We start from the raw sequence: 288,358 nt of genomic DNA, 5'->3' as shown, positions 1-288,358 counted from the left end.
AAAACACTTGAAAGCTTATCCATTGCTGTCGCTCCTCTTTCATCACTCATCCGTATCTGTATATGCGTTATTTATCGATTTCTTTGCTGATAAATAAATAACTTTGCTTATTTAATTTTTTATATTTATTTAAAAAAATTGATGAAAGTTTGATGAAATACAAACTTCCCGCCTCAGCCAATCAGGTTGTTGCCGATTACTAGTCTTTTTCGTTCAAACTTCGCGCATGCGCATATAGTTATACAAAACCATCCAACTTCGATGACATAGAATTTGGGCAACTTTGCTTTCCTCCACGATCTGTCACAATACCCAGGTGTAATTATAAATCTCCGAGCGGAATTAGTAGCCTCGCCGGCTTAGGGATAATCATTAGTACTACGATCGGTAATGTATAGGTCTGGTTTCATAATCAATAACGAAATATATAATCGATTACATACCGCAGAATGGGTGTCTATTTCGACTTTTCGACTGATTCACTCAAAATATAAGCGCTATATCACCTGGAATACAGTGTAGTTCAGAATGAGTGAAATTGATATTTGAAAATTCATGTAATGCAGGTAGAATACCTGTCAATTTCACCAATTCGCACTTTTGTTATTTTGCCGGTATTACTGATTTATACACGGTCGTAATTTCAACATTATAACCGCACTAAGCGACTACAGTTCCGATTTTCAAAACAGCTAGTGTATGAACCCGAAAGTCACAAAGATCAAATTGATAATGTTCACATCTCCCTTAAAGGTCCTGTTTCCCTAGGCCCCTTCCATACAAAGAAGCCTCATGTGTTTTTGTATACAAGATGCCAGCTGCTCCCCCCTCTTATAATACGTGTATATCAGTTATGTCGATTTTATTCGTGTAATTTACCGTTTCATCAGTTGTGTAGTTTAGTAGCAAAGTGCGTTCTATGTATACCTAAATGGCCGAGCTTTCATGATAAAACTTAACGTCTATATCCATACGGTTATCAATAGGACGCCGGATTATATATGCAGCATGCAATGCCATGTACAAAACTTCTATGCCACCTCTGCGTCTATGCTGAAGATACAGAAAGGTAACATTTCATAACGATGTCTTCATTTTTATCTTAGAAGATCTCATAAAATGACTACTTACATTCAGAGAAATAATTTGATACAAGAAAGACAATAATAAAAATGATTTTTTTTCAAGTTTTAGTGTACATAATGCGATATGTAAATATCCAATTCAATCAAAGAATCAGAATTACGCGGGATTGTATAAACAAATTAGCCTTATGCAATTAAACAACGTACAACGCCAACATTAGCATTTATATGATCTTTTCCCCATAATATTCAAAACAAAATAATGAAATAAGCAATTTTGGAACACTTTTTTTTGAAATGGTGTGAATTTTGTCCAATTCGAGGCTGTTTACGTTCAAATGAAGCGCGCTAATATCCAAGTTTAATTAATATATTGACCGCCCAGTGTGATCTTGTTAACATGTACTAAACGGTTTAGGTCCACAGTCCGCTCAAAAAACAAATAACTCCACCTTGTGTGGGGATATTCTGAAGTGACTGTGTTGCAGGCACAATGTCTTGGCCGTAAATATTAAAACAACATAGAACAGGAGAAAGCAGACTGCTCATCGAAGACGCGGCAGGTTAGCAACAACATGTTTTTTCTATAGAACAAAACGTTTTCTCTGTCTTTTGAGGGAAAACGGTGCAAATTTGTTAAGTTTCAATAACCAAACATTGTAAAGACCCTTGGAAGGCATTGTGGACAACGCAGCCCTGATAGTTTGCGTCCCTGCATGAATTTCCGAGGCACAAAGGGCCGCCTCCTAATTTGTCTTGAACTATTTTCTGCATACGTATTTGCAGTAATTTTTGACGTATAACTTTCGAGGCTTCGATTATCAGAACCGACTATAAATTTCTTGCCCGTGGGAGGTTCGACACGATAGTCTATTTTTGCTCGAAAATGGGAAGGACTTTTCTTTGCGCGTATTCGTTTGACGTACAGATAATATTTGAAAAGAAATGGGTTTATGAAGCATTATTTTGCACATGTTGCCTGACGCATGTTCCATGTCTCATCGTATAACTGCATGCCTCTATCACAATCGACCGGCCAGTCTGTTTCAAATCGTGAACATATCTTGAGGAAACTCCTGGTAATTTTTCAGGTAAGATCAAACAAATAGAATTGCTTGATGCTGAAGCCGTCAATACATTTCTATACTTTTGCCGCTGATAGCCACCACTTTGTGATGCATGTTTCGCGTATAGATATAGCATGTTCAGCACGCATTTCCCCCTGTAAAATATGGGAATTAAGTCGACATGTCGTTGCTTTCACTGACAGTTTCTATTACTCAATAAACGCTGTCATCCGGATGCTATTTTGCTAAATGCGTAAATCCACCTTGTTAAGTGATATACTTCCGATGGACAATGCCCATTTTCTATCACTGATAAATCTGGAGCCGGGGTGGAATTGGATAAAGATATAATCTTGTTATGTTACAGTATATGTACAATCAAATAAATGAATGTACATAACTGATATAGTTTAGGGTTATTAATTCATGCTGCGCCAGATTCTATACCAGTATATACAGAGCTTTTTTTTACAGTTTTTCTAATTAAGTTTCTTCGAACTTTATGTTCACTCAACTTCACTGTGCATGCCATGAAGTTTAAAAGCTCATATAGACGAACCTTGTCACTCGTGTGATACATTTGCCAATTAATTTACTATAGTTGCTAGAGTTCTTGCTACTTTGTATTTATTTTACGAAATCTGTTTCGAACATCGCTAATTTGTCTTGATGTGAATTGATGCAAACATCTCATCTTATAGTTTGACTTCCATGCTGGATAATTAGCTATATGGAAGTGAGTTAATGAATCGCTGATTGGTTTTTCCTAGTTTAATTAAAGTGCCAATAAAGCGGAAGTTAAGGAATAAAAAACAAAAATAGAAATACAGTACTTGCATGTATATCGAATGCTTTGGCACGCATTACTTTTCATAGCCCCCGTTTAAGAGAGTTCCTGTTCAACGATAAATATACAAAGCAAACGGAAATTAAATTGTGTCGATTGGATGACAATAAAAGTCGTAAAAAATTCACTTTATGAATTTAAATATATTTACATATGTACAACATCAAATGTGGTAAAACAACTGCATTCGCATCAAATGTGGTATAACAACTGCATGCCTAAATAAAAAAAAAACGCCTCTCGCAGTTCGAACCTGAAGGCCTGTATGAGGAGAGTTACAATTAACTCTCATGATGAATAAGGCTCACAAATCGAAACGTTGACTATTATTTTTAGGCAGTTGTTATATATTCCCCTTACATTTGATGCGAAGTTTTTGGAAGATGATTCCATATTGCATGTTGTCCATAGCTGCTATAGCGGGGCAAAACTGAAAATACTGAAAGTCAAAACCCAGACGCCTTCGATCTCCTATGTACTTGGGCCCCGGAACCAAGGAGCAGCTGACCCATGGCAATTTGCTCACGGGGGCAGTCTTATTTATATGTTAGTAATTTTGCAATGTATATTCGGAATTTAGATACGACGAGACTCCTATAATAATATATTTAACACCATGTTTTAATTATGACGCGCGCTCTTCGAATTACACCTACTGATAAACCTACTTTTATGAACTATGATAGAGAATTCGAATATAGAGAATATAAGAGTCCTCCTTCAAGTTTCCCTTACAAAATCTAACTATAGATTTACAAAATAATATGACTATAGCTCTTTTTCCTTAAAACTATTGTAGAGTAGAAACTATAATTGCACTATTTTTACTCACCAAATCTATAGTCATGCATGCACTGTTATAGTGATTTAAAACTCTATAGTTTTGCTGGTTTGCCTATATGCCAATATGGGTTTGCAAAAACAGGGGCGGCGGAACATAAAATATTTTGGGGGGGCTAATTTCACGAGGCGCCACCATGGTTGGCGCCGAGCGAAATTTTTTTGGAATTTCAATGCTCTAGATCTTCGGAAATGGCCATTTCAGAGTGTTACTTGCCACTTTCATCGTAGTTTTTCATGGGCAAACACAAACTGAAAACGGCACAGCGCGTGTAGTGATTTCTCCCACATTTGAAAAATCATCTCTCAAATTCTGAAAATAATTTCCAAACAAAATGGCGGTCCGAAAATAATAACAATATACAACCACGAATATTTTATATTCTGCTGTTAAAGACAACTATGAAAGATCAAAGAAAGTCAATTTACATTCACTTGATCCGTATTACAATATAGGATATCTTATTAGCATTTAATACGCCGGCGAGCATTAATTTGACGACTTCGTGGTAACTTAGTTTGTATATTTGCTCTCCCATTCTGGCTTTCTTCATGAAATTTTTTGGGGGGACTAAGCCCCCCCACTTTTACTTCTGGGGGGGCTTTAGCCCCCCTAGCCCCCCCTGTTCCGCCGCCCCTGTGCAAAAACTACGTACAGTGCTGTGCACTATATACAGTGCACGTACTGTACCCTCTACTAAAACTATGGCTATGGATGCATGCATATTTGGTTCATTGAAAACGAATTGCAGCTATATTGTGTACGGTTATTTCAATAAGTATATTCGTTCTAATATTTGCTGAAGATATGCATTTTAATACTTACACTCAGAGCAGAGAGGTATAAAACTTGATTTCAGTGAAACGTTTTGGTGGTCAAATTATATTTCTTTTGGTATTGGTATCAGCAAATCTAAAAATTCGTTGCTGAAATGAGCTTAAAAAATCAATCATTTATATACGAATATTTCGATTATTCACTCAAAGCCTCCGTAAAATAATTTCGTAATAATAAGTCGTAAAATAATTTCTTCTGCAAATTATCACTCATCAATGCTTAATTTAAAAAAAGTTATGCATGCACTGGGTTAGTAATTGGGTCACCAAACGGCTGTTAAAATGCATGCATAATAAAGAAGCCGGGAAACTGTGGCCGAGGTTCAGGCTGATCAACGAAGTTGAAAAAAAATGCAAAAGTATAATGCACTAGTATAAATGCATCATCCTTTCAAAACTGAATACCTTAATGGTAATGTTAGGTTATTTTGATCTCCTGCACCATCGCATGCACCATCCACATATAATTTCTGCATGTCAAATCAACCTGGACGATCCCTTACTTTTTACTCAGCGCATTGGCACGTAAATAGGTCTATACTTCATGGAATTTTGTTTTTTGTATACAAAAGAATTTCTTAATTTCGAGCCAATGAAACGTCGTCAATGGCGCTGTGATCCACGACTTCCTATTGGAAAACCTTGAACAAAGCATGCACACTATATTCTTATTATCGCGTGAATTATACTTATGATTGAACGAGTCGTGATATATAAATATAAAAGGTGGTGATTTAGACATATACCAACCGTTATATGTAGTACCCAACCTTAAATGCATCCTATAATACATATAGGGAAAACAAATTTTTTGACGATCAGGCAATTCCTCGATAAAGGCAATGGATAGTTTTTCAATACAAATTGCGCTTAACAGTTGCTACCCCGTGTGTAATTAATGTACACTCGCTTACATATTTAACGAGGACACCGTCGATCATTCATTGTTGTAAAGTTGTTGTTGTAAAGCCTGTTTTCAAGCTATTGTTTGACTAAAAATTCCGCCATTGAAAAGTTATAAGAAGATTAAGATCTTCCACTCAATGAGTTTGAGTGTGAGTGAGCTTTTAGAATACAGGCGTAACTTTAGGCTTTTTCAAGACTTGAAGGATTATTGAAATGTTTTGATGTCTGTTGGGAACACACTCAATAAGAAGGATATTTTGCTATTTGTTTTGTGTTATAATAATCCCCGAGCTGGCGCGGAGCGCCGTGCGAGGTGAACTAATTCCGCCCGGAGATTAGGAATTACACCCGGAATCCAAAGTTGTCCAAATTCTATGTCATGGTCCGTGGACGTTCAATGGTCAGAGCACTTGTGCGCACGCGCAAAATTTGAACGTGTAAGGACTTGTGATTAGCCAAACAAGACAAAATGTTTGTATTTCAATGAAAAATGTCAGCAATTCAACAGTTATTCTCATTATCTGGGAAGAATTCAAAATCCGTACCGGAAGAGGAAATAGGTAAAATGAGACCTTGGGGGGAGAGATAACGATAGCACAGGTAGTCACGTGCCCCAGAGGTACTTAAGGGCGACGCCTCATGTAAAGTGTCGCAAACAAGCTAGAACGCGGCAGAAAGTGGAAAGCCGGTCGATAAGGGAAAAACCGCATTACTGCATCACTGTTGGCTTACAGCACTCGAGAATGGCAGCAACGGCTGATGTTCCGCCTCCACCGGCAGTGCTATTAGATAATTCTCCTGTACCGGCTGTTGAGCGGCAACAACCCGATATTCCACAAGTGCGACCAGCGGAACAGGTATATTTATCAGTTTGTTTGGGGGCCTTCCTAAGCGTTTTTACTCTAGGACTCGCTGGGCGGACCATTATTACATTAAAGACTTGCGACTAGTTGTTACATAACGTTTTAATCCACCGGTCTAGCTCATTTTGTTCGGCCCTATCACCCTTGTTTAGTTTTCGCTGATCTGCTCATCCGTTCCGTTTGAGTGCTTTCATTATAACGAGAGCCCCTTTTAAGAATGAGTGTACGGCAGTCTTTACATTTCAGGTTAGCGCTACAAATTAGGTGCGATTGTCCGCAGTACTGTGAGGTTCGTATGGCCTATCGTGTTCGATTTTTATGTTTCTTTTGATTGTTTCCCTCGACGGTGTTGCGTATGCGGCACTAAAATCATTTTCAATCTTTTGCATGTGTCATTCTCGTTTGCATGTGTTTGTCTCCGTTAAGCCTCTGTTCAGGTGCATGGGGCATAAGCTCTGCGAGGCAGAACATTCTTTTGTTGTGATTACAGCTGCCTTCTCAACGGTGTATAATGGTGATTTGCCTGTTAGAGCTCGAGCGGCCGTATGCAATATATATTTAGGGTCGACCTTGAGATGTTGCCGCGCGAGAGCGTGCGCGGGATAGACGTGTGGTCATCCGAGAGCAACTTGAGTTCGAGCGTACTAGGGGTCATGCGAGAGAAGGTTATTTTGCGGCGGGATGAGCAAGTGGCCATCTGACAGAAATTGCCTCGAAGGCGGATGATCAAGTGGCCATCCGAGAGAAACTTTGTTGACTTTGAGCGTACTGGGGGTCATGCGAGAAAAGCTTATCTGGCAGCCGGATGAGCAAGTGGCCATCCGAGAGAAATTGCCTCGAAGCCGGAGGAGCGGCTGCATGGCCATCCAATTAGTTATGGTTTAGGCCAGATAGCCTTGAGCGGCCAGGCGAGAAGGGTTGTCGGAAGTCGCAGAGTATCTTTCTGGAACCTATTCCTGAACCATTCGATAAATAGGGACAAAAAGAAGTTCAATAACCTGCTGGATTCTCTCCTTGTAAATCAAGTTTATCAAAAGCGAATATAATTTCCTGATCTTAGGCTGTTTGTTTGCGCTTCCCCAATCCCGGTTTGGGCCTCTCGCTTGCGGTTTTCTGTTTTCATTACGTTGGTCCTGGGGGGGGTTATCTCACGACTCTAATGCTGATGTCCAATCGGTGCTCGGGGCCAAGGTGGGGGGGGGACAAAAATACCAAATATAAAAACCGCTTTTGTTAGAGCCCTTCTTGATGGCTTTGTGTTTCAATTATTTAGCAAGCCTTGCTTCCATTCGATATCCAGTTGACCAGGGCTATTTAAGTGTCACTTAAGCAGCATAAAATGGTGTGCAATTGCTGGGCGTTCTCTCCCCTTCGTTGGCCCCGAGGCCCCCGTCGAACTAGTATTGAAGGAACCTAGTTTGACCCGAATTGATCAGCTTTGTTTTCGCGACCGTCTTTGTTGCGACCGGCGCACGCTGGCAAATTGATCCCGGTTTTAACGTCATTGGTACCATGCAAGCTTCCACATCGACCGCGGCCACCAATTAGAATGTTCAAGTTCAGGGATATTTTTTGGGAGGCGACATGCTCGATAAGGCGTGGGCATGTGCAATTGTGTAATAAAAGAGTGTGATTAATGCATTGTTCAGTAAGGACGCGGAAGTCACATTCGCGGATTTCTGACCCAGAACTCTATCCATCCGGTTGAATCCGTACGGTTGAATTCAGACAAAAGGCTATTAAATGAGAATGCTATAGTATTCTCATTAGCTGGGAAGAATTCAAAATCCGCACCGGAAGAGGAAATAGGTAAAATGAGACCTTGAAGGGGAGAGATAACGATAGCACAGGTAGTCACGTGTCCCAGAGGTACTTAAGGGCGACGCCTCATGTAAACTGTCGCAAACAAGCTAGAACGCGGCAGAAAGTGGAAAGCCAATCGATTAGGGAAAACCCACCAACCACCTCCTCTGTAGGCCAACAGTTACCCCCGTTTTCAGTTGGTACCCTTCAGCCGTTTGCGGATTTCTGACCCAGAACTCTATCCGCGTACGGTTGAATTCATTTTGCAAACTATTTTCGGGTAAAAAACTGTTTCGTAAACACAATATGAAATGCGGAATCAAACAATAATGCATGATATAAACACTGGAAAAAGATTAGAATATGATCAGAACTGGGAAAGTTAAGTGGTGAACAACTCATACTTTATAATCCGTGAAATGGTAGGCGACTACTTTGTTTATCTTGTGATTGCAGTTAGAATGCATTTTATGAGCTGGGTATGTCGTTTTGCGAAGACCTAACCGACTATTTAAGGCTTTACATCATCGTTATATAACTTCAAAACGAGTTTTCGAGAGTGTAATTTGGAAATTTGATATAACAAACACTTTGAACTGCTTTTATAAAGTTGACTGGAATCACTGCATGATTTCAATAATCAAAAAACAACATTCGACGTTTAGTATTTGGGGATTTAAATTATTTCTGCTGTTTTGAAGGTTTAGCTATAGTGAAGTATTAACTAAGTCTATATGACTATAACTGTATGCAACGTAATGCAGTGGGTAAACGGTGATTTCATTTCACCTTTACACTGTGTTTGTTTTCGAAAAATGTGAAACATCCGCTATTATATTGAGATCTGGCTAGCGCAGGAAAAAAATTGCTTCGTTTAAATGGCAAGGGGTTGCTGCATGCATGCATGTATTCTAGTATAGCTTTGTATATAATCAGTCTTGAAAAACAGGGGTAAATTTTTTGTAGAACTGTTTTGGAAATTATTTATCAGGTGCATCAATGCCTCAGTGTAAACGCGACTTTAGGGTATTTTTTTCAACAATGGTCGAAAACGTAGTGGTATCATATACAAATATTTTGAAAATAATAATTACACATGCGCATCGCTGTGTTTGTTGCGTTTATATACCTTTAGTTTTATTATTTTATTGCATGGTATCAACCCCGTCCATCACGAAGTTTTCCGCTGCGTATGCGCGGCTAAGCACACTATATTAAATAATTTTATTAAATGTTAATTTGCTTTATGTTTTCGTGATATTTGAACTTCAATCGCTCATTTGTCCATGGTAATAAAACCGTGGGTACGAGGTTGGCACACGGTAAAGTAATCACGCTCAGTTGAGCCTTCCAAATTCCTCTGAGCGGGTCAATTAAGAAGTTGCCTCATCACGCTATATAGAATTAAAGACCACTGCGATGATGTAGGCTGCGGAATATCGAGATGGAGACCAAAATATTATAATGATCAACCTGACAGCGATGGCTCTTTGTTAAGCTAGAGTTAGCCGAATGGGTGAGAAAGAAGAATAATGGAACCGAATTTTTTTCTAACTAGATTTTGTTCAAAATTACTCAAAAGCCCAACGACTACGAGTTTTGGCTGATGGCGAAAGCAAACAATCGCGAGAATGATGAATCTCGTACTCGTTGTCACTGCTAAAGCTCCCTAATATAAGTGTGTGGTGTTAAGAAAATCGGCATTGAAAATTGAATTGCTTGAAAAATCACCCATTCTTAGTATTCTCCTGCATCTAATAAATTATGAACGGTCCCGAAGCCGCGATAAATATAGCCTTAGCGAAGAGAAGGAATGACTCATGATCTCACATCATGACTAGGTATATACTCCCAACTGTTTTCATTTACTTATGTTATATATAAAATAATTTCACCGTCGTCCCATTTGTACAAATTCACACTGTGTTCCTTGTTTATTTGCCCTGTGTGCCTGGTCAATGCGTTCTCTCAAGCGAGCCCCCTGTATCAATTCTCCCTCTCCTTCCATCTTTTGTCCACGTTAATTGTTATATCACTCCAGCTGATGCCGAGCATCAACGAAATTAAGGAAGGTATCATGGGCAGGCCGAATAACCAGCGCCGCGCTACTGCACGCTAATCACGCGAGGCGTTGCATGCGTGTAACCTGCGCTGTCCTACCGCCTTATTGATAATTATAAAGTTTAAATAGATTAGCGATTCGCCGGCTTTGGCTGAGAACTCCTTTCGCGAGCGCTGCAGTGGTGTGCACCAACATGTTGTGATATATGTCTGATTTAAAAAAATGATATATTATGTGCATGGATGCAGTCTGGCGCACGTTGATTTATTACGAGTTGCATGATTATGACATGCATGCATAGGTTCCTATATACATCCTGCAATAAAGCCAAACATGCATGACCGCTATTTGGTGGCATATATTAGACTGGCATATAAGCGCAGGACTATACGTAACAGTGACTCAATTATAGAGTAAAACATTTCTATAAATGATTCGTTTTCCCCCCAAAAAATTCTTATAATAGCTACAAATAATATTGCTATCGTTGGTGCCTGCGTTTCACTTCTCAGAAAGTCTTATATAATGTCTAATTTCTTGTCCTCAGGTCATGCTTATCAAAATAGATATTTGTCGCCGAAATCAATATATGTAGCCCTTTTTAAACACTCAAATCATCTTTGGAGACCTTTTCGAGATGTATGGCGGCACGTAGCTACAGTTGTGATATAAAAAATTAATGGCAAATACTTATTCCACATAACATTCATGTTCAGTGAAAAGCTATGCTAAATCTTAGCTATCATAATTATATCGTAAAATTTATCGTCATTATATCATTATTTTGAAAATTCTCAAATGTCCGAAATTTCAGTTTTATAAACTTTTCAATTTGTCTACGGGATTGCTTATTATATTCGTGAAATTAAACACGTTTTTTAATTAATTATTTAATCTCACATGATGGAAAATGCAAGTAATCATTTATTTTCATTTCCATACATAGGAGTCAAAATATTTCAACCTCAATATAAATGGGTAACCAAAACATAAAGAGAGTAACTTTACAAACATGGATGAAACTTTTTTCATTTTGTCTACGAGGATAAAGATTTAATTAATTTTAATAAAAAAACCCCGGCACCAGTCATAGATGTATAGCATCGTTCGAATGCAATTCAGCTGTTCTGAAAAACTGCGAATTTTGACCGAATGGAATAATCTATCTAATCTATCTATAGATATATATGGGACATAAAAAAATTCTATGAACTTTATGTTAACGCTAAAACACGCAGGCCGCATATTAAGGCAATTGCATGCATACAAGTGAAAATAAATCGCAACCCGAATAAGTCGGCGAGACGTAAATAAGTCGCATTTACATGGAATTTATATGGCAGCGATCCGAATAAGTCGCGCGAACCTTCGTATAAACGTACCAATTTGTTCGCTGCTAAAATAGAACTACCTATATAAGACTTGCTCCAAAGCCTCAACTAAAACAAACCGCTACCTATTCTAGTTTGGAATAAGCCATATATGCGTTTATACAAACGTTTGCGACGTATATTTAGGTCCCGACTTATTTATTTAATCTTAGGCTTATCTTCGCCTGTATAGCCTAAATGTCCCAACTGTAATTTGTCCTTGCATGTTATTAAAAGTTGTCGGATGCAACACTGCATGTCTAGCCCGCGTTTATACTTCACTCAATCCATCGGCACGGCACGGCTAAAATTGGTATACCCGTATAACCAATTTTATTAGTGTTCAGGCTACCAAAGCAAAGGCCGAGCACAGATGAGATGGGCAGTATACGGGTATCCATTTTAGCCGTGCGTTGCGAATAAATCGAGTGTAGTGTAAACGGGGCTTCTGTTGGCCCGATTTGAACACGGCTTTATATTAATAACGATAACGTTTGGTTATATGTTGGGGATTTCGTATCCGATGTTTTGCAACATTTCTGCTATTCTAATTGAGGCACGGTAACACTAATGTTATACCTATCGTATCGGGCAGCGGAATTAATGATAAAGCCTCGCTATATGGCTTAACCTAGAGGCTAGAGGCTAGAGCCAAGGTGGCTATGTTTTTCGTTTATGCTGGAGTATATCTATATAAATAATATAATATAGTCATCCACTTGGATCCCTTTCAAATGACTGATAATCACATATTAAAGTCTTTTCTTAATGGCTACCGCGTTAATAGATTTTCTGTTCAGTGCAGAATACGGTAAAACTGTAATAGCGTGAATCACTTGAAACAATCACGTTTTACTAATAAAATTGTTAATTGCTTACGAGCGATAATTTTCCGGTGGCATGCATTTCCGAATTCCATTCCAACATTGTTTTAAGCTGATATAGTTCGTCGATAACCCTACACAGACTGAGGTCAAAAAATCAACATTAAACGTCGCAGATACATGCTGGCGAAATACTGTACATATATAAAGCCTGTAGTCTGCGCTGTAGGATTGTAAATTCCACCTTCGCGCGACCGCTACAGCATATATGATTTTCATACAAGCCAACTACTGCAGCAGATGATTCGGGTCTTGTGTTGTTTATACCTCAAATTTCGATGGAAAACCACCTGTTCGAGTCGCACTCATAATAATCGTGAATATCATTGATGTGGTCTCAAATCTAGTCCCCAGGTCTTGACGAGTGGCAATATTTAGATGTTTCTAATTTATTGTTTTTCAGAGGAAACTGCTGCTGAACGGCCGCTGCGAGACGTTAATTGCATTTGAAAGGAGTATCGAATATTATTGCATGCGGCTGTGCTCTATCGGTAACTGATCGAGGGATTTAAGTCTCCCGTAACACATTGAACGTTGGTTCGTTTTGAAACGCTTCTTGCGGTCGGCAGAGAAATGCGAAGATTTCGCTTGTCATACATGTTCATAGTTGTCATTATCTCCTGGGGTAAGTAAGTAGTAACCTAGAGAGTATAAACGAATTCGTCCGCTAAAACCTAGCAACAACATCGAGTAAATCGGCAGACGTGTCAACGAAGCAAAATTTCGAATGTTTCAGTTGATAAAATTGTACAGAAATTGATAAATCGTTTTATCTCAATGAATTTATTCGACTGCCTCGTTGGATCTTCCCGTAATTCTTATACATATACATATATTGTAAATCTTAAATTAGAACGAGAAATAATTTTCAATTACGAGATGATTTAGCCATACAACCAAAAATAATCGTAAATCTGTTTTCCCCCAAACTCTTCCAGCTCCTAAGACCATGCCAGTGATTTTTGTTACAAGGTTTACATGACATATGCTAGAAGAGCGAACAAAGACAGCACGAAGCTCTCGTTTTTAGCCACCGGCATCGGCTGTTTGTAAATTAGAAGTGCAAACTACTGCACAAGCCTGATATGAATATAGATTTGTTATTTGTTTCGTATATATTTATAGTGGATCGCGGAGAGAGTTCGTTTGAACTGGACTTCATCACATGGCCCAACGAGACTCAAGCGGTAGTAAACGAAACGGTGAAATTTCTGTGGAGGTATCACGCGAAAGAGACGGATGTCTTTTTGAAATGGGGAATCTCAGAGCGCATTTCACCCAAAGTGTCCTCGTTTTATAAAGTGTTTTTTTTCTCGACCAGAGCGAAAAATGCTAAATCACACAGACCACCGGTTATGTCAGAACAAATTCCAGAACGATATAAACGTCGCGTTAGGATCGTTAATCAGGCAACTTTGCAGATCGTCAACGTTACGATTGAAGATGAGGGGGACTACCTTTGTGAAATAAGCGATTACCCAGCTAAATGGAAAACATTATCAAGAGCCGTCAAATTGCATGTACTTGGTGAGTACCTTATTTGTAAATAAAAAATAAAGTTCCCTAAGAATATAACGAATACAAAACAACCTTAAACTGAACATATAGGCCTATATGCATTATATTCCACTACTTGTTTTGAGCGGACTGAAGACCATGCTGATTCATGCACGTTATATTCGCGTGGTATAAATTCTGGAACTGAAACACGTTGAACCTGGGGATTTGAAGTGGAGATGTAAAGTTTACTCATAAATAGTTTACCGGATATACTTGTCCAAACACGGGGCATTTCACACGAGCGAATAGATTGTTGACTAAACGCCAGGACCGCACGAAAAAGCAAACAATTTACGGTTTTATTTATATCTTAGATTATAAACGGTACGGAATTCTTTCGAATCTGTGTCTCGATCAGAATAGCCGAAAGGCCTTAAATCGATCGAGTCGAGACTCTGAATTTTTAAATTCCGACTCGATTTGCATTCGTTTGAGTTGGCCTCTTAAGCCTAAATGAAAACGGATTAGCTGACCTATGATTGTGAGATTGCTTCCTTTGTACTCTGTAATCGAAAGCGGATTTGCACGTTGAAAATTCACAAGAGTAGCATGTGTTATTACGAAGCGATTTATCAGTTGGTTATCATTTCGGGGTCCCCCTTTGTCTGGCAGTTTGAGACTTTGAGATTAGGTTGAAGTGCGCGTATTCGCAAGATATTGATAAATACACGCGGTGAATTCCGTCAGAAATATGTGTTTATATTCGCTCCTTCTCAATATGCATATTGTATATTCGCGAATAATAACGATTAGTCTACTGTAATATTGACAAAAGCGAGTATCAAGCTGAGTTGACAATTTCTACTTCGCTTAATAACACCAGGGAAGAATGCGCTCTAAAACTCACCGACGGCGCTATATGTATTGAGATTTGTTGTAAATCACTATGAACACTTAGATGTGTTTAAACAAGGCTAAAACATCAAAGAGGCACTGTAATAATTATTATGTTTGTAAAATGAACGGGTACAATCTCAAACTGTTTTTTCTAGTAACGTTATCGCGTAGCAAGCTGCATGGTCGCTTTCTAAGACGTTTAAATTGACTTTATATGAAGGTTATTTATACATGCGTAGATTTCTGTCTCGATAAGTTTTATCGCAATACGCAAAGTTTCAAAATAATATCATATTCGACATTGATATATATTTTCAATAGATTCCCGTTTTTGCTGTTCAATTATTCAGTACAATTCCCCCGCAGACTAACCGCAAAAATATGCCCCGCTTTTTTCTTCACGCGGGCAACCTCGACCACACTGATCTGAAATGGAAAGGTATTTTTTTAAACTCGTGGAACAGTTTTTATGGAATATTTGCCTTCCTTTAAATCCACTAATCCAGAAGAAAATGAGGCTTCGGCCGGTTTATGTTTGTCGCATGCCAACGGCAATGCATTATTTAACACATTTTTATAGTGCGTATTACTAAATACTTTAATTATTAACGCTTCGGATGACTCCGTGATTATGACGCCGTGAAATTCGAAAAGCAATAAGCAAACATGAAAGTGATTTAACACGATGTTGTACTGCGCATTTCAATATATCTTGCTATAAAATGGAATATCTTCTATTCGGGCTTTCCGGTCTACGGGTAGTTTTTTTTTATGTTTTTATTCAGCGCAAAAAGTTTCGTATTTATTTGGTAATGATTTATTTATTCTGCCCTTTGCGCTGTAACTGCTCAGTTAAATGTGCCCACTCCTTGGGAGAATAATTTATTTAATATAATAATCACACATACGAAACGTCATCTACTATTACTGTCCCGCGTGGTAATCGTTGGAAAACTACTATATATACAGAAGCATATATATTATACAACATTCTTTCACATATGCTGATGAATATATACAAGCATTTGCGCAAGCCGATTACCTCAAACAAGAAGAGCCGAGCGTTAAGTTTTATTTTATATTTCAGTCCTTCAGATTTTTTTCGACGGGTCGTCTTAATATTTATTAATTGCGTAGAAGAAAGGCCAAGGTCGCAAGCCTTGTTATCAAACGTTTCAGTATACCGAAGTAAATTGAATGCTTAAACTTTGTGAAAGATGGTAGAATTTTCATTTTTCATTTTTAATTCTGTTAATTTTGCTTATTAAGTCAGATATACAGACCGCGCCAATCTGCAGCTAATCTAGCAATGATATTAAATTTTCCAAATTTGAAGCCAAATTATACACGGGAGAAGAAAACATATAAAACGTTTTCTATGTGGGTTTATAAGTTTAAGAACACCTAATTCTCTCGTCTAATATACGTTTATCTTTAACGATATAATTCAGATATATAGAAGAGTTTTAATTTAAATTGGTAGTTCTGATAAATATAATTAGAGCCAAGCATGCAGGCAAGCTCTTGTCCAGTGCATTGAAGAGCTACATTCATGAAATAATTGTTGGCTGATCACTACTACTAGCTCGTTGAGTCGTTGCATGTGTGATTAAGCCCGAGCTAGAACTTCGACAGATACACCTGTTATAGCATTACATTGATAAATAGATATATGCATGCTAGAGGTACTCGATTCTTTCTCAATATAAACATTTCACACATGCATATACTGTCCACTTGGTAAATCTTTTAATCTCTCCGGAATTCTTAAAGCTTTAACCAGCGATAACTCTGAGAATTGGAATATAAAAGGAAAAAAAAGAAAGATGAGAAGATCTTAAAACCCCCAAAAAATGGAAGTATGTAAAGATTCACTTAATCTATGATCGAAATTAGATCTTTAAAACAATGGACCTCATCACTGCTACGTCAATGTGTGGCTCTGAAGAGGCTGTCAGATAGTTATCACAAGGTTAAAAACCATTGTATCAAGTACTTACTTCTGAAGCCTTTCAGTGTTGCTATTTTCGAGCTTTTTAAAAATAGATACCGACATCGAATGGAGGCAACCCAGATTGTTCATGCACGAAGCACTTTGGAGTAATGCCTCTTTGGCTGCACACAGAGCTATAGAAATGGAGAGTTATTGTAGCAAATTGTCATTGTCGTGATAAGTTGTGTTGTTGACTCACAATTGATACTGGGGAGTTTTAAAAGCAATTCAGCGCTAATCTGTCACCGGCAATGTGCTGTTTGCACAGATAACCGAGAAGCCTCGAGCCGCATGCATCGTGGGGTTTGATTATGCGAACGCCAAACATAACAAAGCATTGTGCGGATGAAATAACACTCAACAACGTACGAAAATAACGATCAATCATTAAAAATTTGCATTGTTCGCACGATTGTATATGCTATATATGCATGCTCACGTACATACGTCTGATATGAGTGTATGCGCAATTTTGTACTGCAGTTATCGAGTACGCTATCTTATTCCAAGTGCGATAACAAACCTGGTATAATTTTGGCTATGGCTTTGGTCAAGGATTATTTAGCAGGCAATGTGTTTTCGTTTGTATCTTACAATCTAAACCCTACATGGCCATGCAGTACTGATATAAAATTATCAATATCAGTTGATCTTTATTACTTCAATCTAAGATTCACGACTCACGAGTGCTTTTTTTCATCCAAAGTTTATACTAGATTTATATATAACCATAAACTTTCATGGCTGCCACATTAACATCGCCACTTACAATCACAGTATTGCTGATTCATAAAGTGCCGTATATAAATTTCCCGGGCATCTATACAAATCTATACAAATCACCAAATACGGGCCATTCTATTAAAGACTAACATTCAACTTTAGGCGAATTACTTGCTACAAAATTAAACGGAAAATCCGGGTAAGATTTTACACTCATTAATGCCGTACATGCACACAAGTGCGTTTGCCGCGCACTTTGACGCGTTGCCAAAGTTATCTATCAACCAAAGGCCAAAGACACTTTACTGCGAGTCAACTCAACGTTCCGTAAATTGTTTTGTTTATCTATTTGTAAAAGCGTAATTATCACCGCTGGGCGTAATCTTGTTTTGCGCTGTGTGAGTTCTTTATGAATTACTCATGCCTACAAAGAAGAGGGGAAAACACCAGCAAACTTGTATGTAAAATATGCCTATTTGGGCAATAACAAGCTGTGCATAGTACTAAAACTCGTTAATAGCCGCCGTAACTGAATTTATAAAGACACGTAAATATTGACGATGACTTAATTGTTGCTAACTGAGTGCCTCGCATACAAAAACCATAGAACGGGCTTCATTTGCACAATTGCACTCATTCCATTCATACGGTATTCGACTAAGTGTTTATGGAAACAATGCTTGTTGGCGAATAGTGCTTTAAAAAAGCATCGAAATGGGCCTTCTTTTTGTCTCGATAATAATTATTACTGATTGGCTTTTCTTTAAATATGAATGCGCAAATTGGAATCTGCGTGTGCGTTCACACCTGTTTTCTGTGGCAATCTAACTCGCGATATTACGCACCAGATGAAGGGTTCTCCACATTATTCGATCGTTTTGTCGATCTCGGCGACCGTGTAGATTTCCCATGGCATACAATATGCGATAACGCTCCGCATCACATGCCGCTGTATCGAAGGTTCGGGTGACATGCATGGAATATAATGGGATAAGTACGCTATTAATTGGGAATCCATTCAATTAATAGAAGCTTCTTTGACCATCTTACGATTTCGAAAATAGAATGTTTTTTGTAATAATAAGTTTGAGAATCAATTAAATCTCGCACAAAAATAGCATAGGCTGTGTTTTCTCAATTCGCAATTATAAACACTGCCGATAGGAATTTGTATGTGCAAAAAAGCTCCACAATATCGGCTATATCGCGTATACTGTAGCTAAAATTGTATAGAAGCAGGGACCGCAAAGCGTTTTTCGTATTGCTCGGGCTCGGAACCCGAAGACTGCTATTGAGAAGTCCGGGGGACTTTGAAATATACGCGTTTGAAATGGCCGCAAATGTCTCTCGATTTAAGGATTATTGAGAAATACTAGATAATTTTTGTCTCTATGTTTTTTTCATTTTGGCCATACATATGTACTGAATATATCTAATTTCATTCCATTTGTAAACATGGCGGATTTATTACGACAGATATCGTTAGAAGTTAGTATACTGATTTCTTTGGTTATTAAAATATACGTTGAAGAAGTAAAAGTTACGATAATATATTCAAGATAAGATAGGACATTGCATATACTTGTAAGCAAAAAATACAAGTTTTCCAAAAATATCGAACTAATTAAAAGCGCGAACAAAATAACAGTCACGCGTAACACGATTTTCACGATGCATTGTTGAAAGGAAAATTTCAAGACGATAATAAAGACTAAATAAAATACAGGAGCAATTTTACTGTAACTAATATAATGCATCACGATCGAGCTTGCATGGTGACAAAATTAATGTGGCCCTAGCGATGGACTGAAAAACCTCATTAAGTTGCGTATATTTGACGTTGAATTACTTCGAAAATGAGGGCTAAATTAACAGAGTAATCGATATTATTTTAATTTTTTTCGTAATGTTGGAAAAAAGCTACAATCTTGCATGGCCAAAACATTGACGTACCCTGTGTGTTAATTGACACTACAGTCAGCAGTCGCGGGATTTATTTCAAAATTCTCCCCCTTTCCCCCACAAATCAATGTTGAGTGATGTGTCATAACTCATTCAAGCATTTAGCATATTATTCAAGTTGACTCATTCAAGAGAGATGTAAGAGTGTTATTTAAATTTGACTTATCCATCGACCATCGTTTAAGCTAAACGGGCTTAATACAACTGGCCCCAGGGGCCGGTTGTTCGAAAGGCGTTTAACTTAAACGGTGGATAAGTTTAAAATGGAAAGCAATATCATCTACCTATTGAACAACTGAGCTGAAATATGTCGATGTAAATAGCTTAATTTTCAATGGAAGTACATTTTATAGTATAACAACTGTCTAAAATAGGCAAAACACTTCTCGACGTTTCGACCTGAGGGCCTTCGTCAGGGAGTTAGTGTTACCCCGTAATCAGTGTTACCCTGCAATCGTAGATTGATAAATGTAAAGTCTAAAACCACTCTTTTCTGCATAGTTCCACCAAAAATCGTTAGCCATCCTCCAGACACACGGCTACTCCGCGAAGGTGAAGAAATAAGATTGGGTTGCAAAGCTACCGGAAGGCCCATTCCAGAGGTCAGCTGGTACAATGGTAGCATCGAGTTAACGAAAGGTGTCAAGAAAGATAAAGGCTCAGCCGAATATATAAATTCCAACGTATCGAGATGGGACAATGGAAATTACAAATGTGTCGCGAAAAATAATGCTTCTCAAGTCGAGTATACTGTCCAGGTTATAGTACGATGTAAGTATGGTTAAAGTTCGTTCGTAAACACGCACGTACGTACAAATACTGGACACCGAGTCTGGCTTAATGCATCAGTTCTGGCGAACCCGCGACTTTTGGTTTACTTGTCCAATGCTCTTCCAACTGAACTAGTATATAGGTCGAGACTCGGGGTCGATATCCGCCGTGGTGAAGCTAGTTTTTCAGCTTACTCGGCTGATAGTTCAGAGTAGCACCATGAATGGTTCATATACACCTGAATCATATGCGCTTATTAAAAAAAAAAATATATTGCCCTGTGAAATTTTGACAATTTTTTTAAATCTCAAGACACACCATTTGGTACGAAAATCAAAACGGATGCAAAAAGTGACACGTTGGAAAGGGGCGAAGATCTCAAGATTGTTTGTGAAGCATGTTCTAAACCACCTCCGATATTCAATTTATACCACTACAGTGAAGTCGGCGTAAAGACAGAGTTTGTAAAGGTTCAAAATAACACTAAGGGAGAGTTCTACATCAGAAACATTAAACCAAGCCAAAGAGGGAAATATTCTTGCGTACCGCATAATGATGTGGGGGTTGGTACAGAGGCAATAGTTCGCGTACGTGTACGATGTAAGTGTACTAGATAAATGCATTGTGTATATAATATTGTATACATATTTAGCGTCAGGGAAGAAAACTCGTCCCCAGGGCACTTTTTAGCGTGAAAGATCAATCAAGGCTAATTAAACACAAACATGGCGAATAAATAAGATGTTATTTGAAACTCTCAGAATTCTAAAGGCAAAAGGCGTGACAGCTCAAATCCATTACGCCTGCATTTTAGTCCTGTTTACACCACATGATATGGCTAAATTGGGTACCTGTTCCCATTTTATCTCAGTGCACGGCCTTTGAATGGGGCACATATAGCTAAAATTGGGTATAGGTACGAATTTTAGCTGTGCCGTGTCATTAAATTGACTGTAGTGTAAATGGGGCCGTCTCAGGCTGTGAGCGTTTTCATTCAGTGATGTCTTCATGACAAAACAGATGAAACCCTATATGGATTGATGGCAAAAGCTATAAATGTTTCAATATGTTGGAATATATTGCTAAAAGGCGTCAAAATAATGAAAGGAGTGAAAACGTTTCGAAAATGCGCAAAATGACGCAAGTAGCACTAATGTGATTTTAATGAAAATCTGGCTCTCAGCCAGATTTTCGCGCAACATGACAATGACATTTTCAGTGCAATAAGCAAAAACGTCGGTTTGGTGATATCTTATTTAATATTTAATTTGTTAAAAATAGCTTAATTGACCCATTTTGGAAGCCATGTGATATATGATTATGTGCCGAATTATCTCAGTGTTCAGATCCATCTACCACCTACAGCATGTCTGATCTAACGAATGGGAGCTGGTTTAAGTAATCTAGCCACGTATCTCGTGATAGAAGTGCTAAAAAAGCTTCCAAGTTCGCTCCAACTAGGAACTATGTTGAAATGGACAGTTTATCCCTTTCGTGATCCATAATTTTTTCATGATAATTTATTATGGTAATTTTCTTCAATCAGCCGCTTTTTTCGTAGTTTCTCCAGTGATAAAGAGAATTGCAGCTAGGAGGACGAATTTGACGAAGGGCGAGAATCTCGTGATCTGGTGTGACACAGAGGGCTATCCTATACCTCGAGTCAAATGGACAAATAAATATGGAAGAATCATTAGTAACGATCGCACCTTCCGAAAGAATAACGTTAATGAAAACGACGACGGACTTTATACCTGCACAACAAATAATGGTATTTCTCCCAGCGCCAACAAAAGTGTCTATATTAACGTCTTCTGTAAGTATAATTGTCTTACAATCTATAAGAGAAGGTTTATGACGCACTTTTCTTTCAATTAGCAGTATTCTCGCTTGCTAGAACATGACAGTTGATCCTGCTACGATTGGAATTTAAATTATTTTCTTTTGTTTTTATTTTTCAAATAAATTAAATTTTAAAATGTTAGCATAAGACACTGGTCGATCTGAAGTTCTCCCCCTATCAATTTTCCTTCCCCGAATTTCAAAATTCGGGGAAGGAAAACGAACGAACGGTTTCCACCTAACCTCGCCCCCCCCGTCCCTTGACTACGGCCCTGAAAGAATCAAAATTTGCAGCTGCGTTATGTTTAGAAATGGATATATAACTATAAATTATGAAATTCTTATTCTTAATACCTGTCGTATGCTCTCTTTAATTAGACAGACCAGTCATCGACCTCCAAAAGTCATCAGGTTCGAAACATGCACTAAAAGGTGATACAGTTTTTCTCAAATGCAATGCTACTGGTAATCCAACACCGACATACGAGTGGAGAAAAGGGTCCAGTGTGATTGCTAGTAAACCTAGCACATCTCTTGATGGTTTAAAAAATGCTGATTTTGGAAAGTATACGTGCTTTGTGCGCAATTTTGTTGGAGTTACAACTCATGAGGTGAAAGTTTTCAGAATTGGTAAGTATATGCTGATGCTCTAGAATTAGGGATGGCAAAACATTGCTTTTGCAATGAAAGACGTTTTGCACGAAAGGAAACTCTGTCCTGTCGTTTGAAAATATATATGGTTCATTTCTAGAGTGGTCTGAAGCATAATTATTCATTAACTAATTACAATGCAAGTAATAAAGTAAGCTATTTAAATGCATTTTCACGTATTTCCTGTGAACGGGTTGCCATCATTTTTTTCAATAATTGCATGAATGTGATTGGGTATTGGGAATACGTAAATGCATTAAATTTCCCACTCATTTTTCCCTATTATTTGCTGTATAGAAAAATAATTATTGTTTTGTATTTTGATATTTTTACTACGTCTTTACTAGTTTTTATGGATACGTTTTGCATTTGTTTAGTACATGATTTCTTCGCAGACTCAAGCGGAAGATGCCTTCCTTGGCATTATTAATATAGGATGAAAATTATTGATCGCGCACGCTTATCAGTATGCATGGATTTCCTATGCATATTATTTAGAAATGCGTATTTGAACGTACACTTATCTAAACTTTCATCCAACCTGATTTTAACGTTATTTCACCCTCGTGACCTTGGCGGCGTTTAGGTGGCACGTCGAAAAATACAGTAAGGTCAAGCGGCGGGACCCTGAAACGCCAGTTTGAGTCAATCACAAAAGCATTAATACTAAACTCGTTACTAGATAAACCGTCGATTACTGAATTATATGCTACGGAGCCGAATTCAAGGTTTGTGCATATTCAATGGAAGATTCACGGGGACACCCAGTTCCCTATTAAAGGACAGGAGCTACTGTGTATCTCGAAAGAAAACAACGCTGTAATGGTAAATAAAACGATGACAGGGCACAGAAGATCAGAGAAAATTGAAGAGCTCAAACCCTTCACTACGTACGAGGTTCGCCTAAAAGTCTGGAATAAATATGTTCAGAGTGACCCAAAAGTAGATACATTTAAAACGAAGACAGCAAGTGAGTATCCACACTAAAATATTTATATAAAGGAGATTTAGGAAATCTAGAAGTCTATATCTTCAAATTTACTGACCTCGAAAGAATTACCCTATAAAAAGGTAATTTCTGAACGTCATTCTGGAAAGAAGATGAAAAATCTTATCTTACAGATTTCTGCATGTCGAGAAAGTTCGCGTAAAGTTCTACATATATTCAGTACATACTAATTCCTAACACGTCTTACAAACATGTATTGGGAGAAGTCTTCTCATAGTATCATCTCAATCTTGGTACCGAGAGGAAAGACTTTGAATGTATCCTCTATAGTAGCTAAATCATTCATTTTAATCTTTTAAGATGTTTTTGTTAGCTAGAATGAACTCATATTTCACTCCTACGTGTAGCTCCTGGTCCTCCTGGGCAACCGAGGGTTCAATTTCTTAACACCACGTCAGTCCGGGTTACCTGGGATCCGCCAAAAGAAACCAATGGAGAATTACTCCGATACACCTTGTTGTACAGAATCGCAAATGCTTCCTCGACAGAGAAATCAATCAACGTGAGCGGTTCCGAAACCTCGAGGGAAGTCAACTTAAAACGTAAAGAGCGGTACATGTTCAAAGTGAAAGCAGCTACAAGTTCTGGCCCTGGGAAGTTTAGTAGAGAAAAATACTACTTAATGGTCTACCAAGGTATAGAAACGACGAAGACTAGCAGCCATTTGTGTAAAGTCTGTTTTTTTTACTCATTGTGGTTGCAAGCATTGACAAAATATTACAAAATTTTACTATCAAAAAACAAAAAAAATATTATGAAAAAACGATGAACTTATATTCATGGAAAAATTAATTAACTTCTTGTTTGTTTGAATCGATAAGTGGCTTTTGTTTCGGTGACCTTGCAATCTACCAATCAAATTTAAGTACAAGCATGCGATTAGAGAAAGGAAATTTTATTTTTTTTTTGGAAATGAATCGACTACTTTTACTATTATATAGGTATTTTGAATGATGCAATATTTCTTTGTAGCACTTCCATTGCAACAACGGTATTTCATACACCATGCAGTATTTTCCATGCACAACTAAGCCCGATATATATATATATATATATATATATATATATATATAATTATATATATATATATATATATACACATAACATTCTTAAAGTAGTTTATTCTCTATTTATTTTAGCACCACCAATCCCGGAACCTCAAAATGTAACGAACCCGTCAGCGAACGTCTATCGACTGATATGGAACAAACCAGATTTAGCTGGAAGTTTAGTAAAGGTTCTTTTGACGTTAACGTGGAGAATAAAACATCTAGGAAAGATTGATAAAGACAAGAGAGAAATTTTTGTGGGGGGAAATGACAGATCGAGAACAAGAAGGGATATTAAATTTGACTGGAAGGCTGAAATTAAGGAGTATGGAGCGAAACGAGTATTGGATCTAAAGGATCTTTTTCCTAACACTATCTACATGGTTACCATAAAAGAAGGATCGAAAGTTAATAAAGGAATGGTGTTGTGGAGCAAAGAAATCACAAAGAAGATTATAACACCTGAAGGAGGTAAGGTGTAGAATGCATACCTTAATGGTCTGAGATTTGGGCTATTTTCAAATTGAACTTCAGTTGCACCCTTCCCGACTTTTGAGAGCAAGCCTAATGCGCAGAACATATTTTATCTCACCTTTAATACAATGCTTACATTGGATCGAGATTTTTAATAACTCTGCTTTGCGTTATGTTGTAACTTCTCTACATTGCAGTACCGAGTCAACCCAGAGATTTGACTGTTGATATGCTGAACGACTCCAGTTTTATGCTTTCCTGGAAACGTCCATTTTATATCGGAGGAAAGCTTACCAAATACGTTGTGTCCTATGAAACTGGTGGTAAAAAAGAGGAAAAAGAACTAAAAAGTGGTCTAAAAAACGAGACTGTTACCATGATTGTCGAAACACTGTCTAAGAAAAAGAAGTACGATGTCCAGGTACTGTCAAAACTATGATTTGAAAGCAGCAGAGTTGTTAGATTCCATGAAGTAGAAAGCGTCCTTTCTCTAGTATTATATAACAATTTAAAAAATTACTTTTAAAACATGCTTGCTCTATGTGTTAGTAAATTAGCAAACTCTTGCAGAAACTGTTTTGCTATGTCTTTTAAGGTGAGTAAATCCTGGAAAACCTGAGTAGTGACACTAGAGCTCAGGGAATGGGATAAGCTAATTTCGTGTTCTTACACTTTGTTTATGGTAATTTTTTTTAGCTAGAGGTACAAGCCAATGGCGATAAACCTGGATTGAAGAGCAACATTTTGGAATTCAAGAAAGGTACGGTAATCACTGCTGTACTCACTTTCCCACACTGTATTTTACTGTGATGTTCGCAACTTATACAACATTTTGTTGACACATTAAAATATACTTGGAATAAGTAATGTGTTATCAATCGCATTACATTGAACTGCGATGCGTTGCTTTGTGTTTCGTTGCATTGCGTTGAGTTGCCTTGCCTTGCGCGCCTTGCCTTGCCTTGCCTTGGCAAGGCTGAGCTGAGCTGCATTCCATCGTTTTTCATCCCATTGTAGCTACACACTGTGAAAACAGTAAACGATATATTAATTGGTTACTTCGGATTCATTTATTGGGTTATTTATTGATGAAAGCAACTGAAAGCGATTTTTTAGGGTTTTTTTTACTGGATAAATCGATCAAAAGTCTGAGACAACAACTGAAAGCGATTTTTTAGGTTTTTTTTACTGGATAAATCGATCAAAAGTCTGAGACAACAAATTGGTGGTTTTACAACAATAGTTTCTTACAGAGTATCGTATCGTATTACATTATAATATATTTTGTCGTTATGTTTAGTCGTCTCTTATTTTGTGCCGTTTTTGTTGTCCTGTTGATCTGAGCATAAAAATTAAACAATCATTCAGATTATCAGAAGTCAGATCCTCGTCAAAACTGAATTATCATTTCCTTCATTTCCTATGACTTCGGGGGTGGAAATTCTAGTATTATTTATGTTTAAAAACTTTTTTTTTCACTCTTCTACACTAAGTAAGTCAATCGCTTAAGTATATGCCTCAATGTTCTTGCTGTCACGGATCAACCGGTTCTTACACGAAAAATTGTCTTCTGTTCTAGGAAGCGGTATCCTGATCATGAACATCGACAGCACGACAGAAGGCAGTTTTACCATCTCTTGGAATAAACCTTCCGTTCCTTCCATTACCATAGATGATTATAAAATTTATTATCGCACTTCGAATGAAAATTGGAAGTTCATGCATATAAGGTCTGGCTTAAATAACGAAACTTTGTCAGCAAGAGTCAATGGACTGCCATCTGGTAAATTATACAAAGTGAAGGTATGTATTTATTTTTATACGTACGCAAGGAAAATGGAAATAACTTGTTACTGGCTTTAATTCGTAAAGAATTATTCAGAATAGAGCTCATACAGCATATAGCTCACTCTGAAATATAAAAAATCTCACCTAAAATCCGTCAATTGTTGCCGACATGCGACCAAGTTTTTTACAGATGTTGTATTTAAAGCAATTAATTGCTTATAGGTACAAGCGCGATCAAAACACCAAGTGTTCTTAAGTGAAATGAAGGAAATATCGTCAGGTAAGATAAGCGAGAGAAATAATAAAACTTGCAAACTGATTTCGCAGCATTCATATCGTAATCCAGCGATATTTTCTATTCGATGGTCAGTGCTATAGTTCCTCATGCAGTAGAGGCATTCGATTAGTCCCTTACACTACAGTCGATTTATTGACCAATTTCCTTAGCGCTCAGGCTACCAACATGAAGGGCGGGCACAGATGAACAAAGGCCGGGCACAGGACTTAAGTTTGCAACTAGTTTTTCTAACAATCTGTTTAAATCAGTCTCTATATTTAAGGAGCGATTTTACAAAACTGTATATTAAAAATTTCAAAATATTAAAAATTTTAACTCTTCTCCTCACTTATACACCAGCTGAAGCGACCATCTGATTTGATTTGATTGTGTAGTCAGATTCAGCAATGCTAACGGTGACAAAATGATCAAAACTATTTATAAAGTTTACTAAAACTTACTTATCGTGATGATTAGTCCCAGGCCATATTTTCAAATGTAAAATTAAAAACTTGAAAATACTTTTTCAGTAGAAAAACAAAACAAACACAAGTTAGCTTGAACATGAGATAAAGGATTCCTGAACAGTGTGACCAGTCTGGTAATTACATAATCTGCTAGATTATGTCGGACGCACATAAACAGTCTCACCTGGATGAGAGCAATCTAATATATTTGAGCAGCTTTGCTGATAAAATATTCGTATATGGTCACGCTATTCCTGACCATGGTCAGATATTACGCCCGGTTCCACAGCTTTAATCAAATTGAAGAGATTCTAGAATTTTACCAGCTGTTTCACCATTTGTAGAAAATATATAATAAGAATGTCTGTATTTTAATTTGCACGATGTGAAATGATTTCTCTAATCCTTTAGCTATTGTCCAAGCAAGGGAGAGCGACGAGACTGATTATGTTCCAATGTTCGGTGGAATTATTGCTGGAGTGTTGATATTTGCTTTCGTAATCATAATTCTGGCGATGTTTGTGAGATACAATTACAGGTGAGAACTTTTACGATATAAAATATAACATTTGCAGTAGAACTGGTGGTCGAGCTAGGGTCAACAAAACATGTTTCCTGAGGAAATCAGCCGGTTTAATATACGGCATATTTCAAGAAAAAAAACTGGTGAAAATACTCAACAGAAACAGATTTTCAAATTTAACTCTCATGCCCATTCTAATTGGTGTACTTTGTTGTTTTTTCGGTAGACCTTTCATCTTTCTCTATCAGTAAGTTTTCATGATCAATTTCTTCTTCGTTTCTTTTCGTAAACCGAAAAAAAAAGAAATCGGTGGAAATCCCCGGTGGTTAATTCATTTGCCCTCGCTCAAACGGTGAACAGTCGGATTTATTGCCTTTCCCGTGACGTACGTTTAACCAATCATATTCTGGAACAATTGAACTTGAAAACCTACTATTAAATAAGCTGATTTCTGTTCCATTATACCCAATAAATTATTAATATTCCCTCATAGCGTTAACAAAATGTAGGATCAGCATTTAAACGCATGCATCTTTCCTCTGCACAGGAAACGGCAACGAAATCAGCGACGCTCTGGCCAAGGTACGCGTGGTGCTCCTAACGTGCTCATCACGAGAGAAAACGGTCACACGCACATGTCATCACCGTCGGATCACCTGAGCAGCGACTCGCCTGGTAGCGAGAAATATCTCAGGCCAGAGAAGAAAGGAAACTCCGTTCAAGGTGTATATCATTATGATTTTGTCGTGTGTGGATTTAACAGGATGGACTCGAGATAGCGTTTTGTGTTAGGCTAAACCCTGTTCGATGGTGAACATAAAGAAAAATGAATGTATTCTTCCCTCGCATTTCCCTGGTATACGGAAAAGTAAATTCTAACTTTAGTTAAAATTCTATAAATACTTCAGGCAGTTTAAAAAACGTAGCTCAGTGCGTCATAGTGGAATCGCGCGGGCTAGGACAGGCGCGGACCTTTAGGGGATTGACTAAATTAAAACAGTTTTGCGACATTGTTTTTGTATTCTTACGCAGAGAGCTAGATTTTCGACCTAGATACCAAAGTTACTCTCAACAGCCTCTTTTAGGCATTATTTCCCCCTTTATTCTAAAAACATTAATAACAAGGTAATTATTTCGGTACTGAGCATTGCAGTAATTAAAGCGGATGGAACATGTACGACTTATTTCAGTGCCAACAACAATGCGCCGAGCAAAACGCATTGAGTGGTGATGTAAGAAAATCCATTTGTTCTTGCATATAGACTTTCACGTCTTATTTAAATGTAGTTCATTTAGGAGAGATAAAATAAGTAGTAACGACTCGCTACAAAATAAAGAATGAAAATATTGTATTAGCTAAATTGAATAGCCGAAGCCCTAAATTTGCTTTTGTGTAGCTATAGCAAAGTATATATATCTTTTCACGATTCTAAATATTTAAATGCATAAGCTGTAACATTTTTTGGGCAAGTATATAGACATTAAATGAAAACTTGTAATTGAAAGAAGAGGCGATGCAGCTGCAATGCAAATGACTGCAACGTGCCTAAGTAATAAGCTATGTGACATGAATTTTTTATGACTAAGTTTTTACGACGGAAGATCCATCCTTTTGTCTCATTTTGTCACGTTTTATAGCCGTATAAACTGATTGTTACTTTCCTTGAATATATATGTATATAACTGTTTGTTTGAAACATAACCGAACTTAATGAACTATTAAATGTAAACCTTGTTTCTGAAATAAATCATGATTATTGCAACGTTCAACTATTCACCTAATTTAATACAGTAATTTGCTGTAACGTGCTAAAACAACAGACAATTGTAAATTCAATACAAGGAACAAAAGTTGTTAATGGAAGGGTTCACAAAACGCTTCTCAAATCCAATGATCTTGTTAAACCAAAAAATTCGCAAAAAGGAAAAGTATACATAATTTGTCCGTCTATTAAAGCCGCAAGCGGTCAGCTTCTGTTAGGGTCCATGGCCGACAATTAATATTTTATGCTGTTTTCAATATTTATGTTGAGGAAATTGATTTTGAGAGACGTGCTATGAACGTTTAATGAGTAAGAAAGTGATTAATTCTCCAGGCTGAATCATGATGATAATGGTTTCACTTAGGCCACCCAATATTGCCCTAGCTTGAGGTATCATCCCTCATAATATTACACTTGCTTGATTTCATTATATGCGCACTGGGGATACTGATTAAATTATGCACGCACTATTAAGTGAAATTTTCTTGTGAGTTTTATCAGAATTCAAAAGTTCGTGTTTGTCTCATTTTTCAATCCACAATATTCAGCAATATTAAAATTGCTAATTATCCATAATTTGATGTTGTTGGCCTATTATTAACATAAATCTGGGCATTCAGAATAATTATACTATTAATTTTCAGTTTTATATTGCATTTATTTCGAAATCTTATGTGTTTTAAGAACCTTTTTCAGATTCTGATTACCACAATATATGTCACGCGAGCACACTTCTTATGAATACTACACTAATTTCGATAAATAAGATTCTAAATGAATAATTCATATCCTAACTCCGCATTATTGGTGCGAAAATGCCCTAAACGTAGCATAATTATTTATTTTAAGCGAAATTATTTCGCACCCTTGCAAATAATCACCAATTAGCATTTTTTTTACCGACTCTTTAAATAATTAGAAGCCAATAATCTACTTGCCCGAATAATTAGTCGAAAAACCTGTTTGCGCAGCGTGATGTAATTAATGCTGTTTTTCAACACTTTTAGTGCCGCTGAAAGTACTTTCCGGATCAACTAAACCGATTCCCGTGTTGAATCTGTTGGAATATTGCACGGACCATCGGAAAAATGGAAACAAAGGTTTTGCTGAAGAATTTAAGGTATACAAAGACTTTCTTCAAAGTCTTCCCCCGCTAGCTATAACCGTTTCTAACTAATCTCTTCAATAGGCTGCTGTTCGTCCCATCTCAGTAATTTGCTCATGTGTCATGAAAGCTATATTGGGCTTTCTTCATGGGACTTTGATTAGGTTCTTATCGAGGAGAATTTCTGACAAGTAATATTAATTCCAATTAAGAAAATTAGGATGATTTAACCCACGTGTCTGCATTTATTTAACAAGGAATTTCAGGGAAAACTATGTACGTATCACTTGTTTACAATGATTGATCTTCGAAACCTTGCGACAATCATTCAGATGATTCTTCACGTACACTTGATATTACACACACAAATCAGCAATCTACACTTTTCATCAGTTTCTATCATTTTAATCAGCGCTTGACAGCTCTTCGAGGTATTCCACAGTTCTCTTTCGTCCATGCTACCTCAAAGTGACAAGAGTTATATATATAGTTTCACAAAAATTATCAAAGAAATCTGAAATCTCGGACAAAAATAAGCTGGATTTGCGGTGATAATTATTAACGACATATAAAGCTATAAGAGCTGTGACTGCTGAAAAACTACACGACTAGAATATTTTAAAAGGATCGAGCTATCATACAAATCATACGTTGAAGAAATCAATAAAGCTTCTTTCGTATTAGATTTAAAAAAATGTACATGTTTTTACCTTTTCACTTGCGGTATAAACGAATTAATACCACATCAGATGAAGGATGTGCGCGACATGCCGACAGCATACTTTGCGTAAACGTCAGTTGCATTTGCATTTAAATATCAATCCCATTATATATATTCCTATAGGTCTCATGATGTAATTTATAGGTCTGCCGTTTTTTTCACAGTCCCTAAAGCCCTACCTAACCAGGCTCATCTCTTTAGTTTTTGTTACAACCTCCATACTGGATCTTTTAAAAACTACTGGTACCTTTACCCCACTGAATAAGTCCTGTGCTTGTCCAATAGGAAACCTGAATAATAAATAATTTCAAAATTTTTTTGATTGATTTGTACGTTGTTGATCTTTAATTTCACCTGACTTAACGTATGATTAAATGTTAACAGAAAAATGGCGAGATATATACATAATATCTTTATCACATATTTATGAATCTTTTGATAAATACGAGCTACTGTTATCATTACTTTACTTACTAGATCTATCTGTGGTATAATATTATAAAGTTTTTTTACTGATAAATTGTGGTAGCTATTAAAATAATTTTTTCATCGCAGTCAATTGATACGGAAATATACTACTCCTATGAAGAATGTAAGAAGCCTGTAAACAAGTCGAAGAACCGCTATGCAAATATTGTTACATGTAAGTACATACATGCACTATGAAGAGCGTCAATGTCTTAACCTTTTCACGTTTGATGCATTTGCGCTGTTAACGCCCCAAAAGTCGACAATATTTACATAGAAAATGAGCTGCTTCATTTTGGTTTCTGCACTTTAGTTCAATTTCTAGCTATTTATTGCGTTCGACGAAGGAGAACGCATTCTAATTCTGACTCGTGCGGTGTCCAACGTGGTTTTGCATGCTATTCGATTTTAGACTTTGACACCATCTTGGATAGACTACGTCTCTCGTCTCGCCTCGATTTCGTGTGTGACGTACCCGATTTTGGAATCCTATTACTGTACACTCTCAAATTATTATTGATGCGACTACTTGAGATTTACTATTTATGAACTTCAACTCTAGCACAAGTTGTTCACACTTTGTTCTGCAGTCTTTCTGCAATCGTAATGTTTTAAAGTTTTTCAATGTTTTGTTATTCGCCTTAAAGACACTTTAACCTAGCCTTGTAGTTGTCTCGTTTATTCTTATATTCATCGTCACTACTAATTGCCATAATTGCCACAAGATTTGTAATTTTCTTTGTGAACTTTTTTGCATTTAGATGACCATACACGTGTCTGCCTATCCAATTTAGGGGATAATGGATCCGACTATATCAATGCTAATTACATCGACGTAAGTATTGATTATAATAGTTGGGTAAAAGTACATTGTGTGACACCTATGTGTATTTTTAAAAAAGTTATAAAGTATAAAGTCTGATATAGTTGCAGGCAAAGCATGATTGACTGGTCTACTTTTCGCTTACTTCACTGTAACATGCTTACTGGAAAGTATAGGTCATATTGAACGAAGAAATTTTATAAATGTGTACTCAAAACAATCAAACATAACCGTAGCAGAATATCGCGGGACGTTAAATGACAACTGCAATGATAAATAGTTGGCAATATGGTGTGTGAGGTAGCGCAGGGATGTTTAGGTCAGGAGGTGGCACTGGGTGGTGGTGGTGGGATATCAGGTGACATCATAGATAGTGAGAGATTAGGTGGTGGAGGTTGGAGTAATGTAGAGTTGTATGCATTTTATCATAATAATGCATAATTTGGGATTAAAACAACCTTTCAAATTTTCAAAGGGATATAATTGTCCTGAAAAGTTCATTGCAACTCAAGGTATGGTCAATAACAAATCGTTGACTTTGAATACAGCCATATCATGCACTTATCGCAGCTGATTAATAATTAAAAGTGTATGTATTTTAGGACCAGCTGCATCGACATTTAATGATTTTTGGAGAATGGTTTGGGAGCAAAATTGCTCTGCAATTGTTATGGTTACCAATCTTGTAGAAAAGGGGAAGGTTAGGAAAGTTACATGAAAATTCATTATGTTGAAAAAAAAGCTTTCAGAAGAGTAATAGTCTGAGTATTCGCCTTATGATTTTCACACTAGGTTAAGTGTCAAAAATACTGGCCTGTGACCGAAGCTGAACTCTTTGGATCACTGACTGTAAATCCGATTGAAGAATGGGAACTTACGGATTATACTATTAGAAAGTTCCAGTTGCAGCAAGTAAGTGTAGATGCGCGAAATAACAAGTACATCTTTTTAAAAGATGCAATACTTTTTTCTCAATATGTCTATAAAAGGTAAATGAATGGGAAGTGAACCATAACAGAAAAAGAAAGCTAGGGTAGTATGAGCCAGAAAGAATTTCCACCACAAACGGATATAAAGAAAGCGGTCATCCCTTCTTTAAAAGTCACGTTTCACATTAATTGTTTGCAGAACAATAACACAGAACTTACACGAGACGTAACACAGTTTCACTATACCGCCTGGCCAGACCACGGAGTTCCTGTTCATCCATCTCGACTGCTGGCATTCATCAAACGCGTTAAAAATTACTTCCACGTCACTACAGGAAAAATTGTCGTTCACTGCAGGTATGACAATTGCCCGGATACAGTAAGGGGCATTAAACTATTCTGTTTCTTTTACAATTTAAAAAAAAACATTGTTTTAAAAATTTTGCACTTGCACTCAATTTTGCACTTAGAAAGCATTTTGGATGAATGGTCTAAATATGCCTTAACGCAATCAAAATTGACTACATCATATACCATTTTACATGAAGTATTAACAATTTAGACAGTCTGATTGGCTTAGCCTGAAAAACGTGAACAAATTTGCCGATTAGGTCAAAACAAACCCCTCCCCCGTTGTGCGGTAATTTTTTTTCTACACTATGTATACTGCTTAACATTTTAGTGCGGGCGTTGGAAGAACCGGCACGTTTATCGCATTAGATGGGTTGCTCGACCAGATGAGAGATGAAGGAGTGGTGGATATTTACAAATTCGTTTCTCACATGCGCACACAAAGGAGTACAATGGTTCAAACTGAGGTATGTGCCATGGCCAGACATTCCGACGTCGCAGCGACGACAGATGATAGTGAGTTTGAGAATGCATGCACAATAATTAAGGCAGTTTTTGGGAACTGCAACCAAAAAGCTTATCCCTTAGAAACGAGGCATATCGCTTTGGCAATCAATAATTAATGCTTCTGCAGCAACTGTACATTGCTTCAACAAAACTGCCATATTCTGATATAGGATATCACACGGTGGGTGGTGGAGCATATTGCTAAATTTATATTTAGCAGGCCTACCTAACATTTTTTTCACTGTAGTCGTGATCGCGATAAAAAGCAAACTATTGATAAAGTACTTTATCATGGCCCTATGTCATGTTAAATCACCTTATTGTGGTGCATTTGGAAACTGCATAGCAGTTCTTTCCAAGTAAATATGGCAGAATGATCATGGTATATCCTATTGGGTGATATTATCATGTCTTTAAAAAATTCCACAATTTTAGGCACAGTACAGCTTTATTTACGAGGCAATTCTCGAGGCATCAGTTTGCAGTGACACAGAAATCTCAGTTCCAGAATTCATGGAAAGGTTACGCGCGCTTGAGCAAGATGATGATGTATTTTCTAGAGAATTCGAAGTTAGTAAATCTACTTTACACCTTCCGTTGTAATTAATGATCTAAACTTCTTCTTAAACTAAAAAATAATACACACACGCTTGCGCTTCCCTCTTCACAAATCACTTGTGTTTTACACATGCAGGATTTTACTTTCTTTACATTTATGCCTAATAATTGTGGAAATGTCGCGAAATTATTGACCAATGAACGTCCTTTCAAGCTTCAAAGTAATACAGTTTAATACAACCGATATTACCAAGATGGCAAAGCTATAGTCAAAACATAGAACTAGGGAGTGTCATTTACCAGTAATGCTTCGCGCGCTAGCTAACGTCCCACAAATTAGCTGCTTTAAGTTTTAAGAGGAAAGTCTGAGATTGAAAAAATTATGTTGGACTAGCTTCTTGATTTTAAAATGTTTTCAATTATTCTTTTAATACTTTCGTTTTTAAATTGTCTCATCTTGCATTAGCAATATCATCCTATTCTAGTCTATCATCATTCTAGTTTCGCCTTATATGTTTGAGGCCAGGTCACTCCGTTTACCATGCCCCCATGCGTAGCCGTGAGCCCGTGATTTTAAATCGTTTACCCTGGTACGCTGTCCCGACTTTGAGACTGTATGATGTATCCGAGTTCCCAGCGTTTCCATCTATAATGTTTATGGACACTACTTTGTCTAGAATTTAGCTGCTATATCAGTGGTTGAAAAAGAAACATGTGTCAATGGTCTCATGCCGGAAAATCAGAAGAAGAATCGACATAATTCAATTCTGCCGTGTAAGTTAAATGAGTTACTCAAATCATTTCATTATTTTCAAACGAAATATCGAGAATTTACGTATCAATGTAAGTGCTCAAGAAAGCATTCAATTTAAATTCAATTCAATTTAGCATTTCAAATGCTTCAAATTCCCACTGTCAACTTGTCCCTCCAAACAGTCCATAGATGCTTTGCGGTTCGCAACTAGACCCAGTACCCTGCTCGATTATTAAATGGCTAATGGGCGCATCACGCCATTTATTCGCCATTTTATTCGCTATTTTTGCGTCGTCTTTTACATTCTCGATCTCGTGCTAAATCAGCCTAACGATAAGCTACGGAGAAACTGGCATGTTGAAGAAGGCTAAATTTAGTCTGTTTACCCTCTCCCTACAGGAACAGTGGCTACATGAAGATATGAATCATACACATTATAAATATGATGGGAATGCATAATTTTTTATAATTTTCGTTGCAGATGATAGTACTAGAATCAAGCTTTGGCCTTATCCAAATGAAAAAGGATCTGATTATATAAATGCATCGTTTATAGACGTAAGTTCATTACTTTGACCCAGATCGAGGTGTAAATTGCAATTTCATAACGATTGAAAGCATACCTGAATGACGTCATATTTGTTATTGCAGGGATATCGAAATAGAGAAATATTTATTGCTACGCAGGCTCCCATTAAAGAGTCAATAGAGGATTTCTGGCGTATGATTTGGGAATACGAATGTTATGTTTTAGTAATGTTAGTAAATGTAGAAGAGAATGAGGAGGTACAAAATTTGTTCGCATTACCCTTTGTTATCATTTAACTTTTTCCTAAAATCAAATTTGTATGGAACGTTGGCACAGAACTATTTGCTCTCTGCACCGGATGATGACCGAATTCACACCTAGTTCAACATTCAGTTCTTCTGTTGCATCACTTAATTAAATGCATCACTTAAAATTTGATGAATCTTTCAGTTTCAGTTTTTACAATACTGGCCGTCTGAAGGCGAAGAATACATCATTTTTGGATTATTGATGATAGAAATAGAGTCGGAAGAAGAATTTGATTCCCATGTTCAGAGAGTTTTAAAATGCACAAATACTAAGGTAAGCGAAGTAGTATTCTTTCATTTATTTATTTTATTCGATTATAGAGTTCACAATCCATGTATAGATGGAAATCTATATTGAATTGTACGGGGAATGGAGGAGTTGTGTAAATTCTAAACTATTATAAGTTTATGCACGATTATAAATCTAGTTACATGCATGCAAGTGCAATTACCACTCTTGAGAATTTGCGTGCAATTTTATATGTCGCAATTCTTCCACGGTCGGTGGTCATGCATCGGTAAAGACATTTTGTTTCTCGTGTATACTCGCAGAAAAATTTACGTAATATTTTCAGCCGATGAATCGTGACATATGCAATGCTATTCATTCTTCAATTATTGTTAGTGTCATTCACTAAATAACGAATACGATAGAGTTAAAGAGTATAAATACAACACGCTAGTGTATTGCTTGAGGGCATTTGTTTGATTCGAAATTTTCACTTTTTTAGGTAATCGATTTAAAAATAAATAATCCATTTTTAAATTTAACTTTGTTTCCTTCCATTGGTTTTCAGAATGGAGAAGTGCGTAAATTATATCATCTAAATTTTGTTCAATGGTCCGATCATGGTGTACCTGCCAGTGTTTCTCACTTGTTAAACTTTTTGAAAGAAGTGGTGAAATTAGAGCAACGGACAGGAAATGGCCTAACATTGGTTCATTGCAGGTAAGCGCTGTAACTGTAATAATTCTCATGTTCTCGGATTGTGCAACAGCCGCCGCTTGAAATGCAATGAAATTCGTTTACCGCGGTGAAAATATAAATATTTGAGGTAATGTGCTGTCTGCAAGGCTCTGTAATTACCCTTAAAAGATCACGAGATTCCCAAACGTTACCTCTTTCCGGCCAGGTCCCCTAAAATGGCAACTCTGCAAATTGCATTAACAGACCCTGAAGTAACAATTTAGGCCTACAGAAGTTCCTATCCAACCAATTTCTGCTGCTTGTTACCCATGATAAAGTTATCTTGTTATCTAAACTATTTTAGCCCATGTGCACAAAAAATAGTGTTTCCCGAAACCACAGAATCTTACACAGAAAGCTTCTTTTCTATAGCGACGGTAGTGGCAGGGTCGGAACATTCATAACGATATACATCGCGCTGGAGAGAATGAAGTTGGAGAGCATTGTTGACGTATTCAGCGTTGTACGCAACCTTAGAACGCAAAGAATAGGAATGGTAGCAAACATCGTGAGTACATTAATTTTAATATTTCCAATGCTTCTAATTCTTTGTAAAAAAGATTGTTAAAACAACTAAGTTAAAATTTGATGTGTTTTTCAATCTACGTAGAATTATTTTCGACTTATCACGACGTTTATCAAATTTCAATCGTAATGTTAATACACCATTGTGTGTTTCTTTTCTTTGTTATTATAGAAACAGTACAAATTCTGCTATCATGCTTTAGGTGAACACATTAGGTCACCTAATTGCCAGCCCTACTGATGCCTATGCTGTGAGTCATTGGCGAAGACGACTGTAATGGTGCTAATGGCGCAGGTCAGCAATCGATTAAAGACCAAATTCTTCATAACAAAGGCTTTCCCGAGAATTTTGTTGTTTTCCAGGACAACAGTAATTTTCGCGGGGCCTTCTCCCATTTCTGTTGTGCCTTTATCATTATTGGCCAAACTGCCCCTTTGTCAACCATACCTCTAGAGTGTCAAATTCCAACAGACAAAGACCACAAATCGTTTTACATGCAAATAAAGTTCATTGCATAGCAACTTTGAGTCCCCATGGATGTTAGAACTGCAAGATGATTAATTAACAAATATGTTTCACAATCATACATTGTTCAGTAAATGTGTGGAAAAAAGTGCCATCGGAACATGGGTGAATGCTTGTTGAAGCAGCCAATATAGCATAAAAAATTAGCGGAAATGCTTTGGATACCAAGGCTTTCAACATGCAGATCGACCAGAGAATTGTATATAATATATATTATACGATGCAGTACATTATTGTGAATATTTTATGACTAAGGGGCTGTTTATATGGGTGGATCTTGGCTTCACTCATTAATGAGGGAAAGTCAGGGAGTGAGCGTTCCAGTCTTATTTGAGTTCACTGGCTCCAGGTCAGGTCCGGGCCACCTTTTACTGTCGGCCTGGATTTTGTCCAGGCCGGATAAACAACGTTCACATATACTAATATAGGCGTAGGCCTGGTCAAGGCCAGGTCAAAGCGCGTAGTGTAAACGGGGCTTTAGTCTTATAGATGGCCACTTGTTGGCGGCGTAACTATAGAACAATAATTGAACGCCCCCCCCCCCCTCGTTTATTCATATATTCAGAAGCCCGACGGATTTCTAGGGCAACCTATTACGTTTACAATTAATTAATTCGTCAGACGGAACCGAATATATGAATAAACACCCCCTCCCCAAATTATCGTCCTAGTTACACCTTTTGTTACCACTTGTCGTGGTAGCGACAAGCAATATGGGTTGATCGCATAAAAATACCATCGTTCTTCACACCTATTACTTGACATTGTAGCGACAGGTGACGACTAAGTAGAAACAAAGAAAGGGTCAGAGAGACAAGAAACTTATTGTCCTATGTTTTATTCTCGTTTATGGAAAATTTTGCATTGAACTTTCTATGTAATGGAGCACTTATTTGAGCCATAGCAAGACTGACCCCTTGGCTAGCTGTACTGGATGGAGAGTTTGAAAACAAGCTCACCTGAGGCAAAAATAGCTTCCCCGAGAAGTGAATAAAGTCATCCCCTACGTCATAATTATGCAGAGCAAGAAGCCACTTCTCCATTTACCTTTTCAACAGGGAAAAGGAGAAATAATTTTATCTTTTTTTGAGCATGAAATACGAAAAAATATATTCCGAAAATCAAAAATATTTTCGTAAAAACCAGGAGGGAGACCAGAGGTTTTTCGAATTCGGATGGCGGTATGTCAGTGGTGATTACCATGGGAAAGGGGACCAGGTGACATCACAAAGCTCAAAGTTCGCCATGTTTTTTGCTTCACTTTCTGATCAAGAGCAAGTCCTCTAGGAATTATATAGTATAGCCATAGCAGCCCAGGAAGCATGCGAAAATTATGTATACAATGTCAATGTTTATATACTATATATTGTATACTAAGTACGTATACGATGTAAACTGATGAAAACTAAAAAAAATGTTAAAAACAGAACTGTGATAGTTTTCCTGAATTCATAATTCAATCCATACATAATTTTCGCATGCTTCCTGGGCTGTCTATGGTATAGCTCAGTCAACAAGACGTGCCCGAAATTCGCAATAATTTTATTATTACTGTTATTGTGAAAATAAGGTCTAAGAGACACAATATTAGCGACTATTACATCGTTATCGATGATTATAAGCTTTCTGTCAGTATTTTTGAGCTTGTTGTTGGTTGTTGACGCCTGACGGTTGTTGTCGTTTATTAGTAAGACCGAGTGAATTCAAGATGGCGGATCATGAAGCCTTTCTTGTAGGTATGATGATCCAGGCTTCTGGCACGGAAATTTCAAAGGAAAAAAAGGAAAAATAAAAATTGCTGCCATTTTACCTACGAAATTTCCGCGTGGAGGCCTGGATCATAGCTACAAGAAAAGCTTCAGTGTCCGCCATCTTGGCTTCAAACTTTCGACAGAGTGAGCGTTCGAGTCTTATTTCAGTTCACTGGTAGTTCCCTGCTTATGTCTTCGGGGCCTGGCGGTTGTCTGCCCTCCATGCCATCAATAAAATTATTTTTTGTGCATATGGATATAGTTATGTGGTATGGGGTCCCAATTATTTATTTGTTACAAGGTTGTGCTGATGTCGCAGTGCTCGGAAGCTTTTGTCCAACTGGATAATGCTGCTCTATAACGAAGCTCTGCTATTGGGTGAAACAGTAATTGTAAAGTTCAACCAATGAAAATCATTCTTGCGAGGAGCTGCGACCCGACCCCTGTCCAAGGGGTCCAGCTGGTTGTGTTCTTGCCGTGGGATGCTCTGAAGTGAGGATTGTTTGTTTATAATGAGTGTTTAGAAAGTGGTTGTTTGCAGTCTGTTGCATAACTCCTATGTGATCTCTGTGGGTGTGTTTTTTCGATGTGTTGGTTGTCACTTGACGGAGTTGGTTCTGTGAGTTGTGTCTGGGTGGGGGAATTATTTAATCTTTGGTGAAAGGTGATTTTGGATGGCCCATTGGTTTAGTTGATGAGGTAAGGTATAATGTGTGGTATTACTTAAGGTTTTTTTACAAGGGGAGGGTTTCGTGTTAAGGTTTCTTATGGTTGTAGGTGGTGTGTTGTGGTATTGTGATTTGATGGTTAGATGTGTTTGGTGCGTACAAAGTGTTCCTTTAGATTTTTGTGTCTTTGATAAACCACGACTGGATGATTTGGCACATATAACCTTTTTTGAGAGGTTATGAATTATAATACTATTGTGTCAAGGAAGTTGACACTTTTTGTGGGGTATGTTGCCTCGAATTTGATGGTTGGGTTAAATGTATTTAGATGTATGGTAAATGTTTCAAATGCATCCTCTCCGTGTGTCCAAAGTAAAAATATATTATCATTGTATCTTTTCCACAGGAGAGCGGATATTTATGGTTCGGTGCAGATGAAAGTAAAGAGTCCTCCAGTGCACCCATGAAGATGGTGGATGAGGGTGCCATTTTGGTGGCCATAGCAGTACCATGTTTCTGGATGCAAAAGGGAAGTAATTTTTTCCTGAGTATATACTCAATAACTTCAATACATTAACTTATAAATAAATTAATTATTGATAACTAAAGCTTTAATATTCTGAAATTGCTTATATCACCACTCCTATTTTGTTAGGTTGCCTTGGCAATCGAGAAAATATGTTGCCATGGTAATAATAGAGAAAAAGGTTGCCATGCATGGTAATAGAGAAAAAAGGTTGCCATGATAATAGAGTAAAAGAAGGTAATGTGCACTAAAAATATAAAATGAGCGTGATTGAAATGAATGGCGGATGGTCCAGGAGGTTGTGTGGGGGGTTGGCACAAATCTTGTTTTAGCTCAGTTGGTTATGTGATTTCGTAGATGCTTTTTAGTTGTTTGGAATAGCCGTGCACGGGTCCAAAACGAGTTAAAATTGGTAACTAGCAAACTTGCGAATGAATATATATTAAACATTGGTTTGGGTGAAAAACTGCCATTTTAAAGCTTTTTAAAGGTATGTTGATCTCGGATTATCCTGGAAGTTCCCAAAAAATCGACTCCTAGTTTGAAGGTGAATTGGCTCAAATTAAATCTATTTTAAAAAAAAGTTAAATTTTGCTGGAATTTTAAAATATTTAAAAATATTCCGGCACATTTATAGTTGAATATGATATCCTGATTGCACTTGATAAAGAATCTTCAGAATTAATTTACGGCCTGGATCAATCAATAATTGCTAGTACAAATGCTTTCACTGCTTTTTATTTAACAAAGCCTGAAATACTGATTCGTTTTGCATTCATAAGTTATTCGTTTTATCTCCGCTCTGGCTTCGACACCTCATCCAATCTTCTTTAGATCAGCCTCCATGGAATGCTTTGTCTGTAAAACCTAAATCTAACCTGAATGCCATCCTTGTAATTTATTGAGGATTAAATTCATTTTTCTATGAATTAAAAGATACTGCAGGCTCAAGTGATTTTAGCATTTTTCGAATAGTTTTGCTGTTTATACGTGGACGCCTAAGTATCTTAAATTGCGTTGGACAGGACTTCAATAATATAATGCTCAGATCTTTTGGAATTGGTATGAGTATATTCTATATTTTTGGTTTATACATTTTTGTCTTCGAGTAGTCTTAGAGAGAAGTTTATAATGCACAATGGACATATGGCTATAATATAATGCACACTGAACATATGGCTACGGACTTTTCATATTCGAAGTTAGTGCTTGAACTGAGAGTGTTTGATCATTTTGTTCTTCGTAGGAGTGGCGTCTTGGAAAGCAAAATATTTACTCTTTCTCGCTGCATGTTTAAAAGTGAAACCGTTATATTATAATACTATGTATGCATGATAAGGTGCATGCTGTGGTTGGATTACCTTTCACACTCAAGACAACTACGGAACGTTACTTGTTTATTAAACAAGATGCATAAATAAAATGTTTTCGAATGGAAGATGAAACTATATTTAACCGCAGTCCGTTGTCAAAAACGTAAACTCCTTTTTATAATAACTTAATACCATAAGACTAGTGTTATAGCTAGAAGCAGCTAACAACTTAGTGTTAATTAACAGTCGTGTGTGTATTCATATGACGTAAAGCGATTGTTTTTTATTATAAACATGAATAAATGAACATAAATGAACACGTTCCACATCTAATAACGTGGTATGATTTTGCAACTTTTCTCAAACCATATCAACATAAAGCGGGCTATAGTTGTATAGTTATAGTCGCAGTTATATTTATGGTTTTATAGTAATTATATTATACAGAGTGTGTCATATATAACGTATGCAGCCACTTAAATTTTCATAAATATTCAGTCTTGTGATCGAATAGGAAGTGAATGTTCGTGAATATTATTAAATATATTAGAAAATATATTATATGTATAGTTGTATAGTTATATATTTGAATATACTTATATATAATTAAAATAGCGAAGCGAACGGCAACCGCAGTCGTATTTTTTCCATTGCAGTCGTCTTCAGTTTTTATCGGTCGACTGCAACCGAACCGCAACCGCATTGGACAGTACTGTAGTTTTAAAGAGAACAAATCAATCTCAATCAAATCAGATATTTTCCCTAAGACTTACCTTTTCGAGCTTTTGTAATTTTTGCAGTGCATAGTTTCGGAGCATATTTAGCTAGTAATTCCGAATTTTTCCCATTATTAAAAAAATTTATTCTGTGACAACAGTTCAACTATCGCACCGGTAAGCAATTTTGAAATCAACCTTATATGCATGAAATTGGTTCGTGCTGAAATTATTCTGCTAAGAACCAATCAGATTACAGGAAACACCAATGATATGCCACGTATACCACTAGTGATCGTTATGGACAAAGGCGTTGTTTAGAAGCCTGGCGTTTTAATGCGAGTCTTTGTGCCCTAAGTAGGGATGACGAAAATCGGAAGCCATTCGCTAAAAGAATATTTACATCTGATTGATAGATGACGTCATTTTGAGAGTATATAAGGACTTGACTTTCAAGACACTAGACCGGAATGTCGAAACGTTAGATCGTGAAAGTTAATCTTTGTTTGGTGATTACTTTCATTTATTCAAAACCAGAGTAGCGATAAAATTATGATAAAGTAGAAGCGTTGTGAACCTAAATGTTGTTCGACATTCAGAAGCACATCGTTTAACTCACTCCCGTCTATCTTATATTAATCTCGACAATATTGTCAGAAAAAAACAAAAGTGAGTAATGTCTCTGCAAGTATTTGGGTTAAAGACCAACTTGGCTGGGTCAAACTAAGCAGAGGTTAACTAACATCAGTTTATCATGATGTAAAAAACTGTTAAATATAAATGGAGATGCCTAATTGAACTAACAAGAAAATTCTGCTGATGTGCCTACTATACAAAGATTTTTGTAGCGTTATACCTGAAAAAAGTAAATACATCATAAATACATCACAATACATCACCAGCAAATGACTGACTATATTGAAAACGGTATATTACTTCATCAAGAGAAACCAATTCAGGTACCGTACATCAGTTAATAGTAGTAAGTCTTCATTAACTGAATTACTTAAAAAGGTATATAAAGGCTATTTCCATGCAGTAGAATAGTATCCAATACTGATGAGTTCCACACATCAGTACTCTGTATTCGACTGTTAACTATTGCTGTTAAAGGATATAGCAAGACATTTGACATTGCTTCCCAGCATTCGAAATAGAAACTCTGTATATAAATCATAAATGTAAAAAATACAATTTTCAGCGTTTCGACTAAGCTACAGTTCTCATCAAGGAAAAAAATGATGATGATACAACATATATGTACAAGTTATATAGTGTGTACAAGTCACATAGTTTATTGAGGAGTCATGCGTGATTCACGGTATAAAAAGCCTTTCGTATATCGAGAAAAACTGCTCCTGTCTGCACGGAGAAGTTTATTTTTTTCGAGGTAGTATCACAAGCGATTGTAAACGATTCTTTCTATAACCTTCGAAAACACTGGTAATACTGAAATGGGTCGGTGGTTGTCAAGGGCCGTCTTATCTTCGGACTTATAAATTGGTGTTATCTTGGCAGCTTTTTCAGCTGTTGGGCGAAAAAGTCCGCAAGTCAAGCAACGGTTGATAAGTGTGGTTAATGGTGATGCAATCTCTTCTGTATAATATCTTTGACTAGCTTGGGAGCGATATTATGCACACCAGCGGCTTTGGAGCCGGTGGTTGACTTTAGGGCTCTTAATACTTCTTAATTTATAACACGTGGTATTAAAGCGAAATAGTTGGTTTTCTGGGTTTCTTTAGCTTGGAGTTCGTTCGTGGTATCGGTCTGCGACCAAACAGAGTCTGTGAAGTTCAGTTGTGGCGGATTAACCATCGAGGTGGCACGCGTAAAATAATTGCAGGAAGCGTTTGCGATAGTTTGTTTATCGGAGATAGGTTTATCTGCTATGGTAAATGTTTTGCTTGTAGTCATTTTATCTTTAATTGGAAAGCATTTTTTAACCTGCCGCGTTATACGAATGTTATTTTGGGTATATTCTTATAACGATCCAAAATTAATGGCACTCTATATGACAATGGTCATGCAAATGCACGGTTTGATTTTTCTTTTCCGAAACCAGGGCAGTATTTCTAATTTCTAATCATCCGCCATCTTGAATACAAACACGTGCAGCTGTCGGTGCATGGGTAGAACGTAGTTTTCCAGCCCGGTTAAAGCGGGCCAGCTCGGGCCCAAAACACAATAGATAACTTTCTTTTTCTACGAGAAACCCCTAATAAATATGAGAATTCTTAAAATTATTTTACTTTCGTATAGATCTAAATATAAATAAGTATATTTGCTGTGAAAAGGAATGATTACTTAAAACGTGCAGCAAAACAGGTCGAATCAAAAACTTTTTATACGACCAATTTAAAAAACTTACCAACATTGCTCTGAGCACAAAATTAATGCGTGGGCTATTTATTTCTTTTTTTATTATAGTATCCAAGAAACCGGTGGCGTGTTTCAAATCATTTGCGTTGGTATTTCTTGCCCTGCCTGGTTACCTACTTTACATATTTCATACGAGCGACAAATATGAGAATAATAAAAATGTTTTTCCAATCAAAAATCAAACGTTCACAATTCTTAACTGGTGTCCAACTTTCTTCAGCAGTGAAATGCGTGAACCGGTTAACCTTTATGTCGACAACTGTTTCATAACAAGAGATAGGTCACTACTTGATGTTAGTGATTTTGTTGTAATAGATGTGAGAGAATTAGGCGGCCACCTCCAATATATGCCACAAAGTCGATCAACATGGCAACGATGGATATACTTCAACGTAGAGTCGCCGTTCCATGCCATTCTGAAACCTGTTGGTTTTACAATGAGCGATTTTAGGGGGAAATATGCGTTCAACTGGACAATGACTTATCGTACGGATGCTGATGTCCCGATGTTACACGGTTGGAAGCTGAACAAAAGCGAGAATGAGAAAAAAGAGACAGATATAGACGGCATTGTGCGAAATAAAACCAAACTTGCAGCTGTATTATTGAGTAATTGCTATTATGTAAAAAATGGAAGAGGTCAGTTTGTAAAGGAGCTACAAAAATACATGGAGGTCGACGTCTATGGGAAATGCGGTGATGAAAAACTAAAATGTGAAGGGTACTACATTAACAAAGGCTGCGAGAAAATTAAAACTTACAAGTTTTATCTAGCATTTGAAAACTCGAACTGCCGCGACTATATTTCTGAGAAAATGTGGATGCAGGGATTTGATAACTATGCTGTCCCAGTTGTGATGGGCGCTTACAAAGAAGACTATATAGAGCATGTTCGTGTACCTCCGAACTCAATCATTCATGTTAATGACTTTGATTCGCCAAAGGAGCTGGCAGAATATTTGAAAATGCTGGACAAAAACGACACAGCTTATAGAGAGCTGCACAAGTGGCGAGAAACGTACAAAGTTGGTTATGAGTTTCGTTTCATGGGCACCTACGCATGGAGTACCCTATGTTCAAAGCTGAACAAGCTGAACAGTAAATTCATCGAGGAACCAAAGTGGCACAAAACCATTACAGACTTTGAACATCCCAGCAAAGACTGTTATCTGCATAAGTGGGTGAAAAAACAATGCAATAATAACCCATATAATTGTCGTTAGAGGAACTTACACGGAAAGTCCGAATTATTGGATATTATGGCGATTTTACCTCAAACTTGTCCTCATACTGAATTCACTTGCAATTTTATTTATTTACCAATGACTTGATTTGGGCGAATTTAAATTCAAAATCATAGGATGAAAGGAGGCTTCGTTGCGGGCAAAAATGGCCCTAGAATTTGGCATCATCATTGTCATTATTCTTTATCAATCATAGCTATATAATCTTTGTTTTTTCTCTTTAATAGTATACGTTTTCCATGACTACACTTATTACTAGACCTAAAATGCTTGCGCTGTCGTCGTCGGCATGACAAAATGGTACCAGTTAACGGTTATTTTCTTCATAGCATACTTGAAAGTACCGGTAACGCTTTGGTAAGTTGTCTACAAAACTTTTAAATGGTTTGAAGGTTGACTTTATAGCCCAGTTTACACTACACCCAATTTACCGGACTACACGGCTAAAATGGGTACCAGTGCCTATTTTATCATTACCCGTAAATTGACTGGGTCTTGGTGTGTTTTGTTTGAAAGAAACTATTTTATATCAAACTGGGAAAGAAAGAAGAAACTCTAAAAGAAATTATTTTTTATCAATCCGGGACTAGTTTTTGCTTACCAAAAATCATCCACTGTACGGTCTAGACAGGAATCTTCAGACCTGAATATTCCTATACGGATGAAACAGACTGTATAGTTAACTTCTGTATCTTCTATATTTGCTCTTTCTATATGATATTGCGCACTCTCTAGTACTTCGTAAATCAACGTTGAATTAGAGTACTTCACCTGTAATCCTCAAATTACCCCAACCCCCTCATGTAGAAGAAACGGCGAAGAAATATAATCTGGTTTACTCTCCGTTTAAAATATACATGGTTTGGACAATAAATAAAAGTACAATACAACTCATTAACTATGTTATTGTCCTGGTTTATGTAAAATGGTTCCTTTCTCGTCACGTGTCTATTGAATTTTAGCCAAATTTACCAATGGCATTCGTCTTGCTAAGCTCATCAACCTTCAGTTTAAAAATATGTTAATTATAAGATTGCTATTGGTTTATCTGTACAAAATACAGATAGAGACATGTGATGAGAAAGGAACAACTTTTTGCATAAATCTACCTAACATAGTTAATGAGTTGCATGGTAGTTTTATGTGGTCTCCAAACTGTTATAAACTCAGAACACAACTCAGGTGTGTGTGGATACATATATTAAAGAAGATTCCGTCGACTACATACAGCAGAATATTTACACGAGTTTATATAGCAAATCTTTTTGGGTTTTTTACTTGATTAACATAACAATACTTAATTGTTTAATTCGCATAATGAGTTTATATTAGTTTCGCCTATAACTACAATATATGTCAATAATGATCTCACAACACAAACCATGTATATTTTATGTATTAACAGTTGAGCCAATCCGTAAAAACAAACGTCCCCCTATATTTTCATTGTCTAATGGGCAAACGCTTCCCAACCTCTAGCCCTTCACACAAATTGTTCAACCGAAAAGCAGCCAAGGGTAGCTACATGCAGTTGCATGCCAAACGTTTTCTTTTTAAATGTTATTTTCTGACTTGCGGAAATAGACTTACTTCGTTAAAAATACAAAACAAACGCACCGTACCATTACTCTACTGTTTGTGTCACCACAAAGTGCAAGACTGCGACATTTCAGAAATCGTTCTTATTCAGATGGAGTATGGAATACACTACCAATTTAATAATTTTAATTCAAATTACACAAGGGCCTCTTGGGCCTGTTAGTGTAATTATGATTATACGAGCAAACAAAGGGAGAAATATATGGGAAAACAAATGGTAAAGCTTGTCTTACCGTGCTCTAACTCACATTTCAACGTTTCCGGAACCGGAAATGGAGAGAAACGAAAAAGAAACAAGCCTGGGTCACATGACTTGGCCTATAAGTACGTGCCCCCCCGGCGCCTCATCGGCTATTTTTTAAAACGTCTGAAAAAAGGAGAAATATAGGATAATAACGATATCTATTTCTATTTATCCATATAACAATTTATGTATTCAATCCCAAATATGTACTTCAAAGAAGGAGTACTTCAAATAAATTATAGAACCTACAATCATGTGCAAAAATTATTGAGACATGGTCCTTACACCTAGTATCTACCCCCCTCTCCCCCCAAAACAATGTTGTTCCTATGATACCAAGCCATTTGATTTGCCGAAAATATCATTCTCAACATTGTTAATGGGGAAAGGAGGAAATAGTCAATAATTAAAAGAAATACGTGACAAAATAGTTTTCAAAATGGAAAAAACGTGTTTAAAATACGTAAAGTCTCATAATTTTTGCACATGATTGTAGTTGCGTGTGTTAAGGAAACTAAACCAATAAGACAAAGCTTGGTCCATATTTCTTGCCAGTATAAACCTAATAATGTGGGCTGTTATAATGTCTATTTTCTCGGACTTTAGAAGACCTTGCATGTCAACAGTTTATCCTATGGTGTTTAATGTAAAGGTCGAGAGTTGGAACTTTCAGCTTTTTTAGTTGTCCGCTTCGATACATATTTTCCAAGTCATAGTCAGCATACGTCTTCTCCGTTCTTCATTCCGGATTTTTCTTCTGGATCCTTTTTTTTCTGTCTCTTCAGTTCTAACTGACTTGAATGACTAATATAGCTCTTCACAAGCTTAGTTTTAGTTAAGAATTTGTCAGAGAATTCACTGATAGCATCTTACGTTTCCTGCTGACCTTTCTTTTCTCTTTTTTTTGCTTGTGTATAGGAAAGGACAAGAATTGCATATACATCTAAAATAAGCAACGAGTTATTGGAAGATTATTGTCAAACTTACCTGCATTGAAATACTTAATTGGAGCTGTGCTCTTGGCTGGAAGTCATCCACTTTCCTATTAGGGGTAGGTGTCTACTACCATTACTAAGTGATGATGCAATACAATACCTGGAGATGGTTAGATTAAGATCAGAGCACAGCACAGATGAGAGCAGAGGTGATGTCCTTTCCACCGAGTCTTGTCATCTGATAAAGACCCAAGGGTTGGAGCATACCTGGAATGTTCAAATGGTTTGCCCCTTCTTGAGCATTTATCTGGTCACTCTGACACTTGAAAATTGTTTTACATTGTTGCAACAAACTGAGATCAAATGCCTGCTTCTTATATTTATTCCTTCCAGTAGCAGCAGAAGGTTGGTAACTGGGGGGGGGGGGTTCTGCATCATTAACTTTTTTTGAAATCGATTGTTTTTACAGTCTGTGAAAATGAATATATAAATATGTGCCCTTCTCCAATTTATTGATCTTCCTATATAGCTCTGCAACTGTTTCTGGAAATGACCAGTTTTTGAAGTTTTTTATATACATTTACACAAAATAATTAAATACAGGATAAGCATGATTGACAGTTGGCACAAAAAAAATAAATACGACTCTCCCCCAATGAACTGTTCCCTAACTTAAAATGATTTGCTATTTTTCTCAAACAGTCACCATAGCCAATAATAATATATGAAACTAAGTAAAGGATACTCCGCCAAAAGGATGTCATTTGGTTATCTCGTGATATTCGTGATGAATATAAATTATCTCAGGATATCCATTCATCTAAACTTGAAAATATTAAGTACCATAAATAATTAGAAGCTCTCATAGCATCAAGAAATGCATGCCCCGTTACGGACAAGGCGGGTAAGATCTTCTAAGTCGCCCTGGATTACGCCTGAATTAAAAAGTCAATAGTATGAAAGAGATGTTTTAAAAAAAAAGCTTTTAAAGATATTTGCGACTGGACTGCTTTTAAGAAAGCTCGAAATTCTGTAAACAATGAAATTAAACTTGCGAAGAGAACCTATTATAATTATGAATGCTTTGGGGTATCATTAATGAATTGACCTCAAGGAAACAGAACAGTTCACATGTAAATTTGAACTGTTCTGGCATAAGCCATGTATTTGCACTTGAAACAAATAACAAATACACGAATTCGTATTAGTATAGCCTGTTACGCGTTTGATAAAAACAAGAACAAAATATTAAATTGCAAAATATTAGTGCACCTAAACTGTCTTGACACTTTTCGTTCAGAATTTCTCTGTTTTTCATCTCGTAATGGATCGTCGATAACGTCAGTCCATTACGGGAAAGTGTAATGGACCGCTGAAAATTCTTCTCAGCCAATCACTGAGCTCCATTTCACCGGAAGTGACGTTTGCCATATAATAATAAAGTATAATCGTTCTCCAATGGACGGGAAAATTATGGAGTTTTATACGTTCACTAGTTGTGAGCCATGCTCAGCCATGTTACAGACACTGACTCTACTGTTCCAGTCTATGTGGATCGAAGGTCAACTCCCACAGGAGTTCAAGGATGCCAGCATCGTCCACATCTACAAGAGAAAAGGCAACCGCCAGTCCTGCGACAATATCCCATGAGTTATCTCGGGCAACTGTAAAGAAAAGGTTATAAATTATATGTTTCGCATTTGTAGTCAGGTAGGCTGCCTTTTCCATGGCCTTCTCCTCCCCCTTACAAGAATGGGTACAAGGTTGGTAATCGTAGAGAAGCGATGCGCACACCGAGATAATAAAATCGAATTTGCGAAGTGTTTACATCTGGGAAGCTACAAATACCTTCATGAACATTATGGTCATTAACTAATTTAACTTCGTCTCTTGATGTGTAAGGTCGAATGTGGTCAGAACTTTTCACGGTTAGCTATTTGAAAATGGCAAAGTGTTTACCATGTTTATTAGTTAACAATTTACATTATAAACTGGCCAATAGGCAATATTATAAACTCTGTGTAATATGTTGTGTAATATTAAATTTAAAACCTGACCAAATAAACAGAAGACCGGGTTGTTGAAGCTACAGATTTTCTGGTGAAAAAAACACTGTCACACTGATACATTAACAAGCGAACCCCAATATTTTAAATAATTTCAATATCAAAACACCCTGGCATATATTCTTGCAATAAAAAGCATGAATAAGAGCACTGGGAGCGCTCTATATAAACATGTAAATATTTTATTTAATTGACCGGATACCGTAATTAGCGCGCGCCAAAATCAAACATTTGATTTTCCTTTATAATTGGCGGATTTGTATACACGAACTGTATATGCCTTCCGCAAAAACATCTATTGAAAGACTGCATTCGTCAAATCTCTGCAGTTAGTGCCATGCGGCGTTTAGCCGAAGAAACCTCTGTCCAACATATATTGTAAAACCAAATAAAACCGAGGATAAAACATATAAACAGCGGAATTAACGGATCGGCCAAAGGTTAACTCTGTAGTTATATGTATCTTTACCTTCAAATTGCGCACAATATAATCCTCAAAACCCATTTCCACCAACTACTCTTTTAATCCGTCAATTGATTTTTCCATCTTTTTGGCTTTTAACGTCCAGAGCAGATTATTCAACAGATTTTAACGCACAACAGACTCAGCTGCGACTTACCAGTTACGCGTCAGGAACCAAAGACTAAAATTCATACATTCGCATGCAGTGCTTCCACTACGCAAATTATTCACTTTACTCTTTTACTCGTGAATTGTGTAAAATTACTAGCAAATGATCATGTTGAGTAATTTTACTCAATACTTGAGTAAAACCGTTAAACTGAAGCATTCATTTTACTCAGACCTTGAGTAAAATGTAATTGCAAATAATCAGTTTACTCAATGTTTGAGTAAATTATCAAGTTTTATCGTAAAATTGAGTTATTTCACTCAATGCATGTAAGTATAATTACTCGGCTTGTTGAGTATAGCATCCTAAGTTACTCAAAACAATTTACTCAAACATTTGCGTAAACACTTTACTCAAAATTTTGAGTGGAACTCCTCGATATTCGCGTAAATCTACGCATGAATTGAGTAAAAATAACGTTTTACTCAACTTTTTGAGTAATTTTACTCGAATTCAAAAACACTTTTTTACGAACGAACTTTAACAATACTTACATCGTACTATAACCTGGACAGTATACTCGACTTGAGAAGCAATATTTTTCGCGACACATTTGTAATTTCCATTGTCCCATCTCGATACCTTGGGATTTATATATTCGGCTGAGCCTTTATCTTTCTTGACATTTTTCGTTAACTCGATGCTACCATTGTACCAGCTGACCTCTGGAATGGGCCTTCCGGTAGCTTTGCAACCCAATCTTATTTCTTCACCTTCGCGGAGTAGCCGTGTGTCTGGAGGATGGCTAGTCAAATTTAAATAACACTCTTACATCTCTCTTGAACGAGTCAACTTGAATATTATGCACTGAATATATAGTCGTACCAGTATCTTTGTATTATAAGGTTAAAAATATTTAGTTCGCTTCTTGAGTAAAACGATAGACTTGCTTTCTATTCTCAACAAGCTAAACGGGCTTGATACAACCGGCCCCTGGGCTTATTGACCGCCGTAAACTTTGAAAAACTGAATTTACGTGGTGTTTCCGCAAACAAACGTACAAATTAGTAGCACTCAAGAGTTACATATTTCGGAAAAACTAATATTATAAAACTTCTTATTTTAGCGATAACAGTAAATTTCTAAAGTAAAGTGCAATAGTATGTTCTGATTGACCTAAAGTTAATTGAAACGAATCTTCTGAAATCACAGGCAAAAATTTAAGCATTTCAATTGCATTCTTCGTTTGTTTTCTTTTAACTATATATATATAACGATATTTTTATTTGCCACCCGAAATGACGAAAGGCAAAAAGTACGAAGTATATGATGTAGCTTGCCAGAGCTCAAAAGTATTCTATAGACACATGTTATATTAAAAATGTTTACCATGCACAATGTAAATTACTGCGGTACTGCATGAATATGCACCACGACATTTATGTTATATACCTAATTGTTCATTTAAAAAGAGATTGCTCACAGCCTCACATTAACCACCTGCCGCTTGAAAATAGAAGAGCAATAAATGATTCATCCGCAGTTTTGCGTGTTTTTTTATGCATGATATAGCTATTGCACATGAAACGTCAGATACAAATGATTGTCAGACTATAATATCAATCAAGCCGTAAAAATTAAGCTAAATACAAACAGTTGGAACTACAACGTGGACGAAGTTGTCGTCTGTTCTGCGCTAGCTAGCTTTTATGCCAAGTCTGTTCTGCGCTAGCTACAATCCTGGCCAAAACCATCGACTACACTCTGAATGATTTGTAGTTTTTTACGCAAAGAAATAATATTTCTGTTTCGTTTCCCCCTCCCCTCGCCCCCTAACCCCCCTTAATCAATGTTGAATCTATGCTAAATGCTTGAATGAGTTATAGCACATCACTCAACATTGATTTGTGGGGGAAAGGGGGAGAATTTTGGAATAAATCCCGCGACTGCTGACTGTATAGTGTCAATTAACACACAGGGTGTGACCAGGATTGTAGCTTTTTTGGGCCAACATTACGAATGAAATTAAAATAGTATCGATTACTCTATTCATTTAGCCCGAAGTAATTCAACGTCAAAATATACTAAAATTGGTGCTAAAATAAATAGAGAATCAACGGCTACAGAAATGTTATATATATATATATATATATATATTATATATATATATATATATATAATATTATATATATATATATATATATATATATATATATATATATATATATATATATGTATTGTGGATCTTGGAAAGGTTGTCCGAAAATATATACATATATACAAATAGTTGTGACATGTGACCACATATTTCCATCACGTGTCATATCTAATTACGCATGCAAACGCTGCAAAATTGCTTCAAGGTTATTGCTTAGTTGGGATATTTTTGTTGTAAAATGCCTAAGCCGTATTCAGACGATATAAGATGGGGGATTGTGTGGCAGAAATTATTTTATAACAGGTCTTCAACCAGAGTTGCTGTCGATTTGTTTGTTTCGCCAAGGACAGTAGATCGAGTTTTCAACCTGTTTATTAATACTGGTAACGTTACTTCGCCCCATAAGTTTGGCAGGCCTCTTTGTAGCACAACACTTTACCAGCATGAAGAACTGGCAATATGTGAAATAATTCTCAGATATCCAGAGCTATACCTTAGGGAAATCGCCGATCAATTAGAAAACGCTGACATTCGGTGATAAATGGGCTCTCAAATAAAAGAAATGAAGGTATATTTTACTAATAGCCTGTTGTCACATTGTGTATGCTTTGCCAGCTATTGATTTAACGAAGCGTTCGCAGCGTTTGCATGCGTAATTAAGTGCGACACGTGATGGAAATACGTGGTCACATGTCACAACTATTTGTATATATGTATATATTTTCGGACAACCTTCCCAAGATCCACAATATATATATATATATATATATATATATATATATATATATATATATATATATATATATATATATATATATATATATATATATATATATATATATATATATATATATATATATATATGTATAAAATACTGCATGGTGCACGAAATACCGTTGTTGCAATGTTGCAAATATTGCATCATTCAAAATACCTATATAATAGTAAAAGTAGCCGATCCATTTCCAAAAAAATATTAAGTTTCCTTTCTCTAATCGCATGCTTGTACCTGACTGGTAAATTTGATTGGTAGATTGCATGGTCAGCACCATGAAAACAAAAGCCACTTATCGATTCAAACAAACAAGAAGTTAATTAATTTTTTCATGAATAAATTCATCGTTTTTTAATAATATTTTCTTTTGTTTTTTGATTATAAAATTTTGTAATATTTTGTCAATGCTTGCAACCACAATGAGTAAAACAAACAGACTTTACACAAATGGCTGCTGGTCTTCGTCGTTTCTATACCTTGGTAGACCATTAAGAAGTATTTTTCTCTACTAAACTGCCCTGGGCCAGAACTTGTGACTGCTTTCACTTTGAATATGTACTCCACGTTACGTTTTAAGACGACTTTGAGCGAGGTTTCGGAACCGTTCACGTTGTTTAATTTCTCCGTCGAGGAATCATTTGCGATCCTGTAGAACAAGCGGTATTGGAGTAATTCTCCATTGGTTTCCTTTGGCGGATCCCAGGTAACACGGACTGACGTGGTGTCAAGAAATTGAATTCGTGGTTGCCCAGGAGGACCAGGAGCTACAGGTAGGAGAGAAATATGAGTTCATCCTAGCTAACAAAAACATCATAAAAGATTAACATTAATGATTTAGCTACTATATATATATAGAGAATACATTCACAGTCTTTCCTCTCGGTACCGAGATTAAGATGATACTATGCCAAGACTTCTCCCAATACATAAGACGTGTTAGGAATTAGTATGTACTGAATATATATAGAACTTTACGCGAACTTTCTAAACATGCAGAAATCTGTAAGATAAGATTTCTCATCATCTTCCCAGAATGAGGTTGAAGAAATGACCTTTTTATAGGGTAATTCTTTCGACGTAAGTAAATTTCAAGATAGACTTCTAGACCTCCGTAAATCTCTTATTAGTCTTATATATAAATATTTTAGTGTGGATACTCACTTGCTGTCTTCGTTTGAAATTTAAGTTTTTTTGGGTCACTCGGAACATATTTATTCCAGACTTTTAGGCGAACCTCGTACGTAGTGAAGGGTTTGAGGTCTTTAATTTTCTCTGATCTTCTGTGCCCTGTCATCGTTTTATTTACCATTACAGCGTTGTTTTTTTTCGAGATACACACTAGCTCCTGTTTTTTAATAGGGAACTGGGTGTCCCCGTGAATCTTCCACTGAATATGCACAAACCTTGAATTCAGCTCCGTAGCATTTAATTCAGTAATCGACGGTTTATCTAGTAACGAGTTTAGTATTAATGCTTTTGTGATTGACTCAAACTGGCGTTTCAGGGTCCCGCCGCTTGACCTTACTGTATTTTTCGACGTGCAACCTAAACGCCGCCAAGGTCACGAGGGTGAAATAACGTTAAAATCTGGTTGGATGAAAGTTTAAATTGGTGTACGTTCAAATACGCATTTCTGAATAATACGCATAGGAAATCCATGCATACTGATAAGCGTGCGCGATCAATAATTTTCATCCTATATTAATAATGCCAAGGAAGGCATCTTCCGCTTGAGTCTGCGAAGAAATCATGTACTAAACAAATGCAAAACGTATCCATAAAAACTAGTAAAGACGTAGTAAAAATATCAAAATACAAAACAATAATTATTTTTCTATACAGCAAATAATAGGGAAAAAATGAGTGGGAAATTTAACGCATTTACGTATTCCCAATACCCAATCACATTCATGCAATTATTTAAAAAAATGATGGCATCCCGTTCACAGGAAATACGTGAAAATGCATTTAAATAGCTTACTTTATTACTTGCATTGTAATTAGTTAATGAATAATTATGCTTTCGACCACTCTAGAAATGAATCCATATATATTTTCAAACGACAGGACAGAGTTTCCTTTCGTGCAAAACGTCTTTCATTGCAAAAGCAATGTTTCGCCATTCCTAATCTTAGAGCATCAGCATATACTTACCAATTCTGAAAACTTTCACCTCATGAGTTGTAACTCCAACAAAATTGCGCGCAAAGCACGTATACTTTCCAAAATCAGCATTTTTTAAACCATCAAGAGATGTGCTAGGTTTACTAGCAATCACACTGGACCCTTTTCTCCACTCGTATGTCGGTGTTGGATTACCAGTAGCATTGCATCTGAGAAAAACTGTATCACCTTTTAGTGCATGTTTCGAACCTGATGACTTTTGGAGGTCGATGACTGGTCTGTCTAATTAAAGAGAGAATACGACAGGTATTATGAATAAGAATTTCATGATTTAAAGTTATCCATTTCTAAACATAACGCAGCTGCAAATTTTGATTCTTTCAGAACCGTAGCCAAGGGAGGGGGAGGGGCAGGGTTAGGTGGAAACCGTCGTTCCCCAATTGTTCGAGAAATCATTTTTTCCAAAATTTTGAAATTCGGGGAAGGAAAATTTATAGGGGGAGAACTTCAGATCGACCAGTGTCTTCTGCTAACATTTTAAAATTTAATCTATTTGAAAAATAAAAACAAAAGAAAATAATTCAAAATCTAATCGTAGCAGGATCAACCGTCATGTTCTAGCAAGCGAGAATACTGCTAATTGAAAGAAAAGTGCGTCATAAACCTTCTCTTATAGATTGTAAAACAATTATACTTACAAAAGACGTTAATATAGACACTTTTGTTGGCGCTGGGAGAAATACCATTATTTGTTGTGCAGGTATAAAGTCCGTCGTCGTTTTCATTAACGTTATTCTTTCGGAAGGTGCGATCGTTACTAATGATTCTTCCATATTTATTTGTCCATTTGATTCGAGGTATAGGATAGCCCTCTGTGTCACACCAGATCACGAGATTCTCGCCCTTCGTCAAATTCGTCCTCCTAGCTGCAATTCTCTTTATCACTGGAGAAACTACGAAAAAAGCGGCTGATTGAAGAAAATTACCATAGTAAATTATCATGAAAAAAATTTTCGATCACGAAAGGGATAAATTGTCCATTTCAACATAGTTCCTAGTTGGAACAAAACTTGGAAGCTTTTTTAGCACTTCTATCACGAGATACGTGGCTAGATTACTTAAACCAGCTCCCATTCGTTAAATCAGACATGTTGAAGGTGGTGGATGGATCTGAACACTAAGATAATTCGGCACATAATGATATGTCACATGGCTTCCAAAATGGGTCAATTAAGCTATTTTTATCAATTTAAATATTAAATAAGATATCACCAAACCGACGTTTTAGCTTATTGCACTGAAAATGTCATTTTCATGTTGCGCGCCAAATTTGGCTGAGAGCCAGATTTTCATTAAAATCACATTAGTGCTACTTGCGTCATTTTGCGCATTTTCGAAACGTTTTCACTCCTTTCATTATTTTGACGCCTTTTAGCAATATATTCCAACATATTGAAACATTTATAGCTTTTGCCATCAATCCATATAGGGTTTCATCTGTTTTGTCATGAAGACATCACTGAATGAAAACGCTCACAGCCTGAGACGGCCCCATTTACACTACAGTCAATTTAATGACACGGCACAGTTAAAATTCATACCTATACCCAATTTTAGCTATATGTGCCCCATTCAAAGGCCGTGCACTGAGATAAAATGGGAACAGGTAGTTCTATCATGTAGTGTAAACAGGGCTAAAATGCAGGCGTAATGGATTTGAGCTGTCACGCCTTTTGCCTTTAGAATTCTGAGAGTTTCAAAAAACATCTTATTTATTCGCCATGTTTGTGTTTAATTTGCCTTGATTGGTCTTTCACGCTAAAAAGTGCCCTGGGGACGAGTTTTCTTCACCGACGCTAAATAGATATACAATAAAATTATTATATACACAATGCATTTATCTAGTACACTTACATCGTACACGTACGCGAACTATTGCCTCTGTACCAACCCCCACATCATTATGCGGCACGCAAGAATATTTCCCTCTTTGGCTTGGTTTAATGTTTCTGATGTAGAACTCTCCCTTAGTGTTATTTTGAACCTTTACAATCTCTGTCATTACGCCGACTTCACTGTAGTGGTATAAATTGAATATCGGAGGTGGTTTAGAACATGCTTCACAAACAATCTTGAGATCTTCGCCCCTTTCCAACGTGTCACTTTTTGCATCGATTTTGATTTTCGTACGAAATGGTGTGTCTTGAGATTTAAAAAAATTGTCAAAATTTCACAGGGCAATAATTTTTTTTTTATTATAGCGCATCATTACCAGAAATTTGCGACATGATAATTTGCATATATACTAATTTGCATTTAACTTTCAGCATAATGGCCTTCAACTTTTACTATTAAATACATATAGTAAATACACAAAATCTAAAAATGCCGTTGACCTAGATCTTGCCCACTGTTTGCCGACCTCAGGATCAATAAAACAGCCGTTTCCCAACGTTTTAATGATCGAATTACTTACCTTAGGTATTTCTACGTTCGGCCAAATGATTGTGAACAAATGGGTATATAGCCTTCGTATTATTCAAGTTACAGATAAGACTGATAATATTTTTTAAAGTGATTGCAGTAAAAATCCGAGCCGTACAAGAAAGTTTATACACAAATACGAAAGACAATATCTTCAACAATTTTTTTTGGTACATTATACGTCAATTTATACACTATCTGAATCGAAATATTCGAATCAATGTGAGCGATTTTAAAAGTTCGTGGACAGAACACGGACAAAAATTTGAGCAACATGTCTTTAAATTTGGCAGAATGCAGAAATGCCCAAGCTAAAAAATTCTGTCACCAAAACGTTTCTAAACGGCTGTTCTACCGATCTAGAGGTCGGCAAACAGTGGGCAAGGTCTAGGGCAACGGCATTTTTAAGTTTTGTATAATTACTATATGTATTTTATAGTAAAAGTTGAAGGCCATTACGCTGAAAGTTAAATGCAAATTAGTATACATGCAAATTATCATGTCGCAAATTTCTGGTAATGTATGATTCAGGTGTATATGAACCATTAATGGTGCTACTCTGAACTATCAGCCGAGTAAGCTGAAAAACTAGCTTAATCACGGCGGATATCGACCCCAAGTCTCGACCTATATACTAGTTCAGTTGGAAGAGCATTGGACAAGTAAACCAAAAGTCGCGGGTTCGCCAGAACTGATGCATTAAGCCAGACTCGGCGGTGTCCAGTATTTGCACGTACGTGCGTGTTTACGAACGAACTTTAACCATACTTACATCGTACTATAACCTCGACAGTATACTCGACTTGAGAAGCAATATTTTTCGCGACACATTTGTAATTTCCATTGTCCCATCTCGATACCTTGGGATTTATATATTCGGCTGAGCCTTTATCTTTCTTGACACCTTTCGTTAACTCGATGCTACCATTGTACCAGCTGACCTCTGGAATGGGCCTTCCGGTAGCGTTGCAACCCAATCTTATTTCTTCACCTTCGCGGAGTAGCCGTGTGTCTGGAGGATGGCTAACGATTTTTGGTGGAACTATGTAGAAAAGAGTGGTTTTAGACTTTACATTTATCAATCTACGATTGCAGGGTAACACTAATTACGGGGTAACTCCCTAACGAAGGCCCTCAGGTTGAAACGTCGAGAAGTATTTTGCCTATTTTAGACAGTTGTTATACTATAAAATGTACTTCCATTGACAATTAAGCTATTTACATCGACATATTTCAGCTAAGTTGTTCAAATAGGTAGATAATATTGCTTTCCATTTTAAACTTATTCACCGTTTAAGTTAAACGCCTTTCGAACAACCGGCCACTGGGGCCAGTTGTATTAAGCCCGTTTAGCTTAAACGATGGTCGATGGATAAGTCAAATTTAAATAACAATCTTACATCTCTCTTGAATGAGTCAACTTGAATACTATGCACTGAATATACAGTTGTAACCAGTATCTTTGTATTATAAGGTTAAAAATATTTAGTTCGCTTCTTGAATAAAACGATAGACTTGCTTTCTATTTTGAACTTAACCACCGTTTAAGCTAAACGGGCTTGATACAACCGGCCCCTGGGCTTATTGACCGCCGTAAACTTTGAAAAACTGAATTTACGTGGTGTTTCCACAAGCAATCGTACAAATTATTAGCAAATGAAGAGTTACATATTTCGGAAAAACTAATACTATAAAAGTTAACAGTAAATTTCTAAAGTAAAGTGCAATGGTATGTTCTGATTGACTTAAAGTTGAAACGAATCTTCTGAAATCACAGGCAAAAATGTAAGCATTTCAATTGCATTCTTCGTTTGTTTTCCGGCTTTTAACTATATATTAAACAATATTTTATTTGTCACCCGAAATAGCGAAAGGCAAAAAGAACGAAGTATGATGTAGCTTGCCAGAGCTCAAAAGTAGGGGAAAGGGGGAGAATTTTGAAATAAATCCCGCGACTGCTGACTGTAGTGTCAATTAACACACAGGGTACGTCAATGTTTTGACCCTGCAAGATTGTAGCTTTTTTCCAACATTACGAATAAAATTAAAATAATATCGATTACTCTGTTAATTTAGCACTCATTTTCGAAGTAATTCAACGCCAAATATACGCAACTTAATGAAGTTTTTCAGTCCATCGCTAGGGCCACATTAATTTTGTCACCATGCAAGCTCGATCGTGATGCATTATATTAGTTACAGTAAAATTGCTCCTGTATTTTATTTAGTCTTTATTATCTTCTTGAAATTTTCCTTTCAACAATGTATCGTAAAAATCGTGTTACGCGTGACTGTTCGCTTTTTTTATTAGTTCGATATTTTTGGAAAACTTTTTTTTGCTTACAAGCATATCCAACGTCCTATCTTATCTTGAATATAATATCGTAACTTTTATTTCTTCAACGTATGTTTTAACAATCCAATAGCCAATCAGTAATAATTATTATCTAGACAAAAAGAAGGCCCACCATATCGATGCTTTTTTAAAGCAGTATTTGTCAACAAGCATTGTTTCCATAAACACTTAGTCGAATACCGTATGAATGGAATGAGTGCAAATGAAGCCCGTTCTATGGCTTTTTTATGCGAGGCACTCATTTAGCAACAATTAAGCCATCGTCAATATTTACGTGTCTTTATAAATTCAGTTACGGCGGCTATTAACGAGTTTTAGTACTATGCACAGCTTGTTATTGCCCAAATAGGAACATTTTAGATACAAGTTTGCTGGTGTTTTCCCCTCTTCTTTGTAGGCATGAGTAATTCATAAAGAACTGACACAGCGCAAAACAAGATTACGCCCAGCGGTGATAATTACGCTTTTACAAATAGATAAACAAAACAATTTACGGAACGTTGAGTTGACTCGCAGTAAAGTGTCTTTGGCCTTTGGTTTATGTGTAGATAACTTTGGCAACGCGTCAAAGTGCGCGGCAAACGCACATGTGTGTACGGCATTAATGAGTGCAAATCTTAACCGGATTTCCTGTTTAATTTTGTGGCAAGTAATTTGCCTAAAGTTGAATGTTAGTCTTTAATGAATGGCCCGTACTTTGTGATTTGTATAGATTTGTATAGATGCCCGGGAAATTTATATATGGCACTTTATGAATCAGCAACACTGTGATTGTAAGTGCATGGCGATGTAAATGTGGCAGCCATTAAAGTTTATTTATGGTTATATATAAATCTAGTATAACGTTTGGATGAAAAAAAGCACTCGTGAGTGATCTTGTCTAAAAGTACATACGAGTGACCACGAGTGACCACGAGTGACCACGGATGACCACGGATGATATGGCGTCATATTTCCGCCAAAATTCAACTTCGTTATTTTATGTTGAACATTCTTTGTTTTATTGGACTTTTTGTATTCTGCATTCAAGTTTGTGTATTACATTCATCTTTGTGTTTTAAATTCATGTTTGTGTCGGTTTTACATTCAAGTTTGTATTTTCCATTCGAGTTTTCGCATTTTACATTCAAGTTTGCATTGTACATTCAAGTTTGTATTTTATCCAACCGCAATCCAATAGCTAACCGGTTTTGCGGGCGCAAGTATGGCGGGCGTGCCAGAGAACTCAATTTCCTCTATTTCGATCACTGATTTCGATTCAATGATTTCGATAGAGGTGGTATTTCGAAATGGTTAGTGCGCGTGTGTTTCTCATTGAACTGTAGGTAAAGTCGTTTGTTTATAGTTCATAGGTGTGTTCTCAGTGCGCCGGTGTGTCCTATAAAAAAACCAAAATTAAAATACAATAGTGAATTTTGTGTTATTCCACAGCTGAACTATGGAGGAAGTACGGTATTTACTTCATGACGTTGTTAATGCAATAGATTGCAATAGATAGATATGAGGCCTCTGGTGATGTTTGCACCGATTTTCAACTGATTATTGTAAAGTTGGATTATGTCTAACGCCCGCGCCCGCGAAACCGGTTAGCTATTGGATTGCGGTTGGATAAAATACAAACTTGAATGTACAATGCAAACTTGAATGTAAAATGCGAAAACTCGAATGGAAAATACAAACTTGAATGTAAAACCGACACAAACATGAATTTAAAACATAAAGATGAATGTAATACACAAACTTGAATGCAGAATACAAAAAGTCCAATAAAACAAAGAATGTTCAACATAAAATAACGAAGTTGAATTTTGGCGGAAATATGACGCCATAGGATGACCACAAATTATTTTTATGGATTGGCTATCTATAAAATTGGAGAACAGTTAAAACGAAAAACAGGGAAAGCTTGCTTGATTTAAGATTTGGTTTTAAGTTTGAAGTTTTGTGTCATTTTTCTATCCTGGTTCCTTTTTATTATTTATTTTATATTATTATTATTATTATTAAAAATTTATTTATACACGGTAGAATCATCAGTAATGTTATATATATACAACAAACAATAAAGAGAAATATCTAAAAACTTTTAGCCATACAAATAACAAAGCACACAATAATAACACAAAATACTGTTTTACATGATTGCCGTGTGGAAATCAGATATTCAAAAGAATTTGTCAAGTTCGGATTTAAATTGTTGCAGAGAGGTAATTTTCCGAACATTTTCTGGAAGATTATTCCATAAACAAGCCCCGCTATAACTAAAACTACGTTTTAAGTAGTCAGTATGGGGCATCGGTAGATCAACTTGTCTAACCGAGTTTCTTAATGTATAACCTGTGCTCCGTGGAACAAACATATTTCGCATATAATCAGGAGCTAAGTTGTTTAAAGATTTAAACATTACAATAGCTTTTTGTTTCTTGCGACGAATATTAAGCATATCCCATTGCAACATGTCAAGAAGTTCACTAGACCTTATATCGTAACTGGCTCTCATAATTACTCTGGCTGCACGATTTTGCAGTTTTTGTAGTTTATCGCTAAGTTGATTGCTTAGACCATCCCAAACTGGAGAACAATAATCAAAATATGGCAATATTAAAGCATTATAAATTAGCACAGCAGAGTGTAAAGGGACACAAGGTCTAATTCTTTTCAAAGCCCCGATCCCTGACGAAATTTTTTTACATAATTCATCAATATGATTGGACCAAGAAAGACGGTCATCGATGGTCAGGCCAAGGGAAATAGTGTGACCAACCCGCTGGATCGTCTGATCGCCAATTTGAATACAAATTGTACTGTGATTATCGGCAGATATTTTTTGCCTCGAGCCAATAACCATAAATTCGGTTTTAGCTATATTCAAACTAAGTTTATTTGCAATCAACCAAGTTTTGAGATTAGCAAGTTCTGAATTGACTAGGGGCTCAAGTTCAGGTAGGTTACGTGCCGAAAGGCTAATATTAGTATCATCAGCAAATAAATTGGCAGAGGCTGATCGAAGACAATTTGGTAGATCATTTATGTAAATTAAAAATAGCAAAGGACCAATAATACTACCTTGGGGCACGCCACAATTAATTGCGCCAAGACTAGATAAACTGCCGTTGACATCACATTTTTGGGTTCGGCCACTGAGATATGAATTAAACCACCTTAGGGCATTCTGGTCAACACCATAGTTTACTAATTTACGCAGTAAAATATCATGGTCAATAGTGTCAAAGGCCTTCTGCAGGTCAATAAATATTACCCCATTGAGAAGACCTTTTCTATATTCACCGACCATTTATTAGTGGCCTCAAGTAAAGCTGTTACTGTACTATGGAGCGAACGAAAGCCAGATTGGCAGCTACTTAATAAATTATTCTCGTTTAAATAGCCAAAAAGCTGATCATAAACCATTTTTTCAAAAACTTTTGAGACAATTGGTAATATTGAAATTGGTCGATAATTGCTCTGGTCAGATTTCCTGCCTTTTTTAAACACTGGTAACACCCGCGCGAGTTTCCATTCTGTTGGATATATTCCGGTAACAATCGATCGCTCAAATATGTTGGTAAGCGAGGGACAACAAAAGCCGCAATTTTTAGGAGCCTAGCTGGAATTTTATCAAGACCCATAGCCTTTTTTTCATTAAGTTTACTTAATAGTAGACATACTGTTTGCTCAGAAGGGGCGTCAAGACTAAAAGATTTGGTGGTTGGTTCTAAATATATTTCCGGGTTAATGTTAGTTTGTGGAACTTCCCTAGCTAAGTCAGGACCAATATTGCTGAAATATTCATTAAAAGCTTCTGCTATATGCGTGGAAGATTTAATAGTACGATCACCTACTTCAATTTCGGAAATTTGGGACTTACTACACGTGCGGGAAGTCAATTCATTAATAAGCTTCCACGTTTGACGAGGATTATTTTTATTATGTTCAAGGTTTGAGCTGAAGTACTGCTGTTTAGCATACTTAATTGCATTATTAGTCAGATTACGAGAGCGTTTATATTTTTCCCAAGATACCCCATCGTTAAAGTTGACCGCCTGTTTCTTAAGATAATTACGCACATGCATTTTTTCCAACAACTCATTGGTAATCCACGGTGCTTTTTTTCTACCAACACGTCTGCTTCTAATAGGTGCATGTTTGTCTATGCTTTCCATTAGAAGTGATTTCCAGATATCCCACATGCAATTCGGATTATTTTGGGAGTAACCTCAACACCAAGGCTTTTCGTTCAACTCCCGAAGAAAATCATTCTTATTAAAGTTTTTAAACACCCGCGATTGGATGATACGTGCGGTTGTTTGCTGATAATGTGTTTTTCGAATAAAATAAACCAAAGAGTGATCACTAATTCCAAGATGCAAGACACCTGCATTGACTATTTTTTGAGGACAATTAGTGACACATAGGTCAATTAATGTTCGCGAACTGGGGGTTACTCTTGTTGGTTCATCAATCAACTGACTTAATCCATATATATTGAATAAATCAATCAAGGTTGAAGTATTATGCGCCTCAGGAGATAACATATCACAAGTAATATCTCCGAGCAAATAATGCTCTTTATCCTCGCTATCTATCCTGCCTATAATTTTCTCAAAAGCATGGAACGCTTCACTTGGGGAGCTCGGAGGCCTATACCATGTGCTGACCAAAAACGCCTTCGATCTTGGCTTAGTAATTTCAATACATAGATATTCAAGGGTCGGAGCTTCTAAGTCGTGTCGGATGAAGTAATTAATGTTGGATCGTACATAGAGGCAAATTCCACCTCCATGCCTACCGTTCATGTCACGATCCCTTCTCACGACTTCTTTGCGTTTCCGTCTCCCTGATTTCCTTGTTCCATTTGTTTACAGTTCCCGGATTCGTATTTTAAAGATAGACTTTGGTGATTGAAAATGGGAAAAAAGTTTTTTTTGTATCGAGGTATGTATTGGGTCACTTTTCCCGCCCGGTGAAGAGTCACAAAACAAAGATGGCGGAAAGTTTTAAGCGCAAGGAATATAGTCCTAAAAAGTTGGAACTTTTTACAAGATATAAGCGTCGAGGAGAATTTAAGTGCAAACCGATCGTTTTAAGTGATGAGTGCGAGGCCGAAGGCAGTTTACAGTCTGCACGAAGAAGACTTGGTTTTAGTTTTAACGATGGCGACACTGAGTCTAGTGAAGAATGTGACGAAATGATAAAAACAAACGATAGCAATGACAGCAGTGAGGTAAGGAATTGAAATGACCCCGTTTCCCGCTTTTTATCAACTACCTTAAACTTTGTAATGATGCTAAATTATTGAAAACATAGTAAATGTACAGGGTCAGGGGAGTATTTACATAGTAAATCACAGTCTTCAGTCACAGAGATACAAAGCTGATTAAAAATAGACAAACGGACACGTCAGGATTTGTTAGTGATTTCTTCTCAAATAATTGCTTACAAAGTTGTTACTTTTCATGAGGGCCAGTTTTTTTTGTCCACCCACTATATATTTTACATGATATTAATTTATAGTTATATATTGATTATTATATAATACCCCATTAAATTTAGAGCGTTTAATTAGTTGATGACGATCACGTGATATTGAATAGAAAGTCCCATTTCCCAAGAGTGCAATGGAAAGCGTTCCATTGCACTCTCCAGAGTGCAATTGTACTATACATTTTGTTCCATTGCACTCTTAATGCTTTCAGTAAATACCATCCATCAAAATGCTTCTCGCACCGTTGTCGCATTTATTTACACCCGATTTTCACATGTGAGGTTAATGTTTTTTATGCAAACACTAATATTCAAAGACCTCAAAATGGCGGGAGCTAGTCGTAAGCCTTTTGTTTTCGTAAATGAAGAGGACATTTCTTATCTTATTGAAGACACAGACGCCCAAAATACAAAAAGGCAAATAAAATATGCCGTTTCACGTATGAACTCGTTTGCTTCATGCGCTGGTGAAACATGTTTGAAGAATATGACGGATTTAGAACTCGATAATTTCCTTGTACGGTTTTACGCTGGACTACGAAAGGACGATGGCCAATTATACTCGACAAAATCTATGCATGGGCTTCGCTATGGCATACGTAAACATTTCCAATCGATCAAAGGTATTGATATCACTAACAGTAATCAATTTGTACAAAGCAATAAAGTCTTTAAAGCAATGTTGGTAAAGCTCAAAAAGGAGGGCAAAGGCGTTGTGAAACATAAAGATCCCATAAGCAAAGAGGACATGACCAAAATACTATCGTCTTTGGATTTAAGTACACCGCAAGGTTTGCAAGACAAAGTGTGTATTGACGTTATGATGTATTTCGCAAACAGGGGGCGAAGAAAAATTACGAAATAGGAAAATAACTGACTTTGTTATACAGTAAAATGACAAAGGTCTGCAGTATATAACCCATCGCGATGCACTCACGAAAACCAGAAGAGAAAATAACAACGAGGGATACAGTGGACATATGTATGAAATTCCAGGCTCTTCAAAGTGTCCCGTTACTTCATTCCTAGCGTTGAAAGCCGTCCTAAACCCTGCACAAGATTGCATGTGGCAAAGGCCTAAACCTAGAGCTCCACCAGAAGGTACACCATGGTACACAATCGCACCATTAGGTGTCAACACCATTGGAAACAAGATGAAAACTATTTCGCAACAAGCAGGGTGCTCCATGGTGTATACAAACCACAGTTTAAGAGCTACAACTGTCACTATTCTTGATGAAGCAGGAGTTGCGAGTCGTGACATCATGTCAGTCACAGGACACAAATCCGAGTCATCCCTTAAACATTATGTTCGTACAAGCAATTCCAAGAAGGAAGATATGAGTGCGATCATTTCATCGCAAATGCAAGAAAAAAATCATCAAAAATTATATTCAAAATACTATTCAAAACTGAAAATGGATTTTTTTAGACTAGTTCCAGTTATTTTCTGAATTATGCGATTACTTCAGTTTTCCGTAGAACATGGGAAGAAACCTAAAACTGCATTAGGATGGAAACCTAAAACTGCTAACATCCGCAAATTACATGCAGTATTCCGAAGAAGAGCAGTGCACAAGGAAACATTAGCGAAAGAAGGGTCTTCTTTCAACAGGGTTATCATGTTTATCATGTCTGTTGAAGAATATAATAATGTCAAAGGAAAAATCAGAGATATGAAGATTTACAACTTGCTCTATCCTTACATTATTATACACTACTACTTCACTGGTGGCCATGTTGTTCCCATTCATGGCCAGCCTCATGGGAACGCTAAGTCAGTAAATGCCACTGAATTCCGACCAAAGGAACATTCAACGAAAGTACAATTAAGAGAAAATGCCAGTGATATGAGAGCACCTAGAATAGTTGCCCAAGAATCAACAGAAGGGATACAATTGTTGGAGATTGATTCAGATTCGACCATTGTTAGGGATCCAAAGCAGATAACCAATTACAAGTACGTGTATTTTCGAAATGTTTATCTTATCAATTTTCATGCGATGTTTTATAATAAGAATTTGAAACATATGAAAATTAGAAAGGAGCTTCTTGCAGTTGTATTACACGAAAAACATGTTAATATATGACAATATGACGTGATTTCTCTGTGCGTGCATGCAGGCAGATCAAAAACCTGAAATAGGTCATGATTAGAGCTCCATGCTGAAATCAATTGTAAGAAAATCTGCCCACGCGCCTAATCCCGTTGTAGAACTTTCTAATAAATTCTTTTCCTATGTTTCCAGGTACAACTATGGTAAAAACAAGGATTCGAACGCTGACGAGTTAAACAATATAATTGTTGAGCTTTTAAGCCAAAAACAACAAGGGACGTATTGTGTCATCGATAAAAAGCAACCATACATCAGGGAGTTTCTTCTGCGCGACGGCAATCAACCATCGATCGTAGCTTATCTAGATCAAACGTTGAAAGATTTAGAGAGATTTTGTGTAGGGGAATGCAGTGTCCCTCTAGCAATCGATACGACCTTCAATATTAGCAGGTTCTACTTTACGCAAACCGCGTACAAGAATGTTTCTCTTGTCTCGAAAGAAACTGGAAAACATCCATGGTTTCTTGGTCCTCTACTTGTGCACCGAAGCAAGACCCAAGAGGAATTTCAAGCTTTTCAAGAGAAAAATGTGGAACTGATGAAGAGTCTGCAGTTTATAATGGTATATTGTCGGAGTGCGATGGCAAAACCATACATCTCTTGGGATTAGAGCATGTTAAGGCGAATGTTGAACGGAAACTTGAGGAGCTCAAGTTTCCAAACGCGTCTAAAAGGCGCATTATCTCAGACATATTTGGAGGAGCATTAACACAGAAGAATGGATCATTATACGAGTGTGAAACCGAGGAGATGTTTCTTAGTAAAGTCTCCATGTTGAAAAAAGAGTGGAATGCTATTGAGGTATCATCTACCCGCAACAACCCCCCCAAGTTTGTCGCCTATTTTGAAAAACACAAGGAGGAAAAAATACGGAATTGCATGGCCAGGTATGTCAGAGAAAGAGCAGGGATGCAGATTCTATGGCAGAATCCCATCGAATGGTCTCATTTCATGTCCAAGAAAGAAATCGATGATGTCGTAAAGTTTGAGGCTTTAAGTCATGTCGATGCACCACTGGAAACCAGTCTCGAAGCGTTGAAAGCCAGAAATATTCGGCTTTATTCCAATGCTGTTAAGTCATTGTATGGCGAAGGCCCCTATTGTGTCTCGAAAGAATTCGAGGATCATAAATACACTTACGATGAATGGAAGGACACGTCAACAGAGAGAAAAGAAAATAGTGTCGTTCACTTTCTAAACGCGAAACCAAAGAAAACTTCTCCTTTATGTGATACTAATACCGAAGGGAATCCAGGATCTAAGCAAGTTACAGTACCACTCAATGTGGAAAGCGATCTTTTTCATAATAGCCTGGAACCAGACGCCCATTCTCCAGCCATACTCATTCTTTGTGATGATTCAGAAGAAGTTACAAATAATACCAAAGTTACTCGTAAGGTGTTGAGTATTGCAGCAACAGAGGCGTGCCTAACAGCGGAGTGTATCAGACTGGGAACGTTGCAACAGATTTTCCACAAAGCAGAGTTTCTTTTGAACGAACCAGGTGCTATCAAAGAGGCTGCTTCAGATGATTCTCGATTCAGAACTGTCAAAAGTCAATCCGGTGGTATTCCACTTATCGTTCGTCCTGTTAACAAAAAGTCTAATCTGTTCACATGTGAGTGCAGTACATTTAAAGGTGTCGGTATGTGTCCTGATACCGTTGCTGTGGCTGAAACGCAAGGTCTATTATTCAATTATCTATCCGATTTGCGGGAAAAGTTTACTCGACATGCAGAAAGGGAGGAAGAAAAGTGGAATAAATATCACAGCAGCGATAGAGACGGGTTTAAAGATCACTGAGAAAGGTCTCAAACCAAATGAAGTGGGAAAAAAAACGCAGCGACGTTCGAAGAAGAGTGGGGCGAAAGAATCATTTTCCAGTACTTGCACAACAAAACCACCACTGAAGAGTGCCACGTCTACTGGAAGAACCACTGGCTTTGAACATGAATTCAGAACATTATACCAGCCCGTTTCACGTACGTCCGCAACGAATCAGCCGAAGCAAGTCACAACTGGGATTCCGAACGTTTTTCCAACACCTAATGTATTCGCATCTCGATTTGAACCCGCTGTTCGTCCATCCATGGCCACAGGGCTGCAACAATCACACCAAGTGTTTCAAGATCACCAGTTAGGGCCGTCTTATCAAGCACATCCGCAGTTGGAGAAAACAAGCTTTACCACCGAACGAAGCCGTAGCATTACGGGTAATATTCAGCCAGATTTCAATGCCTATCAATTAAATCCAATAAATTTTCTTCATCCGCTATATATACAGCAACCTAGCCAAACCTATTAACAGGAAGAGTTCAATTGGCATGCAGGTATGTCTCCGCATCCTTACACCTTGTGCATATTGCCCCCAATTGTCAAGAAGTGTTATGGTTGTGATGACGATTTTGTTGACAAATATAGACTCCCTCCAAGCAATATAATCGTGAAACACGTAGACCGAAGAATTCGACGACGAGATGAACAAACAGGGCAAATTTTATACTGTCCTGATTTTTCCAATACCTATTATCATCCTTCCTGTGCTCACATTAGGAAAAAAAATTCCTTTTTTCCTGGCATTGTAACCATCGATCGTTATACATGCGACCGCCTAACAGAGGCACAGCGGCAGTATGTGGGCAGCTTTGACTTTGAAATTCAAATTTTGTAAGATGACCCTGGTTTAAACAAAGTGTAGATAGGGATGTAAAATAGGTGCATGTAGCGTAAAAAAATGATATTTAATTCTTGTTGAGATTGGTTGAAAGGAGTATGGCACCAAAATGGAGACTTTCGAGTTTACATTTTATGTCCATAACACATACGTTGGATGGTTGGAGAGTGGAAATGAATAAAACAAAAACTTCCAGTTTATATTGCGATGTTATCGTAAAGAAGTATGTGAATACAATAATAGTCTGGGCCTCTTTAACTGGCTGGAAAATTTTCAACACATAAATACCGTATATTTTGCGGACTTTTATTATCATGGTGTAGTTCATTTTTTTTGTTGAGTTTTTTGTCAAGCTTTAGAATATTGCATTGTAGTCATTAAAGCTTTAAAATATGGCATTGCGCCTAATTTGGTTATCAGGGTGTGCAGGAGGGATGGAATTATATTTTGGGCTATCAAACAAGGGGGAATTTGTTTTAGACCAATCAGCATAATTTTTTACATTTTCAGTCAGCCAATCATAATGCATAAATCTTGACTACTTACTTCCGGCATTTGATATTTAGGATTCTGATTGGCTCTGCCTGAAAAATGTAAACAAACATGTAGATTTGTTCAAAACGAAATTCCTCCTTGTTGGGCTATTATGATTGTATGCAGTTTGGTAGAAGGAAAAAATAGGGGGGCCGGGAGGTACGATGAAGTATGAAGACGAGTACGGGGAGTATGAGGAGAGTTAATTAATTCCTTTACATTTTATACTGTCCTTCATTATTGTTCTTCGCTAGGCGAAAAATTAATCCGTATGTAATATATGGATTAATATATTGATTATAATGGATTTATAATTCTTTTTTTTTTTAAAAAAAACCCATAAAAATAATTTGTGGTCATCCGTGGTCACTCGTGGTCATCCGTGGTCACTCGTGGTCATCCGTGGTCACTCGTGGTCATCCGTGGTCACTCGTGGTCATCCGTGGTCATTCGTGTGTACTTTTAGACAAGATCCTCGTGGAGTCGTGAATCTTTGATTGAAGTAATAAAGATCAACTGATATTGATAATTTTGTATCAGTACTGCATGCATGGCCATGTAGGGTTTAGATTGTACGATATAATTAAACGAAAACACATTGCCAGCTTAATAATCCTCGGCAAAGCCATAGCCAAAATTATTCCAAAGGATTTTGCTTGCTCCCCATGCATGCATTGGTCATTCGCAAGACCTCAGCCAATGCGACCACAACGCCGGTCAAATATTTAAAGGTCTTTATCGAAAGGCAGTAATACATATATCTGCGTTTCAAAAGTAATTATAACCAAAAACTACAATGCCGAAGCAAGCTAAAAAGCGCTGTTCAACTCGTACTCGTCCACCGCGTCAAAACGAACAAACTGTGGCGGAAACCAATGGCAAGACGTCGAACGCGGCCAACCACACCAGCGAACAGCCACTTGGTTCTGCCACGAACTACGCCGACATGTCCACCGAAGTCCTCCATCTTCTCTTGGCCCAGCAAAACCTCTCTCTTTCTTCAGACTGTTACGAGAGATACATTAGAACTCCAAAGGACGTCTTAGCTTCCGTTCCATACAAACTAACAGCAAGTACCAAACATTGAAAATTTTGTTTTAATATCTACCTTTTAAACTCAATCATTATGCTTCCTTGCTATATAGTCTGTATAATACCAGTCCCATATTTGTGTGTATGTGGATCCTTCCTGCAAACTCATAGCCTGTCGTATGTTTTGTTCTGTCATGCTACCACGGCAACTGCACGATATCTTCGAATCTGTTTGTTCAAGGACGCACATACACACAATTGCCGGCCACCTTTGCAAGATTGTGTCTTAAAGACATTTTCGGGTGGATCCTCCCCGCTGTCGAAAGACAGGACTATCATTCGGCCTACTTCCCGTGGCGGAAATGGCGTTTGTGCAGACTGCCATTAATGGCAGGAAGTGCTGTCCTTCTGGACAACACCTCACCACGTGAAGTGCATTTGTACAGGTCATTTTGGTTGAAAATGCGACCTGATGACCTGACTTAGAGACTCGATGGGTCAGTCAGACAATATTTGAGTCGAGCTGACTGACCTGAACAGGAGGGGTCCGCCTGTTCCCCTGTTATCTAGAGGTCCGCCTGTTCCTCTAGAAAAACCTTTAGTTTTTGCATGCTCTGTCGGGTTTGAGTGCCCTTACTGTCTCAGTATAACTAATGGTGGTCCCTAAATCATCAGGTCTCAACTCACTGAACAACAGGCACAGAGCTGGCTCACACCCTCTGCAACTTAGAGGTCCTCCTGTTCCTCTAGGAAAAACTTAGGTTAATTAGAGCCTCTAGACCTTTTTTCGAGCGCTTCCTGCCCAAATTATATGTCACAAAAATGTCTCATTGTGTTGTTCCTTTGCTAAGTTGCCAGACGTTCAAAATCCTTATAAAGAGTCTCAACATATAAACTACATTAACAAAGTTTAAGCATTCAATTTATTTCGGGAGACTGAAACGTTTGATAACAAGGCTTGCGACCTTGGCCTTTCTTAATAAATATTGATAAATAAATATAATATTTGCCTGCGAATAGGAATTTTATGTTTGTCATCTTGTTTCATTATCATAATGGGCAACTTTGCCAAAGGGATGGAGGAAATCTGCTCTGAAGAGATAAAACTTTAGCTGTAGGCGAATAATTTAACAGATGGAACAATTAGATTATTTTCAGGGTGCCGTCATAAGACACACTCATAAACATTTCAAGTTAGTCGCTTAAAGTCAGCTGGCGAAGCAAGTCATAAACTATTCTGAAACAATTTCATACATCCCACCTCCTCCCCATGCCTGCATCCATGAACCCAGTTGTGATGGTATTCGGGGCTAGGGGGGGCGTTATTGTAAATTTTACCCTCACCTTACTGGGCAAAAAATGTGATGAAAAATATGTAAAGTTATATAGTTAATCAGTTCTGTTAAAGTTAATAAATATTACGTCATTTTATTAATAAAATGGCTAGGGGTAATTGTAACCCGGTCCCCTAGCTCAAAATATCCCAAACTCGTGTTTGGCTTTTTCAATCGTAATTAAGACCGCGGGAAAATGCCCAGTAATTAACGAATTGCGGAAATGCAACATCCATGGGGCGACATGTGAGGAAATAATACAAAGATTACTCGCGCAAGATGACAGACATAAATATTAAGACGACCCGTCTGCGTCGAAAAAAATCTCTTAAACCCTCGGCTCTCCTTGTTTGAGGTAATCGGCTTGCGAAAATGCTTGTATATTCACCAGAATGTGTGAAAGCATGTTGTATAATATATATGCTTCTATATATATATATATATATATATATTATATAATATATAATATATATATATTATATATATATATATATATATATATATATACAGTCATTCCCAAAAAGGTTGTCCAGACATATATATATAAATACATAAATATCGCGCACGTGACCGCTAAAGATATGCATCAACTCGCGCGAGGTTTTGCGTGATAATTGCGAGTTTGGCTATCGTGGTCGTTACTTACTTCCCTAAAATGCCAAGACCGTATTCAGATGATTTGCGCTGGAGAATGGTATATCAACGTATATTTTTTGAAAGAAGTTACGATGAGGTTGCATCTCAGTTATTTGTCTGCCCCAAAACTGTTTACCGAACAGTTAGCACTTTTCTTGCCACGGGTGATGTTGAAACCATGCATCTTGGTCGCCCAAACGGGAGCACAACTTTGTTTCCTCATGAAGAGTACATTATCATGGACTGCCTTCTGCGAACACCTCAAATACAGCTTAGCGAAATAGCTAATTACATTGTCAACGCTACTGGCTCTGCTTTTGGTCCACAGACGTTGTGTCGTGCACTCTACAGGCTTGGAATAACACGCAAGAAGGTAAACATGAATATATAATAATATTTTGAGACTCTATAGAATCCGTTTCTAGCCATTATACCTTCATGAAATAAGGTATAAAACATATACTCTCGAATACAACTTCCATCTTCAACACAATATTTGAAAAAAGAACGGAGAGTATATATAAGGTTCAATAGCAGTATTTCGAATTTATTATATAGTACCAAATGTTCCGTAGCTATTTACTCCGAGCGATGATAAATTTGTAATAACTTTGGAGATTCTTATAATATACAGAAGTTTCATGTTTTCCATGCTAACGTTGGCTATAAATCTCAAACAATAATTATTGCAGCTTAATTTTCAACTTTTTAAAAGCAATTTCTTTTGCAGATACACCGAATTGCCATGCAACGGAACGATGACCTGAGGCAAGAATTCAAAGCAGAAATCAGCGTTTTGCATCCAAACCAACTTGTTTTCCTTGACGAAACAGGAATTGTATGTATAGAAATTATTAGGCTGTACCCTTTTCTAAAACCCTGCTAGACAAGCTGTATATATTCACTTCTTCCTTTTATGTATAGTTGTGTTTTGTTTTTGTTTATAAGGATAAACGAATTGCTCGACAGTTCGGATATAGCGCTCGTGGAACACTTGCTATTGTTAAGGACTTTAGCTATGCACGATGGGCGCCTCATTATTCGGCAATTTCAGCGATTTCGAGTGACGGGCTTCTCGCTAGCGGCTTGCTAAAGAATGCAGATGAGAGATTTGACACTCACTCTTTTATACGGTTTCTTGATGAGCAGCTTTTACCAGCAATGAATGTGCTCAATGGGGAAAACCCGCGATCCGTCCTCGTAATGGGTGAGAATATAGCCGTGATATTTAAAGTTTAAATAACAACAATACCACCATTTGGTTGTAACCTCATTCGCACTGCGAGTTATTAGATTAAAGTTGTTTCGAGTATAGGGCCTTTATATCAAGTTCAATTATAGACAATTTCGGTTTATATTTTTTTATGTACGCCACAACGCCGGTGACACGCAACGCTATATAGGCTACATACTTGTATAACGGAGCCATGCATGCTATCATGCACTTTGCCACTTTCAGTAACCTAAGAATATTATATTATCGAGGGAACTTTTAAGCATTGCGTTGCAAATTTCCCCGTCTAACATGGATAGATATCGTCGTCATAATTAGAGCCTCTATATAAATACATTAAATGAAAGAATATTTTGCAATTTCCGCGGATCAAATATAGCCAGCGTGATGCATGTACCCCAGACAATCACTGAATGTTATTTGCCCAAAAGCTTCCCTTATAAACGGGCTAGGATCTCGCACTGATTGCAATACTAAATCGTTCTGTCGTAAGTAGTGTTTCACTTTGGCAAAAGCCTCTTCGATTGGGTTCAAGTCAGGACTGTATGGTGGTAAAAAGCGGATAATTACTCCTGAGTCATAAATGTGATCGATCACTTCTTGGGCATGATGCACCGGGTGGTTATCCGCATGTAAAAATAGGAGAAACATGTTATTGACGAATGGCACATAAAATCATAAACTACCTTGCACGCATTTCTCATCTTATCTATAAACTACCTATAGATGTAGTTGGCATACTAACCTCAAAGAATTGTTGTCTGCATGCCCCTTAGTTTGTGTATAATACGAGTCTTTAAAGTCCCTTGAGACATTGCGGAAATACACATGCACGCGTATATTAATTGGATTCTCACCCATTACCAGGACGGATCGCGGGTTTTCCCCATTGAGCACATCGATTGCTGGTAAAAGCTGCTCATCAAGAAACCGTATAAAAGAGTGAGTGTCAAATCTCTCATCTGCATTCTTTAGCAAGCCGCTAGCGAGAAGCCCGTCACTCGAAATCGCTGAAATTGCCGAATAATGAGGCGCCCATCGTGCATAGCTAAAGTCCTTAACAATAGCAAGTGTTCCACGAGCGCTATATCCGAACTGTCGAGCAATTCGTTTATCCTTATAAACAAAAACAAAACACAACTATACATAAAAGGAAGAAGTGAATATATACAGCTTGTCTAGCAGGGTTTTAGAAAAGGGTACAGCCTAATAATTTCTATACATACAATTCCTGTTTCGTCAAGGAAAACAAGTTGGTTTGGATGCAAAACGCTGATTTCTGCTTTGAATTCTTGCCTCAGGTCATCGTTCCGTTGCATGGCAATTCGGTGTATCTGCAAAAGAAATTGCTTTTAAAAAGTTGAAAATTAAGCTGCAATAATTATTGTTTGAGATTTATAGCCAACGTTAGCATGGAAAACATGAAACTTCTGTATATTATAAAGAATCTCAAAGTTATTACAAATTTATCATCGCTCGGAGTAAATAGCTACGGAATATTTGGTACTATATAATAAATTCGAAATACTGCTATTGAACCTTATACTCTCCGTTCTTTTTTCAAATATTGTGTTGAAGATGGAAGTTGTATTCGAGAGTATATGTTTTATACCTTATTTCATGAAGGTATAATGGTTAGAAACGGATTCTATAGTCCGTATAGAGTCTCAAAATATTATTATATATTCATGTTTACCTTCTTGCGTGTTATTCCAAGCCTGTAGAGTGCACGACACAACGTCTGTGGACCAAAAGCAGAGCCAGTAGCGTTGACAATGTAATTTGCTATTTCGCTAAGCTGTATTTGAGGTGTTCGCAGAAGGCAGTCCATGATAATGTACTCTTCATGAGGAAACAAAGTTGTGCTCCCGTTTGGGCGACCAAGATGCATGGTTTCACATCACCCGTGGCAAGAAAAGTGCTAACTGTTCGGTAAACAGTTTTGGGGCAGACAAATAACTTAGATGCAACCTCATCGTAACTTCTTTCAAAAAATATACGTTGATATACCATTCTCCAGCGCAAATCATCTGAATACGGCCTTGGCATTTTAGGGAAGTAAGCAACGACCACGATAGCCAAACTCGCAATTATCACGCAAAACCTCGCGCGAGTTGAATTGCAGAATTAACCAAAACAAGCGTTTGCCATATAATAAAATATGCATATTGAGAAGGAGCGAGTATAAACACATATTTCTAACAGAATTCACCGCGAGTATTTATCAATATCTCCCGAATACACGCACTTCAACCTAATCTCAAAGTCTCAAACTGCCAGACAAAGGGGGACCCCGAAATGATAACCAACTGATAAATCGCCTCGTAATAACACATGCTACTCTTGTGAATTTTCAACGTGCAAATCCGCTTTCGGTTATACAGAATACAAAGGAAGCAATCTCACAATCATAGACATAGCTATAAGTCAGCTAATCCGTTTTCATTTAGACTTAAGAGGCCAACTCAAACGAATGCAAATCGAGTCGGAATTTAAAAATTCAGACTCTCGACTCGGTCGATTTAAGGCTTTTCGGCTTTTCTGATCGAGACACAGATTCGAAAGAATTCCGTACCGTTTATAATCTAAGATATAAATAAAACCGTAAATTGTTTGCTTCTTCGTGGGGTCCTGGCGTTTAGTCAACAATCTATTCGCTCGTGTGAAATGCCCCGTGTTTGGACAAGTATATCCGGTAAACTATTTATGAGTAAACTTTACATCTCCACTTCAAATCCCCAGGTTCAACGTGTTTCAGTTCCAAAATTTATACCACGCGAATATAACGTGCATGAATCATGGTCTTCAGTCCGCTCAAAACAAGTAGTGGAATATAATGCCTATATATGTTCAGTTTAAGATTGTTTTGTATTCGTTATATTCTTAGGGAACTTTATTTTTTATTTACAAATAAGGTACTCACCAAGTACATGCAATTTGACGACTCTTGATAATGTTTTCCATTTAGCTGGGTAATCGCTTATTTCACAAAGGTAGTCCCCCTCATCTTCAATCGTAACGTTGACGATCTGCAAAGTTGCCTGATTAACGATCCTAACCCGATGTTTATATCGTTCTGGAATTTGTTCTGACATAACCGGTGGTCTGTGTGATTTAGCATTTTTCGCTCTGGTCGAGAAAAAAAACACTTTATAAAATGAATACACTTTGGGTGAAATGCGCTCTGAGATTCCCCATTTCAAAAGGACATCCGTCTCTTTTGCGTGATACCTCCACAGAAATTTCACCGTTTCGTTTACTACCGCTTGAGTCCTGTTGGGCCATGTGATGAAGTCCAGTTCAAACGAACTCTCTCCGCGATCCACTATAAATATATACGAAACAAATAACAAATCTATATTCATATAAGGCTTGTGCAGTAGTTTGCACTTCTAATTTACAAACAGCCGATGCCGGTGGCTAAAAACGAGAGCTTCGTGCAGTCTTTGTTCACTCTTCTAGCATGTGTCATGTAAACCTTGTGACAAAAATCACTGGCATGGTCTTAGGAGCTGGAAGAGTTTGGGGGAAAACAGATTTACGATTATTTTTGGTTGTATGGCTAAATCATCTCGTAATTGAAAATTATTTCTCGTTCTAATTTAAGATTTACAATATATGTATATGTATAAGAATTACGGCCAGATCCAACGAGGCAGTCGAATAAATTCATTGAGGTAAAACGATTTATCAATTTCTGTACAATTTTATCAACTGAAACATTCGAGATTTTGCTTCGTTGACACGTCCGCCGATTTACTCGATGTTGTTGCTAGGTTTTAGCGGACGAATTCGTTTATACTCTCTAGGTTACTACTTACTTACCCCAGGAGATAATGACAACTATGAACATGTATAACAAACGAAATCTTCGCATCTTCTCTGCCGACCGCAAGAAGCGTTTCAAAACGAACCAACGTTCAATGAGTTACGGGAGACTTAAATCCCTCGATCAGTTACCGATAGAGCACAGCCGCATGCAATAATATTCGATACTTATGGGCGGCCGTTACCACCAAAAATCATAAAGACGGTGAAAAGCATTAAAAAGTGTACGATGATTCAACAAAAGCGTAAATTATTTAACAACATCTGAAATGAGATAATCCTTGGACGCTACACGACATACATAAAATTGAAGTGGCGTACCTAAGTGTCTGATATATTAACTTGCACGTGTTGAATTCATCAAACAAATGTAAAATCATACAGGGAGTTGCAAAATGCTTCAAGCACTTGTAGAATGCGACAGCTTTCAGAAGTCTCAAGCTGCTTGCATGTCTTAATTTGTGCAACTGGTTTTGCATTGTAATAGCCAGTTTTAAAAAATAGCTAGTTTCAAAATATAGCTAGATTTAAGATAGCTTATTTTCAAGTAGTTAGAAGTGAAATAGCTAGTTTCAAAATAGCAATAGTTCTAAAATAGCTAGTTTCAAAATAGCTAGATTTAAAATAGCTAGTTGTAAAATAGCTTGTTTTGAAATAGCTAGTTTTAAAATAACTTGTTTTCAAGTAGTTAGAAGTGAAATAGCTTGTTTTGAAATAGCTTGTTTCAAAATAGCTTGTTTCAAAATAGCTAGATTTAAAATAGCTAGTTGTAAAATAGCTTGTTTTGAAATAGCTTGTTTTCCAGTAGCTAGAAGTGAAATAGCTTGTTTCAAAATAGCTTGTTTCAAAATAGCTATTTAGTTATGAACATTTCAAGATAAGTTGTTTTTAAAAAATTAATAAACAAGCCTAAAATATAAATAAAAATCTCCGAGTTTCATAGGAAATTAGTATTGATGTTTCATTTTGCCTACATGAAGTTTGAAGACACAAATATCCGTTTATTCGATGACACACTCACACACGTAGAACTAAATATAGGTGAATAAAGAAGGTATTTATATTTATTGTATGTTATTATTTGATATTTTAACACGATAATGTAGCTAAATATTATCTATCGTATTCCAGAATGAGTACTACTGTTGCTGATCTAAAATTGGAAAGATGGTATGAATGTGAATTTAGATTTTGACAAACATTTGGTATTTGCAATTTGCGAGTATTGCACGGACTACAATACATGCAGGGTGTCTCAAAAAGTTTACTGCAAATAGTATTTCAATGCAAGTGTAATTAATTATATCTCTGGGGTTTGGTACGCATTATTCCTTAAGCTTGTTCTTCGAATAGCCACACAAATTCTAAAAGTACGAATTTGATAATCCGGCCCAGGCATGATGGATTGTGTCTTATACGCCTGTCGTACGCTCCCTTGGGATCAATTAGCGCTAACTTATGCAACTTCATAAATATCTTATTTTGCACTTTTTTAATGCAATATTTTGATATATATACCTTGCAGCGGCGTAGCCAGAACGATAATTGGGGGGGTCCATATTCATATATTCGTGATACGCAGGATTAATTTCTTTTCAAATCAATTGTGTTTACAGTCTATTTACATGAATATATGAATATGGACCCCCCCAATTATCGATGCTGGCTACGCCAGTGATACCTTGTATGTCACATCTTAGCTAATAAAAAAATTATGCGTATATACAGGGTGTCCAAAAAAATCCAAAAACGATTGAAATCAACTATTGTTAAAATTTCAATTATTTCTTGCTCGTGAAGATTAACGTAACTTATAAAATGTTAAATAGGCCTACAAAAAATTAAAATTTTCTAGAAAAGAAGGGCATGTCGAGGTCATGGTGCTAGAGTTGTAAATTCAAATATTGTTATCCATATTTCTAAAGTTTAATTGTGTAAATATTGTCAATAGGCCCACTGAAAAATCATTTGTGGATACAAACACATAATACATTCCGTAATGTATTAAATATTGATTCTAACGATTTAATATTTATATCGAAAGAGAAGGAGGGGTTATTTAGCTTTGGAACAATACCTTTTACAAGAAATAACCAAATAATCGTGAGTTGAGAATAGACCTTTCCTATTTTAGCTTTCAAGCGCATTGCATATACGCATTACGCATGACGGTAGTTGATTATCAAGGTCAATTTGAGTTATGATTTCGTCATCTTCAGAAGCGATTTAGTTTAAAAAAGAAGCAAAAAGAATCGGCAAGGTTTTCTTATACAAACAAAATCGCTTCTAAGCAGAGCGATATCCCAACTCCCAAGTCAAAGTTGCTTGATCAACTACCGCCACGCGTTGCGCGCTTCAAAGCTAAAAGGGGAAGGTCTATTGTCGGTTGAAAACCGCATTCTTTTCCCAGTGGGAATAAAAAATTTAAATAATTATTTTTTGAATACCTTGGGTATTGCCCGTATGGTACATTACGGCTATACATACTTCATGCTGTACCAATGTTTAAGGAATTTTAGGATTTTTTAAATCCGATATTGTTTTAGAGTTCCGACGGCAACCTCCCCTCAAATTCGAATTCAAGACGTACTATACGGCAGCTGATTGATCAGCTTAACAATCAACTGAGCGGTAGCGCAGCTGATAATTTGCAAGTCAGAGAGAGTGTTCAAGATATTAATCAAAGCCTAAGGCCAAACCCGCCAAGGAGCAGTGCCCAAGAGAATCAGTTGCAAAATGCTCAACAGCCAACTTCTAGCGCTTCACTAACGGCTTCTCTGAATGTCAATCCAGCAATTTCTGAGCACCGTCGGTTATTTAGTCGGCAATCTGTGAGTAACTTATTCATTTTATATTTCACATATCGTCAGGTGGTAGCTGCATGTTTTCGGTATAGGATCCTTAAATAGTACATTTGTACGCATGGGTTGCCTCAATTAAATTATAGGCAGCAAAATCCTATTTGTGTAAACTGTTTGTTAATTGCAGCGAATTCAGCCGTATAGGAGACAAAATGGTAGAAGCTCAAGTCGAACTGCATCCAGAGGTACAGATTTTGATTTTGATCTTTTTTTCGGCAAAGTGTTGTTCAAAGACAAAGTCAGCTGCAGTCCAGCTTTTTATACAGCACAGTGAGTCACTCTTCTCCAGCAGCAAACGTTGGAGAAGGCACCAAACGCTCTACTTTGCGGAAGGATTAGGCAATTGGACCAATATTCAGTTATATCTATATAACTTTTTTAAAATTTATTTAATGCCTGTATGTAGGGAAAACTATCACAAAGTCAATATTTTGCTTGGCAAGAAAAGATCAGACACAAGTTTCCTCGGCATCAGAAAAGCTTCAACTGCACGAAAACGGTTTGGGGGAGAAACGTATTTCATTTCCTTCTACAGCATCGAGTGGTGAAGTAAAAGACATTTTGTACAAGTATTGATACGACGACTCTTAAGCATACAAGATTTTTCATACAAAATAAGATCTACTGAGCTATATATAGTCTGATATATACTGTATTCTTTTGTAGACACTATCCTGTACTAAAATATGTAGGCGGGATGCAACTACTTCTCTCAAAAGAATCTGCCCGAAAGGAACTACACGTGGTTTCCCATGGTTGCTGTAATGCTGAACAACTTAAATGCTTTGGTACTGGGCGTGTATATATCCGCCCTCTACAGAAGGATATACCACTTGAAAAAAACGACAATACTGATGTGCAGTTTGAAGAGTGTCTTTCTTGTCAAGCATTGATTGCTATTAATGAAATGCAGGAACATCTAAAGCAATTGTGGCAGTGTGAGCTATTGACTGAACACAGTTCCTTTGTGCATCAATTTTTTAGAAAATTAACACAATTTTTTTTCTGCTTATATAGAGTGATAGTGGTTCTGAAGGATCTGATCAAGAAATTAATGACCCAATGAAACAGTGAGTCGACATTGCTTGTAAAATTTTTCAAAGGAAATTTGGTCGTGTAAGAGCAACCTTAAATATATACTGGGCTTGCACGAGCAAGTAAGAGTCTAAATTATGCTTGATATATAGTTGAAATGGGTGCCATGTTGTTCTATATAATTGTTGGTGCTCTCCTGAATAGAACTGACTTTGTCGAAGACGTTGAAATTCATCCGACCACCGCGTCAGAATGTAGTGACCTTGTTAGTGGACAAGGCATCGATAGCCACCCTGTTGAAGTTGTTATTGTGAGCGATGACATTGCCACGGCAGATGCAGACATGAGTAACAAGTATGAAATTCTAAGAAGTATCATATAATTTATGAGTAATTTTTTACAGTATTTAACAACGTTGATATACTTATAAGTATATCTGAAATACTTTCAGCAATTATAAATCATTCCATGAACATCGAGCAAGGGCGATCGAGGACACGTTAATGGAACTGTGAGTTTACATTTATGCACATTATTTTTATGATAAAAGTTCTTTAGCTATTTTAACGCAGCAGAAGCTACAGGCCAATATTTTTTTTTATTTGCAATTCTTACATAGTGGTGATTGTCAAGAGCCTGTCACAGTTCTTCGCATCTATCAAAAAAATTTCATGAGAGGACGGCCACTTGATTTAATGAACGAAACAACGATCATGGAAGGCGAAACCACGGAAATTTTCGTCTCACGTCTGAATCTATTTGAAGATGGAATGGACGAAATATTGAACGTGACGTCTGAAACTGTAGACAGGAGCTTTCCGTTAGAAGTCACGTTTACAGGGGAGAATGCTCGTGATCAGGGTGGACCAAGAAGAGAGTTTCTCTCGTCTATGTTGCAGCAAATAAAGGAAAGACTTTGCACCGAGGGTGAGGATGGAAATTTCAATCTTTGCGACAACTTGTGGCTAGAACGAGCCGTTTTTACGTTGGAGCAGGCATTATTTTTGGTATGAATTTTTTTGGTTTATCAATTACTTAACTCAAGCTTGCATGTGTTCTATGCATATGGGTATACATACACACAATAGATTTCGGACATTTTTTCTAGGCTATACCTTACTTCAAGGAGGTCCGCTTCCATGCTTTTTCTCTGAAAATCAGTTACAAAGGCTGTTTACAAATACAAATACCGAGGAAAAGATGCCCCAAGAAATACAGTTTTTAGAAGGACTTGCTTCTTTTGGTTTGGATGAGGTAAATATTGCCTACGTCTGCATGGTTTAGTAACAGTTTCTTCTAGCCCTGTTCTACCAGAAGTAATACAATAGTCCTTATTCATAGTAACGTCAAACGCTTCTGCGTGATAAAAAATACCAGCATTCCTGGCGAGACTTTCTTGATAATTATTGCAGGCAATGTCGGTCTTCGTGGTCAGGCAAAAGCGTTTGACATCATTAGGCATTAGGTCTATATCGAAGACTTTCTTATTTACTTAGTTGTTTTGTGAAAAATCAGTGTTCAATATAATATTATACTTTCATTTCAGCTGATTATGCGACGACCAATTTTAATCTACTTGTTTCGACGGACAGCTGTATCTCCCATGACATACCCAAAGATAGTCAAGCTAATGAAACCCAATTTTAGCGAGGAAGGCTCAAACAGAAGAATCCTAGAGGAGCAGAGTTATAGACACTTTCTAAAATACTGCAAAGAGGTTGCGGGTATGTAATTTTAAGGTGACACTGTAAAGAAACGTACGCGTGAATCTACTTTTAATCTTTTTATCTAGCTGGAAGAAGAGGAGTGATGAAATTAGAAAACATTTTGAAATTTGTATCAGGATCTGAATATGAGCCTGTTCTTGGTTTTTCCATATCGCCTCAGATAGATTTTGTGATGTCAGAATCTTCATATCCCACTGCTAACACGTGCATCAACAAATTATGTTTGGTAATTGGTGACAAAAATGTTGGCGGAGGAGCAGAGAAGAGTTGACGTTTTTGATTTGGCATTTGCCAATACATACTTTGGCATGGTGTAGATAAGTCATTGGCATGCCTGTCTTCCTTGTTTTTGTTATTGTATTTTATGCTTACATGCAGTTATATGATACATTTTTGTTGATATTTTACATTATTTTACATTGCGTTGATGATATACATGATCGTAATATAGGCTATATATCGTATGTACGGTATTAATCAAAAGTACTCGAACACCCTTTGGTCATACCTATTTTAATACAGAACCAATTTGAATTGTAATTTGTGTGGGTATGATAATATGCACTCACAAACAGTTTTAGCCGGAAATAGCGATCATCCGCAAGTACATTTCTGACCAACCAACTTATCTACAACCATTGTGACCATATATAAAGTTGATTGTTAAAATTTTTCCAACAAAATAAAACGCTCACAACAGTCTCTAACCCTTAAATATCATTCATATAAATATCTCCCAATTCATTTTTAGAAAAATGTAGTAAATGGCACTCGTTGGACTAGAAATGTACTTCCGATTGAAAATGGCAATTTAAAAAACTGGTGAACAGTGTGTAATAATATATCTTGTTCTATAACATGTTAAATTTTTGTATAAGATGCTTTTATTTTAAAATAGATATTTGCATTGTTATGAGGGCTGAAAACCGCACGTGTTTAAATACTTTTGATCAGTATACTGTGTATAGTGTGTATCTAGCTATCAAATATCATCCACGTTCCATATATCTATTATATATCACATATAATATTTCCATATATTTTTATCATATGTCTTTATATCCTAGGTTTGTTAAAATTGAAGATATCTTATCTTATGTTGTGTTTCACGAACTCTAAGTACTTTATGGTTATTGTCTAAGGTAATTCGTTTAACATGGAATTTAATGTCTGTACGGCTTGCAAATAAGGCTGTATATTCCACAAGTCATCAGCACTTACAACTTGAAGTGTGCCTCTAAAGACAGCAAGGTGTTCTTCAGATAACGGGCAAATTGTTTCCGGAATTGTGACGGCATCTAGCTCATTAACATCTTCAGGAAGATATGCATCACCATCGATTCCAAAGGACTGAATTTCGGCCTACATTGAAAAAAAGTAAATTTTAATGCAACAAATAAAATTTTTCACAACTCTGGTAAAAAGCCCGTTTATTGCACCTCATTTAAATGTTCGAAGTACTCATTAGATATTAAGTTGCTTTCTCCGCCAATTTGTTGCATCCCCATTAAGAACAGCTGTAGTGGTGTTTTGTTTCCAGCCGTGCGCAACTTGTGATGCAACCACGAATCTGAGAATCTTTTTAGCATTTCATTTATTATCGGCTGATAGACCTCGTGTAGACAGAACAAATTATGTTCGTTATCAGGATTAAGAACTCCGTCAGCTTCCATATTCATAAAATGATCATAAAATAGAGAGAGAACGGTTTGGTAAACGTCTCGCCAAAGACGTTCAATGCGGCTATTGTGAACGCTTCGTCCCGTAATATAACTTCCTCTTCCTGGACCTCTCGATTCGTGAGCAAGCATATAGCGTGCGACATCTCTGTTCTCCACGCCCATATCGCCACGTACTCTTGAGGGCAACCCCCATGCGCTAACGCCATCCTTGAACAAACGAAGAACTGTCGCAGATGTATTGTCGGTGCTACAAGCAAGGTAGACAACCACCCTACTAAATCCGTCAACGCATCCATGAACAATAAAACGCCACCTTCGAAATAAGATTTAGTTATAAAATTAAGCATGGAAAAAGTACTTTTATTCTATTTTGGCATAAATTGATACGAAACCAAACCTAATAAGTTTGTGATTGCCATCCATATGCCAGAGAGCTAGAGGTGAGTGAACATTGTATACACGCCTTTGTATTACAGTCATCGCCCGTATGCGTCGTCCAACTGGATCTACACGTTTTAAAGAATCACGAAGCCGCCTTCTCTGCACACAAACTCCGAGAGATCTTAGCTCGCCTTCAATTGTTTTTTCCCCTAAATATACGTTCTGTTATTGCATTAAATTACGAGGTCACACGTTGGCCAACGTGAGATCTCTAAATCTGGGATTTTTACTGTTTTTTAATTTGAAAACGTTTCTTTGCAGAATTTAAATTGGTTTTATGCATGCTTGAATGTTTGCATAAATTACATGCAGGAACAAGTACGCAATTTAGGTTTGCCAAACGTTCTTGCTGATCTCGCGCGTGTCATCATACTTTATGATTAAATGTGCTACGAATATTTTTAAAAACTTAAGCGAAATTACTTTTCACAATTATATCATTCACTTCTGATAAACCCTTTTTTGGATTTGGAATTCGCGCATTTGTATAACTAAAAAACGCCAAACGTCCATGATACAATGGCGGACGAGTTAAGGCGATTCTCCATTACGTCCGCCACGCCCGCGCGGGCGAAGCGCGCTTTGTTTTTCAGACCCGTCACGGTCGCATGGGCAGAATTTCAAAAGCCGCTTCGCCCGCGCGAGTGAGGTGGACGGTAATGGAGAATAGCCTTTAGTCGTTGGTCAAAATTGGCTCCCGCGCTACTGCCTCAGCGTCGGCTCAGGAATTACATGCACACGTAGTCAATAAATTTAACACATTACGCCAACAATATAATGGAATATTTCAACACTAAGCATATATTACCTGATCTAGGAAAATGCCCCACAATTCGTTGTACATAAATATCCAAACATTCGTCATCAATATTGCTATAACGACTTGCATTGGTCATATTATATTCAGCCATTCTGTTCTCGATGGTTCTTAGACTGACGCCTAACATTTCACCCATTTCCCTTTGTGTAAATCCATTGGCTTTCAAGTTGGAACATGTGAAAAATTTGATATAAGTAATGTGATATTTTTCAAAAGTCCTATTTTTGTCGACTTGCCGTCGAAGGCTGCGTCGACACGATGCCGGAAGAATTTGAAAACGCAAGAGTAATCTATTAATCAAATCTTTTCTACGTTTTCATATGGTTTTCAAATTTATCCGGCAAAGCCGTCCTCACGTATCTGTTAGATTGTTCCTTTTTCAAACGCCGAATACGCGTGGACGGAACCCGTAAGCAATCGGGAATTTCGTTTTAGACCAATCACAGTTTTGTTTACATTTTCAGTAACCCAATCAGAATGCATAAATTTTGAATGCATAAATACATAACTTTACATGAAGTGCTAAAAATTTAGGCTTACTGATTGGCTTTACCTAAAAAATGTAAACAAATATGGCGATTAGTTCAAATTCCTCCTTGCTGAATCCGTATATGACCGTAAAAATATTCTCGCGTTTTCAAATTCTTCCAGCATTGCGTGGACTAAGTAGAATTTTCGCAGTTTTCACATCAACACTACAATGTTTTTTACACCGAGTTCGATGGTTTGTTCCAAACACTAAGGAAAATTTGTAATAAGTATAAGTCATCAGTGGTTAACTAAAAATCTATCTTTATATGATGAAATTGCAAACGAGCATTTTTATACTGTCATTGAAAAAATAAAGTAGCATTATTATTTATTACCTTTGAAAAAACATAGTTGCTCTTCTGAAATAAAAAATTTCGGTCTTCCTCTACGAGCGTTCGTTTCTAAAGGAGCTTGGTAAGGACAATGTCTCTCACTCCATTGTGACTCTGATATCAATTGATTTTTTGCTCTATTTAGTTCTTCAACAATACCAATGTCGATAGAATCACAGCGCATTGCTTCTTCAGCCAGAACCCCCAAGCGCCTCATACACATATTACAATTCTCCTGCATATTTTCAGTTAAGAGTGAATCTATTTCTTGCAGACTGTCTCGTATAAGTATAAGAATCTCAACAGCCATTATACCTCTTTGCGGAAGAGCAATATTTCATACGTTTTTCAGCAGTATTTCAAACAATCCTGTAACGAGTAGCCGGGGTGGGTATATATTTAAAAACAATAGCTATTTCAATTATATTATTTCGTTTTCATAGCCAGCTATTCCAGAACTAGTTATCTTAAAATTATACATTTTAAAACCAGCTATAATTTATCAGTATATTTGAAAACTAACTCTTCCAAAACTAGCTATAGCTATTTGAAAATTGGCTATTTTAAAACAAGCTATTTTGAAACACGCTATTTTAAATCTAGCTATTTTGAAACAAGCTATTTTGAAACAAGCTATTTCACTTCTAGCTACTGGAAAACAAGCTATTTCAAAACAAGCTATTTTACAACTAGCTATTTTAAATCTAGCTATTTTGAAACAAGCTATTTTGAAACAAGCTATTTCAAAACAAGCTATTTCACTTCTAACTACTTGAAAACAAGTTATTTTAAAACTAGCTATTTCAAAACAAGCTATTTTACAACTAGCTATTTTAAATCTAGCTATTTTGAAACTAGCTATTTTAGAACTATTGCTATTTTGAAACTAGCTATTTCACTTCTAACTACTTGAAAATAAGCTATCTTAAATCTAGCTATATTTTGAAACTAGCTATTTTTTAAAACTGGCTATTACAATGCAAAACCAGTTGCACAAATTAAGACATGCAAGCAGCTTGAGACTTCTGAAAGCTGTCGCATTCTACAAGTGCTTGAAGCATTTTGCAACTCCCTGTATGATTTTACATTTGTTTGATGAATTCAACACGTGCAAGTTAATATATCAGACACTTAGGTACGCCACTTCAATTTTATGTATGTCGTGTAGCGTCCAAGGATTATCTCATTTCAGATGTTGTTAAATAATTTACGCTTTTGTTGAATCATCGTACACTTTTTAATGCTTTTCACCGTCTTTATGATTTTTGGTGGTAACGGCCGCCCATAGATACTTCTTTCAAATGCAATTAACGTCTCGCAGCGGCCGTTCAGCAGTGGTTCAGCAGCAGACAGGAGTTTCCTCTGAAAAACAATAAATTACAAACATCTAAATATTGCCACTCGTCAAGACTATGGTCAAGACCTGGGGACTAGATTTCAGACCACATCAATGATCAGTGCTCTCACTTCTAAGGATTTATCCCAGTGAAGTGAACTCTAAAAAGACTGGAACGATAACTTGGCCGCCATCTTTGAAGCCAGCACTGATGGCCGCCATGAAGGCCAAGAGTTGAAATTACACCACCAAAACAACGCCGGTTTTTATACACAAATCCATCTCATCTGATCATAAATAAAAGCTTAAAACAAGCATTGACACTTAGATTTTACTAAAAAACAAGTTTTACGAACTTGAAAAGGTGCAAACCTATTTTTTTTGCGAGTTAAAGGCGAAGTTTTTTTCCGGCCCGTTCAAATTCTTTAAATATTTCAAGTACAAAGCTGGTACCTCGCCGGTTTTTACAGTAAGATGATGCGGATTACTTAGGTCTATCCAAAAAGAGTAAATTCGTTGTTTAAAGTTGAAGTGGTCAAATAAAAATTGCACTTTTCTGGCAATTTTTTGCCAAAAAATACGATTTTTACGGAATTCTCATTCTCCCCAGTTCTTTTGAAGGCTTGATTTGCTCGCACGGCTCCCGCCTTAATCAGCAAATTATATTCAAATCGGCTTCATCCAATGACTAGTCTTTATTGTTGAGTTATCGTTCCAGTCTTATTAGAGTTCACTGATTTATCCTTAGAAATAGGAATTTTACAAAGTTTTAAGGAATTATCTAAGGAATCGCATTTTTTAAGGATTTTTTTAGGAATTTTGAGATTTTGAACATTTAGGGGCTGTTTATATGGAGACCGGGCTGGCCCGCTTACCGGGCCAGCCCGGTAAGCGGGATCTCACTACATTGTAGTTTTTATAGAAAAAATGTTTTGCGTTTATATGGCCAAACGGGCTGGCCCGCTTGCCGAGATCTCGCTTTGAAAAAGTGAGATCTCACTTACCAAGATGATGATTTCCCCATATAAACGCACGCAAGCGGGCTGGCCCAACACCGCGGAAAAATGTCTGCGCACGCGCCGAAATATCAAAATATGATGGTAAATCTAAATATCAATTTTTGGAACAAAACATGCCCATTATTTGATAAAATATAAGTTAAGAAAAGGCAAAAATATACATGACGGCCAGACAGAACATAAATTAAAAGCCTTCTAGCATTTAGAGTATCGAACGAACTGGAATTCACGGTAAATCTTCTTTTTTTACGGGGTGGCTTTAGAATATTTTTCGAAAACAAAAGTTCAAACCTAAAAGTTAAGAAAACCCGCGGAAAGTTAAGCTTTCTAATCTATTTAAATTGTAAAATACATCTTAATTTTCAATCATTGAGAACACGCAAACGTTTCGTATCTGGCGACATATATCTTTTTAATAAAACGTGTCTCAATTAAAAGTTCGGAAACTGTCGTTGCTTATTTGATAAACAAAATGTTTGAGACGAAAAATTTGTTAACAGTCACCTTTTACATGTGTCTTTGAAGAATGCCATTTCTAGGACTCTCCGGACGTTTTTTTTCTTAGTTTTTATAATGCAGTGTCTATTTATGCCCTCGAAATATGGATTTGAAGACACGAATGAAATCACTCCTTTTTGCCGCCATTTTTAGCCTTCGGAAACGTTCGGAACCACTTTTTAATTATTTTTAATCTCCCTTACAGGCAGAGTTGACGCGTGCGCAGACGTTTTTCCGCGGTGTTGGCTGGCCCGGTTGCCGGGATGAGAACTCGCAATGTACACATGCGCATCATGTACGTTTGATGCAGGCTTGCCCGATAAACGGGCCAGCCCGGTCTGCATATAAACGCAATAAAAATGTATCTCACTTACTGGGCTGGCCCGGTAAGCGGGCCAGCCCGGTCTCCATATAAACAGCCCCTAATACGGTAATATCCTTTAAACTTGAGCGTACCGATCACAATAAAAGGTATTTACAAAGGGTATTAAATCAGTGACAATATAGTTAGATTGTAACTGTTTGCGACTTGGCGTCGTTTATGTGACCCCAAATTCTGGATCCGGTGACCGGTGGACGGGAAATCTGATTGGTTGATCAGCATCATGAAAGATTTTGATTTGTTGCAAGTTCATATAAACAATAAATAGCTCATTCCGTTACAAATTCAAATATATATATAATTATATATCATATCATTCATACCACCGAATTTGAGGTCCGTACTACAAAAATATCAGACCGAGGTCCGTACATAAAAGACCGAGGTCTGATATTTCTCCAGGACGGACCGAACGTATTCGGTTAATAAGGGATTTATCACATGGCATACAGTATTTAGTTTATTTATTTATACAATGCGCTGCAGCATTCTTGCCGGCTTTTTCGCCAGCCAGTCGCATAGCAAGCACTGAAGTGGCTTCCAAAACTTTGTTTTTTATTCGTTAAATAAGAATGATATAATAATATAAACAAAAATCAAACATGAATAAATATAATATTCACATGTGTACCAAATAATGCTCTTCTTCGTCCATTCTTCATCGATATTTTTCGTGTCAAAAATAAAAGTGCAAGCTTGTTTTTGTTCAAAAATATGAGAGTTGGACCGTTGCTACGGCAACAGTCTAATACTGGGGGATTCCAGACCGGCAAAGAACCAATCAGCGCACGCCATTTTAGTCACGAGACCGCGTGCCATATAATAAATACACTTATTGACCTCATTTCCTCATTGCTTGAATTTCTTCGAATTTGTGTTGTTTATGGCAGAAAGGCATTCAAACATAGTATTTTAAAGGAGTCTTGAGGGCGTCGCATGGTTCAGACCAACGTTTTGTGTCAGGCCCCCATTCATTTATAGGGCCTGAACTTCAGGTAAGAGTGAAGTGGACGATAAACAAGTAATTTAAGGAATTTTGGGGAAATCTAAGGAATTTCTGCGCTTATTCTATTAAATTCTAAGGAATGCCAAAATTTGGTTGTGAGACAGTGAGAGCACTGTCAATGATATTCACGATTATTATGAGTGCGCCTCGAACAGGTGGTTTTCCATCGAAATTTGAGGTATAAACAACACAAGACCAAGACCCGAATCATCTGCTGCAGTAGTTGGCTTGTATGAAAATCATAATGCTGTAGCGGTCGCACGAAGGTGGAATTTACAATCCTACAGCGCAGACTGCAGGCTTAATATGTACAATATTTCGCCAGCATGTATCTGCGACGTTTAATGTTGATTTTTGACCTCAGTCTGTGTAGGGTTATCGACGAGCTACATCAGCTTAAAACAATGTTGGAATGGAACTCGGAAATGCATGCCACCGGAAAATTATCGCTCGTAAGCAATTGACAATTTTATTAGTAAAACGTGATTGTTTCAAGTGATTCACGTTATTACCGTATTCTGCAGTATAAAACAGTGAATGATAAAGCCTCACCGTATGGCTTAACCTAGTTACCTAGAGGCTAGAGCCAAGATAGCGCTGGCTATGTTTTTGTGTAAGAGTATCTATATAAATAATATAATATAGTCATCCACTTGGATCCCTTTCACCTGACTGATAATCACACATTAAAGTCTTTTCTAAATGGCTACCGTTAATAGATTTTCTGTTCACGATAGGTATAACATTCGTGTTACCGTGGCGTGCTTCAATTAGAATAGCAGAAATGTTGCATAATATCCCATACGAAATCCCCGACATAGAATCTCGTACTCGTTGTTACAAGGCTATACTAGAAATACATGCATGCAGCAACCCCTCGCCATTTTAAACGAAGCAAATTTTTTTCCTGAGCTAGCCAGACCTCAATATAATAGCTGATGTTTCACATTTTTCGGAAACAAACACATGCAGTCGTAAAGATGAAATGAATTCATCGTTTACCTGCTGTGTTACGTTGCATGCAGTTATAGTCATATAGACTTAGTTAATACTTCACTATTGCATACCTTCTAAACTCTCTAGGTCTGATCATATTTTAATGCTTTTTTTTCAGATGTTTATATATCATTTTGTTTGAATCCGCATTTCATCAATGTGTTTACGAAACATTTTTTTAAAAAATAGTTTGCAAAATGACTGTTAAATTGCCGACGTTCTTCATTAAAATACAAACATTTTGTCTTAGCCAATCAGCAAGTAGCTAATCACCAGTCCTTACACGTTCAAATTTTGCGCGTGCGCACAAGTGCCACGACCATTGAACGTCCATGGTCCATAACATAAAATTTGGACAACTTTGGATTCCGCTATATTCTGTAATAATACCCGGGTGTAATTCATAATCTCCGGAATTAATATAACACAAAACAAATATCCTTCTTATAAAGTGTGTTCCTGAGAGACATCAAAACATTTCAATAATTCTTTAAGTCGTGAAAAAACCTAAACTTACGCCTGTATTTTAAAAAGCTCACTCACACTCAAACTCATTGAGTGGAAGATCTCAATCTTCTTATGACTTTTCCATATAGCGGAATTTTCAGTCAAACAATAGCTTGATTTTCAAAGTTTTACTGATGTGAGACTTGATTTTTCTAAGATCATCACTGAAATTGGCGCAAAATGATGCTTTCTTGAGCAGTGAAGAATAATCATCTGCAGAGAGAAATACACTGTCAACTGTTTGGCACTCTTTGTCTGCAACATCCAGTGTCTTTCCTGTATAAAAATCGTGACTGTCAATGGTATTTGCTTGGCTGGGTGAACTAACTTTATATGTATATGTATGTTAATATCGTAATAACTATAGTAATTATGTAATAATGTCAATGCACACAAAAAACAGGTGTGTAGAATTACACACCAAGGTGTGTTTGACTACACACCAAGGTACGTGTGCTCAATTGCACGCCATGGTGTGTAATTTCTGCACACCTTTCTACGCGCTTTTAGAAAGCACACCTTGGTGTGTAAGGAAACACACCTTTGTGTGTACGCAAACACACATTCGTGTGTTCGAAAACACACCTTTGTGTGTTAGCGAAAACACCTCCTTTTGCACACCTTTTCTTTTACTCATTAAGGTGTGTAAAGTAACACACCTTTTCACTGAAAACACACCTTGGTGTGTTTGACAGCACACCTTGACCCATCCAAGAAACACATCTTTTGATGTGTTATAAAACACACCTTTAAATTATTAACAATATGCTTGATTGGCCTTATCTATTACCTATAGTATTTTAGTGCGTCGATAAAAGCGTCAGCCTTACGAGGAATTACACAAGTCACAGGAAATTTCACGCTGTTCCATTGCATTTAAATTTAACTTTTTGCTTTAAATTCCTGTTATCTTTGGCCTGCGTTTCAGCTTTGATCAGTATTAAAAACTCTAAACATTATATAAGACATAGATTTAAGGGAATTTACAGATCGTTGTGGTTTACTTTTGTAATAAGAATGATTAACGTGGGTTGTTTTTGAATATCTGCCATACAGACTTGAATATCTGCCATACAGGTCAGTGATCTGATACGTCATACGCTTTTAACCAATAAGAATGTCGCGAGGTGTGAAACCCACGCGCACGAAATACAAACCACTGTTTAGTGTTTACATTTCCTTCTCTACTGTGACAACTGTGCTTCGAGTCTGTTACAAGTTTAAATTATGTTTATTGTGAAGGCGATTTTAAGATTTTTTTGGAGATGAACACACGAGAGCTTATGATGTTGTATAAAGAAGAAATTATAAGAGGGTAAGTTGTATTGCAGTGCTTTGCGAATCGTTTGTGTCAAACATTTGTATCAATTTCAATATGGCCAACGAGTGTAATCAATATGGTTGTCTCTATCTATTTGTAGCGAATAAATTGATGGTTCTGTTACAAACGATGCAAAGAAATTCAAGACTTCGAAGGTCTCGAATAGCTTGAAAGTGAAAAGTCTGCTTCATTCTAATAATTCAGAGACCACCGAAGCGCATGGCGACGCGAACAGATTCGACATCACAAGAGAGACTTGGCGAGTGTTACGTTTGGTGGGACTTAAATAGGAACTAACGTTCTGTTGTCCTTACCATCAATCATATGATTGTTAAGTTAATAAAAAAAAAGAAAAGTTAATTAAATTTTCATAAAATTAATATGCGATTCTTTGTGATCGAAAAGAAAGTAACCCTTTGTGATCATGAGAATATTTAATGTTGCGTTATATAGTTGAATATAGTTATAATATAGTTATAAATATAGCTAGTTAAAATAGTTATAGTTATGATATAGTTATATATAGTCAGTGCCGTAACTAGAACAATAATTGGGCGAGGGGAATATTCATAATATTATAACCATCCAGTTCTGCCTTACGGATTTATTTTGTAAGTTCAATAGCTTACAAATGAAATCAGTCGGGCAGAACTGAATATATGATTATTCAACCCCTCCCCCTTAAAAAGGCCCCAATTATCGTTCTAGTTACGCCCCTGTGTAATGCTACTCAGCTATTATGTTGGTGCGGAAACAATCAATTTTTTAAATAAACGAATATTATTAACACGACTTCGAATTCGCATTAATTGTCAAAATTAGATCGTTTAACTCGCTATGCTTAGCACGTATAACACGTAAAACATTTAACATTTTATTCCTTGCTATGCAATGAAATTTGAAGTGATATCCTGAATTCCTTTTTTTTATCTTGAATTCGTAGGTTTACAGTGAAATTTTGAGATAATGAAATTGAAGCAATAACAAAAATTTGTAGGCCATAAACATGAATCTCTTGCCACCTTTGTAACAAAAATTGTGTAACACAATTGTCTGCATAGCCAGCCCTAAATATTTTATTAAGTAAGCTTTATACACTGGCGGTCAAAAAGAACTGCTCAAAACAAGTTAAAATGCTCTCAATGATGAACGTAACTGTCCCTCTAACAATATAAATATAGACTAGATTACATGCTAAGCTATATGAACTATTAATATTTTGTTGACCCTCCTTTCGCCTTTTAATTGATGACGGCCTTAACCGGCGTGGCATACTTTTTGTTAAGGTGGTAATCTTGAGCGGTGAAAAGAAATTCATCCTATGGACAGTCTTTACAGCAACCCATAAATCATGGACGCTTTATGAATTAATTCCTTTCTTGCACTATCCTCTTGACATTGTCCCACAGATTTTCAATAGGGTTAAGGTATTGTGACTGTGCAGGCCAATCAATTTCTGTCACTCCCTCTTTCCATGAAACCATTGTTTGACTATCTTCGAAGTGTGGCAAGCGTAACTTCACAATTCTTAACTGGTGTCCGACCTACTTCAGCCGAATACTTGGAGAACCAGTTAATCACTATGTTGACAACTGTCTCATAACAAAAAATAGGTCACTACTGAATGAGAGTGATTTTGTTGTGATAGATGTGAGAAGATTAGGCGGCCACCTCAAATATATGCCGCAAAGTCGTTCACTGTCGCAACGATGGATATACTTTAACGTAGAATCGTCGTTTCATGCTAGCTATTTTAGGTCCCGTTGGTTACAAAATGAGCGATTTTAAGGGGAAATATACTTTAACTGGACAATGACTTATCGTACGGATGCTGATGTCCCGATGATATACGGTTGGAAGCTGAACAAAAGCGAGATTGAGAAAAACGAGACTGATATAGACGGCATTGTGCGAAATAAAACCAAACTTGCAGCTGTACTATTGAGTAATTGCCGTTATGTAAAAAATAGAAGAGGTCAGTTCGTAAAGGAGCGACAAAAATACATGGAGGTCGACGTCTATGGAAAGTGCGGTGATAAAAAAACTAAAATGTGAAGGGTACTACATTAACAAAGGCTGCGAGAGAATTAAAACTAACAAGTTTTATCTAGCATTTGAAAACTGCCGCGACTATATTTCAGAGAAAATGTGGATGCAGGGTTTTGATAACTATGCTGTCCCAGTTGTGATGGGCGCTTACAAAGAAGACTATATAGAGCATGTTCGTGTACCTCCGAACTCAATCATTCATGTTAATGACTTTGTTTCGCCAAAGGAGCTGACAGAACATTTATTTGAAAATGCTGGACAAAAACGACACAGCTTATAGAGAGCTGCACATGTGGGGAGAAACGTACAAAGTACTAGTTGGTTATGAGTTTCGTTTTTTTGGCACGTACGCATGGAAAACCCTGTGTTCAAATGTGAACAGTAAGTATAACGAGAAACTAAAGTGGTACAAAACCATGCATCACAGACTTCGAACATCCCAGTAAAGACTGTTATCTGCATAAGTGCATGGGTGAAAATGCGATGCAAAAATAACGCATATATAAGTGTCGTTGAGGGACATAAATTTAATTCAGTCTGGGTGGTGAGAATCTTGTTCCCCGCACCCGCCACTTAATCATCTGGCAAAAAGTATAATGCAAAACTATAATTTCCTGCAAAAATTTAGAAGTTGAGTACCACTCAAAATGATTAGGGTAAAGTAAGCGCGGCTTTGCCAACTCTTCTTTATTTAACACAATACCACACATATCAATGTCACAAACAATATATCCTCTGCTATTGAATCAGTCCAACAACTGCTGGAAGAATTATCTTTAAAACGTGCGAAACATGTGAAAAGTGTTGTCAGCAAAAGTGATACCCCTCTGTATCAGTGTTTTTGATGGGAAACAAGTAACCAGGATCCGGTTTTTGAATTACAGCAATTTAGTGGCAATTTGCAATGACATGCTGTCACCATCTGTCCATCTCATCATTGTTAATCTTTGTGAATCTAGTCGGTGAAACCACTCTTGGAAACCATCGATATCAATGCTTTTTCTGAGATATATATCACTGTTTGGTTCACTCAGTGAACTGGAAGAAAATATACGCTTTGCACACCGCATAGACTGTGTCATACTAATAACTGTCGATATAAGAAGAAAGCAAATTAGGATACAGGTTTACAGTTTATTGCAACATGAAGAGATATGCTCTCCGAATGACGTTGTGACTTTAGGATTGTCCGTAATATATGTTTACGGCGGAACAGACTTTGAAAACCAACTCTGCTTATAGTTAATTCGACAATGAATATTCTTAAGTATACATCTTAAGTATATAACTATCCACTTTGAGCCTATATACTGACAAAATTGTAATAATATTATGTTTTTCAAACTAACGTTAACTCGAAGGCGAGGTGAACATCGCTGATTTAAAACCAAGACGATGTTGAGGTTAACATTTAGTTATATTTACCGAGCCTGAGCCGAAGAGTTGTTTTAATATAATTACAAAGGTTATTATTTACACATTTTTTACAAACGTAACAAAATTTTGCGGCGAATGAGATAAAACGATGTTTTATGCGAAACTTAGGTAAGCACCATGCACATTTGTTCTTTACCTCGAAAACAATCATGCCATTTTTTCCACTTTTTTGTTGTTTCAGGCAGAACATTTTTTTTAATTATTGCTTTTTTCATCTGTCACAAAAAAAACTTGCCGCCATTTTCGAAAATTAGGCAATAATATACACTTAATGTATGCTCCTGAGGGAAATAGTGAGTTTTGTTTTCCCAAGGGTCTGAGTCGAGGGAAACATTCAGACTTAAGGGAAAACAAAACTCACCATTTCCCGAGGAGTAGTGAACATTAAGTGTTTTGTTATATAGGAACAAAAACATACATGTTACACGACAATTTCATTTCAAAAAACTTTGTTATGACAATATGCGGGCAACAATTTTTCACTTGTTTCCCTGGCGGGAAACATTGCATTTATTTAAAGTCACGTGACTACGAATGAACCAATCACATTTAAAATACACAGCACCTATATAACAATATACACTTAATGTATGCTCCCGAGGAAAATGGTGTGTTTTGTTTTCCCAAGAGTCTGAATGTTGAAACAATCACTATTTCCCGAGGTAGTGTGCATTAAGTGTTTTGTTATATAGGAACAAAAACATACATGTTACACAACAATTTCATTTAAAAAAAACACTTTACTTTGTTATGACAAGAAGCGGGCAACAATTTTTTACTTGTTTCCCAGGCGGAAAACGTAGCATTTATTTAAAGTCATGTGACTACGAATGAACCAATCGCATGCATTTAAAATACACAGCACCTATATAACAACACGAAATAATCCGAGACCACTCGACCAATCAGTGGTCAGAATTTTTATAATAACCTTTGTAATTATAGAATGATACAGATTACGACAAGTACAATTACGAATTGAAATTCATTTTAAATACAGGGTATGTAAAAAAGGCAACGAAAATATTCACTTTGTAGCTAAACAATTTGAAGTACTATTGTGCTTTTTGATACACCCTGTGGAACGCATATTTCTTCACAGGGCATCCAACCAATCTTCAATGGGTTTTTCATACTTCGCTCTCCATTGAATGTTTGCTCGTACTTTTTCAAGCAGTTGCTCACGGGATAGTGTTGCTGAGCCTGACTGGGGATATTTCCCGAAGAAATTCTCTAACTGTAAAATGTAATTAAAATATATAAGTTATACAATGTCAATTGTAAAAGCAAATTGCATGCTAACGTAATGTGATTCATGTCAATATAATTATTTTTCATCATACACTTTTGAAGGTCCTTACGGGTTTTGCCTCTAAAGTAGACGTAATGATAATTTCAATTCAATTTCATGTTACTTCCCAATGTGGTGATAGTGACGAAATGTTCTTTTAGATTATTGAAATGGCTTCCTTTGATTACATGTACCTCTTCAAATACTATAAACCTGCTTTTTTACCAGAAAACATGTTATAATCATTTCTAATTTCGTTGACTCATGAGTTATGATGCTGATGATGATTATAATCGTGTAACTGAAATATTAAGTGGTACTCATAATCGTCTTACTTCTTCAAGCTCCCATTGTGTACTGAATGCAGATGCCACGCCATTTAACATTTCAATGACCGAAAAATCGAAACCTCCTCCAAATCTGCAGAAATAGTACGACCAATATAATGTTTAGGGTTTTCGCTGCACTGTACGCTAAACAGGGCTCACATTACGCAGGTGTATGTATTGACAAACTTTCTTCTTATCTCTTTAAGAAATTATGAAAAACATTGGGGTTTACAATTTTTCATACTTTTCAATTATGATCGGCCACACTTCCTTTAAAAAATTCCAAGCAAGACTACGCCCAACTGGATTAGCGTTTGCAATGTCGGAAATGACTCCACTTGTATCTTGGTTTCTGACTTTCGTGTCGTCAATGGCATACTGCAAATATCTAAAAACATGTGCTTTGGGTAATCTAAGAACACATTGGACGATGCTGAAGCAAGACCAAGGCTGATTTCGTCTTTGACTCACTTGACCGTCCCTTTTCATCATCACCACATTGTTACAAATTAGTAACGTTTTATGATCATTGTAGTTACCGTAAGCTATTGAGGAATACTGAATATACCTGTTGAGGATCCAAGGCTCACGCGTTCCTGCTAAGCCATACATCAAATTACGTCGGTCAGATGCTATGTTTGTTCTCTGCATTCTCTCGAAGGTAATATCCCACTCCTTTACTCCACTCTGAGATATACCATATAAGTATACAGGTGATCTCAAATCTGCCGGTACAGGACTGATAAAAGGTATTTGCAAAATTACAATGACGTATAGTTCATGAAATGAGATTTTACATAAAATTTTGAAATTCACTTTTATAAATATATCGACCTGGTTTTCCACCTGCGCGCGGGGCCTACGTTTTTACCAATACGTTTTGGATTAAATAAGTTAAAAATTATCATTACATCTGTCATTTCACTTGCCCTAACTGGAACGAAAACCTGCGACCTTTGCTTTCGCATTGTTCCGTCAGCCCGGCTGAACCACTCACTACGCTGAAAGCCTTATTCGTCAGAAGTAGTTAAGGAAAATTAAAAAACACAGTGTTTTAATAAACATACTATGATTCATTCTTGATCCACTTATCAAACAAGTCCTTTGTCTTTTTCATACAGTGCTCATCACCGACGCCACAGGCTGCATTGATTCCATCTATACGCAAGAATCTGAGGGGAATGGTCAGGATCAGTATGAGTGGAGAAATAGGAGTAAAGGCCATGTTACACGGTGCAATTCTTCTTGCAACTTGTAATGCAATTCTACTTTTAAGAGATGTAAATTAGTGAAAAGGCTTCAAAATGTAAGTGTAAGAAAAGCCATGGATTGTGATAAAGAAAAAAGTTCGGTAGTTGCCAAATTTACATCTCTTTTAAGTAGAATTGCATTGCAAGTTGCAAGAAAAGCAACGTGTAATTGCACCGTGTAACAGAGCCGTCTTTTAAAACGACAAACTTACTTGTCTAAGTGTGTTCCATTCTCATGGAAACCGAGTTTTTCAAAATTCGGTTTGATCAATTGGAAAAGGTAATTCTGTAAGAGATACACATTTAATTAATTGCTTAATGATATTACTGAATTAAAACTTATATTCACCACGTTTTATCAGTTAGCTAGTTAAAAATCATGTAAAATGAATACATTTTAGATTGAGTCCCAAAATAGTTCCTTGACTAGCAAACCAGGAAGCTATTTTTTGTAGCTTGCTCCGTTAAGGCGGATTTCCATATGCAAATATTTCGCTAGCGAACGATTTCGCTGTAAGTATACAGGGTGAGTCAGAAAAAAGTCCCCTCTATTGAAATCAAGCCTTTGTTAGAATCTGATTGCCTTAATATTATGATAAACCGAATTGAAAGCAAGACGCTTTATTTGAATGCCTCAACCTAATAACTATGCTATTTACACACTACTGCGTTGATCATGCATTCAAATCAACAAAGGCTTCATTTCAATAGGGGGGACTTTTTTTTTACTCACCCTGTAGAAATCCGCCTTTGATCGCTCAGAGCAGCTTTATCACAATATTAATCTCTCCAAGAAATTTTTCGTTGGGAAGAGCAACTGGTTGAAATTTACCAAGTCTAGTAATTCGTCATCACTGTTGCATTGGCTTATCACTATCGAATGTTGTGTTTTAAACTTTAAATATTTCCGTTTTCAGCTCTCGTCGGAATGACAGTGAAGTTTAATTAGGAAACGGTTCGCAGCTTTCCCAGGTACCTAATTTACATTTGTATTGTTTTTGAGTGAATTGCAATGCCTATAGGTTGTTTTCTTGTACTAAAGATTCAAGGCTATATTTTCAAAGTGAATGCATGCTATGCATGTCTGTATGTGATGATAACGCAAGAACATTTTATGTTTTGTTTAGTGGTGCCATGCCTGCACCAATAACGGGACTGAAATACACAATGCTGATTTTTGTATACTCGCCTTATTTGCTTGGTCTTTAATGTTTTTGACTACCCATACTGAGATACATTGAGAAACATTTGGCTTGCAGGAAGAAATGTTTGCTAAACAACGTTTTCTAGTTTACTCAGGGCTGGCTCTCTCTGATCAGCACACTTGCAGGCTTCAATCAGGAAGTTTGTTTACATTTTCAGTAACCTAATCAGAAAGCATAAACTTTGACTACTTCTGGTAAAAAGGTACATTATTTATCATTTTATATGAAGTATTAAAAATTTAGGCACTCTGATTGGCTTTGCCTAAAAATGTAAACAAATATGCCGATTAGTTTAAAACGAAATCCCCCCTTGTTCATGCATGGCGCCTCAATTCGCGGCAAATGCAAATGCAAATATGCAAGTGCGAAAGTTTTAGGCTCCAATTCTTCTCGCAGTTTTGGAGTTCTGTGCGGAAAATATATATTCCCAAAGTCTCATGCCCGAATGGAAATAATGTTAGTAATTGCCGATGAACAACTTATGAGTTTCTGATCATGATAGGATAAGTAAAAGATTAGAACACTCTAAGGCTAAAACTTCGGTTTATCACGGAATTTTATGAGACAAATCGTATGTTGTAATATTTCTGTGTAAATAAATATTTTTCAAAGCTAAAAATATGTGGCGCTCTTATATATTAGTATATCAATAGGCGATATTTAGTGTTGATAGAACTCTATCTTCGCTCCTCAGTTCGTTGCTAAAAAAAAACTCGTGCAACCAGTAAGTTTTCAGGAAATATGAAAATTATGAATTATTAATTCCGTTTAAGTATTCCAGCTATAATTACACACTTACGCTCAAGCCATTATGAATTTTTCCAGACTTTGGCAAAGTATCCTTCAAGGAGGACAGACTTGAATACCCTGCATCCCAGGAAATGAAGTTCGTTTCTTTTTTTAAATATCTTGTCAAGTTCAGAGCATATTTAAACCGTAGAAGTCCAGCACTACAGGAAAATTTCATTTGGCATCAATATTAAAAGGGACATTTAAAACAGGAATTTAATCTGTATACTCAATATTGACCAATATTAGTACACTTTAAAATATAAGCATGAATCCAGACTTAATTTTTTAGACACCATGCATATCTTACTTTGCTAAGGCAAACGCATCACGGAGTAAACCCGCTTTGTCACCAGGCGAAAGAACCTAAATGACAATAGAATCATGATCGTTCTTGCAATTTCCTCGAGCCAACGAGTCAACGACTCGAAACGCGAAGCCCGGTGCGATATGTAGTTTGTAACCAGTATCGGTGGCATTTTACTGCATGCGATTCCTAGTATCTATTTATACCAATTTGGTTATAATAAATAAATTTAGTATTTTAGAAGAAGATGCGTAGCCTTATTAGATAATAACTTACGGAACTATTACGCTGTAACTGTTCGGCGAGTAATTCCCAGTTTTTCTCAGGATAATTCACACGATAAAATCCAGTCTGACCGACATTTCCTTTTACCCATTGCGTGCTTGGATCCCATTGAATGTTCGGTACGATGATCCTATCTACGAAAAAAAAAAGATTTATATAACAATAGAGTTGATATTCGCGGGCTGACTCTCTTTTCTGCCCATATATTTCAGCCCGGCAAATTTATAATTTTAGCCCTCAAAATACACTGCAATGCACGCTAAAGTAATACTTATTTTAACATTTGTTACTGAAGTCCATATTGAAGTTCTCTTTATTCAGTTTATTCAATTCTGAAGCATTGTTGTCCAAAAAACTAATTTAAAATTGGTGTCTAAGACTCATGTCCTTATATGATAAATTCTATTTGATAAAAAGTTTTTGTTATTCTAACCAATGGAAAATTAGTCCAATGAATCTGAGGTAACCAATTTTAAAATGATGTTGGTGCATGCATATACTATAGTGATACCATAGAAAAAAGCAAAATCAAGTTATGGTGCGTCGGTCCAATCAATCATAGCAATAATTATGATAATTATATATAGCGATATTATATATATAAAAAAGCGGAAATCATAATTTCTGCATGTGCATCGGCCCACTCATGACAATATGAGAACCCTGTGATGAAGAAATTGCCCAAAATTCGCATGTTCTCAATCTTTCTACATGAACAAAAACTCTATTTTACATTCGTTCAAAAGTGTGATGAACCTAAATGGTGTTCAAACGGCACATCGTATTTTAAAAACTGTACAAAATTTCAAAATGTAAACAAACTGTGTGTTTGCGTACGGACTTGTTGTTTATTTGTCTAAATTATCACCTGATGTCCTGTTCATCCAAACAATTTCTAATCCATTAGTTTCCACTTCACTGTTCTCTCCCTTCTTTGATATTGCAATTGTGAATGGGATATGCCATTTATACCTGGAAAACGCTCCTTGTAAATCCTCGACGTAATTCGGATAACATATATTTATCATGCCTACATGTATGTTTATCATACCAACATGCCTTTGTTGTGTTACCTACCCATATTTCGAGGTAAATTTTGTGTTGCTTTGATTTGCATTCGGGTCAGCCAAAAATCGTTGTTGCGTCAAAATGATATCTCCCCCAACTTCAGACACACTAACCACAGGGTAGCCCATTTGTAATGTCCACGTATCCATGACTTCGGCTACATCTATATATTTACCAGCTGCTTTACTTGCCTTTAACAAATGCATGTAATATAAATAATTTTCAAATTACTTTTTACATCTTTATCAACAGTGTTTTTCTCAGCGGATCGCGAAATCCACCACGCGTAAAGAGTATGGCGTATAGTCTATAGAGTAATTCCGATAACATTTATTTATCGTTGAGCTTAGCTTGCTAGGACAAAATAGCATGAAAGGGGCTTAAAGAATATGCGGCATTTTTGAACAATTAGAATGAGATTGAATGAATCCTAAAAAGATGACTAAACATGCACAATCGTCATTGCAATTTTTATACTAAACGAATCTGGAATATTTTTGTAAACAAAAATTCTTTGAGAACAACTGAATAAGGAAAAAATATGATATGATTCTTATTTGACGGTAACCAGTTTTTAAATGAAAACCGTGAAAAGCTATATATATTAACGTTTTTGCTTACCATAGTAAGGTAGTCCCATAAATCTTTTGTCTTGGCATTCCCATATTTATGAGCATTGAGATAATTCTTGTTTGGGATAAAAGAATTAAGTTTAACGGGTTTTTCTATTTACATGCACAGCAAAAGAATCACTATCTATTGTCTTTCCTTTTTAACAATATTATAAACTTGTTTAGACTATGAACTTGTAGAAATCGAGGGCGAGCACATAATCTAATTGTTTAGTAAAAAAAAACTAGTAAACAAACGATATTTTCCTGACTATATATGAGTGTCAACACGTTGACTGAAGATACGATTTGTCTGTATATTGGCGAATGGATAGAGAGTATACTGTAACTAATCAGAATGCATACAGCTTTTACTGTAGCGCCCGACAAAAGCACCGTTGTGCGAAATTGACGGATCGATAAAGCCGTTATAAATCATTGGATAAAGTCGTGTATTGTAGTTGATGAATGTTTACATGCGGGATCTCACAAACTACCATTATACAAAAAAAAATAAAAATAAAAAAAATAGAAATTTGCTAAAGAAAAAAACGCAATTTTGGATTTTCTGAGTTAAATAATGCACGGAAAAAATGGGTCTCACTGTGCTTACAGAGAACAGTGAACTTACTATCAGTCCGTTCTTGAAGATTTCCTCCGTCAAGAAATGTTGCAACATCCTTATGATTGTAGAACCCTATATATAAGAGTATTAGCATTGACAATTACCACCTGCTATATTTAGGTTCGTTTCATGCGTCTATATAACTTATACGTAAGGTCACGAATAGTTAATTAATTGACCCCGCCCCCCAGAGCGATTCCAATCGGCCATACTCTACCAACAAACCTTTTTGTAGGTAATAGGGTCAAAGATTTGATTAATTTCATCCGGGTAATTAACTTCCAACAATATTGGATGGGACGTTACCAGTGCGTCTAGTTCAAAAGCGCTACTCATATCGTAGTTGACAAACATTTCGTCCTGAAAATATTGTCAAAAAGATTAGCTTCAAATGAAATTGTTCTCAGCAGTTTTAAACGGTGCTCATCTTACCAAATTCCATTCAGGGTGAATACCTTCTACCCCAACATACTCCAGATACGTTGCAAACCCTTCATTTAGCCATAAATCATCCCACCATAACGGAGAAACCAAGTTACCAAACCACTAAGATAAAAATAATTTTTAATTCATCGCAATATCACCTTGTCACTTCAAACTTTAAGTGACGAATGCTTGAAAATTAAATTTATCTTATGTTTTCAATTTTTTGTTAGTAAAATTTTATTGGAGATAAATGCATGCAGCAACCCCTCGCCTCGGTTAAACGAAATTAGTTAAGCGTAGGGATGGTGACATGATAGTTACAAAATTTATGTAGTCATATAGCAACTCGCATCGGCCGTACATTTTCGAAGAATCAATCTATAGCCAGTGTTATGGTAAACTATTTTAATTATTAATAACCATGAAATATAACATCAGACGGCTCATACAACTTCCGAAGTTTTATGTTGCGCCTCGAGGCATGTTGTAAAACGTGGACTGGACTGGACTGGACTTGTAAACTATGGACTGGACTTGCATGACTGCACTTTTAAAACATGGACTTTTAAAACATGGACACAAATCTTAGAATTTGTTGGTTTGAGCTCTATTAGAAACTTTTACTCCCACTTTTATTTGCCGTCGGAATTGGGCGACGATAACGAAATAGTAACTTATCCTTTCTCACGCCACCGTTTTTGGTAGCCTTAAACGATTATAATGTAAAAAGCAATATTTCATAACAAACTAACTATTTAATGAGCAAATTGACCATCATACCAGTGGGAAAATATACCAGAGGAAACATACCAGAGGAAATATTCATATATTTGTGTTTCACATCATTCATTTGTTTTCAAATATAATATATGAATGAATATATGAATATGTCCACCCAAATGACCCCACTTATCGATGCTAGCGATGCCACTGTATCATACACCCATAAAATTATAAATGTCGCCATAACATGATGTTACAGTCGCAGGATTAGCAAAGAAATACCCTCAAAATGACGGTGTGACATGTTTTACAAGGTGATATATCTTGTCTTGACCAAACAATCAAGAGCTAAGTAGTTCACACTAGCGCATGCGCATAGCGTAAAAGACCGTCCATGGAGTGAGGTCCATTGCATAATGGGGGGCGACTTTGATTTCGCATTTGCACATCGTGGGTGTAAATATCCAAGCGGAATTAGTACCCTCGCACGGTGCTTTGCACCGGCTCGGGGATTATAGACATACCATATGTCCAAGTTCGTGGGCAATTGTTTTGGCAATTCCCTCTTTGTTCTTCTCGGATGAGTAGCCCTCCTTGAACAACATCACTGTCTCACGGTATATAATTAGTCCCCAGTTCTCCATGGCCCCAGCCTCAAAATCAGGTATTGCAATCATATCTACATATTTTAATAATATTATATTGCAACGGTAAAATGTGTAGCTAGCTAGACTGCAATACATTGGGTAAAACACAAATTTATAGTCGGTGTTAACAAACGTTACACGCTTGACCTCCCAACCGTATTTTGAAACTGTTAATTGGGTGGGAAAATTGGTAATTACTGTATGCAATTTTTATTGGATTTGTTTGCTAGAACATGCGGAATGAACTTCCTAACTTCAAATGGACTCGATTATGCAAAGTTCGTTGTAGCTAACTGTAATATCAGATTCAGTGACAAACCTGCTTTTGGCAAAGGGTACGAAATGTTAAAATACTTTTCGAAGTGATCAAGCAATTTCCCTCCAATATCCATAGCGTATTTCACTTGTTCGAGTTGTCCTCTTGTTGCGTAGTAACTCATCTAAAAAATCCCGGAAAAGATAGTGGTGACATAAGTTCGACTAAGAGATAAAGAATACAAAAAGTATTTTTAGCAGCACCTTGAAACCTATGGTATACATTTACATGAATGCATGTATGTGAAAACAGTTTACCATTTATATTAAACCAAGATGGTATATTGGCAAGTATAAACACAAAAAACTAAAAACAAGCCATGGAAATCGTCGAGAGCTAATATGTTGGAAATGCATTTACAAATTACATGGGAAACAACTTTGGAAAATAAGTCCGTTTAGAGGCTTTGCTACTGCATACATGCCGTACTTTTACGTAGGTTCTCTTTAAATAAGTATAATTGTAATATTAATATGGTGCATATGAAAATACTATATTATATTCATAACATAATTACGCAATTTCGTTGTTTACGATACGTATGTCTCATGTGGAGGTCAGTCATACGTAATTGTCAAATCTATTTGCATCAAGTTACATATATGGGGAAACTCCCATAACATAGTTATCCAGAACGCTTGCATGCTCACTGGGTTTCAACCTACCGACGTTTTAGCCTGCCTTCCTGCATAATTGGTCATTTTGACGAAATCGCAGACAATAAAGGCCAATAGATATGTTGGCATTATGACAGTGTTCTCATAGTAATCAGCAACCATGTTGTCACCTCTTGGTTCACTTCTAATCTGAGGCATACTTGATATGGAGATCATATTTTTCGGTCGGACCATTGTCACGTTGAATGTTGCCTTTAGTGCCGGCTCATCGAAACATGGAAACACTTTTCTTGCATCCGTTGGTTGAAATTGAGTTGCCGCAATGGTACTATACGAAAATTAAGATAATAAAGTTCCAAAGTTAATGTGCGAAATGTTTTAAAGTGATGGGATAACAGCCTTCAAAAGTTGGCAAGCTTCTAACGAGGAAGAGTAAATAATGCAAATGCGTAGGTGGTACAAAGCGTGCAAATCTTGCGTATTGCTCGTCTAATAGACCAAAATAGCCATTGGTGATTTTTTTTTCGTAGAGAAGCATTCAATTGGTAGGATTTACAAACGCATAAAACTGTACGTTTTGAATTTTGAATAATCATAATTTATGCATTTTTGGACAAATTGCTGATTTTAATGCTATCAAATCATCTAAAATTAAATGTTTCGTTAGAGTGTGCTGGTCAGAAAGCTGTGTCTGGCGAGATGCCTTCGTGAAGTTAAAGAGGCCAACATGCTCTGAAAAAATTTTAGCGAGATCTGTAATTATAGAGAATGTTAAGGCATTTTCGTACATTTCAGTGTTGTTCTGATTTTTGTAAGTACTTCTATAAAGCCCGACGAGATCGTTATCCAATTTGCCGATAAACTCCATCTCAATGAAATAGATGCCTGAAGTTAAGTTCTGTTTTGCTTCCATCACATAAAATTGATTCTTCTCGTACCAAAATTGTCTCTTGATTTTTATTTCGTTTCCTGTAAATTCGCAAATAAATATAAGCAATTCTCAAAGTTTATATAAAGGTTTCGTGCCATATTAATTTTTTATTACTGGTATATTTATATTGACCACGAAGCAAGCTTATGGTCAAAATGCATCAGTAAAAATTGTTATATATGCGCATTTTTCTTCATAATCAATGTCTAATTTCATACTTACCATCTTTCTTCAATTTTGAAGCAGAGATATTCAATTTATTAGTATGTAGATACATGTAGGGAGTTTCCTGCGACAAGGTAACATTGATAATCACATTTCCACTGAATAATAACATCTTTAGATCAACGAGGAGTTCAAGTTCATAGTGATGAGGTTTGAAGAAGGATGGGAGGCGAAGGTTTGTCCAGGGACCCAGACCAGTGTTATTTTTGGGTCCGCTTGTAGGCAACACTGTGGTGAGGATTTTAGTGGGAGCAATGGTTCCATTACCTTTGAAAAGAAAATTGCAAAATTAAGTCTATTTGGAGAATAAAGTCATTCAAGTTATAACAGGAATTTTTGATATATATTAGAAAAACACTATACTGGAAAGTTTTTTATATTTTGAGCGTAAAATATTATATTTTGTTGCATGGATGTAAACAAACAACGTTTCTTTCGATTCCAGTCAAAGAGAAAAATATCCTGTGTTCAGAAATTTGTGTGCGTATAGCTGACGAATATGACTAACATTCAATGCACATTTGATTGCAAAATATTAAACTGTTATTAAATATTAATATTAAACTATATATTTAACTATAATACTATATTTAACTATATATGCAAAATATTAAACTATTATTGCAAGTGAAGCCTTTGACATTATTGATGCAGAATTGGGTGTAACGAGTTGAACCTTTGTCTCTTCTTAATTTTAACCGTTTATAATTGCGTGACTTTGTTGCGTGATATGCTTGCGCACATATATAGTTTGTTTATAAATAAACTTTTCTCGGATGATGGCCCGAGCTCACGGTGTGATTACATGGTGTAAACCACAAGCAATCAACAAAAATATTGTTCAATGTTGATAACAACTCTGAACAATGTTGGCAGCACAACATTGTTCCATCCTGTTCATGTCAATATTGGATCAACCTGATCGTTTTTTGGCGTGTAGTAAACAACCGCGATCAGCGGTTGCCTTGCAGCATGAGATGGTGCATTATCATTATCGGAATGTCAAAGTCTTCTTTTTGTGCCATGGGACGAGGTCTTCTTCTGCGACTCTGAATGGTCTAACCAGTAACGATTCCTGCCCACAACATGTCACCCCCAAAGCTGACTCCTGATGACGTAACTACGTGGACTCTCCTTTCAGAACCACCCTCTTCTTCATCCATCAGGTCCAACGACACTCATCGGTGAACAGAACATTTTTAAAATTCACCTTACCCAATGCATCATCTTCGTCTTGTGGATATTCTTTAAAAGAGGGTGAACCTCCAGCTTTCGACGTATTTCAATATTGCTTAGGATACGCCAACGTGTTGATTTTGGCACATTAGGAACGCGGATGGACATCTCTCTTGATTTGATTCATCGCTCGATTTCCCCTTGTTTGAATGTCTATTTCAATGAGCGGGGTTAATGGCAATTCTTTTAATGGTGCGATGGTTACGTCGTTACGGCCCAATTCTTTAGCTACTTACGAGGCAGCTGGATACTTTATTATGAAGCCTTTGGGTTATTTTGAACTTTTCCGGCGCTTCTCGCTAAGCACCTTCACTTCCCATCTTGCATATAGAGGTGACACGCTGAATATCTGTGTTGCCATTTAGCGTACTAATTTTCATTATTTTTCTTTCAAAACTACGAAGTTACAACAGAAAATCTATTTGCATAAAATTCTGGCACGCTGTGTACATTATCACAACGTTTGAATTGCAGTTCCGAAAGACAAGGATAATCATTTTAGACGTTAGTTCGCATCAAACAAAATTGAGAAAATATTTAACATACACAATACATCGAGGGAACAAAAAAGAGAAAATTCACGTCAAACCTAGCCATGACAACATTAGCCTTTGATCTTACCTACTGTAATTCCTTGAAATAAGTGAAAGTATTTTAAATTGTAAAAGAGTTAGTGGAAGAAGGAAAGGACTCTAAGGAGGAATAAGGAATACAGCAAATTTTGTCTGTCTATATAGCACAAATGTTAGGTATTGAAAAAGTGGAAAAAGGTTTATAGACTTTAGGTAAACCATACATCTAACCTGGTCGTGAACGAGTAGGACTGACTCCTTCACTTGAACGCTAAAATAATGATTATGTCATTCTACTTAATTTTGTTAATCATATTCTGTTATCCCGGACGCATGCTTGCAGCGTCTTTCGTTTTTTAGCGGGTGGCTTTTTTATAGTTATTGGAATACTTCAAATCAGGTCGGTCGAACTTTGATGTATCTCGTCAAGAATGCTAAGCATTCTTGAGTTATATAATCCCAGCGGTTGGTGATGAGATCTGCTTTTCCCTTATCTTATCCGACTTAATACAGATAATCTTCGTTTGGTCTGAATTCTTTGATTTTGGCGGAATGTACGTTTCGAAGCCTGTTTAATTTTTGTAAAATATTTAATTTCCTCGCTACTTCGATATCCGTTCCTCTTATAGGTATTTGCTTTTTCATGTTCAAATTCGCTTTCAACTTTAGATATTTCTCTTTTCTGCCTCTATATGCATATTTCTCTCCTGGCTGTTACCCCCCCCCCCCCCCTTTTGTCGTCTTTCGAATTTCTTTCGAGTCAAGGAGGCATCGAGTTCCCTAGCTGGGAATTACGACACAAATGGAAATTAGAGCCGACTATATGACTGAGGAGAAACTTTTTAATTCTACCATAGCAGACATACTTGCTCACATCCATAAAGTGTGTTTGATAAGGCACTACGTGTATTTACTCGGAGCATTTCACTTACAATTTGTAATTCTAGTTTTATAATATAGTGTCGCTTTCTACAGCGTCGTCGTTGATGCATGGCTTCGCTCCACGTCGTATATACACTAACACAACACTAATAGAAACAACGTACGCTAAAACAGCATGATTCATTTACATTGTCATTACTGCACATTGGTATTGGCACGAAATCCAAAGTGGAAGAAGCCCTAAACATCCTATTCTTTTTAAATTCGATTTGCTGATGTCCAAACATTAATTTTAGGTTTGCTATGCTTCTGAATAAACATGAACTGATGTTTATTCACATGCAGAAGCTTTGCAATTGACAAGGGTGGCCCTATATATGTATAAATGTTTGTGATGGCAATAATAGATTGAGTCTCCTTCTCAGGTTTCAGTTATTAACTTACAAGGCTTTACGATTTCTTCGTTCAGCCGGTAGCTAATTCATGAACTCGCTGGAAATTCCGATAAACCATTTGATTGTTTTTAAAACATAAGCTCTTCGTTGAGTATGCATAACTGCACAACTGTATACCAACAGCATGGTGTCTCAAATTGCGTACATGTATTTTCACTTGATATCTAATGAAAAACCGACTAATAATATGATTCGTCCGTGTACCATATATATTTGCTTCCGTGCAGTGCGTACGTACCTTGGCTAATATCACGATTGCCCTTTGTTTTGCAATCATTATACCGATTCCTTTCGTTGACAAACAATGCCAGGAATATTACCACTAAAATAATAAGTAGGACGACCACAACAGCCAGTATTTTCAGCGGTTTAGAACGATTGCTTTCAGTAAATTTGACATCTTCTGTCGTATCAAATGCCTTTATGCTTTCAGCCATTTCAACGAATGTAAACAGGGTCAAACTAGGTTAACTAGTGTTTAAACGTCAAACCGTCCTAGCTTACTAAGCGAAACTCTGTACACACGTCATAGAAGTAAGCGGGCTCGTTTGCAAAAACCATTGAACTAAAAAGAACTGGGATGCTACCTCCGGCGGGAAATTATAATAGTCGTGCCCAGTCTTTTCGCCTTAATTCTTCGAAAATGTAGGGGGAAAGGTATTCTAACAAAGTTAAACTACCAATTAATTGTAGCTTATTTTTCAGTTTTTTAGTTTTATGTTTTTACGCACCGGCATAATATATCAAATATAAATATTTGGTTTTGTTGCCGGCAAACCTTTGAAAGTAGTGCTCATTTTCAATTTCCCGTTGCAATTTCACTGGTCAGGGCTCGAGGTATGCTGATAACGATGGGCCTCGGAAATTAGAATTTTTTAAATACGACAACAACTCTTTATAAGCTAGGATATCCTAGTCGGGAAATAGCCAATGAATTGGCAAATACTGTTACCATAGCAACTAAATCACGGCAAATCGATTAAAAAACAACGTATTGACTGGCGAAAAAAGGCGTAAAAAATCCAAACCAAGACGTTTTTCGGGAATATATTTTTATTTTAGCCTTTGCCAGAAAGGTTTTCACATATTTTAGCCGTACCTTGCTTTAGTTTTGTCATTTTGTTTACATTTTTCACAGCTTCTGAAAGGCTTCTTGAAACGCTTCTCAGCCAATCAGATTGCTTCATTTACACAATTGTTTGCCCCCTCCTCCCACCTTAACGGTCTTCCGCGGCCCCTGCTGATAACACACGTTTGGCTTAAATTGTTAAAATAAATTATAAGATTGGATCAATTTGCCTAAACGGATAATTACGCTCCTGAGCTGAACAAATCGAGTCCCACAGCTGTGATATGAGATTCATGCACGGTATTTGTGTCAATGTGTTGGTGCATACGAATGTTGGTATGCATTTGTACGTATGTTGGTCAAAGGTCTTGGCAAATATAGACACAGAAACACTCAAACACATGGGAATTGCCCTATGATTGAGATGAAACGTTCAATTTCTACCAAAGCAGACATTAGCTACTATAGCTCACATCCTACCACGTATACCATACATAAGATTTGTATCTAAGCTTAATTATTTTTCCCGTCGATCTTCAATACCAACATAATAGGACAACTCCTATTGACCTATTTTGACTTTGTTTTGCAGCAAAGACTGGGACTACATATTTACTAATATGTCACTGCAGGGTTTGCCCGGACATGCGACGCGACGCTAACTGCATGGAGATCGTTTGTAATCGAATAACATGATACCCATGCATGCACGTTAAAACGAACCAATGGCAACTGTGGCGAACCAATAGTATACAAAATTGTATCAAAATTGTAATGCAGTTCTTCGTAATACTATGCAGCCTGTTTGAAGAAAAGTTTATATCTGAATTTTAAGAGGATTTCCATGTGAATTTTGCTGCCTACTACTGTTGTCTGGTATTAGCACGAAATCCAACGTCGATGCATGCATGGAGCCCTATACATGCAAATATCAAATTTAAACGAACTTTTTTCTTTTTTAAAATACGATGTGCTGCAAGTCTGTGAGTAGTTCACAATACGTCTATCGCAGAATCCAAACAAGTATATATTGCTAAAAATGAATTCAAATATTAGTGCTCAGATTATTTCTTATATTGAGTCTCCTTCTGGGGCTTCAGTTATGTTAAGGCTTTGCAATTTCTTCATTCAGCCAGTAATTCATCAACACGCTGGAAATTCTGATCAACCACTTTGATTTTTTTAGAACATAACCTCTTCGTTTAGTGCATCACTAGTGCACAACTGAATGCCAACAGCATAGTGTCTCAAATTGCGTACATATTTGCAATGGAATGTTTATCTTATCGCAATCGTTCTAGGTCTGTAATGCATGCGTTTCGGATAAAACACGGCTTATTTCTAGAGCTACTATATTTGCTATATATAGATGTACATTTTGGGTTAGACCGTTCAAAGAATACGTGAAGGCCGTTTATATACATTTCTTTCGTGCAGTGCATACGTACCTTGGCTAATATCACCGTTGCTCTTGGCTTTGCAATCATTATAGCGATTCCTTTCGTTTACAAACAATGCCAGGAATATTACAACCAAAATAATCAGAAGGACGATTACAACAGCCAGTATTTTCAGCGGTTTAGACCGATTGCTTTCAGTAAATTTGACATCGTCTGTGGTATCGAATATCTTTACGCTTTCTGCCATTTCCAACCCGCGATATCAAGAATAATAAACCGATTCAAACCAGCACTACTAGCACTTTACCATATAGAGGAGATGAAATGTCGAGCTGTCTTAGCTTAGTAACCACAACTCTGTGCACGTAATGGAAACGAGACTTGTTTGCAAAACCATTGAACTAAGCCTCCGTCCACACGTATCCGAATAAATTTTAAAACAGATCAACATTTATACTGTTATAGTAAATACATTTGAAAACGTCGGCTTAGCGGATACGCGTGAACGGCTTATCCGGATAAATTTAAAAACAACAAGACGCCTGTTCTGGCGTTAACTCCGGCGTGCCGTGCACGTGCCAGTCTTCAATATAAAGCTTCGGAACATAAACCATACAGTTCAAATATACCTAACTGTTATTCGATCGCGAAATTCAGAAGCACATCGTACTTTAAAAAGTATAGAAGTTTAATTGTTCGAAAATGTTAATAAACCGCATGATACGTACACTTTGGAATTCGGGCTTATATTAAATCTTCAATCCCATGCATGTGCAAATTGCGACGTGTCAACGCGCCCATATCCGATAACATCTTGTTAAACGGCGAAATAGCAGCAATATTATTAAAATAGGACCAAAATCTACATCTGTTGAATATATTCTTACCCCAATTAAATCTAAACTTAATCGAACAGCATCAAAAGAACGGTTTATTTCTTCCTCTTGGAGGAATTGCCGTATCATGCATGCGAGCGAAATCAAATCGCACATCGGAAAATTAGCTAAAGATTTCGAGCTGTGCACCACAACTCTTGGGACACAAAACTGTGACGTAGTAAATACGGTCAAATACACTTTTCAAACACTAGTATATTTCGCGTCAAAACACACTTGCGATGACGAAAACTAAAAAAAATGACGCCGGAGTAATGAGGTAATGTTTCAAGCCCGGTCACACTTGTGCTCGCGGTAATAAAACCCTTTTTAACGAACAAACAAGCTGTAGTTTCGATGCTAATGGGGCTCATTGCGGCTTATTCTCAGCTTCATAATTTTGTCAGATTTCAGAAGCACGTTATCAACCAATTCCCCGGACTTGGACGCGTGTAATAACGACCCTGGCTGCGAGGTTGATTTTGGGATACCATTTCGTTGTTTCTTATCAAAGTTTCAGTTTAGAATGTAGCAGTAAAAGTCGTTGATTCCGGCATAACTTGCATTGTGTGTTCGACTGGGCTAAAGGTCGACACAGACCGAACGCGATGCGGCAACGCGACGCGAATTTTCAGTTTTCAGAAGCACATAAATTAATTTTTGGAAGCAAAATTTGGAATCTACAGACGCCAGAGCAGTCAAAATGTATTATCGCTAAGTAATCTTCAAGAATATTATGACAGGTTAAAATTTATTTGCTTTTGAAAAATCAAAAACTTTGAAAAATCGCGCCGCGTTGCCAAATCGCGTCCGGTCTGTGTGGGCCTTAAGTCTATGCAAAACGTGAATTGAAGTATATATGGTTTAAAATATTAAACAAATTTACACAATATGTACACGCGTAATCAAATCTTATGTTTTAAAACAAGAAATAGAGATCTCCTAAAAAACTTACTTCATTAAACAACCTTTGCCTTATCATTAACATTTAAAGTATTATATACATACAAGTATATATCTGCGTTTTCCATGTCCGTTTGTCCGTACCCGCGGGTCCGCGTCCGCCTTTTCCAGCTAACGATAGGTACGATAACACTCATGTTTATATATTTTTTATTCAAGAAGGCGAAAACCATATGAATTTGAGCATACTCATTGCTGTACATAAATCGTCAAAAGCGTTCTTTAAATAAAAATTATATTTCTCTCTCTTACAATAGCAATCGGACCACTTGGGTGAGATGTGATAGATGGCCGCCATTCATTTTCGTTCCTGTTACAAAGAAACTTTGTCTCCAGTTCCCCTGCCGTAGAGTATTGCAGAAGAAAGTAGGAAACTTTCTTCATAGTTAGGACGATTGCAAATGAAATGCCATACCAAGAACTTCGTGACCCGGCGGTATCTTGAAAGTCGACTTCAAGTTTCCTTCTTCTGTGTACATTGAGATTGTTTTACCAAGGGCTGATAATATCATAAATTCTGCATTAGCAGCGGAAATACTCAAGTTGGAAGGAAGACATATCGGAGAGCTGTCTCGTTCAAATAAATGCTTTAACATTCCACTTTTGTCACAAATGTACACATAAGGATCCTTGTACTTTATCAGGATAATGTTATCGTTGACGTTTACAGCAATCATAGTGGCGTGGTGCTCGGTCTCGGCGTCGATAAAATCCAATTTGCGGTCGCATTTGACATTAAAATTCATATCGAATACATTCAACACGTAACTTTTTACAAAAGCGCCATTTTTCGTGAGTTTACGAAGCCATCTAACAACATAAACATCGTTATGGTTACCGCAGGCTATTGCTTTAATATCTTTAACTAGAACTTCGTCTTCCTTGAGGCCAGGTAATTTAACAGACTTGCTCTCTCCTGCTCTTGAAATTACCTTGATGTTGTTGAAACTCAGGCGATCTTCAACGAAAATTTCGCCGTGAATGTTCACTGCCGATTTTGGCGAATCGATTGCGTCCACGAGTAAAAGTCCGTTCGGCTGATGCGTCAACTCATTGCCTGAGGATATCTTCTCTGCAATCTCCTGCCATCGTAATATTGGGCAAAAAAGGTGATCGCGAAGCTCTATAGTAGGCCAGGTGAGCACTGTAGATGAATGCTTCGAGCTGAATTTCAAAGCATACTGAAATAAAGCATGATTAATCAACATCACCGATTTCACGTTCTCCTCCCGTTCGGCTCTATATATTTTCGACTTGATGCCACCATCAAGATGCACATTGAATATATTTTGAATTGCAGGTAAACGATGCAGCATTTCTAGAAAGGACAAACACCCAGGCACAGCTCCTGAAGGACTCGCAAGACATTCTAGCAACTCCGAAGCGACACGCAGTTTCGCTACGAATAGTTTTTCTTCAATACTTAGCGTTTCCAAACCGAAAGCTTTAGTTGCCGCCAGGCGAGCTTGCTCGAATCGTTTCTTAGCTCTTTCAAGTGTTTCATGCGAGCTCTCGGTCAGTTTCTCCATGACATAGGAAAATTGCAATGCCTCATTCAAGATTTCAGAATCGAAACCGCCCAACAATTTCGAGTTTTCGTCGTGACTGTGCTGAATTTTACTGCGGACAGCGTGATGCTCCAGATCTGAATTGGCAATGCAATCATTCAATAAATTCGCGCCCTCGTTTAGAAGAATGTAACTGCTGTTAAGCTCTTGGCGCAAAAGATCGTTAAGCTTGGTACTCAAGTCCGTTAATGGTGGCACGATTATCTGCCGTATTCTCGCATCGGTAACATCGCCGTTTTGCAATTTAGCTGCAGCGGTAATACGGGCTTTATGCCATAACACTCCCACAGTTGAGGTAAGTAAACCGGTCACGATAGACGCCATACTGAGATTTTCTTCTCTTATATCAAGGCGAGTGAATTCGAAACTGAATTTGTTATACGCGATAAACCACCTTTTATGTAGGATATGTCGTGACTTTAACTTCGCTGCTAATCTTCCTATATTTTTATGTTGAAATTATAATATAATGAATCTTTTATACATATAATATTATTATATGCTTCAGATAACATCATGATCTTCCTGCCATATGATCGAAGTGGTTTAGGAAGTCCAGGTTCTTTATGTAGATGAGTAGAAGAAAGATACTTTATATGAGAAGCATATTTTAATTAAATAACACTTGATGTCGTGCATGCAACTTATCACTCATATGGCGCTCTTGAATTGTTTTCCTGTCTCTTGAATAGAAGTTGTACGGGAAGAGTAACGTAAAAAACAAATTCCGAACAAACAGGACATCTTTATTTCAAAGTCACCTTCAGACAGAATGAAATACAATACTTTACTACGCATATATATATATATATATATATATATATATATATATATATATATATATATATATATATATATATATATATATATATATATATACAATATTTTGACTCGCAAGATATCCTAATTGTTGGCTGGTCATGGTTTTATAGAGTAACGTTGATATATTTATCAGGTAAAAAATGGAAATCAAAGGTTCAGAAATACCCCCATTGAAAAGGTAGTTCTCGAGGCAAATTAACACAAGAACCATGCATGCACTCTTTTGTGATCAAATTAACTTCAGGTTTTACACAGTCAACTTCGATCGTTTTATTGAACACTGACGGCATCAGTGAACGCGTTTCTGTTCTAGCAACGTTTTATGACAAAAATTGAATAAAGTGGTTGACTACCCCAACATTACGGATTATCCTGTCTCTCATATCGATCCTTAATATTTTTTGAGAAACGTATAAAGCACGCAATAATTAAACGAACATTTTTATTAATTTGCATGGGTTCTACTCCGAGCAAACAAAAGTTTTAGATTGTCTTATTCTATAGTTTCATTGTTCTATTATTGTTTTGTTCTCTATAATAATGAATATATTATGCAAAACCTTCGAATAGTAAGTAGTTTTTCTTTAATAGCGAACGAAAATTCTTACATCGCTTACTCTCATTCAAGCAAGATTCCTTAAAAAGTAATTTTCATGACTTTTTTAAAGACATTTCCATAATTTAGGTATTCAAGATCCTCGTCGCCAATGTTACATATTTAATGTTACTCAAATTAGTAACTACACCGGATAGATATGGATTCTTCTACTTGACATCATACAAAAATACAATCTAGCAAAACTCAACAAGAAGCCTTTTCGTAAAGACCCTGGGTACGAGGTTGCCTTTTTGGTTGCCTTTTCGGTCCAGTCTCTTTGCTCGTTCATACTTATAATTATGCTACATGAAGCTTTGGCAATATAAAACTAATAGATGCTGAGCAGCGGCCGGTTGTAAGCCCGTTTAGCTTAAACGGTGGATAAGTCAAAATTATATAACATTCTTACAACTCTTTTCAATGAGTCAACTTGAATATTATGCACTGAATATGTAGTTGTAAACAGTATCTTTGTATTCAACGTCAGAAACATTTAGTTCGCTTGTTGAATAAAATGGCAGCCACCTTTCTATTTTTCTTATAACCACCGTGTTAAGCTAAACGGGCTTGATACAACCGGCCCCAGGGTTTTAGATTGTAGTATAGATATAAAAAAGTTAGAACGTGGACGACTATTTCTTTTACGTTAGTTCCTTCAGTAAATTACACCTTTGAGTAAATTATAAGAGCTTTGAAAAGGACTCTATTAACTCGATTTCGTTATATATAGCTAGATGAATGCAAAATACGTTGATTTGCTAGTGCTATATCTTTGTGTCATCGCGCTTATTCTATGACTTTTCGTCTCCATGAGACGACACACATGAGTACATATTATACACATATATACTAATACACATACATGAGTGACACGATCTTTTTAAAAATCATCCGGCTATGATTATGTCGTCCGGTGATTAAAAACGGAGGCCATGCTATGTTGCATAATTAAAGTATTTATTATACCAAATATTTAAAAATTCTGTAATTAAAAAGAGAAAGAAAACCACCTTTACATTTTCTTCGAAATGGATTGCATTTTTTTTAAGTTTATACATGTATATAGTATTCAGTACTGCCAGCAAAGCGTCTCCATGCTTTTTTCCGATTTCAAGGGAATGAATATGATGATGCTTTCCGTCTCACCAGCTAGACCACGACGATTTGGTCATTTACTCATTTTAATTCAAGAAAGACCGAGCATAAAGCTAACCGAAAGCAAATACGCGGAATTATTTTTAAATTCAGCCAAATTAATATAGTTGTTATCTAGGCGCGCACAAATTATTGGCATTCGAGCCCTGCGCTCCTTTGGAAGCGCTCATATTACTTGGAGATGCGCATGCTCTACGCCTGGCGCTATCAAATTTCCTTCGTTTTGGTGTCTTCGTGTGGACGGGCAAAACGATTCGAATACGCTTTGTGTGAACACGAATTTTTTTTAAAACGGAGAAAAAATCCTCCGTTTTTAAAAATATCCGGATACGTTTGGACACGGTCTTAAACATCACAATGAAAGAAAATTTGAACCACAGATCTATGCGTCTAAATAAAAAAGCTGTTGTTTCGACTAGTAAATATGTCCTTTACCTGCAATACATAACGTATATAAAACAGTCGCAAGCTTTTATTTATTGTTCTAGAATTAACAGATGATCAGAGAGGTTAATACTGCGATTGTCACAATATTAAAAAACTACTTTTATTAGTCTGCAACAGTTTAATTACGACTTTTTATTAACGGAATATATTTATTATATGCGTTATTAATATAAAATAACAAAAAACGCAATTACTTGATATTAATGATTTATGGATATTTTCAATTAGTGTGACTGCGATTGTGCGAAGGTTCGCATCTTTTAATATTTATCGAGAATATTGTGTTTATTTCACACAGCAAGCTGTACGTTAATTACGCTTTTAGGTTTAAATGCCACGTCGTGAAAAGGCTTCTCATTTTCGGCCAACTCCCAGCGATGACGGACAAAAATCAAGTCCATTCGATGTCAGAGCGTAATGCGACAAATCAGGACAACGGTGTCCGTGCAGTTTTTTCAGATTACGGAGAACGAACGACGCTACATGGTTTTTATTACTTAATCCACGGCGGAACTTCTATGAGGAAATTCGTTTGGGTTGTTTTCATTTTAACTGCCTTTGGTTATCTCACCTATAACGCCGTGAAACTGTTTGGAAAATACTTCGATTATCCTACAATATCTAAAAGTAGGATAGTTGCACAGCCGGACATGTTGTTTCCAGCGGTAACAATATGTAACTACAACCCACTTAGAAACGTGGACAAATGTGACAGAATAACAATGGCATATTTCAAAAATGGCACATCGAAAAGTAATCAGCTGAACAGAAAGAGTTCTGGTACATCAGACGCTGACGCACTGCGATTCTATCTTGAGTGCGGCCATCAAATGAATGAAGCTGGAATGCTTGTTGAGTGTAATTGGAAGGGAAGATCGTGCAATGAAGCAAACTTCAGCTCAACTGTTCAAAGAATGGGGCTATGCCACACCTTTAACTCAGGTAACGAAAATATACTCTGGGCGTCTTTGCATGACGGGCGGAAACTAATGGAAAAACACACAAAACGTATAATCGAATGGTTCGGCAAAATTGATGATAAAAACAGGCACTCTTTTATTTCGTTTGATATCGTTGACTTCTATGCATTAATTTCGGAAAAATTATTAAACCGAGCATTATCTTTATTGGGCTTCTATTAAGTTTGACATGCACCTATTCCAAAAGACGAAATTTCTGTAGTACAACACGCTAGAAAATCTCTCCTTCTCAACAACATAAACACAGTGAGGGCAATACTCACGGCGTGGCACAAATAGTTTCCCTACCGCTGGCACATTGCTTTTGACTCGGCGGAGGTTTTGTCGATATATAACCTTAATTTTAAGACCGTATACAAGGTCTTATAGTACAAACTCTGTAACTCGTTGCCTACTTGTGTAGCTAAATTACCGAAGTCTTTTGCTTAGCTTCAATCAGTTCAATGCATGAATTTCGCCACGAAATTAATTTTAACTATCACATCTTATATTTTGCATGGTGGCAACGCCGATTCCAATCTGAAGTACTTGACAAAGAACTTGCCATTAACGGTGCTCAAATGCGCAGACGTTTATATGCGTGTGTTCCTTTATAATTCGAAACGTCTGCACCGCTGGCTGAAATAAGTTTGGAACGCTAGCTCTGCGAGAAAATTGAAGCCAAGATGGTGGAATACGAAGCCTTTCTTCTAGGTATGATCTACGCCTTCACGCGGAAATTTCGTAGGTAAAATGACGGCAATTATGATTTTACCTTTGAAACTTCCGCGCTAGAGGCCTGAATCAATACCTACAAGAAAGGCTTCATGATCGGCCATCTTGGCTTCACTTAATAATGAGGGAAATTCAGAGAGTTAACGTTCCAGTCTTATTTGAATTCACTGGGTTTGACCTTGGTTAACCATGGTTTTTGTTAAGTTATTTTTGGAGAGCACTGTACGCCAGTATTGTAGTTATCGTAATGTTTTCCTGAAGAAAGCGCTAGAGACACTCAGAGTAACAATTTTACTACTGCACGCGTGAAAAAATACTCTTCTAATCGGATTACAAATATTTTTTACTAGGGAAGGAAAACCATTCATTACAGCGTTTTTCTAATCCTGGCGAGTCAAATGGGCTAATTTTGAAGCTCAATGTTCAGACAGAAGATTATCTGCCTGTCACTCCTGCTGTTGGTGTAAAGGTCATTATACACGACCAGCATGCACCAATATCCACAAACGAAAATGGATTTGCCGTGATGCCTGGAAGAAAAGCTCTAGTATCAGTCACAAAGAAAAAGGTTTGTTCCTATTTCCTGTCTGGTAATTTAATTACCAACTTCACGCCGTTCTTATTTTCGGACCATTTTAAAAGTCCACGAATTAGGACAAATATCCCTTCTTGTCCTCGAGCGCCGGTAGGGTGCTGATATCGCTCGGAAATTTGATATTGCACGCAGATATTGCGACAGCGGAATCCAAAGTTGTCCAAATTCTATATTATGCATGGATCAAAAACGACGGAAGATCGTTAGGGGGGGGGGCTAATATTTATATATTCGACATGTTCGAAGACCGTGAAAAACAATCAGTTTCAAAAGAAATTAACAATGCTGAACGTGAATATATGAATATTAGCCCCCCACCCCACCTTACTTAACGATCTTCCACCGTCCTTTGTTGTGGACGGTGGACGACGAACGTTCAACAGTTTTGTCAGTTATGCTCAGAAATGGGAAAATTAGCCATAACGCGAAAACGATGCTCATATCGAGCCAAGACCTTGAGCTTTGCTTTCCTGATCTTTGATTCTCATGTCAGGTATCAATTGATGTTGACGTCATCACCGCGTATACCATACTTTTCACATATTTTTTCCTCATAACAGGTGAAAACTTTAGGTCCACCTTACGGAATGCCTTGCAACAAAAGTTTGAAGTATTCACAGGAACATTGCTTGAGCAAATGTAAACAGCAGTATATTTTCGACCATTGCAAATGTCTGATGCCTCCACCAACCAGTAAGTTATTTATATTGAACAGTTACTTAATGGTTTCCGTGTTTGGATGGCCTGATCCAAACATGCCGGAATGTTGCGAGAGTTAAAAAAAGCATGAGACGAAGGCAATCAATGGATTGTTGAGTGCGAGAGTAACACTGAGCTAGGCGATGTTACAAGTTTGATTAACGTAAGATTTCATTAAGGTCCTGTTATATACATGTTATTCTATAATAGAGATTACTTTTATAAGACCTGTAGAGAATATTACATTTATATTAAACATCCTTTTCTAAGAATTGCATTGCTTAAAAAAGACGGAAAGCATTCAGTAAGATTACATACATAAAAACAATAAACCGTTGTTCATTTAGTTATAATCATTCCTCACCTCTGCGAACAGTTGTGAATTTAGTTAATCATTCAAATATGTCACCACTAGAATCATTTCAGATTTAAAGCTTTAAAACGCTTTAAAACAAACCTTAAACTTAATTCGGACGTTCGCTGAAGAATGCACCAAATTGTCTGAAAAGTGATTATTTGAAAAAAAACTAACATATACTCTACAAAATAAATTTTTTACAAATATAAACCAATATCTCGAAAATTTTACGGCGATTTAACTTTTTTGTGTGTTTTTTCATGCGAAATTGAATTACACAACCTAGTTTTCTTTGTTTTCATGAAGAACCGATTTAAATATAGTCTTATAATAATGTTAAATCTGAAAAAAGAGCCAATTTGTTGATTTCGTTTCATATTGTTTTATAGCTCTTGGCACAACATATTGTCTGCTATACGAGGAAAAGCGTCAATGCTACTTCGCGTATGAAGGTAAATTTAGTTTATTAAAAAGCATTATTTGAAAATATACTTGAAAATATTTGCTCCGTTTATTTTTTCTCCTGCATGTGATATCCCCAATTTTTCTGGTTTGTCGTTTTTGTATATGCATGTGCATTTTCATTAAATTTTTTTTTAATTTTCGCCGGTATAGCATATCACAGACACTATATAGCACCCTTTTACACTGCACTCAATTTAGAGGCACGGCAGGGCCAAAATTGAGACTCGTACCCGATCTTATTAGTGTTCAGGCTACCAATACAAAGGCCGAGCACGGATGTAATTGATATGAATTGAATGTAGTGTAAATTAAAAAGATTATAAGATCAAGTATGGCAATGTGAACGGCAACAGCAAAAAGTAGCACTGCATAAGGAAACCGGGAATGCTAAAAATAATGCACTTACTATATTTAGAGCATGATTGTCCTGTAGAGTCTAAAGTCATCTTTGTTTTGCGGTCATAAAAAATTGTGTAATAGGAAATGCTAACTAGCTTCACATATTTGGTTTATTCATTCGGATCTCTGACAATCAAAGTGCTATATATAAACTCAATTGTTTTGTTTTCCTATTGTGATTTCCACCGCGTGATATTCGCCGTTTGCATTTGTCTCTGACATCGCCGCGTCATACTTTTAAGGTCGCCCCATAATTCTTCGACAAAAAGAAGTGTTTCTGGACGAATTTTCAACCCTTATATGCTCTGCATGCGTGGAGCATATAACGGCATAAGGAATTGGACTCAATTGGTAGTCTTAAATTATGGCCTGTAAACACCGTCAATGTGTTTTTTTTAATCTATATGCACACATATATACAACGAACTGAACTTTTTAATTAGTCGCCTTAAAATCGCTTTCCCTCATGGCCAATAAGCGTGAAACCACGTGTAGCAACGACTTTCAGTTTAAGATTAGACAATATACATATTTAGGTCAATATTATGAGGTAGATATACGAATTCCGCTAGACCTCTATTCTGTCTCTGCTACGAACGATGACTAACCCTCCCCGTGCCGCTTTTTTCTCCACGCTCCTACGATGAGGGGATTTTTTAGTGAAACGTGTTGCGTAGCGATGGATTGTTGTTGAGTCCGGGTGTAACAATTAGGTTTTATTTCTGCAGCTAAATTCTTTGATTTGGGTGTGAACAACAACTGCACTTGTCAAGGGTCTTGTGAAAAGTCCACATACGACACAGATTTGTCCTACGCATATTTAAAACCGACTTCGGTTAAGGATCTATTCATGGAATCTGACGACTCGATACTTCTTAATTCTTCACAGAAGATTCAATGGCAAGAGTTTGTGCGGTATGTTATATACGATTATAAAATTACCGTAATCAGCAATTCCGGTACTTTCACTAACCGTATATATAAGCTACATTTTTGGAATGATATCGTTATAGCTATATACAAGAAAAACGTACCATTCGTACGATGTCTTACCATGTCTTCATGGTACGGTTTAAAAGTTATATATCAAGCAGAATTATTCACCCCTGGTTTATCTGGCTCTGGAGAGCTTTCATTAATCATGGAGTGCCTCATGGATCGGTATCTTCCAAAATCTACCCCCGCGTATCTAAAGAAATCAAATTTTTAAAAAATTGTAGATCCCTAATCGGGTAATTTCATTTGCAATAGACAGCGCTCCATATAGAGGTCCGAAATTATGCTTCCGAAATTTAAATTTCAAAATTATCGTTGCAGCTTTTACAAGTTGCATGCTTTTACAAGTAGTATACTTTTTAGTGAAAGTGAAATACGCCCTAAAATACTTGGCTCCTTCCATCAAACACAAAAACTAAAAAAGTCGATCCCAAGAACGCAGGACACCAGCCCTCTTCTGTATATACTCTTGTCGTTGTGTTTGCTCTATAATTGGCCTTAAACTGCTTCTTGCGCTAAAATATTTTATGCATATATAATTAAATGGTTATGCCATAGAATGTGTCATCAGTAGCGTAGCGCGACTGACGATTTGTCCCGCTATGTCAATATTTTGGTGTTCATTCACTGTGTCAAAACAATAATAACTCGAAATTTACATAACGGGAAAAATCGTCACGCTGGATACGCCATTGTGTGTCATTATTAAACTGCTACTCGTAGGATTCTCTTACATGCATTACTAAAAAGGAGTATATTTCCTTGCCTTTAGTGATAACATTCTTGAAATCTCTATATATTTCAACGACTTGAGTTACCTGGAAGTTGAAGAAGTTGCAGCATATCCATGGGAAAGTTTTGTGGGTAATGTTTTTTTTAATTTTTAAAATTTCATTAATTTTGGAAATGCCAATCACTATACTTGTACACACTTTGCGCATTCTAACACACGTAATGTAGCACTCCTTGTGCGTTCTACATATACAACATATACGTTGTATAACACGCGCAAGGTGTGTTATTTTAACACACCTTTAAAAAGTGTTACAGAAAAGCGTGTCAGTTAATTAGGTGTGTTACAAAAAAATTGTTGTGAATATATTGTAAGAGTAAACATATTGCGATTAAAAAAGTAATTTGGAATAAATGAATACATAACACCAGAAAGGTGTGCTTAAGAACACAAAATGCCTGGCTGATAAAAATAGAAGCACACCTACACGTACAAAACGTGCTTTTTTGACACACCATGTAATGTTTGCTGTGGATCACAAGTACTAGTTGGAACGTTGTAACACACTTCATACTTTAAGAACTACTACATATTGCATCCTATGTGGTGTATGCGGGCGCCGTCTGCAGGTGCACAACTAGTCATTCTAGACATTGTTTAACGAAAGGGAGTATTGTTCAATTCCTTGACATCCACGACTGAGGCGGAGATACGAGCATCAGATCTTCATGCAGGAAGTGATCTTATATGGAGCCTAGGTCCTACATATTTCGCTTTTATTTATACAATCATTAGTCAAATCGTTCCATGACATATCGTTATATATAAGTTAGTGGCTTATACCTTGTCGACGTGTTATATATCATAAATATAATTATTATATGATAAATATATGAATATGATAAATGATCGTATACAGACCAGACTATATAAAATTAAACAGAAAACAAATTCGGGGGCTTTATGATCTGATATATATCTATAACAAATTATTTTCTATTCTAAAACTTCGTTTGCTTTCCTTTCTCATATATCCTGCACTTAAGGTTTTATTCTGTTACTTTCAGCCGAATTTGGCGGGACAATGGGACTCTGCCTTGGTGCCAGCTTACTGACTATTTTGGAACTGTTGGATCTGATCGGCTGCATTATTAGCTTTTTCTGTAGAGCTAAGAAAGGATAAGGTAGCTATATATTATATAATCTTATATAATTATAATCTCATTTTGTATCTACTGCAGTACATAACTTATACATCGACAGATTCTGCGTGTTATTTGTTGTCTTCACATCTGCATTATTGAACATGCAGATTTGTTCATACCTATAAGAAAAATGAGCTATCTGAAGTACAGGTATACTGTCTTCAAAGTAATTGACGCTGAAACAGAACTTAACATACATATAGCTATATGGGTTATAAACGTATGAAAACATATAGCTAACAACCTTATGTCTTCTGCTACATTGTTTAAAAAGAGGAAATGTCTATATATCTTAATTCTTATATTCATTTAATAATATATACTGTATATAGAATAGGATTCCTCTCTCTTCTCGTTTAGACACTTGTGTAATATTCGCGACTGGAAACAAACGGCTCCCTTTATCGTTAAATATTGGCCAAAAAATGCCCGTATACAGGGTGTATCAAAAAAGTAGACAATTGTTAAAATGTCCATAAACTGAAAATTTCGCAAAATGTCTGAAGAACGTGTGTTCATATAGGTATTTTAGGGTCTCTTGACCACTTTAACACTCAGATTAAATAAAATAAAATTATATGGACGTGTAGGAATGATTATTTTCAAACACCACCTAAAACAACCCTCGCGCACAAAAATGGACGGTTTAAATCTTAATTCATTATCATAGGTTGAAAGTTTGGTAATGTTTTATAAACTATCAAAGTTCAATAAGACAATTTGGTGTACATTAAATCCGTACTTTATACGTATTAGTACCTATGTACTCCATACTTTTCGTTTCACGCGGTAATAATTCATGCATTATTGATATTTTACATTTATCATGCGTGAAATCATTTGTGAGGTGCAAAAAGTATGTGGGAAAGGCCAAAAATAGTAAAAAAGTCCAAGTTCGAGAGGCCGCCCGGCGGATTTAATGTACACCAAATTGTCTGGAACTTTGATAGTTAATAAAACATTACCCAAACTTTCAACCTATGATAATGAATTAAGATTTAAACAATTGTCTACTTTTTTTTTATACACCCTGTATATGCGCAGAGCCGATCGTGTCGAAGAAAAATTCTACATTTTTCCTAACTTCCAGCCATTTAAAACTTTGGCTGAAGGATTTTCCTTCGGTGATTTTTTTTATTTTGTGCGCACGAAACTTGAACGTCACCTTTTTCAACCTACCTCAGTCTCAGAAAATTCTAGGAAACACTTTTTCAGAACATACAAATTGAGAGCATCTAAAAAACTTTCCCTACCGGTTTCTCTAAATTTTTAGACGTTTGTTTTGCTTATGATATTACAAATTGACCATGAAATTTTAAAAAGACTTTGACCGACTGAGAGAAAATAAATATATTGAGTAAAGAAAAAGTGTAAAAATATCCATGATGAAAACTAAAAAAAAGTACAATTGCGGAGTTTTTTTCATTTTTTTTATCGTCTCAATTATGTTAGGGTGATTTTATTGTTGAATTTTGTAATCCGGATCTATACAAAATAATAAAATAGTGAGCCTCGCTCTAACGAGAACGCTCTATAAGCTAATAAGAGTAGGGAGCCACCTTAACAGTCGTAAAACGAATCCTTACGTAAAATAAAAATTTAACGCTGTCAAGTATATCCAAAACTGTCCAAAAATAACCTAACGCTGCGGTTGCGGTTCGTCTGCGGCTAGCGGTTGCGGTGCCGTCGCGGTTCGGTTGCGGTCGACGGATAGAAACCGCAGACGACCGCAAGGGGAAAAATACGATCGCGGTTGCCGTTCGCTTCCGAACAGAATTTTATGTTTTAATGCACGATCTTAAAGTATGCATTAATTTCGCAGCAAGTTCTACATTAAACTCGAGATATTTGGCAGTTACTGTATGTATAACAAGTACGATCGTACTATAGGGACCAGAAACTGCGTAACCGAGTTTAATTTCTGAACTGCATTGTATTTATATCAATGGAGAGGACAATGTATTTCTAATCGTTTCCGTTTACTTATACAGGGTGAGTCAAAAAAAACTGACGCCTTTGAAATTCAAATTAGCTGTGGACTTATGGCTGGAATATGAAAATTCCCATATACAATCAACAAAAACGATTTGATAAAACTGTTCTTTTGTATTTACAGAGCTTAGAATGCATTTTAACTCCCAATGGGAACAAACTTCATGTTTTGGGTTAATTAATATGATATGCTTTGTATACCTATGAAATATTTTAAGCAACTTCTGTCACATTACAGGCGCTATCCGGCTAATTTGAATTTCAAAGGTGTCCGTTTTTTTTACTCACCCTGTATATAGGCTGAATATTAATGATATGTATATATTATTTGCTGCAAATATATCAAGAATTGCTTGTAACTTGCTTCAAAGGTCAAAAGTAAAAATTCGAACTCCGTCAATCGATGCGGAATAATGCTTAGAATAATTGTGCCAAATTTCATTCCTATCAAACAAGTAATGATAGAGCCTTAGGGTTTTTTTAAAGAGCGTCGCCCCCTAACAACAACAAGATTAGCAGCGGTTAGGGACCAGTTCCTGGTCCAAGAATGCAACGTGCACAAGATTGCTGATTTATTTAGCTAAAAAGTAATTATACAGCTACGTAGTATGTGTTTTACGTTTGCAGTATAGCTAAAATATATTGCTACGGCCAAGTTTATTATTTGGCATCAAAATTACGTTAAAATTACATCAAAATTGTTTAAAGGCCTATATTTAGACTACACAATAAATTGTGTGCAATTATCATTCTGACGAATGTAAAAGAGTGCCTATGCCACAATCTTCATTTAATTTTGTTCAGGTTAGAATTTAATATGTCACATTTGTATATATACGTGTGTTCATATGTTCATGCAAATACGCCAGGATACGAATCGCATACGACAAATCGCATAGTGTAAATGGGCCTTAAGACATGTACGTGTATGTTGTACATTTAACATATCCTGCAATACTTGCATGTATAAGAAGATCATGCTCTAGAAAATGACATGTTGCTCTTATCTAAAGCTTGCAGCTGAATTTCAATATTTTGAGCTATATTAGAAATACTTTTTCTCGGACGGTGAGAACAAGACTCCGAACGATGAAAAATACGAATACATTTTCTAAAACACTCGAAAACAACCGACGAACCGACGTTCATAAATGAGAACCTTAATGAGGGCTACTGAAGAGGGTCCCATCAAAACCTTTAGAAGTGTATGAAAGCCAAAGAAATACACTTTTTGTAAAATAGAATGAGCGGTCGTTTTGTGCTGCGCTTTTCCAGGCCAATTTCGTTTAAAAATCACCATGTAAATTTAATATTAATTAACTACCAAAATAATTCTACCTCCTTGTCATAACCTATCACAAGGAGTCCCATGGAGATCACGTGAGATAGCCAACCTTCAGTTGGTGAGTCAATCAGTTGGTGAAACAATTTTGCCCTTTACTTACAAATATTTTTTTGGGGAACGACGTTTTCTCTCCGTTTTTAGATTTTTACGAAATACATTATCTGTTGAAATACCATATCTAGGGCACAGATATAACGAAATATCTCGGAAAAGGGAGAAATCTCTCAAGGATGTAGTGGGCCCATGATTATGGATGAACCACAACAAGAAGTCCAAGACATATTAAGCGAAAACGAGGAGGCTAGGCTATACTAGACGATGAAGACTCGACAGAGGTCTCTAATACCACACTAAAGGCTAAGCGAGGCATGGAGAATTTTATGAAAAACTCGTTACAAAGCCTTGGAAAAACGTTACAATCCAGCCTTGCCTCCTTACAAAGCAATTTGGCGCCAACGCGGTCTCGAAAACAAAAAGCAAGCCCTTCGTCCTCAGACGACGATAGCTCGTCTGAAAGCTCCGGAGAGTCTCCTTAATCTAAAGGATTCGACTCCCATAGTATCTAAAGCGCGGAGTGACACAGCTGATGCCGCTGTTATTCAGTCCATGGATGCCATTGCATTCGTAGTCCAAGCCAATCGTGAGCTAAATCAATGGCGCTGGGAATTGATCAGACCTGACCTAAATGAGCAGTACCAGCAATTATGTGCCGAACATGTCCCAATGCACTACAGAATTATTTGGTGATGATTTACCTAAAACACTACAAGATATATCAACTACAAACAGGGTTGGTCAGATATTAGCTGGCAAAAGCCAGCGAAACTATGGTCATAAATCATATAAAGGATCACATTCTCGGGACTATTCATACCATCACTCAAAAAACGAGCGTGGTAAGTTTCGCCTCCAGAGCTTCCAGCGGAAAAGAGAGGGGGAGGAAGAACCAAGCACAGTGAAAGCAACAGGACATTGTACAAATCAGGTGAGGAAAAAAATGAGAACATGTCCTGACACATTAGTAGTGTGTGACAATATTGCAGGTCCGGATCCTCTGGCTAAGTATATTGATGCCTGGTGTAAAATCACCAGTGATAGATGGCTACTTAATGCCATACAAGGGGTAAAAATTGAGTTTTCTGCTAATCCAGAACAATTTGTTGCCCCAAGGCAGTTCTATACTAGTCCCTCTGATAATGAAGCTATTGACTATGAAATCCAACGTTCTTTAAAAAAGGGGGTTCCTTTCAACTAAATTTGTTAGGCCCTAAAAGGATGGCACTTTCAGTTCAAACTAAGCCCAGAAAACATCTGAGATGCCAGCCTATCCACGCACGAATTGAGGTACCAGTCTATCCACAAAAAATGGGCCTATGCACAAGAGCACTTCTGATTAAGTACCTGGATATGACAAAGGGAAAACGTGGTAAAGAATCCCGACTGTTGATTAGTTTTCAAAAACCATTCAAGCCAGTCACAGTGGATACTTTGAGTGGTTGGATTAAGTGTATTATGGCTCAGTCTGGAATTGATGTTCAAAGATTTAAACCTTATAGTGGTCGTGCTGCATCTATATCAGCTGCTAAAGCAGCAGATGTACCAATTGACACAATACTGGCAGCAGCAGATTGGTCAAGAGAAGCCACATTTGCAAAATTCTATAATAAATCAGTCCAAAAACTGGAATTTCTGGACAGTCTATATTGGCAGCAATAGTGACCCATTAACAGTGTGGTTTTGTGATGCGTTGAAGACTGAAGGTTGACTATCTTGCGTGATCTCCATGTGACCCCTTCGTTCCGGTATGACTAGTCGGTAGAATCCGCATCAAACTTCAACTTACAGGTACGTTTCGTTTAATTTTTCAATTTTATGTGAGAAAATAGAACATTACTGGTCAATTTTTGATGAATCTATCCCAGAGAAGGTTTTTACCTACATATATAGATGAGTCAGATGACTGCTTTTCAAGCTGCCTCAACCAACTTTTTAGCAGGGACCGCAGAGCGTTTTTCGTATTGCTGGGCCTCATGGAACCGCGGGCCTGCTAGGAGAGTCCGCGAAAATTTTGAAATATACATAGGCCTCTGAAATGGCCGCAAATGCCTCTCAATTTAAGGATTATTCGGAAATAGTAGATACTTTCGTAAAGTTTCCAGCATGTTTGGTGCTCATATACAAACATTAAACAATATAACCATGCTTTTGTTATGATGTCAAATATTTTAACATGGATAACCACGCTGTTTTAATGGTTAAATGCTTGTCCTTTTTTTGTCATTGTTTTTTTTTTATTTTGGCAAAACATGTGTACTGTACATAACTAATTTCAATCCATAAATTCCATATGTAATCATGGCGGAGTTATTACGACATATATCGCTGGAAATTAGATGGATTAATCGAAATTACGCATTTCTTTGAATTAGTTATTGAAATATACGTTGAAGAAGTAAAAGTTACCATAGTATTCAAGATAAGATACACTGCATATTCTTGTAAGCAAAAAATGCCGGTTTAATAATAATTATTGTTATTTCCGAAATTCTACAAAGCTTGAGTTTTATACTTTGGAAGGTATAAAATAAAGCTTGAGCAAGATACTAAAACTGTCCGAGACGTACGTTGCAAAGTATAAGGATTCAACCTTTGTAATATCCAGGCAACAAAATTATAGATAAAAAGCGGTATTTATTTATCCTTCAAGGACTACAGAAAGTCAACAAAATAAAAAAGTAACCAATAACGTCAAGTTATGTATGATGATGTTAATTGATGGTATATCTCTGTTTACCTATATGTCTGCCCTACGAAGTTAAAGGTTTTATTGTCCGCTTTGAGTTCACCTGAATACAAGTGTTTGTACAAAGTCTAGTCGATGCAACAAATATGCGACGGTTAAGGTGGCTCGATACAATTTTTCGAAATTTTTATATGCACATTTTAAACAGGGATATTAAGCACCTAAATATTTCACTATGAGGCTAAAAGTTAATACACTTTGCAGGAAACATAGTTTAGTTCTAACATGGGGAATTTTTTCTATTTACAAAAACGTTATTTTTGCTTATTAAAAAATTCCCCTATTTTAGAATTTTTTTAAAACTTTTTCATAGATAAATAATCTATAGCGTAAACGTTTAATGCAAAAAAAATTGGGGGTCACCGAACTCGTTTGTGATATAAACACGATAAAACCTTGTTTGGCGGCCATTTTGAAACGTCTCTGTTTCCATGGTAACGGGTGCCAGGCAAAACTTCTTAGAATATTTCCGCTCTAGATATGTTTCATGCAAAGTATATTAACTTTTAGCCTTATAGTGAAATATTTAGGAGCTTAATATCCCTGTTTAAAATTAGCCCAACTGTATCGAGCCACCTTAATCTAGGCCCAACATGCCTTCCTACCTACCTTTTCATTTGAATCAATAAACGAGAGACCTCAATTGCAAAATTTCATTATTTAATGCGATTGCATACAGTACACCATTTTACAGTATTACAGTACTACCTAAGTAAGATCCGATCACATCAGCAATAGCGATTATAAGCTACACGTTTATAAATATAAACCAAAATTTATAAGTACGAATTCCAAAGCGAAAGTCATGTCCGTGTATGCAAACAAACGGCTTGTTTAAATATGATGTGCTGTCTGAATACCAAACCACATTTTAATAGGTTCGCTATTTACGCTTCTAAAATAAACATGAACTTCAGAAGGTTGCAATTGACAAGAGTGACACGTACGCCGGAGTTATCGCGAGGGCAGGCATCCTGGTTGATTATTCTTCTTATATTATTCTTCGTTATTGAAGTTCGCTGATTTTGTAATATAATTATATTCATTTTCATCATGGGAATCCTGTCATCTTGCATTCATTATGCCAATGCTGTCATCAGAAATCGGAGAAGCATATTAGCGCAGAGCGGAACTTGAACCACGATTATGGATTAGGGCAGTACTAATGCGCATTTGGTAGTAAATTTACGATGCTGTAACAAATAAAAGCCGCTACCTCTGTTACTATTAAATCAATGATGGAACAGTAGTATTTCTGGAATACACAACAAACCATATTGGCGATATTTTCCGATCACACAATCGACAAACTGCAATCAAGAATTCACAATGAGGTAAGCAATATGAATTGAATGTTAGCAGTATATAATTCGGTTATAATTTTATTCAATGTTGTGACGACGAAGGAATTTCATGAAATGATAGTTGCAATGATATAGTAATCCTCATATGGTTATAAGCCAGATCCAAACTTGCAGCGACTTTACTTCCGCATATGATTTTGATATCGATACTTCAGCGATACAACCAATAGGTAATATGATAAGTAATTATGATATTAGTAGAATTCAAAGTTGTGGCGATGAAGAAATTACATGCCAACAGACAGTACACGTCAAAACATGGTTAACTGCATGAACAATTTCTTGTAATATGTCATAAAACTCTAACATTTCGGTGTGAAATTAATGAGAAAAGCACATGATTATACGGACAGGAGGCCCTATAAAAGAGGCACAGATTAATATAGGGTACAGCCTGCATATAGTCGTAATTGTCGTGAAGTTATCTTCGCCGATGAAAAAAAGTCAGGATGTAAATTTGTCCTTATTTCGTTCTTTATTGAGTCGGTCATCGTTGACTGCACACGCGTAGTAAAATTCTATCCTACCCATATTCTACCTTGACGTATTTGCGACCCTCATCGTGCGACTAAATGGAAACTAAATCCTTGAACTCTCCGCCAGCTCATCAAATGCAATACTAGGTAATTCATGGGATAGAAATGCTGCATGAAACATGATACCAGCCTGCCTCCTCCTCCAAGTCAGACCATACTCTATATAGGCAATATTTTTTGCCACGGCTGATGAACCTAGAGGGAATCGTTATAGGATTAGAAATATCTACGCGTAGAGCAGTAGTTGAAAAGCTAACATTTCATCTTCACCTTAAAACATCAAATCCTAGTGCATGAGCATACATTAATGTCAGTTAATACAAATATGAACACATTACAACCATTTACGAGATATTGAGTTGCATGTACAATGGACGAAGTGGAAAGAAATAACATGGGTCATATGACTACCCTAAATATTGAGGGGAAGTCTGTACTGATATGGAAATGAGAGAATATCTCTGAATTAGAATTTCGTCGAGAGAAGAGAAGGAAAAAATAATTAAAAAACGGAAAACAATTCAAGATACACTGTTGGCGGTATAGAATGCATGCCTTATATGGCTACCGGCTACGCGCATTTTCCGCCAAAATCGCGCTCTGTATCAATCAATCAATATCAAGAATATTTTGTATTGTTATTCGTATAAATAAAATCACCAATCAGGAGGTTGCTGACTACCAATTTTCGATCACAACACCCGGGTGTAATTCCTAATCTCCGCGCGGAATTCGTACCTTCGTCGGCTCGGAGTCTGTTAATTATCGCCAACTTTAGAATAATTCGAGCAGAATAAGCATAATTATGTAGTCAGTCTTTTTGGAATTTAAACATTGCTTTGGAAACTTTAATGACAAGGTCCTATAATAACCCAACATTTCGTAATGATTTATCTTGTGGATTTCAAATTCATATTATGAATATTCTCCATTTTATACGTTATATTAGCAAAAAATGATCCCAGGTGGTGTTGAATGTAATACGACCTAACATCTCAGATTTGCTTTCATTTATCTATTTAATAGCCACAATTTGAAAATTCCTGCAAACCTTATGGATAATAATAATTCAAAACGGGAAACGGGCTCAAACCCATCTACTAGCAACAATTTCAAGGCTAATAATAATAAAATTGTTGTCGTTGGTGATAATGCAATTGTAAAGGTGGTAAGTAATGGTAAGTATAATCATTACCATGCATGCATACTACCTGACCATTGACGTTATTCAAATTTTAGCAATAGAAAAAAAACTAAAATTCCTAGTTAATTGACCAAGAAATAGAAAACAAGAAAGTAACTTGTACAAATGTACCATTAGGTCACAGATCACAATTGAGGTCTATAAATAAAGAGTCAGGTTTAAATATATAATGTTTTTAATTTCGCAGAAAAGCCTGATGGGATTTACGTCGATAGGGCAGTGCGAAAGGGTAGGTTTTTAAACATTAAATATCCTTTTTCTGAATTATCAGGTTTACTTCTTTTTTTTGTCAAGATTTTGCTTCAGAATAACATGTAATCTATGGCATGCATGATGTATCAGCGGTATTTCATTAACTTGCAATAATCCCCAAATCAAACTAATATTCATTTATTGTTTGTAATTTGACTGAATGACAGTACAATGAAAGTACATGCACTCATGCCAAATCCCCTCGCCATTTCAGAGCACACTAACAATTCCTATTTCTTCGTTCCAAGTGAAATAATCTAAAAGCAGTTTAATAAGAAAGTTCCATGTTTTTTGACTTTTTTTTGCAAATTTGTGCACTCTATCTCTTTACAACGAAGCTATTATCCAATAAAAACCTTACGCTCAATCACTTGACTATATTTAACAGTTATTCTGCGAACTCGAGTCGTATATGAGCTGATAGCTGACGAGGCGCGTATTCGGTGCATTTTGGTGTGCTATTATCAACTAAAGCTTGGATTTCTATTTCACTCAACTCCCCAAATCTTTCAGCCATGTTGTTTACTTTCTCTACTAGGCAGATATGAGCTAATATCTGTCTAGTAACCAACCAATGAAATTGCAGCATACGTCATATCTGGCGCTTGTGTATATAATAATGCTTTAATAGTAGGTAATGCAAGAAAAAGATTTCTGCGCACGAAACAGATTTCTGCGCATTTCAACATCAGTTGAAGATTAAATAAGAGACTCTTTGAAGTTTGCCGGCCTTACTAACCTTTCTCTTAACTATGTAAGAATATACTAAAAAAAATTCACAGAAAATATTGTCTTTAAGATATAACCAGTGGGGAAGATGGATCATACGAGATGCCAATTCCAGACCTACGCAAAATCAGCGGTATGTATACAACTGCTGCCTAGCGCCATTTACACGATACTGGTATGCATCCCTCTTACTTTAATTCACTGAAAAATCTGAGATAATGCATTTGTTTAGTGGTGTGCATGACAACATCTGATGATTTTTATTTATTGCGAGGTTCGGTCGGATGCACATAAACATCCCCTCTCCCTCCCCCACCTAATTTTAATAATTACCAAATACTTTACATGTCCCGAAGCTAATGTTAACGAGCGAAATTCTTTGTTTAAGTTTATTTACACTCGATTTGGCACATGAAAAGTTCGACGTCTGCGACGGGCCTTATTTATTATTATACGTTATTCGTTCTGTCGAGAAATTGAGATGAATTCTATTGTCAACATGTACATTTACCTTTAGTTAAAGATACCGTAAGTGCTGGTCGAGCCTTAGCGTCTAGAGATAACAATGCCCCAACATTGGAAGGAAAAATAGAAGCCTTTTGCAGAGCTACTCGAAGATTAGAACAGATAAGGCTAGCAAAAACTATCCACGCTGAACTGAATAACCTCAGTGTGGAATTGTTCACCGACTGCAAAATATCTCCAGCCGAGTACAAACTGCGAGGGTTTCTGCTTCAAGATGACACTCTCAATGTCATAAATGGAATAGATATTTATGCATCCATTCTGTCCGTTATGCTGAAACATGGTCTACAACCACAGCTGCGTGACAAGGATGCCTTTGCTGATCTTTTATCACACCTAGAAATGGTCGTGGAACCCCCTAAGTTTTTCCCCATGTCTCTTGTTCGTCGGGACATAGAAGCAGTTATAAAAATGCTTAAAGTATTGACAAATATTCGAAGGGAAGTGAAAATAAATAACGCAATAGAACTGATTGGAGAACTCAAAGATGGAAAAAATCAAGTAACGATAATTGAATGCCTAAAAAAGTATTTGAAATATAATAGCTGGATTCAGCATTACCTTGTTTTGTCGTGGTTGAAAATGCAGGTAATTCTGCCTTAATTCCGCCCCGAAGAGTAAGTAATAAATACAGAGCTGGAACTAGTGCACCCACTTTTTTAGTCCACATGCAATTGCGCATGCGCTTGAATATTTTTCTTAAGTGCGTAAAATGCTATATAAATGACGATATTGTAAAGCTTCAATCATCGAAAACTTTTAAGCAGATGTTTACGAAGAAATGCAAGCCATTTCGGGCTTTTGCAGGGGATGCGCAGTTGGTCACTTTTAGCTTACACGCACTAAAAAGCGTGGGTACAAAAAATACCATATTTAATTACCATACATACACCACCTAGTTTCATCTCTGTATCTATTGCTTACTCTGTGTCCACCCTCTAAGGCCTGTTTCAAACGTCGTTAATCTGTAGTGCAAATTGACTATTCATGTTTTAATACGTATTTCGCGCGTACAATTTTTGGGGTATCATGAAGTAGCTATTTGAAAAATTTCTATGACGAGAAACTACAGAGGCGACAGTTTCCGATGGACGTACTAATCGGTTGTAATTTAATTTGTTTTTAGACTTTAGTTCTTAAGAAGCCTGATGCTCTGTCTGTTCTGTTACAAGTCGTCTCATACTTGTTAAAATCACCCAAAAAAGCAAATTCCACATATCCATGGAAGTTCACGATTACTGTAGTTGATATTCTCGTTCAGATTGCAAGGGAAGTTTCAGGTTGGTATAGCTACTTATCACTGCTTACAATACATTATTGCTTGTATTAAATATATAAATTATTTTTTCTACTTCATGTACCGATGCACATGCAGTGTCGGAAATGCCAAATCGTGCGATCAAGGGACTGTTGGAATTATTCAATGAAATTGAAAAACGAAAACTTCACGACTGCATTAATATCTTTCACCAACACGCACGAATTTTGGTATTTATCGATAACGTTGGTATTCGAAGTTTGTTAATGGACGGAATATATAAGGAACTGGACACGACCGCAGAGGAAATATGCAAAGAGAGAATTAAGCACTGCACCGATTTAGAACTCAACGCGACTCGTGAGTTGGTTCACAATGGAAGCTATTCGTGTATTTTCTTTGCCGATTGTGACAGTTTACAAGTTGTCGTAAAATGCTACAAACAAACGCAAAAGGAACTTATAGAGAAACACACTGATCCTCATCCAAAGTATTTTGATTTCGAGTGCCGATTCTTAAACAATTTGAGTCACCCTAATATTATCAAACTGATAAAGAAAAACGAGCGTGTTAAGTGCGTTGTGTTAGAGTTTGTCCCAAAAGGAAATCTACTCACGGTTTTGAGAAATCGCCGATCAGACACTCTTGCTCCAACTCTGACAGAACTACTTTTTATGGCCGTGCAGATTGCAGGCGCCGTTAAATATTTGGAAGAGAAAAATATCATTCACTTGGCAATGCAATTGAGAAATGTACTTCTTCATGAAAACAACGTCGTCAAGTTGACTGGTTTTCAGTTTTGTCGAACATTGCAGGACATAGAGAATTACGGAGTCGAAAACGCCATCGAGCAGAAACATTTTAAATGGTTGGATCCTCAAGCCCTTCTCTTTAAATCGATTGATCTGAAAACTGTTTCGTGGAGTTTGGGGGTCCTTCTCTACGAGTTACTGACTTTAGGATGTGTACCATTCAACCATCCCGAGCCTCGTCCAAATCATGGTGATTTCAAACGTGGAGCTCTTACTTCACCTGAAGCAAGGATTTTCGTAAGTGCATGCGATGTTGGTTTATCATAAGACCAAATCATTTATATTTCTAGCTCTAATTGTGTTCCAGGAGAATCGATATAACTGCCCAATATTTGTATATATATTCTATCAATATATAAAGTTTGAATTGCTCAACAAATATTCTTCACTGATATGCCTCCAATGCGGCAGTATCTCACGTATGTATTCGGACCGAAAGACGTTAGGAACTGCTACTTTTTTGAGCTGCTGTTTTAAGCGCATCCTGCAAAGAGTTCTTTTTCAGATCTGTCCAAGAAATATAGAAACGATATGAATTATATATCACTCAATTTCATGTTATTCTTCTCAAACATTAGCGACATGTTTTCGGTAATGAAAGTATCGTTGTTGACGGACCAATATATTCTTGTAGATTATTCGTGGGGGGAAGTTGCGAAAAGAATCCTGCATTCCTGACAATATTTTTACAATAATATCAAATTGTCTTGAAAAAGAATATTCAAGCAGAGCTACGCTCAACGAAATCACCAACCAACTTAAAAAAGAGCTAGGTACGTATATTATGTACATTACAGTACGTACATATATAACCTTGATATCAAATTGATAAATATCTAACAATGGCATAGATGATACTGAATTGTTATCAGATCAAACTGTTGTTTCTAATTAAATCGTAATCGTAATCTTTTTCTTGTAGATGATCAGAAGACATCAGAAAAAATATATCCTCCCCCTCCTAGATTGGTTCGATTGGAAGAAGATGAAGATCTTGAAAGTCACAATCCAGGAGTAAGTGCAAGGCCAAAAATAAAGCCATAATTAGAGGGTGTATTGCAAAGAAAATAAAGGAAGAAAGCGTATTGTAAAGAAAGCATTTCTTCAAGTAAGCTAAGTAAGTAAATATAGAATAAATTAAACCTCAATTTTAATTTACACCTCTTTTGCTTAGACTGATGATTACGACGATAATTTTCCGTTTGCACATCTAGACGTCCTAGGTAAGACTCTATTATATGTAGCTCCTTTTGTACGTTTTAACACCCGTGCAAGCATGGATATCATCGATTTGGCACGTGCCTGTTAATATGAATATAATGAGAAATATAATTTTTTTCCACTCCTTAATTATTTTTCTAGTTATCTTGTACAAAAGTAAAGGGAATGGGAATTTTCGTTTCGGTTAAGATCAAAAACTGACAAACAAAAAATGTTTTGAAGAATTTTTAAAGAAGATGAATTTATGAAGAATTTAAATTTGAAAAATTTTCAATAGATTAATTCTATTATGGAATTATCTAGATCACCCTTGGAATAAGAAGTACCAAGGCCAAGTATTCGAGGTAAAAAGTAAAGGTCAAACTGAAAATGTTGAAGCTTATGCACATTATGAAAGTTCACAACTCTTCAAATCAAACAAACAATTTCAATCTATTTTTGCTTTCTTCTTCAGGAAGCGTACAGTAACGCGAATCCATCTCGATTCATGCCACTTCTGTGCATTATACAGCGACGCAAAGAGGTAAGTAAATATATTCAGATGGCGCAGATGGCGCACAATCTCAGTAAGAAATCATCAGCAAAATTAGGCGTCGTAATTTGATTGTCCTTAAATGCATGAGGTCGTTTCTGCCTAATATATACCCAAAACCTTCTCTTGCGTTCTCTTTATATTAGACCATGGATAGTTAAAAGACTATATCCATGGATAGTTAAGTGATTTTATTATGCATGATCAGACCTGTCTCGCCAAATAGTATTTTGCGGTGGCGCTTCTCTGAACATCAAGTCATGAAAATGAAGTTTAATTCCTTCTTTGTGATAGCGTGCAACCCCAATATCGTGTAACTACACATGGCCAATTACATATTATGCCATTTCGTTTGCAGATGAGAATTAGATTGTAAACTAGAATTTCTAAACTAAAGCCTACATACCATATCTCAAGTCTTTAAAAAACCAACCTCGTGAATACATGAGTATGTTAGGTATGATTGTATGTTACTAACACTCGTGTTTCACAAATGTAGCCATCTTCATGCCATTTTTTTGTTTGATTAAGATTTTGAAATATATTTCCTTCTTCCAGAGAACTCCATTACATTCATTTTTAGGGCAAAGCTAGTTTCCAAGTATACAAACATTCCTAATTCAAATTTATATCTTGTCAAGGGTGTAGAATGGAAGGAAACTCGTGTACTTGAGTATGTCGAGTTCAAGGCTATAAAACATGTGGAAACATTACAAAAGCTGTCACACCCACAACTTTTAAATGTGATTGCTGTAAATCGTTTTGGACCCGACCGACTAGAAATGGTTAGTATCCTGTATCTTGCATTATGTTTTATATAGGTAAAAAATTGAATTACAATTATTCAAAGCGCAAGACGTTACAATTAACATGATTTCGCTTCTCTTGATCTTTTTAAAAGCTTTTTAAAAATTTTAGATTTCTGAAAGCTTTCCCATGGGCAACATTCGGGACGCATTGCTTCAGCACGTTGAGCTTCGCAACAATTTAAAGCTTTACATTCGACAAGCTGCTTCAGCTCTCTTCTATCTTCACGAAGAGAGAATTGTTCATCGAAAAATAAGAATCGAGAATTATCTAATAGACAACGAAGGAAGAGTAAGTGCAAATTATTTACTATAATTATTTTCCAGCTTGTTCGAGTCAAAGTCTATACTGAACTTTATTGAAACATATAGCGGGAGCTTTCCGGCTCTTGGCATTTTTGCTGGTAACGTTTTGCGCTGGAGATTTGATCATGCATGATTGATCATTAATGGAAATGACTAGAACTGGCGTAAATCTGCTTACTTAATTGCCAAAGTTAGTAAAACGAGTATACGATCATTGGCCGTTTAATGCGGAAAAGAAACTTTTAATTTTAAGGTTTTTACTCCAAATATCTTCGGTTTTTGTCGATTAATACGTTACTGTAATCTGTAAAGTCAGTGTTTTAACATTCTTGTAAAGTTGGTATAATGGTACTCCTAACTCCGATAAGTATTGGTAATATCCGATAATGTCCGATAAGTATACAATTAAATATATATAATTAAACCATTTAGTTAGGCTTTTAGAATATTTTATAGGTACTGACACTTAAATTCAGAAACTAAACTAAAATAACCGAATATTTATTATAATATAGATCAAATTGGGATGTCTTGGGACGTCAATCGAAGAAATTGACGTGAATGCTGAATATTGTGATCCCAGAGCGATGAATAATTTGAAGATTCTTCCTGACGTTTTGAGGTACCGTGGAGAAAGGGCTTCTGTAGACTTCACAGATAATGTAGTCTTCATTCGGGCAAAGGATTCCAGTCTACGTACTAAATAAACTAACCTTGGTGTCTGTGAATGCATTTACATATATACGTATACATATACGAGGCCATACTCCTGCACTCTTTCCGCAGAGCATAAAATGCAAATATTTTAGAATCCAATGTTTTAAATGAAAATCTTAAAGCATTAAGGAATATATTGTCCCAGAATAAAAACAAGCTAACTTATAGCTGTTGAGGCTGGCGTGACTAAATAAAGTCTTGTATGTATGCATGTATGGATGTAAGGGAAAACCCCGCATGTTTACCTTTCCGTCCTACTGCAACATGATTTCTATTTTCCAACCCCTTCCAACCTTGCGTTTCTTCAAAACATGATAATTTCTGCGTTTCCAGAGATGCGCCAGAGGTTCTAGTTTACCATCTCTACACAAGAAAAAGTGATACTTGGGCTTTTGGAGTTGTTGTGTGGCAGTTCTTGAAAATAGCGACCACCGAACCTGTGATTGCTTTGAACGATATTCGTCCTCACGGAATGAAACTGGAGAGTGAGGTATGGCTGTCTTGAACTTGAAGCATTATTCGCGAGCACTGTCGTTGCTAGTGACTGAGAACAGAGCGGCTAGGAAAAATTAGACACGTAATATTTATCTTGTTATTATAAGATTGAAATAAGACTGCATTCAACAACTAAGAAAAATAGAACAAACTACTTATTCTCTGACACTTTGAGGAAACAGTCTGTTTTGCTGAACCCAGCCCGCCTTTGCTTTCTCGGATCAGTAATTAGTACTGATGCCTTGTGCGTTCAATTTTGAACTTTGCTCGTCCAATAGGCGTCAAGAGTACTTCTCCCCAATCCTTATCCTCAATCCTGCCCTTTGTATGAACTTTGTGAGAAGTGTTGGGAATGGGATGCCAAAGATCGTCCATCAATGTTTGTTGTTATTGAAGCAGTGGACAAAAGGTAAAGGAAAATATCGAAATTTCATTGATTGGTCATTATCATACAGCCGCTGCGCCTGCGCCAGTATCGCCACAAACGCCACGTTTACGGAAAACGTATTCACGATGCGCCGGCGCCCAATTTTACATAGCGAAAAACGGAAGTCACAAAAAGAATGTGACGCAATTTATGCAAACATTCATGCATGCCAAAAATAAGTTTGAATTCCGCAGAGAAACCTGTTCGACTTAGAGAATGGGTGAGAAATCCATCTTTCAAACAACCAAGGTGAATCAGTCCAAAAATCTAATCAGAGTTTTGTCTAAAATTCTTCCTTCTTTGTGAGAATAAACCTCTACAGTTTCACCGCGCGTTTTCATTTAATTTCACATTGTAGTGATCTCCTGGAGCTTCGTCAATTCTCAGATGATGTCACAGATTCTACGGAGTTGCATGACTCAGGTCCATCGAATGAAGACCATCTTTATTTCAGTATTAAAGACATTAAGCGCGAAATCGAAAACGAAGATGCCGAAGACACACGGAACTCTGGGAATATGACACAAAGGTAAGTAAATGACATACATACTTCACCAAATGACGGGCTAAAATCATAAATACAAATTACATTTTTCAAACTGCCGCAGCAGCCAGCATCCCTTATATAACGGACAATGTACTCGCGGTGCACAAACGCATAAGTTCACATAACAGAAATCGGAAGTCACAAAAAGAACGCGACGTATGGAAAAATTCATGCACGTCTAAAATTAAGTTTAAATTTTGGAAAGAAACCTGTTCAACTTACAAGAATGGTGGGAAACCCAAGTTTTAAAGATCTCCCGGAAGATCTAACGCATGCACCAAATCTCTTCAACAATTAATGAGTTGTGCAGCAAGGTGTATATAATTAGAATCAGTGTCGTTAAATTGTGTTTGGGCTGCGTGCTTTTAGCCGCACTTTTTAATTGGGATATAACACAACGTCAACCGCAACAATATATTTGGGATATATGTCCCTGGCTGATCTGAGAATATGACAATTAACAATTATTGAATTCGGTTTTCACATGATATGAAGAATGATCAAGCTAAAGTTTGTGGTTATCAACCGAAGCCAAAGGCTGAGGTTGATAATGACAAACTATAATGACAAACTCACAAAGCCATTGAACGTGGACTGTCCATGACATAGATTCTCAACAAATTTGGATTTCGCATTGTTCTGTCACAACACAGAGTGTTATTTCAAACCTCTGGGCGGAAGTAGTTGGAGCAAAGCGTAAACACAACGAGAATAAGTCGACAATGATGGGGTCTTAAAGGTTCCTTTAGATGCTGTTACTTTGTTTCGTTACGGTTTTTCCCCCTCACACTGCACGCCCCCCCTTAGTGGGGCCTGAATATTCATGGCGTTTTTCCAAGGATGAGATAATCTATGCACAATGAAATTCTTATACATTTTAATGCAAGAGGCATTGCGTTGTTCCCCCGTCCCTCCTTCAAACTTAACGTATAATTTCACTTCTGTTTCCATTTATATCTGATGTTTACTTTTTTCTTCCTCAGCGTTCTTCTGGAGTCTTACCATACATCAGATTTAGATGCCAATGCCACCGCTTCAACGCAAATTTACAACCCACATTTATCAAATGAAAATCTAAGCGCAAATTACCATATTTATTCGAGTATCGAGGAAATTAAAAAAGAGGACGGAGAAGCTGTGAAACGAAAGTAAGTGAATGGTGTTTTCAAAACAAGCCAAGTTAGTTCTAGCGCTAAAAGCTGTATTGCGCATATAGAAAATGTCCGATGTTTCAGATTGACGGTCTGTTTAAATGTGTTTTAGTGTGCAAACTTTTTTCTCAATCTTATATCAAGTTCAAAGTTGAGCTTTTTATCTCTCAATTAATCCTTCGGAGCGCCACAGTTCTATAGCTTCTTATTTAGCTTAGATAAGCGAAAGGGCCACGAAAAGGGACTTAGATATAAATTGGGTTTTTTAAATTTTTGCATGCGATTCCGGTTGGCTGCAAAATACCAAGCGTTCGTAATGTTGGGTTGCTTAAAATATGTCGTTTTAATCGGAACGTCGTTCGGAAATTCGCAAGTTCGTTATGAAGTTCAGGTATTCATAATTAAATTAACATTCTGCGTTTTCCAAACAACGCATTTGATTGGTTCCTTTTAAATCCTGAACCACGTTCCAGAGTTTCTCCATTTTTTTACCTTTCAAAGCGCGTTTACTCTATTTGAAATCTATCCTAAATGAATTGCAGAGACCAAACTTACTGTAAGTCTCTTATAAGTCAAACTTATTTCTCATTTTAGTGAACCTAGTGATGAAGTTTCGCTTCATGAAACCGCTTGCAACCCTTTGAGTGGGAATAAAACGGAAGAGGATGGGAGTGGAATCTATGATGACGTAGTTATAACGCCCGTTGAGATTGTCCACGAAGATATTGCAATGAACATTGGTAAACAGGGTCATGTTGACAATTTAGTAAAATACTTTACCCTTAAAATGTGAATTTTATATATATATATATATATATATATATATATACATATATATGTATATATATATATATATATATATATATATATATATACACAAGATGAGAAAACGCAGGTTACTTCATCGAAATTTTATTTACTACAGGACTGTTTCGTATGACAAGCTTATATAGCTTGCCACACTCGTCAGGTAAATAATATAATATTACAACAGCACGACGGACTATATACAGGAGATGCATAAATAATTAATTAGATCATGTTACATGGGTGTTACTAAGGAGAAATTTCTTTCGATGTCGGCAGGCGGATACGAGTTCGTTGCGTTTGTTAAGAGAGCTTAATTCAGGGTGACAGATAATGATGAATTTTTCGGAAAGGCATAGATTACAGCGTTTGGTTTTGTTGCAGTATGGTTTTGACTTTTTCATTATTTTCCAATTGATGGTGTATGGTGTATATATATATATATATATTCTTCATCAGTCACTTTGAACAAAACAACATGCTCGCGGGTGATTTCATAAAGGTTCTCCACTCATCGCATCGAGCTTGTGAGTAGTTTTTTTTTGCGATGAGCGGAAAAGAGCTTAAATAGGTCACTATATAGCTTGACCAATAAGAGAACATGCAGAAAGTTCAAAAACGCGTATCTTCGTAATTACACTAATGACATATAATCCAAAAATCTGTATAAACAAATACGGATATACAAGCATCCTTCCAATCAGGCTCCATGCGGTATAGTAGCCGTTTGATATTAACTCATTTTTAACAGATCCCACCATTTCATACGTATAGCATGCCCATGCATGCAATGCAGTTTTTCGATACACTTTATCTGTTCAGCGAGTTTGTCAAAAGTCCTTGTTATTGTTTTTAAGACCAAATAAAGTTGAAGAGTCTTTAATTAATGAATATTTTGTATCCAAATAAACCTATGATAGTACAGGAAATCGTAAACATAATGATAACCTCAAGTTGAGGTACTTCACCTAGAAGTAAAATTCTTCGAAAAAAATTAAATGGATTATCGTTGCGGTCGACCATAAATGGACAGGAAGAAAATTAAAAAAAATTACTCTGACCAATAAAAAATGGCGGTTGAAGGGCATGCAATCCGCAGATTGTCTTATCGAAAATTAAATGATTGCACGAGTTCTCCAAGCTGTTGTGTCCATGCAATCTTATTTTATGATAACGGGGCCTCGGTTAATACGTCGTATTTTGGTCACTTCAAATGCAACTCAAAATATTGATAATGATACAATAATGAGTTTTATATTCTATCCACTATTTGAGTTTCATTCGAAGCGATGTAACGTATGACTTACGTCTAATGTAACGTATAACTTAGGTCTAATTAGTCAAAATATGCAATGATTATTCTTTATTATATACGATGCATGTGCAGTGTTTTATTGGCGAATCCGCCATTAATTGTGAAAAGCGATAAAAACGCATGTGCGATTATCGTGTTTGATCCACCAACCAAAATCACGTATTCGCGCTCCGGGGGGTAAAAAGTTTTCAAGAAAACAGTTTTTTATTATATAATAAAAACAAAAATACATGTATGCTCGAAATATGGAATTTATTTCTCCTGTTGAGAATGATATCTCACTCGTTTCGCTGCGCTTTCTCGTTCGATATTATTCTCAACACTCGAAATAAATTCCATATTTTCGCGCATCCTAGCCTGCGAATAGAGAGGCCGAAAAAGGTACCGTCTCCCTCGTATTATTCTCTATTTAAATGAGTGTCCTAACTGTCCTTTATTCTTGAATGCCTGTCAGCCTGTAAGTGGACTTTTTATTAAAAAAATGCAAGAAATATCTTAGCCAAAATCTTAAAGGTAAACGTGATTTATAATTATCTAAATACCACATAATCAGTATATTTTTCAGACTCGCATTTCCAACAATATATAACCTAGCTTGATTGTTAGCATTATCTTTTATGAATAGGACAAACTAATGCAATTGGGAATATGCAAAGCTGAACATTCAAAGTACTGAGTATTTTTTTTCAGTCCGATCCCCTCGATGACATAGGAAGACTGTTTAATGAAAATTGAACCGAAAATGAAAATGCCAAACTTCAATTGAAATTCGAACCTATTGCAAATAAATTGTTCCTAATTGAGCTGATTTCCTGCATTTGGGGGATACTTACAGACGAATCTATCTCAGCGGTACGAGGTTTGTTGAAAGAAGTCATAACTTCCTTTCGATATAAGTTGGACCTGCCAAGCCTTTTGCCCCGAGTCGAGGATTTCCGGGCGAAAATTAAAAATCTCGTCACTAATTCGTGGTGAATGCTAACGTTCCATAGTACCGCTATCGAAGACGAAGCGACCACCCGCCAGTGCACATATAGTAACCTGCCGCAATATAGAGCGTTGCAGCTAAAATGCAAATGTATACACATCGTGAATCAGCTGTCGGACATATTCCAACAGAGAAAATAGTTTCCACATGAGACTAAATGCTGCAGTATTCTATATCTTGTGGTCAGAAAATGCTGTGATTAGGAACTGCATGCATGCATGCGAATACAAGAGAAGCAGATGGCCAGTTGACCATCATTTTTCAATCAACGTTCCCTATCAGTTATATGACTTGTTTCATATCAGTTTTTTAATTGAAGTGCGCTAAGTGTCATCTAATAATTGATAAAAAACAGCGCTTAATTGTCTCTTACCAATGGCTCGCAACTGATTATTACTTGAAAATCATAAATATACTTATGGTCAGCCTGGGTTTAGGAATTAGTGGTGCAGAGGCAAAACCTTTGCCCGATTGAAAGATTAGCTGAATAACGATATCACCGCTCTTTTAATTAAAATTACTACAAGTTTATGTAGCTAAATATTTTACAAAAAACATCTCATTGGTTGTATCATACCAAAAAATGCAATACTTAGAGTGCACTTTTATGCTTTTGTAAAGGCGTCTCGAAATTTTCTTTTTCATCTTGCCAAACATCTAATCACTGAGGCGCGGATCTGCAAGAAAATATATATTGATTGTTTGAGATTTAATTACCCCAATAAATACTTCTATGTGACGCGGCCAAATATTTATTTCAAACATTTATCTTTCATTTCCGAAAACAAAATGAGAAATTGTTTCGAAAAGCGAGAGGTGAGCGGCTACCATGGCTGCACGAGTACAGATGAGATTTCAAACCGCGTGCTGCTCGTCAGAGACAAAGGGACTGTTATCAGACACTTCTGGTACACACGACTGATTACAGTTCTCTGCGGTGTCATCAATCATTCATTGACGAAACCATTTTGAACAGTGTGATCTGGGTAAATAACATTTAAATTAAAAGCGATGCAGGCATTCATTGCTCGGCTAGTGCTCGTTGAAGCTGCAGCAAGATTGACCCGGTCGGCCTGCTATGTAGGCGAGGATGATTTCAACGCTTGATTAAAGTTGAGTCAGTCAATAGCAGCGCTGAACAATAACATCCTGGTGAGCAGCACGAGTGTTAAACATTGAATATTGGAATATAAGCTGACATACGAAGTGTGCTCATACAATTTTTGTGAAGCCTGCCAATACATAGATCGGAGAGAAAGGAGAAGACGAGTTTAATTAAGTGTAACAAAGTTCAAGCAACGATCACCGGCAATGGGCGACGAGCAGACGAAAGGGAAGGAGAAATGTGTAAAATTTAAGGATGCTAAACCCTCAATATCGCTTACAAATGACGAGGGAGGACGTTTAAACGGACTGGATTGTTCAAAGTAAGTTTTATTTAAACTTCCCTTGACAAATTACAGTCAGATATATTTAATTTCTTTATGTCTTGTATATGTATCTGACATTCGCCGTCGGCGTCTTTGTCTTAACTTTATTCAATGTCTACCTTTTCATATGGGAATTGACCTATGTCAATTTTGCATTCGAAATTCGCAAGAAAATAACATTGCTCGCTTACAAATAGCGAACAGTTTTACCGAAGGGTAGGCCAAGCAAATGATGTATAGTCTGAGTTCATAATTTTGATATCTATTCTATACATCTACAGTAAATATACGCCATGAAATCGTTTGATCTCTCAAATACATCAGTAAACGGGTGAACAGGCAGGCATTGTCATTAATTCGCCTACGCGCCATTCAACTTGACAGTCATTTCATATATGTTTATATATCGTTCGCTGTGAAAATGTATATATGTATACAGGATTGATTAAATGGCAGGAGCGGCTTGAGCTAATGATACAGAATGGTTAGGAAATTAAGATCAGAATGAAAGCACTTCATTCAATAGTGCAATATTGCATATTTAAATTCGAGACATCGCTTCGGGTCATTCGTCCATAGTTGTAAAATAATACTCTTATATTAGGTCGTTTTATTAAGTCGGTCGTTCGGCAAAACAGCCCGTGCCGTCTACAGATTACGGTTTTTATGGGCGCATCAGAATTAATTTTACAAATGCACCGTTTGATTTTAGATTCGATTCACATTACAATTTCATGACGGCTGACATGTAAAAAAAATTCGGTTTTGCTCATGAAATTGTTTGGATGCATTTTATTGTTGTGTGAATTCGCAATCGTATAAAAAACCACCTTAAACGCCACCTCGTTCTTTCCCAAAAATTATATTACGCCAATTGTGGCCTGCGGTTCCCGAAACCTCTGGAACATTAACGCACATTCTGTGCATCCTGTTACTTATATGTTTTGCCGTTTAAACAATGCCAGCTTATTCAGCCACTCAGAAACATATTGTCGATCTTCACAGACGTTAACTGGCTACTGGACAGTGGAGAGGCTTTGGTCAGTGTCTCCTGTTTCAATTTCGCCTATTACAATTATTTTACATGGAGAAAACCGTCTGAAATTAAAATTCTATATCGCAATCAAAATATTCCATTTTTCCAAAAGCTGTAATCGCCTTTATGAAAAAAGCCACGTGACTGGTTTTCAGCCCAGCGCCGGCTGTTCCTCAAAAGAGATGCTTTTTTATCTTAATTTTGAAACCTTGAAGTCGGTTGAAAGAGCCGACGCTGCCAATATAGTAGCTATGTAATATCAAAAATCGTCGTAAGGGCTTTTGTTGTACGTTTTGTCTCCGGATATTTATTATATAATTTTTCTTGCACATAAATCTCTCTGGTAAAAATAAGAGAATAACATAACAGTAATTACAGCGAGGGAAATCACATCAACGGTTCAAAAGATAACAAGATTAGTTATGGTTAAATGTAATGAGGAAATTAATTTTGGGCAAATCAGGCAGACAGAATTTGGATTGCAACTATAACATCTATTAATAAAATCATCTCATGCAAGTATTAGTAATCTAGCTCGACATTCACCTTACATTGCCTCTTTTTGCGCTGAAATATTGATATAATCCTGAAACGGTTCATGATGTACAATTGGCTTGCGCATGCGTGTATATCGTCATTTTTCGCCAACGGAAATATTTTTGAGTTTATATCTTAAATTGTAAATCGTGGAATTAAACGCTTGTTACTTCAAGGGCCATGTATATATCTTTTAACCACATGGGACAAATTCCCAGCTATAGATGGGTACCCGCCTTGGACACCTTTTGGAATGACCTATAGTCGTAGAGTTTGGCAAATGCATGAACTTGCTTATATACTCTGCGTAATTTTTTATATATCTTCTAAAATTTCGCTGTCTGCAGTATTAGGCTACTTCTTCTAATTTCATGCATAGCTATAGTCTAGACAGTGCTCATGTTAAAGCCTTTAAATGCTAACAAAAAGTTTCGTAAGAACTGTCGCCGTTCTTTTTGATTGTATATTGCCAATTTTGGAAACAACATTTGCCACTATTTCTTTGAGGACGTTCTGATGCAAAACGTTTTGACAGCTGAAACATTTAGTTGTTGTTCATAATTCATTTCAAACACAGTGAAAAGATTTATCTTCTGTGTATTATCCTGTCGTTTTGAAATGCTTCTGTTTATTAAACTCGATCGCCTTCTGACAAGAGTTACAACTATTTATACGAGTCATGCTTGCGCTAGGGAGCGCCTATTTACTTATACTTGGAATGATAGCTATAGTTTACGGTTGGTGAATGAAAAATATTCGTCTCGCACCTTTGTCGCTACTAATTTCTTACTCTGTGACCACAGCAGCAAACTTGTGATGTTAAACAAATTTGTTGATTCCATCTGTAATATGTCTTTACGAACTGATCTTAAAACTTAGGAAGCAAGCAGTGCGATAGGAATTAAGACTCCTCTATATAGGATATCGATGATCAACGCGGGCTCGCGGCTCGCCCGATGGTATAGTGCGCCGATTGGGCCGACGTTCAGCCCTCTGACATTTTGTCGTTATATCACATGCTCGTCAATCCTTCATCAAATTTCTGGAGCAAAAGCAATTTGGGCATTGAGCATATATATAGTCCTAAAACATGAAGTATACTAATTTTAGTACTATATCGTTCTTGGATCTATATCTACTTTATCGCTCTTGGATATTCTACTTCGACTATAAGTCCGATTACCGTGCCCAATATCTTAACCACGATAGCACTGAATAAGAAAACAAACAAAACGTAATATATATAGTATACTGAATTTTAAAAGAAACAAGCATATAATAAAACAGGAGACAATTAACTGTACCGAATGTGTTAGGATGAAGAAAAAAACAAAGCGAAAGTAGATATTATTTTTATACGCATCGCTCCGAAGCATGCATGCAACCGAATTCACCGATAATTATTTACTTAAAAACAGAAATAAATTCGCCTTAGTTTATCTTTATGATATACAGCTACATGTATATAGCCTGATACGAGGATACATATACGAAGATACTACAAACATAATATTATACTAACATATAAAGCTACCTGAGTATATAAAAGCAGACCGATTTCGTGTTTTAAAAGAAGAACAGCTATATTCTTAGGTTAGTAACATTATTCTTGTAAGTAGGATAATCTTTGAATATTCAATGGTATCTGTATGATCCTTATAAATATTGTACACTGATTTATCCGACAATATTACCGTGGTTAAATAGAACTATCACGGATCACCGCGCTGCAACGAGCGTGTGAATTGCGGATTTAGCATTTTCAGTAATGCATGCATATATCATATATAGTTTCCAGTGAATTAAAGGATCAAAATAGAAATAACGGCATTATTGTATAAAACTTAACCAAACTTTTATAGCACCTATATATGTGTTAGCTCGAAATCATTTTTTTACCGCCTATCACAATCTGACATAAAAAGATTTTGAATAAAAGGCTCTTCAAAACTTTCACTTTTTAAATCAATTCAGCTACATCTTGGTTTACCTCGTGATACGTCCGCCATATTGGTGTATCATTCAAAAGGGTATTTGAAAATTTTATGATGTGATAAACAGTGAAGTGTGTGACCTCACGTAACTATGAAAAATTGTCATATCTCAACAGTCATCAGTCATGTACTTATAGAGAACAGGCATGCAGGGTACTTTCCCAAGCGACCATCGGCTATATTTCTTAAAAAAATTATGTTAATAAAAAGTAGAAGCGCGAAAACAACTGGAGAAGCAGAGGGCGCCTGGTATCTAAATCCATAAATGCGATTGCTTGATAAAGCTATCATAGCTTACGCTGAATCTTGAATAAAAATTTTAAAAATTGAAACTCGTAATTAAAGATTTAGCTAGTTTTAGCTATAGAATGGAATGTCAGCGAGGTGTGTTATGATTTGCTATATATTATTTTTATTCTATATGTATATAAACGTATATTGCATGTGGACTGAAACTTGGTAAAAAAGGATAGATAGTAATTATTGCAAACATAGCTACTATAAACTGATTTTAGAATACATTTTGCTTCTCACAGGAAATTCAATGTTAATAATTATGCGGGCAATATGCCTGCAACGCAACAGTTTAATAAATATTTCTGAAAATTAAAACCCATAAAGATTTCGCTTGCATGTAGGCATTATATATACATTTTTAAGGTCCTTTGTTTTCGATTTGTATGAAACTGAGTATTAAAAGTGATAAGTATAATATCATTCAAATGATAAGCTGCACACATGCATGTAGTTGCTCCAAACGCATCGTAAACGTATTCTGAAATATGTTTTTCAGCCTGATGGGAAACTGATGTATACTGATGGATTGCACGGCACATTTCTGATGAATGCATAGTCGTGAGGCGTAATTGTGCGTCATTTTAAAATTTTAAAGGTTAAATTATATATAATATATTATATATATATATTATATATATATATATATGTTATATAATAATATATATTATATATATTATATATAATATATATATTATTATATATATATTATATATATGTGTATGTGTGTGCATGTATATATATGTATGTATGTATAATGCAATATCTAAGAGGCTTAAGCATGCATGAGAGGTATCGTTTTCGCGTTAGCCCCCAAGAGATAATGTCTCCCTTTATTGCACGTGAATTCAAATGTTAATTCTGTTTCCATAACAATATCTACTTGTCATTAATTATTAAAAACCGGCTACAATTTTCATTATACAAGCCTTCGGCTAGCGCTATAAAATTTTCGACGTTTGAAGTATCCACGACGGTCGTACGATTCGAAAAATGGCGACGTGAATAGCAGGACCACGGCATTGTGTATACAATGTCGTCTCGACCGGGCTAAAGCTATGTCTGTGAAGTAGTAATTGCTCGGAGATCTAATTGTGGCTGGCCGTCGTGAACTCCTATGCAATTGGTATTTTCAAAGGTGATTAGCGAATTTGAATAGATACGAATTCATTAGAAGCCGCACGGAGCAATGACCGCGTAGACTACAGACACGGGGAAATTGAATGGCAGCTTCACACAAATACAGCTGGCCGCGAGGACAATAGCAATTGCCCATATATGGAAGTATAATTTATTCAGAATTTGCCGCATAATACTTTCACGGGCAAACTTCACAAAAAATCGTGTATATGTCTCCGTGGGCCGTCGTGACGTTCAAGTTGCTAAATTTTCGTATCCTGGCCATCATCGGCGTGGATTTGAAGCATTAAAACGAAGGACTTCAGGACACTCTTACTAGATTCATGTTATTGATGCTCAAATGGTCGAAACTCCGGAATATAATCTACGAATCGGCCACGTTCGGTACACCTGTACTTCGGTATGGTAATTTACCTCAAGTCTTCAGCTATGGGATCTTGGCCCTCAAAGAATACTACCTCATGGTCAGCACAATCTCATTTATCTTCTTATTTTAGTATAAATCTATTTATTGTTGACTCGTTGTTGGTGGCAGGGAAGATTCGAAACCTTGTCCTTGCTCCATAGTTCGCTTGGGTTAAATTTGTTATTGTTTTCATATTGATAAATGCGGACATGATATCGAGCCGTATCGTAGCCGTGAACATTTTCGTCCGTTATTTAGCGGGCATATCTTATGCCCGAGATATCTTTTGGTGGTTAATTTTGGGTTGATGGCCGTCAATGATAAAGTTAGTTAAGAATCGATAGTAGCTATATGTTTCCCATCATGTTTCACAAAACCTACTGACTTTCTGATCTCGATTTCCGCACACGCAATATAGGAAGTTCGTTTAGAAATAGATTTTGTTCGAGCCGGCGCATAGAGAGTGTTCGATCTTGTCGCCGTTTTGAGTATAGGACATTTTAAATCCAGCCTGTCGTTGTTTTGACACCGTTTTTATCGGCATTCGGTTGTGCTGGCAGACAAAATACCGAAAGGGTCGGAATAATATGCTTGTGAAGCAGGCCTATTGCACACATGGATAAAATTTTTGCAGGTTCTTTCTGAATGAGTATAGTGCTGTGAAATACTTTATTATTTTTTGCGTACAAACAGAAAAAAAACGATGCGCTTTAATTGTAGGCACGCCGTCTATATACTCAAAGAATAGTATATGTGAAACACAATTAACTAAACTGTATTTCAAAACTTAACCAACAGATTGCATAAAACCGGTCTTATATCTATAATGACCATTCTTAACATGCATTGCTCGTTATGTTCACATCTATACAAAATAGCTACATTTACTACACGAAGTTTTTTTTCCTGAAATTCAATTAAAATTGTATTCATATCCAAAATACTTCTGGATAGGGTAGCTGTCCTGAGACATTTTTCACTGAAACAGATGCCCCGTATATAATATAGAACATGTTAAATTATAGATAGCGTAATGTCTTGCCGTGTGTGAAATAAATTGGGAATAATTAAATATACAGGAAATAATTCGAATGCAATGTAACGAGGTGAACGCTGGGTATACTACTTTGTATCGTGAATTCAATAGAGTAAAAACGACCCCTTTATAACAGAGCGACTCTTCTGTGGATCCCTCTGACTTTTTGTATTGTGTTGTTTTATGGTGCAAATACCTAGACGAATGGCTCAACACAATCATTTTGTAGACTGAATTATATTTCAAATCATAATTATACATCGAAATGCTGCTATACTTAAATCGCGATCTTATGTAATGCTCGGGCAAATGTTCATGCATGAATCCTTTACTTCATGTTACTTTTATTAAGCGCAAGATGAATTAGTGACATTTTAAATTGGAAGACCTTGAAATATACAGAAGTCGTTGATTCCAAAAATATTGTATATGTTCAAAATTTAAGCTCTGACCTACTACTATGGTGTATTTTCATCAAATATTATATGGGTGTATTTTCATCAAATTCTTATATACACATTTCACGTAGCCGAATCAATAATTACATGTCTGGGACACAACTCCTGATAAAACATATAGTATAAATAATAAAATGTGTGTAATATGTAATAATGCATGTATTCATAACACAGTTTGTGGTGATCCGGAGTAGCCTACTTCCCACTAGGGAGGAAAAATTATTGGATTCTCCGCAATTGATTAGGCCTATTTATGAAAATTCCTATAAACTGGTAACTTCCCCACCATTGTTTCTCAGAATTAACTGTGTATAATTAAGGAACATCACGTATACAATTTTCGCAGAACGTGTTCACGCTCCTACGTGACCGATGTGTCAATGTTTAAGGGCTACAACACCTCTTTTTGCAGCATCCGACAAAATGCCAGGTAATGTCATAAAGACACAACAGTGAGTCTACGGAATAGCTATATTCCTTGTTAAACGAGGCGCTGGCTTAGGTTCTCGCTGTAGCAGAAATCTTGGAGACCTTCATAATTCATATAATATAATTTTTAGTCTATATTTCCACGACTGATTCTATTGCACATACATTAATTATTGTTGTACTAAAAAGGGATGGCTTCAGAAATTAACTTTCCTGGTAATTAATATATTATATACAGATTATTACGGTGTTGTTCCACGTAAGATCCGCCAGATTCAAACGTGTTTACAATGATAACCAAGATGAATTTCTAAAGCTAAAGGTTTCGATTTCAACAAGCGTATATATTGTAAAGCACATGTAACACAATACAGTATCCATTGTTAATTTATTGGATCACGATATACGTTTGTCATTATCCTATTAATTTGCTTTGCATGCAGCAAAGTTAATCTCTTGCTTACTTTCAATCATGATAACACGAAAAATAAGGCTCTGCGTGCACGGTATGCCGTATAGTATGGCTGCGAAATACTATATAATAGGTCACGTTCTTCGCCATTCATCGCTCAGCTGCATCGAAGATTACATTTCCACCTTGTATTTTAAATGACTAATTATCCAATTATCTTCGCATTTCCCTACTTTGTTTCCTTCAATGAATGCGTAAAATTAGTCACGAAGGAAAAATTCTGTAGTGCAACTAGTCCTTCCATGATGTCCATGTTTATTCCCTGTATATGCACTGATCGCTTTGTTAATGCATACAAGCTATATATTTATATAGCGCCAACCGCTGCATAATAAATGTTAGTACTATAAACAAAGGGAAATACTGGAAATGAAGTTTATTTAAAAATACGGCAAAGAGAGTATATATATATAGCTATAAAATATCCGTGTCGAAAATAAGGGTTAAATTTTGTAACGTTTGCAACGCGATGGACATGCATGTATGCATGCATTTGAGATTAATTTTGAAGATTAAGATTACAGTTAATTGCCTCGTATGAGATGCCAACGGATAAGATGTATGCACGTTTAAACTTGCAAGGCCTTTGATGTACGGCGAGGCAGTAAGGCAAATATTTAAATATTTATATGTTTTCACGTATCTCCTAGTAATATAATACATATATGATAATTCAAAATCATATAAGCATCGCTATATTAAAGAATTATGTATCACACGAGTGTAATTCTATAGAAAAAAAAATTCACGAAAAAGCAATGTCTTTTGTAGCCTATTTGTACGCGCTGACTGAATATGGAAAATTCAGAATATGCATGCATCACCTCATTCAGCGTCATCTTTATTGGTTACAAAATTGCTGTTTTTATTTGAGCATATTAGCGACATAAATTATAATGGTCTAAATTGTCTTGAATCGCACTTGTATACTGCGTAACTGCTTTCAATTGTTTAACACCATATGATTGCGTAATCCATGCATACGTGTTCACTTCATTTCGATAATTGTGAATAAAATCACTTCGAGGGAGTTTATATTTAGTTTGTGCATTCGGATCTCAAGTAAGCTTTCTACGTGCTTGTGTAATTTAATTGAGTTTTAGCTTAATTGAAAAGAGCTATATACTCGTCTGCTTGTGCATGTCATTGCATGCATGCTGAATGTCCGCAGTAAATATAAACGTTCAAGTGTGTAGAAAAACAAATTTAGAGATAAAATTAGCTACTACTTGTCAATAATGGACACATACTGTAAATGAATATTTTATCCTTGTTAATCGGTATAGTATATAAAAAGCGAGAGACACAGCATGCATGTAAAAATATAATATGTTCTAATGACCATGCAATCATTGTTATAGCTACACAATATGTCACTACATACGTTGATGGAATGATGAGCTGAAATTCGGCTACCTTTATGACACTTTCCTATCCTGATTATTGGAATGGCTGTCTCCCATACAAAACACGAGTAAAAACATTTGAATTGAAATCTACACATCATGCACGAGCAAAAATTTACGCGCTTAATTCGTACGAAAACGAAAGAATTGCAGTAATAGCAAGTTGATTTTAATATGATTCCAATCCCCTAAACGTTAGAAACGTTGAATTTTCATCCATGATATAGTAATTGAAGGAACCGTGATACATGTATTCTCACTTATTGATATATATTCTTCTTATTTTCATCTATTAGTTTCGCGACGAAGCATGACAAACAGAACAGGAAGTCTCTCAAGAATTCACGGGAAAGTTCTTCCGATCGAACTGAGTGTGAGAGGCTTGCTGTCCCATCCGGGCAGCGGAGGGAATCGTTTTTATACAAGTCGGATAGCGAGGGTGAAGTGTCACCGCGATGCATGTCACCAAGGCATGCCTCATTTAGTGAAGGGTAAGTTTTTGCGATGCTATATAGGAAGAATTACAGCATGTAATCCGAAGCTAAGGGCATAATTTCGGTGAATACGAAAGAAATATTTTCACAAAGGGATAAAAAAGTAAAGTAAAAAACAAATTCTGAAAAGACTAGACATCTCGAGAGTCAATATTCAAAGGCGCTGCATGGTTGAGACTGTAAATTTTCAACATTCGTCTTCAGTCGAAGATGACTTTGAACTGAATAAAGTCGAAAGTTTACAGTCTCGACCTGTGTCTTGTTTGAATCACATCTTGACTCTGCGATGGCGATTTAGGAATAACAGTCAGAGTGAGGTTTGTTTGTTTTCAAAATTAGACCGGGCGAATATAAGCTTATTATTACTAGCATGATAAAATCAAAACACTTTATATCGAGATCTCGATCGATGGGACATTTTTAATGGAAGTGTACATAATAGGTTCTTGTCAACACATGCAAAGTCCTGCCACACTTTTATTCAAATACACGACTCTGATTGGCCAATTTTTCTCTTAACTATATAGTTAACTCTTTTATACAACTGGCCCCAGGTCTTTTTTATTTTCCTACAGGTGTGTTTATAGTTTGGTTGAAAATAGCTTTCTGCCATTTTGTTTACAAAATCATTAATTGTATTATATATTACAATCAATGAAATAGTTGTACTCCTTAATCCCTTAACTCCTTAACCCATGTTCAATTTCGCCCTGCATTCAACCGTCGAGCAAAATTGACCGTCATCAAACTATGTTATTTACTCCAAATAAACCCACTAAGTATCTACCTAATCTGAACGAGTTTAGTTTGTGATTGGCTTTTTGTAACAATAGTGCAATGAACAGTGTTTATGATTCGTTCTTTTTAAAATCAATTTTTATAGTTCATTGTGTTTCATTGTTATCATCAACCAATAGCAAAGTTTGTTCATATAGTTCACGTACCGACCCAATAAACTAGAGGTCGAGGGTTTGATTCCCAACGTGATCACGGTAATTGTTCGTCTTTTTAAGTTGGTTACTGGCTAGAACCGTCACAGTAATAATTCAACGGAGTCATACACGCATGTTTTACAATGCACCCGCGTTGGCATATTGAATTGTTTTTCTTTTAGACTTATATTAATAAGAATTATTATCACCGGCTAGTACGTAATTCAATATACGCAATGCTGCGAAAATGCATGCAGCATAAAATTTTTCTGGTTTTGATTGTGCTTGCCTTTTGTTTACTTATCGTAATTCCATATATAGGACCAGAGCTGAGGAACTTGTCACACCGTTTGCCCAAGTAAGTACTATATGACATGCACCGTATACCTACGTGTATTGCACAACAAAGAAAATAGGAACTTTTCAAACCTCATATACATTGAATTGCACGTTTCAATCAATATGATCATACTGTCTAATGGATGAATGAAATGAAATATATGAGCAAATCATATATACTTCAGTTCGCAAAGTCATACACGCGGCAGCATGAACTTCTTTGAATAATTATGGCGATAATTTGATGTATATTCTCCTCTTTTTCAGATAATTTCGAGTCTGAGGAATATCCGAACCAATTTTATGACTATAGCTCAAGTAAAGAAGCTCGAAGGAGTGTAAGTTGTGATAGTTTCGAAAAACTAATTATACAAGGTGTTGCATGCGGGCTCGTGTTTTTTTAACATCTGTTTCTATTAATGCGCTATATATATGCATGCACAGCGCAGTGGCCGGTTTTACGAAGGCTATAGCGCTATTCACTGGATAGTGATTTTTAGAAAGATTGAAAAACCCAATATCCGGTAAAGAGCGTTATACGGCCTTCGTACAACCAACGCCAGTGATTGAACTTGGCCAAAACAAAATGGCATTTCAATTTTTTCAAATGTTCCACGGACAGTATATAGATTAATGTTTTCCTACACGTTCATTTTTATAGCTAGGTGCTCGTCTAATTTCTGAATGCTTTTCAAATTGTTTCTGCTTATGCATGCTTCCCTATTCTCGAATATTTCTAACGTAAAACCCTTTAAACCCAGTTTATTTTAACCCTTTAAACGACTTTTTAGTTGCAAACAAAGTCTCGGTAGAAGAAGTTCATACGAAGTCAATGGCGTAGCAGCTGGTAGGGTTTCATTTAATATAAACGTATAATTTCTATACATATTTAAAGAAGCTGAAATGCCTATAATAGAATATGCAGGGCAGCTACACTGTATACATGAATAGTGGGTTACATCTGGCGCAGTTCTCTACATAGTTTTAAACGATGGAAAATTAAGATCTAGAAAAAGTACGTAGACGAATACGTGAAAGACCCTACGTGGAGTGCTCGATATAGATCTTCCTATCTATTTCCTATTTAAATTACTTATCTAGTGTTTTCCACGCTTCGAATACGTTTTAATATTAGTCAGCCTCATTCAATAAATTTAATCACGTCTTTCCATTTATGTAGCGTCATCTAATCAACAGGGTGAAGGTCATAATCGGGTAAGTTCAGCAGGAAAGAATTCCTATATAAATGAAGATGTAAACCTCCAGTTGGAAACAGCTCTCTTAAATCACCCAATTCCCTTTTTGCTAGTGTTGAAGTAGGAGTGCGTTTAAGGGCGTCAAAATTTACAAATATATGCGCGCAAGCTAATCACCATGTCACGTCTTGCGGAGCCTAAATCTCAGATAGATCTGCTCCTACGCAAGATTTTCCTAATCTATCGTTGGTCCTTGTCATCGGCATTTCGCGGTAATAAGCGCGTACATACAGCAATACACGAGGCTAAACGGGCTATACCTACAACTATACCCTTTCCAGGTTTTTAGAGGCTGATTCGTGGCTGATTTATTAGGCGTAGTAATAATAGTAATATGAATTTCACTTTGTCTTCCCAGCTTGTTACGGACACTCTGGATGAGCTGGACTGGGTACTTAATCAGTTGGAGACATTAGAAACACATTGTAGTGTAAGCGAATTGGCGTCGAATAAGGTAGGACATATCTTTTTTTCCTTTCGTGCATCATCGCGGTTCCGCTTTTTTTCTAAAAGACGCAAAGACGAGCAAGTTCCATTTGTTGCATCGTGTGTATGTGGAAATGACAAGTTTTCCTTGTCAAGGGGCATCATTGTTGACTAAAAGCACGCCGTGTTTGCTCTTCCACGAATGAACTCGATATATCGTGGACGTACAGCAGTAAACGTAAAAATGACTTGAAATTATAGCAGTTTGACACTGGGCATTCAAGTGACATTGCATGCATTGAGAAATTTAGGACGCTTGGATAAAATTGCGCTGAAGCAACAAACTTTTGAACCCGCAAAATTTGCTAGGAATTTAAAAAACTTGCTTACTTATAAGTACGAGAATGAAAGCAAGCTATTGTAAAGAAAGCTTGCTCGTCTATTTATCTATATATGCAATTGAGAAAAAGTTACGTGCTCATGCACATGTGGATATATTAACATTTCAAATTTGCTTCGAAATCATTCCTATACGTGATCATAAAACGCATCTTTATATATAAAGACTCAATGTATATATTATATATGTATAGGCGTGCTTGGTGAGTTTGCACTACCATTGGGTGTTTTTAGTTATTCGAATGTTCACGTATAACCACAGGTCATGACGTTTGCTCCTTTTATCGTCGAACATGCAGAAAGAGATACTAAAGCAAAATTTCTCCAATTAAACATTTATTCGATGGATGCAATTGTTGATAAAATAATTACTGATTGTTCTAGTTGATTTTCCCATTTATTTTATCCCATATACAACTGCAAAGTATATTTGTTCAAAGAAAATATAATTCTGCCGTTGTCTGAGTGTTTCACCGATTTATTTTCACTGTTTGGCCCAAATTTTGAAGTTTGCATGTCGGTTTCGTTTGTACATTTTGCATAGGCACACCACGACACCGCGGAAATTGGTATAGGCTTAGCCGCAATTTTCGATACTTAGACTTCAAACTTGGTGAGGAAAAAGATTTATAAATATTCAAGAAAATATGTCTTGCACAAAAGATTTGAAGCTTGCTCACGGTAAAAACGAATCGTCTGAATTAATAACCTTGTGTATACTTTAAGCCTCAAAATGGCCATTTCACAGCGGTCAGATGAGTATGATGAGCTGTCAAAAGATTGCAGAATGCGTATTCAGAAGAAAAATTGAACTTTTTTAAGATATTCAAAAGGTTTCTCTTTGATAGGGCGATACAGAAATGCACAATTGTGAACCAGCGATTAGATTTTCGGGTTGAAACGTCTTAAACACCAATTTCTGCGGTGTCGCACACCACGTAAGTATTTTATACTGCAAAGCTTACGCAGTTACAGTCCGTTAACCTGGGCCTTCATCAGTCCAATTGATTTGATGAATTTTTTTTATCATTTGCACTGATGAAGGCCCGCGGGTTAACGGACTGAAAGCTTTGAAATATTAAATACTTACGTGGTGTACCTACAAGCTAATTTGCTTATTGATGTCACCATGCATGCAAACATACAAAAATCTATTAAAATTTATGTTTTTGTATCATAGAAATTTATTTGGTAGTGTTGATGAATCCCAATATATTATTCGATCTATTCCACCTCATTCGATTATTGTTCAATATTTGAATGCAAACATTAAATATAATTCTATCGCGTTTGAAGATCGACTGACAACATCTACTGCATACAACGGTGAAAATACGTCTTTATACAATATTTTTTATCACCTTTATACAGTTTAAAAGGCTATTAAATCGGGAACTAAAAGACTTCTCAGAAGCAACGCAATCTAAGGAACTGTCAATGTGGGTCTATAACACTTTTGTAGGTAAGTATTTGAATCCGTTGTGATGTAGTAGATTGGCAAACAAGTGTGGAATTGAGGCGTATTGCTATCATGCGAATCGCAACATCCCACGAAAGTCATTTCGGTTATCGTGCGTTTATTTCCGTACTTTAATGCATAATGTATCGTAAAAACTCCGCGTGACACGTCACGCGAAAGCGCGAGAGAAGTGCCCAAAAATAAACGAAAATTTTAAGAAAATTTGTTGGTCTTTACTTGAGTTAAAAGAAAGTTTTTGTGAGTTTATTCCTATAGCTGGTATTCTCGTAATTTTTGCTTACGCCTTTTGCTATAATTTATGAACAGACTTTAGTGCTGGAGGCGTGCTACGAAAATGTTTGTGGGAAAACAACTTATTATTCAGCTTTACTCCCACTCAGTGAACGTTTTTAAACTCTAGAACATTGGAAAACCAATTTTTCCAAGTTTTTTATTAATTTAGTTGTATATGAATATACACGTCACGTCTGTCCCGAAACTAAATCCATCATTTCATTTTTCAGACAAGCATGCTGGCATTGACCCATCTTCAAGTATTCGGGCCCGTTCAAAATCGTTAGTTAGTAGCGTTGGGAAATTAAAGCGAATAAGCAGCTTTTCAGGAACTATACCAAGGTGAGGGATTTAGAAAAATTGACTTGCTCCGAAAGAGCTTTCGAATATTGTATAGCTACATTGGTGATAAGAAGTTCTGTTGCATAACGTTCGTTTGTTGGACAGAAATTAAGTACATAAATTATTTATCAAAATGAATAGAAAGATATCAGATGAATTTTAATTTTTTCACGCAGACGTTTTTTATTGAAGGTAAAATATCAAGCCTAACACTCCGCGTTATTTGTAGATTTGGAGTCGAAGTAAAAGACGAGTGTGAACTTGCAAAGGTAATTTGCATACAGAAAACATTATATAGCTACTTATATATGGGCAAAGTGTCAAACACCTTTTTGCATGATTAAAATCATTATGCACTTGAAGATCTATTCGCGTTAATTATACTCCGGCGTCAGCGACGGAGTTGAAAATTCGCCTAGGTTTTGTTTGTTGTTTTTTTTTGTTTTTTTTTGTTATTTTCCATCGTCGCAAGTGTGTTTTGATTAAAACCTTTTTGATAAAAATCAAAAACGCCTTTTTGATTAAAATCGTTATGCACTTGAAGATCCATTCCCTTTAATTACTCCGGCGTCAGCGACGGAGTTAAAAATTCGCGTAGGTTTTGTTTGTTGTTTTTTTGTTTTTTTTTATTATTTTTCGTCGTTCCAAGTGTGTTTTAGCGCGAAATATACTAGTATTTGAAAAGTGTATTTGACCGTATGTATAGATCGTATGTATAGATTCTGGTCCTATTTTAATAATATCGCTGCTATTTTGCCCTTTAACAAGATGTGGTCATGTATGGGCGCGTTGACACGTCACAGTTTGCACAGGATTGAAGATGTAACTAATATAAGCGCGAATTCCAAAGTGTAAGACAAAGTGAACGTATCATGGGGTTTATTTACATTTTTAAACAATTGAACTTCTATACTTTTTAAAGTACGATGTGCTTCCGATCGAACAAAAATTAGATTTTAGGTTCACAAAGCATCTAAATGAGTATGAACTGTATTGTTTATGTTCAGAAGCTTAATATTGAAGACTGGCACGTGCGCGGCCGCCGAAGTTAACGCCAGCACAAGCGTCTTGTTTTTTTAGTTTTACAGTCGTGGCAATAGAAGCGTTCCGAACCTTTGAAAAACTCGTAACTTCCGGTCTGGAATTGACCACTATCTAATCCTATTGGTTAATGAAATAAGTAGACGCATATGATTGGACAATTCGAAACCGGAAGTTAGGAGTTTTTCAAATAGTTGAATAATTTGATGAACCCCGTTAGCCAGCTGGCCGGAATGCATGCGACCCGAGGGAAGGAGGGTAAATGGGCGGGTCCCAGCTACGCAAAGCCTCTAAAGCGTACGGGAATAAAATTAAACTATTGATGGAAATGTACAGTCCTCTTTTCAAAAAAATTACTGATATACATAGTCATAGCTGATTAAATTAACATTACTCTTTTAAGCATCTCGAATCTGTGCATAAATGGGACTTCGATGTTTTTAAACTTCATAATATTACAAACGAACGACCTTTGGCTGCTGTCAGTTACACAATATTACAGGTGAGTGCGGGCATGTTTGTGGACAATGACCTCAAATGTTGTATGCATGTACTTCACAACTAAGTTATTTCTTTCTTATTTGGTTGTTGTTAATAATTGCTTCTGTTAGAAATTCATTGTAAAGTAATGGATCAAAGTTAACTTCGTGTGGTGTGTTTATTTTTGTCGATTTTAGGCCCGAGATCTAATGAGAATATTCAAAATAAAGCCAATGACGTTTATCAATTATATTACATTAATCGAGGTTTGTACATGAACTTACAGGATTACAGATTACAGGATTTTACGATCAATGTTCTTTTATTCATATTCTCCAAACCTATAATTAAAAAGTTACCTATATTACTTTATACTTTACTACCTATTAGTAGTTAAAATTAAACGTAGGATCAGGGGCGCGCGGAAGCAGTTTAGGGCGGCGGGGGCAGAGTTTTAGAAAAGGGCACATTCATTTTACCTTAGCAACCACACGAAAAGGAAGCTCAAGTTTACAAGTACATGCGAACTTGAAAATCCACGGGAGAACTCATTTTCAATAATATTTCCTGGGTAGTTTTTATGCAAAAAGTAGGCATCATGATTAAATGTTGAATTTATGACACTTTTATATGGTAGCAAAGGGCACAGGCTGCCCCCGCTCGCTCCCGTCATTCCGGCGCCCCTGCGTAGAATGTCAGTTCATATGCTAATGTTGAAAATTTATAACAAATATTTAAATATTATACACTTAATGTATGCTCTCGAATGAAATAGTGAGTTTTGTTTTCCCAAGAGCGGTCTGAATATTTCCCGAGACGAAGTCAAGGGAAACATTCAGACTCGAGGGAAAACAAAACTCACTATTTCCCGAGGTAGTGTACTTTAAGTGCTTTGTTATATAAGAACAAAAACATTCAATCATGTTACGCAACAATTTCATTAAAAAAAAAACACTTTACTTTGTTATGACAACATGCGGGCAACAATTTTTCACTTGTTTCTCTGGCGGGAAAGATTGCATTTATTTAAAGTCATGTGACTACGAATGAGCCAGTCACATTTAAAATACACAGCACCTGGAAAATATTAATGTTGTTTATAATATGCATGTATGAAAGAATTCCAAGTTTTTCAATAAGTATATATTTAAATTGCATTGATATTTTATCCTTTAGAATCATTATTTCAAAGACGTCCCATTTCATAACAGCACACATTCAGCTGATGTAGTTCAGTCAGCACATGTTCTTCTGTCCTCGAGTGTTTTTGAGGTAAATATTCTACAAGTATCTATATCGGTGAGCAAATATAATGACTAGTTTTCTCAGCAATTGGAAACCCGTATAGGTTTCCTTTTACAGTCTAGAAAGCAAAAAGGAACCTTTTACAGTCTAGGAGAAAACGTGTCTATACATGCATGTATATCTTAATGTGACACCTCCTGAAACACATTAAACGGCAAACTAAATCCGGCAATCGGGAGTTGCTTATATAAAGTCATTAGTATCGCCAAGGAGGTGCCTAATGACCTTAAAGTACCTTCGTAGAATCGAAATTGAACGGTCCAGCAGAAAGGAAATATTTTTTCTAGTGTACATGAAATGTCACGTTTGCCGTAAGCAACATACTTCTTGTCGCTCAATTCCGATATCAACGATATTATATAATTGGAAGTTTCCGAGTATTGACGATTCAATAAATAAGTATGCTCGTCATTATTTCGTTTTTGTTTCGGTAAATATACTTTTTTAAATGAAAATATTAAAATTTCTTGTTGAAGAGCAAGTACATGATATGTATAGACAAAACCCGTCAAAGAATAGGCAACCAAAAGTCTTACAGAAAATGTTTGTGTAAAAATCATCAGCAATACAAACTCTGAATTCAAATCTTAGTGGGCGTTTATGGTGTATTATAGAAATTGACTCAAATAGTGAAAGAGCTTTAGCGAAATGTAGACTAACGTCAATTTAAGTTGTATGCCATAACATGTAATAAAAAGCATCGAACTATATAACATTGGCTATGTTTTTTTTTAAATTGGCTTATGTTTTTTTTTTTTAAATTTCAGTCCGTTTTTACTGATTTGGAGATTTTGGCTGCTTTGTTCGCAGCTGCGGTTCACGATGTTGACCATCCCGGACTAAACAATCATTTTCTCGTTGCCACAAGTAAGTTTGGACATGATTTCCAAGCCATGTGAGGGGAAGTCTGCGTTTATTTTAGAAGGTTAAGAATCACATGCAGATATCCGAATGGGGTGGTATAGTTCCAGCACGGTATATACGGGTATTGTACGCTGGGTACCAACATGCGAGTTTTTTCGAGTGGTAGCTATAAAAAAATAGCACGCTTTTATATTATCTGCTCAGGATATTTACCTTCATCGAGCTAGAACTATCTGTATTTTTAATATTTAGTGATTATTTCAGTGAGGTTGACATTTATATGTTATTGCGAAACTATGGATAATTAATGACTTCTAAATTGCAATCATTGCGCAGTATTTTGGTCACATGTATACATCTGTATATTCTCCATAAATGTCTTTTGAATTAGTAATTCATATGATTTATATTAACTTTGATACAACTAATGTATTCATAACTTTGTTGCATACACAATCAGATCGGCCGCTCGTATTTAGCACTTATTTAATCAGAAACGTATGAAAGGCACAGAGTGAGATTACTCTTTGATTTGTAATAAAAAGAGTAAATGTGACTATAGTCGCGGATATAAGGCGAGTGTGACTGGACCTGCTATGTTAAAATAATTATATTCCGTTTGTTCTGAGTTGTATAGTTTTAGAATATAGGCAAATAAGATTACCATTTTTACCGTGGGCATGGATGCTTCTGTGCATGTAGCACGTGCATGCAACCTGAATCTTGTTTTTTACATCCCTTTTTGTGTTTTGTAAACAGATTCAAGACTGGCATTGATGTATAACGACGAATCAGTGCTTGAAAACCATCATCTCGCTGTGGCCTTTCAACTGTTGCAGCACGAGGGCTGTGATATCTTTGAAAATATGAACAAGAAAGAGAGACAGACTCTACGAAAGAATGTTATTGAAATGGTAATTTTTCGCTATTTAGCCATTCCTGATCAGTATCAGACGGTGACATGGGCGGGTCTATATAGGTGTTTTCAAGTTAATTTATCGCATTCATATCTACGCTCTTTTTAGGTTCTTGCTACGGATAATGCGAAACACATGAGTTTACTGGCGTCTTTAAAGACCATGGTCGAAACAAAGAAACTGTCGGCGTCAAAATTTAGTTTAGATAACTATGCCGACCGCATTCAGGTTAGGGTACATCTTTTTACTTAAGCTATGTTATAGCACACTATGCAGATCTATGAGCACAGCAAAATTTGACTCGTGACCATTTAGTAAGTTGATTTCTCCTGTTAGGCTCGCGTGCTCTCGGTCAAAAATCGGTGAAACAAAATGCATGTGTTCAATGAATTCCGCTTGCCGATGTACGTTGCATGCCCGACTCCATGCATCTAACCATATTGCACGGAGCCTGAAAAAGACTGCTTTCAGCCATAGGTATAAATATTTATAAGGTGTTAGCTATGTTATATACACTGGGCTTTAACATGTCAGCGGCAAGTCAAATTCTGGTCAAATTTGTTTTAAACAAATTGGTTTTCAAGCAGTTGGAAACAGGTTAATTGGACGCACATATACTTGATTTTAATAATTACCACATTGCGACCAGGAGAGGACATGCATGCAGTCTATAACCGGTTTTGATATTATAGCCAGATTTGGCTATAAAATTTGCAAATATGCATGGTCACCTTGGGTTAGAAACGCGAACTATTTTAATAATGTATAACCATATTTCAAATTCTTTACTGTTTTAGGAGTGCTTTGTTTTAGGTCTTTTAAGATATCGTTCTGATGGTGATTGAGTCCAATTTCTAGATCTGATTACGTTACTCTAATTACAATGGGTTTTTTGGTTTCTAGGTCTTGCGTTGCTTGGTGCATTGTGCTGACCTTAGTAATCCAACAAAACGTTTACCCCTATACAAAGAATGGGTGGATCGATTGATGGAGGAATTTTTTCAACAGGTATTCATTAAACCACAAATTTGATCTATGCCCTCCTGCTATAGTAATATACGTATTGTTCTGCAAGGTGTGCAGGGGCCAGATGTGCACCAAAACTTGCTTTTATACTCGGATTAAAAAAAGCTAAAACAAGTTTACAATGTATTAGCTGTTATTAGACTATAGTATAGAGCACGTCCTATGACCATATAATTGATTTCAAAAACAGCAAAATAATTAACTAAGCAAGCTACCGCCACAGAAAAATATTGGAATCCTGGCACACCGCTCTCACTACTAACGCTGATAACAACTCAAAACATCTACCTGAACAATATCGCTTCTTGTTGAAAAAATAGAACATTTTTTATAACCTCGTGGAACTGTCCCAGTTAATTATCTCTTTGTCACTATAACTATATAGATAAGCGTAGGCGTATGGTTTGTAATTGTAAACCATATCGTCTTTATAGTCATTGTATTTTATATCTACCCATTGAAGGCTGCAGTCTGGCAGCCGAAAGCTCGTAAACAATAAATATTTTCAACCAGAGAACGTCTCAAGAAATCAATATAGCAGAGCAATAATCGCCATATTTCGAATCGCTATCTCGAATTTCTCTCGAATCTCAAAATTTCCTCTTTGTGTAGGGTGATAGGGAGAGAAGTATAGAGGGAATGGATGTCAGTCCCATGATGGATCGCTATAATGCTTCTGTTGAAAAATCACAGGTACGAATGCCTATTCTTATACGTATAGTTTCTGAAGATGAATCAGAATCGATTCGAAATATAAAGTTTTAATTAAAAGTTTGATGCGTTTTAAATATTATCTTTCTTTTTTCGAAATAACTTTTATTCTTTATTGAAATTAGTTATTTATTCAGAATTCCTTGCAGCCTAATAACGATGGAATTTTTTTTCAAAAAAAAGAGCCGGCAAAACATTGTTAAACATTGTAAAATCATATTTTAAGCATTCGCGAGGCTTAACCTAGGCCATACTGTCTAGGGTGTGTGGCCTCATGTAAACGGTAGTCAAAATTGTTGTAACAAACTGTACATTTAAACTATTAATGACATACTTTACAGCACTATAAGATTTTTTACAATATTGTTTTAACGAGTTGTGAAAATCATATACATGATAATTATCATGTGTATAGTCACAAAAAAAAAAGATTTGACATCTGACCAAATACATTTTCCAAATCATTTGGAAGGTTGCTTATACACAACGCAACCGTAATGTTTATTTTCCTTCTCTTTAATGTACCCAATATGATTTCAATTTTAGGTCGTTTTTATTGATTTTGTTGCCCAGCCATTGTGGGAAACGTGGGCTGAGCTAACCTATCCTGATGCTCAGGAAATCTTAGATACTTTAGAAGAGAACCGAAATTGGTATAACTCTCATATATCGGAAACGAAATCGGAACCGCATAAAAGTTTTAGTACTGATAGTGATAAAATGGAGAAGGACCAACTGCCGTTTAGGAAACACGAGAGGATACAAGAAAAACGGGTGAGCTGGCAGGAGCATCGAAATTTGGCGATCGATTTAAGCAATTCTAAGGGTATGTCTTAAGAGATTATCTCTTTCTAATCAATTGGTTGCTCTAACCAATTAAGTTTTATTTAACAGATGAAAAATTGGTCCAACAAATGAATATGAGGTACCAATTTTAAATTGGTACTGTTTTTACTCGTATAGTGTGTTTAATCCAGTTGGTCTGAAATAAATCTTGACTTGATTTTTATTCCTTGATTTCTGTTGTATATATAAATATTACGTCATAAAGATGACGTTACGTCATTTTACAGCGCCAAAGTGCTAGGCTGAACCAACCACACGCATTTCAGGAAATCCGTGTAGGGAAAAGGTCTTGATATACGATAGTACCACAAACTCAATTGTTGTTTATTCAAAGAACTTGCTGGAAATTCAATTGATCATTAATCTTTAGATGAGGTGAAGACAAAAGCGCCCAACCTCTTTTCCATGGAATCTGCTCGACTACAAAGCAGCAAGAGTAGCAGTCGGAGTCGTGAGGCTGACGACGAACTAGACAGTGATGAGCACGGCGACGAAGATGATCAAGAACTATTGGAAATAAATAAGCAGAGAGATCATTGCTTGTAGTTCATTGTCGATGAAATTATCCCCGTGGTTCAGTGGAATGTTCATCGATACAGTGTTGGGCTGCCTAATTAGCATCACAACGTCAATCGTTCTGGGTTTGTTTATGACGGTCTCTATTAAAGGATCTTTACAATACGTATTTCAATTAGGAAGTGGTGCCAAATTAGGCATTTGGGGAGAGAATGGAATTCCCACTATGTGTGACCAATCAAACTGGCGCATGAAGAGTAGAGCATCTTTCAAAGATCCCTTTGTCGTATTCTACAAATTTCTCTATATCCACGCTCTCTTGCGCATGATTACTGTAACAATACTTCAAGATGATAATTATTGGAATGAGACTTTTGAGCATGAACATTTTACGGTTTTTGTCATATCAAAACTTTTGACTTGTAATCCATCATAGTCCACTTTCTTTTCCTGAACTTTCCGGTGTGATATGTGTATTCGTGAAAGATACATCATTGCCCTGAACATTTAAATTATAGGGTTTGTATCAGGTGAAAAAGGTGATAGTTGTGTGAACATATAGTGTTCATAGATCAGATCATGTCTAAAATATCAGGGCCAGTTGTATAAATTCTTAAATGAGCTTTGGGAAGATAAATCGTGGTTAGTTCCATAATACACGATTCTGATTGGCCAATCCAGCCACTATCCATAGTTAAAAGTCAACTGTCTTTTTATACCACCGGCCCCAAATGCGCTGTTGATAGAACCCTGGTAATGCAAAATGAATTTAGCTCATACAGTAGCAAGGCAAGATAAAATACATTCACCGTTGTCTAAAACATTGTGTGCAGATATACAAATTGCTATATAGCATCAAGTATTTAAATTGTAAATTATCCTCGATAGTTTCGAAATACTATTTATTACAGAATTTAATTATTATATTCAAATTTTAGCTCAGTATATGTTGATGATGTATTTATTCTGTAAATAATAGAACTCTGTGCATATAAATGTATAAAATTTACAATATTAAAAGATGTTTCTAGAATTCGAAAGATGCAATCGATATGTGTTTCTATAATATCTCAATAGTCACATACACTAAAAAAGATGATGTATTAATATAACTATGGTGTGTCGCAGTGGTAAAAAACGCGCAGTGGTAAAAAAACATGCACCATAACGTGTGTTGTATGCACATCACACCTTGTACTTAATATACGTAAAGGTCTATAGGTGCACCCTGAGGTGCACACGGTATTTATGTATTGATACGGTATTTAGTAGACATTTCTTGCATGTGACATCGATATTCTGTTAAATTCATGATCGGTGCAAGTTCGTCTTATATATACATGATCTATAATAGACAATTTCCCTCGGGAGCATTCTATAAGTGTATGATATAAAAGCGTCATGACTTTTTTACTTTTCGTTCACACCTTGAAAAAATTTATATCAAAATTTGCAATTCGGTAAGCGTTTTTATGGTAGGAATTTTAAATGTAACTGACTTTTTTTCTGAGCGGTGTCTATAACTATGTCATCCATTCCTTTATTCTTACGTCAAACGGCTGACTTTAAACTGTGGTTATATCTAACGGTTTATGAAAATAACATCAACCATGTACTTCTGATATAATTTCACTAAACCCCTGGGCAAAAAAACATCGTTGAAAAAAGTCGTTTGTTTCTCATCACTGTCAAAATCCTAAACGAATGCCAGACATTTGTAGCTGTTATTCTGGGCATGCAAAGGAGATAATTAATTCTTTACGATAGCAGGCCTATTGTATTGAGAAACACAAACGAGAAGGAATCTTTGGTATGCAGTCTGGTTTAACCTTTATTAACCGCAACTATTCGCCCATTATATCTGTTAACCCATGCAGCCCCTCGACCTTCATGCATGCCTTTAATAGCATACATGCGGTAACACTTATCTTAAGCCTCGTTTACACTACACTCAATTTATTGGAACGGCACGGATAAAATTGGTTCCCTTACCCAATTTTATTAGTGTTCAGGTTACCAAAACAAAGGCCGAGCACAAATTAAATGGGCACGGGTACCCATTTTAGCCGTGCCGTGCCAATAAATTGAGTATCGTGTAAACGGGGCTTTAACCTTTTATTTCGTTGCTCCATGCTTGCAGTCTTGAATGTGTCGCTATATATTAAAACTTAACTTCCATACTCATCGGCAGGGCGCTTATAAAGCGCCCTGCTCATCGGATTAATCCGATGTAGTATTACCTAGCTTTAGTTTAAATCTAAATAATATTTGCATGGCATCGGCAAGTCTGCGCCAAAATTAAAAGCCAGTATTTTATTATTTTGCACACATTCTTCGAATGAAATTTTGTTTCATAGACTAATTTTTGTTCTATGATATACGAAATTAGGGAGGGGACGTTTCCGCATTGCCAGATTTCCGAATTTTAATACATGCAAATTTTGCACTTACCAGCAAAATACTAATAATATATCTTGATAGATTGCAGGAAAGGTAATAATACGGATGATATAAATGTGATCAAACTCTTTCCCTATTGAGATAAACATTTGCTCAAACTCGTGTCCAGTGTTTTTCTGTTACAAAATGCGCGCCTTGTAAAAACAATATGGCGTCTTAACCAAAGCGCACATTATGCAAACCTCAACGTTTTGTCGACGAATTTGCGGTACGGTGTGGAAAAAAATCATTTAAACGGGAGGCCTAAGACAATACCCTCTACGAGGTTGAGATTAAAGAGGTCGATAAAAAATTAATGTAGTCGTATCCATTTTAAAGGATACGATTCGCATTTTGATGAATCACCCTATGGCAAAGATGGGGAATATTTCCCTTTTCTTCGCGTACACACTACTGCGTTGATCATGTTTTCAAATTCCAACAAAAGCTTCATTTCAATAGGGGGGGGGGGACTTTTTTGGGACCTGTATTAGCTGTATAGCCTCCAATATTCAACCCCCAAAGTCCGACTCCGGGATACGACGAATCTTTACCAAAAAGCCAAAAACAATAAAGAATGTGCGGCATAGATCTAAATTTAGTAACCCGTGTGCAAGTGAAAGACAGCTTCAGTTACTAAAAGGCACACGAACAGAAAAAGCGCTTATTTTGGACGAGTTTGTATTGGGTATCCTCGCTTGTAACGCGATATAGACTATTTGCACATACATGGACGATAAATATTCGTCATGCTGAACGTCATGGGTATGAATATAGTCAGTTTCTTTATTTGTTTATTTATTTTGTTATTCATTATTTATTTACCATTTTTTTTATTTGGAATGGAATTTAAAATCCCACACCGGCAACCAAATCAAACTTAAAACAGCGGAAATAAACATGCATAAATTCAGTCGTATATAAATTTAAAGTCTGCTACATTCACACTAGCTCAAAAATCAATAAAAAAACGGAAAAAGTCAGTAGGTTTCCTCATGTATATTTAATTTAAAACATTCAAATGGTGCGACAAGCAAATTAATGCATGCAAAGGAAAAGCAATTATTCGTAATTCAGTTGTAAACAATTCTTTGTAAACCGAAGTATATCACACAAATTTTGGGCGTTTATTTTCGACGTTGTGGCCTTTCGTATATAATAGACTTTTGCAGTAATAACTAAGTCATTAGATAACCGCGAGGAATCGAATAAATTTTGGTACCGTGCTCAAGAGAATCCTTTTGATACAATGTAGGGAAATGCAGACATCTTTTGTAAAGGAAAAACACAAAGAATAATGGCATAATCGCCCAGTATGAGACTGAATTTAAATTGAGATGTTGATCGATTATTTCTTTATATACTGATACCTAAACGATAGTGTTTGCTCAAACGTATCCACCAATTGTCTAACCTGGACAACACTTGTTTCACCGCACATACGCCGACCAGTATGATCTACAATTCAAGTATGTATTGGCGTATAAACTGTAATATCTATTCACGTTTTATGATACAGTTGTTCATTTTTGTTTCGTGGTTTTCTCACACTCGTCAGCATATGCGAATCCCTCTTACTGCAATAATATTCAACCAATGTTATACATGTGTATAGAAATCCTGGCGTTCGCAGTCATAACCTACAAGGCAACAATCAACGAGGATCATTAACGAAACAACTGACCAAAAGCAATGAAATGTATTGTTGAAATAGCTTGATAAGAAGACAATATAATCTGAAAAAAGGTAGGGACCTTTAAAGGCAGCCTTTAAAGTTATTGCCGGTACACAAATTCCGTGTAATTTAAAGTTTGTTTAGTCAAATAGCTACATTATTTGAAATATTTAATCATGTTATTTGCTGAATTTCAAACGTTTCACATCCATGATGATTTCTTTTCGTTTGAAACGCACCGCATCAATTCAATTATCGATTTAGATTATCTTATTACTGGGAAAGGTCTGGTAATTTGCATTATATAACATGTAGATCGTCTTAGCACTTCACTTATAGCCACCACGCATGCTCCTTATAGCAGTATAATAAATTTAAATTTTTACAAACAAATAATTCTAATCGACTTTGCAAAGGGCAGTTGAGGTCCAGGGTCAACTATAGAAATTTTAAATGTTGTTAAAGGTCAAAACTGAGAATGCTCAAATAAAGTATAACGATCTGCGATATGCAACTAACTTTACATAGCCGAAGACAATACAAAGTCTGCGAAGGTATCGATCTATCTATCTATCGATCTGTACGCATAGCTTGTGGTCTTTTGTCGCCAATAAACCTTTATTGTGTTTTCGCTAGTCTCATTATAATGATGTATTTCTTAAATCAACTGCCACAAATGAATAGTGTATTGATGGATATATATGAATATAAAACTTGGTGCATCCTGTTGTCATTTCCCAGGTTTCTGTTCATACAAGTTTCATCACTTAAAATCAATATATGCTTTCCCATAATATATTTGTCTACATTACGCTTCTTTGCTTTAAACCCTTTCGTCTAAAAGAAATCTTTCTTCGGCGTCTATATAAACCGGAATATGGGCGTGCAATTTAATTAATTGCACTAAAACGTTTCTTATACAAATTTTAATGTTTATCCAACGTGCAAAAAAATGCGATCCGTATTCAAATTATTATAAAATACACTTTTACCTAAACGGCGTGTTTTTGTAGTGAAACATTTCTGAAAGCGCGTTTCTATTTGTGCATGTGTGCGTAATTATTAAATCTAATATAAGAAAGGCATTTTAGAAGAATAAAGATCTCTTTAAATATAAAGATGGTTTTTAAGTTCTTTTACAAGAGGTTAGTTTAAAAAAGTATAATCAACTATAATGGGCATGAGTTCACGCTGCACACCCCGATAGAATGTTTATATCGGCCAGCTTGTCTATTGGGCGTAAACCAGCGTTGGTGGTTTTAGTGGTCTTCTCTTTTAAATCGGTTAAAAATAGCACGATTCGACGTCCGTTTATAGCCCACAGTTATGTATGTCAAGTACCATAACGCATAGAAACGCCACGCATATACACACATGCATGCTTGCATGCGCGTACAAACCTGTCGTGATCCAATCCCTTTTAATTTCCAATGTCACGATTTTAACCCTGACACAAGTAACATTCCAAAAGCCAATTCAAACGAGACGTGTGAAACATAAATTTATCATACGCATCGGTTTAACTTAACTTGGTTCCGTTGTTCTTTGGCCGGAAAGTTTTGAACTTTTACGTGGGTGTACAGAAATGCGTGTGTACGTGTTATGCCCGGTTTATATACGGTCAGAGTCTGTGATCACAGTTGGAAATTTTAAACTGCAAATCCTAAGTTTCGAAGGATTCGCAGTTGCTCAACATATATGTAACTGAGATAAATATAACACTGATTAGCAATTTTAACACTTATCTCATTCAAATATTTGCTACAAATTCTTCAAAACTGATAGATTACCGGTATAGCAATACAAAATTCCGCTGATAACAGAAACGTTCATAGTGTAAACGGGGGCCTAAAGCAGGATCGAGAGTCTGGGTTTGACCTAAATAGGCTGTAAGATAACTGAGAGAGTTAACATTCAAATCAGCAAACGTACCAGGCCTAAAATTATATGACGTTTATTACCTAATCGTTTATCGGTGTGTACTGACATACGGCAATTATAAGTGTTTCTGGTAAGCACAATATAAGTGATATACATTTGAACTAAAGCCATTAATTTTAATGAGTCGTTTGAAATATATATGCATGGTAGCTTGTTATGATCTATATATTGTAAAATTTCTATCAAATTACGATCTTCTGCTTACATTAAATATCCATGCTATAGGTTCAATCGCGCGAGTAAGCTGGTATTGTTGGAATAATAAATTTATTCATAGATGTGCATGTAAATTATAAAGCAAACATTTTATCATATCAAAAAAGCTTAATAAGTATGTACATTTTCCACTCCCTCTTTTGCACGCTATATATATTCTTTCGAATATACATTGCCAAATGTAGACAAAATGGGCCATATGATCGAGCATCATGTATTTTAGGCATCATTAACTGTCGGCGAGTTTCCATTGTGAAACAAATTACCGAATATCGTTGCGTTCGCGAAAGAAAAATAAACATTCTTAAGCACAAAAGAATATAAAGGGCGATAGGCATTGAACCGCCTAATCGCTGTAAATGTCATTAGCTGAAATCGCACATATTCATTGAAGTCATAATTCGTGTTCGACTTTTTCTATGTGGCTTGTTGTATTCACTAAATACACTCAACTAAATACACAACGATTTATCGAGAACATTTATCGAGGCTATTATATGTTCGCTGCGGAACTCAACCGGCCGACCTTTTCTCTGCCAATCCGAGCCCGAAATACTCATAGTTCTTCTAGTTTGGTGTGGGCGACAATGCAATAAATGCACATGCAAGGTATCACCACTTGGAATTCAGATTACCCGGCAATGCCCTGTGAATCGTGCTAAAAGTAACGCTTTCCTTATATAAGAGAAGCTCACCTTTGGCTTAGGCTTTGGCTTTGGCGAGTCGCAAGAATGTCATAACATCACAGCGGTAGAAGTTACATAACTTGCCTTCTTGTGTTGGTATTAGTGTCAAGTAAGTCAGTTACATAACCTTTTGACGTGAACTGCATGGATATTTATTTTATGATGATGTTTTCATAGTAGAAGTGCCCTATTCCGTTCCAATACGAACCGATTTCGAGTTCGGTTAACTCAGAATGGACATCAATCATTGTGTTTATTAGTTACATAATTCAGTCACATCGCAATCTTAAACAACATTTCCAAAGACCAGAATCTCTCAGTATTTTACGGAGTCTCACTGATCGTTCTTAGTGTATAACCTTGTTTTATAGAATATATCTCTTTTTTATCAAATTTCTCAACACCGATGCATTTTTCATTTTTTTATTTATTAATTCGTTAGCAGTGTTTTCGCCAACCTTTGAAGTTGATATCAACATAGGGTACATAACTAAATCAGTAAAATACACACGAATTTTATGATATTTTCATTTAACTATATATGACATACACATGTTAATGCTGTGGTATATTCAGTGATATAGGACTTTAGAGTTCGCAATTTACTCATTGTATTAAATGTGTTTACCATTTGACTGATGATATGTTAAGTGTTGGTGACGCTGACGTTAACCCTGCCAACTGTGTGGCCAAATCTTTTTTAGTTGAGCTAATTTGCAGCTCATAAACACGCGGCATATACGCGGTATGCACAATGCCAGCTGCGAATATAGAAGATTAACCTAATCCAGAGTCTCTAGACTTCGAGTAGTGGGTTGTCAGGCGGTTAACCGGCGTTATTATGGCTCTCGATCTCTTTAGTATTTACGACTCGTGACGCCAATAAATGTACCAGTTGCTTTTAAAAAATCGAAAGGCGACATAACAAAATGTGAAACATGCAGTTAGTATTGAGCTTAACCAGACAATACAGTAAAGAATGTTGCTTTGCTGCAAGATAATTAGCTTAATTTAACTATTCCGCAGTTCAATTGAATATACCTATATAGTTATATTTAATGTACTATATATGCAGAAGGTCTTATATCAACTCAATTATAATGACAATGCTTCGTAGGACGAAGCCGTGTAAGGTGTTTAGGGGCTTACAATAACAATATTTTGTGTATAAATCCTTGTTTCTATTTAGTCATAATTCCCGTGAACAATTCAAATTGGTGGTTGATATCTAATAGAATATTTCCATTAGTGTTCAGTTGAAAATGAGCGATTTAAATAGTTAAAAATAGATAGCTTACATCGTCTTACTCTAGCTTCCATGCATTGGTGAAAATGACCTGTTCACTACAATTACGTGCATGTGTCAGAGGATTAACTCACTAGTTCTAACAGGCTTTGGTGAGGTCTTAGACTTAAAGCCGGGGTATCTATATAATAAGCTTATCGGAACCGTGAACGAGATTTTCGGTGCAAGGCCCGGTCTGTGCTATAAGTGCTTTATATAGCTATACTTCGAAAACCCATTTCAAATTTAGGTCTTAAAAAACACGGCTTTTTGGAGGACCGTTTAGCCAAAGAAACAGTTCCTTTACAGTTTTGTAAACTTACTATATATATATTAAGTATATATCACCAGACATCCATGCACTAGCTTCTAGTTTCAAATGGTTATATAATTAAAAAATCATGCGTTGTCGTGACTCCTGCAAGTGCTATCAAGCATGTTACTGGATACAAAGTAAAAACGTTTCGTGATTATGTTCCAACGGCATATAAAACTTTCGTTGATTCCAATCCTTCTATAAAGATGACTTCGTCCCTAGATTTTGTGTGTTAAATGAAAATTATTTTGAATTCAGCTTATTCGAGAGCTTTGAATTTACAAATTATATAACTATGAAGAACTAAGAAACTAAAAAAACATGGGAAACTAAAAAATAGGTCAATTAAGGATCCACCGCCTTTGCGCCAGCCTCTGACGCAGGCTAAATTTAACTACTTAACCACTGTTCACAGGTTAAGCAGTAGCCTTACCATGATAAAAACGGCATGGCGAAAATTTATTCAAAACCGTATCAGAATGTATTAATAACATATGTCGGTAATCCAAAGTTCGCGTTCTGATTCGCCAATTGACACTACTAGAGCTAAAGCTAACTATACCTTTTTGTAACAAGCGGCTCAAGGGATTAAATCTGTATACTGAAGAAAAGCGGGAATTAATGTTGCCTACGTTACAGGCCGTTTTAAAGTGTCGAGGTATATAAAGGGGGTAGGTAGTTCGTGGAACTCTAAAGCATCGAGGAAGCCAGGCAAGCTGCCAAAATTTCAAGTGACAAGACAAAGGTCGAAAAGATTTTGAATCAGGTTCTATATTTCATTGTTGAACAGAATTCTATTGTGAAATTCGCAACGATTCTGTCGTTATGGGTACGATAATCTACCTTATATTATAAAATTCTCATCACAAAATTCAGAGAGAAGAAGTTGTAACTACCCCGTTATATAGAGGGGCAAAAATATTTATTCCAATTTAATTTTTAAAAATGTGGCACATGCAACACAACATAAAACTCTCGTACATGATAACACGGTTTTCCTGCTATGACACGTTCTACCCAAGTTTAAGTTTTCACTAACACTTACATAGTCTTCTATACGGCTCTGTATATATACCAAATATAATGTTGCTTACTGAATCTTAAGCACTGAAAATAGTCAAATAGTTGGTAGCTTTTACTCAACTAAGTCAACTTGCCTTCTCCGCAGGCCCTTGTCTGGAAAACAATATACAGTGTAGACAGATAGAGCTTGTCCAAATGATAGGATTTTAGAACATCTGTCCTACGAAATGGAAAGATATTGTAAATTCCCCCCTAACATATGTACAACAAAGAATCCAATGAGAAAGCCAGGTACTAGGAGGGCTAGACCGGCGAAGATTAACTAAGACAGATCTAAGGCGATTGAAGACCTCTTAATAAGACACTGACAAACACCAGGTGCATGCACTTCGAGAAACGTGCCTGCATCATGCTAACGTCAGTATTGGCTGTCGGGTATACGGTTTTATATTCACTTTTCCATTCATATTCCGAAAACCAGATTCAAAAATGAATGTGAAAATAGCTGGATATCTGACGAACAAAATGAAGATATTTTGAGGATAAAATGAAGATATTTCAATTAATTACGAAGTCAGGAAAATTAGCATAGATGCTGTACCTTTTAAAATACAAGCTATAGTTCTTCTGTACAATAAATATCAACCAAAATGTGGATATAATAAAATATTTTTCAAAATTTTACTCGAAAACGGTTCGTATAATAATTTGAGATTCGCGTAGCGCGTTGTAAATCACCTATAATAGTGAGATTTGCGCATTGGTATATATGCGTAAGTAAACAATACCAATAAATGTCTCATCATTATCGACTGGTGCATTAGGTGTCTGGAGACATATAGGAAGGACGTTGATCAGTAGATGACTATAGCAAAGAGCCTAGTGTAGATCCTTGTTGAACGCCACTATACATGCATTATATCTGTTACTCGGTCACATCTCATTTGGTACTTTCGTGTAATTAAGATTTATAAACCATAACTGGAGTATTTCTTACTCCACAGTGATGGGTTTAGCCAGGAGTATAGGAAACGGTCGACTGTATCGAGTGGCTTTTTGAGGTTTAGAAATACAACTCTGTTGATTAGCTCTTCATCTATGTTGTCTAGGTACTTGACTACTGAATTTAAGAGACTGACCTTTGTCGAATGATTCTGAATGAAAGCCATATGATAGAAATCGGTCTATATAGTGACGCAGTCATGTCAGTCTAAATTACTTTATTCGAGTCAAATGACAATGTAATTGTCATTGAGCCTCTTCGAATTTCCCAAGCTTCGTACTTGGGTCAAATAACCTTCAAATAGTTTTAAAAAAAAGTAATGCGTGGATCATGCAAGCATAACTTGCAGAGAAAAATCTACTGCGTGGAAAGAAGCGGAGTTATTCCACATTTATGAAATTGATTATAAAATTAAAGTGAATATGAAACCGTAGAGCCGACGTTCAGTACTGTATATTGATATCAGATACATCACCTGGCCTGTTTGTGATATTGTAATAAAAATTGCATATTCCATCGCTGTTATTTCAGTTCACTGTTAGCTTGTTTAATCGCCTTTGCTGGGCGACGTCTAGCAGACCGGCAAACTATTAAACCACGTATCGAACTGTTGAAAGGGAGTGCTTTGATATACTGCAGAGCGGCCGTAGTGGTAAGTGTTACTTTGCGCTAGAATAAATATGTATGCATGAATGCTGTGTTGTTCTACGATTGACATCGATTGAAAGATCTCTTGTGCTATAATCAGTATATATTATAACGAAAACGTCTGAATTTCTTTAGCTACATTCTGCATACTATGTAAGGGCTTATGACAAAAATAATTCATGCCTGGTGCATCTGTGCATGTAAAAAAATCTCTCTATATTATATCTAGTTTAGTTGTTTTGTCTAATACAGCAGTTCACTGTAGTTGCTTTTGTTATTGAGGCATGCAGTGATTCGCACTGACTGTATCCCGTATCACAACATTTGTCTCTTTGCTGAATTTATGTATCATAGCATTCGTCTCTTTGCTGAAAAAAGCAACTTCGTTGCTGAATATAACTTATGTGATGTTATAGTATACGTTAATTTACAGTTGGCTTTTATTCGATTTGATTTCAAACCTGGCTATAGTTTCATTTTATAGTTGTCCAAATTTCGTGTGCTGAATCAACATTAGAAAAGTAGACGTTTCGGCTGGGATCGTTCTATCAATCTTTTTCATGAGTTTTAATGGCCACACGACTGGCACGGGTTAGCATAGTACAAGCATGTTAGTAAAAATATAATAACGCGCCATACCCCTCATGCACACTGATTGAGAGATTAAAAAACACCTCGTGCAAATATAAACATTCCATAAAGGCTGTTTACCGCGAAGATTAATTTATCGGACAAACATTTTGTACCGATATATCTCTTATCTGGTAGCTTCGCATCAAGCAAACTCCTGACAAATCAAAGAATGTCAGGCAAAAAGTTTACTTGGTCGATAAAATCCTCCGACCGTCTCAAAGGCGGCAAAATTCTGTATAGATTATAGACTTGTGCATGGGTTCTTTTTTCGACCTAAGCACTGCGCGAAATCTCACCGCGTGTCACGAAGGCATTAACATCGATTATTTGAAGGGAATCGGTCGTTCAACTGTCTGGCAGTTGTCTAATATTCACCTGTGGTTAATTGTAAGAGGTGTGGTCATTGGAGAAATGGTGCGGAAAGAATAGTATATAGTGGAAAGTCGCTGGCAGCTATCTTTTCAATTCAGTTTGTGTTAAAATGGCACAAATTTGTGATCGAGTGCACGACAAAGTTGGTTTCTTGAAAGATCGCCTTGTCAAATTGCATGAAACGCAGTATAAGCGTTCGCGATAGGATAAATTCGATAAGATAAATTCATGATTACAGGACTTTTAGGGCCACATATGCAACTTATATTGCATGCCGACTCTGGAGAAAGGACTTCGGATCGCCAACCAGAAATACTATAGGAAAATTGTTATGAAAGTTATAGGAAATTCTCTGTCCAAAATTATCCGTCCACCGTTCATAACATAGAATTTCGACGACTTCGGGTTCCGCTTTGTTCTGTAACAATACCCGGGTGTAATCTCCGGGCGGAAAGAAAACCTTCGCACTGCTTCCGGGAATATATATTTACCATGTTTCTTATCATAATCATTTAAGTTGCCTAGAAATGCTGTGATGTAAACAATGAAACGTGAGCTTCTAAATTTTGTTTTTTTTAAACTGTTTGTACTCAGAGGTGTTAGACTCTAACATTTGCCCCCTTCCTACCTGGCACCTGCATGCTTATGAGCTACATATAGTCATGCACATATTTTGCTTGAAATAAGCTACGGGTAATTAATTATCCTGACTTTTTACTAGTCATAGGAAGGTTTGGATTGTGCGCTAAGAACCTGTGATGTTTAGCTGATATTTGCAGTTCCATTTTCGATATAATAATATCGTCCGTATAATAATAATATCGAGGGCGTGAAAAGCGTCGTAAGAATGTCCTGTTGTGGAAGCACATGCAAGTTGGGCTGGATTTCCACTATAAAAAAATAGTTCGCTAGCGAAATATTTGCATATTTTCTTTAGAATTTTAACAGCATAAATAAATTATTTCAACATGACAGCTCTCAATTCAAAAGAAAAGATGCAAATATTTCGCCTGCGTCGGAACTATCTCTCTGTAATTGGAAATCCACCCTTAATGAAGACTGCTTCCGACTTACTCGTTTCTTATACGCACGTGCACGTACGGAAAATTTTGAATGCTTTCAAATTTTTATTATTTAACATCTAGGTTAACATAATGCATACTAAAATATTCAGAAAACTAAGCTCTTTCGATTTATTCACTTAATTTTTTCATCAAACGTAACATGTAGAAGGATTTAGACTTTTACGTGCGTGTACGTGCGTATGAAAAACGCGTAAGTGGAAATCCACCCTTATAATGAACCCAAGCCAAACATAAACGCCTAATATAAATACATAAGAGATGCCTGCGGATGAGGCTACGCTTATATGCATACCGACGGCTTCTCTCCTTTGCAAGCACGTCGTAGTATTGGACGTTCAAAAAATATGTCAGGACGATTGCAATTGAAAATCACGCACTTGTCCTATAAAATGCTTAGTTTCTCTTTAATTAATTTAAACCCGACAAAATGGTTTTGACTTTTGCAATGGAAAGCGTGTATAGGTCGTGTGAAGTCAGCGATTAATTCCGTACGAGGACGATTTGAACACTTATCATTATTTGACGCACGAATGACTAACGATACGTGTTCGTCTAGAATATACGTGCAGACGATTTTCAGGAAGCATTGAGTGACCTTGTCATAGCAAGGTGATTGAACCCACACAAACAACAATCTATAGCTTATATCCGTAGGAACGTATCTCGTACTTTTCCTATAGTAAATTCTCAGGGGAGCTAGCCGGGGTTTTTTATTTATCGACAAAATAAAAAAATGAAATAGGAAATAAAATAAAAAATAAAGTAAAATAATTCTAATTATTAAAATACAATTTTTCATCAATTATAAAAGTCTTTCTTCCAAAAAATACGTCGACGTTCATGATTATTCACAACTTGTATCAACCAGTTTCAATCGGAACATTTCAGCATTTTATAATATAAAATATCTTTAATAAGTATTTTATAATACAGTGTTCCCTCGCTATTAAACTCTAACTCACAAGGGGAAAGAAAAACTGTTCGAGTTACCAGGGGTTCGATCGTTAACCCGCGGGTTGGTGTCTCATTATGTTTATATTTACGCACATTGGATTGCCGCAGTTTATGTGTTTATTTGCTAAAACGTGCTGCTTCAGTAAAATAAGAAATACTGACTAAAGCAGCGACACCATAAAAGTTAACTGGACATTAAAGTTATAACTGAAGTTAATATGTAGAGATGTTACAAAACTAAAAGAACAAAAACCTACTAGCTAGATCAATAACGATCGTGGCACTATGGATAATCTTTTAAAATTTATAATCATTTATACAATTATACACCGAATAAATTATTGTTATTTCGATAGTTTCCGGTTGTCAAAATGCTATCTTCTCAAATTTTAAAGTTTACTGATCTATAATTCGAAACCAAAGTTCGAGTTAACCGAATATATTCGACTAAGGGAAAGCGACGAGTTCGAGTTAAGCGAGTTCGAGTTAAGCGGAGTAAAGAACATTACCAAATGCAAGGGGAATTGGATATAGTTCGAAATAATGAGGACTTTGAGTTACAAGCGAGTTCGTGTTAGCGTGCTACTACATGTATGACTGTATCTTAAAGCTAGTATTTTACAATTTAACCACCTCAGAGGTATATAAGTTTATGTGATAAAATAGGCGACAAAAATGGATATATTCAGATATGAATTACCGACGCTCATGTCTTATATATCTATAGTCCTTGTACATATATTTACAAATATTTGGGAATTTTATCAGAGTAGTTTTCAAACAAGCATCATAAGTATACTTATTGTTTTTCGATCTTGTCAATCGACACACCAATTCGCATGATCACGTTGCAAGATCATATATTACACAAAACACGCTGTATGTATATAGATATTCAAGCAACAAAAACGCTTGTAATTTTTTATTAGATTTGCGGGAAACGGGGCGTAGGCAAATATTTCGAACACCCATGTTAATTGTTCGTGCTGTTCATTCTTTCAGGCACACGCTCATGCAAATAACCAATTGATATGTGTTCATATAGAATCACGTATAGTTCCATGCAGGAAGCATTTATCTTATCAAAATTAATTGCCGCATTTAGGCCCGTCACATCAGCATACATCATCAGCTGATTTAAAACTGAGCTATACATAGGAATTTAAATGAGGCAATAGACCTTTTCAGCTTGAACTTAACCATTTCAGACCATGACTTGAACCATACAAGCTATTGGCGATTTATTTCCTCACAGATGATTGCAATTCACGTTCACCCTGTTGCTATATCGAAAAATGAGTACATCATACATGCAAACAAACTCATTGAGAAAAAAAAATGTTGGTTTTTTTTTGCTTCGTATCCTTGACTACGCAAAGGACAACAGTCAGTATATTAACCAGGAGTTTGTGCTGAAGTGCCACTCTAGACCAGCAACTGATATAGCAGAACCTACGTCGTCTTTCAGTTCCATGTTCAAGCTCTAATTTTCAAGTTTACGTGGAAGGGCGAAATTTAATCACCAATCGTTGCCCTTAAGTTTGTGTTGTTGGCGTTTCACATTTCAGTGGTGTATATCGACGTTCGACGTAAAGTTCTAGACAATGGTGCTTGTGAACGTCTCAGAACCAGTAGCTAATATTTTGGATTTATTTGATTAAACCGATAACAGAAAACATCGCAAACCGACTGTAAGTAGATAGTTGAGTAATGTCAGTCATTTGGCACGTCATGCATCCTAATCCTGCTAAATTCGCACCGTGTAAAACTATCCTCTATCGGCGGTGCTTTCATTGGTGCATTAATTTAAGCCCCGTTTACACCACAGTCAATTTATTGGCACGGCACGGCTAAAATTGGTATCGTGCCTAATTTTATTAGTGTTCAGGCTACCAATACAGGCGAGCATGGATAAAATGGGCACGGGTACCCATTCTAGCTGTGCCTTGCCAATAAATTGACGTCTATTGTAAACGGGGCTTTAGAACAAAACGTTTCAATAATTTGCATATTCCTTCGTTAGAGAATTCACCGTATGACAAAGTCAGTATAGCATTCACGCTTTAAGTTGTCTATGCTACCCAAGGCGTACTACACTCTATTTGTTTCATTCATATATTCATTAGATTTACGTGATTCTTACACTGTATAATGGATGCCATCAATATTTGATATTTTTCATTATATATTTAGCTATAGATCAGTATATTCATTTCAATTATGATTTGATATTATGATACATGCACAATTAATTTAACAATAATTTATATCCGTACATCTATTTGGCCATTTTGGGGCCTGGAATTAGTGTATCTTTAATATAGCTACGAATATAGAAACTATTTTCATTTGCATCTTGTCATTACCAACGGCCATGCACCGACCGACTCCGACCATACAGGACGCTGTAAAACACCATCTTTTATAGGCTATTTAGCTGGCGTTAAAAGTAAACACCATGCATGTGTGAAATTGCCCAGGTCCGGCAGAGCCACCATATTTACGAGCTTGATATAGGCCGAGTGCATGACAAAACAGGATCAATATTTATCGAGACAATAATAAATAATATATAGATAATAAATAGAAGAAAATAAATATATAGATATCTTTATCTCTTATCCCAGCAACTCTATTACCCGATAATTTCTATACTTCCACACGTATAGTGACAATAACAAGTAATCTCTAAATGAAGAAAAGAATGATATATTGTGTGTTTTTCAAAAATTCCAATAACGCAAATATAATACGTGCATGCATGTAAAACGACGCTAAGCTCATAAGCTTCTGCATATATAGGACGCGTAAAATTTGTTTTTCGTTTTAATATAACACATGAACTGAGAGTCGCTTTCCCAGCGCAACTTGATGTAAAAAAAAGCGTGTGAAACGACGCTCACTTATATAAGCTTCTGCATACGTCGCGTAGAATTTGTTTTTCATTTTAAATAAATAACAATTAACACATGAACTGAGAGTCACGTTCCGAGCGCAGCTTGAGCCTTGATGTCATTGTATAGGTGAGTGGGAGCACTTCTCTGTTAAGGAGAAATCACTCCAGTCGATTCGTTGGGCGTAGCTATCATAATTTAAACACATGAGTCATCAAAACGTCAAGGGTTTCGGTGAACAGTGATTCCGCGTCACTTTGGTTGAGGACCGTCGCACTTTTCAGTATCTAAACGTGGAACTCTACTGCATGTAGACTGTTTGCATTGGGATTCATAGGATTTTAGGTATTTGTATAGTTTATTTACTTAATATAATAGTGGTGACTAAAACAGTAACCTCGCAACGGGCTATACATATGTATGGTGTCCTGAATGTGAGGAAAATTGTGGAGGGTAGCGATTAGTTTTAATTCCGATTCCTGAAGATATTCAGAATTTCCAACAGTGTCAAAGGTGATTTTGTTGCATGTATTTCTAGTAAACTGAATAGAAATCTGCCATGCATATCTAGCATATGTAAATTCGTCAGGTTTTTAACTGAGTTATGGGTTTTACGAGCAATCCAATAATCGATTTGAGAAAAGTGCGCTCTTATATATTTCTGTCAATAGGCCGTTAAAATGCATAACTTTGATACACGTTTTGTCGACATCTGACACACAATAATGCGATTATATTAATTGAAGTTCGGATTATACAAGATTAGTTATATAATTGCTGGGCTTGTTAGCGGTTCTTCGCATATAGTTTTAGCCCGTGAAATTCATTGTGATTTTATAAATACGGCGCGGAATGCTTCAAATTTGATTATAGCGACTTGTTTGTGAACTATATTTTACAACAATATATGATTACGATCATTGAATCCATGCATGCATGCCCTATTATATGTCTTGGGTTTTAGATTTTTTTTAAATAAAATGGAAATTTTAAGTCGATCGCGAATCATTATTAAATTATCACAAGTCACAACATGTGTCCTGAAAGCCTTTTATGAAATCATGTACACAAGGTTTTGTCGAAGCTCAGTCCGTGCGCAGATGATAAATATAAACCAGACACAGTACTAAAATGCGGTGCCCGCAATGCTCGCCTAGAAATAAATTAATAAAACGTCCGCTCATTTCTAACGACATCACCAACTTACATTCTCCTGTCGGCCGCAGACTGCCTTGTTGGTTGGTACATTAAGGTCAAAATTGCGCCGTTTTAAAATCTTCAGAGATAAAATATTTAGGCTAAAAATACTATCTAAAAATACTATCAAAATGAAGAGAAACGTGAGACGAATAAACTGGTGTAAAGCCGGAAACTAGAAAAGCAACGATACAGAAGTCAAGGATTAAGCGTACTGCATTTTTAATTTGTTTAATAATTTTGAGCGATTTGTCATAAAGTTCGCTAATTGAAACTATACTTTAAAACCTTCGAAATAGAATATATTTGGCTCAAAGTACTATAAAATAAATCGTAATGTAAGACCGATCCACTTATTTAAGGACGAAAATTAAAAGAGAAAACCAACGATATGAAAGATATCAAAGACCAAACTTACTATTACTAGTAAAGTATAGCATAGTAATTTTGAGCGATTTTTCAACAATTCAATTTCGTTTGTCTTTCAAACGTCATAAATCGCTGCGAATACTCTTGTTTAGTAATATATTTAAAAACTGTAAGTATAATTTCTTACGCTGAATCGAATGGTGGTATTTTTGTCCTTCTTGGGTGCATAAAGCAGAGATACACGCAATTATCAGAGTTTGAGATTGAAATTGAAAAAAGAACGTTCCTTTAAAAAAGGAATTTGGCAAACGTACAACAAGATTAATAGTAATAATTACGAAAAAATTCCAAGCATTCCAAGCATGTGCAAGGAATTTTTACTAGGCGATTAAGGAAACGTATTGATGCGAACAAACAAACTCACAGGCAGAATATAATGCGGTGCCAAACTTGGCGCGGTAACCGCAATTTATCTTTATTTACAAAATATTAATTGGGCCATGCAATTAGGCCTGTATATACAAATTGTCCTGCGAAAATACTATAGAACGAAGCTCAGGAAGTATTGCTTGAGGACAAATTTAAAGTCGCTCCAAAGGGAGAACGCTATAGTAAAATATTTAAGAGTTATACCACGAGCTCGAGTCGTATATGAGCTAGACTAGAACGACCAGCTATTTTGCTTCTTCTTTGGTTTTGCTACTCACCGTAAATGAGCTGATATACGGTGGGTTAAAAGGAGTTTCGGTATATATATATATATATATATATATATATATATATATATATATATATATATAATTATATATATATATATATATATATATATATATTTCATGCATGTATATACAGTCATTCCCAAAAAGGTTGTCCAGACAAATACATATAAATACATATATATCGATCATGTGATCAATCAACTCGCGCATGATTTTTCATTATAATTGCGAGTTTGCCTATATAGTGCGATCATTGCTCACTTCTCCAAAACGCCGTCAGGTGATCGATATTATATTCACGCGTAAAAACGCTCAGGTTGATGCAAGTTGATATAAACAGGATGGAGCAATGTTGTGCTGCCCACATTGTTCAGAGTTGTTATCAATATTGAACAATATTGTTACACCCGATTCAGTTTCAACAATATTGTTCAATGTTGATAACAACTCTGAACAATGTGGGCAGCACAACATTGCTCCATCCTGTTTATATCAACTTGCATCAACCTGAGCGTTTTTAGGCGTGTATATAGACAACCTTTTTGGGAGTGACTGCATGTATATATGTCGAGTATATATATATAATAACATACAAGTAGTTCGAATACAATTTCGTTCATTTACAGTTTCCAACTTCGTGTCTTTTCAATATATTTGATTTCTATTTTCTCTTTTTAGAATCGAGTCCTTTTTCTACATCTATTGTGTTCATATAAAACATAAAGTCAAGTGTGTATAATGTCAAAGTTAAGCCATGAAAATGGGGGCGAAGGGATGTCAAACAAAAGAGAATCGATAATTGAGTTACCTAGCCAACCATCGATACATACTCGGGATGAAACGCAAACGAAGACTGAAAGTTTGCCTAGGTCAAGCCGATCTGCCTGGTTTGGAGAAAGCTTTGGCCCGCTTGGAAAGTATGGAAAGCTAAGAAGGGCGCAATTTGTAATGGCAGCAAAGAATTTAGAGGTATATATATATAACGCGACTGCATCCACGCATGCGTTAGTTGCTTTTTTTTCAGAAATTACTGCATGCATGCATGTAAACAACTTTGGATTCGCTATATATGTTCTAATCAGTATAGTTAAATATATCAATATATATTTTTGCTACTCGATACATTCTATAATGTTTAGGGGTTCGCGGAAAATTTTTTTGATGTTTTTGATGCTGCACAACATGGTTACGTTAACATACAGGAACTTGTTGGCGGTCTACGCCTCCTTTGGCAGTAAGTTTGATATTTATTGTGGATATCATTATAATATTTAATATGAAATACACGCCATCCGGCTTTCTGTGAGAACCCTTTAATTAACCCTAGACAATATCACTGAACTTAAGTGGCGAAGAATTGGTGAAGATTTTTATTCTATTTTAAAAAACATGCACAACATATATCCTACTTAAGAAATAGAAAACATTTTCCGTGTTTCTATGCAGTTATAGAAACACGCGTGGGAGTTTGGGAGAACGAGAAATGATCAGTGGGAAAACGAGCCCGTAGGGCGAGTTTTTCCACGTTATTTTGAGTTCTCCCAAACTCCCACGCGTGTTTCTATAACTGTATAGAAACACAGGGAAAACGTTTTCTATTTCTTTTATAATGTAACTCGATAAAAAGATTTTGTACAAATATTATAATTCGATTCAATTACAAATTCTCATTACATCGCTTCGCTTGACAAGTTCGGCGGGAAAATTCCCGTGTTTCTATACAGTTATAGAAACACGCTGCTCGACCAATCAGCACGCGCGTACTATAAATGTTATATTATAATAGCTATTTAACAATTAGACAACGAGTCCGAGTTGTCTATGAGCGAATAGTCAACGAGGCGAAGCCGAGTTGACTATTGCTCATAGACAACGAGGCCGAGTTGTCTAATTGTTTTAGTATAAACTATAACATTAATTTACAACTAGGAAACACAATATAAAATTCTTGTTGGCTTGCAAACCATTCTGAAATTTATTTCGTATATTAAAGGAAGAAAATATTTTAATTGTTGTTCGCGTAAAATGTTTTAAAATTCAGTTTAAATATAAAAATTCAATTGAGTATACGTTATTTTTATGTATTTTCTTACCCTTAAAAATTGCAATTCCGTATTTTGTTGCTTTTTTTGTTTTTTCTGGTACGGAATTGTCCAACAAGTCGTCCAAAAAATCTTCAGATACTTCGGCGAAACGCGAATTTTCCGCCATTGTTTTGAATTTTGCTACTAGTAGGCTATCACTAATAGCCTACCAGTAGCGTAGCCAATCAGAACGCAGGAAAAGTGATAGCCTATTAGTCAGTTTATACTAATAATGTATAGCTGCAATTAAGAATAGCTAGATAGTATAGCTACTATTTTACAGTTATAGGAGGCACCATATAAATTTTTAAAACTAATCGATTTTTAAATGGATTATAAAATCGATTAAACTAATCTTTTTGTGTCAGGCGTCATGGAAAGAAGAAGGATAGCAAACTTATACGATGGTTTACTAATTATTTCGAAGATATCGTTGGTAAAGATGCAGAAATTCGTCTCTCCGAATTTAAAGCAGCAATGGAAGACGAAACGGTATTTTTTAGTTCGTTTTCTACGTACTGCATGCTTGTAATGCATGTACTGCATGCTTGCATGCATGCATGCATGCAAGCAGTTCCACGTTTTTTTAGGCTGTATCAATGATACGCTAAAATTCTAAATCCAAAGAGCAGTCTGTATACCTCTCTGCATGTTCTTCGTTTTTGATAAAAACCTTCAATGTACCAAATTTCAAAACTATATATACCGCTTCCCCATGCATCCATGCATAAATTTATATGTGTTACAGAGCACTTGGTTTTAAATGAATCTTTTAATGATGACCAACAATGTCTTTCTAATTTTTCTTCCTGCAGTTCAGTCGAAACCTTTTCGACCTGTTGGATAGCGACGAAGATGGTGAAATTGATATAAGTGATTTTATGAGCAGTTTGGACAGACTTGAATGGTAAGAATTTTATTGAATTTTCCAGTCAGTCGGTTTGAATGACACCGAATATGTTGCTTTCTCTCGAAACGACCTCGCATCCTTTTGTTCATTTTTATGCATGCATTTCCAACGCATGCAAAATATGCATTATGTACGGGGATATAGCTATCGAGTAAATTATTAGATGTACGTGAAAAAAGCAAGAGCCTCTGCGTGGTGAGGCTATAGACCCAATGAAATGAATTTTCCATTAATGACTGCAATTCTAAATAATTCAATATACAACCGTGTAAATATCTAGGGTTGTTGACTTCTTGTTAAACAATCTGAACTGAGCGTGAAATAGTATGGTTATATTTGCATGCATTCGACAGATTTTTTAATACGATTTGCTTTGACTGCCATGCGACTTCGTTGGAAGCAAGTTTGCACACTTTAAATCGGTAGAATTTTATTTTTTTATCCTTGTATTAAGCGCGTCAACGGACACAAAATGGTACCTGTGGATAGAAGAAAGATTCAACATTTCAACAACGGAGGATCGTACAATAACCTTTCAACAATTCAAGGAAGCACTTCATCTTGAAAAGGTGTGCAATTGTATAGTTTCGAAACATGGGTAGACAAACAGTCCGATTTTCTATGGAGTAAGTTTGACTGCATGAACTGCATGAACTGTTTTTTAGTCCTATATAATATAATAAACTGTATGATTGTCGTTTACCTATGTTAATTTTCAGCCGATTCTATTTGATGAGAATCAACGTAATTTATTTAAAACGACAACTATAGTTGTTTTTCTTCGTGAGACATTCGCGAAAAAATTCCCGAGTAAACCATCATGCATCATTCAGGTTTTCTTAATTTTCGACCTAAAATTTGAATGTATTTCCTGGTAGACCTTTTTCGCTGAGAGATTTTTTACACTATTTGACGATAACGGTGATGGGAGGATTGACATGAAAGAACTTATCGCTGGCCTGGAGGTGTTGACCAAAGGAACAGAAACAGATAAACTGACATTTTTGTTCAGAGTTTATGATTTGGATGGTACGTTGACCCCTGCACGTATACATGCACGTTAATATTTATATAGTATGGTAGCATATATAAGCATTTTCTCTCGGAAATGTGCAGTTTTTGCAAAATTCGCGAAAGGTTTTAAAATGCGTGGCAAAATGGCTGAAAATCTGGTCATGCATAGCCGTCGCTAGAAGCTAAATTGCCTCTGATCAGAAAATGTGTGATCATACCGGCATTAGTGTTTGCATTCCTGGTTTTAGAAGCGAGAGCACAATTGCCATTAAAAAAAATCAGTCGGACATAAGACGAACAAACATTGTACGGGCCGACAATGAGAACTGTTGATGATAGGCATTTAAAGTATTTAAGTTGACTTTAGTCAAAATGTCGTTTGCATGCTAACTGGTCAAAACAAAATACGGAAGAACTTCCTCCAAAACAGAATTTAGCCGAAATACCACCCCTTTCCCTTTTAATAATCTTTTATTATTTCTTAATATGTTTTTTACATGTAGGAAATGGTTATTTGAGCGCTGATGAGATGAGAACAGTCTTGACTTCTTGTTTGGAAGAAAGTAAACTGAAGTTAGACGATCAGCAAGTAAATGAACTGATGGAAGTATTCTTCGAGGAGATAGAAACAAACGCTGAAGGGGAAATTAACTTGGACCAATTTAAATCATTTTTGTCTAAATATCCTGGAGTGTCGGAGAATTTGTCCATAAGGTAAAATTAAGACGTCAGACGTGTTTATCAAGTCAAAACCGAAATTGAAAACCGAAATTTATGGAACCCCGTTATTGGAGACATATCTCTGTGTGGTGATTCCAGCCATTGCATGTGTGTAGTTCATTTGTAGTTTATGTGTAGTTCATTCTAACTTTTTAAAATGGCAAATTTATAAAATAAAAAATAAAATAAAAACGTTGATAAAGAGTATTGTATTTTAACGTTTCTCCTATGCTCCATACGCCGAATCGGCCAAATATCTTCGAATTCATGTTTTTTCACAAGGATTTTTAAACGTGATTTAATCGAATTCGGAGTTATCCTTATTACTTTACACTGCACACTGCAGTGCAATACTGCACATTAGTTAAAAAATTATACAGCAAACAAGTGTACGTAACTAGCTGCAATTACCGTGTATCGAGTTTGAGCTCGCATCTAAGATTTATTATGCTCTATATCATGTAAGGAATTCTCGACTTTATGTAGATCCACAGCTGAAATTTTTCGGTATACTTTATTTAGATTTAACCTGTCACATTTTTACACTTCATTTTCTATGTATGAAGTGATCTCCCTAATATAATAAAAATATATATGATGCATGTTCATGGTATTTTAATTTTTTTCAGTGCTGGAAACTGGTTTAAGCCTCCTGTTTCTGTTAAAAAACCCATGTCGAGTTATATTCCGAGACGTCTCCGATGGGGATATATTAAGAAGAATCCGAGCAAAGTGTTTTTCGTCGGGCTTTATTTCTTGCTAAACGCCGCCCTGTGTGTTTGGGTTGGCGTTGTGAGGCGGAACGAAAGCGGTTGGATTATCCTGGCTAGAATAAATGGAATGTGTCTCAATTTCAATTGCATGTTTATTTTGGTGCTGATGATGAAAGGCCTTCTTACATGGCTGAGATCTACAAGCTTTGGAAAGTACTTTCCTATTGACCAGCACATCATTTTCCACAAATCTGTCGCAGGTGTCATACTTTTTCAAGCTCTCCTGCATTTCGTTGGACATATCGGTCGATATAGTAAGTAGCTAAAATTGAACATAGAACAAGGGAGAATTTCGTTTTAGACCAATCAACATGTTTGCTTAAATTATCATTTTACATGAAGTATTGAGAATTTAGGCATTCGGATTGGCTTAGCCTCAAAAAGGGAGACAAATATGCCGATTAGTTTAAAACGAAACCGCCCCTTGTTTGAATATATAATTTCATATATACAGCTACAAGATAGCATAAGCAGTTGGCAATCTCGGCTTGAAATGTAAGAAACGAAACCAATTGCTACAAACCCCGAAGATTTACGAGTTCGAAATTTTACGAGAAAACTTCTTAATAAGAGTACGTCCGAATATGCTAAGAGGTCACACACACACAGTCATAAAAGATTATAACTCTTACTTAGATTATGCATGATAAACCCTTAGAATAAAGTAGAATTCTTGCTTAGAACTACCTCCAATGATGAATTTATTCGTTTTGACTTTATCTGATTAGTTGTCGTCAATATTGATCAATTGAAATCGAACTTTACTGTCGCTGAATACTTGTTCACGACGAGGACACCAGAAGGCTGGGTGAACGGGTCGGCAGGGCTCACCGGGGTGCTGTTGTTGCTTGTTCTAATAATTATGTTCATCTTATCACAACCCTTCGTCAGAAGACAAGGATTTTTCGAGGTAAAAAACTTCTAATGTGAATTTCATGCATCCGCGATCGCTTGTCCAATCAGCGCTCATAATCTCCCTCGTAGTTAATCTGTATAAAAGCAATTTAAAAGGCATAATTTAAAATTGGTTATCTCAGATACATCTTTTTCTGAAGATTTTTATTTGGTAAAAACGGTTATTTTTTACTGAAAAAAACAGGGACCGCGGAGCGTTTTTCGTATTCCTGGGGCTCAAAACCGCGCGCCTGCTAGGAGAGTACGGAAAAATTTTGAAATATACACAGACCTCTGAAATGGCCGCAAATGCCTCTCAATTTAAGGATTATTGGGAAATAGTAGATACTTTGGGAAATTTCCAGCATGTTTGGCGCTCATATACTAACAGTAAACAATATAACCATGCTTTGGTTATGATGTCAAATATTTTGATATGGATAACCACGCTGTTTTAATGGTCAAATCGGCTTGTTCTATGTAAAGTTTCTAGCATGTTTGGTGCTCATATGCAAACATTTATGTAAAGTTGCAACTTGCAAGCATCGAATATGGCCGGAAAACGGTATATACAAAAATTAAACAATACAAGCAACCAAAGATCGAAGACAAGGATTAAATTATGAGAGGAACCACGCTGTTTTATGGTCAAATGCTTGTCCTATATAAAGTTTTTTGTTTCCAGCATGTTTGGCGCTCATATACTAACAGTAAACAATATAACCATGCTTTAGTTATGATGCAAGCATGTTTGGTGTTCAAATACAAACATCTATATAAAGTTGCAACTTGCAAGCATCATCTAATATGGCCGGAAAACGGTATACTCTACCATGGTCGAAAGTGCCAGAAAACGGTATACACGGCCATGGTCGAATATGGCCTGAAAACGGTATACTCGACCATGGTCGAAAATACCGAAAAACGGTACATTCGACCATGGTCGAATATACCGGAAAATGGCATGAATGGCCATATTCGACCATGCTTTGGTTATGATGTCAAATATTTTGACACGAATAACCACGCTGTTTTAATGGTCAAATGCTTGCCCTTTTTGGCTCTGTTTTTTTTTTATTTTCGCCAAACATGTGTACTTAATATAACTAATTTCAGCCTATCTGTAAACATGGCGGATTTATTGCGACAGATATCGTTGGAAATTAGAATACTCATTTCTTTGAATTGGTTATTAAAATATACGTTGAAGAAGTAAAAGTTACGATAGTATTCAAGATAAGATACACTGCATATACTTGTAAGCAAAAAATACAAATTGCAAAAAGCATTGCTTGTAAATTTGAGCGAACTAAAAAATATTCGGAATTAAAGACTAATTACGGAAGAATTAATGGTGGGGCTAAAGTCCAGCGAGCCACCCTGCTCTGCGGTCACTGAAAACCCCCTGAAAAAACTAAAAAAATGGTTTTAAATGGTTATCAATAAAAAATTGGTACACTAAATTAATCTGAGGTAACCAATCATAAATAGTTTTTTTTTAATATGCTGCCTATATAACTTTACTATCTTCATTTTTTCCCCTAGCTTTTCTATTATACCCACCATTTGTACGTCGTTTGGTGGATAATGCTTATTATTCATGCCCCAAACTTTTGGAAATGGTTTATTGGACCGGCCGTTTTGTATTTTGCCGAAAGAATCTTGCGTTTGAGGATCGTTAACCGAGCACGTTATGGCAAAACCATTATAGAAGAAGGCATAACACTCCCATCCAAGGTATTTAAATTTGTTTTGATACCAAAGTACATGTTGCAAGCGATAAGTACAGGTAATTGAAATTACAAAATTAGAGATAGGCAATCGTTTCTTAAATCTATCCATTCCTTTCTGTACTGGGTTGATAAATTGATTAGTGGATTAGTTCTGCCACATTTTATGACTAGAAACAATAGATACAGCCAAGGACGCTGCGTTGAATTTTAACGATAACAATTGAAATAACCATTATACAATACGGTGGTTTGCACTGTGCAGCATTTTCGTCGAGGATATCTCTTACGTTCCAAGGATTTGAATATGCACCTATGTCTTTTAATATAGGTGACACATTTGGTGATAAAACGGCCGCCAAATTTCCATTACAAACCTGGTGACTACGTCATTGTGAACATCCCCGCAATCGCCAAGTACGAATGGCATCCATTTACAATCAGCAGCTCGCCGGACCTAACAGGTTACGTGTGGCTTCATATTCGTGGAGTGGGGACGTGGACGAAGAAGTTGTATGAATATTACGACGAGAAGGAAGAAGAGGAATGCAAGCAAAAGTCAGTTAAACGAGGAACAATAAGACGGAAAAAGGCTTCATTTGTCCAGGACAAGGAGAGGTATATAGTCAACATATTACATTCAAAATGGGAAAAAAACATATTTACATCATGTTTAGAATACTAATCAGTATGCAATAACACACAGAAATTGTTACCATGTTGGGGTTAAAGGCGATAATAACTTTGGCACGCAATGAATGACCAAAGAACACAGTTTAACAAAGTACATGTGTTGTGTTAGACTTCACATCTTTCAGAAGAGGAAAATCGGAGTAGAATAATTATGCAACTTTGAACTGTCTTTTAGATAGGTACATTCTTATTAAGAAAATATAGCTATATTACCAACAATATTTGCTGTCTATCAACAGGCAAACAAAAAGAAACATGCGTCGACGTTATGCAGAGAGTTTCAAAAAGCATAGACTTGGTGCTATCAGGGAAGAAGAAACAGAACAGCCTAATGAAGATATAAACACAGAGAATGAGGATGATGCAGTAGAGGCTCTTTCAGAAATTGTCATCGAAAACAAAGCAGTCGTTGCCAAAGAAAAATTCTCTTCGCCAAAACGGCAGAGTATGGGAATGAGAACGCCGGAGCGAAACGCAAAACATATATCCATGGACAGAAACGCCGCTAACAAGCTGGAGGTAGAATTTATTCTATGCATACATTAAAACTAGCTAAAATGATTACAGGTAAATAGGCCTACATGATGTATTGATATATTTGTCAACTGTTTCGCTCATTTTGTCTCTTCAGCTATATGGTGTTAAAAATTTTCTAAATTTTAGAATGCAGCGACAGTATGTGTAGGTGCACCGCAGAAAGGTTGTTGGAAAAAAGTCTTTCTGTAATTTTATTGATTTTTAGCAGATTGATTTCAACATTAACTATATAATATATTCTGTAGTCAATGGGAAATACTGCAATTTCATTAACTAAGAGGGGTGCCATTTGACCATTAATTACATCTCACACCTTTGCAAGTTGTATTAATTTGCATTGCACTCTAGCCAATATCAATCACTCTAGTATTTAAAACTAGCCCTCACCATAGAAGATTCAAAATATAAATTGCGGAAGTTAAATTATGAAAAATTTCAATTATTCAAATTTGTACTATTTATCTACTATTTATCAAGTATTGTCATGCCAAATTTAGTAACTATTTAAAAATTTTAATGACTATACTTAATATTGTTTAATTTATTTAATTTATTTATCAATTATATTGAAGTTCAGTAAACTACTCGTATAATATTGGCATCAATCGCACGACATAATTCCCTCTTTTGCTGATTTGATGTCTTCTGCAATCAAAAGGGGGGGGGAAGGCAATTTAATTTCGTTTGGCAAAAAACTCAGGTTTATGAAAATAGAACAGCAACTCAAACAATAGAATTTCTAATTCTAAAGGACAAATTCGAAACTAACTCAAGCATTCAAAAAGCTTTAATATAAATTATATATGCGACGCTTTGAAGGACACGCAATGCACGCATAAGGGTTCCGATTTGCATGACCATGCGTTTGACTGATCAGAATTGATTATACTACTTCCTAGATTTACATTGACGGACCTTATGGAGCCCCGGCGACACACTTCACCGAAGCAGAGCACGCTGTGCTAATATCAAGTGGGATTGGCGTAACGCCATTCGCATCTGTTCTTCAAACAATCATGCTGAGATACAAGAATGCATCCCACTCCTGTCCAAGCTGCAATTACTGCTGGGTTGGCGATGTTCCATATTCTTTGAGAAAGCTGCGAAAAGTAGGTATTATGACGTAAATAACGAGTGTGATGAGGGAGTTTGGGGATAATGTAGCTTATTTTTAAATCGTCTACATTGCCATGCATATGATGCAACATGTTTTAAATGTCGAGGAAGCTATCATAAATCCATAGAATTGTAAATTAAACAGATTAGCTAAGACACAAAGAATTAAAATAAACACAAACGTATACCTACCAATTGTAAAATTCTGTACGTGTGCATGTCTGAAGTCATCCGTGAATGAACAAATTTTACTTTAAATACCCTATTTTGCAAAGGAAATTTGAATTGAATTAAATAAAATGAAATGAAAGTTAGCAAAAAAAGGGAGCTTCGTTGCTTTTCATCATGTTTATAACCGTTGAAAAAAAACATTATCCAGGGGCTCTCCAGCTTTTGTACAACTGCATGGTCCCTGATGAAGTTATTAAACCAAATTCATGATCATGCTTTTTTAATTGGGAATTATTTTTGTTAACATTTGTTATATGAATATTAGTTTTATAAATATTTATTTACATTAGACCCGTTTTAGCGCCTTATTTCACATACATTTGGGACTATAAAGAATGAGCTGTTATACCTAATTGGGTATTCATCAACAATTTTTAATATTGGAGCGTATTATTAAATTTACTACAGTGGTCACTCTATATGTAGGAAGACTATAAATAAAAACTGACTGATATACGTATGTGGCTATTTTCTAGGTCGACTTCTTTTGGATAAATCGCGACCAGTATTCATTTGAATGGTTTTTGAGTCTCCTGAATCAACTTGAATTGGAGCAGTCAGAAACTGAAGGAGTGTTCACCGACCATTTCCTCGATATGCACATTTACATGACCTCGGCTTTGAGAAAAGAGGACATGAAGGCCATTGGGTTACAGTTGGCGCTTGATCTTATCCACAACAAGAAGGAGAAAGATTTGATTACTGGCCTGAAAACAAGAACAAACCCTGGTAGACCAGATTGGGACACGGTAAGTTAAGCAGATAAAAAGGCGTGGGATGGTCTCTTGGAAAAAAATAAATATCTTCATTTATACACCTATAACATTAATGGTCACCTTCCTTAAAATTTTCGCTTATACAAACACTGCATGCGATTGTGCGGATGTTTGTAACAAAGCTGATTATTAACAATTCTGGCAGGAATTGTGGCAGGATAAAATCGGGGCGAGTTGTTTTTTGTCAAAGTGACAGATAAAGCAACCAGTAATTTTAAGAAAATGCATTACTAAAAACAACGAAAGAACGAACAGGCTCAAATTTCTTTTGCATGAGCAATATTTGTCTAGCTTTTGGGCAAATTATTTTAGGTATGGAAAAGGTGGTAATATATCCTATAATATGATATTTGTATACGCACGCATCCATAAAACATTTAATACATTCACCTCTTTTTTAGGTATTCCGCAACCTCCAGAGCCAAGATCATGGCAAAGTTTCCGTATTTTACTGTGGAAATCCAGCTCTTGGGAATACGTTGAAAGCCTATTGTCAAAAATTTAACTTTGGATTTAGACAAGAAAACTTTTAAGAGCAACTTCACACAATTTTTAAAAGCACAGCAAGAAAATTTTACCTTACCGAGACTTTGCAATATGCCAAAACAAAACTTATCTTTTTATAGAAATTAGAAATTAGAGTGCCGGTTATACCCGGCAAGTTGGCATAGGTTTTTCCTTCCTGTTACGAATTTCTTGCACTGCGGAAGAAGATTTTTATCTATACTAGCATGTAGTCTATTACAATCAACAGCGGACTAAAACATACGGGATGAGGAACCTTCTCACTTCTCACAATTTAGAAGTATATAATAGACAGCTATATGCTTGCATCGCATAGCTCCAATCATCGGCGGTTAAATATATAGGAACAAAATGAGCTCATAAAACACAAACATTTGGTAATACGCAAACAGCAAACGTATTTCTTAACAAAGTCCTGAAAATCCGGAATGAGAATACGTTGCATGTACATTAATTTATATTTTTTCGCATTATCACCATAAACATAGCCTACAACTTAATTATTGATACAATTTTTATATCCTTTACAAGTCTTTACCGTATGGCTATAATGTAGCCTATGTATGAATAGGTTAATCTTTTTCACCCGCAGTTAATCTGTATTCAACTTGAGCTAGTGGGTAACCACTATAGCCCGTATTTATTAAAATCGGTGAGGTCAGTAAAGGCCGGCCTCCACTTGCACGTAAGTACGCGCTGAAATCGCACGTACGTAGAATACAGTTTTACTGTCATACGCGTACAAAAAAGTTAAGCACGACGGCCGGCTTAATGACAGTTTCGGGTCGCCGAGCATGTGCCAAATCGGTCGCAGTGTGGTCGCACTGATAGTATGTGCTGGTGGAGGCCGGCCTTGACAGTTATCAAAACGTACAAATATAGACTCATTGCGATATGTGATTAACAATGTTCTTATAACTATAATGTTCTTAAAAATAATGTTTTATACGATTAATTTTAGGGATAATAACTATAATTTGCAATTAGATTGTATACATTTTTATAATTAATTTTAATAATAATTTTGCAAAAGTGCTTGCAAATTTTAATTCTAGTTTGCAAATCTTTTCTCTACTCTGCATGGGTACGAGGTTGAGGATAGTCCAGCACATTCATTATTAACAGGTATCGTACCTTTCATTTTATCATTTGTGTTGTAACTATGGATGGTTCAGTACCACAGGTTTTAATTTTTGGCCATTCGTTTGTACGTCGTCTGCAGAATGACTTAGATAATGCATTTGATTTACGTGCCAAACAAAATTTTAATTTGGCGTCTTCCGCAGGCGTGTATTTACACGGCGTGGGCGGTCGCACTGTTGATAAGGTCTTTAAATATGACCTGCCATATCTAAAAAGTCAACGGCCGGACATTATTATTTTGGAATTAGGCACAAATGACTTGTCCGTTATGTCTCCTGAGGCGGCTGGCTCGCGTTTGGAAGAATTAACCGTATTTTTACGTGATACTCTGCATGTTAGTGTTGTCGTTGTTTGCCAAGTAATTGACCGTTATATCTCACATTCACAAACACCTGATAACGTTTTTAACAACAAGGCAGCACTTTTGCGGCAATATTTATCTGTGGTGCTTGATCAGATGCCTGGTGTTCTCCTATGGGAACATCGGCCATTCCGTAAAGCTGGACATAATTTACTATCTCCGGATGGGGTGCACTGTAACCCAAAAGGGCAGTTTTATTTATATAAAAGTTATCGGGGGGCCATCCTGAAGGCTCTCAAGTTTTTACATTAATTGCCCTTGCTCGGGATTCTACCACCTTTTCCCAGCACGGATCTATGTTTGCGTGTTTTTGTTTTATTGTTTATGTTATATTATTTGTTGGTTAATACTTCTCACCATTTGATGTTTGATGTTTGTTTTTATATATGATGATATTTATTTTATTATGGACATGGTATATGCTATTTCTTGTTAAATGTTACGATTGATTATTTATTCAAACAAGTGTTTCCACCTTTTGGGAGCACTTATTGGCGGCTAAAGGTAACATCCTGAGGCAATGGGGAATAGAACTTACCCTTATGGGTAAGATCTAAGCATGAATGTTTGGGTGCACATATGGTTATGGCTGTTATGACCCCTGTTGAGAACTCAGCAATTACATTCAGTGGGGAATTTACATACGTGATCGCACGTAATATGCCATGGTTGCCTCTCCACTAATGTATTAGTATGCATACATGGGATAGCAATGTTTACTGCAGATGCCCATTGCTGGGTTCAATACACAGATGGTTGCCATCATGTTGTTATGTGCTGTTATACCCAATTCTGTATTCGGCTACCTTGTGGTATGCCATGCTCATATGAAACCTGTCTTGTCCGCTCATAATTTGAGTTTTCTTGTTGGTGTATATGTGCTTGTTGTGTGATATAGTGTTACATAGTGACCTTCATTCCTAGATAACATAATTGGTTGCAAGGGCTTGTTCTAGTTTTTCTTTAGACTATGCCTGCCACACGTCCGAGTACTCGGATACAACGTCGTGCCAATCCTTCAATACCAGGGTCTCGACGAACATCTAATCGCAATGCAGCCAGACACTTAGCACCCAATACCAATGTATCTTTGGGCTCCCCTGATCAGGCTAATTCTTCTGTGGCCTCTGGCTCCCGGGATCCGGCAAATTCTCCCCTGGCTGTCGCACCTCTTTCAGGTATAGCAGACGAAACCGTAACCAGGATTGCGTCGGCGGTTGCCCAGGCAGTTGTTGCAGCTATACAGTCTCCACCAGTTCCATCGGTTGCTGATACCAGGGAGGTACCCATCCATACTAGCAATGAGGCTGATGCCCAAGTGCAGGGGCCGGTGGCATCAGCCTTAGAGCACCTTACAGGTGAGCACGTTAATATGGCGGTTGTGCGTCCAGCATCATCTGGTTCTGGTTTCCCCTTTAATTCAGTTAACATTCCTATCGATGCCCTGGTCAGTCCAAAAGTGAAGGCTAAGATCTGGGCTAATGAGTTCATTGATTTTGATTCTCTCTTAAAACCACATGTTGGGGAAACACGATACCAGCTTTCTCTGGCACCGGGAGAACAGTCGGTTCCCACACTTTCTTTAGAGCCAGCAAATAAAACTAAACCTATAACCAGTATTGATGCGTGGACTTCAGCCTTCCAGATTTTCGTGGCAGTTTACACCAGTAAATTTCCCCAGGAAGCACCAGCTTTAATGAAATATGGGGAGGTAGTGCGCGATTTAGCTATGCGGGGGGCCGATTGGAAATTTTATGATGTTCAATTTCGGTCGCTACGACAGACAAAGGCACATGAAATGCCTTGGGGCTCGACCCAATTTGAATTGTGGATTCGCGCTCAGCGCTTTACACATAATGCTCCGGTAAGGCCACAGAGTGCCCAGCCTGCTAGTCGTACTCTGCAATCTAATCCATATGTTCCACTTGGCTTTTGTCGTGCTTTTCATAAGGGTTTTACGTGCGCGGGTTGTTCGTACAAGCACACCTGTTTCAAATGTGGGGCAACGCATTCTGCGAAGGGTTGTAGTTTTCGTTCCTCAAGCAAACCTGCTGTTACAAAGCCAGCACCTGGGGCACGCACTTCCAACCCCAGTAAAAATTGATCGCCTTTTACCGTTGTTACAAGGATATGCTGTTGATGTTGTTTCTATGTTATTTGAGGGTTTTACCTCTGGGTTTCCCCTTCACTTTGAGGGCTTTCGTACCTCTTTTTGTTCGCATAATTTGATTTCGGCTCATCAACACCATGATGTCGTCAGTGCTAAACTTCGGAAAGAAATTATGGCCGGTCGTATTGTAGGCCCCTTTTCTCAACCTCCCTTCATCAATTTTCGGGTTTCGCCTTTAGGGGTTGTCCCTAAAAAAGCTCACGGGGAATTTCGGCTTATTCATCACTTATCGTTTCCGCGAGGTGCTTCTGTGAATGACGGCATTTCATCTGAACATACTACAGTGTCGTACAGTCGTGTTGACGATGCTGTTGCTATGATTAAAAAATTAGGTCCAGGCTGTTTTTTAGCTAAAACTGACATAAAGAGTGCCTTTCGCATCATACCTATTCGTCCGGCTGATTATCCACTGTTAGGTATAATTTGGCAGGGGAAATACTACTACGACCGGGCTATGCCCATGGGCTGTGCCTCTTCCTGTCGCACGTTTGAAACTTTTAGCACTGCCCTTGAGTGGGTTGCAAAAACTCACTGCAATATTCCTCAACTCATCCATATCCTTGATGACTACCTCATGGCCAGTGCAACGAATCAAGAATGTCGCGCTGCTTTGGGGCGTTTTTTGTTTTTGTGTGACTATTTAGGGGTGCCAATTGCTCCAGAGAAAACGGTCGGCCCTTCCACAATTCTGACGTTCGCTGGCATTGAATTAGACACGAATACGATGGAGGCTCGCTTACCGGTCGATAAAATCTTGAAAACACGCGAACTTTTGTCCGGCTTTCTTGGCCGTCGAAAGGCAACGTTGCAGGAGCTACAATCTTTGATTGGCCTGCTTAATTTTGCGTGCTCAGTCGTATTACCTGGTAGGGCTTTTTTACGGCGCCTCATTGATTTAACCAAAGGCATTACTGTCCCTTATTATCGTATTCGGCTGACCAAGGCAGTTAGAGCTGATTTGAGCCTTTGGAAATCCTTTTTGGACGACTTCAATGGCCGTTCGTTTTTTCTTTCCGATGATTGGCTCCCTTCTGATAGTTTGAATTTATATACTGACGCCGCTGCCGGTTCGGGCTTTGGTGCAATATTTGGCAACTTTTGGTGTTATGGTCCTTGGTCGGAAGACTGGAAAAAACTTAACATTGTCGTTTTGGAGTTTTTTCCCATTGTCCTTAGTGTCCTTTTATGGGGTAGCCTCATGCGAAACAAGCGTATAGTATTTTATACCGATAACGCTGCGCTAGTCGAAATCATCAATAAGACGACATCTAGGGATCCTACTGTGATGGTCTTTGTCCGTCAGCTGGTGCTAGCCTCCCTGAAATTTAATATTTTATTTCGTGCCAAGCATGTTCCTGGTGTCCGGAATACTTTGGCTGATGCTTTGTCGCGTTTACAGGTTTCCAAATTCCGAGCGCTGGCGCCGGTCGGCGTACAGAGTTATCCATCGGTGATTCCCAACCAGCTCCTTCCGCAAAATTGGCAGATATAACCTCTTATCTTGTACAAGCAAGTTTGCAGCCTTCGTCCGTCCCCACCTACCGCAGGGCTTGGCGGTTATATGAGCGTTTTTCCCACGAATCACTTCGTGGGGCCGTTGTTTCGCTTCCGTTAACCCCTACCGATTTAAGTTTATTTATTGCTTACATGTTTAAGTATCAATATGCGCCATCTACAGCTCAAACATATGTCTCTGCTCTCGGATATAGCCATCGCCTGGCCGGTTACCCAGACCCCACCAAGGTTTTTTGGGTGCTGGAAATGCTAAAAGGCTATAAAAAGTTAGGTGCGCGAATCGATACACGATTGCCCATTACGTTACCTATACTTCGGCGTATTCTCCATCAGGTTCCCATGCTATGTTCTGGCGAGTTCGAGCGGCGCCTCTTTACTGCCATGTGCTCTACTGCATTTTTTGCGTTTTTGCGCATCGGGGAAATTACCACCTGCACTCGCTCCCCGTCAGTTCTTCGATCGGACCAGGTTCTTAAGATTGTAACGCCATCCGGTTTCATAGTGGGTTTTAAGCTTACTTTTCACGATTTCAAACATTCTTATAACCAACACCCTGTTGCATTGTCACTGTTACGTCGTTCCGATATATGCCCGGTTCAATACTTACTGGAATATTTATCCGTACGAGGCGCATCGGATGGCCCGCTGTTCAGGATGCCTTCTGGTTCTGCGGTGCCACGCGCACGCTTCACCAATTTTTTATCCTTGCTTTTTCGTAGCAGTGGTCTCGGTGGCGCGAAATATAAGGGCCACAGTTTCCGTATTGGCGCGGCGACTTACGCGGCAGAATGCGGGTTTTCCGACCCGCAAATCCGCGCGATGGGGCGCTGGCGATCCGATGCTTTTCTCAAATACATTCGCACACCCAGCTTAAATTCGGGTTTATTATAATTGCGATTACATGTCGCAGAATTCTTCGTGGATTATATCTTTAAAACATGAATTGATTATGATGCTTTGTTGCTGTAGCGTGGGCTCATGCAGGGGCTGTGTTCACGCTCGGCGTCAGAGCTTTGCTTCTAATAGTTTTGTCTCCGCTTTATTCTTTGTTTCGCGGTATCTTAGCCATTAGGTATAGTCACTCATATTATCTCTATTTCTACGAAGTTTTTCTACCTAGTTTATACCTGCTTTGGTGGCAATTTTCGCCCGGATGGGGTGGGGTGCCTCATTATAATCGGCTTGTGGCGTTTTTTAGCTCCCCACCTTTTCTGTGCTTGGCATAATTATAAAATATTGTAACAATTTTCTGTAATTTGCTACATTTGCTTAATAAACCGGCATTGTGTTTTGGCACACTGCCATTTATTTATCCAAACCGGAGTATGTTATAATTCTTTATAATACGGTCCTCACACAGAAAACAGAGCTCACCCGGTCTATCATTGCCACCAGAGTATTGGTCTTCATAAATTTATTTTACTATAGCCGTGTTTACACGAAGGGGCTGACATTTACCTGACATTTGCCCGTACCTGAGAAGTACCTAACCAAGTTTTACAGGGTGTGTTTACACCAGTTACCTAACGGGACTTATATACATACACGCAACATAAAGTACTGTGAGAAGAGTATTAAAATATAAGCTTGCAGTTCTTTGTTTATTTCGTACAAACTACAAAGCCTCGTAAAAGAATATGACGTATTACTGGATTACTGGCAAACAACGATTTCATGCAAAATTAAAAAATATATGATATAACTTATCGGCAAGTTCCGAAATTCGCCATGTGGCTAATTATCAACTCTGAATTTCCCCCTAATTTTTGCAAAATCGCGCTAAAATTCCAAGCCCGCTAAATGCTGACATCAAAGACTCGAATTTACGTCTGTTGTCAAGGAAATTAGCTTCGATCACACTTGGGTCAATGAAAATGTGTTTACACCGCCAGACTGACCTGAGACTTACCTAGGACTTACCTAATACCATGTTTTCAGGCCACCTCTAATGCTTGGCCTGAAATCATGGTCTTAGGTCGGTCCTAGGTCGGTCTTAGGTCAGTCCTAGTGCGTTTACACTACAGGACTAACTGCTTAAGTTAGGTCTTAGGTCAGGTATAGGTCTCTAGTGTAAACACTGCTTATATGAGCTGCACCGCGAAAGCGATAAAAAAGTTATTTGCTTAAGCGAATAAACATTTTATTGCTTTCGTGGGGATTATAGGGGCTATTCAAGGATTGTGGGGAACGTGGAATGGGGTTTTTGGTCATATATTCATCGCAATTAAACTTGTACAACCTGTTCATTTTCCCGTGGAATATTGCGACATTTCAGTAAATTTACATATCACGATTCACGTGAATACGTGAGCCTACCGTATAAAAGTGAGCATGAACTGTTAGTTCAAGGTCATTGATTTAACATTTCGACTCTCAGCCTGAATATCGCTCATTCACCCTCCCTCCACTGACCCCTTTTGCGTTTCCTACTTTATAATTGACTTCACGTGGGGCGTTTTTTAGCTCCCCACCTTTTCTGTGCTTGGCATAATTATAAAATATTGTAACAATTTTCTGTAATTTGCTACATTTGCTTAATAAACCGGCATTGTGTTTTGGCACACTGCCATTTATTTATCCAAACCGGAGTATGTTATAATTCTTTATAATACGGTCCTCACACAGAAAACAGAGCTCACCCGGTCTATCATTGCCACCAGAGTATTGGTCTTCATAAATTTATTTTACTATATGAGCTGCACCGCGAAAGCGATAAACAGTGATATATCAGCCATATTCATTGCAACTTCAGGTTCCTATAATATCGTCATATTACAACCATTTTCTTGTCCACAAGTCTTATTCGTTAGAACACATGCATGATCATTGATAAACGTGATTTATATGGAAAAATAACCGACTGTTCTGTAACTTAAAATAGTTCGAAATGCCGTTAAAAAAACGGATTTTCAAAGACCTATTTCTGGATATGCTCATATTTGGTGTTCATTCACTTCGAAAACAATCAATTCCTAAAGAAATGAATGATTATATGATTATTTCAAATTTACATTAAGTGTCAAAATTATATCAATAAGTATGACATTCAACATTTTATTTTTTGGAATGCAATGTTACTGAGTGATATCCTGCTAAAGTACTTAAAGAAAAATTTTGCAGTCATCTTGAATTCGCGGGGTTATGTCATTTTTAGGTGCGCCTGCATCCTAATACAACAACAGCTGACTGTATCATTTTTCAGGCCTGTGGCTTTTTATCTTTTTATCTTTCGATCTTTTTTGTCATAAAAACACTCTTACCATTGCATTCAAAAACATTATTGTCGGCATCTTAATGTCGCATTTGGAGGGTGCATTGAGTTCCAGTGCCAGTTCATTTCTCTTGTCTTGAAGATTGAGAATATCAAAACTGATCAAGCAAACTGAATCGCGTTCACAAACGCTCTGACGTCACGGTGCCTTAAAGCTATAAGATGAAATGCCAATCGTTGCAAATGTAAATATTATTTTGAGCATGCGCATTGATGCCAATTTTGTATAAAATGTAGCAGCTTTCGTGACTCGCAATAAATAACTCGTTGAAAATGTTTTTAAAGCTGAAAACATTGCGTATCTGGATGTGTAACGAACGCAGTTCTGGCGGTCGCAGATCACTGATTTGTCTTGAATTAATCGAGTGCATTGAATACGAGGGTTTTTAATATTTATTTATTAAAGATTTATGCTGTGATTTATGCCAAATTGACTATAAGCAAACCAGATCTTACGCTTCTCGTGATTGCTCATAACATAGCTGATTGCAGGGCATGAAGAAATTCTTTCAAAATCCATCTAAATTATATCACCTCCTTACATGTCACATGTCGCACTTAAATTGGCGTCGACTTGGCCAACATGAATGAAACGTATTAAATGGATTAAACCCTTTCATGGCATACTACATCGCTGATAAGAATTGCGAATTTATTTATATTTGATTCTAAATTCGTTGTTGCACCTGTCGCTATAGCTGATTCTTTGTGGCACTCTTCCTTGAATTTAGTGCGTAAGATCTTTTTCTGCTTGTATAAAGATGTTTGTTGCAACTTTTTGGTGTGTAATGTTAACTGAAGCCATTGATAAGGGCAACCTTTTCTTTTCAACCAACCTCGAAAAGGCGCCAGGTTATATCAGCTGTTGATAACTGATGGGGAAATTTGACTGCCTGAAAAAAAAACCACCCAAACAACCGCATCTTTTTAAGCCAATATAGAATCATTTTAAGCGAGTACTTCGCCGGTTTAATAAACGTGTTTCTCATTAAGAATTACGGAAATCAGGCGATTATGTATTTATTTTCTTGGATCTACTCAATGGTAGGACGTGGATGCATCCCATTTTTAACTGATGACCGAATATGACAACAGCACAAATTAGGTTTGAGGTTACGCTAAGGTTAAAGTTGTAGAAGTTTGTGCATGCACAAGCTTTTGACATGAGAAGGAATCCTTTTGGATTTACTGAGAATACAAGTGAGCATTTTTATACCATAACAAATGCATACGGTTCTTACTACTACGGTTAATGCGTTGTCAGCAGGTACATATTTATATCCTGCATGGTATTTAAAGGTCCCACAAATTAATTTAATGTGTCCAGGAGCTTCTACTTTTAGCATTATATACACATAAAATTAAGCATGTTTTGCTAGTTTCCTCCAGTATGGACTAAATAGACGTCAATTGTCAGGAATGAAGTTAAGTGGGGGGCAGTCCTACTCTATTTGTGTTCCTATCTTTAAAAGCTCTCGAGTGTTAGACAAAATGCGGAAATTTTTGCCCATAACGACAGCTTGTGATCTGTTCTTGTCAGTATTAGGTGTCAGCAAGGGATAACCGTTCTAAAGAGTTTATACCTGTGTTTATAAATTAACATCAAAAAGAGAGGTGTACACGCACTTTGTGGGTGTATATAGCTACTAATTTACACCAATTATGTGTATTTACACTTATTCTGTGTTTGCTGGACACTTCGAAATTTAGAGTGTGATGACTGGCCCGATTAATTTATTGCACAATAATTCAGTATATCATTGCGGAAACTTGCACGGTAAGTTATGAATCATGTCCATTTTTTATCTCATTTTTAGGTCACCTTTGACACATTGCCACAAACGTACACTGTAATTTTCAGAAATTTCATGAATGAACGCTGTTTGTCTAACATGTGATAAGGTTGCATGAAAAATTATGAAAAATTATTATTATTCATATAATCCGATTGATCTGTAGCATAATTCTATAATACCGTCGAACCGTCGAAGACGTTACATTGGACTAAGCTAGTACCGACATCATCCCATATGCATATCATGCACATTACGACCGAATTTCTACAAAATGATACTGTATACTTTCCACCACTCAACCATATACCATTACGATAATTTTGGTTGAATTTTAACTATGCATGCAGTCGCAACAAACATGTAATAGACGCTATAGTTTGGTTTAATGAATTTTTTTAAATATTTATAGAAGAGATTTCAGTAGCAACTAACAATTGCATGATAAAAAACCCCCACAAAATAGCGAGTAGCTTACTGGTGATAGGAGTCTGTAACAGAACTTGCATCTCAATTGATATCAAATACCATGCAGTGTCCAGTGATCGGATATGTGTGTTCCCTCAACTCATTATTTATATTTTTCAGCTATAGCTACTTTACTTCAGTGTCAGATAATCCGAATTTAAGCACGGGGATTTTTTTTTGAGATTCCTCTCAAAAATCAACAAATCTGCATGGTGATCTTAAAAAATCCTCTTGAACCCTCTTATGCCTTTTTGCAGTGTGACATAACACTGTAGATTTATACGGGGCAGCGATATTTGCCTAATTATGTCGCCTATGCTATAGCTATAGCTCATCGCGTCTCAACTAGCCTAATTTGTTTCTAGTCATGCGCGTTAGTGTATATGCATGTATTTGTATTTCGATTAAAATGTTATTTAAAAGTACCTTGCTTTCACAGTAGTTATCGTACTTGAAAAGTTGAAAAACAGGCATGTACGTGTTAAACAGATTAAAACTTTCATTGATTAGACAAACCAGTAAAAGGTCATTGCCATTCTTAATTAATCATGCAGTCGTTCATTCAACTTGCAAGTATACTGAAACAAAGTCGAAACGAGTTCGGAACACTCAAAAATGTCTATTTTGTCAATCTGGTCAAATGCAGAAAGTGCTAGATGTTTTACGTATTACTTTAGTGAACATATACGATGTACTTGCGTCTGGTTCGGCGCATTTTAATGTTTTTCAATCCTCTCATGAATCCGGCGTGTGGTGGCCAATCGCTTTTCATCTTTTATTATGGAAATCAATTAAGACTTCAAGGCTAAGGTTCAAGACCTTTTGCCGACTACTCCTGCCTTTAGCTTAAACATAATGTCGCAATAAACTATATTTCTGTTAGCTTGCGATCATATAGCTACTTCGTTTTCCGTTTTCACGTATGCTGAGTACATTGAAGAAAATGGATAATGATCCATACAAATTGTGCTTGGCAACTTTTAGCAACGACTTTGTATATTTGTAGCAGCGAATTAAATACGAGTTCAAGTAGCAACTTCAAGCAAGACATGGCGCTAGAGGCTATATAGGGTTGATGCGTCATTGTTGAAATTATTTTCACTAATAAACTTGGAATTTTAGCTTACTGATGCCACACATAAGAAAAAGAGGTAACCGACAAAGTGCAGTCTACTTGCTCTTGAAGTGAATTTTTCAACTTATAATTAAATTCTTTGATAGTTTTAACAAGTGTTTGTGTGTTATTTTAATAAAGAGAAACAAACGTTGACGTGTGCAGACCCATAGTTTCGCATAGTTTTGTATATATAGCTACTTAATTTATAGTAACCTTTCGAGTATAATTCAGAAATATTAAAGCTAAGTGTGCTATATCGTTTCACAAGCCTGCATTTTTATACAGATATATAGCAGTTTAATGATTTTGATCATTGCGTGCTCTTGTATATGCAGAATGAAGTTGTTTGACCCTTTTTACTTGGCCTTTTTAAAATTAATCTCTTCAGCTGTTCAGCACATATTTTGTGTGATATTATCACCAAACTAAAGAGCATTCAACTTTTTTCGTAATCTTAAGTGTGTGAAAATCCGCGACGCAGATGAGAACACTGCATATGCAACTTTTCTTTAATATCCGTGAATTTGAGGTTAAAAAGATACTTCATCTTGCGAATATGTCGAAACACCTGAGTCAATTGAGACAAAAGCTATGATGCATATACTGTTTTGTTTTGATGTTTCTTGCAATTTTAAACATACGCCTATATACGAATAACACCAGCCCTTGATTAATTTCGGTTTGTTTGCCGGTAAAGCTAAATCTATACATCTAGCTCTGCAGGAGTTATCTACGTAATTCGCGACTTCTCGAATTGACGGTTGTCTTCGTTATCACTGGATATTTTTTTTTAAAACCCATACTATAGAAATTTTCTATACGCATACTGTTTCCATACTATATTATACCATGACTATATCCATAGTATGGAAATTATACTCTGCATGGATATTATAAATCCCATACTTTTTATTTTAGAGTTATGCACTGTATATTTGCATCAAATGTGGTATAACAATTACAAACAGCCAAAAATAAAAAAACCCTTCTCGACGTTTCGACCTATAAGGGCCTATATGAAGGCATTATAATTAAGTCGAAACGTCGAAAAGTGTTTTTGTTTATTCTAGACATGCAGTTTACCACATTTCATGCGAAGTTGTTTGTTTGAAGACGTTGCCACGCTGCTCCATAGCTGCGTGTGTATATATTTGGCTTTTTCGGCAAGATCATCTTCACCTTTCACAATGTATCGAATAAAGTCGAAACATTATGTATAAAGTCGAAACGTTTTGTGTAATAAAGTCGAAAATTTACAACTTAGTAAACATGAAGTTCGGAAAAAAACGTAGAGATCACGCGATACTTGTTGGGTCATTTGTCGCATGTCCTATAAACATTATATTGACGCACTTTCTAGTCTTTCTAGTTCAGAAATGATTTAACATTAATTAAAAAACACCCCTATAAATAAGTTAACAGCTTCTAAAACACCCATTGAATGAATGTGCTTACGTATCTTTTTCCTCAATTTCGCAAAACCGGAGCATTTCCTGCATGTGTTATATGCATAAAATTAGAATTTCAGACTCTGGTATATAAATATTATATTATTTACGGTTATATAAAAGGAACTGAGTGAGACCAGTCGTAAGAACTGCAATTTTCGTGATAGAAACGTTTTTTGATATACATCTATCATTGGCATTGCTAAAGTGCCATAAGCCATAATATTTTGTTTATAACTCAGTGCTAGATGTATGGAAATCCTTTGTAAGGAAAAACATTTCGTGATGTTGATCGTCACGCGGCTTCTGTATGTGTTTATCGCAAGAACTGACAATAGGATAGAGTTTCATATGATGTCACACTGACGACAGATACGAGCGATAATTCTGACAATTTGCGTATCGCATCCGGCGGCCGAATTTCTATTTTCACCATTTCATAAATATAAACACAGCGCAACAGCGAACAGATCAGAATACAGTTTGCCGTTGAAGAAGAATCAGCTCTATAGCTACATTTCAAAGTTTAACCAATATCTGTTGTGAGAAAAATTAAGAATTACCAACATGCAGGGTAAAATGGCTAGTGTAGCGTATCAACAGTCGTTTCTAAAGCCTAAACAACGACGGGGATCGGACTCTTCTGTCTCAAGTACTGATTCGTGGCTCAGCCGAGGCTCGACGATTTCGAACGCGGATAGTCTCTCAGTCCTTGGACTGCCATTGGAGATCGAGCTTTCGATAATGGGGACGGTTGATCAATCGATTTTGGATAGAGCGCTAGTAGCGCAGGACAGACGAGCTAGAGGGTGCAGTAGCTCGAGGTCTTTGCAATCATCCTGGCAAAATTCTCGGTGGAGAATTACAAACATCCTTGCCGAGGAAGACGACGAAATACGCCGCGCGAATGATGAAGGCATGATGTCTACGACATTGTGTTCCACCGAACTGTAATTTCACGAGTTGTGACTATAGCGAACGTTCTGGTGACTATTGCCAGGGGGAAGTGGTTTGAAATCGTGTCCGTTCCGAAATAGCGTGTCCCACATGAGTGACGAACTAATGAAACTTGGCGAGCAGTGCAGAAACCACAATACCTCGCTTTGAAGTTTGACCATCCCGGCCACATAAAAGAACATTCCAACCGCGCCAACAAAAGTTCCCATCGTCAGCATTACGAACTGTGTTAATGCAATATCTGCTGCCATGACAGAAATTACGTCTAACAACATATTTAATAAGGCTACAGAAATTTTGTATCTTGCCAATGCCAGGCTGCCAGCATCAATGTAACATTTCTCTTGCGAGTGACATGCGACATGAACGAAATATCATTGAGCTTATATATACACTAAAGCTTGTGAAATATTATATACCAAGTAATATATTATGACATTAAAGAGCGTTCCAAGATAGCCAAGAGACAATTTGGTAGCTTTTTAGCTAGTATACAAGAATATTTTCTTGTCCATTTTAGCTGACTGTTGCTGGATTAATAATAATATAAAACCATATCATCTGCGAATGAGATCTTGGTTCTTTACATGAGACTAACATACCTTGTTTATATTTCTGGCGGATGCTTTGTGGCGAATCCACTGTTAGTCAAAAAATAACTGCACCACGTACGTGTTTTAATTAAATAATCAACCCGAATACGATGCTACATTATTATTGGTTATGAAATTCGTAAGAACTCGAGCCCATTTTAAAGAATGTTTAAAAGGCATGCAAAAATGTTGTTAATATACCCAAATGTGATCTGCCATAATTCATTTTGACTAACGCTAAAACGGCTAAATCTGCCAATAACTATAATGATCAGGAAAAAAAAATACTTGAGTTTAAATTTTGAGACTCAATTTGATGGCAACTCGAGTTTATAATGAAAATTTGTTCAAACGTCTTTGTATATATACATATCTAGCAGGTATAAATAACATTATATGTTTATGAAACTGTATACGTTTATATTATTTATGAGCTATTTTTCATTCAATACAGTGTCACAAAAGACAAAACATCGTGATTACAGTTTTGCTGTGTTATTATTTGTCTGTTGCATGTGATCAGGCAACGCATGGAGTGAGTGCCAAAAGGAATCGCGTAATAATTAAATCTACACAGGATAAGCAACAATACCATGCAGAATTTGGTCTGTCGACATGGTGATGTGTCTTTAAATAGAAAATGGGGCAATATTTAACCCACGCAGCGCCGAAGAAACGCGTGCTGTTCCAACAACCTAACCGCAGTTCTATTTTTGGTTTAGTCATATTTGGTCTGGACTCCGGACAAAGTACTAATATTAGAGCCATAAAATATTTGACCCGTCATTTTGAACTTATATATTAAAACTAGTTTACTCTACAATATCTGGTCTGTTGTGTTCATTGACTGAGGCCCTATACCGGATTGCTTCCTTAGTGGGTTAAATTTTGTAGTTATTAAAAGGCAGTAAAAAAGTTTACTATCAGAGATCAAAATGAATATACCAAATCTATCAAATTTTATAATAATGTGTAAGCTTATTTCTGACTTTGATATTTTAGATGATCATTCTAGTTTTCTTTGTAACATTTATTCTTATTCCTGTCGGATGACTTTTGCGATCGATGGCTTTCCAGTTTCCATGCATATTTCTATAATTATGATGTCATCCGACCAATCAGATCATTCAGATATCTTTCGAATCCCCTTCCCTTCCTATTCACATGTGCAAATTCGCTGCATAGCTGATTTAATTTTACAGAATTTGCCTAAAGCAAATAATCGATTAATCTAAAACATAAATCTTTTTCCCTTTGAGAGTTAAAATGCATTCGTCATCTGCACCCTGTTAGATTATATGCATGGGGAGTGGAAATTGTCTGTTAATTATAATAATAGGTTAGAATGAATTCAATACCAACACTTCTTTTCATTCCCCTAAGTAAATTGGACTGAGTTATTCGTTTTCGCTTGACCGGCCGCCGAAGCATTATGGAAACATGGACTCTTGCTGATGACGTGCATGGTTAATATAAAACAGCGCCATGTGGCCACCTGTCACCCTTTCTCGTGATGAATAAAATGAAATTGTAATACAGTCTTCTAAATTGGGCCCTTGCCTCTGGCTATCTTTGTACGCGCAAATATTTGAAAGCGATAACGAAAATCTTAGGCTATTATCACATGTATATTTAAATATAATTCATTTCCTTTTTACCTCCGACGCGTTAACTGTTCATTCGTTCCTGTTTCAAACTTTCAACCAGAAAATGTATCGAACTTGAGGAACTTTCTAATGCTGGAACTTACGATTTTGCATTGTTTCCTGATATCGAAAGACATTTCCTGTGATAATCGGTCAAACAGACTCTGCCTGGAACCGCCTGTCAATAGGAAAGTATAGAGACCGAAAGCGCCATAATAAAGTATGCTAGCGTTATCGATCGGTTTCCCGCCATTCAAAAATCGACCAATATGTCATGCCCGAGACCATGCCTTTGTCTGTTGCGTGTTTTGTAATATCGGCATTCTTTTAAGTCAGTCTACTAATTGGCTCAATGACATAAAAGTTCAAAAATATAATGACTCACTTCCACTCTTCCTGTCAATGCTAACAGTACCACATGCATGAAATTGAAAGTGCCGTCGTGGAAATTTACGTCAATTTAAAACTAATTGAATTTATTTCATTATCAGATGAACTGATTTTCACCATAGAAGGTTGCATGGTACGAAGGTTGTACTGCGTGGTCGTTTTGCGCTGATGAATCTGTGACTCCTCTATCTTCGTTCAAGTATATCAGCTCAGGTAAATACTGAGATCGGCAATTTGTCATCGCGTTAAATTTGTACTATCTCAGTTCGGCAAAAGGTATAGCGTAACTATATAATTATAATACAAAGTGATAAAATATAGCGAAATAACTTACTAATAAGCATCACTGCCAATATTTAGTCAGTTTTTCACTGATTTTTTTGTGTTAATATTTTAGCTCCTGGAAAAAAATGAATTTAAAAAAAAGAAGTTCAGTGTATGAAAAATAAGCGATTAAAATGGACCTAAAATGCTATATATCCACATTCTAGTAATTGTATAACAGGGTGATCACGAGTGATGAGTGTATGATTGTACGAACTAAGTTCGTCAGTAAACTCAAACAAGACTGGAACGCTCACTCTGCAGTCTGCAGTCGGAAGTTTGAAGCCAAGATGGCGGACACTAAAGCCTTTCTTGAAGGTATGATCCAGGCCTCCATGCGGAAATTTCGTAGGTAAAATGGCGGCAATTATGATTTTTCCTTTGAAATTTCCGCGCCAGTGGCCAGGATCATGGCTACAAGCAAGGCTTCATGATCCGCCATCAGTTGGCTTCAATCATTGCGGGAAAGTCAGAGAGTGAGCGTTATCCTCTATGTTTGCAAAGAACACTGATTTGAGGTTTTATATTCAGCTAAGCGCTAGCCGCTAATCGAGTTCTTTATGCAAATGTTTTCAATAAAGTTAAGTTTTAGAACCTTTGGACATGTTTTTATCATGATCGTTCGTGCTTATCGGCAAGCGAAGAGGCAACACTTCGACATTATTTGACAATGAAGGGAAAATACAAGACAGAAGTCATGATTTAAAACTAATGCTTACAGAAAACATGGTCGCTGCATGAGTACGACGTCTCGGCCCATCCATATCGCCAATTTTTGACAATATAACATGCCTGTAAAGTTGAACCAGCGGACCGTGCCCGGCTATAGTAGGAAACATAGCCCCGTTAATGCTACACTTAATTTATAGTTGGCATTACCTGTTAACATTAACAGTTGTACTAATTAACATTAATATTACAGTTCAGCATAAATATAGAGATCATCGGACACGTGACCAAAAGAAACGTTAAAAGAAGCGTAGACAATATGTCGTCTGATTTTTAAAACACATGTTTGTTATGTTTGTATATAAATTGAAATAAACCATTAAAGAATAAAGTTAACAGGTTATGGGCCCAGGAAGCTCAAGACGGCCAAGAACGTAGCTATGGACAGTCAAACGATAAAATGGTTAGTTTTCGATGGAAAAGCTGAGAATTATCCAGCGTGGAGTACGAAATTTGTCGCGTACATGCAAACAAAAGGTCTGTACAAAGCACTTCTCGGGAAAGAGGAATTGCCAGCAGAAATAGCACCGTTAGCGGAGGATGCTTCGAATGAACAAAAGACCGAATGGGAGACAAAACTACAAGAAAGAAAGGAACAAATCGAGAAAATTTACGAAAGAAATAACACGGTATGGTGTCACATTGCCCTAGCTCTCGATAATAACAGTCTCTTGTATATACGACACGACTGCCTGTCACCGGAGGGTACTGGAGACGGAGGAAAAGCGTGGCGTCTGCTACAACAAAGGTATTCTAATGTCGACAAACCAACTGTTGTAAGCTTAGTTCGTCAAATATCCCGAATACAATTGGGCGAAAATGAAAAATTAGCAGAATATTTCATCCGAGCACAAGAACTTATGTCTCGACTAACCGAAGCTGGTGAGAAAATATCAGAAACACTGTTTAATGCCCTAGTTATAAACGGACTTCCAGAAAAGTATGAGCACTTTGTGGTACAAGAAAGCTTCAACCCAGCAAGTAATTTCACCGAGCTGCGAACACGATTACAAAACTATGAAGAAAGTCGACAACAAAGAAACCTAGATGAAGATAGCGCCGTTGCACTACACTCAGGAGATACCAAAGGTAAAAACATTGGTCCAACCAAATCGAAAGGAAATTGTTTTGTCTGCGGACTATCAGGTCATTATGCAAAGCAATGCACTAAAAGAAATTCAGCCTTTTGCTCGAAATGCAAGAAAAAAGGTCATCTACCAAAGGCATGCAGAGGTTCAAGTAGACAAGATGAGGCTAAAGCAAAAGGAGCATTTTCATCATATTCTCAATGTTTGAACAGTGGCATGGAAACAAGCAAAGGTAAAGCAAAACCAGATCATCTCATTATAGACACTGGTTGCACAATCACATCATTACCAAGAAGGAGTTGTTCACAAACCTACAACAATGCAATGCTAAGAATGTCAAGGATCCCAAAGGAAATCTTACACCGGTAGAAGGAATTGGTGATGTACCAGTTAAGCTTCACTCAAGAAATGGAGTAGAGGTAGAAATGGTGCTTCGAAACGTCCTTTATGTACCAAGTTATGAAGTAAACCTGCTTTCTGTCAACCGATCTACCAAATTTGGACACAAGTTCATATTTAATGAAAACAAAGCAAAGTTAATGTTAAAAGATGGTCCAGAGATCGCTCTAACTGAAGATGGAGGACTATTTTATTTGAAGATCATATTTCAAGGATCAAATGCATGTAACGCTACATGCAATACACGAGAGAAAGAAGTTAAAGGAGATATCGGATTATGGCATCGACGTCTCGGACACTTAAATAAAGATGTCAAACGCACTGTTGGTTGCAAGGACAATGCAAATGAAGTATGTGAGACATGTGCACTTGGAAAGCAATCCAGAAAACCTGTCCCCAAAGAGTCTCAAAACAAAGTACAACAACCGCATGAACTCGTCTACACTGATATTGTTGGTCCATTTGAAGTACCTAGTCTCAGTGGATGTAGATATGCGATCACCTTCATCGATGAATACTCAAAACATTCAGTCGTTAAGTTTATGAGCAAAAAATCCCAAGCACTGGAAAAATTCAAAGAGTATGTCGCAGAATCAGGAACGCCTCGAAGATTACGAAGCGACAATGGAGCCGAATATACATCAAAGCAATTTAAGAATTACTGCAGAGATTCCAAAGTAAAGCAAGAATACACTGTGCCAGAAACACCTCAACAGAACGGAGTTGCGGAACGTTTCAACCGAACTCTAGTTGAAATGGGACGATGTCTATTGATCCAAGCACGGTTACCAAAACGCTATTGGGTAAGAGCCTTATCTACAGCAGTTCATATCAGAAACCTCACCGTTTGTGCCAACAGCAAAGAAGGTAAAAGTCCATTCGAACTCTTTACCAGAAAAGCCCCAAGACGAAATCATCTACGAGTTTTTGGATGTACAGCGTACGTCATGAAACGAAAGATCAACTTAAGAAAATTGGATTCGAGATCAACAAAAGCTAAATTTATCGGTTATGATGATAAAAGCACAGCTTACATCCTACAAGAATTTGATTCGAAGAAGATCATCAAAGCCCGTAATGTCATATTCGAAGAAAATGAAATCCAACCATTCTCAGCCAAAGAAACGATGAATGCGGAGGAATCCATCGTGGAGAGCCCCAACATGGATTTCGACGATGACCACACACCTAATAACGAGGACACTAAGAACCTGGTCCAAGATAGAGTGGGGGAAATTGATATACCAGCACCTGTTGTACAAGATCAACAAGAAGTTATTGAAAACCAAGACGAAGAGAATGAAATTGCACTCCCCAGAGAAAGTAGAAACCGACGTCCACCCGAAAGATATGGATTACCGTACACGTTCAATACGACTACTAAAGATGAAAACATACAAGAGCCCAAGTCATATAATCAAGCCGTTAATTCGCCGCAAGCTGAAAACTGGCGAAAAGCAATGAAAGCGGAGTATGATTCACTAATGGACAATAAGACATGGACATTAGTAAACGAGCCAGAAAACAAGCAAGTTTTACCTGGAAAATGGGTCTATAGAGTGAAATACGGAGCCAACGGAAAAGTTGATAAATTCAAAGCAAGATACGTAGCCAAGGGTTATGCTCAAGTCGAAGGTCTAGATTACTTTGACACATACGCTCCAACCTGCAAACCGGAAACATTCCGAATTCTATTAGCAACAGCAGCACAAAAGGATTTGTATCTCGGCCAGATGGACGTAAAGTCAGCCTACCTACACTCCGAGATAGAAGAAGAAGTTTACCTAGAGCAACCACAAGGTTTTACCAAGAAGGCTAATTCAGGACAAAAGATGGTATGCAAACTGAACAAATCAATCTATGGTTTAAAACAAGCTGCAAAGAATTGGTACGAATCGTTGACCAACCTACTCGTGAAAAAAGGATTTAAGCGAAGCCGCAACGACTACTGTTTATTCGTGAAAGAGGAAGAAGATGGAACATTCACGTACGTCTTAGTTTGGGTAGACGATATCATAGTAGCTGGCGCGAGCGAGGAAACAGTGAATAACATAAAGTTGATGATGAACGAAAATTTCAAGATGGACGACCGTGGCGCATTACATTGGTTCCTAGGAATGAGAATTCTACGATCACATGAAAAGATTACTGTTGATCAAAGCAAGTACATCGAATCTGTTCTTCAACAATTCAACATGAATGATTGCAAAGCAGCAGCTACCCCTGGAGAAGTAAACCTAAAGCTAGTTAAAGGCAACGAAGAGCAAAAGTTAGTAGATCCTAAACTATATAGAAGCCTAGTTGGTTCACTTCTATTCATCGGCAAGCAAACCCGCCCAGACATCCTATACGTCGTCAATCAATTGTCGCGATTCTTAGATAAACCCAACACATCACATTGGACAGCAGCCAAACGCGTCCTGCGATACCTAAAAGGAACTATTGATTTACAATTAACATTCTCAAAGAATTCAAACCTTGATGTAATTGGTGACTCAGATGCTGATTGGAGTGGAGATCTCGACGATCGCAAGTCAACCACAGGACACTACTTTAAATTTGAAGGAAACGGTGGTGCCATTAGCTGGGAGGTAAAGAAACAGGCAACCGTCGCACTTTCATCTGCAGAAGCAGAGTATCAAGCCATGGCGGCAGCGGTCCAAGAAGCTATCTACTTACGAGCACTCTTAGAAGATCTTGGTATACCAATGAAGAAACCAACCGATATTGGCGAAGACAACCAATCCTGCATAAAGATGTGTCACAATCCAGTGATGCATAAACGATCCAAACATATCGATACGAAATTACATTTCATAAGAGAAAGAGTGGAAAACAAGGAAGTAAAGATTCATTATGTTCCAACTGAAGAAATGCCAGCAGATATTCTTACGAAATCATTACCTAGAGTGAAAGTTGAAAAGCATCGAAAAGTACTTTTAGGCTATTAAGAACACGTCAGACTCACCATAGTTTTTCATATAGATAAGTTGAGTCTGAGTGGGGGTGTTAACATTAACAGTTGTACTAATTAACATTAATATTACAGTTCAGCATAAATATAGAGATCATCGGACACGTGACCAAAAGAAACGTTAAAAGAAGCGTAGACAATATGTCGTCTGATTTTTAAAACACATGTTTGTTATGTTTGTATATAAATTGAAATAAACCATTAAAGAATAAAGTTAACATTACCAACTTAGTTTAATTCGGGCTCAGGCTACCAATACAAAGGCTAAGCAGGGATGAAATTGGTACGGGTACCATCTTAGCAGTGCTTTACCGATAAATTGAGTTATAGTCGGTTAACGGGGCGCATACTACTCGGACAATGAAGTCTCTTATCAATATACAGTAGTCCTCCGCTAACTCGAACTCGCTTAACTCGAACTCCTCACTAACTCGAACTAAATCCAATTCCCCTTGGATTTGGCAATATTCTTTATAGTAGTTTACTCCACTTAACTCGAATTCCTCGCTAATTCGATTAAATTTTGTTTCCACTTGGTCGAATATATCCGGTTAACTCGAACTTTGGTTTCGAATCATGGATCAGCAAACAAACACGGTAGCTATGACAGAAATATCTTGTCATAAGAATGCCGGATGTATAATGGGCCAACTTAATAACTTCCCACGTTTTTGAAGTGCATCACTGCATGGGCTGGTAGATCATTGATAATCGGTTGTTGCCCGCGTGTTTGCAATCGTACTCAAATGCATTTCACATTTATTCAATTAAACAGTGGTATGATCGCGGTAAACAATTCAATTAGAAACGACTGATATTAGTTCGCCCTTCGATTGTTAACCGGTTATAATTGTGCGCATCACTCTACAAATTGGACCTTCATAATAACAATATATGGCTGCAATGAATTAAGTGGAATATCGTTGGTATATAGGATGAGGTCAGATGAATTGAAAACTCTGAAATCTGGCAAAGTTCAATTTACTCACGGTAATCGACCATTAACCATTATACCTTGGGTTAGTCAGTTTTGCAGTTAAAGGTAGTATCCAGTCGCGTTCTGCTCTAAACATTGGAAAGCCCGCAAATTTGTAAAATTGCATGCCTAAAGCCCCGTTTACACTGCAGGCTATTTATTAGTACGGCACGGCTTAAATGGGCATCCGTGCCCAATTTTATATTAGGGCTCAGCCGGCTATACCAAAACAAAGGCCATGCAGGCGCATTTCAGAATTTGTTTTATTTTATTTTATTTTGCATTCGCTCACCTTAGTAACTGCAGGGGTTTTAAATTTCATTTACCTATATGGTCAATTAATTAACTGTGCCAGGAAATCGCCCATGTATTCCATACCCAAATCCGACAGGTAAATTTGGACATTTTTCGCAACCGCGCGCAAGTTTGACTCAATTAGCAGTCTCATGGCCGAGAATGTCGTTGAAAATCTGAAACCCCGCGTGTTTCACTCTCTCTGTAAGTTATAGTTGATGTGCCATATTCTCAATTTTTTTAAACTAAGGGCCTCACTATATATTCCGCATAAACAGCGCAAAAAAATTCTTCTTATCTTCCCTTACCACGCAAACGGGTCCACCGAACACTCGAGAAATGTTCTTGCTGAATCTTGCATGCATCAGTGTAAACTAACAAGTGGTTCACCACACTAGTCACTAGATGAACAATTACCGAATAAAACATGCACTCTGCATGCATGCAAGGAGTTTGTGCAAGGAGTTCGTTAAACTCGTTGAATATTTTGTGTGATAGAACTACGACTGTAGCATCACCAATTAGTCATGCACTGAACTTTGGTGACTTCTTGTTCAGATCTTAGGAAAGACAGCGTCGATTAGCAAACTCAGTTATAGACCTGACTTGCTACACAACCAGGCAGGCAACAAGAAACCAAGTGTTTGATTTTGACCAATAGCGTGAGCAGATTTAGGCCAATGCATGAAGATTCTATATTATAACTACCTAGGTCCTCCGCAGGCTCTTTTCGGGCAAATATAGCATGCATGCACACATTCATCCCATGTGAGCGGCATAATTTGAAGGCTGTCATGAGACTTTTAATGCAATCAGTCTTTCAAAGTCGTTATATAACAGGGCTTAATAAAGCGATCAAAGTTCTTATCGTTTATTAAATCAGGATTGAGGCATATCAAAGCTAATCGTAAATTAAGTCACATTGAAATTGTCTTGTGCATGTATAGCGTGCAAAATTTATATGATAATCGCTGTTACCCGATTGTAAATTTAATTAAATTATCATTCAATGAAACATTTTACCAAATAGAATGATCCCTTCTTATAGAGAGAAAAACGTATATAATCCTATTTCGCTGTCATCATGAGTTTGGTCCTCTAGATCTAGATGTCTCCTTGTAAAAAAGAAATGTAAGGAAATCAGGCACATATGTTTGAACCGTGGTTTGGGAAGTGCACCATCATCGAGAAATTGAAAAAAGGCAATATTTCTGATTCTCTCAAAGCTTAGTTAGCTTACACCTTTGCAAATGTTGTTCTCCGTTAATTTGCGTACTTCACGAGAGGTTTCTCGCGGGAGTTAATCGTTGCCTTCGCTGCATATGAGGTTTGTGGATATTGCACATGTTAGGCCTAGATAAGGGCGTGAGAATCAATATTATATATTGACTTGTTGTTTATACACAATGATTTCTTCTATAAGCGTTAATTTGAACGATGAAAATAAAAAAGAACTCGGCAAACCAACAGCTAAATGTAATATTTCCTGTGCATATAGACCGAAATTTTAATCCATACATCGGCGAGAATTTTGCGCCCACATGTTATTTTACGTCGAATAAATTTTTGAAATACACGAATGCAGGCGTGAACGCAACGTTAACAAAAAAAAATATTGATATTTTTCAAATATTTTGGGAGTATTTTAATTGCCTCAATGAAGGTTCAAAACTATCTGTAATCAGGGAAACGTGTGGAAAACGGTGTGAATATGACGCCGACGGGGTCATGCTAGCCAGAATTATACTAATTGGAATGCGCGGTAAATACGCAAATGCGAAAAATTCCACAGGCGATGGATAAAGATTCAGATTTCCATGGCACCTCTAAATTTGTTTGAACAGCGTTTAATACTACTATTAATACTACTACGGCTAAAGAGCATAATATTACGCTAAGATAATCCAATAAGCGCGTCGAAACTTCCTCGTGTTAGTCATAACATTGCATCATCTCGATCGTCACGAAGCATTGTAAAATAGGGACTGTTTTGAATTTAGGCGGAATTTAATCGTTATTATTTTGCTGCGCCTTTCCTTATTACCATCCTTTCGTTCGCGGAAACCAATAAGATATTATTGTTAGTTTGCGATTTGATGTCATTTTGATGTCACTGTGACGACAGATAAGACGCTTCGCCTATCGAGTTTCCAAATACTTCCATTCCTTAAATACCTCGAGTTTAGTCGATTAGTCAGAATACAGTCGATTGTCGATCTAGCAACAACATCTCTACATCTTGCTGGAAAAAAACTTGTTTGAAATTACAAAATGGTTATCACTGAAGCTACGCTGCCTAAGACTCCCATAATAGCGGAGTGCATTGAAAGCTCGATGGCCAGTGAATCGTGTCAACGGTCGTTTCTAAGACCCAAACGAAGCGAATCGGAGTCTTCTTTCGCGCGTAGCGACTCGTGGCTCAGCCGGGGTTCGACGATTTCGAATTCAAGTTCGTGTTTTTCGGATAGTCTCTCCATCCTTGGGCTGCCATTGGAGCTGGAGCTCTCCATCATGGGTACGGTGGATCAATCCATTTTAGACAGGGCTCACGTAGCGCAGGACAAACGTGCGAGGGGCTGCGGCTCGAGGTCACGGTCGTCATCTCGGCAAAATTTGCGCTCGAGATTGTCGAGCTTTCGTGCTACTGAAGAAGACGACGAAACACGCGTCGATGAAGAAGGCTTGCTGTCTACAACATTGTGCTCCACCGAACTATAATGCCATCGACCTCACTTACTGTGAACGATTCAGTATACGACTTGCAACTTTGTGCGCGACATCGTAGTGTGAAGTCGTGTCCCACACAATATAAGCAGTCTGCTATAGCTTGGTGCACCAGATGCAAGGAAAAAGCAACCGAAAAAAACCCTTATTCAATGAAGTTCAACAAACGAAAGTGCCACCAAAGGACTACTAATATACATGTGTCATACATATACCATGACATAAAAAATCTTTGTCACTGTACTGAAGTTTATACTGACCTGATTCATCAAATCCTATGAATTTAAAATTCACTACTGGTGAACTTGAACATGTCCGATTTTAATTTATATATAACAAACGATAAACAGTGCTTAAAAACTATCGTGCTGTGATCAATAATTGTACAGCTTATTTATGCTATTAAATTGTACAGTATATTATATGAATATATGGCTTGTAAAATTAACTTTGTATATTATCCTACATGTATATATGAATGAATTAAGAATTTTTTTGAATTTCACTAGAATATAATAGCACTTAAAAAAGTGCAAGTACTATCAATGTTTTGTGCGTTTTATTTTTTTCCTACAACGCGCTTCTATAGCGCCTTTGTGACTTTGTCTTCAGTCGACTTCTATAATCCATGTCGTCTGTACCGAGTGGAAACTAATCGCTGATTCACGCTCGAAAATATCGCAAAAAGAAAATGTGTAAACTTAGATGCTGTTCGTTTCATGCATGTATACGGCTAAATAAACAACAAAGAAATACCATACTAATACGAAGTTTCTATAAATGAACATTTGGTTTGGTCATTTGTGTCTTCACTTGAAATCCTGAAAAATGCGCAAAATTCACGCCATCTTCGCCAAGTCGCCGCCCGGACGCATACCATCATAGCTTAATACCAATGCGGAATAAGTCCGTTGAAATACATGATGCATGCGTTGGATTTATTTCAGGCTTTCATCACTGAGCGTTGCACTCGACATGACAATATCGACTGACTAAAGAATATGTTGGACGGAATTATTAAGCGACGCCAATAATGAATGATTCATCCCACCTCAGGTTCTTTTTTGGTATTCCTTTTTGTGAATGTTTTTTATGTTTTTCCATTACCACGACAGATAGATCACCAAAAATGCTTACCCGCGAAACTTGGCCTTCTCATGTCGACATCGAAAATCGACTGAATGCTTCACTTCCGTACGCTAAGCGATTGCTTACAATTTAGAGACAGCAACGGCATGAACGCAAAAATATAATTATATATAGCTATACATATATTGGAACTTCAGTATCGTTCATCCGGCACTTTTTTCAACGTTTTTCACCCAAATCTCTCGGAGTGCTATACGTGCAGAAACTATATCAGTCTACATGAAACATGTTTACTTAACGTTTAATTGAACGCGTAATCAACGTATTTTTTACTACACACCTAGACCAACGTACGTGATTGCCCAAACAAATAGAAAGAGGCTCCATCACTATATACTTCATGCGCTACCCCTGATGAAGTCGCCAATGTGATAGTTTCGAATCTTGCTATTTCGGAAATGAGAGAACAATCTGAGCGGTGAAAATATTTCCCATATGCTAGTAAAAATGGCAAATTTTAATTTAATTTAAGCGCATTTGCAATGTTTATATTAAACCGTAAACCCAAGATCTCGCTGTCACACTTCCGTAATTAACTATACCAAAAGTTTGTTTCTTTTGTATACTGGTTTCCATAGTTTCGAAAAGATATATTGAATTAAGTCTCAGCTTTATCTAATTCGGAGACTATACGCTTCGAAGTCCTAAATATAGCCAGCTACCTCGGCAAGTGACCCATCCATGTTCATTTAATTGGTACTTACACCAGTTGTGGCCGCCAAGATTTGCCAAGTTCAAACGAAAGGCCAGGGTTTCGCGCGCTATAGCCTAAAAATCTAAGTCATATTTCGGTTATTTCCAGGTTTCACGACCATGCCAATCGCTTAGCTATAGTATAGAGGATCAACGTTGCTATATCGTATAGGATCACCGTGAATGCTATTTCTCGGCTAATCTGCTTAGTATTTGGCAAACCGTGCTTATATTCCGCATAACACTGGTGGGCTGCTCGTACATCCTAGACGTTTCTGTCATGTAAAAACAGTATACTGAAACTGAAAGCATGAAGCTTTTAATATGTTTCAATATGTCCGGTTTAGATAAATAATCGACGCGTTTCAAACTTCATTTTAGAGTACATCACGGTCATTTATCAGTCATTTTTAGTTTGACCTCGATGACCCAATCTCCATATTTGCATGTCAGTTTTACTACGACACTGCCTGTCGTTACGACAGGCGCACATGAAGCTTTTGCTTTCATCTATATTCTATATGGTTTACTATATGAATTTGTAGTGACTAGTCATGTATCTCAATTTCAACATTATAAATAATATGCACGCACGCATGCACTAATTATGCGCAGACAAAATATGATTCATGCTAAAAACGAAAACTGACGAGGTTATTGGATCAAAGTAAAACTAATGGGAAGTTTATTAAAATCATTTTCCGGCTGCATGCACATAATTGGTATCAGTTAATGTTGACAGACCCTGGTTATATAATTATTTCTTTCATGTACTCATTGCTTGTAATAGAGCTTACCACCACTGGCACTGACATGCATCGCAGATTAGACTTAACTATTTGTAAACCGAAATAAAGCTGTAATAAAGTTAGCCGTGATACTAAAAAAGGCAAAGTCTTTGCTATAGCTAGTCAGGACCACTGGTCAGGACCAATCACTTTGCGACTTGCTTGTAAGCATGCGCAAAACGTACAGTCGATAAAAATATGGCGGCAAATAACACTCTGGTGTCTGCATTGTTCCAGTGGCTGTTCTACAAAGCTCTTAAAATTTCTTTTAATCTTTATTTTGTAGTTTAATGCAGTTAACCGTTTAATCACGGAATAGTGTCAGCCGCATAAAGCGCTGTATGTGTTAATGCAAACAGTACGTAGTATATTTCACTATATTCTCAAACGTATGCATCGTTAGTTCAACTGTAAAGGATACGCTTTTACATTTTATAGAGGAGAGAGAGGCATACCATTAAATTAAAATCAACTAAATTAAAATCGTTTCCACGCAATAACTTCCTAGCTCTATCCTGCCAAGCGTGGGCGTAGAGTATGGGAGTTCATGGGGCTGGGCCCCTTTTAAATCTTTTCGTGGGGGTTAATCGGCTTATAGCGTATATAAATTTCAAGTATATATAATGGTTAGTTGCTGAAATGCCATTTTTGGGAACCTGTTAAAGATAATTCAAAACAGTACTGAGTTTCTGCCCGTCTTAAATCAAGCTCCACAACTGCACTGATGTAAGTTAAAAGTTGCTTTGATTTCAAATTTTGTCTCGTGCCTTATATGATTCTATAATAACAAGGCAGCCATCTTTGATTGCGAAATCCTGGCATTATGAACTTTAATGGTAATTAATGTCCTGAATTTCTCGGGTTATGGGCGCGACAAGGTGGTTCAATAATACTTTCCTAGCTGTTTATGAGAAAGGAATAACTAATTCTCAGCCGATCATTATAAATAAAAAAAATTGGTTCATGCTAATGGCGAGAAACTGATAAATTCAATAGTAATTTTTAGCGTTAAAACTGATATACTGATGACCATTTTGTAATAATATTGTATGAAATACATGTACGTCTGCAGTAGTACCAATTCAAACGCATAACAGCTGACAGCTAGCGATCAATATATTATATATATGCCGCGGTTTCATATCAAACTCTGTGTAGACAAAAGGTATATCGTGTTTCAAGTTAGCGCGCTTCCAGCTGCGCGGCTATATTATTTGACTCAAAATTCGTGGTTTTTTCCTGCTCGTGCGTTGTGCGTAAAAAATACATCTTAGTTACCAGCGGGATTTAAAAATTTCACCTTCGGCACGTCTGGTAATGCAATTTTCATACAGATTCATCACGTTCTAGACCTGGACTTTGGGGTTTTTTAGTACGCCGCTATTATAGAATTTCACCGCTGAGTGACCTACTCACGGCGGAAGTGAGAGGGAAACTGGAGCTAGCGCTGTTGCAATACATTGTGACGTCTAGTTACTTCCATTTTTGGAATCTACATGATTTGGCGCAAATTTTGATACCAAATTCATACATATTCAAAGCGAATTAAGAGTGGACCAATGGCTCTATATCTTCGGTTTTTCGGGGTTTCTTTCTCGATTTTGGTTTTGTTTACCTCATAAATTCATTCCGTCGAAGGGATAGAGCATGAATACGAACAAAGTACGCCTTTTCTACGGACTACAGTTCCTTCTTTTAATTACGAAATAAGCAAGTAAGTATTAAAATTATAAATTTTTGATGATTGTCCATATTAAAAGTTTAAAATATCTTTGTTCGGAGTTGATAAACACTCTGTGTCTATATTTCAGCTTACTCATATATACTTTATCAAAAGAGAGGCACTGAGCAAAAGAACGGAGAAACCTATGGCTATGAATCTTCTTTTAGTTGACGTGTTTGCGGACGAAAACTCATTATTATTAATGTATTCATCGGCAAAACGCCGAGATGGGCCGGCTTCAAAATTCGCTTCATGAATTCGCTTCGATCTCAACGCCATCTTTGTTTATGGCCGCGCGGTATTGCTCTCAAAAGAGACTAGACTCTAGCTAGGGCAAATGTCCCAATTTGTACTACAAGAGTTTGATATGTCTCTTTCCATACATTTGATCGTCAGTTATTCTCGTGAGCATGTCAACGTCGAATGATGTATTAGAAGAATACTGCTGCTTTTGTGTAGTGAACATCAAGCAATTTGAATAGAGAAATTAAAGATAAATTTACATCCAACTGTTTCACATATGCATGTGAAAATGACGTGTTCACGACAATTACGATCGTTTAACTATAGTCGTTCATAGGACAATTTATATACTTTTCGTGCTAAGAATTTATACCGAATTTATACCCCAAGACGTAGCTAAATATATATACGCAAAAGGAAGGATTAACTGTATATCACTCTAACGTATACGTTCCAAAATCATGAAGGACATCTTATAAAAGGTGATGAAACTTGATGTCATAAATTATATACTATTGAATGTGAATTACCCGCTAAGCGAGCTTAATTCTTTGACAACCTTTTGATAACATATCGCTTAATACCATAATGAGAAGAATGAGCAAACACAGGTTCGAGAAAATATTGACAATTTATACTCTCCTCTTGAAAACTTGAGGTCATGTTGGGTAGCTTTTTCGTCGTACTTCTTATGACAATAAGATTTCCAAAGAAAAGGTACGCTTTTACACTATCTTATCGGCCCGTTTTTACTGCATGCATGTGAAGAGGTTTACGTTAGAACAGTCAGTTCACGGCATCAAAACCGGTTTGAGCATTTTTTGCAGTCGATGAAAATTGCGTAATTTAAAAGATGAATTTGTTCTAAATTTGACTTTTGACAGCTAGAGATCTTAGCCTTGAAACCTATATAATTTGGGCCGTACCTACCTATACGGAAAAGCTTTGCTTATTGGTGATTGGTTAGTGATAACAATTAAAACAATGAACTATAAATATTGATTTTTAAAAGAATGAATCGTACTGTTTGCTTCTGTTCACTATAATTAGAAAAAGCCAATCACAAAAGTCGATTATGTTATGCATAATATAATTCCCGGAATGTAATTCCTGTCCACTGATTGGTAACTTCGAAAATTTTCGCAATAAATCAGTGAATTTGCTAGACCAAGCAAATTGGATTACGCTCTACATGGCCTAAAATATACCGATGACAAAACATCTGGACGTTTCGACCTGAGGGCTATTGTCTTTCTCTGCACCAGCACTCCAGAGTCCAGATAATCCCCCTCAGGTTGAAATAAGCTTTCTCGAATACTTAAAGCCAAGATAACAAAACAAAAACACGCCTTTTCACTACTGGTTTATATTACTGCCTCAGTAGCCACACGATGTAAGCCTGTATTGCTTATAGTCAACTTGGTAACTATACTGTACTAATGCACCTTTACGATAAGGATTCTGTTTAATTAAATTCCAACACGGTGGTCGCCCTGTAGATGACATGACACCCTCATTATACTTCTGTGATTGATTCTTGTGTGATATGATTTTATCATACAGTCCTGACCATGGTGGCTCAGTCCGCTCAGACGCTGATAAAGCTCAAGTTAGTATTCACCAAATCAGATTATCCTCAATATTGATGGATTGGGTAATACATGCATATGCTATACTAAAAATAAGAGAACAATTCAAAATCATTGATCGGAATCTAAAACCAGTTATAAACCAGCCTTAACCATGAAAGTTTGATAGTAATCCTGGCTTGGTATTAGGCCCTAAATGGATGTATCGGTGCCAGCTTTCAGGACACGCAATTATTCTATTCATTTACAGTTTCAAGTTGATAAAGATTGAGACAAGATACCATTTAACAATTAGACAACGAGTCCGAGTTGTCTATAAGCGAACAGTCAACGAAGGCGAAGCCTGAGTTCATTATTCGCTCATAGACAACGAAGGCGAGTTGTCTAATTGTTTTAGTATACACCCCTTACCTATAGATATATTAATATCGAGAAAATAATCGATACACCGCAATTACACCGAAAAATAATTCAATTTTATACGGTCGCGCGGGAGAAATTTTCCCAAGCGTGCACTAACACGAATAGACAATGGTTGAGTAGCCAATCAGAATGTAGGATTTGTAATAGACAATGGTCGGGTGTATACTAATTTTATTTTTTACACGAAAATCGCTGTGCACTTCATCTCGGAAAGGACCCGACGACTTTTTCTATCCGGTGTGCTGAAGAAGGCTTGTTAAACGGCCAGTCAAACCAGAGTGTAACCGGTGCGACCACAGGCGATGGTATCATGGGTAAATTACGAATTATATAAAAGGCTATCGTAAACTCAGTGTGAAAACTACGTCCACGAATTGATCGATGAATTGCTTATTATAGCTCTCATATAAGCTATCACGACATCATGTAGTGCATAGAATAGTTCAGTATGTAATTGACAGCGTTAACAAATTTCCCAATCAGACACCGTTGTACTCAGTACAGAATCAACTGATAGCAAATAATTAAGTACTGACATGATGGCTATGGAATTAACAGCTTAGCGCTACTACCGCTACACAAGAGATCGACGCCACTAAAAACTCTAGAATGTACGCAATACGCGTGTTAAACTTGTACAAGACGAAACTTCAAAAGTGGATGCATGATCATTTTATCAGCATAGCATCTGCGCGAGGAATATATATATATATATATATATATATATATATATATATATATATATATATATATATATATATATATATATATATATATATAACTACTTACTGTGTAGCTTAATCTGATGAGATCACTTGCATGTCAATCAAATTTACATCATTATAAGGCCTATCGATTAATGAATTGTAGATTGATTTATCGTGGGCGCATAGACATAGCAATAGCCTTTCTTCTTTTAGTTTTCGAGCGCGCAATGCGTGACGGTAGTCTATTATCAAGGTTGTTATTTCGCCATGTTCAGGAACGATTTAGTTTAACAGAAAAGCAAAAAGAATCGGCAAGGTTTTCTTACAAACGAAATGGCTTCAAACAGGCGCTATCGCAACTCAAAGTTGCTTGATAATCAACTACCGTCACGCATTGCGCGCTTGAAAGCTAAATGGGGAAAAGTCTATTGAAAACTAGCTGCATCCAAGTATCGTAGGCGTGCTTGCGTCATTCAGATTAGGAGATAGACTATGAAACATATGCAGTAAATTCGAACAGTCTGTTTTAATTTTACTGCAATCGAAAAATCATTTCTAATTTTAGTTCGTTGAAAATAAAATCCAAACTCATTTGTGCGTAAAGCGCTGTTGTTTGTTTCAACAAAATAGCAGAATATGCCGACAAGCTTCTTTCAAGGGTAAATATATTTTCTGCGCTATTTTTGCACACCCCACTTGTTATCTCTACAACTGTAGTCGAACGTTCCATATGTACTTTGAGTCTTTGACATGACATCGCTTAAAACAGAACATTCAAGAATGTCTGATCTCTCTGGTGACCAGATATTCTTGAATGTATCCTAGTCGACTTTGCTCCTTCAAACGTTCCGAAAGCCCAGCAAGATCCAGGCGGTGATGAAAAAAAAAATGATCAAAACGGAATTATGAATAAACGAACTGACATGGCCGCATTAGAAAACCAATCAAGACCAGGATTTAGTTCCTGCAGCCGTCCTCATGTTCCAGGCATCCCCGATTCTGGACCAAGATTTAGCGATCACATTCGATTCACAATTTTCGGTAATGTCGGTTCGAAAAAAGCATACTTATTCCCATGTTAAACATCATCACTAATCTTAAGCATTTTGCCCGCTATCACGTATGTAATTAAACTTAAGAAATATTACCATTCACTTGTTGCAAAAACATTTCTCAATAAAAACATTAAATTTTTTTTTCGCGAAAACTCGCTGTGCATTCATAGGCAGCCCAGACTTTGACTTGCGCGTGTGATACTCGCGCGTGTGTCGCGCTTACGTTGTTTACTTCGTCTGTGCAGTGCCCAACCTCACTCCCAGGGTCTTCTGTGTTCATGTCGTGCGGTACGGCGCGTCTGGTCCCGATCACTGCTCTGGTCTCAATTAATAAGGATACAACATGAAGTTAATCAGTTTCATGCTGCATGTAGAATAATCGAGGGCGCATAAAAGAGTAACGAGGGCGCTAAAAAACCAAGATGGCTGAAGAACAGAGCAAGAAACGTGCAAAAGAACAAAACAGTAATGACGATGAGAGCGAAGATGAGATGATCGGGCCATTGCCCGTCGAAGCAAGTAAACCAAAGAAGAAAAAAGGTATTTTTTGGATTATATGCGTTATTTGGGACCAAATTGCGGTGTTTTTCACCTTTTAAACTCGTCCCTTATCCCTATTAGTATCGAATTTATAATTTGTGTATATTAATTTCATTTATTAAAAGTTAGATATAAAGTATAGCTTTGATAAGTACCCTAAGTGTTTAAGATGTTCTCATCCAACCTTATTCAAACGTTGCTACGGTACTTTCCTTGTAAAAAGATTGTTTGAAGGCTTGAAGCTGCATTAAATCAACTAATTTTTTACTACACAGTATCAAGATCACTAAATAGCCAGTAGGCAGTAGCTGGTCTCGTTTTAAAATTGATGCAATTACTGGCGGTGTACTAAATAGGCACAGAAATCAAAGCCACCAAGGTGGAGTGATCTACATTCGGTTGGATGCTGTCCGTGAGGCAATTAATAAGGGCAGCGTCTAATGCAGGTTGAAAAATTTAAAATAATTGGATCTCTTAAATAGAATTTTCAGCTATTTAGGAGCATTTTGATAAAACAATTGCATTCTTAAGACACAATTTATTATAAGTACATTTCTTTTGATAGAGCAACCAAGTTGTGCATGTGACAGAGACCTCAGCATATTTTCTTACACTCGCATGCTCAGTAAAGTGTATCTATGCACAATCACCTATTTGCAACTGTAGTCAAAAGAGTTTGGCCATGCTTTAACTTTGCTTGATTCAGAAAGAATAAAACTGTTTTCACCGAGCCTTGACCTAAGGGGTACATTATGGCTCTCAAACTACAGTACATAGAAGACATTGTGACCACTAATAAATTTTAAGCAGAGAAAACATTTCTTAAGATGGCCAAATCTACCAGTTGGAATATAGGTACAACAGTGGACACTTACACTAGCTAGCAATTATGAGTACTTGTATCTAGTTGTACCAACAATAGAAGCTAGCTTCTAATACCAGTACAATAAAACGGTTTTTGTTTGCACAAAAATTTTAGAACTATATATATACTTTTAAATACATTTTGAAATGTAACCCTATCGCAACAGCAATATAAATTGTGTCTTGAAAATGCATATAAATTGTGTCTTGAAAATGAAATCATTTTATAAAAATGTTCCCGAAATGCATAAAATGACATTTTAGATACCCAGATTTATATTAAGTTAAAAACCTGCAAATTGAAAATTATTTCTACTCACCCATAGCATTATTTATTCAGCTAAAAATATTAAATCAATAATCAACAATTGAGTCCATAAACAGCCAAAGTTACCTCGATGTTTGGTAATTACAATAAATAATAATACAATCTCATGATTACAATGACATTACATTGCAAATGGTCCCATATATTTGAAAGTATACAGTAGATATATACTACTTTATTATAGAAATAAAGCATGTGACACTTGAAGCGCATCCATAGAAAGCATAAAAGCAATGAGAACCGACTGCATTAAGGAAATGTAATGTGATAGGAATTTGTGGCTGGAATGCCTCAAACATTATGCGTTTTAGAAGTGTAGTTAGTGTACATAATTATTGATTGGACATTAACATGCAAAACTTTGAGAATCTGTTCTATTGCTGTAAAAATCATTTATTAGCAACGAGTGAGACGACTTGTTAAATTATCGCAAGTAACTAAGCAAGTTGAGCGAAATTATATACTTTTTACCGACGCTTGTGTCCTATTACCGACCGACGTCACGTTTAACGAACCACCTTTTTAAACCAAAATACCTAAAAGTGTCGTATTACGTTCTGAAGGGCTTTCCGAAATGCTTGGATTTATTTTATTTTATTTAACTTTGCCAAAACACATGAGTGAAAACCAATTATACTGTGTGCCCTTGATACAAAAATACACACAATTAAGATAACATACAGTGTGACATGGGAATAAAAACAACAAGTTGATTTAAAATGTAAGAGACGGCTAGAGTTGTACTTCAGACAAATAGTCTTCCATGTCCTCGGATCTTCTTCATTGAAGCATTCAATCAGGGCTGTCAGGTAATAATTTTGTAAACTGTTTTGAGTTGCTTAATATTAATGCCAGGAGATCTTATTGTGGTTTCTCTACTTCAGCTGAAGTTAGAAATGATATATGATAGATATAGTTATACTATTTACACCTCAATATCACTATACCAACCTTAACAGTTATTGGCTTGAAATTTCCGGTCTTGCTACTGTAATTTTTAGCCTCTGTAATTTCTGGACGTAACGGTGCGTTACCGCTACAGTATATGATCTTATCTGACCGAAAAAGATGATTTTAAGAAACAAAAGCTGTAACTTTAATAATTATTATATTTTTTGGGCAAATTATTTTTGAGATTAAAAACTCGTATTCCCTGGCTATAATACATTCCTGGCCCGGATGCTTGTTACTCTAAAAGATTTGTACAATAGAACTAAAAAAATTTTCGGTTTTCCGGAATAGGATTTTCTAATTTTCCATGAACAATTAATTAGTTTTAGAATTCGAACAAGTATACCTTGATAACCTGCCTTCGTCAGAATCCTACGAGAAAAGTTATATGCATCGTGATTTTATTACGCACGTCGTCGTAACAAGGTGAGTGTGTCCTTTGTATGTTTACTAGAGCTAAAGCGAGAGTTTTAAATTCAATGTGTTCTTTTTCGCGCAAGACTTATTCTCCCATGCGTCCAATCTTCATTTTGGCAAATCGAAAACAATTAAGGTCGCATGTGACATATTATTTGTGACCATCTTATTGGCGTTAAGAGGTTGAACTTCCTACTTTTTCGTGCTAACTTCAGCGGCTGATTCAATTATGAACTTCCTGCTTTTTCGTGCTAACTTTAGCGGCTGATTCAACTTTGAACTTCCTGCTTTTTCGTGTTAACTTCAGCGGCTGATTTAACTTCCTTCTTTTTCGTGGTAACTTCAGCGACTGATTCAACTTCCTATTCTTTTCCGTGCTAACTTCAAGCGGCTGATTCGACTTCAAGCTTCTTTCGACTTTTAGTAAAACCCACACATAAGTGAGTGCTGTTATAACTTAAACTTTAACTTTATTTCCACACGGAAACAATAATTCAACGTCTATAATGCTTTTTTTCTGATGTCTTACCATACACGATCTTGCATGTTCAAAGTTGTTGTGTTTCTTGTATATATATATATATAATATACACTACAAAAGTCATATATCGTGTCTTTATTAGGACTGACTTCCTTGTTACTGCAAGCTGCGATGGGCACGTGAAATTTTGGAAGAAAACTGAAGAAGGCGTTGAATTTGTTAAGCACTACAGGGGTCACTTAGGTAAAGAACTTACACATGGTATTATATGGTGGCTGTAATAGTTAGTGCCTTAATTATTAGTTATAGCTACATGCTATATTTTGATAAACATTTGCAACGTCAATTTTCGTGCATGCCTGTATGAATTACTGATGTTTTAATGGTGCAATCCATAATTACGAAAGATAGCGAACGTAGCTACATTTTACTCAAATGCACGGCGTCGAAAATTGTTTATAAAAGCTGATTGACTTTCTATAATATACACTGAAAACGGAGGTAATTTTTTTGTTGTGTTGAGATTCCACGTCAGGAAAATTCGCCATCTCTCTCGTTACCTGGATTAAACCATATGCATGGATGCATGCGTACTGTATATAGTCTCAGCTTCTATAATGATCTGAAGAAGTTTTGTACTTTATTAAAAAAATGTAGACCTAATCTGTATCTTGTGCATTTGCTATTAATATAGGATCAATATGCTGTACAGCTGCAAGCGTCGACGGTCTTTTGTTCTGTTCTGTCGCAAATGACAAATCTCTAAAGGTCTTTGATGTTGTAAATTTTGGTAAGAATGGTGAATAAATCTCTTCTTTTTTATGTGCAGTTTGCCTACGATGAACAAAATGACGCCGAATTCGGCTACATTGAAATAGGGAAAAACTGTCTACTGTATATGCACCTCGATGGTTGGGCAAAAATACAATAGCCATGTGACCGATAAGGAACCGATTTTTGCATAAACCTGGACAGTAACATAGATAGTGAGTTTTATTGTACTTCCATCTAGTCTCCAAACCATGTATATTCTAATAACTGTCAATAAGAACAACTAAAGATCTCCGTGGAAATACAGGAACGATACATCATTTCTAACTTGCATCTTTTTTTCATAGATATGATCAACATGATGAAAATTGGGTATGAACCTGGACAATGTGAGTGGATATACTCACGCGGAGCTGCCATTGCAGCTTTAGCTTGGTAAGCTTGGTAATACACATATATGCCTATATGCTTGGTAATACCCGTAAAAATGTGCGTGTGCACTTGTTTAAGAAAAATTTAAGATATAATCAACATGCATATATTGGTGTGGTTTTTCGCAACTTTTCTCATATTTTGAGTATTTGTTGTAAAGTAATTACAGTAATTATTGTGAAGTAAAGATATAAGGTTAGGTAAAAATCGATACAGTTGCTACCTATAGAAAGGCCAAAAATGCATGAAACCACCCATGAGCTCATGAAACCCTATATTGAATAGGAGATCTTAATCACGTCATGACGATCTGAGTTCAGTTTTTGAGTGTTTTATACTTCTAAACATACCATTGATTGATAAAATACTCTTTGAATCATCGATCCGTGATGCTATATTGTCGGTGATTGTATGAAAGTGTGAGTTAGCTTTCACAATTAGGCCTAATATTTCTATGAATGCGATGCTTATGTTGCAAAAACTTGTGTTTCCGTACCTGGTTCTAGTATAAGCGTAATGTGTAACCTTTCACTCCAGATGTTTACTAGCACGCAGATGAGAAAACTCTTAGGTATGAAATTTAGTTGTGTTGAAGAAAGGTCCGGGATTTCAGTCGTTGAGAGGGTGCCGAAATCCTTGGATCCCTAGTTTGACTTGGTGCATGATGCCGTGGGTTTAGGCGTTCATTGTTCTAATGGCGTGTTTGAATTAATATACTCTTTTTCAGTTCTGAAAAAGATTCTGGGAAAATACATATTTATGACGGGCGTGGTAATAATGTTCCTCTGAACACCATTGGCATTCACACTAAACCTATTACTTTTATCAAGGTATGCTTTTTGCGCCACGAATAAGGTTTTTACATGCATTCCAGAATCTTGTAAGGGTATTTTCTGGCGGCATTTCCATGTCTTGATCGACTACGTTAATTGCTATTGCGTGTAGATATATATATATATATATATATATATATATATATATATATATATATATATATATATATATATATATATATATATATATATATATAGTATGATGTCAACGCATGTTTTATTGTTACGATTTCTCCACTTTGCAGCAGGGCCGCCGAGAGAAATTGTGGGGCATGGGGCAAACTTTTTTCCTGGGGCCCTATGACGTCATGATTTTAAATTTCTGCGAGGCATAATGTACTTCAAAGCGATGTTAAAGTTTAACAAAGAAACTTTTACAAACAATATCAACGTGTCGTGAAATGAAAATAACCGGCAATGACTGTCACTCGTACTTTCGACTAGTGTGCGAACAATGCGCTGAGCTCAACATTTTGATGCAAGGTGCTTTAATTTTAGGTTCTTCCTTTAGTCGGGGGCCCCTTCATGTTGGGGGCCTACCTGCCCCACCCTCCCCCCCCTCTTGGCGGCCCTGCTTCGCAGTGCTGTTGGAAGTGAACCCTTTCCAAGAGCCAACTTGGAGTGTTAACACATTGTTCTTTCTGTTTACAAGTATAATTCAAAATACGATGTGGCCGTGTCTGCAGACGAGGCTGGCATGATAGAATATTGGTCAGGCTTAAAGGGAGATTTCAAGTTTCCACAAAATGTCAACTTTCAATACAAAACGGACACGGATCTCTTTGAGTTTATCATGGTAGGTCGAGACATCATCGTATAACTTTAATTGAAACTATGGGGCAAGAAAGTAGATTCCAATTTCGGCTTGAAAATATGTTTGCATGTTATAAAAAGTAATTATACAAGACGGTTTAAATATAATAACGGTATTAACGTGATGCATGCTTCTCGTGGTGGTTTGTCATGTTGACATGTTTCTACTTCTCTGCGTGTACATCGTTTTTCGTAAAGTATAACTTGTCAATTATGTATACTGTCATTACTGTGTATCCCCTTTCCTACTGGCGATCAGTCTCGATTATATAAGCATGCAGTTTCATGTGCATTTTATTTAGAACGAGACTTGGGATTGTAAACGTCTCCCGCATATGGGTCGAGTGCATATGATGCATGATGAGTATAGTTGACTGTATTCGTTTAAAATGGGATATTTGAATAGAGCATTGCACCCGCATCGCAAAAGCGTAGGTTCGTTTCCTGTCGGAGGTTGAGTCATTTTCTCATCAACTGTTCCTGGCTTGAATTTGAAGTGTGCGTATTTCCACTCGAAATTAGGACACTTTAAACCTCTAGAATTTGTATATATGTCTGTATATATTTGGACTATACATCGTCTTATATAATCCATTACTTGCAGTGTAAAGCAGTTCCAACGTCGTTGGCGTTCGCTCCGGATGGCAAGCTATTCGCAACGATGGCTACGGACCGCAAAGTTCGCGTCTTTCGATTTTTGTCGGGCAAAAAAGTTCGCGTATTTGACGAAGACCTGCAAGTGTACACAGACATGCAACAATCCGGTCAGCATTTGCCGGACATGGAATTTGGAAGGCGTATGGCAGGGGAAAAGGATCTAGAGAAGACTAAGAACTTGCGATATTCGAACGTCACGTTCGACGAAAGTGGTTACTTCTTGTTGTATGCCACACTTTTTGGTATAAAAGTTATCAACATTCACACGAATCGTTGTGTGCGTATTATTGGTAAAAACGAGAACGTTCGCTTTCTAAGTTTGGCGCTGTACCAAGGAAAACCCAGCCAAGGAAAAGCTGCTATTACATTGGTAAGTTTATATCCAAACGTTCGTGCATTGTTTTGATTTTTCGTATTGTGGGTATACTACATGCATGGGGCGCCTAGAACAGTTTAAGGCGACGGGGGCAGTCTTTTAGAAAAAGCTACATGGATCTCAGACTTATAAAAGTATGTATACACGCAGACTTTCAGATCCGCAGGTGTATGTATATTTTCAGTTCGTTTAATTGCGAAAAAGCCACTTCTGTATCATAAATACGAAAGACCAAACTTGGTATTGCTACAGTAGATTATATGTTTGCAAATGGCGCAGGTTTGCTGCCACGCTAAAAAGATGGCAGCCTCCACCTCTGCCTCCGTACGTGGCTCTGGAAGCCCTGAAGACTGCTAAAACTTTACGTCCTATGCAATCCAGGGAGTAAACTGATTTCCCCTGGGAGAGGTGCTTTTTTCAATGAACCGAGATTGGGAAAATTACATGAAAATCATTACAGAGTTTCATATTGATTTCTTGTATTATTTTAGGAAACAGAGGCAGCTGACAATCCGTCTTTAAACAAATCCACAACAGATCCCACGATATTTTGTACCGCTAACAAAAAGAATCGTTTTTATGTGTTTACTAGAAGAGATCCTGACCAAAGGTTTGTTTTCCATTATGTTCTTAGCCATTCTTTGTTTTCTTTTTAACCATCGTTTGAACTACATATATTTGAGCCCCTCATCTATAATAACCTGTTTCTCACATACTTGTACCTCATCGCATCAGTTCGAGCTTGAAATATGGCACATATCTATTTGAAAATTCAAAAGTATACAGTCAATTTCCTTCTAAATCCTTTTATCGCCGTAGCTTTCATATTTTTTTTGCCTGAATTCAAATGTTTTACACGATTTGTGGAACAAATTTGTGGAATGAAATTTAGTTTGTCTCACTGTGTAACAAATAGCTTTACATGCAGGCTCTTTCTTAGACTTCAAAATTGTCTTTGTTGTATGTTTGGTTGTTCTGCTGCTGAAGTTCTTAATTTAGATTTTCAGTTTTTATTTCCGCTGCAAAATTTTGATTTTGAAATCGCTGTCTTGAATTGCTGCATGCAGCCGGGCAAAAAGCGATAACAGTGAGAATCGTTTGATGCCACTCTGTTTATAATGCCCTGGTAAAGGCAGAAGTATATATTATGTGATGAATGTAAATATTTCATTCACTTCAATTTTTTATTATTTTTTTGTCACATAGTGTTGAGGGAGATAGAGATGTTTTTAATGAAAAACCTTCAAGAGAGGAAATCTATGCTGCAACTGAGGTTCGTAACCTTTTTTGTGTACTATTATTGCTGCCAAAGGTGATGATTGTACGCAATTGTATACACTCGACATTTTTTAGAAGTATAAGCGATACGAATATCGTCTAAATTCGTATTCATACAATCTGCCGTATGAGTTCAATATATTAATATATACAGTATTGTACATACTACATTGTATTATAGTGCATTCACGTTAACATTTTATAGTCAAGTGGAGGGTTAGATCGTGTTGCTGAGAGCGTTGTTATACACACATCTATGGGCGATATACAAGTAAAACTTTTTGTCAAAGAGTAAGTAAATATTTAATATTCCCTCAACTATCACAGTTGATAAGGACGGTACATTGGTTGAGAGATGTATTTATTTAAATCGAAACCACACTTTAGGCGTGTGTTATGCCGAAAGATGATAAGTTCTGGCCAAAGCTGGTCCTCAAAGTTTGTCTTCTGTGTGTAATGCGAGGTTAAGATACCCCGGTTTTAATTCGGGTAGCCTTACTTGTTTGAATAGATTTTTCGTCTTTTACATTCTTTATAATCTAAATCTACTTACATACTTACTTACTAGGCTGCTAGCAGCCTGGAAGTTTAGCAGACTAGTTGTATCCCTAAAGAGTTTAAAGTCTGCTGGAAAGGATTGTCGAGTTAAAGTCCAAAAACATCCACAGACATCGATGAAAATTCTTTACACAGTGTGGACTAGAACCGGATCTTAACGTCTCTATTTTGTACATAGTGCATATATATTTATGGCAAATAACGAAAATTAAACAATTTTGACAATTTTCGTCCTAAATTTTAGGTGTCCAAAAACTGTTGAAAATTTTGTCGTGCACAGTCGAAATGGTTATTACAATGGTCAAATATTTCATCGTGTCATAAAACAATTCATGATCCAGACTGGAGACCCCTTAGGTGTGTATTTAATGTGTCTCTCGTTGCAATGAATGTAGTTTGAACGAAATTATATGTTTGGTATACGAGGTATATATATGCTCTAAGGAATTTCAATTTCTCGTACTTCAGCCATCCATTCCCACTCACCCATGCATTTGATTGAATCAGTGGGTGAAGGCGTACAAATAAATTAGGTTGAAATAATGACTCTGTTTTTTTGAAAAATGAAACAAGTTGTTAAAAAAATGAGAAACAGATTCAGGAAATTAATCATTTCTTTAGATGGCACTTTAAAAATGGCACCATGCGGTTGGTTTAATTTTGCATGTGCACGAACCTTGTCTTTTGTAGGCGACGGTACTGGGGGTGAGTCGATTTGGGGAGGAGAATTTGAAGATGAACTTCATCATAACCTGCGTCATGATCGACCTTATACTTTAAGTATGGCGAACGCTGGACCGAATACAAACGGCTCTCAGTTCTTCATAACAGTTGTGCCAGCGGTATTGTGTTTTTTTTACATTTTTTATTCTCCATCGCATTCTTATCATTGATGACTTACATATTGCGAGAAGATATGGATTTTAATCTTCGAGTCGCAAGAACAGACGGGCCAGTTAAACTTCGTGTAACATTAGGCTTCCGACATATGACGTCATTTTGGGAAGGGTCTATTAAATGATGTTTTTACCTTTACGTAACCGCTATGTTGTCCAAACAAAACTCCACAAACCAGCGTCTAAAACGAAACTTAAATTCAAACTCTTTTAATAAAAGGCATTTGATGATTCCAGCATTGTGTATCATATTTTGTTCTACTCCATGCACTGTGTTTCTCCTGCATGATTATTAATAGCGTATAATTGCAAATTGAGAGTCCTATAAAGTGGAAATTGAGATGTCCTCCAACGACCAATCGAATATAAATGTAGGATTTCTCATAGTATTTTTGTGCATATCACTTTCAGCCATGGCTTGATAATAAGCACACAGTATTTGGCCGCGTTGTGAGGGGTATGGACGTCGTGCAAGAGATAAGCAATGTTTCAACCAACCCAAGAGACGACAGACCTTACGAAGAGGTAAAAGTGCTGAATATTGCCGTCAAGTAGGTAAGGTGTAAAGAACAAGATGCAATTAATACATTTGATGCAATATTCATTATGAACAATCAACCAAGTTTCGTGACGTAGCTCGTCTACGACAACCGCGTTGTGGTTCATGTTTCACTGCACCAGTGAAAGGATGAACTCCATGCACACCGACAGACAATTTTTGCTGGGTTGCATATATATACGATATTTCTCGCTATAGTATAAATGTACATGCGTAGCACTTTGAAAAAAGATGGTGTCACTCTTGATTCGGAAACCTCAACGCGAAAGCATGCGAAGCATGGGTATATACTATAAACGTACATTTTTTATTAAAAGTATGAAAAAAATAGCAAAATAGGAGGCGCACAAGTCAAACACGAGACCTAATCAAGAATCCTTTGAGCGCAATATTTCACCAAGGCTCTTCTCCACTCATTGCTGATTGCTAAACCTTTCGAGCCAAAGATTTTTTATTTTAAATATTTGCATCGTCAATTAAGCAATGCTTTCGGCCCGTTAATCCGGACTTGATCAGTTCGACGTACTTTCACGTTACATAAAGCTTCTTGTACTAAAGTAACATGCAAACATTTTGGTTTTAGCCAAATTTAGCTTCGGATTTTTGCTTCGCTCAACACTGATGGCACTGCTCAAACGTTCAGAAAACCGAATTCAGCGTGGGTTAAATTTTGAACACAACACCGAACGATGGAAAGAAATTTATCAAAATTTTTATTACTGAAAAAGTAGTGATTTATAGGAACTTCTTAGCAATTAAACGATAACAAGTGTCAGAAAATTTTTCCTAGAAAAATCAAGCACTAAAAAGGTATATAGGCAAAAGCAGGTTTTTATTGAAACTTAGAAAACTCACAAGAATCGCAATACAGTATCTTAGTTGGGCATACATTCAATGGATTTCCAATTTATTCCATATACTGTAATTTTAAAGAGCTATTCGTAAAATCAGCCATTTGCATTTCCTCTACTTGGCAATTTCTCCTACGGTTTGAACCAACCAAACAAACCCAGCAACTTGTAATTTTTAAAGATATTGTATAGGCGCAGCTCTTAATTTTAGTTCTTGTTGTATGCCGTCTTTGAAATGGCCGAAACCTCACTGGAATGTTGCATATACACATTCCGTCAGTCAGCGTCATTCTTCGCCTGTTCCGCATGCCAATTCTCTGTGCATATGGTATGTTCATTTCAATTGGTCGATGTTCATACTTGTGATATATCTGATAGCTTCTGGGATACTTGATGCTTTTATTTTTTCTGCTGTGGTTGCTGTGGTTGAGAACTATCTTTATCTTGCCTTCTAGTAGCTTTTTAATTCTCCAATATCTCCAATATATTATCTGTAGGCTTTCCATTAGCTCTGGCAATGGAAAGAAATTATAAAAGAAGTTGGTGGTTGAAAATGTGCTCGTATACAGCTTACTGCACGTGATGGAAGAGGAATACCCATGCACTATGCACCACCTCATAATGGAACACCCATGCACCACCTGCAGTTGTTGGGAGCATCTCCGTGTTCTCAGTGATTGTTTTGAGCGAACTCGATCAGCGATAGAGTTTTCTTTTGGCCGATCTACTTTTGGCCGCAGCAACTACTCGCAATTTAGTGGCGCGATACGTCGAAACGTGTACATCGAGGTTTTTTGATATGCAAATTACGGTAGATATCCACGGCACCCTACCTTTATTCAGCCCCACTTCGGCAAATCATTTAAGGGGTGTTCAGTCAAGAAACCTTGAATACTTTAACCTATAATTTACCATGAATGGGTTAATTACAAAATAACTTAACAAAATAGTTTATATTCTCAAACATCAGCCAAGATAACGTGGGGACATCTAACATCTTGGTGTCGGGTCTTTGAGTCTGTCCACAACTTTGCGCTTTCTAGCTGATCCTTCAAAATTAACTTTACATTTTTCTTTGCGGTTAATTTTCCAAGCATTGTTCTTTGGTGTGTCATCATCCTCCTCTACAGAGTCTACAAAGAACTTCAATATCGACAACTTTCCCTGTGTCCATGGAGATAGCAGTGACACAACCATTTAGAGATGCATATCCTCGTCTTTGCTCATGACCTCACCTTTAGGCTTATTCTTTAAAACATGTATCTCATTGGCAGCTTCGCTCATTGTTTCTTGGCAAACCTCTTTGGCAGCTTTCAGCAAGGCTTTGTTGTGGGCGGTATATGGTGCGCACCTTGGGATTGGTGGCATGTTCGTAAGGCCACAAAATCTTTCTGCAGAAGTAGCACCACAGCCGACTGATCGCATAGCAAACACCAGCCGTCTGTTCACTTCATAGAAATAACTTATTTTGGCTGGGGTGTAAAATTCCTGTTCCCAGCCACATGCCGTAAAACGCAACACTAAATTGGATGCACAACCTTTACGTTTTGGCAGGTTTTCAGACAAGTCAAATCGAAATGCTGGCATTCCTTACAAGGTTACATCTCAAAAATACTTTCCATATCAACAAAACGGTAACCTTTTGCCTCAACTTCAGGGTTTTCAACCTTCTGGGGTTTTGGTGAGCCAATTTTACGAGCGGATGCTGATACTCCTGAGCTGGTTGAAGCACTAAGACCAGAAATAGTATCACTTTCATGACGAGCTCGCATGCGCTGGTGAAAGCTCTCGCTTTTGCCGTTTTTCCTGCTCGGTTACATGACGATTTCCATAAAACTTTCGTTTCTTAACATACCCTGAACGTGTCTTGCCCATTCAGTAACGATTTCTCAGAAATATGAGTTATATATGAAGTAAACTTCCCAAAGAGAAATGAACACAACAAGATGGCCGGCCAAAAGATTTTTTCTCTCCAAGTCTTTGGTCAAGCGAACGACAACATTCTCACTTTCGCCAAATTGAAAAGGCAGCTGCACACCGGGTGGTGGTCCTTTGGCATCAGGAGACCCAACTATTTCAACTATTTCAAACATATCAAGAAACACCAGCTCGACACCAGAGCTTGTAACCCCATTTGGTAGGCTTTTTAGGCATGTACTGCTTTGCCCCATGTCTTCCTTTGAAAGGAATCATCATTTGATCAATTTCTTGCATGGTTTTGGGGGAAACAGTTCCTTTGAAGACTTTCCTGAAGTGGTCAACAAGTTGTTTTAATTTGAACAATTTGTCATAATTTGCTTTTTTTTTGTTAGCAGGAGTTTGTTCATTGTCATTGAAGTGTAGGATAGACAATATTTCCTCAAATCGGTTCCGAGTCATGGTATTTGCAATCAGTGGTACAAAGGTTTTATGTCCCCAATACATTCGCCGATTTGGCAGCTTGTGGACACCCATGTATAAAACAATACCATTGAAGACTTGTTTTATTTCTTGCTCCGTTGCAGGCTTTACTTGTCTATGTAAAGACGCCGAGCCTTTCTCTTCGTCACTTGTCTGTATTCTTGTGTTGCACATTGTGTATTATACAAATTGTTTTGAAAATATGTTATATGTTGAACTAATTCGTCTGTTACAAATTGCTGAAAAAACTGATAAGGTTGGCTTACATTTGACAAGTCATTGTTTACTGGCTTCATTTTTTCTGTTGCAATTTCAGATTGTTTTGGTCGATTCCAGGATTTGTCTTCTTTCCACTTATACTGTCCTTTCTTCACACGAGTTCTTTTCCTCTCACTAAGTGGCATATTTTGTTCCCCAGAATCACTACTTTCAACTTCATCCTCTGATGTTTCACTAACAACGTCACATTCATATTCTTCAACTTCTAATATACTTCCTAGTTCTCTATCTTCAGGCAGAGAATCGTCACTTTCATCGTCATCCACATCATTCTCACTAAGATTTCCTCCTGGGAGTGACACTTGTTGTATTATGGATTTTTTCTTCCTTGTTGACGAATAAAATGATCTGCAATAGACATGAAAGAAAATTCAGCCCTATTAATAAACTTAAATCTGTTAATATCGGTTTTATCTGCGCCCAATTCAGTACCATTCAAAACCCAAAACTAAAACAACATTCTATGAAAATACCTTCTTAAGTTCCTAATGTACACATATGTGCACAAAAGCCACAAAATGTTTGTCATTTCGATTACAAATATATTATTTGATTCACAAACTAATTCCTCGCTAATATTCTTAAATTAGCATATGTTGGTTTTTTTGGAAGCATTTGTTTTTATACATCAATCTTCTAAGATGTCAACAACAACATCTGGACGCTTAACCTCTAACAGATTTCAAGCAGTTATAACAGCATTATTGACTTTAACTTCACCTCGCTTCTTCTCCTTCTCTGGGAGTGTCAAAGACTCTAGCATCACCAAAATAAGATTAATGTCACCGTGTATCTACTCCTCTGGTTTCTCCTTAGCGACCACAAAACTCTGTAAATACCTTTGTACAGGAACAGAAGCCATCCATGGTTACATGTGTTATGATGTCATTTCAATCAGACTGGTGTGGTGGTTTACGCTTTGACTTCACAGAATAGTAAATATTATATTAAACCACCGCATACTTATTTTACTTCCTGATAGTAACACTAGTGTTACACTGTTACCTTTTCGTTTGAGCAGTGACCACAGTTATATTTTTGTCCATATCCTTCGTTTTCACTGTCCAGTGATTCACCACAGAATATGTGAACAAAATGTTCGCAATAATGGCCTTGGCCCATGTAGGGAATGAAGACGCCGGCCACATTGTATTTTGGTCAGTGGTGTCATACATACGTCTAAACTCCTCTGAGACGTGCGGACGTGCCACAACTTCAGAAAAAGCATTTAAACTTTTAACTTCATGAAATCTCATATTTTAGAAAAAAAATTAAAATATCTGACGCATTTTTTTTTTCAATATACTGGATTTGGTATGTTGCTACTTGCTACGCAATATGAATATATGCAAGGTGTCAAAATGTCATCACTGTTATCAATCTTCATTTCTTCATTATTCTCTTTATCTACAGATTGTCATCTACAGATGCATCGCTTTCATCCTTAGGATGCCCTTTGAGAATGTCCATGCCTGTAGAGAATGCCCTTTGAGAATGTCCATGCCTGTGTTGATCTTATGTATACAGGACCCTGTCTTGCAATATGCCTCACCACTTTCCCATTGTAGCTCTTGCAACCAGGAATGATAATTCTCGTGCCCACTGATTCCACACATTCCATGTAAACGCCACGCCGGAGGTTTTAAAATACTACATTTTTTTACGCCAACACACGTGAAGTCTACTGCCAGCTGATAATAAACGGAATCGTGGAATGTAGTCATGTAGGTAATCATCAAGTAGTGAGCCGGTTTATTACTTTGAAATCATGATATCAAAGAAAGCAAGTCACTTGATAATCGTTATTTAACTATTGTAACAAATGCCAATGAATATGAAATGAAAAACTAACTAATTTGATACACAGTGCATTTTAATCTGCCAAAAATGGGCAGCGTCGCTCTTCGGAATTTACCCTATCCACAACCTTCGACACATCATACTGATGTGCACGTCGAGATGAAAAGAATGTCAGGACACGATGTGGTTTGATGTGCTTGTCGCCCGTCAGATACAAAGATACGCCTTCTCTGATGATTTCTTCGGAAAGTTAAATTGAAGGCAAACACCAGTTAACTTTGGTGCGTCGTGCCAAAGAGACATTTACTTGGCTACCAGACTGCTGCTGATTACGCATCGAGTTATAGAAGCTTTCAGCTATCGCTTCGGGCCCACCTTTAGCCAAAGCAACGTCGAGTAAAACGCATGTTGGAGACTTCGCAATTTTGTACACGTCTTTGTTTGAGTAAAAAGATGCATAAAAACAGGATTCATTTAGCTTGACTCTGCGACTGTTTCCTGAGGAATAATGTAACACAACTGTAAATCCAGCCCAGGTGTTCCCTCCGGTCTGATCTCCACCAACATCTCGGAGGGAATGATTTCTTCCTTGTCGTCGGCAGCCTCGAACCATTCTGGACATAGAGCTTTCCAAACTCCCTCCTGAACTGCCCTTTTTAAGCTACCCATATAAGAATGTGCCATGCGTAAATCAAAGTTCAAGCCTGAAGCTTGGATGTGGGGCATTTTAGACACCGCTTTCATCAGTCTTTTACACTGCTCTACGCCATAATCTTGAGCTTCACCTTCAGGACGGAAGAACGTGATTTTTTCATCAAAGAGGTACCACAGTTTAGGTTTACCAAATTCGATGCATCGAACACTTCAAGCACTGTCATCACCTCATTCTCTAGAACTGGCTGAATTCGTTTCTCTAACGCGCAAGCCAGGTCTTTCGAGAACCTTTGATGATCTTCAATAACTTCTGATTCTTCCCTCATTTGCCACGTGAAGCGACTTTCGCCTGCATCTCTTCCGTCATCTTTCATTATTAGCCATCCTTGTAAGAGTTGAACTCCTCTGAAAACGCCTCCTGGATGAAGATCCGCCTCTGCCTCATTCACCCTTTTGAAGAATCCAGGATCCCCGTCTGCAGCTCTATTTAGCTGTGCTTGAAGTGACGCAATGCTTTTCTCTATTTTAACCCACTGCTCAAAAGATGAGCTTGTAAATCGCTGAGTAGCGTACGAAACTGGTCGCCTTGCGTTTTCGTTAACCATCTCTAAAAAATGCAAAACCTTTTCCATTGGCCAACACATGATTAAACACATTGCAACGTTTGATAAATTGCCTGAAAAATTATCCTGACTTGGAATTACTATCTCGAACATCCGTGACAGCCAGATTTTATAGATGTGATATCATCGTCATCGTTTAAACCAAGGGCTTGACGAAGATATTTCTTACAGCCACTTGCTTGATACGGGCCATCTGCTGCAACGCCACACAGCTGCGAATGAATATGCACACCAAAGTGATCAGATATCCCATTTAAAATCTGCTTTGCAAGAACATCATAAGAAGCCTCTTTAAATTCTGTGTATACTGGTGGAGCATCAACAGGAATAGGACAAGCCTTGCCATCTTTGCTTCTTGCCACAATCAGAACGGCTTGATTCGTTGTCCGGGATGGCGTAGCTTTGTAGTCACCCAATAATGAGGTGGAAGTTAAGTGGAAGGGAGAGGGGTAGATAGCCAAGATTTGATTTTTCCATCTATAACTTTTTCAAGACAATAAACAATGTCGTTGAAATTATTGCGTCCATGTCCTATTTTTCCGATATCCACCGAACAGCAAGCTAAAAGAGAGAGAAGAGTCTCGAAATGCTTTGCAGCGGCACCAAGCTTGAGGTCTGCGATTGCTGCACGGAAGAAATTTCTGCAGGCTGTTGTCTCACGTTTCAATTCTTCTTTTTTCTTTATATACCCATTGTTTTGTGGTGCTTAGACGATTCACTTCCTACCAAACAGATATGATCAATGCAACTCTTCTTATGATGATACCAAAATTGGTGATGGCCACGAATAAGATGCTGCGAGGTTTCTTTATCAAAAAAGATTCCCGTGGAAAGCGCTCCATTGCCTCTCGAATTTAGCAACTCATTAGCTTTGAACGGTGTCAAAGATCGAAGGGTAGGTTTAGCAGCTAAATGAAGCTCATAACAAGGTGCACATCGCAATACACCACATTCTGTACCTTCATCATGCGGGTAGTTTATTCCGAAGAAAAATTCTTTAATTAAGTCCCAAAGGGAGTTCATTTCAATGGTTTTAGTCCCAACGCTCAGAGGTGAAAATATGCGATTTTGACTAACACTTTTTATCAGCCTCCTATTTGCTCATTTTTTTACCATTTGGTATCAAAAACATGTCATTCGATAGTTTAAAGTCTAACCTTTCCGAATGTGAAAAAAATTCGTTAATAGAATGAATAGTTCACGTACAATAGCGCACCAAAGTTGGATTACCTTTTTTTTTATACACCCTGTATAATAATAATAATATATAATAATACGGTAAGTCGTTCCAGATTTTTGTAGCTTTATAAAAAAACTACGTTGGCCAGCAGCACTATGATAAAAAAGATTTTGTAACATGTCTTTGCTTCTAGTGTTACCAATTGCAGGTCTTTCTTTAAATATATCTATTAAATATGTTGGTGCTAAGCCTTTTTTGCATTTAAAAGTCATTATTGCGTCTTTGAGTTCCAATATACAGCTTACTGGTAGCCATTTCAATTCCAACAGAACAGGTGTTATGTTTTCAAACTTTCTTGTGTTTGTATAACTATAGTCGTGCCGCAAAATTTTGTACACCCTGCAACTTGTCGATGTTTTTCTTGAGGTATTCGACCATACCGCCGAGCAATAGTACAACTTGCTAAACACCAGGGCTATAGTCATCTATACTGGTGTTTTCAAACCAGTTAATTTCTCCAAGGTCATCAAGAATGGAATGATGATTATAATTCTTAAAGTTACGTGCTGTAATATAAACGGGTGGTGGTTTTGGGATTTTTTAATTAAGAACGGAGAATAGTAAATAGTGGTCACTAATATGAGTCTCCAGAATTCCACTTTCAAGACTTTCCGCACCCGAGATCTCGTCGAAAAGTGGCCAACTCTCGAATTGCAGTCTCTGAGATCTCTTTTCAATAAGGATGGCTATGATCATTAGGTTCTTGTGGTATAGTTGAACACTATACGCACTGTTTCACTCCAACACTTTACTTCTATTATTCTATAAATCATTTAGTGATATACACTCTTTATCAAGTATCTGACTTCTACTCGTGTTTCTCTTGTAATTGTCTCTTTTATGTGCGTGTCATCTGACACCTGTCATTACGCCACACTGTCGATCCAATGCGCTTATAATTGTGGTTATAGTTGCGGCTTATACAGAGGCAATTTAGATACATCCAAAGTTAGTCTTTAAATAAATCCCAGTTCTCAGATTCCCCTGAAGATGTCGTATAATATATAACAGCCACAAGAATGATTGAAAGGGAACTGAGTGGGCGCTTAGGTCTTGACGACAGCCACATGCAAGGATTCAGAGGTTTTTGAACTTAGTAAGCCTCATGTAGGTGATTTCACAACTGACGTAAATACAGACAGCACGAACCAATCAAAAATTGGCGGTCGTTACGGTACATAGTTTTCTCATGGGAGCGCGATCTCATAATGGCTGTCTTCCAACATAACAGATTCTCCCAGATTCTTCCTTTCCGAGACCCTTGCGATCATCCTGAGACATTGTTGGGCTGGTGGATTATTATTTCGTAAAGTCGGGTTTGCATGAACTACTGTTTGTTCTCCAAAGTCAGGTTTGCTTGAACTAGTTTCGCCTACGAAGTCTTTCTCCCGTTTCTGCCTAATGGACTATTCAGGACCTATCCAAAGGCCGTTCGTGTTGCAAATGGACCACCGTTCTGACTTATTTCTCGGGTTTGGAGTGCTTCCGGGACATCGCTATCGATCAGCAGTCCAATGCCTGTGTCGATGGATTCTATCTGCGATTGATTCCACTTAGATGGGACCAGCGTTTTATATCCTCTTGCTTTCCAATGGCCTGATTTCAGAATTTTCCGTGAGGTCTTAGATCGCAAGGCTAACTATTGAACATTCTATTGGGCACTTTCGTCTTGCATTGTCTTTAATGACAGCTGCGTTTTCGTGCAGTGGATCTCGAGTTTCTCGAGCAAATTTTCGGTGCAGAAGAGAGTATTTGAGCCTGAATCGAGGAACTCGTTAAAATATTCTTTACAAAATCCAGTTAAATTTACAAGTTATAAAGTTAAAAATAATTACAACAGATTTAAAATTAAATGTTTATAAAATCTAGTAAAAAGTGAGTAAAATTTCTAATAAGTAAGAAGGCTAAAAGGTATATATTACTATTATGAAATTAAATTAATTTTAGTTGAATAATATCTACTAATTGCGTAGACCATTGGACTTTTTTTAAACGACCGTTATTCCTTTGCATATCGTTCTTATCATATCTTTCGTCTTCTTTCATCGAAAGACAGCTTTTCACGATGCTGTTGAACGAGGTAGCAGAGTCGTACACTTTAGCTTGTGGTTTTGGATTCGATCAAATGCTCGAAGGAGCGAATAAAGTCGCAATAGTCTCGAGGGTTTACACTTGTTTTCTTTTGTTTTTACGAACCCTTTCCTCCTCGATTTTTTCCAATCCAAAAGTGATTACTCTCAAAAAGTTTACGAAAGCCAATTCCGCGATTCTCTTATGCTTTGTGTGGGCAGAAACGGGGTGTGCGCAAATAAATGATGAGGGAAAACTAGGGCAATCGCAGTCCATCTTTTATTCGGAAACAGATTTACGTCGTGAGGCCTCCGTAATTAGTTGCAAATACCATGCCTAACCATCGTATCGACACCATGTGGTGAAACTGCTCTCCATTTATCAATTAAAGCGAGAGCTTTCTGCACACTGCTTGAAAGAATTTCACGTGGAATCCAATCTATGCCATTTTCGAAGAACATTTGTAATATTACTTCGGGCAATTTTGGCGATGCATGCGACTATGCATGCAGACTGTCCTTGAAGATGCTTCCTCCAAAGGAACCTTGTGGAGTTGCTGCAAAACATTGTTCCTTTGCTCTTCTCGCATGGACTCCCATTCTTGACTTGACACCTCGAGATGTTTAAATTTCTTTCAAAGTTTTTGACAAATTCTTGAATTGCTCGATTCGTTTGTTCCGATCAGTTTGTTGTGAACTGATCAGGAGGACAACGAAGACCAGCTCTTTGGGGAACTGTGCTACTAACGGAATTTATGAATTCATCACGTTTTTTGAACATAAATGACTTGGCCTTTCATAAAAGACTTGGCTTTAGTATGCAGCGAGTACCATCTATCTTTTAGCACAGTTTACGTGTTTTCCGCCGGTAAGTGCGGACTCCGCACTCCGTCTTTTCCACTATGCCCGAAAATCAACACACGATTCAAAATTAACAAACTCATGTCGTCTTGTCCTAATTAATGTTTTAACTGGGTGTATAAAATAAAAAGCTGGCCGGCAGACGCGGACTGGCGGACGGACGGACGCGGACCAAAAACGATAAACTAATAAACTAAGTAATAATTAGTATAATATTATTAATTATTACATTATGATTATATTATATTATATTATGACTTATTAATATTATACTTTTTTGTTTTAAAATTATTAAATCCACTATTTCTTAATTATTCTATGTGTTCTGGTGACAGGCAAGCTCTAATTCCTTGTGGTATTTGCACAAGAGAGGGTGCAAAATATGGCTGTCTAGCGAACACCTACTGTTTACGTGATAGTAAACATTTCCAGGAGTTTCCTTCCCCGGTTCCATCATAACAGGGTCTATTCGCGTAAGACACAATCACTAACTCTCAAGGTGCTCTAATGTTCCCTCCGGATTTTAGCGATTCACCTTATCCAAAGCATTTCGTCACTTAAGGTGGACAAATTTGACAAATCAACCACGGTTGTACTTTTGCTTCTTCATCCACCCTTTCATTCACATTTGGAAGCTTTATTTCCCTTTCGCCCTATATACACCTTTGCTCGAGTAAAAAGTGATTTTAAAGCGTTGTTAAGTTCATGGGCTTGTTGCGGCGTCCTAACCATTCCAGGTACTCGAAAGGTTGTTTCTTTTTTCCCCAACGGCAACAGCATGCTTGCAGAGTTTGTACGAAGCCCATCCAGTGAAATTTTTGCACGTAATTTTCCCACTTATCTCCGCGTACACGAAATGAAGCCTTTTTGCACAGAAAATCTCCACCATATAAGCCATAGTACTATTGCGAGGAGCTGGAAAAATACCTCTTTCTTTCGATAAAAGTTCTCCGGCCTTTGCAAAACTATATTTTACAGTTTCAAGAGGCAAAAAACCCAAGATTTGCCTCTTCTGGTTTCACAGATAGAGAAAAAGTTTTCTCAGTCATTTCCCGAACCTCTTCATTGGTGATCTGTTATGTTTACCTGTATATTCGTATGAACGTGATTGTGGCGGAATAGGGATTATTTTTTTTGATACACATAATATTCATGTATATATTTTTAAGCTATTTTCTTTTCTTTTTTCACACCCGCGTCCGCCAGTCCGCACCCGCCTTTTATCTACGCCCGTTTTAACTAACCCAAATCAAATCAAACTCTTTAACTACATTTTGCATAGTTAAATCCTCGTTAACTCATAAAGATACGACTCTGATTGGCTAATTCTGCCCTAAACTACAATTAAAAATTAACTAGCTTTTTATACAACTCGCCTCAGATCAACAGTTTGAGGATTTTGTAAAGCCGAAATTAAATTCTTTGCTATTAAAGATGATCGTTTTTTATCAAAATGAATTGGAAAACCCTGAGAAAAGCCGGAAATCAATATTTTTACTATGTCGGAATCGTAGCCAGAAAGCATGTTAACCAGAGGTTGAAGCTTTACTGGCGTTGGAAGTGGATTTGGCTGATTGGTCAACGTTGGCGTGCTTAAGCGTAGGGCGACGAAAAGTACATTGATTATGGCTATGGGACCCTTTGCATTTAAAACATGCATGTTGAAAACCACAATTACACGCGCAAAATTGACCACGGTGGAATTTGAAACAAAAACCTGCGGGGATTGACGTGGGCTCAGATTTATGATTCGTTCGGTTAACGTTTTGCACAGCGGAAGGCGTTATTGCCTTACTAGCATACTGGGAGCGAAGCCACAATTCCCCGTGAATGGAACCCCACGGCACCCCGCCGCAAGTATCTAAAATTCTCGTCATAAAAACGCCAATTTTGGCCGCGGCAAGCCAAATCCCTAATAGTTTGCCCGTATTTCATCATGAGGGCGGGGGCCTCATACGGGTATTTTTGAGTATAAACGCCAACGAAAACGTAAAACGCCTGTTGCCAGTCCTCAATATGTGAGATCTTTTTTGGTTTCGACATGGGTTCGAGGCAAAAAGACGTCGGAAGTCCGGTTCGACTTCCGGTCTCGGACGTTTGCAATGAAATTTGATATTTGTGGGGGTAATCGGAACACCTAGCCATGATATCTCTGTGGGAGATATCTTCTGTTATCCATGCAAAAACAACATTGACTGGCTGGCCTATTCTGGCAAGGTGTCGTGTTGGCATCTGTAGTAATGCTGGGTGGAATAGCCCTTCGTTTCTTTCTTCTTTGCTCCAACTTTGAGAGTTACATTGTCGAGGGCTTGAAATTCGGCAAGCCATCCCTTTAAATCATCCGACGAAAAATTATCTCTAGTTACCTTCAACTTAAACTGTGATTCAGTACCATAACATTCATTGACTTTGTAAAGGTAATCCTCGGGAAGCTTTTCCAAAACAGCACTCTCGAATTTCTGCTTTTCTTCTTGTGTCTGTTTCTTACAATGGAAACGGTGGTCGACTTTCTTTAACGCCTTCTCTAGTAAATCATCAAAGCTCTCTAAGTTTATGCTTGCCGCCATTTATTTTTCACTCAAAAATATAAATTTCCACGAACACGTGCAATGATGCAAGCGCGCGCTGTAGCGCGTGGCGAGAACTCGCGAGCTCCCGGGATGCAACTTGAGCAGGGATGGCAAAGACCGTAAGGGATGGCAAAGACCGTTTACGAACGGGAAAATTGCTGCGTCGACACATTCAAAAACCATTACTCAGAAATTGTTTTGCTCAACTCTTTCACTGACCCAAGCTCTCACGCTTTTTTAGTCATGCAGAATGCTTCACCACATCGTTAATTCCAAATGACTTCATGACTTCACTTGCGAGGTATTTTTTTGCAGTCAAGTGGTAGCGTGAAAACTTGTTGTCGTGCGGCATGCATACCTTCCTTTTCTATCCATTTTCCGTTCAATTGCAATTCATTCATCTATTATTGTGTACTGCTAATAACGCACTCATAGAATATTAAAAAATAAAACAAAACAGACATTCTGGCTTATGTCACTTAATATTCTGTCCCCTTAATCTCAGTGCTTGCTTTAACGCCAATATATATTGCATTTTTCTTAAGGAGAAAAGACATGGTTTTCCAAGCCTATAATATACACTGCAAACATGGTACACACTGCAAATGCATACGTAGTAACACACTATATGATGTAAACTGAAGCTTATAACACCAAATTGCGTGTAAGCTTACGCAAAGTACATGTTAAATTAACACAATATAATACCACATTTTTTGTGTAAAGGAATGGGATATTATTGCAAATAGTTAAGTCACAGTGTCAATAAATAAATAAATGATTTAATAGAACGTGAAATAAATGAATATGACACTACAACGATATTTATTTTTGTACCCATAAACTGTTATTAACATTGACGCATAATTAACGTCATCGCAAATTATTATTTTTTCCGCCGTTACGACAAACCTGGAGGAACATTCCAAATCACGTTCATAATTATTCTGGGCACGAGGTATCTTGGTTTTGCACAATTTTGCCAACATCACCAGACTCCTAAAGCAAATCAATATTGTTGAAATAGATAGATAGATAGAATTCTTTATTATTCTTACAAGAATAGTACTCAAAACACACGTTTGAGTTTACAGCGTTCTCTAAGATTAAATATATTACAGGGTAAGATTTACTGTTATTTACATAATTTTAACTATTAATTACTATAAAAACTAAGACGATAATTGGCTGTAATCTACAAGACCAAGACAATAATAAGTGGATTTATTATACAAATTTAAAAAGGCATCTGTTTATGAAAGTGCGTTTATAACGTTCGGTTCTTATTACAGGTAACTCGAACTCGTGTCCCCCTCTGTCTTAATTGTCTATTTAAAGTGCCTATATCACTTGTGGGATCTTTACGGATTTGAATAGAGCTTGAAAAATTAGTTTATAAGTTCTAAAACCTTTTTTGATATAGTTAAATAGTTTCGGAAATATTTACATTTAAACATGACGATTTCCTAAATTTCCGTCGTTCTCGGGGGCCTGGGACTCAGGAACCGAGTTCTTGTCAAACATAATATAATCAATTGGAATTTTACTTCGATCTTCCAATAACGTAAAATATTTTGAGAAAAACTCGCCCAGTTGCTACAGCCATACACAACGCACCGTTCCCGCATTTTTTTCTTGAAAAGCGCAAACTATATCGCCAGTGAAACTCTTCATGTTTACATTATAAAAGACGGCGTGTTTGCAAATCATTCCTGAGTTCCAGTCCCCCCAACCGAGGTATTTTCGAAACTATTTAATTATATCAAAAAAGGTTGTAGAACTTATAAACTAATTTTTCAAGCTCTATTCAAATCCGTAAAGATCCCACAAGTGATATAGGCACTTTAACTTATTCGGCAACAATTCTTGTAATGCATTGTTTTTATTGTTTATAATATTCTTCCATAATTTCCTGTCTCTGTCCACAATAATTTATTTAAAATCATACTTTTCTGATATGTAACCATTTCGATATGCACGGCCAATGAATTTTTCGATTTGATCAATGTACTTACTATGGGTGCCTCCCCAAAGTTCAATTCCGTAAACAAATAACGACATTATTAAGCTTTTGAATAAAAGGTCTAACTGTTTGGTTTGTATACCATAATACTTACAAACTCTCAATATGTACATTCTTCCTCCTGCTTTGCTAATCATTTCCTTAAAGTGTAAGTCCCATTTATCAGGTACATTTTCCAACGTTATTCCTAATAACTCCAGCCATGATTTACGTACGATATTTGGAATGGGAGTCGGTAAGGGTGTTGGGATTTAACTTTGTATGACCATTTCATATGTTTTTTCCATATTGAGCTGCATTCTATTTCTTTCGGACCATTCTTTAATATTGCTTACCTCAATCATTGATGTTGATGTTCCAGTCTTGCGTCAATAAATTGAACAAGATATTTAAGATTATAACTCTCAGTTCTTTTTTTTGCCTCCAAACAAGATACGGCAGAATTGTCAATGCATTGGTTGATATCCGCTCAACGTCCGCTCATGATCATCACTCATGAAGGGTTTGCCGTAAACTCAAAAAACTTATATGTTGTGCTGAAATACCGAGTCGACTGTATGTTTGGCAATTTTTACAAAATATTGAATCTGCTGTATATATGCATGTTTAAATTATATACAATAATTACAGTACATATCATGTCTTTAAAATACATTGTTACCAAAGACAAAATATACTCATGTTATTTTGATGTGTTTGTTCAACACACAAATCTGTGTAGAAATTTCTATTACACATCACATGCGTAATAAATTGTTATGTTTTTGTTAAACTTTTTTTGTCCGAAAGAAGCAGCTGTGTTTCTTTTTGTTGCCTGTTGGTCCTCTTTTCTTGGGTGTCTATTGTTACTTACAAACTGGATAATATGTTAAATAATGAAATTCGTAAATTCAAAAATATGCACTGCCATCCCCCATTAAATAAAGGAGCCACAGTTGACCATACATGCAATGATCAACTAATTATATTGAATACACTGCTAAATACACATCCTCAGTGCCGGTATAGCATACTCTTTCTGAAATATGTTCCTTCCACATTTGTGCGATCCTTATAGGAAATGGTAGTATTTGCAGGAAGATAACTGCATGTAGTATAGGATAACACTTTTATAGTGTTTTTGCACTTACAGTGTTTTTACACTAGAACATGATGTAAACGTTGTGACTGCCTTAATATATAATCGTATGTTTACGCCTTCATTCTCCTAGGTAGATTTAACGATTGTGTGTGTGTTGGCCATCACTTGTCGAAGTTTATTGCATGTACCATGCATGCTTGTTTGAATCATTGATTTGAATATTTCTCTACTTCGACGTTTTCTACGTCTGAGTAAAGCTTATTGGCAATTGCTTTGTTCAGAAACCTTCTCTTCTTTCAATATACTTTTTAATTTGCCTTTAAAAACTGCCACAGCACATTTTTAGTTGACATAAAATATTGCATGGATTCTTTCTTTTAACCATGCAGTAATTTTGTCTTGCTGTTGACACTCCACTTTTACGTCTAATATTTTTGATAAGAACATTGTGTATAGTACGTGCTATGACTACGTACTATAATATTCACTAAAAAAATTCCCGTTCAGAGCAGCAAATTTTCCCTTTTTGGTTCTCCATCTTGCCATTTTTCATGATATCCTATGTAATTGTCATTCAGTGGTGAATAATAGATTGGTTATCTTAACTTTTTCTGCCATGCATGCATGCGTGGACAAATGCCCTTTCCACTACCTGTATGTGCTATTTTTCCTGTTTTGATTAAAAGTTTATGACACAGATCTTGCTTCGCTCAAGCGCACCAGACTCTTGGAGCATGTCCCTTCTACTTACGTGCACAACTTTATCCACCCGGCGATTTTTCCGACGTATTCGGCGATTAAAAGCTCGCGAGCAAAAGAAATCACGACTTTTAAACGAAAAATAGACGTGGAAATGTTTTTAAAATTATTATGCCCCAGCACGTTTTGGATTAATGGACCGAAAGCTATTTATCATATTAATACGAAATGTATTGACAAAACTAGTCCTGCATGTGGTGAGATAATTTCTACAGCATATATTCCGATTGGCAAATGAGTGGAAAAGAGTCTGCAGCTGCCGTTTACCGTTTTCCGGTTGTGCACACGTGCAAAAAAATTAAATGATTAATTTAATCTTTCTGGATTTTAAGATTGCAATTTAATCTTTCTAGATTAACGACTAACGTATTGCATACAAAATCGTAGGATTTTATCGTGCGCAACGTGGGCCTAACTGGAAAACAGCGGTAGCAGTTCAACCAATATGTGACCACCTCGAGCTATAAGTTTCATATAACGTTTCTCATTATTAAGCGATGGCTTTTGGCATTTAACACTTGCAATCTGATTCTAGACAGCATATAAGATATCCATCTTTTGATGCAAAGACAGGATCCTCATGCATCAGATGCTTCGCTTACAAACAGTAGCCTAAATGACCTAAATTCATTTGTCGACTCCTCGGTTGAATTCATTTAGTGACATCCGTCTTGAAATAGCTTTTTATTTTAATTTAACAATTGTTCGCCTTTGGTGACGATCGCTGAATAAAAACCAGCGATTCCATTCGCTTCTATCGTTGTTCTATGTTTTCTGTAATTCAATGTCTATGTATTCTATAATTTAATTTCACAAAAACAATTCGCCGTCCACGCAGGTCCAACCACAGACAATAAATTTTGAATAATCACCTTGTAATCCTACTAAAAGGAGTTATTCTAATTGTGGTCTACGGAAATTTCCTGGCTTAGCCTTAGGTAATCATATATATACGTAAACATGTTATTATATTGTAGCGAACTACATGACGTAGCACATAATGTTTATATTTATGTTCGTGGGCGCTAGGCCTACGTTTTGGATACGTTTTGGGGGTGTTCTTAAAGTTCGGACAAGTCTTGTGTAGTGTAAAAGAAATATACTTATAATTTACAGTTTTGTGTTATTCGCGTACCGTCACAATATACATTGTATGTAGCTATGTAGTGCATGCATAAAGATTAAAGGTGTGAACAACCTTTGATTCATATATAATTATGCATTGTCTCATTAGCTTCTTATATATTCAATGTTCTAATAAAAAATAAAGTAATTTTAGCATTTTCAATCTTATTTTTTATGTAATGTTTAAAACACGCGAAGGAGCGTTATGTCCCTCAAATACGCCGCATTGGGGTCGAAATTAATTTGCCCCATGTATACAATGCTAATTTGCATGGGTGAAACATTTAAAGAGTATAATGAACTATATAATGTGTTGTCCTTCATAGTACTTTACTACGTATACAGTATATATAAAGGCAACACATGAACAAGGGGGGAACTTCGTTTTCAACTAATCGGCATATTTTTTTAAATTTTTAGGCAAAGCCTTGGAGAAGAATGCCTTAATTTCTAAAACTTCATGTAAAATGGTAAATAATGACCATTTTACTGCAAGCCGTCAAAATTTATGCATTCTGATTGGTTCAGTAGCGTAGCCAGCCTGACGATTTGTCTCGCTATGCTAATCAATACTTTGGTGTTCATTGACTGTGAAAACAATAAATTTCTAAAGACATGAATAATTATAATAACTTGAAATTTACATAGCGGGACAAAATCTTCAGGCTGGCTACGCTTCTGGATTGGTTTACTGAAAATGTAAACACACTTGTTGATTGGACTAAAACGAGTTCCCCATTTTCACCACATGTGCTTCTTATGGTTGATATCAGGCTAAAATGTTTCTTTTGAAAGCGATTGCTCCTATACCGCCTTAAAACATGAATATGAAAAATTATGAATACATATGTAAAAAATACCGAATCGTATGCTTGGAAACATTTCAAGACTGCTCTAAAACCGTACCGTGGATATTCTTTACAAGTATTAATGGTTTTTTGCGTTTTGGGGCAGTCAATGATTAGGGCGATAATGGAGACACCATCAATAAAGGAGTTTCAGACCCATCAACAAATTTGTCCACATTTTTAGTGCAAACACAAAGTGTCTTTGAAACTCTGCGGTAATGTAGTGAGTGGCGAAAATTCACATGCATCAGTCATTCATGCATGCAGTCAGTCATAAGCCCGTTTACAAAATCTACTGTAAATTTCTAAAACGTTTGTTTCTTCTTGTGATTCGTGTGTTATATAAAGGATTCCCCCCGGGAATAAATAATTTTTTTAAATGCTTTACCCTAGCTAGGTGTTGGAGAGATCATAGCGTATTAAATCGAAATATGTAAAAATTTCAGTGAAAATTTTACTCCATTCGTGATTCGGCGCTTGGTTTTTAATTCCACTAGAACTATGCTCCGTCAACTCGTCTCGCGTTATATAATTGATTCCGAGTTATGTTTAACCAACTCTTGGTTTTTACTGGCACTAAGAAAGCATAACCCTTTGTATGGTATAACTGTTTTTCATGATGATTCGAAAGTCATCAAGGATAAAGTAAACTAAATAACCATGACCGATCAGCACAAGATCTCGTAGTTTATTGGTGAAGATAATGGTTTCCCAAGCGGTAAGTCGATTGTTCGAATCCAAACAACTGTTTTTCCTTATGACCTTCGAGAAAAGGATTAGTAGATTAAATAACCATACCCATTCAACGCAAGATGCCGTGGTCTTGTGGCGAAGACACTGATCTCTCGAGTGGTTGGTTCGAATCCAAGCATAACAGTTTTTCATTATGACCTTCGAGAAAACCCTTCATAAAGTAAATTAAATAACCATAGCCGTTTAGGACAAGATCTCGTGGTCTTTTGGTGAAGGCAGTGGTTTCCCAAAATGTAAGTCGTTGGGTACAAGAATAGCTGTTTTGATTATGACCCTCGAGAAAAAGTGGTGAAAACTGTCGTCTCCCAGTTGGTAAGTCCATGGTTCAAATCCAAGCATAAGAGTTTTTTATGATGACCATACAGAAAGGGATTAACCGTTCAGCTCAAGATCTCGTGGTCCAGTGGCGAAGATAATGCTACCCCCCCCCCCCCAGTGGTAAGTCGATGGTTCGAATCCAAGCATAACAATTTCTCATTATGTCCTTCGAGAAAAGGATAAGGTAAATTAAATTGCCATGGCCGTACAGCAGTAGAGCTTGTGGTTTATTGGAGACAATGGTCCCTACCGTAGTAAGTCGATGGTTCGAATCCTGCCATGCATAACCGTTTTTCATAATGAACTTCGACGAAGGAAAGGATAAAGTAAATTAAATAACTATAGCCGTTCAGGGCAAGATCTCGTTGTCTGTTGGTGAAGACAGTGGTTCCGCAAAAGTATGTCGATGGTTCGAATCCAGAAATAACTGTTTTTCATTATTTATCCTCGAGGAAAAGATAAAGATAAGGAAAAGATAAATATCGTAGCTTTTCAGTATATCATTTCATGGCCTTCTGGTGAAGACAGTGGTTTCCCAATTGGTAAGTCGATGGTTCGAACCCTAGCAAGTTTATGACCCGTGAAATCAGACTGACTTCATTAAAAATACAAAAAATCGCACCGTAACCATTAGCTTCACCCATGGGCCGCATATAACTAGCTCATGGCTCGGTAATGCTGCTCCTTTGCGCAATGGACTCCATACTTGTGATATTTTAGCATCAGCACAAATGTTCATATTATTCAGTTTTGTGCGTTCGACCCTTCTTTCAAACTTGGGGTTCGAGTCCAAGCATGTCCGTTTTCATTATGTCTTTCAAAAAAGGATAAAGTTAGTCAAATAAGTTGAAATAACCATAGCTGTTCACCTCAAGATCTCGTAGTCTAGTGGCGAAGGCAATGGTCTCCAAAGTGATCAATCTATCTCTCGAAACCTGTCGTAACGGTTTTTCAATATGAACTTCGTGAAAAGGATAAATTAAATTAAATAACGGTAGCTGTCACTACAAGATCTTGTAGTCTAGTGGCGATAGCAATGGTCTCCCAATTGGTAAATCGATGGTTCGAATCCTGCCATAACAGTTTTTCATTATAAACTTCGTGAAAAGGATAAAGTAAATTAAATAACCATAGCCTTTCAGCACAAGACCTTGTAATCTAGTGGCGAAGACAATGGTCTCTAAAGTGGTAAAGCGATGGTTCGAATCCTACCATACCGTTAATCATTACTGATGAACTTCTTTAAAACGATAAAGTAAGTTAAATAACCCTAGCCTTTCAGCACAATATCTTGTAGTCTAATGGCGAGAATAGTGGTCTCCCAAATTGTAAATCGACGCTTCGAATCCTACCATAAACGTTTTTCATTATGGACATCATGAAAAAGATAAATTAAATTAAATAACCATATAGTCTATCAGCACAAGATGTTGTAGTCTAGTAGCGAGGACAGTGGTCCTCCAAATTGTAAATCGATGGTTCGAATCCTACCATAAACGTTTTTCATTATAGACATAATGAAAAGGATAAAGTAAATTAAATAACCATAGTCTTTCAGCACAAGATGTTGTAGTGTAGTGGCTAAGACAACGGTCTCCCAAGTGGTAAATCGAAGGTTCGAATCCTACCGTAACAGTTTTTCATTATAAACTTCGTGAAAAGGATAAAATAAATTAAATAACCATAGCCTTTCAGCACAAGATCTTGTAATCTAGTGGCGAAGACAATGGGCTCCAAAGTGGTAAAGCGATGGTTCGAATCCTACTTTACCGTTCATCATTACTGATGAACTTCTTTAAAAGGATAAAGTAAGTTAAATAACCCTAGCCTTTAAGGACAATATCTTGTAGTCTAATGGTCAGGATAGTGGTCTCCCAAATTGTAAATCGATGGTTCGAATCCTACCATAAGCGTTTTTCTTTATAGACATCATGAAAAAGATAAAGTAAATTAAATAACCATAACCTTTCAGCACAAGATCTTGTAGTCTAGTGGCTAAGACAATGGTCTCCCAAGTGGTAAACCGATGGTTCGAATCCCACCGTAACCGTTTTTTTATTATGAACTTCGTGGAAAGCCAAAAAAAGGATTGAGATAAAGGTAGCCTTGAACGTCAAGCACTGGTGGTCTAGTGGTGAAGACAAGGGTATCGCAATCTAGATGACCATGGTTCGAAACGTTATCTGGGCCTTTTTTTAATATGCTATTTGCAACTCACAGACATGCGTCGTGCATGTAAGTGTACTGTCTTTAATTATCTACGCATATGATGTATGCATGTGGTCATTCGTGCATTGTGTGGACTATTGCATGATGTCAAGAAAATTTTAAATGTCCTTAATTCACTTAATTCCTTAAAGAAATCGACTGGTTTTAGGTTGCAGTAAATGCTGTGAGGAAAAAAAAACACTTTACGTTGATTGAACGTACTTAAACGATATTGCAAAGCGAGAAAATGTCAAATTATGTATTTATAAACCCCGCGCAGTCGCAGTGAGCAAGTAATAACCCCACAATAGCCACATTGAGCAATGTCCTATATACTAAGCCGACGACTCTTGAAGCCTTGAACCCCAATGATTATCCTTACCTAGTCTAGGGGCGAGGACAATGGTCTCCCAAGTGGTAAATCCATGCATGGTTTGAAACATACCATGACCGTTTTTCATTATCAACTTCGTGGAAAGGATAAAGTAAATTAAATAACCCTAGCCGTTCGGCACAAGATCTTGTAGTCTAGTGGCGAGGACAATGGTATCCCAAGCGGTAAATCGATGGTTCGAATCCCATCATAACCGTTTTTCATTATGAACTTCGTGATAACGATAAAGCAAATTAAATAATCATAGACGTTCATCACAAGATTTCGTAGTCTAATGGCGACGACAATGCTTTCCCAGGTGGTAAGCCGATGGCTCGAATCCTACCATAACCGTTTTTCATTATGAACTTTGTGAAAAGGATAAAGTAAATTAAATAACCATAGAACTTCAGCAGAAGATCTTGTAGTCTAGCGGTCAAGATGTTGGTCTTATGTGTCGACAGTCGAAGGGTTCGAATCTCGTTTTAGATGGAAATTTTAGTTATTAATATTACATGGTAAGGTTATGGAGAATAAGTTGGTGTAGGCTTCCAACAATCACCAGTTAGCCTAGTGGTAAAGCCGTGGACTATCAAGTAAAAGATCGAGGTATCAGGAACAGGATGGTGCGTTTCTCATGGCGGTAAAAGAAAAAAAGGTAGGTATGTTGCTCGGGAGAGGTTTATACTCGGTTAATCTTTGGAAATCAAAGTTAATCTTTAGGGAAATCAGAGGATAGATAGGGTGAATGAGGGGTATATGAGTACAAAAAGACTTAGTAATTGGGCGGCAGCCTCGGCTCCCGGGGCAAGGGGGCGGGGGCGGGTATAGGTGAGAAAACAGTATATAAAATGTTTAAGTCTTTTTGTACTCATTTAAACCTCTTTACCCCTATTTATCCTCCTATTTACTCCTATCTATCCCTACTTTTTCCTATCCTCACATATCCCCAACTATCCCCTAACACAATTAAATGTTTGAAGAAAGCTTGCTTTGAAAGTCAGGAAAGCCGGGGGAAAGAGAACCCCCCTCAGTCTACTCCTCGCCCAAGGCGAGGGCATATTCGCCCTCTCGCACTACTCCTCTCACACTCACAAATTCTCACTTTATTACCTTGTTGTTCTTTTTCGGTTTATCCAGGGCTTGAACCATCGACTGTATACTTGGCAGATCATCGTCTTCACCACTACACCACCAGTTCTTGTGGTGAAAGCCAACAGTTTTTTATTTTACTTATTCCTTGTTTGGAAGGATCTTTGACGAAACTTAATACCTTTTGGTAGGATCTCAAATGAAATGACAATTTAAATGAGTTCACTTTAATTAATTTTCATAATTTAGTTTCTCAAATTTCACACACTGTGTCTTTACTATCTTATTCGTAGCTTGTAATGTAATATTAACCATTTGTGTTGTCGCTAAACTGATCACATACAGATATGCGGCGCCTTAAAGCACCATCTTTCCATAAGTTGGTTATATGCGACCCAAGTGAAGCTAATGGTTACGGTGCGATTGTTTTGTATTTTTAATGACGTGAAGTCAAAGTAAAGTACAAGAATTAACAATGTATTTCAAAATAGGTTTAAAAGAAAGCCGTAAAAACCCGTCTGAATGTGAATTGGGTATGGAAATTTATACGTAGGATGGGTTGGGTAATGCGTTATCATTAGGATAATAATTGTGTTTATTTTCCTTAGCCTCAGTTGTTCCGTCCTTGACCGTGCTGGTATTTCTGAGACTCGTCTGATTTATCCGTCTAAATGCGAGTTTAAGACGAGTTTCTCTTGCAGACGGGATTCCCGTCCAACTTACCCGTCTCTTAATTTAGCGGACGGGAAAGTTAGACGGGAAAATTCGGACGAGAAACCCGTGTGTGATTCACATGCATGCTTTAGACGAGTCCCCCGCTTTCGATGAGTTTCCCGTCTCTAATATGAATCCGGCTAAAAGTATAGTCATGAGGCAACAAGCATTACATCTGAAATGGCATCTGAAATCGCAAATATCCAGTTAAACAGACATTGACTATTTATTTCAAGACTTTGTTGTATAAAGAGTCGAAACACTAGCTTGTATCGCTAGCAGGTTCGTCGAACATAAAATACGCTAATCTAATATTTGAACCTTTATACAAAAGAGATCAACGTCTTAACAACTGCTTGACGACCACATCGTTTGTCGATAAACTATTGTTCTCTATTTGACTTAATCGTTTCTTCGAAGAACTTTTAAATGAAAAATTATGAATCGTTGCCGTAATATTGTTGAGCTGCTGTTTGTTTGTTTGTTTGTTTGTTACGTATACCGTGGTTAACTGCGGAAATTGCGCTTTTGAACTGAACTAATTTACATCTTACTTCATTAAAAATACAAAACAATCGCACCGTAACCATTAGCTTCACTTGGGCCGCATATAACAACTAACTTATGAAAACATATTGTTTTAAGCCACTTGATACTTGCATGTGATATTTTAGCGAGAACACAAATGGCTACTATTAGGTTACACGCTACGAATAAGATACAATTGTGTGCGTGTTTTAGACGAGAAAATAAATCATGAACATTAAAAAGATACTACCCATAAGGTATTCGGTAATATAAAAAAGTACAGCCTTTCATCGCAAGATCATGCGGTCTACTGGTAAAGGCAGTGCACTCCGAGTATAAAGGTGGAGGTTCGAGTCCCAGATGGGAATCTTTCTTTTCTTCTATTTCATCAAAGATACTTCCAAAAAGGATTAAGTAAAATAAAAAACTGTAGGCTTTCACCACAAGAACTGGTGGTGTAGTGGTGAAGTCGATGATCTGCTAAGTATACAGTCGATGGTTCAAGCCCTGGATAAACCGAAAAAGAACAACAAGGTAATAAAGTGAGAATTTGTGAGTGTGAGAGGAGTAGTGCGAGAGGGCGAATATGCCCTCGCCTTGGGCGAGGAGTAGACTGAGGGGGGTTCTCTTTCCCCCGGCTTTCCTGACTTTCAAAGCAAGCTTTCTTCAAACATTTAATTGTGTTAGGGGATAGTTGGGGATATGTGAGGATAGGAAAAAGTAGGGATAGATAGGAGTAAATAGGAAGATAAATAGGGGTAAAGAGGTTTAAATGAGTACAAAAAGACTTAAACATTTTATATACTGTTTTCTCACCTATACCCCTTTCCTTGCCCCGGGAGCCGGGGCCCCCCTTGCCCCGGGGCCGCCGCCCAATTACTAAGTCTTTTTGTACTCATATACCCCTCATTTACCCTATCTATCCCCTGATTTCCCTAAAGATTAACTTTGATTTGCAAAGATTCATCGAATACAAACCTCCGCCGAGCAACATTCCTTCCATTCTTTTTCTTTTTTTTTCTTTCTTTCCACCGTCATGAGGAACGTACCATAGCGTTCTTGATACCACGATCTTGTACTTGATAGTCCACAACTTTACCACAAGGCTAACTGGTGATTGTTGGAAGCCTACACCAATTTATTCACCATAACCTTACCACGTTTTATAAATAACGAAAATCTTCATCTAAAATGAGATTCGAACCTTTGGCTCTCAACACATGAGGCAGACATCTTGACCACAACACTACAAGAGCTTGTGCTGAACGGCTGTAGTTATTTAATTTACTTTATCCTGTTCACGAAATTCATAATGAAAAATGGTAATGGTAGTATTCGAACCGTCGATTTACCACTTGGGAGACCATTGTCTTCGTCACATCACTACAAGATCTTGTGTTGAACGGCTGTGGTTATTTAATTTACTTTATCCTTTTCACGAGGTCAATATTTTAAAAAATGGTTAACGTAGGATTCGAACCATTGATTCACCACTTAGGAGACCATTGTCTTCGCCACAACACTACAAGATTTTGTGCCGAAGGGCTATGGTGATTTATTCCCGACTTGAACCATCGACTGTATACATGCCAGATCACCGTTTCTCAAGGATCTCAAATGATATAACAATTTTGATGAGTTCACTTTAATGTTCATGATTTATTTGCTCGTGTAAAACCGCACACAACTGTATCCTATTCGTAGCTTGTAACTTAATATTACTTTATTAGCCATTTGTGCTGTCGCTAAAATATCACGTACAGTTATGCGGGGCCTTAAAACCACTAGGCTTCCAATAAGTCAGTTATATGCGGCCAAAGTGAACCTAATGGTTACGGTGCCATTTTTTTGTATTTCTTATATTTGAACCTTTGTATTTGAACCAACGTCTTAACTGTTGCTTGAGACCACGTATGATGGGTCGGTGAATCGACAAACGATGATAAATTTATCTATATCTCCATTCATATTCAGAATGGTTTTTACCTCAACTTTCCCGTCTAAGATGAGTTTTCCGTCTCTAGTATGAATTCGGCTATTCTTAATTCTTGTACTTTTTTCTTTTAAACCTATTTCGAAATGCATTGTTAACCCTTCATTAAAAAAACAAAAAATTGGCACCGTAACCATTAGGTTCACTTTGGCCGCATATAACTGACTTATTGGAAGCCTAGTGGTTTTAAGGCCCCGCATAACTGTACGTGATATTTTAGCGACAGCACAAATGGCTAATAAAGTAATATTAAGTTACAAGCTACGAATAGGATACAGTTGTGTGCGGTTTTACACGAGCAAATAAATCATGAACATTAAAGTGAACTCATCAAAATTGTTATATCATTTGAGATCCTGGGGAAACGGTGATCTGGCATGTATACAGTCGATGGTTCAAGTCGGGAATAAATCACCATAGCCCTTCGGCACAAGATCTTGTAGTGTTGTGGCGAAGACAATGGTCTCCTAAGTGGTGAATCAATGGTTCGAATCCTACGTTAACCATTTTTTAAAATATTGACCTCGTGAAAAGGATAAAGTAAATTAAATAACCACAGCCGTTCAACACAAGATCTTGTAGTGATGTGGCGAAGACAATGGTCTCCCAAGTGGTAAATCGACGGTTCGAATATTACCATAACCATTTTTCATTATGAATTTCGTGAACAGGATAAAGTAAATTAAATAACTACAGCCGTTCAGCACAAGCTCTTGTAGTGTTGTGGTCAAGATTTCTGCCTCATGTGTTGAGAGCCAAAGGTTCGAATCTCATTTTAGATGAAGATTTTCGTTATTTATAAAACGTGGTAAGGTTATGGTGAATAAATTGGTGTAGGCTTCCAACAATCACCAGTTAGCCTTGTGGTAAAGTTGTGGACTATCAAGTACAAGATCGTGGTATCAAGAAAGCTATGGTACGTTCCTCATGGCGGTGGAAAGAAAAAAAAAAAGAAAAAGAATGGAAGGAATGTTGCTCGGCGGAGGTTTGTATTCGATGAATCTTTGCAAATCAAAGTTAATCTTTAGGGAAATCAGGGGATAGATAGGGTAAATGAGGGGTATATGAGTACAAAAAGACTTAGTAATTGGGCGGCGGCCCCGGGGCAAGGGGGGCCCCGGCTCCCGGGGCAAGGAAAGGGGTATAGGTGAGAAAACAGTATATAAAATGTTTAAGTCTTTTTGTACTCATTTAAACCTCTTTACCCCTATTTATCTTCCTATTTACTCCTATCTATCCCTACTTTTTCCTATCCTCACATATCCCCAACTATCCCCTAACACAATTAAATGTTTGAAGAAAGCTTGCTTTGAAAGTCCGGAAAGCCGGGGGAAAGAGAACCCCCCTCAGTCTACTCCTCGCCCAAGGCGAGGGCATATTCGCCCTCTCGCACTACTCCTCTCACACTCACAAATTCTCACTTTATTACCTTGTTGTTCTTTTTCGGTTTATCCAGGGCTTGAACCATCGACTGTATACTTAGCAGATCATCGACTTCACCACTACACCACCAGTTCTTGTGGTGAAAGCCTACAGTTTTTTATTTTACTTAATCCTTTTTGGAAGTATCTTTGATGAAATAGAAGAAAAGAAAGATTCCCATCTGGGACTCGAACCTCCACCTTTATACTCGGAGTGCACTGCCTTTACCAGTAGACCGCATGATCTTGCGATGAAAGGCTGTACTTTTTTATATTACCGAATACCTTATGGGTAGTATCTTTTTAATGTTCATGATTTATTTTCTCGTCTAAAACACGCACACAATTGTATCTTATTCGTAGCGTGTAACCTAATAGTAGCCATTTGTGTTCTCGCTAAAATATCACATGCAAGTATCAAGTGGCTTAAAACAATATGTTTTCATAAGTTAGTTGTTATATGCGGCCCAAGTGAAGCTAATGGTTACGGTGCGATTGTTTTGTATTTTTAATGAAGTAAGATGTAAATTAGTTCAGTTCAAAAGCGCAATTTCCGCAGTTAACCACGGTATACGTAACAAACAAACAAACAAACAAACAGCAGCTCAACAATATTACGGCAACGATTCATAATTTTTCATTTAAAAGTTCTTCGAAGAAACGATTAAGTCAAATAGAGAACAATAGTTTATCGACAAACGATGTGGTCGTCAAGCAGTTGTTAAGACGTTGATCTCTTTTGTATAAAGGTTCAAATATTAGATTAGCGTATTTTATGTTCGACGAACCTGCTAGCGATACAAGCTAGTGTTTCGACTCTTTATACAACAAAGTCTTGAAATAAATAGTCAATGTCTGTTTAACTGATATTTGCGATTTCAGATGCCATTTCAGATGTAATGCTTGTTGCCTCATGACTATACTTTTAGCCGGATTCATATTAGAGACGGGAAACTCATCGAAAGCGGGGGACTCGTCTGATGCATGCATGTGAATCACACACGGGTTTCTCGTCCGAATTTTCCCGTCTAACTTTCCCGTCCGCTAAATTAAGAGACGGGTAAGTTGGACGGGAATCCCGTCTGCAAGAGAAACTCGTCTTAAACTCGCATTTAGACGGATAAATCAGACGAGTCTCAGAAATACCAGCACGGTCAAGGACGGAACAACTGAGGCTAAGGAAAATAAACACAATTATTATCCTAATGATAACGCATTACCCAACCCATCCTACGTATAAATTTCCATACCCAATTCACATTCAGACGGGTTTTTACGGCTTTCTTTTAAACCTATTTTGAAATACATTGTTAATTCTTGTACTTTACTTTGACTTCACGTCATTAAAAATACAAAACAATCGCACCGTAACCATTAGCTTCACTTGGGTCGCATATAACCAACTTATGGAAAGATGGTGCTTTAAGGCGCCGCATATCTGTATGTGATCAGTTTAGCGACAACACAAATGGTTAATATTACATTACAAGCTACGAATAAGATAGTAAAGACACAGTGTGTGAAATTTGAGAAACTAAATTATGAAAATTAATTAAAGTGAACTCATTTAAATTGTCATTTCATTTGAGATCCTACCAAAAGGTATTAAGTTTCGTCAAAGATCCTTCCAAACAAGGATTAAGTAAAATAAAAAACTGTTGGCTTTCACCACAAGAACTGGTGGTGTAGTGGTGAAGACGATGATCTGCCAAGTATACAGTCGATGGTTCAAGCCCTGGATAAACCGAAAAAGAACAACAAGGTAATAAAGTGAGAATTTGTGAGTGTGAGAGGAGTAGTGCGAGAGGGCGAATATGCCCTCGCCTTGGGCGAGGAGTAGACTGAGGGGGTTCTCTTTCCCCGGCTTTCCTGACTTTCAAAGCAAGCTTTCTTCAAACATTTAATTGTGTTAGGGGATAGTTGGGGATATGTGAGGATAGGAAAAAGTAGGGATAGATAGGAGTAAATAGGAGGATAAATAGGGGTAAAGAGGTTTAAATGAGTACAAAAAGACTTAAACATTTTATATACTGTTTTCTCACCTATACCCTCCCCCTTGCCCCGGGAGCCGAGGCTGCCGCCCAATTACTAAGTCTTTTTGTACTCATATACCCCTCATTCACCCTATCTATCCTCTGATTTCCCTAAAGATTAACTTTGATTTCCAAAGATTAACCGAGTATAAACCTCTCCCGAGCAACATACCTACCTTTTTTTCTTTTACCGCCATGAGAAACGCACCATCCTGTTCCTGATACCTCGATCTTTTACTTGATAGTCCACGGCTTTACCACTAGGCTAACTGGTGATTGTTGGAAGCCTGCACCAACTTATTCTCCATAACCTTACCATGTAATATTAATAACTAAAATTTCCATCTAAAACGAGATTCGAACCCTTCGACTGTCGACACATAAGACCAACATCTTGACCGCTAGACTACAAGATCTTCTGCTGAAGTTCTATGGTTATTTAATTTACTTTATCCTTTTCACAAAGTTCATAATGAAAAACGGTTATGGTAGGATTCGAGCCATCGGCTTACCACCTGGGAAAGCATTGTCGTCGCCATTAGACTACAAGATCTTGTGCCGAACGGCTACTGTTATTTAATTTACTTTATCCTTTCCACGAAGTTGATAATGAAAAACGGTCATGGTATGATTCAAACCATGCATGGATTTACCACTTGGGAGACCATTGTCCTCGCCCCTAGACTAGGTAAGGATAATCATTGGGGTTCAAGGTTTCAAGAGTCGTCGGCTTAGTATATAGGACATTGCTCAATGTGGCTATTGTGGGGTTATTACTTACTCACTGCGACTGCGCGGGGTTTATAAATACATAATTTGACATTTTCTCGCTTTGCAATATCGTTTAAGTACGTTCAATCAACGTAAAGTGTTTCTTTTCCTCACAGCATTTACTGCAACCTAAGACCAGTCGATTTCTTTAAGGAGTTAAGTGAATTAAGGACATTTAAAATTTTCTTGACATCATGCAATAGTCCAAACAATGCACGAATGACCACATGCATACATCATATGCGTAGATAATTAAAGACAGTACACTTACATGCACGACGCATGTCTGTGAGTTGCAATTAGCATATTAAAAAAAGGCCCAGATAACGTTTCGAACCATGGTCATCTAGATTGCGATACCCTTGTCTTCACCACTAGACCACCAGCGCTTGACGTTCAAGGCTACCTTTATCTCAATCCTTTTTTTGGCTTTCCACGAAGTTCATAATAAAAAAACGGTTACTGTGGGATTCGAACCATCGGTTTACCACTTGAGAGACCATTGTCCTCACCATTAGACTACAAGATATTGTGCTGAAAGGCTGTGGTTATTACTCCGGCGTCAGCGACAGAGTTGAAAATTCGCCCCAGTTTTGTTTTGTTTTGTTTTTTTATTTTTCGTCGTCGCAAGTCAGAAATGGCGCGAAATATTCTTGTATCTGAAACGTGTATGT

The 288,358-nt window shown here is 36.9% G+C and overlaps 12 protein-coding genes and 1 long non-coding RNA gene across 19 annotated transcripts; 9 read left to right on the top strand and 4 right to left on the bottom strand.

Moving 5' to 3' along the window:
• The first annotated feature begins 1,539 nt into the window (after nucleotides 1–1,539).
• Nucleotides 1,540–39,575, top strand: LOC114524164 (receptor-type tyrosine-protein phosphatase S-like). The gene is made up of 32 exons (XM_028545294.1): nucleotides 1,540–1,648; nucleotides 12,968–13,189; nucleotides 13,690–14,091; nucleotides 20,141–20,410; nucleotides 20,723–21,010; nucleotides 21,972–22,226; nucleotides 22,631–22,882; nucleotides 23,586–23,873; nucleotides 24,260–24,547; nucleotides 25,052–25,432; nucleotides 25,633–25,856; nucleotides 26,132–26,195; nucleotides 27,015–27,238; nucleotides 27,446–27,503; nucleotides 28,379–28,505; nucleotides 29,038–29,213; nucleotides 31,261–31,373; nucleotides 32,635–32,722; nucleotides 33,309–33,382; nucleotides 33,846–33,882; nucleotides 33,973–34,070; nucleotides 34,163–34,282; nucleotides 34,499–34,656; nucleotides 34,982–35,117; nucleotides 35,593–35,727; nucleotides 36,393–36,489; nucleotides 36,951–37,027; nucleotides 37,121–37,255; nucleotides 37,449–37,580; nucleotides 38,104–38,255; nucleotides 38,646–38,781; nucleotides 38,971–39,575. The coding sequence occupies exons 2-32, from the start codon at nucleotides 13,138–13,140 to the stop codon at nucleotides 39,037–39,039; spliced, it is 5,106 nt and encodes a 1,701-aa protein (XP_028401095.1). The 5' UTR covers nucleotides 1,540–1,648; nucleotides 12,968–13,137; the 3' UTR covers nucleotides 39,040–39,575.
• A 3,688-nt stretch (nucleotides 39,576–43,263) lies between these two features.
• Nucleotides 43,264–48,111, top strand: LOC114524192 (glycoprotein 3-alpha-L-fucosyltransferase A-like). The gene is made up of 2 exons (XM_028545327.1): nucleotides 43,264–43,331; nucleotides 46,726–48,111. The coding sequence occupies exons 1-2, from the start codon at nucleotides 43,310–43,312 to the stop codon at nucleotides 47,898–47,900; spliced, it is 1,197 nt and encodes a 398-aa protein (XP_028401128.1). The 5' UTR covers nucleotides 43,264–43,309; the 3' UTR covers nucleotides 47,901–48,111.
• Nucleotides 48,112–50,189: 2,078 nt separating this feature from the next.
• Nucleotides 50,190–52,076, bottom strand: LOC114524197. Its single transcript, XR_003687084.1, has 3 exons — nucleotides 51,972–52,076; nucleotides 51,445–51,519; nucleotides 50,190–50,588 (listed from the first exon to the last, which is right to left on the bottom strand). It is a non-coding gene; the product is annotated as an uncharacterized LOC114524197 (long non-coding RNA).
• A 4,557-nt stretch (nucleotides 52,077–56,633) lies between these two features.
• LOC114524196 (immunoglobulin superfamily member 10-like) lies at nucleotides 56,634–81,551 on the bottom strand. The gene is made up of 7 exons (XM_028545332.1): nucleotides 81,203–81,551; nucleotides 61,651–61,920; nucleotides 60,309–60,596; nucleotides 59,093–59,347; nucleotides 58,425–58,676; nucleotides 57,432–57,719; nucleotides 56,634–57,034 (listed from the first exon to the last, which is right to left on the bottom strand). Exons 1-7 carry the CDS (start codon nucleotides 81,372–81,374, stop codon nucleotides 56,649–56,651), a joined length of 1,911 nt encoding a protein of 636 aa, XP_028401133.1. The 5' UTR covers nucleotides 81,375–81,551; the 3' UTR covers nucleotides 56,634–56,648.
• A 1,636-nt stretch (nucleotides 81,552–83,187) lies between these two features.
• LOC114524163 lies at nucleotides 83,188–85,990 on the top strand. Its single transcript, XM_028545293.1, has 6 exons — nucleotides 83,188–83,277; nucleotides 84,654–84,938; nucleotides 85,096–85,153; nucleotides 85,375–85,537; nucleotides 85,635–85,927; nucleotides 85,986–85,990. Exons 1-6 carry the CDS (start codon nucleotides 83,275–83,277, stop codon nucleotides 85,988–85,990), a joined length of 807 nt encoding a protein of 268 aa, XP_028401094.1. The 5' UTR covers nucleotides 83,188–83,274.
• On the top strand, nucleotides 85,967–88,001 carry LOC114524162. Its single transcript, XM_028545292.1, has 6 exons — nucleotides 85,967–86,038; nucleotides 86,208–86,357; nucleotides 86,455–86,514; nucleotides 86,623–87,010; nucleotides 87,550–87,727; nucleotides 87,796–88,001. The coding sequence occupies exons 1-6, from the start codon at nucleotides 86,031–86,033 to the stop codon at nucleotides 87,999–88,001; spliced, it is 990 nt and encodes a 329-aa protein (XP_028401093.1). The 5' UTR covers nucleotides 85,967–86,030.
• Nucleotides 88,002–88,804: 803 nt separating this feature from the next.
• On the bottom strand, nucleotides 88,805–92,811 carry LOC114524230. Its single transcript, XM_028545370.1, has 5 exons — nucleotides 91,540–92,811; nucleotides 90,662–90,832; nucleotides 89,810–90,002; nucleotides 89,170–89,725; nucleotides 88,805–89,092 (listed from the first exon to the last, which is right to left on the bottom strand). The coding sequence occupies exons 1-5, from the start codon at nucleotides 91,844–91,846 to the stop codon at nucleotides 88,868–88,870; spliced, it is 1,452 nt and encodes a 483-aa protein (XP_028401171.1). The 5' UTR covers nucleotides 91,847–92,811; the 3' UTR covers nucleotides 88,805–88,867.
• A 10,089-nt stretch (nucleotides 92,812–102,900) lies between these two features.
• Nucleotides 102,901–119,860, bottom strand: LOC114524238 (glutamyl aminopeptidase-like). The gene is made up of 21 exons (XM_028545378.1): nucleotides 119,395–119,860; nucleotides 113,730–113,999; nucleotides 113,365–113,545; nucleotides 112,625–112,904; nucleotides 111,963–112,083; nucleotides 111,521–111,675; nucleotides 110,280–110,393; nucleotides 110,073–110,207; nucleotides 109,854–109,919; nucleotides 109,233–109,298; nucleotides 108,621–108,802; nucleotides 108,412–108,515; nucleotides 107,535–107,677; nucleotides 107,262–107,317; nucleotides 106,962–107,112; nucleotides 105,170–105,243; nucleotides 104,775–104,879; nucleotides 104,276–104,446; nucleotides 103,952–104,095; nucleotides 103,714–103,798; nucleotides 102,901–103,324 (listed from the first exon to the last, which is right to left on the bottom strand). Exons 1-21 carry the CDS (start codon nucleotides 119,591–119,593, stop codon nucleotides 103,184–103,186), a joined length of 2,943 nt encoding a protein of 980 aa, XP_028401179.1. The 5' UTR covers nucleotides 119,594–119,860; the 3' UTR covers nucleotides 102,901–103,183.
• A 3,081-nt stretch (nucleotides 119,861–122,941) lies between these two features.
• Nucleotides 122,942–136,501, top strand: LOC114524280 (acid-sensing ion channel 1-like). The gene is made up of 9 exons (XM_028545435.1): nucleotides 122,942–123,047; nucleotides 126,100–126,716; nucleotides 127,819–128,036; nucleotides 128,624–128,756; nucleotides 129,510–129,572; nucleotides 130,713–130,899; nucleotides 131,753–131,844; nucleotides 132,781–132,897; nucleotides 136,438–136,501. Exons 2-8 carry the CDS (start codon nucleotides 126,152–126,154, stop codon nucleotides 132,894–132,896), a joined length of 1,374 nt encoding a protein of 457 aa, XP_028401236.1. The 5' UTR covers nucleotides 122,942–123,047; nucleotides 126,100–126,151; the 3' UTR covers nucleotide 132,897; nucleotides 136,438–136,501.
• Nucleotides 136,502–140,075: 3,574 nt separating this feature from the next.
• LOC114524161 (dual specificity protein kinase zakA-like) lies at nucleotides 140,076–152,733 on the top strand. The gene is made up of 20 exons (XM_028545291.1): nucleotides 140,076–140,392; nucleotides 141,985–142,136; nucleotides 142,350–142,391; nucleotides 143,214–143,276; nucleotides 143,661–144,256; nucleotides 144,795–144,948; nucleotides 145,044–145,975; nucleotides 146,373–146,511; nucleotides 146,661–146,752; nucleotides 146,913–146,961; nucleotides 147,263–147,303; nucleotides 147,414–147,482; nucleotides 148,133–148,276; nucleotides 148,410–148,589; nucleotides 149,119–149,225; nucleotides 149,654–149,810; nucleotides 150,094–150,224; nucleotides 150,601–150,771; nucleotides 151,773–151,937; nucleotides 152,535–152,733. Exons 1-20 carry the CDS (start codon nucleotides 140,388–140,390, stop codon nucleotides 152,731–152,733), a joined length of 3,588 nt encoding a protein of 1,195 aa, XP_028401092.1. The 5' UTR covers nucleotides 140,076–140,387.
• A 3,239-nt stretch (nucleotides 152,734–155,972) lies between these two features.
• Nucleotides 155,973–180,358, top strand: LOC114524284 (cAMP-specific 3',5'-cyclic phosphodiesterase 4C-like). Of its 2 annotated transcripts, none has more exons than XM_028545442.1 (20): nucleotides 155,973–156,477; nucleotides 165,985–166,179; nucleotides 167,436–167,472; nucleotides 167,721–167,791; nucleotides 168,245–168,300; nucleotides 168,634–168,668; nucleotides 169,068–169,163; nucleotides 170,906–170,996; nucleotides 171,518–171,629; nucleotides 171,859–171,898; nucleotides 173,074–173,172; nucleotides 173,348–173,416; nucleotides 174,327–174,422; nucleotides 175,223–175,322; nucleotides 176,079–176,233; nucleotides 176,345–176,464; nucleotides 177,140–177,244; nucleotides 177,875–177,955; nucleotides 178,520–178,799; nucleotides 179,190–180,357. In XM_028545442.1, exons 1-20 carry the CDS (start codon nucleotides 156,362–156,364, stop codon nucleotides 179,363–179,365), a joined length of 2,130 nt encoding a protein of 709 aa, XP_028401243.1. In that variant the 5' UTR covers nucleotides 155,973–156,361; the 3' UTR covers nucleotides 179,366–180,357. The 2 variants fall into 2 exon arrangements, with proteins under 2 accessions (XP_028401243.1, XP_028401244.1); XM_028545443.1 differs by lacking the exon at nucleotides 155,973–156,477 and adding an exon at nucleotides 161,676–161,945 and having other exon boundaries at nucleotides 179,190–180,358.
• A 2,796-nt stretch (nucleotides 180,359–183,154) lies between these two features.
• On the top strand, nucleotides 183,155–211,127 carry LOC114524283 (NADPH oxidase 5-like). Of its 3 annotated transcripts, XM_028545438.1 has the most exons (17): nucleotides 183,155–183,243; nucleotides 183,390–183,520; nucleotides 199,469–199,759; nucleotides 199,930–200,024; nucleotides 201,243–201,366; nucleotides 201,690–201,781; nucleotides 202,239–202,353; nucleotides 202,663–202,813; nucleotides 203,302–203,512; nucleotides 204,148–204,545; nucleotides 205,020–205,201; nucleotides 206,731–206,922; nucleotides 207,247–207,533; nucleotides 207,848–208,127; nucleotides 209,045–209,254; nucleotides 209,969–210,241; nucleotides 210,670–211,127. In XM_028545438.1, exons 3-17 carry the CDS (start codon nucleotides 199,529–199,531, stop codon nucleotides 210,799–210,801), a joined length of 2,973 nt encoding a protein of 990 aa, XP_028401239.1. In that variant the 5' UTR covers nucleotides 183,155–183,243; nucleotides 183,390–183,520; nucleotides 199,469–199,528; the 3' UTR covers nucleotides 210,802–211,127. The 3 variants fall into 3 exon arrangements, with proteins under 3 accessions (XP_028401239.1, XP_028401240.1, XP_028401241.1); XM_028545439.1 differs by lacking the exons at nucleotides 183,155–183,243; nucleotides 183,390–183,520 and adding an exon at nucleotides 185,981–186,401; XM_028545440.1 differs by lacking the exons at nucleotides 183,155–183,243; nucleotides 183,390–183,520 and adding an exon at nucleotides 195,284–195,302.
• A 34,838-nt stretch (nucleotides 211,128–245,965) lies between these two features.
• Nucleotides 245,966–275,215, top strand: LOC114524275 (peptidylprolyl isomerase domain and WD repeat-containing protein 1-like). 4 transcript variants are annotated; one of them, XM_028545426.1, is made up of 15 exons: nucleotides 245,966–246,083; nucleotides 248,550–248,652; nucleotides 249,267–249,367; nucleotides 249,819–249,914; nucleotides 250,243–250,330; nucleotides 251,055–251,157; nucleotides 251,813–251,956; nucleotides 252,578–253,000; nucleotides 253,498–253,616; nucleotides 254,213–254,279; nucleotides 254,490–254,575; nucleotides 255,087–255,199; nucleotides 255,533–255,684; nucleotides 256,150–256,293; nucleotides 275,053–275,215. In XM_028545426.1, the coding sequence occupies exons 1-14, from the start codon at nucleotides 245,966–245,968 to the stop codon at nucleotides 256,291–256,293; spliced, it is 1,857 nt and encodes a 618-aa protein (XP_028401227.1). In that variant the 3' UTR covers nucleotides 275,053–275,215. The 4 variants fall into 4 exon arrangements, with proteins under 4 accessions (XP_028401227.1, XP_028401228.1, XP_028401229.1 ...); XM_028545427.1 differs by lacking the exon at nucleotides 275,053–275,215 and adding an exon at nucleotides 272,100–274,692; XM_028545428.1 differs by lacking the exon at nucleotides 275,053–275,215 and adding an exon at nucleotides 263,615–263,998.
• Nucleotides 275,216–288,358: the final 13,143 nt, after the last annotated feature.

The sequence above is a fragment of the Dendronephthya gigantea genome, unplaced genomic scaffold (assembly GCF_004324835.1).
Source record: "Dendronephthya gigantea isolate DGI-Jeju-01 unplaced genomic scaffold, DenGig_1.0 000030F, whole genome shotgun sequence".
Lineage (NCBI taxonomy): Eukaryota > Metazoa > Cnidaria > Anthozoa > Malacalcyonacea > Nephtheidae > Dendronephthya > Dendronephthya gigantea.
This window is presented reverse-complemented; position numbering and strand designations above follow the sequence as displayed.

Bases quoted from the DNA above. Each gene is read 5' to 3' on its own strand.
- LOC114524164 (XM_028545294.1), top strand. From the start codon at position 13,138: ATGCGAAGATTTCGCTTGTCATACATGTTCATAGTTGTCATTATCTCC. The intron at 13,190-13,689 runs GTAAGTAAGTAG...ATATATTTATAG, and splicing joins AGTTGTCATTATCTCCTGGG to TGGATCGCGGAGAGAGTTCG. The intron at 22,227-22,630 runs GTAAGTATAATT...CTCTTTAATTAG, and splicing joins TGTCTATATTAACGTCTTCT to ACAGACCAGTCATCGACCTC.
- LOC114524192 (XM_028545327.1), top strand. From the start codon at position 43,310: ATGCTCAGATCTTTTGGAATTG. The intron at 43,332-46,725 runs GTATGAGTATAT...TTTTTATTATAG, and splicing joins GCTCAGATCTTTTGGAATTG to TATCCAAGAAACCGGTGGCG.
- LOC114524196 (XM_028545332.1), bottom strand. From the start codon at position 81,374: ATGTCAGAACAAATTCCAGAACGATATAAACATCGGGTTAGGATCGTT. The intron at 61,921-81,202 runs GTGAGTACCTTA...TTTTCTACATAG, and splicing joins CGTCAAATTGCATGTACTTG to TTCCACCAAAAATCGTTAGC. The intron at 57,720-58,424 runs GTAAGTATATGC...ACTCGTTACTAG, and splicing joins GGTGAAAGTTTTCAGAATTG to ATAAACCGTCGATTACTGAA.
- LOC114524163 (XM_028545293.1), top strand. The intron at 84,939-85,095 runs GTGAGTAACTTA...TGTTAATTGCAG, and splicing joins GGTTATTTAGTCGGCAATCT to CGAATTCAGCCGTATAGGAG. The intron at 85,154-85,374 runs GTACAGATTTTG...GCCTGTATGTAG, and splicing joins AAGTCGAACTGCATCCAGAG to GGAAAACTATCACAAAGTCA.
- LOC114524162 (XM_028545292.1), top strand. The intron at 86,358-86,454 runs GTATGAAATTCT...AAATACTTTCAG, and splicing joins GATGCAGACATGAGTAACAA to CAATTATAAATCATTCCATG. The intron at 86,515-86,622 runs GTGAGTTTACAT...ATTCTTACATAG, and splicing joins GAGGACACGTTAATGGAACT to TGGTGATTGTCAAGAGCCTG.
- LOC114524230 (XM_028545370.1), bottom strand. From the start codon at position 91,846: ATGGCTGTTGAGATTCTTATACTTATACGAGACAGTCTGCAAGAAATA. The intron at 90,833-91,539 runs GTAATAAATAAT...CCAACTTGAAAG, and splicing joins GCAACTATGTTTTTTCAAAG to CCAATGGATTTACACAAAGG. The intron at 89,093-89,169 runs GTGCAATAAACG...TTTTCAATGTAG, and splicing joins ACTTCGAACATTTAAATGAG to GCCGAAATTCAGTCCTTTGG.
- LOC114524238 (XM_028545378.1), bottom strand. From the start codon at position 119,593: ATGGCAGAAAGCGTAAAGATATTCGATACCACAGACGATGTCAAATTT. The intron at 112,905-113,364 runs GTACGAAAATGC...ATTTTCGTATAG, and splicing joins AATCAGAACAACACTGAAAT to TACCATTGCGGCAACTCAAT. The intron at 103,325-103,713 runs GTAAGACGATTA...TACATTTTACAG, and splicing joins CACAATGGGAGCTTGAAGAA to TTAGAGAATTTCTTCGGGAA.
- LOC114524280 (XM_028545435.1), top strand. From the start codon at position 126,152: ATGACGGACAAAAATCAAGTCCATTCGATGTCAGAGCGTAATGCGACA. The intron at 128,037-128,623 runs GTTTGTTCCTAT...TCCTCATAACAG, and splicing joins TATCAGTCACAAAGAAAAAG to GTGAAAACTTTAGGTCCACC. The intron at 131,845-132,780 runs GTAATGTTTTTT...TGTTACTTTCAG, and splicing joins TCCATGGGAAAGTTTTGTGG to CCGAATTTGGCGGGACAATG.
- LOC114524161 (XM_028545291.1), top strand. The intron at 142,137-142,349 runs GTAAGTATAATC...TTAATTTCGCAG, and splicing joins TGTAAAGGTGGTAAGTAATG to AAAAGCCTGATGGGATTTAC. The intron at 146,753-146,912 runs GTAAGTGCAAGG...TCTTTTGCTTAG, and splicing joins TTGAAAGTCACAATCCAGGA to ACTGATGATTACGACGATAA.
- LOC114524284 (XM_028545442.1), top strand. From the start codon at position 156,362: ATGGGCGACGAGCAGACGAAAGGGAAGGAGAAATGTGTAAAATTTAAG. The intron at 171,630-171,858 runs GTGAGGGATTTA...CGTTATTTGTAG, and splicing joins TTTTCAGGAACTATACCAAG to ATTTGGAGTCGAAGTAAAAG. The intron at 174,423-175,222 runs GTAAATATTCTA...TTTAAATTTCAG, and splicing joins TGTCCTCGAGTGTTTTTGAG to TCCGTTTTTACTGATTTGGA.
- LOC114524283 (XM_028545438.1), top strand. From the start codon at position 199,529: ATGTCAAAGTTAAGCCATGAAAATGGGGGCGAAGGGATGTCAAACAAA. The intron at 200,025-201,242 runs GTAAGTTTGATA...TTTTTGTGTCAG, and splicing joins GGTCTACGCCTCCTTTGGCA to GCGTCATGGAAAGAAGAAGG. The intron at 207,534-207,847 runs GTATATAGTCAA...GTCTATCAACAG, and splicing joins TTTGTCCAGGACAAGGAGAG to GCAAACAAAAAGAAACATGC.
- LOC114524275 (XM_028545426.1), top strand. From the start codon at position 245,966: ATGGCTGAAGAACAGAGCAAGAAACGTGCAAAAGAACAAAACAGTAAT. The intron at 249,915-250,242 runs GTAAGAATGGTG...TTTTTTTCATAG, and splicing joins CTTTGATGTTGTAAATTTTG to ATATGATCAACATGATGAAA. The intron at 254,280-254,489 runs GTTCGTAACCTT...AACATTTTATAG, and splicing joins AAATCTATGCTGCAACTGAG to TCAAGTGGAGGGTTAGATCG.